Source organism: Acomys russatus, chromosome 19 (genome assembly GCF_903995435.1).
Source record: "Acomys russatus chromosome 19, mAcoRus1.1, whole genome shotgun sequence".
Lineage (NCBI taxonomy): Eukaryota > Metazoa > Chordata > Mammalia > Rodentia > Muridae > Acomys > Acomys russatus.
In genome coordinates, this window is record NC_067155.1 from 37672022 (window position 1) to 37956811 (window position 284790).

General features: G+C 50.6%; 4 protein-coding genes and 1 non-coding gene across 7 annotated transcripts; 2 read left to right on the forward strand and 3 right to left on the reverse strand.

Annotated features, from left to right (window-relative positions):
* Nucleotides 1-214: 214 nt before the first annotated feature.
* Sun1 (Sad1 and UNC84 domain containing 1) lies at nucleotides 215-48496 on the reverse strand. Its single transcript, XM_051161157.1, has 23 exons — nucleotides 48400-48496; nucleotides 33189-33285; nucleotides 26501-26692; nucleotides 24605-24789; nucleotides 23125-23151; nucleotides 22843-23022; nucleotides 20035-20232; nucleotides 19186-19251; nucleotides 18784-18894; nucleotides 15859-15957; nucleotides 15384-15477; nucleotides 14756-14814; nucleotides 14497-14642; nucleotides 13873-14112; nucleotides 12836-12922; nucleotides 11543-11586; nucleotides 10484-10595; nucleotides 8161-8412; nucleotides 7674-7758; nucleotides 4707-4822; nucleotides 3208-3375; nucleotides 1904-1996; nucleotides 215-1633 (listed from the first exon to the last, which is right to left on the reverse strand). The coding sequence occupies exons 2-23, from the start codon at nucleotides 33263-33265 to the stop codon at nucleotides 1520-1522; spliced, it is 2745 nt and encodes a 914-aa protein (XP_051017114.1). The 5' UTR covers nucleotides 33266-33285; nucleotides 48400-48496; the 3' UTR covers nucleotides 215-1519.
* A 13369-nt stretch (nucleotides 48497-61865) lies between these two features.
* LOC127204065 (U6 spliceosomal RNA) lies at nucleotides 61866-61969 on the reverse strand. Its single transcript, XR_007832421.1, has one exon. It is a non-coding gene; the product is annotated as a U6 spliceosomal RNA (small nuclear RNA).
* A 3454-nt stretch (nucleotides 61970-65423) lies between these two features.
* Dnaaf5 (dynein axonemal assembly factor 5) lies at nucleotides 65424-95484 on the reverse strand. Its single transcript, XM_051161161.1, has 13 exons — nucleotides 94883-95484; nucleotides 94036-94220; nucleotides 92421-92545; nucleotides 91876-91994; nucleotides 85223-85455; nucleotides 83350-83562; nucleotides 81413-81556; nucleotides 79083-79251; nucleotides 75866-76013; nucleotides 72505-72655; nucleotides 67549-67705; nucleotides 66778-66969; nucleotides 65424-65616 (listed from the first exon to the last, which is right to left on the reverse strand). Exons 1-13 carry the CDS (start codon nucleotides 95463-95465, stop codon nucleotides 65480-65482), a joined length of 2556 nt encoding a protein of 851 aa, XP_051017118.1. The 5' UTR covers nucleotides 95466-95484; the 3' UTR covers nucleotides 65424-65479.
* A 24704-nt stretch (nucleotides 95485-120188) lies between these two features.
* On the forward strand, nucleotides 120189-236046 carry Prkar1b (protein kinase cAMP-dependent type I regulatory subunit beta). The gene is made up of 10 exons (XM_051161132.1): nucleotides 120189-120412; nucleotides 138328-138498; nucleotides 140448-140539; nucleotides 190819-190880; nucleotides 191650-191696; nucleotides 204823-204981; nucleotides 213521-213581; nucleotides 218269-218390; nucleotides 234094-234175; nucleotides 235851-236046. The coding sequence occupies exons 1-10, from the start codon at nucleotides 120236-120238 to the stop codon at nucleotides 236021-236023; spliced, it is 1146 nt and encodes a 381-aa protein (XP_051017089.1). The 5' UTR covers nucleotides 120189-120235; the 3' UTR covers nucleotides 236024-236046.
* Nucleotides 236047-257637: 21591 nt separating this feature from the next.
* On the forward strand, nucleotides 257638-279555 carry Pdgfa (platelet derived growth factor subunit A). Of its 3 annotated transcripts, XM_051161138.1 has the most exons (8): nucleotides 257638-259517; nucleotides 260409-260538; nucleotides 261829-261925; nucleotides 266991-267095; nucleotides 269375-269562; nucleotides 277137-277263; nucleotides 277723-277791; nucleotides 279280-279555. In XM_051161138.1, the coding sequence occupies exons 1-7, from the start codon at nucleotides 259120-259122 to the stop codon at nucleotides 277776-277778; spliced, it is 1101 nt and encodes a 366-aa protein (XP_051017095.1). In that variant the 5' UTR covers nucleotides 257638-259119; the 3' UTR covers nucleotides 277779-277791; nucleotides 279280-279555. The 3 variants fall into 3 exon arrangements, with proteins under 3 accessions (XP_051017095.1, XP_051017096.1, XP_051017097.1); XM_051161139.1 differs by lacking the exon at nucleotides 277723-277791 and having other exon boundaries at nucleotides 257641-259517; XM_051161140.1 differs by lacking the exon at nucleotides 257638-259517 and having other exon boundaries at nucleotides 259909-260538.
* Nucleotides 279556-284790: the final 5235 nt, after the last annotated feature.

Consider the following 284790-nt stretch of genomic DNA (forward strand, 5'->3'; position numbering starts at 1 on the left):
GATCATATCCAGACTTAAAGCCTCTGTGCCCACCTCCTTTGGGCCTGACTGGACTGTCTCTGAACAGATTCCTCTAAGGAGGAAGAGGATGGAGGCTTTGGAGGACAGCGGCAGCACCTGCAGAACTTAGCAGGAACTCTCCAAGCATACAACCTAGCAATCCCTCCCCACTCACATGGGCAGAGATAAGACAAGCTGAGAAAAGAAATACACGCTTTTATTAGTCACTTGAAATAGCACATGCACTTTTAAAAATTAACTCTTTTATTTAAACATCTCAATAGCATCTTAATTTGGTGGCAGTAGAAGCACTACCAAAGACAAATGTTCTGAAAAGCATTTACAAAAATACATTGCACAAAGTCCTATCTTGCATCTTTAAAAATAAATATTCAAAATATCTCCACCCCCAACTCCCAAATTTAGTTTAATATAGGAAATTCTGACTTCTGCATGTAATCTGGAGTATGTAAGATGTGTGCACATCACCCAACCTGGCCACACAGGCAGTGGTTCTAACCCTATGGAGTGGGATGTGCTTCGGGCCACTGTCTCAAGGACTGCTTGCACTATGCACAAAATTCCAGAACTCTGAGCCCCAGCAGCTGAGTTTGTGTTCTGCCAATGAAACTTAACAATTCTTTAGGTAAAACATCTAGACGCTTCAAGTGTCCAGATGATGGTTCCGTTATAAAGTCTGCTCACAAAATAGTCTAAATATTAAATATTAATTATAACCAAACTTGAGTCACTGAGGAAGGGCCAATAATGGTAGAGAGGCAAACCCAAGAGCAGCAGAAAATGCTACTGTGGGAAAGACCAAGAGTGACAGCCATTAGCACCACCCAATAGGGTGGCATTTTAGTGTTCCCCCTTCAGCAGAGCTTAACACAGCTTGAGGACACCAGAGGGTCACATCTTAAGAGGTTCCTGTCCATTCTGTGAATCTGCCAAGAATGGCCTAGCTGAGACCCAAGAGCACCATTCATGATATGTGCACCCCCACTGTCCTTTTAAGTCATGCCTTAAGAAAGAATCAGGAGTCCCAGCTAAAAGCACAGAGTTCAGGACATACTCAGCCAGCCTCTCCTCACCAGGGAACCTGGAAGGGGTCAGACTGAAGATGGAGCAACAGTTTTCCCTGAAAGAAACACACGGGTTTAGCAGATGGGACTTTTGCCTTCCTGACATCCACAGGACAGCCAGCCTGGAGCTCTTGGCCTTCATGTCAGGAGCCTGGAAACCTGCCAGCCTATCTGCTTCTTGACTTTATGCATTGAGGCAAATCCCCAAGTCAAAAGGAGTGTCTGAGAACCATACATTCAAATGAATTCAGAGAGCCTGCCAGGCTTTTGGGCTCTGAGCACACACACATAGCCTCAGAGGACTTAACATGTCCTCATGGCCATCACACATTTATTGAGGGTGACAGGTTGCTATGCTCACATGCTCTCTTCCCCAAAGGGTTCCAGTGTCATGGCGTCTTGGTATATACAGACATGTACATGGCTGGAGTGCTCTACTGGGCAGGCTCTCCGTGGACTCGGAACCGGTAGAGGCAGGTGTACTCAGGGTGGCCCCAGTTGGACAGGACCCGAAGCTCTACTATCTGGAAGGCTTGGTCAGGTCTTTCCTGAAGTTGAGGGAATAAGTTATTTCACATTAGCAGTCAGAGACCATCCGCCACCACCAGTCCCTTCCCCTGTGGGGTATATGACAGAATGCAGCAAATAAACCTCAGGGGTACTTAGGACCCATGGCACAAGTGTTGACAGCACAGGCTAGCTGCTGTGTTTGGTCTTTTACAGACACAGAGCAGAGCCAAGGGCTGATCCTCACCACCCTCTCCACTTGCCTGTCCCCACAAAGGCATGAACGAAGGAGGATGGATCTTTGCGCTTACCAGTGTGTGGAACATCTGGAGAGAGTCCCCTTCCTGGTCGTAGGTGAACCGTCCCAGAGGCTGCCCCTCTTCCTGATACTCAGTTTCCAGTCCCTGCAGTGACCACATGTTACAGCAGAGAAAACAAGAGTCCCTACTACACCCTTGCTGCCTTGAGTAACAAGCCGCCTTCCCTGAGAAAGACCTGATGAGGTCCTCCCTGGAGGGGCACACTGTCACTGGCTTCCCATAACTCACAACCACTCAAGGGTACAGAGCCAACAGAGGGCCAGCTTGTGATGGCTATGTTCACTCTTAGCACCCCCATAGCCCAGATGCCCTCAAGAACACCTGTGCAGATTCTAGGTCCCCCAAGTAAGGGATATAAGCAGTATGTGAACAGCAGATAGGCTGGAGCAAAGTGGGAAGTTCTAGGGATGATCGCTGTGGATGTGGGCAAGAGTGACCATCCCTAAGGCTACCACATGCCACTTAGATATGCTTAAAATGATGGGGTCTATAGTAGAGGAACTGTAAAGGACTTTATAATGGGAAAGAAAGGGCTTCACAGGCAATTAGCAGATACTAACAGTGACAAAAGGACCCCATGACAGTGAAACATGACTAAGAGAGGTAGTGAGTTCCAGAAGCTATAAGAGATCAACATGGCTGCCAGAGAGAGGGCAAGGGGGAGAGGGGAGCATACAACCACTGTGTACAACTAGTAAAAGGCCTTAACTGTGCCCCCAGAGGCATATACAGCAAGACTATGTCTCAAAGGCTGGGAATGTAGCTCAGTTAGCCTTTACCTAGAGTTCACCAACAGAGGAGCTGGACGTATGGCTCCATGGTAGAACATCTGCCTAGAATCCCCCAATAAGGGGCTAGGGACATGGCTCTGTGGTACAGCCCCTGCCTAGAATCCCCCAGTGAAGGACTGGAGACATGGCTCTGTGGTAGAGCACCTGCCTAGCAAGCATGAGGCCCTGGGTTCCATACCCAACAATGAAAAAAGAAAATGTGCTTTATCTTTTAGCATTTTTTCACTTCAATACCTCAGAGGTGTCAGAGCATAAGTGGACAGATGAAAGTGATGAATATAATCCTCAAAAGTCAAGTGTGTCTAAGTTGATTTGCTCTCGGGGCACATGAACTGAATAGCACGCTACCATGCTACCACTGCAACATGGCATTCCATTCATGATGACTTAGAAGGATAAAGGGATAGGGACAAGGACTGCCCAGGAAACATTAGCCTCTGGATAATGGAAATGTCTCTAATGGTGGAGAAAAGGCTGTTTCCAGGATGCCAGTGGTATACTCACATAGACTGCGAAGTCTCTGGGGGCACTGGAGATGTTACCAGTAGGTGACAGCGTCTTTGGAATGTGCTCCATGGTGAATGTGGTTGGGTAGATCTTCATGGACAACCGTACCACCAGGTACCCCTGGGAGCCTTTGAATGCCCAGCAATTCCCTGGGTAAATGTCGGGCTAGGGAAGGAAAAGAGTGCAACTCAGGCAGGGATAGGGCTTGTCACCAGAACTAAGTGTGGATCACAGGACTGGCACACTGAATTCTAGAAAAAGCAGAGGGGTTGATAGCTGAAATGGCCAGTACCTATGTGATATACCTGTGTGCCTATGCAGCAAGGCCTCCATGAAACCCAAAGGAAAGCAGAGTAGAATGGACAGTATAGAGACCTGTCTATACACCTATAATGCCCTTTAACTTTTCATGGGCACAAATTAAAGCTTGAAATATCTTCCCAGTTTTTGAAACAAAACAAAATTAAGCAAAGCAAAACAAAACAAAATTACAACCTTGTCTGTGTCCAAGTGAATGGGATGCATGAAAGCCCAGTGTCTGCCAGTTGAGCCTCAAGGCTCGGGGCAAGGAGCGCCTGAAGTTATGACTAGCAGGGGCACACACAGTCATCTGTCAGCACTACTCAAGACACATTTCAAAGTGACAGATGTCTTAGTTTTTCCTCATTCCAAACCTCTTTACAATATTCTTTCGTTGCCATATATTATGACACATCTTCCTGAACTTCTGGCATTTTCCATTTAACTTCTGAACCACAGATGATCATATACACCAATACAGATAGGAGATTCCTGGGATTAGGAGTTCAAGATCATCTGTGATAACAGAGGAAGCTGCTAGTAGCCTCTCTGAAAGCAGGGTAGGCTCCTGCACTGGGGGCTCTAGTCTCAAGTCTGCTGATAACATTCCATTTCTTGAATTGCAAAGGCTGGGCCTGTGTACACAGGTCAAAGACAGACTCACTGGGGGCTTCACAGACAAGTACTGGAAATTGCTTCAAAATGTGAACACAGATAGCATACTGAGATTCATTAGTGCACCTGAGCAGTAAGATTTTTCCCTTCACCCGTGAGGCAAGCTACAGAGAAACATAAGTCAAATAAGGCAGATGCCCTTCACCTGGGGACATGGTAGCTGCTCACAGTAAGCTGGGGCTCATGACAGCACAGGCACAAAGCAACCAGTATGGCCCTTTTGGCCCCCCTATGGGGCGGTGCTCCCTTCCCGCTCCCCTCTTGGTATAGTCACCCAGCAGGACCAGGAAGCCTCACAGCACCTGAGTCCCAAATCAGAGGGGCTGCATGCCACATGGCACAGCCCAGCAGTGCATGTCCAGTGGCAGGGTGAAGTTGGGAGTATGACCCGATGCCCTCCCAGGAGGCTGCACACTGAGGAATAGGGTCCTGCCAATTCTGTATGCATGTTTTACCTTCATGAGGGGCTGAGAAATCTATAGAGTGGCCTAAGGTGCAGGCTCCTGTGGACAGCAGCTTACCTGGATCACCACACGAGGTGACTGTGAGAAATACCACAGTGGGATCCCAAACAGGCTCAGCAACGCTGTCTTGGTCTCATAGGTCTCAGAGCACCGAGTGCTCAGGATGCTGCCACCTGGAACACAGGGACACTTGTATCACATCTGATGGCAATATGCTGGAAAGTGAGATGTGGAGGCCAGTGGTGCTTAAACATGTATGCATGTATGTCAGTGTGAGGGTGTCAGGTCCTGGAGTTACATACAGCTGTGAGCTGCCATGTGGGTTCTGGGAATTGAACCCGGGTCCTCTGGAAGAATAGTCAACAATCTTAACCACTGAGCCATCTCTCCAGGCCCCAGAACGCACCTCCCCCATTAAACCCACAGTGCTTTTAACAGCACCTGGCTGTACTTATAAATCAAACCTTGAAGCCAGGCATGATGCCCCACACCTGTAATCCCAGCACTCAAGAGGGAGAGGCAGGTGGATCTCTGTGAGTTTGAGGCCAGCCTGGTCTATAAAGTGAGTCCAGGACAGCCAAGGCTACACAGAGAAACCCTGTCTTAAAAAACAAACAAAAAACCAAGAACACTTAGCTGGGGGCTGAGAGGTGGCTCAGTGGTCAAGAGCACTGGCTGTTCTTCCAGAGGACCCGCGTTCAATTCCCAGAAACCACATGGCAGCTCACAGCTGTACGTAACTCCAGGACCTGACACCCTCACACTGACATACATGCAGGCAAACCACCAATACATAAAAGTGAAAAAAAAAAAAAAAGGAACACTTAGCTGCTCTTCCAGAGAACTTGGGTACAGTTCCCAGCACTATATGGCGGCTCACGACTATTTGTAATTCCAGTTCTAAGGGTTGCAATTGCTCTCTTCTGAATGCTACGGACATCAGGCACACATTGTACAAAGACATACATGCAGAGAAAACTACTCATAGCCATAAAGTAAGTACACACGTACACACATACGTGTGTGTATACACACACACACACACACACACACACACACACACACACACACACACACACGGTTCGGATGCTGGCACATATAACACAAATACCCAGCAGCCCTTTCCCTGTACTCTGAGCTCAAAAGCCCCTAGTGGAGCACTCAACTTTTTACTCAGTGGGTTGTCTTTCTCATCAGTTCATCTTATCCCTTCTCAACAGTGTCTGAGTGTGTGACAATAAGGGATGATGGCTCTCAACACTTTGTTCGGATTTTGCTAAATAAGGGTCAAGAGTACCACAAGCACTGGTGTTAGGAGGCAGGTAACTTTCAGAGGCTCCCTAACTGGTCAACAGGAGGGAATTTTTTGACAAGTGCCCACTAGCCAAAATGCACGGAGAGGAGGAGGGGCAGGTGAGGGGACAGACATTCTGCCCTTTCAGGGGTGCAGGCAAACGGGACATTAATGCTAAGAAATAAGAACTGGGAAGTCAGGGCTGAAGAAATGCTCAGTAGTTAAAGAGTACATGCTGCTCTTTTAGAGGACCAGGGTTCTGCTGCCAGCACTCACAGGGTGGCTTATAACTATCCGTAATTCCAGGTTTAGAGGACTGGATGCTCTCTTCTGCTCTTCACATTCACCAGGCATGCACGCAGTACACACATACACATGTGCAGGCAAAACACTATACATATAAAATAAATATAAAATATGAAAGGGAGAGGGAGAAAAGAATGGAGAAGCTGGCCGGGCGTGGTTGGCGCACGCCTGTCATCCCAGCACCTGGGAGGCAGAGGCAGGTGATCTATGATTTCGAGGCCAGCTTGGTCTACAAAGTAAGACCAGGACAAGACAGGGCTGCTACAAAGAGAAACTCTGCCTCAGAAAAAGAAAAAGAAAAAGAATTCTCACAGACATACAGTAGGTCCCAGCCCTCAGAGCACATGCGATCCATCGACCTCAGTCAAGCTTCAGTGCTGTCTCTGACATGCAGAGGAGGGGCAGTGGGTTCTAAACCAAGCAGACAACATGGCTCTGATGCTGCAGATAAAGACCTGAGCTCCTGGACACTGGCCAACTTCCCAAACACCCTCTCCCAAGTCTAAGAACAGCTGTTAGTGTAACCTCTTGGGGCCTCAGGGGATTTAAGCTGGTGACACATGTCCACAGGCTCCAATATGGCCCCAGAACAAGTGACAGCTGCCAACCCAACAGCACAGTTAAAATGTCATTCAATGACTCTCATAATTTCTTATGTCACTTCATTTTACAATATATAACTAAAACCAGTCCAAAAAAAAAAAAGTAATTTAGACCATGGGCTCCTTGAGAAGAGTGAGCGAGCCTGCTAACTCCACCCAGCTCTAAGAACTTGGCTATCCCCACACTAATAGTAGGCTTACACCAAGAGATGGCCAATAGTGATGGTGGCCAGGCTCATGACTACCCGTATCACAGGCTGACTCTACCTGAGCCTCCCTTCTGGGGGGTTTAAAAATTGTTCGTTAAGAGATGGTGTCAAGCTGGGTATGGTGGTGCACACCTGTAAACCCAGCACTTAGGAAACAGAGGCAGGCGGATCCTCATGTTTCCAGATAGGGTTCCCAGGCCTTATCCAGGTGTGCAATCCCAAACCCATGGCTCACGTGGGGGCCCTGCAGCGGGGCCTTCCCTACCACGACAGACAGACCACTCTTGGGGTTAGGCCTGGGCGTTTATTCTAGATGAGGTTCAAGTACTCACCTGTGAGTGTGCAGGCCCAGCTTACACACACCCCAGTGGGCAACTTCCCAGGAGTAATGCTTGGACCTCATCTAGAATAATACTCTCCTGTCATACTAAATGCAGTAGCCAGGCAGTGGTAGCCTAGAACTTGGGAGGCAGAGGCAGGAGGGTCTCTGAGTTGGAAGCCAGCCAAGGCTACACAGGAAACCCTGAGGGGAAGGGGGCATGGTAGCATCTTGTAAGCACACCCAAATTCTTGGCCTGGTCTTACGTGCTCACCTCTTCTGTTGGCTACTCACCTCCAGACTCCAGAGCAAAGTCCACCCTCCCAGTCTTGTCTTGGGAGTATAGCTTCAGAGCATTGTTCACAATGGTGTGCGCTTGCTGGTGGCCAGAACAAAGAATGAGGGTTAATGGTGCAAGCAAAGGCTGGGGCCTTGTGTGCCTGTGATTAGGGACAAGCATGCTACACTTCACCAGTAACAGGTGGGATAGGGCCAGAGTCTCACTGCTAGGGCGTGACAGCTCACAGTAGGTACCAGAGCCAGGGCAGGGCGAGGGCATGACAACTAAGGAAAGCTGCACCCAGCTGGAAGCTGTGTAACCACACACAGGTATATGGGAACCTCTGGGACAAAGGGGTCAGTGAGTGCAAAGCCAAGCAGTGCTTTCACGTGATGGCAGCAGCAGTACGTCATCTGTGGCAAGGCTAAGTACACTGGGTTCTCAGAACACTGACACACATCATCAGTCTATGGTGGAGACTGAACTTGTCTGTTTACTCACCGCTTCTGTGATTCCTGAAATCCCTGCATCATTCATAGCAGACATGACGGCCTCAGACGTTGGGGCCTGGCCTGTCACTGTGATGTGCTGTGTGATATTCTGTAGCACTTTTAGCTCAAGGTCATGCAAAAGCACCTGCAGCTCATCCTTGCTCACAAACCGAGAAGAGAGCTTCTGCAATAGCCAATCACGGGCGCTATGCCGATCCTCAGAGAACATGAGCCGCACCGACTCCTGGACGCGGGCATCAACCTGGTGAGCAGAGGGAAGAGTGAGTGTGCGGCACTGCACAGTGAACTCTCCATACAGCCTCCAGAACTACACCTCTGTAAGACACAGGGCACTGCTGTGACAAGACTGTCCCCTTCCACCACTGGGACTTTCTGAACAGACGAGGCATGAACTAGAGTGCTGCATGAAGGCCATCTGCCAGAGAACTATAGAAAGGGGAAGTGGGTTTTCTGACCCCCACAGACGCTATTCGGCAGCTCCCAGGACACAGCCCCACAGCTGAGGCATAAGCAGGACCCTGTCCTCACTGCTCCATATGAGCAGCTTGAGATGGTGGCCCCATAGGTGGTTAACTGGGTCCCAGTGTGCCACTTACAAACTTCTTTTGCTTTCCAAGCAAACAATCAAGGGGCAAACCACAGGAAATGCATGAACTTACCACAAAGCCGTCAGGGCTCTAAACCTTCAACCCTGTTCTCTGTCCTGACAAATGGTGCCATCGTGCATTCTTCCTCTCTCAGTCTCCCAGGATTACCTGATCCCCGCCCATCTCTACTCATTTCTACAAGGCAGTGCCCCAGAGTGCATCTGTAACTGGACACTAGCCTACCAGCCCACTAACCCGCACCTAGGACAGGTAATAAAGGGCTGTGCATTTTAACCAGAAAACAGGAGACAGATTCCTGCCCATGTACTTTGTCATCCCCACCTAGCTCCTCCTAACTGTTCTAGGAGCTCTTTAAACAGATAACTTACCAGATATGTCATAAACCAACTTTCTAATCTATGGTCTGAATGTGGCTTGTGAGGATTTCTGCCAACAAGGTATCTGTGTCAATAGACCCGAGGATGGTAGGCCATGGAACATCGTGAAAAAGTGTGACATGGATGGACAAGTGTCAAAACATAGTAGGGGCCTACTGTACTGTGGACAACCACACTGCACCTCCCTCCCCCAGTGTGTGTCAGTTGTACTGTGTGATCAGAAAGGGTCATGGAGTGAGCTCAGGCGTGTGTGTGCTATGCTGTTGGGATTGGGACACTCAGAAGTCATCAATGTGTGCCCTGAAAATATTTACAGCCTTCAAGAATGAATGGAGTGCGTTCGGTCACAGAGCATTTGCCTGGGCTATGTTAGTTATGGGTTCATCCCCAGGACCACAAAAATACACAAACACGTGTTTTGGGGGAAGGGAGTTTCTAGACATGGTTTCTCTATGTGTAGCCCTGGCTATCCTGTCCTAGACTCACTTTAGAGACCAGGGTGGCTTCGAACTTCATAGAGATCTGCCTGTCTCTACCTCCCCAGTGCCTGGGACTAAAGGTGTGTACTACCTTATTCCTCCTTGCCACACACTCTTAAAATATAATTTCTTTTTTTAAAGTGGACAATGGCCCAGAAAGTAAAAGTGCCTGAGACTAGCCCCGACCACCTGAGGTTGATCCTTGGGATCCACACGATGGAAGGAGAGAACCAACTGACCTCCACATTCTCACATATCCCACCCCTCCAGGCAGGCTTTCTCTGTGTATCCTTGGCTGTCCTGGAACTCACTCTGTAGACCAGGCTGGCCTCAAACTCAAAGATCTACCTGCCTCTGCCTCACGAGTGCTGGGATTAAAGGTGTGCACCTGCCCACCCCCAGGCATTCTTCCAAGCTTGTGACCTAGATGTGCTCGCACAATTACATACATAATAAATAAATATTTAAGGTGTAATTTTTTTTTAAAAGGTTGGGCTGTAGAGATGGCTCAGTGGTGAAGAGATCTTGATGAGGACTGGAACACAGAGCCTATGGCCACATGACAAGCCACCTTCCTACAAATCCTGTAACTCCAGCTCTGAGGGAGCAGACAAAAGAGACTCCTAGGGCCTGCTGGCGTCCAGCCAGGCCAAGACACTAGCCCCAGCATCGAGAAGAGACCCTGCCTCCGAGGGTCTGGGCTCTAAAAGAGGGGAACTGACATCTGGTCACTTCTTCTGGTCTCTGTTCGTGTCCCTGCATCTGTCTGCACATAAAAAAAGGTTTGAAGGCAGCCACAGTGAACTTTTCTCTCTCTCAGGTATCGGTCTCCTAACAGCAGCACTTACCTGCTCACAGCTGGCCCTCAGATGCTGCCAATCGGACAGCTGTGACTTCAGCAGGTTCAGTTCAAGTTCTAGGCGCTGCACACGGTCAAGCAGGGGCTGCTCTTCATCCCTGCTGGAAGCCATCAACCAGGGAGGGAAACAGGGGTCAGGGCCCAGGTGCACTCAGAGGAAGCCTCAGCCCTAAACAAAGCATCATGTCTATGTCCTCAAAATTACAAAAAAACAAAGACCAGAAATGAGCTGATGTCTATCCACAGCCCTGAGGCTGAATCTGCAGCTCCATGCACATGGGACAGAGAGTGGAATGCAAGATGAGAGCAGGGTATGACTGACTTTGGGGAGGGGCTGTCAGATACCCATGAACACAGCTTTGCTATCTGTTCTCCAGATCCATGTTCCATAGCTACACATTCACATGCCAAATCACTGTCCACCGGAACCAGGGCTGGGAAGAACAATATGCGCCACCCCACCCCCACCCCACAGCAGAGGGCCCATCAGCCAGCAAAAGCTGCGGCCCAGCCACACCCACCCCAGGAACTACAAAGGCTAGCACACACAAACCCACAGTACGCAAAAAAAAAAAAAAAAGAGCAGTTCTGGGCACAAGGAAAAGGCCTGCAGGAAGTGGGAATAAAGACAACTGCTGAGGGACCAGGGCCTTGCAGCGTCACAAGGACCACCAGCTTCAGGTGCAGAAAGCACAGCAGCCACAAGAAGATGCATGGCTGCTGGGCACCCAGGCTGGGCTGGGCCTTCATGCAGGTCCTCTGAGACACCAATGCAGCCAATGAAGCAGGAGCAGAGAGTGTCCTGGCAGAGGTAGTCCCTCAAGGACACAGGTGACTCCCCAAGGCCAAGCAGGGGCTCATCTATGCATTGCCTGAAGAAAGACATTCCCAAGTTCCATAGGGCCTTCTGTCCCCTGCATAGTCCTGAGAGGATACCAAGAAAGATACCCAAAGACTGGTAACTTCAAGTGACAATTTGAACCTTTGCACCCTGTAAATGGTTAACATGCTCCACGGGAACAAACGCAGAGCTCCTGAGGTCACCTACCTGCCTGCTCTCAGCTTGGTTTCTTCCAGCTCCTTCTGGATAGCCTGGGAAGTGGGGGAGACTTTGTAAACAGTTACGCCCTAATTCAGAAAGCATGTCTGAGTAACTTAAAACTTCACATACTAGAGGGTGAGCCTCAGCTCCTGCATGCCTAGGCAAGGTGAGTATGGCTGGGCCTCCTCCTAACTCAGGGACAAAGTGTTCAGGTCAAGTGCATTCTGGGTCCCCTGACAAATTGAGGTCCCTCTTCTTGCTCAGCTGAGCTTCCCTGACACCAATAATCAGGAAGTAGAAGCTGGTCCCAAGAGACCAAGGGCTATTCTGCTTACCCTCACTCACAATCATGCTTTAGTTCAGTTCAGTGAGCACACAAGCATCTGCCACCCCTGGCTCGATGCTGTGCCCTAAGCATGCTAAACCCTGCCACCAAGGGTCACACTGTCTGCCCTGCAGACTCACAGCAACACCTAGTTTACCAGCATACAACAGCGAGACTCTCCCACCTACACTCATTTTATACAAAGCATGGTCTTCTATCCTTTTTGGTGGAGGCTGAGTGATACCAGGGCTCAAAGGGATTCTTGAGCAGGATGTGACTGGATTTTGAGGCAACTCTATTCTGTCAGGCTCACAAGTCAAGCAGTTAAGCAACAGAGCTGAAATGCCCAGAAAACAAAACCACAAGTCACAGATCTTCCAGTTGTACAGATCAACAGCAAGACCTGAAAACAGAGCGCACCCCTGGTTTTGGAGAAGACTGGCTGCCAGTTGGTCTCTACTGAAATAATGGCTTGAGAGCTGGTTAAAAAAGGCTCAGTGGGTGAAGGTACATGTGACAAGTTTGATGAACCGAGTTCAATGCCACTATGGCATGCATGTGCTCTTGACTAGCAAGCATGAGGCCCTGGTTCCATCCCCACAGCCAGGCACAAGCTCACCCCACCCCCACCCGAAGGCATTCATGCAGCTTGTTTCCTCGGAGGACTCCAATTATAAAGGCAAGGACAATATGTCAGGGCTGGGGAGAGGGTTCAGTGGGTAAAAGTATTTGCTGTGCAAGCATAAGGACTCGAGTTCAAAACCCCAGCATTCATGTAAAAAGCTTAGTGTAGCTGTACATACGCCAGTATCCCCAGTGCTATGAGGGGCAGAGAAAGAAGGCACAGTGCAAGATTTTGCCTCAAAGGAAAATGGCAGAGTAGCAGGGTAGGGTCCTTAATGTTCTCACTTTGTCTCTGTGCATGCACTCCCACATATGCGCCCACCAAGCAAAAATACTAAAAGAATAAATACCTCAGATTTTTCTGTCAGTTTTCTAAGAATGTCTTCCAAGTTGGAGAGACGCATTTCATGGTCATGGTGGAAAGTCATGAAGTCAGTCTGAGAGTGAATAGAGAACACAGGGCTGAGAGAGTTCAGCATCACCCACAAGCCAGTAGGGCAGGCCAGTGGTCCTTGCTGCAGTCACACCACCCTATCTCTCTCTGGCTGGAGGTCTCAACCCGAGAGGAATTATAGTAAGAGCTTGTCAATAACCTCTATGTAAGAAGTAAATCAATTCCTATCTGCTCACAGCCCCCTGGGTACTGTCATCTTCACAGCTCTAAAATAAAGCCCCGATGGACAGAGACCCAGGGCAGGCACACTCCTTTCCCTCTATCATCTCTTACCCAGATGAAATATATGCTATGGCCACTGGCAACATCCAAAAGCACCACTCACAATAAGGTTCCATTGTATGATTAGGCCCCTTATTCAGAAGGTGACTACGGCCAGCATGGTAGTGCTGAGCTGTCACCCCAGCTGTCAGGAGGCTTGAGGCAGGAGGATTTTGAGTTCTAGTCCAGACTTTCTGGGCTCAGTGAGGCCGTATTCGACAAAAGCATCAAGTGAAACAGACTTCTTTCCATGAGCAAGTAAGCACTTGCCTAGCATGCACAAGGCCCTGGATTAATCCCACCCCAGCAGCACATGAAAAGAAAAAAAATTTGTATTATACTAAATGTCACCTCAAAAGGTTCGTGTTAAAAGGCTTGGTCCTCAGCCTGGTGGATCCGGTCACTGAGGAGGTGACTGGATCAGGAGGGCGCCAATCTACCAGAGAGCAGGCCACGGATAGACTTGGTACCCGCTGACACTACTGGGCAATGGTTGCAATGTTTGAAAGGCTTTGTTGGAAGTAGTGGGGCAGCAGGGTTGCGCCCAAAGGGCAGATCTTGTCCTGGTCCCTTCCTCGCTGCCTCCTTGTGCCAGGTGCTTTATCACCACGGCAAAAAGTGCACTGAGAGCACTGTGCACAACAGGGTACAAGAGGAGTTTCTGATCCTTACCTGGGCATCAGGTGGCTCTGTGATGCCCATCTCCTGCAGGTGCTGTCCAATCATGTCCTTGACCCACACTGACAGCCCTTCCCTGCCATCATCCACTTGGTCTACCCGCAACTGGAGTTTCTGAAGCAGGACTGTCAGCTCCGCAAGTCTCTCATCGTGATTGTAGCACTGCGTACTCAAAGAGGCTATCTTCTGTCCCATGTCACTCTCCTGAGGCCACTGGGAAGCCTTGTAATCAACCTGAGATGAAACCGAGGCTAACATCAAAACCAAAGGGACACTCCAGCATAGGCTGTAGTTCTTTCTACTTTTACGTTGTACACAGTAAGGAATGCTATTCATTCATATTCATAACTGAGTAATGGAATACATAATTCTGTAACTGAAAAGCTATAAAACTTATGGTGCTTATTGCTATTTATTTATTTGTTTATTATTTTATATTTTTAGGGCCATGCATGGTACGTGCCTTTAATCCCAACACTTGGGAAGCAGAGAACTCTGTGAGTTCTAGGTTTGCCTAGAAAGTGAAAGGTTGTCTCAAAAGTATTTTCCCCTAAGGCAGGGTCCAAGACTGCCTGAGCACATGCTCATGGTACCATCAGGAGCTCTCTTGCTGGTTACCTTCAGAGGTGGGCTTGGTGGGAGAGGGCCAGGACTATGGACACCCTTGGGATCATCCACAGTCTGTGCTGGCTGCACGGCCGTCCAATTCAGCACTGGTAGGAGTGAGAGGAAGTTGCCCTGGTCCCACAGGGAGAGACCAGCACCTGAGGAAGAAAGAGAGCGGTGTGCACATCTACAGCTGCCCCAGTGTATTCAGATACTTTGTGTCCACTGTGGGCATATGCTAGTCTCTGAAGGTCACGATGTCACATCTTACCTAGTAAAAGTAGGAGTGGGAGGAGCAAGACAAAAAGCTTGCAAATATTTCGAAGGCACCTAACAACAGAAAAGAAACCGTTAACTCTGCAACGACAGTGGTGGCATACAATTCTACCCACCCGCACACACACTAACCCCCTGCTAAGGTTTTATCTATAAGGCTTGTCGACTCCCACAGCAGGTCCTTCATATACCGCATGCTGGCAACCTGAGAGGTGCTATCTGGTACCATGAGACCCAGCGGCCTGAGGCCCTGTCCTGAGGGTAGCACCCACAGTGGTGAGCTGGTGCCCACAGAACTGCATTAGGGTATAAGAATAGAATCTGAGTGGGCTCCCTATCTGGACAAGTTTACAGATATCCATGCTTAACAATGGCGGCTACCTTTCCCACTCCCATTAAATTGAAAAACAAAAATATGAAGGTCTGTTATAAAACATATAAAAATGTATTAATGCAGACACTGCACGTGTAACAGAGCCATTTTAGAGCTACCTACAACTGGTACAGAATGGCTGCTCACTACCCCATGCAAACACAGGCTCCAAAGCTGCCATGGAGTCCCAATCGTGGCATAGGAGCCCCCAACACTGACATGAGATCTTCACACAGATCTTCTTACCTACCTGGTAAGAAGAAACACATTCAGCCAAGAAATCAAAGCAACAAATTGGTACCAGCCGCTCCCTAGCCACCAGAAGGTTCCAGAAGCTGCCTTCCCTATAAGAGAAGAGAGTAAGCATTCTGAAGAAACATGCTTTGGAAGCTGCTCCTAGGTGGATGTTTCTGGGAAGCTACAGACAGGTCTGCTGGAGGGACAAAGGCCCTGTAACACTGGCCGCCAGGAAAGGGGAGCAATGAACACCACCAGCTATACACAGGATAAAACATGGGGAAGTACCACTGTCATGCAGCTCAGGCCATGTGCCAGGAGGCCTACGGCCCACACACCCCACACAATAAACAGGATGCCATAAGCCTAAAGCAGAGAACAAGTACGTCACATTGGGGACCTAGCATGAAGCTCCAACCTGGTCCTGTACATTGCTTATTGCTGCCCCAAACTTTCTGAGAGCACTAACACAGAAGCCACATAACCACCTGGAGCAGTGACAGCCAGCCAGAGCACCGACCACATGGTCTCGGCCACAGACCACCCAGCAGCTCTGGTCCTGCGTAGTGCTCGAACCAAAAGGTCACCTGTGGCAGAAAAGACATGGCAGAAGGCACTGTCAGACAGATTGCAGGGGCCAGCCCATACTGACAGTAGAGTGAGCAAGACTGCCAGTATACTCTGCTCAAACTCCTTGTCCTAAGCCAGGAGAAGGATACTCAAATCTTCTTGAGAAAACTTTGTGTCCTCACTTAGACTCCTCCTGTACGTTCTTAGTTCTGAAACAAGGTTGCCCGTATCCCAGGCAGGCTTTGAACTCCCCATACAGCCAAAGATGACAATCTTCCAGCCTCCTAACTGCATGTGTCAATGAGTCATCATTTTTTTAAAAAGTTATTTATTATTTTGTATACAGTGCTCTGCCTGCATGCAAACCTGCAGGTCAGAAGAGGGCATCAGATTACATTATAAATGGTTGTGAGCCACCATGTGGTTGCTGGGAATTGAACTCAGGGCCTCTAGAAGATCAGCTAGTGCCCTTAACTGCTGAGCATCTCTCCAGCCCCCAAGCCATCATTCTTGACTCACTGTAGTTTTTGTTTGTTTTGGGGGGGGGGGCCCAGGTATTGAGATTGAGTCTCATTATGTAGCCTGGCTGTCCTGGAACTCACTATGTAAACCAGGCTAGCCTCACTCCTAAAAGATTCCACTTGCCTCTACCCCCCCCCCCCAAGTTCCCAAGTGCTAGGATTAAAGGCGTGTGCCACCATGCTCAGCTCACCCACAATTCCTTAGCAGAGAGGCGGGTACCTCTTCACCACACCCTCGAAGGGGGTCTAGAAGGTGTTTATGAATGTAGACAGGTAGTCCCTGCAGAATTCACGGTGGGAAGGTAGCCTTTTAAGATACTGAAGCTACAGCCAGGGATGGTGGCACACACCTTTAATCCAGCACTCAGGGAGGCAGAGGAGGGTGGATCACTGAGAGTTCAAGGCCAGCCTGGTCTACTAAGCAAGTCCTACTAAGCAAGGTTATACAGAGAAACCCTGTCTTAGAAAAGAAAAAAAGATGCTGAAGTTGCTGGGGGCTGTTGGCACAAATCTTTAATTCTAACACTTGGGAGGCAAAGGCAAGCAGATCTCTAAGGAGGCCAACCTTGTGTAGTGAGTGAGTTGCAGGACAGTCAGGGCCACACAGAGAAACTTTCTAGAAAACACCAAAAAAACAAAGCAGCCCAGTGTGGTGGCACACGCCTTTAGTCCAGCTCTCAGGGAGGCAGAGGCGCCAGATTTCTGTGAGTTCAAGGCCAGCCTGGTCTACAAAGCAAGTCCAGGACAGTCAAGGCTACACAGAGAAACCCTGTCTCAAAAAGCAAAACAAAACAAACAAGCAGAAAACCTACCCCTCCTTTTTGCTGGTCCCGAGTTTTTTTGTTTTTTGTTTTTGTTTATTTTTAAGAAAAGGGTCTTTTTATGTTGCCAGGCTAGTCTCAGGCAATCCTGCTGAGCAACTACAGGTACATGGACCCAACCATGACTTTTTTGTTTGGTTGGTTTGGTTTTTTGAGACAGGGTTTCTCTGTGTACCCTTGGCTGTCCTAGACTTGCTTTGTAGACCAGGCTGGCCTCGAACTCACAAGGATCTGCCTGCCTCTGCCTCCCAAGTGCTGGGATTAAAGGTGGGTGCCACCACACCCAGCCACATGGTTTTTAAAACTCAACTTTGCTCTGTTTTTTTTTTTTTTTTTTTTTTTTTTTCTCAAAAGTTACTGCTGGCTCTTATGCTTATATTAACTTGTTCTCTGTACGTTAAGCCCCATAACTATTAAGCTATTTCAACAAGCAAATAACAAGGGAGTTTGGCTCAATAGGATTAAAAATACATTTAATTTTTATCATGTGTAACTTTTGTCTGTATGTGTGTCCATGCACATGTGTGCCTGGGACCGGTGAAGGCCAGAAGAAAGCATGGGATTCCCCAGAGCTGGAGTTCTAGACAGTTGTAGGTGCTGGGAGTTGAACCTGGGTTCTCTGAAAGAACAGCAGTTGTTGGTCTTAACTATGGAGCCATCACTATAGCCTCAATAGATTTTTTTTTTTTTTTTTTTTTGGAGGGTTTCTTTGTGTAGTCTTAGCTATCCTGGACTCACTTTGTAGACCAGGCTGGCCTCAAACTCTCAGAGATCCATCTTCCTCTGCCTCCCCAAGTGCTGGGAATACAGGCATGAGCCACCTCGCCCAGCATAAACAGGTTTTTGTTTTTTGTTTTTAAACACACAGGTTTTTTAAATGGAGTATTGTTTTGTACTTATTCTATCTATGAGACAATGGCTTGTGGAAAGGATCTTTTAAGAGAGGATTTCACTATCTACCTCTGGCTGGCCTGGAACTGACTATGTGTAGCAGGCTGGCCACAAACTTGTGGTAATTCTCTTGCCTCTGCCTCCAATTGAGACAACTATTTCTGAAGTTCAGCTTTAAAAAAAAAAAAAAAAAAAGACCTATAGGTGTCCCTAAAAAGTACCTGGAAGGTTAAAGTTACAGGCATGGCCTGGAAAGCACAAACCATCTATGAGCACTTCCTGGGGCTGGCAAGTGGCTGTGGGAGCACTTGTCAGCAAAATGTCAAGGAGCCAAGATCAATACATTCACAGAGGTTCTAAGAGATTCTGTGCATGTTCCCCCACTGCTGTTGTTGAGGCAAGGTCTCGCTGTATAGCCTAGGCCCCCCCAGAGTGCTGTGGTCCCAAGCATCTGCAACATACACAGCTGGCTCCCTGTATTCAAACCACTGCTCCTCTTCTCCTGCCACTTTCTATAGTGCTTTGTGACACTGGCAGCGCAAATAAACCAAACAAACGTAGCAGCACTTTCGACAAGAACAAACAAACAGAACAAGGTACAAGGCATAACCTGTGTAGGTGCAGAGGTGCCCCATGGCCCCTGCCACCCTGTGTGGCTGGGGCAGTTGCGAGTGGGTGGCTGTATGTGTCTCAAGGTGCTTCTTCCCCTTACAGTCATCGCCTGTGGTGTGGTGACAAGGAGTGGAGTGACAGGTTAATATGCAAACCTCAATCAGAATACTGCACAGAATGTTCGAGAACCTAGGAAACAATCACCCTAAATCACAGCAGGCAGTCTGGGGATGACTCACTTCCAGTACTGAGGGCTATTAGCAGCCAGACCAGCCATGCTGGCCAGTGAAGCCATAAGCTAGGGCGGGCTGTTCATTCTGTTTGGCTGGAGAGCCAGTATTCCAATGGGTGTGGGGCCCTCCAAGACCAGCACCACCTTGAAAGAGGAAGCCGTACTCACACAGGGACTCCCCGTCCACTCTGGAAAGCTCTCCGGCAGTCATCCTCCCACAGTGACCGAGATGGGCTGCAACACACGCAGAAGGGGCTTAGGAAGCTCACAGCCAGCTTGAGGGCCAGATGTTGTATAAAGCCAGTGTGACCAGAGAAATGCTGATGGCTCCCTCCAACAGGTGAGCACAGGCAACAGGAGATCAGAAAGCTCCAGGCTGCTAACGTGCATCAGCAACCACAGGGGAAGACTGGCTTACCTAAAAGTTTTCTGAAGTGTAATTCTAAACAGCATGCAAATGAGCTGGTTTTGCTTTAAGCTAATAAGCAAAAGTCAAAAGTTGAGTTCATTTACTTTTTAGTTATGTGTCCTTGTGTGTGTGTGTGCATAGTCATGCAGGTACAGTCAGAGGCCAGAAAAGGGTGTCAGATGCCCTGACACTGGAATTACAAGAGGGTATAAGCCTCCACGTGGGCACAGGAGCTGCACTCAGATTCTCCACAGGAGTAACAAGTGCTCCCAACTGCTGGGCCAGCCCTCCAACCCCATCCCTACTTTTTAAAAACTTCAAGCTATTTGAGTGTGAAGAGAAACAACTTCACAAAGTTGTCCTCCAATCTTCCTGAGTACCTATAATAAACTTCTAAAGCCTAAATCTTGACCAGTTTTCAGGAAGCCAAACTGCACACAGCTCACATCAACACGTGACAAGCTCCCACAGGCGGAAGACCCACAGAAAGCAGCCACGAGAGCAGCATGGAGATGGCAGAAGATGCAGAAGGGCCTCAGAAGAAGCAGGACTTTCTCCACTTTGAAAGCATGATCCAGTGGAGAAAGGAGAAGGGAATATTTAAGTACCTTCCGACCCATGGCTCTTTGTCTCATAGCTTTGTGGTTCATAAACTCTGGATTCATGGCCTTTTGATTTATAAGTTTCTGATCCGAAACTGAGCTTCATTAAAACCACTTGAAAAAGTTGAACTATGAATGATGCAAAGGATGAGGAGGTGTACTTGGCCAGCCACAGAGTCCTGTCCAGGTAAAAGGAGGCACCGCCTAGTGGAAAACCATGAACACGCGTCATTTCTTCCCATAGACTTGTTCACCCAATGAACCAGATGGCCAAACTGCTACTTTCAAGAGAAACCAAGTTGCAAAGCATTTTTAAGCTGGACACTTGGGGAGGAGACGCCTGAGAAGAGCATCCACCAGTGAGCCAGCTGGAGCTGTAGAGGAAGCACAGGGGCAGAGCACTCTCCCCGTGAGGACACTGAGCCATGGAGGCACACACTGAAGGGCGCTAGCTCCCACTGTAGCTGGACTTTTCCATCAATCTAGCATGTGGAGGGACACGCCATAAGCCACATCTTCAAAATGGTTTCTTCAGACTATGGAGTAAGGCGGGAACGGTGGTCGCTGTCCATCTCTTGGGTATCTGTGGGCACTGGAGACCCATGGCCCAGGAAGTACTTCATGCTTAGTATGTTCAGAGCCTGAGCAGAAGGCCAGCATGAGTGACATCTGGGTGGCATATGGAAAACACTAGAGCTTTAACATTTAAGAAGAGGGCTGGAGAAACACCTCAGCAGCAAGGAGTCTTTTCAGAAGATCCAGATCAGTTCCCAGCACCCACAAGGCAGCTCATGGCCACCCATAATTCCAGTGCCAGGGAATTTGACCTCTTTTGACCTCTGCAGGGCACTGCACACACACGGTGCAAGCAAAACACTCATACACATAAAGTAGTAATAAATCTTATTACTGTGATTAATCTTCTGTTTTTCAAAAGAATAATGGAAGGACTTTTCTAATTGGAATACTGTGTTGCAAAATCATAAACCCAGGCAGTTAGTCAGTCCCAAAGTCAAGAAGCTCCCACAGCCACCTGTTCACATGCCCCTCACAGGCTGGAGGAATTGCAGAGGTTCAGCCAGAGGCATGCATGTTGGTCTTCTAAATAATCAAACATTCATCACACTGGCAAGATGTGAGCAAAAAACCAGCTGCGTTGGCAAGAGTAGGATGGTGCCAAGGCTAGAGCCAGGTGGCAGAACATGTTTCTGGCATGTGCAAAGCCTTGGGCTCAATCCCTAGCATCAAAAAGTAAGAGAAGGGAAGGAACTCTATCTGCTGCAGAGGACAACAAGGCCTTTATCAAAGGCAGCGGGGAGGTTATCTTTATACTGACATAGCACAGGCACCAAAACAATCTCAATTAGCATACAAGCTTTTTTTTTTTAAAGATTTATTTATTATGTATACAGTGCTCTGCCTGCATGTATTGCCTGCAGGCCAGAAGAGGGTGCCAGATCTCAGATCTCATTATAGATGGTTGTGAGCCACCATGTGGTTGCTGAGAATTGAACTCAGGACCTCTGGAAGAACAGACTGAGCCATCTCATCAGCCCCAGCATACAAACTCTTAAAGCTGCACAGCCTGGGCTATGGCTAAGCACAGATACCCAGGCACTGCTGCACAGCTCAGTGTACAGGCCGAACTGCTGGGCCCCACACTTCACCTGCAGACAGCTGGCCTTTCTGTTACTAAGTTGTGACTCATTAAGTAGAAGCAGAAGCTGTTGGAGGGCTGAGCTAAGAAGCACACACCAGCACCACCTGGTGCTGACTGGCACAGTACAGCAAAACTCCAGGGTAGTGAGGTGAAGGGGATGTCTGTAAGACTCCAGCACTGCCCTACAAGCAGGCATCAGGGACTCAGCTGTGCAAAGGTTGGGGCTATCTGGGATGAGCTCTGGCCCAGTGAGAGCTCTGTAATGCAAGGCCAGAGGGAGGCACTGTGGCCCTCACACTCACATTTATAATGAGGAAAAACAGTGTTACTAGATTCTTACTTTGTGACATCAATGTTAAAGTGCTGACAACACCACAGCAGACAAAGCCTTGAACATAAGACTAGGACTATAGAAACAGGAGAAACTACACATGAGCAATAAGGACTGAATCTCAGCGTGGGTTCTGGCCTTCCTGCGACACTCATGGTGAGGAAGGCCCAGCATCATGCTTGGAACACAGACGGATCTATGGCCGTTCTCAATGTGGCCCAGGAGAACATTCAGGCACATACACGCTCAGCCACTTGTGATGACCTCTGTATCAGGTAGGAAGGTCAAAATGCTGGGACCCACCTCCATCATGTACAATGAGGCTACCACTCAGATGCCAGGCTCCAAGTTGCCCTCCTGAGCACCCCTGCCTCATACCATCACACCAGAACCCTCACTCTCAGCAGCACTGACTTCTGGTGCTACACCCACCTGGGCCTCTGGGCTGCACTGAGGCAATACAGAAAAGCACCCAAGTTTTGGAAGCTACAGAAGTAGGAACTTTCTTTTGCTTATGTCTAGTCCAAATTTACCAAATATGAACTACTTCCAGGTACAAAAATATAACCACAGAGCCACAGGCTGGGAAGGGACAAGTAGGACAGAGCTAATTTGGGTCTATTTAACTGTGAGAATACTGAGTTCAACTCTGTAAGAGAAACAGCACAAGACACCAAGGCTTGTAATAGGGATGGAACCCTGAGCCTGGCATGTGCTGAGCAAGCACTCAACCATGGGCCACATCCTTGACCCGCAGTCAGATTTACAAGAAAAGAAAGAGCTGGGTAGACCCTTGTACTAACTACAGAGGCAGGAGACTTACGCTGTTTTAGAGTCCTATCTCTGGAGTAAACCCTGGAGGTGGTCCCATGGATGGCAGGGTGGGCCGTGAGTGCATCAGTGCGCGCTGAGAGCATCCTGCAGTCACGGCAGGTGTATCCATTGCTGGTCGTCACCTCTGCTGCCAGTTCACCGTTTCCCTGAGTGGCAGCTTTATTTCCACCTGAGGTTTTCAAAAGGCAAATGAAAGCTACTGATCACTATCTGCAGATTACCTAGCGATGGCTTCTGGTTTGAAAAATGTACAAAGCACTTGAGTAATTACCTTTAAGATCGCCATCATCGTCAAGACCTGAAACACACACACACACACACATTACGATGTGAAATACAAAACCCCCCACCACAACTGTGCCAGGTGACAGGCCAGTGCCACGCCGCAGCATTGTTGGGGTCTATTCCTAAGAAGCGTGAAACCTCTGCCACCCAAAGGCAATGGCACGGGAGAGCCCTGCATTCCAGCACATTCTGGCCCACAAGGATAGACAAATGGGAAGAACTAGCCAGCTATGTAGAGCCTCTAGGCTTTCTCCTTCTTCTTTCCTCTTCTCTTCTCTCCTCTTCCTCCTCTTCTTCCTTTTTTGGTTTTTCGAGACAGGGTTTCTCTGCGTAGCCTTGGCTATCCTGGACTCCCTTTGTAGAAGAGGCTGGCCTCTGACTCAGATCCACCTGCCTCTGCCTTCCAAGTGCTGGGATTAAAGGCGTGCACCACAACACCCAGCTATCTTTTTTGAGACAGGGTTTCTCTGTGTAGCCCTGGCTATCCTGGTACTTACTCTGTAGACTAGGTCAGCAGACATCTGCCTATCTCTCTCTCTGCCTCCTGAGTGCTGGGATTAAAGGTGTGTGCCACCACTGCCTGGTGACTGTGAGGCTTTTAATTTACAGCACGCATGGCCCTGAGCCTAAGACAGCTCTGTGACTAAGCAAAGCAGAGGCATTCCAAGAGAACTAAGCTAGCTCTAACTCCCTTAGCAGAGCAACCAGAACATAAGCGGAACTTAGCAGGCAGCTCTATGGCTCTTAGCAGAGGAGCTGTGTCTGTGTGCACAGACTTTGCGACGTGGCACAGATTACCTTGAGGGGTTCAGATTGCCCTACATCTGAGTAGGCACAGTCTCTTGCCTTACAGCACTGATGTCACAGCAAGTCCTTTGCCTTTTGAGACAGGGTCTTCTGGAGCTCAGGCTGGCCTTGAACTCACTATGTAGTTTAGGATTGGCTTGAACACCCTGGGTGTTTGGATTATAGGACTATGCAGTCATGCTGAGCTTATACTAAGTATTTTCTTTCTTTCTCTTTTCCTTTTTTCTTCAATATATTTTATTAATTTATTCATATTACATCTCAATTGTTATCCCATCCCCTGTATCCTCCCATTCCTCCTTCCCTCCCATTCTCCCCTTACTCCCTTCCTCTATGACTGTGACTGAGGGGGACCTCCTCCCCTGTATATGCTCATAAAAATACTAAGTATTTTCTAATGACTCAGAAATACCTTCACTGTCTAGTTGCTTACATGCCAGGATTTTTTCACCATATTTAAGTATGCCAGTAAGAACTGCTGGAGGACTGCTGTCTGCTTGCTTCATTGGCCGTGGTTCGGTGAGCAGTAATAACTCCTCATCTAAGCCACTGAGGCAGTGCCCCCTGGAGCCTGCAGAGAACCTGACTCCCTGGGCTCCCTCCCAGAACGACTGCAGACACAGCCCTCAGAGGTGAGGATGTGTGAGTCTGTGACTAACCCCAGAAGTGGTCCACTTTGGTCTGCTCACGAATCAGAGACTCATCAAGCACAGGATGTCGCAGCACTGTGGCACTCCGCAGGCTGCAAGAGCTGTCATGGCTGGTGCTTGAGGACACGCCCTTCCCTGACAGGTGGTTGATACTAAAAACTGGCTTGCTTGCACTTCTTCTCTGTTTGACTGTCCTACAAAGAAGTAAGAAATGCATTTTTAGACTTTCCTTAAAAAATAGGCAATCATTAGATTTTTTTAACCAACAAAAATTGGGCCAGAGAACACACACAACATTTTAAGACAAGTCATTTTCTTATGCTGTGTCTGCTATAATCTAAACATCTATTAATCTAAAAAAAGAAAAAAGAAAAAAATTAAGTTGAGAGTCCAAGAATTTGTTCTAGAATTATAAACACAAAATAGTTTCAGACTATTCTGGGCCCAACAACCCAACATTGGCTCAAACTTGAAATAACCTGAAAATAAAAATGACTTAAGAGTTGAGCAAACACTAGCGCTCATACATGTAACCATGCCACCCTTCTCTGATCAAGTAGCAGCACACACACCGGGAACCCTACCCCTTTCTGCATCTAGCACAGAGTCGCCGGGCATAGCAACATTGCCAATTAACTGAAGGAACTTCTGCCTTTACTCTTATCACCAACACAAGGGGCCCCAAAATCAATGACAGCTGGCTGAGGTGGCATGTGCCTTTAATCCGAGCCATCCACAGACAGAGGTAGGCAAATCTCTGTGTGAGTTCTGGCCAGCCCTGACTACAGTGAGACTTTGTCTCAAAACAAACAAAAACAACAACAAAAATCTTACATCAAGTGATATGAGTGGGTGCACATAGGTCAAGGGACCAAAGCTACCTTGCTAAGAAAACAGATGTGGTGAAAGCCAGTGTTAATATACAGCAGAGTTGTCGCTCTGGTCTCTTGCCTGAGGGACAGTAGCTTCTGGGCACCTCAGCACCTCTAGGTGGTCTGACAGCAAGGAAATCTGCTTGGGAGTCAGCTGCTACAACTCAATAGCCTGACATCTTTTGTGACAGTCTGCACATCTCAGGCTGGGTCACACTACTACCGTAGGGCCCCATGCAATGTGGACAAGATGCCAGCCACCTCAAGGGCCCTTGAGGGTAATGCAATTTTCATAGGAGCAAAATAAAGAGTGTCAGTCATTTCTAGTCAGTGTCTCAAAAAGGTACAGATGGTGGGAACTTTTGTCGTTGGCTACAGTGACAATAAGTCATAAAAGGTACAGAGATGAGCTGGGCGCGGTGGCGCATGCCTTTAATTCTAGCACTTGGGAGGCAGAGGCAAGTGGATCACTGTGACTTCGAGGCCAGCCTGCTCTACAAAGCCAGTTCAGGGCAGCCAAGGCTACACAGAGATACCCTGTCTCGAAAAACAAAAAAAAAAAAAACAAACAAACAAAAACAAAAAACAAAAACAAACAAAAAAAGGTACAGAGACAAAATGTACTGGTCATCCAATTGTGTGTGCACAGGTACTCAGCTTGCACCTGTCACAGGCAGGCTTGAGTCAGCTGTGACAGATCAGCAGCAATGCTGTTGCCGACCCAGCAAGACTCCACCCCTCAACATTTGGTAGGCCATTGAGGCTCAGCTCATGCCAGGATGAGGTGGCTTATGCCTATGGCCATGAGAACGTGCATCTGCATTGCCATCTCACACACACTAGCATACCAGCTCCACTCTGCAAGTAGACACCAGAGACTTTGAACACTCCAGAACAAAATTCAGTCAGTTCACAGTGCAGATCTACAGGTGAACATGTGTGTGTGCACACACAATTCCAGGAGAAGAGCTTGATTTGACAAGCTGAAAAGCTAGTGGGTGGGAGGTGTGAAGACAAGCCACATAGTGCTCACCTGGTTTCTCTGTCCTTGGCGGTAGTGGCCCTGCTGGTGCTGATGTGCGTGTCAACAGCCTGGCTGTCCCCACTGCTGTACGTAGCTGTCGTGACTAGGCGCAAGCTGCGGCGGGACATCCTTGGAGAGTCAAATACAGGTTCCAACCTGTGCTCAGTCTCAAAATCCAGAGCATCCGAAGAATAACTAGAACTGGAGGGAGATATGGCTGGAGGAAGCACTGGTGGCCAGGCCAGGAGCTGCAACACTCCTGTGATAACTTCATTGCACTGCAAGGGCAGGCATCAGTCAGTTGAGCAGCTTTTCCAACCCCTTTTGCCTGCAGACCCCAGATGGGTAGGCCTGGGACTTCCTCTGAGAATGGTTGTTTAAGGCATGCCAAGACTGCTAGAACCCCCAGCTACGGGAATCGTGTTAGTGCATTAAAATAAAATCAGAGCACATTTACAAGTAGACACCAAGCCTGATGGGCAACTAACAAGACAGGGACACTGCAGGAGCCACAGAAAGTGAGTTCAGCAGCACAGCATGTTCTGGAGAAGAAAATGGAAAGCCCCAGAAGACACTTTTCATCAACCGAAGCTAGAGTGACATAAGGCCCCTCTGTCACTTCCAGTGCCTTCCTCATAGCTGTCACATCAGTGCAGTGAATAGAAAGACGCATTATTCTGTGTGGTACCCAGTTTGTTCACGCCAGAAGCCAGCTGCTTGCCCACTCAGGTACCCTGAGGGTGAGGCTATGCTAACCCCATCAGCAGCACCCTTCTTCATCAAGACACAAGTAACCCAGACACCCTAAAAGAAGCTGCACAAGGTAGGGGTGACAACAGTGAGCATAAGGCAACTTGGGAGAAGAGGGGAAAGAGGCAAAGAAAGTGCTTTCAGCTGGCCACTTCACAATAACATAAAGACGAGATAAGGTAGGCAGTATGACAGGCACCTTGGGGAGCGCTGCTTTATAGGCAGCCCTAGCAGCCATGAGGTGCTAAGCTCTCTAGCCTCATGCCCTGCTAACACAAGGGCTCTGTGGCCTCAAGGGTCTGGGTGAGGTAAGCTCTCCCAGGTGGCTTGGTAAGCACCACTAGTCAGACCACTCAGAAAATGGTACAAGTGGCTTCTGTTGGCATGGTCTTTAGGATGATCGGTGCACTAGCAAAAATGCTAGTCAGGATGTGACAGGAGCTGACAGCAGGTGCTCAATGACAACACTCGCCAGGCTAGCTTCAATGAACCCTAAAATTAGAGAGCTTCCTTCTAGCAAAGTGCTGTCTCCAACCATGGCTTTAGTGTACAGATTACGTTTCACACCAGAACTGATCTGCAGATATGGACCGACACCATGGTAGCTTGAATGAGAATGACCTTGAAATGAATAAGAATATGTAAGACAGACATCTAGCTGAGTGTTTACTGGAGAGTGGAGCTATCTGAGGAGGACTGGGAGGATTAGGAGTGTGGCTGTGCTGCAAGAAGTATCACTGAGGATGGGCTTCTCTGTCCACTGTCTGAAAATCAGGACATAGAAGTTCAACTACTTCTCCAGCGCCATGTCTGCCTGCATGCTGCATGCTTCCCGCCATGATAGTAGACTAAGCCTCTGAAGCTGTAAGCAAGTCCTTTTGTTTGTAAGAGTTGCTTTGGTCATGGTGTCTCTTCACAGCACTATGACAGTGACTACGGTAAGCGCCATCTCTGCTTTCCATCCCTCAACCCGCGTTCACCCTTGGGCTCTAGCCGCTGGGGAGGGAAGGGATCCTCACAGCTCGGTGCATGTTTGCTTCTGTGGTGTGGCTGTCTGCAGCCACTCTGTATGCAAAGGACCAGAACCATCCAGCCAGAGAAGAGAGACTTTCCACATGGAAGGTGAAGAGAAAGCAGAAACTGGCCACTCATATTGCTTACTATGGTCTGGATAGGAAATGACACCACGGGTTATATGATTAACACTTCGTCTACAACTGGAGGCACTGTTTTGGAGCATTCAGGAAACAACAGGTAGGGCCTGACTGGAAATAGTCATCCCTGGGACTGTGCCTTTCATAATTACACTTGGTCTCTAGTTCTTCCCATGTTCCCTGATCTGGTTCCTCAATGAGGTAAGCAACTCGGCTCCACCACACACTTATGGTCCAGAGTCAACAGAGCTGAGGCCCAGGGCCCGAGACCTGCGAAACTGTGAGCCAAAAGACGCCTCCTCAATGGCTTCTGTCCCGTATTTCACTGCAGTGATAAGAAGGCTAATACACTGTACTGAAAAAGAAACCCACATAGTCTCTACATATGCATTAAGGACAGAAAATATCTAGAAGATTTTTACACTTTCTCTGTGTACTGGGCAATAGTGAGCTCCCAATCTTTTTTGTTTATTTGTTTGCTTTGTTTTATTTTGTTTTGGTTTTCAAGACAGGGTTTCTCTGTGTAATAGCTCTGGCTGTCCTGGAACTAGCTCTATAGTCCAGGCTGGCCTTGAACTCACGGAGATCCACCCTTCCTCTGCCTCCCAAGTGCTGGGATTAAAGGCATGTGCCACCACCACCCAGCTGAGCTCCCAATATTGATGGAACAGCAGTGCTAGAGATAGAGGTACAAGAGGAAAGGGAAGAAAGAGGGGACCAGCTACCCTTCTGACCTCCAAATGCAGGTCTGGACTTGACAGTTCCTAAGTTTCTATTGTTTATCTGTTATAACCCCAGTTCTGCCAGGACTGTGGTTTAGTATGTCTCAGGCTACTCAAGCTGTCCAGGCTATAACCCACTACTCCTAAACATGACTTCCACAGGTGAAGATACCCAGAGCCAGATGCAGAGGGGTCCTTGTACCCCACTCCAAGCTGCACAAACCCCCAAATCCTGAAACATTTTAAGTAGCTGTGTTTATGGGTCTTGTCCAGCACCAGGAAGAACAAAGTGGCAGATGAAGTTACAGACCCCAGTGATCAATTACGGAGACCATCCCTAAGAAAAGTGACAGCTTAGCTCTCTTAAAAGCTCACATTCCTAGAATTTGCTTTTTAGAAATAAGATTTTATTTTTATATTGGGGGAGGAGGAAGAAAGCACTCCATGGTTTATACATGCAGGTCAGAGGACAACTTGTGAGGGACAATTCTCTCTTCCCACCATTTGTTTCCCAGGGATAGGAGTCAGCTCAATGGGCTTGGTGGTAACATGTAATTTAACCCACTGAGCCATCTCCACAGACCCTAGAATTCACTCTGTAGTCTAGACAAGTCTCTAACTTACTGTCTCTCTCTGCTCTTCTGAGTGGCAGCTTCAGACACACACACACACACACACACACACACACACACACACACACAGAACTCCTGGAAGAGGGAAGCCTGACACACACCCTTCCTTCCTGTCTAGAGAGAGACTCTGCAGCATGTCCTGTGCTCTGTACTGAGTCCTTCCCAGCCCCCAGGGACCCACCCTTCTTAGTCACATCCTCAGTTTCCACACCTTGGATTCTCCCTTAAGTCCTACAACAGCATCCAGACTCTCAGCAGGGCCCCAAAGTGAAAAGTAACATGCACACTTGACCACATCACGCTCCATCCCACCAGACCAGTTGCTCCCCGAGGGCCCTGGCTTCAAGCAGCTGACTCACTAACAAAGTTCAGCCTAACCACCCTTGGCTCTCTACTGCACTTGGCCTGGGGCAGACACCTAGCTCTCAGGCACACTGAGGTATCCCCTCACGTAGGCAGCCTCCCTCCTGCTGGAGGACAAAAAGCAGTAACTGTCTGCAAAGCATAGAGTTCAAGGCCTGAGGGCTTCTAGGAGAGGCTTCCTCTCTGAGGGATGCAAAGGCTGCCATGATCTTTGTAAGCAGCTGACTGGGCTGACAACAGGTGGTTCAAGGAACCACACAAGCCACCTCAGTTCTCTAGACTATGACACAAGACTCCATCATACCACTGGGCATGAAGCCATGTCAGTGAAGAGGGTAAAATGATACATAATTGACATTCAGTGCCAGGCTAGTTGACATCTCACAAAAAACAAAAACTGTATCTGTAGAGATAAATCAGTTACTAACCTGCTTAAATTACAAGCAGCAGGACTTAGCACATAACACACACACACACACACACACACACACACACACACACACACACACACACACACACACACACACACACCAAGTATCAGTAGCCTATGGTTCTAACACCAGCACTGGGAGAGACAACAGAATATCCCTGCCAGCTTAGCTCAACCTATGAGCGCCAGGTAGGATCCTGTCTCAAAAAACAAGGTAGATGACAACTGAGGTTGATATCTGTCCTCAACACGCACGCACGCACGCACGCACGCACGCACGCACGCTCACAAATATGAAAACAGATGTGTGTGTACATACACAAAGAATAATGCTCAAGCTTCTAGAGCTAACCCCACTTCACAGGAAATATGGGTAGAATCAAAAAAGAAGTTATCCAAATACAGAGGAAGGGTCCTCTTTTAGAAAACTCACTCTAAACACACAGAGAAGAGCCTGAGAATCCCCCCCCCCCTTTTTTTTTGAGACAGGGTCTGAATTACCCTGGAACTCTCTCCATAGACCAGGCTGGCCTCAAACAGAGGTCTACCTGCCTCTGGCTGTTAGGTGCTGAGGTTAAAGGCCTATGTCACCACATCCCATCAAAACTGATATTCTAGCTAGTACTCAGAGTAAACCAGTAGAGGCTTGAGGAAGCCAATGTCACTGCAAAATGGAGCTGGTGGCAGCAGAGCAACTTCTCCACTCTCTCTAAATTCTAATAGTGTGCAGCATTTTCCAAGAGAAAGACATTTTCACTAAACCCATGGAGATGGCTAAGAATTAAGATGTGAAAGCTGCCGCACTAGCATTAGGATGGGTTAGCAGGTGTTACTGGAAGAGAGCAGGGCGCCTCTTGTCACGCTGAGCATCTGGCCAGGGACCATGCCAAGTCTTCAGAGAAGCTGGGACCATACCCACAATCTCCCCATGCCATAGCTGTGCCTATGCTGGCTCCTTCCTGCTGGGTCTTCCTATCATCTCTGTCAGACCAGCTCCACCATCCCAGCCTTGCTCTCATGTCTGGTCCTTGCTATCCATGGCCTATGGCAAGCTCACTTACTTTTGGGACCCAGTTGCCACCCACTGGTAGCACCAAGTCTCTGCTGACTGTCCATCTTGTCCACCCCAAGGACCCAACTAAAGCTAGGAATACTACTAACGGCGCTCACTGGCGCCTCCTCCGTCTCTGTCTTTAGACAGATTTGGCCTACTCAGTCTTATACATTTTAAGCACAGCTCTGTGGATTAAAATCCTCAGTTTGACCCCAGTCTACATACCTAACACGTTGCCGCCCTGCTACCATCCACACCACCTGTCCACAGGCCCCACAAGCCTAATTGAGAAAAGGCCACAAACCTCACTGCAGCAAGCACAGGTTTCCATGGACACACGGATTCTTTAACATTGTACTTAAAATAGGTCATAAAGGCTAAAAATAAGTCACCCAGAATAACTGTGTTCTATGTTCCCAGACAAGCTCAGAGAAGTCACCTGAGCCAGCAACTCACTCATTCCTGACATACTACAGGCTCCAGGCCAAAACATCATTGTCAGTTTGAGTGAGGCTAACCTGGGCTACATGGGGACAACCTGTCTCAAAACATAAACCAGGCCCAGCAAGTGTCCACTGCAAGTGCAACATGAGGACGGGAATGAAGAGCTGAGTGGTCACATATCACAACTGACCACTGCTGTCCAAAAGCATCTCCTTGGGGCTGGGGAGAGGGTTCAAGAGAAAAGTGCTCTCCGAGGTGGCATGAGGAAGACATGGCAGCCTGCCCATAATCCCAGTGCTCAGGAGGTGAAGATCCTAGGAATAAGCAGGCTAGCTAGACTACTCAAACGGATGAACTCTGAAATCACTGAGACCCTGCATCAATGAAAAAGGTAAAAGGGAACAAGAAAGATGCCCATTGGCTACCTCTGGCTCCCATATATACATACCTACACACATCTACGCCCACACATATGCACATGTGTACACGCACACAGGGAATATTATGTTTAGAAAATTCCTGATTTCCTTTAGGTTTTCTTGTAGATTCACCCTTACAGGTGAAGCCACTGGACGATGACCCAGTATACCACACCCCCTGTGCCTCCACATCTTGCTAAGCACCCAAGTTTTCCTCCCTGCCAGGCATGCCCTAACCTAGTAGTGCAAGTGAGTCTCCGCAACACACACCAAGGCTTGGAGGGAGAGGCCCTCTGCAATTACCCTTTCCACTTGGCAAACCAGAAAGGAACAGAGCAGCAAGAAGCTACTGAGGCTCAAAGGACCCAGGCATCTTGTCTGCAGCATGCTCCTGGAATTTGTCCTTCCAAACACAGCCCCCTGAAGTCCAGGGTCTTCAGTGGATGCCCAAACTATTAAAGCAAGTAACAAAACACCAGCCACACTCACAGGCTTGCTCTCAATCATGGGCACAGGGTGGAGCCTGAAACAGTGACTCATTCAAAGTGACTAACACCTGAGTCACTGGAAGAGGTGACTCAGAAGTCCACAGCTCTAGGAGCCGCTCATGGCCTCCATGCTCATGTATAAGCTATGTGTGGAGAGCTCAGTGCTGTGTGACTGTCACATCAACACTTAACTGTGCTCTGAGGCCTTGTAGCGCTGCACCCCACCAGGGCACTCACTCACCTAAGTGCGTAGGTGTAGCCAGTGTTTTCTGGCACACACTGGGGTGGGGTGTACGTGTGCAGCCGAGAAAAGTCCATGTTCACCGTTTCAGATCATGCTGCAGAAGGGACAGAAGAGGATCAGGTGTTAAATGGTAAGCAGAAGTGCAGTGCCATTTGGTCGTAACAAAAGACATAGTTTTTTGAGTCCCAAGTCAAAGCTTCCATCATGTGTACATAAAAATGCAACTCTGGCCACACAGGCTTATTCTCCAGGGCTGGATCCCAGAACCCACGTAAAGCCAGACACAGAAGTTCATCTGTAATCCCAGTGTTCTGACGGTGAGATGAGAGGTAAGACAGTGGACCTGGTGCGCACAAGCACTGCCTCAAACAAGGTGGAAGGCAAGAACAACATCTGAGGCTGTCCTCTGAGCCCCACACTTGTACTCCTGCACAAACACACACCATATACAACCGCCCCCCCACACACACACAAAAGAGAACAAGCTAGCTAGGAATGGTAATAGTCTCAGCAGCACCAGGGAGGCTGATGAGTTTGAAGCCAACGTGGTCTACATAGGGAGGGCCTCACTAAAAAGAAAAGGTAACAAGAGCAGTCTTGGGCAGACTTACGTAAACTGGGCACTCTCTGAGGAAAACTGACAGTGATTACAGAGGCCTTTTCAAAACGTGACTTTTTGGTTTTTGGTATTTCGAGATAGCGTTTCAGTGTGTAGGCCTACCCATCCTGGAACTCACTTTGTAAACCTGGCTGGCCTGGAACTCAGAGACCTGCCTGCTTCTGCTTCCAGAGTACCGGGATTAAAGGCATGCACCACAGCAGGCTAAAACAGTTTTAATTAATTAATTAATTTATAACTTATTTTTGAGGTCTCTCTCTATCTTCTTGGAACTCACTATGTAGACCCCAGTGGCCTTGAACTCACGAAGATTCCCCTGCCTCTCTCTGCTTCCTGGGTGCTGGGGTTAAAGGCCTGCAACTTTCCATTTCTTGAAGATGTCATGTGATCCCTGTCTTCTGGAGTAAAGACTGTCATTAAGAGCCGGGCGTGGTGGCACACGCCTTTAATCACAGCACTCGGGAGGCAGAGGCAGGCAGATTGCTGTGAGTTCGAGGCCAGCCTGGTCTACAAAGTGAGTCCAGGATGGCCAAGGCTACACAGAGATACCCTGTCTCGAAAAACCAAAAAAAAAAAAAAAAAAAAAAAAAAAGACTGTCATTAAGAGGACTAACTCTTACCCATGGTCAGAGAGCAGCACTGCCATCCCCTGCTGCAAGGATGAGGTTTGCACGGGCTCCTCAGAACCAAGAAGAAAGCCCAGGAGCAGAGAAAGGAGGAATATCAGGAGCTAGAGACAGTTACCCCTTCCTTCCTGGCTAGGCAGCCAGGGTTGCCATGGAATATACTAAGTCCTCATAAAGGTGGGACGCTGCTTAGTAGAGCTGTGCCTGAGACTGCACACCTACTATTCACAAGGACCCAGGTTTCACCCTAGAGCTGATAAACAACAGCAAAACAAAACAACTCACAGTAATGGGAGTTGCAGCCCATTGAAAATCTAGGGAAATGCAGTGGTGGCTGATACCCGCAACCCTGGCGCTCTGTGAGTTCTAGGCCAGCCCAACCTATACAGTAAGGCCCCCGGTTTTTTTGTTGTTGTTGTTGTTTTGTTTTTTCTTTCTTTCTTTTTTAAAAGAGGGACACAAAACCAAACCAAAGCCAACCAGAGAACTAAGGAAGTTCTCTGGTTTGTGCCTATAACTCCAGAGTTCAGGAGGAGGTCTCCAGAGGTGGAGACAAGAGGAACACTCTCATTTTGAAGCTGGCTGGGCTAACAAAGCACAATCCTGTCTCAAGTAAAATAGTTAAAATTAAGCTAATAAAGGAGAGGAAAATAAAATGGAAAATAGCAAAATCCAGAAGAAAAAAAATTATACATGTATGACAGTTATAAGCCACGTTGAAAGCACTTTCTCCCTACCCCTCTCCCCTCAGGACAGGGTTTCTCTGTGTAGCCCTAGCTGTCCTGTGTAGACCAGGCTGGCCTCAAACTCACAGAGATCCGCCAGTCTCTGCCTCCCGAGTGCTGGGATTAAAGGTGTGCACCACCACCGGCTGAAAGCACTTTCATTACTTCATTTTCTTTTCTTTTTTTTTTTATGCATATGAGTGTTTTGCCTACATGTATGGACATGCTCCGTGTACATGACTGGTTCTCATGGAAGTAGCAGGAGGTGTTGTATGCCCTGGAACTGTAGTTACAGATGGCTATGGGTCCTCTGTAAGAACAGGAAGTGTTCTTACCTACTGAGCCATCTAGCCCTAACACTATTTTCCTTAATATAGCCCAAATACTCTGTTAAAAATAAAGCACTCAAACTGGGCATGGTGGCACACGCCTTTATTCCCAGCACTCAGGAGGCAGAAGCAGGAGGAACTCTTTGAGTTCAAGGCCAGCCTGGTCTACAAAACAAGTCCAGGACAGCCAGGGTGACACAGAGAAACTCTGTCTCAAAAATCCAAGCCAAACCAAACCCTCATAAGGAATGGTATCTGTATGGTCACACATAGCTTCTTCCCAACATTTGGGAATCCCAGGCAGGTGGACTGGGAGTTCTAAGGCAGTCTGGGCTGTGACAAACTGTGCCCCACACACTGCTGCTACTGCTGTTTACTGCAGCACTGATTCTCTTTTGGTCTTTAAGAAATGAAGTCTCATGGTGTCTTCCAGGCTATCTTCCAACTCATGGCTCAAGCAATCCTCCTGCCTCAGGCTCCTGAGCAGCTAGGACAGCAGGTACTGTCACCATGCCCAGCAGGTCTAAGAACTTCACAGCACACCTGTTTGTAAGAAAATACTTCAGCCTGCCAGCCACACTCCAAGCAGGTGAGGAGACATGTAGACAACCTTCTGCAGGCAACAGTAACTGCTGAGCCCACACAAAGCCTGATACCTGCTTAGCTGCTCCATCCCCCTCTTTATATGTCAGCAATACCTGAACAGACCCAGAGGAGAAAGGCAAGACAAGGAACTTGACTGACGCCTCACTGCCCGCAACCTCCTAGTTCCAGGGCCTCATCTACACTGCTCCCGACCCCACCCTCCATCATCCCTAGTACAACAGGGACCCACCCTGGTGGAATGTAGTAATATGGGTTCTGACCAGGAGACTGGAACATTCTGTGCTGAGTGACAGCATCAGTACCGGCTCCTATTCTCATGCTTCCAGACAGGTGTTCAATTGCGACTCTTCATCCCATTATCCACTTAACATCAAAATCAACCGTCCTACCTTCATTCCAAAGGGGACTTTCCACTATCCAATCTTCAGGCAAATGCTTTGTTTGGCATGATCAAGCCTGAGCCCAAAGCCACCACTGACTTCTACCAAGCTCTCTCTACGGTCTGAATGCCCTAGAGGATGGGGCATTTTTTAGCCTGGCTCAACCGCCAGCACATGCAGAACAATGCCAAAATTCAATGGCTAACGCCTGCAAGCCCTGATGAGGACTGGAAGACAGAGGGATCACTGGGGGTATGTGATCTTACCCAGCAGACTTGGCCCTGTCACCTCACTCACACCGCCTATGTGGGACAATAAAGTCTCACACAGCCAAGACTTGGTTACCAAAGCTGGGGAGCAGTGACATGTAAGAGACTACATATGCATTTCTTTCTTTCTTTTCTTTTCTTTTCTTTTTTTTTTTTTTTAAAGATTATTTATTTATTCCATATGCTGCCTGCATGTGTGCCTGCAGGCCAGAAGAGGGCACCAGATCTCATGTATAGATGGTTGAGAGCCACCATGTGGTTGCTGGGACTTGAACTCAGGACCTTTGGAAGAGCAGCCAGCGTCCTTAACCTCTGAGCCCTCTCTCCAACCTACATAAGCATTTCTATCAGGAGGAATACTTCGGTATGCTCTCACCCATGGAACCAAGCGAACGCTCTAAGACAGAGGAGCCCATACATCCACTGTACAGTCTGGCCACAGCACAGCTCATCCCAGTTCCCACAACCAGTGGGACAACCAAAGCCACCATCTAAGGAGACCCTAACCTCCTCTGAGCACAAATCTCCAGGAGGAACAAGGGCAGCCAGGTGCGAGCTTCCCATCAAAGGCTTGGAGGTCCACAGAAGGGCGCAGGAGACCTGCAGCTGAGGGCAATGGGCTCCAAAAAGGTGTCTGATGAACTAAGATGTAAAGGCAAGGCCACACAGAACACCAGTGTGGACACATGCTGAGTCCAGGCAGCCAGGTCCGGGGCAGGACAGGAAGGAAGCAGCAACTGAGGACACCAGGCTTGAACAGACCCTGAACCTTCGCCTCCATTAAACCTGATGCCTCTTGAATTTAGAGAGCTCTGGGATTCCAGAGGCCTACTAAACACAAAACAGCTGCGTGCAGACCATCACTCTCCGTTTCCCAACATTGCTAAGTGAGGACACAGAGCTGTGACCCATCTGCCCTGGGCCCAAACTCACCAGACCAATGGTCTACTGATGATCCAGGCAATCATCCCACAGCCCAGAAAACATGACTGCACACATGGGCTCACATACATGAGCATGCACACACACTCCAAAGGGCAACAGGTCAGACAGAAGAGCCCACTCCTTCTCAAGCTCACTGCAGATCTGAATTACATGACAACAGTTACTGTTAAGATTTATTTTACTTTTTACTTTCTGGTACACACCTGCACTCAATGCTACTCAGGAAACTGAGGCAGATGATTCAAGACCAGCCTGGGCTAGATAGAGAGTAAGATGATCTCATAAAACCAAAACGGAGAGGACAGACTGGATTAGCACACACAGGCAGAGCCAGACAGCCACACACTGCCATCAATGTTAGCTGCAACTACTCTGTGGGAATATAAGCTGTGCTGTAAGAGAGTGGTTTAGGCCCACAGCTGCTGGAGAGAGGGAGGAGGGAGAGAGGCTGGCAAGATGGCTCAGCAAGGCCAAGTGCCTGGAGTCAAGTCTAACAATCTGAGTTCAAATCCCTAGAGCCCACATGGCAGAAAGAAAGAACTGGGAACTGACTCTGCAAGTCGATTTCTGACCTCCACAAATGCGCATGGCTGAGAGACTTCCTCTGTCTGTGTGTAGAGAGACAATAAATGCATGTAAAAGTTTAAAAATAAATATGTAAGATTTGTTTCCTCCTAGGCCAGCAATCCCAGAGATGGAAGATTAACTCAACTCTGTCCTGAACAAAAGACTAAAGTCAACTGATCAGCACAGACGGCTCAGACACATCTGGACCCTCACAAGCTCATGCCACCACCTACAGGCCAACTGTAACCTGCTGTTCTGCCTAGTGTCCAAGATTGGGTTTAGCATCTTCAAACTGTTCCACTACCAAGGCCCCCTCATCTGCCTCCTGGCTGCACCTGAAGAGGCTGTTCTGTGGGAAATGGTCTGCATCCATGGGCTGAAGGGCAACAAAATGGTTAAGTGAAGAATGCAACTGTTTTCAACAGCACCAGAAAACCCTGAAAAGAACCTGTTGGTCAGCAGAGGTCCTGTCAGTCCTCCAGCTGTCTGGCTGCCTAAGCCAGTGCTACCACTGAAATGAACCTTGTTCGTCATACCATGCTCCTCACTGGTGCCCTGGCCTCTAAAACATGGATCTGAAGTCAGCGTGGTGCTGGGGCAAAGGCAGGAGCTGAGTGCAGGCTCCGGGGCACTCACCAGCACCCTGGCCCACAGAGCACATAAGGTGGAGAGCCAGGGCTCCAGACAAAGCAGGCACAGGAGAACACAGGTCAGAGAAGACTGCTCAGATGTAAGCTCTGGTTCTAGGAAAGCGTACACTGTTTGTGCTCCTTTTCTAATATCGAGAAGAGAAGCCAGGGCCTTCCACATGCTAGGTGAACGCTCTTCACACGCCTACCCCCAGCCCTGAAGTGTGTTATAAACAGCCATGTCTCAGCAGGATCCTTCAGCCACACTGATTTCTCACCACTCTTCCCCTGCAGGATCCACATATGCTAAGAATGAAAATGCAATGCCCAGGTCTTGTCTGTGAATGTTTTGGTCAAAAGTGAGTTTCAGTTCTTCCACCCCATCACCCAAATCTTTGCTACCTAGAATGTCTGTACTTACTTCACAGTAAAGCAGAAAATACATCAAGAAATTTTCAGGAATAAATTAAATGTAGCTTCTTGCAAACGACACAAACCTAAGACACAGAACAGAACTGCAGCTCTTAAAGGAAACAAGCACAATCTTTCTACTGTTCCGGGAGCCACAGCTGGGACAGCTGTCAGGGTTGGTCCTGAGGCTGCTGGCCACACAGAAGATGTGATCTGCACCCACAATGATGAAACTCTATGTGGAAAATGACAGAGCACTTGGTCTCAGACACACCCTGAAAGGCAAACTGAAAACTTGAGGGCAGCACCCCTTTCTGTCTCTGGGAAGGTGGAGGATGCTGCAGTTGGAACCTCCTGGCACTGTCAATAAAGTACACTGTATAAAAGTGTCTTTTATTCTTCTGATTTAATTGTTGTCTGGGAGGTTAACGGCCTCCTTCTGCTAACCAGACCGAGCCCTGGAAGCTTCTAGGCTCCGTATAACCTAGGCCTAGAATGTTTTCAGCCTCTGAGACCTACTGCTTAAAAAGCTCACCCTCACTTGTTTTTTCTGAGCTCTTGGCTGGCTGGTTCAACTCAGCTGTTCTGCTCCAACTCCTCTCCCAGCTGACCTACTTAATCTGACTTCTCTCTCGGCCCAGAATTACTCTGGTTGGCCTCAAACTAACTCAGCAATCTAATCTTTTGGCTCATTCCATCTTCACCTGAGTTTTCTCTCTGCAACCCATCTCTCTATTACTGTCCCTGTAAAACTGCCTCCCCCCTCTCTCGCCCCGTAAGTAGCTTCCCTTTCCTCTCTCTTCTCTGTCAAATCCTTCTCTGCTTCATCACCTTTTCTGCCACTCAAACATCACCTTCAAACATGGGTGCTTCCTTCTACAAACTACCTTCCTCCGTTTGGGTTTAAAGGTATGTTCCACCATACCTGGACCTAAAGTTTTTCTTTACCTGATTGATACTTGCTCTATACCAGGCTGGCCTATACAGGCTGTCTGCCTGTCTCCTGGCTTAAAAGTGTGTTTGTGTTCCAGCCATATCACACAGGCCTAGAAGGTCTCTTGCCAGCTGGATCACATAAAAAGTCTTTAGATGTGATCTCCTGCCAGAACAGCCATGTTCGGAATTAACATTCCTCTATAACACCTAATAAGCCACAGCACAGCTTTGGCCAGAAATCATAATGACCTGCTCCAGGGGTGGACCACAGCTTGTCTTAAAACCACTTTCCATACCATTTGAGATCAAACCCCGGCGACTCAGGTCTGAGAGTGTGTCCCACTACAACTCACACGGGTGGGGAGCACAGGATGCCAGGCCCCTCCTCTAGCTTCCCAGGAAACACCATCTGCCGTAAGTCCCACCCCTCAGTGGTCTCTGAAACCCATCACACCATAACTGATAGTGGGTGCTCCCCTAGCCATTCCAGGCAGATGTTTCCCTTGATCCCTCCCTACAGGACCTTCCAGAAGAATCAGGGAGGCAAAGCCATACAGACACAGCACATGCGTCATGCACAAGCATGTTCCACCACCACCTCATCAATCTGCCATCACCTAGGCCTGGGCTCTCCACAGCAGCCAGGTGCTACCTAGTAGGCTCAACGACTCTATCCATTCACTGCTAAGAAAAATACTTGAGGGCTGGAGAGACAGCTCAGAGGTTCAGAACACTGACTGCTCTTCCAGAGGTCCTGAGTTCAATTCCCAGCAACCACATGGTAGCTCACAACCATCAAGAATGAGATCTGATGCCCTCTTCTGGCCTGCAGGGGTACATGCAGGCAGAGCACTGTATACATAATAATAAATATATAAGTCTTGAAATGTTTTCTTTGGTTATTTATTTATTTATTTATTTATTTATTTATTTATGGCAGTGCTGGAGATGAAACCCAAGGCATTTTGTATGCTAGAAAAGTGTTCTATGGTTGAGAATATCCCAGAGTAATTTCTTGTAAAACCAAATTTCTGCAAGACTAGTAAACAACTACAAAGGCTGATGCAGGAGGATTGCAAGTTCCAAGACTCCCTGTTTCAAAATAAATAAATAATTCTGCCACACTTATTGAAAAAAATGTCAGTAAATTAGTATTACACACACATGCGCACATGCACATGCGTGCATGCGCACACACCCCCACCACCACCACCACCTTAGACCAAGTTTGGTAGGGCATACTTGTAACTAAGCTGAGGTAAGAACATTGAGAATTAGAGGCTAGCCTGGTCTACAAAGTCAGGCTCTACTTTAAAAATAAATAAATAGCCAGGCGTGGTGGCACATGCCTTTTATCCCAGCACTCGGGAAGAAGAGGCAGGCGGATCGCTGTGAGTTTGAGGCCAGCCTGTTCTACAAAGTGAGTCTAGGACACCCAAGGCTACACAGAGAAACCCTGTCTTGAAAATCCAAAAATAAAAATAAATAAATAAAAAAACAACAATAAAATAAATAAAAGCCAGGCAAGGTGGTACACACCTATAATCCCAGGTACCAGAAGGTGGATCTCTGAGTTGCAGGTCAGCTTGGTCTACAAAGAAAGTTCTAGCCCAGTCAGGGTTATACACAAAGACGCTGCCCCAAAAATAAAATAAAATAAACTTGTGTGAGGACCTGAGTTCAATGCCTAAGACTGAAAAACAAATAAAGCTGAAAGACACAGCAGCGGTGTAGGCAGACAAAGGCACTCTGAAATCACACATGCCCTGAGGGAATCCTCTCTGCCGCTGGGGAAACCTTTCACACCACCTGTCTGTGACTTGCAGCTTAATTCTGCAAAGGTCAAGAGGCATCTGCCATAAGAGACCTTGTCTCCACACTAAAATTTATGACCCACACCTCTAAGAGAACAGGGAGCGCCTGCCTGATCAGCAGAGCCCATTAGAGTCCAGCACCTCAGTGAGAGCTGTTCCTCTGTCAATTGTGAAGGGACTGGTTTCAGACACAGAGCTAGCATTCTCAGATTCACCATCGGAAAATCTAGTGTGGTAGGAGGTCCAGAATGGCAGTGTATTCCAAATTTGGGGAGTAGGAAGGAGAAAACAAGAACATGTTTTCCATCAAGAAGGTGGCATGGCAAGCCTCCAGCCCGGATCCAGGGCCAGCCCCTTGAGCATTCAACCTGAGCAACAAGGCACTCCCTCCTCCAGGCACTCAGGAGCAGCAGCCTGAAGATCAGGGCCCTGGGAGGCATCCTGCCAGCCCCTGGGACTCTCTTGCCTCACTTGAGACCTTTAAGGGAGGGCAAGAGTCCTGAGGCTGACTTCTAAAATTGCTGCTGTTGTTTATTGGGAGCAAATGCAAACTGGCCTGGTTTATGGGATATGACCCCAAAAGGAGCAGAGTACCTGGGAGAACACTGGATTCACAAACCCAGAAGGGTGAACTCCCTCAGGCAAAACAACATGACCACAAGAAGACCAACAGAGGAGGGCCCAGAGGGGCCTGCCGATACTGAAGCTCCAACCAAGGACCTTGCATGGATGGACCTAGGCCCCCTACACAGACGTAACTGACGGCTAGCTCAGGCTTCATGTGGGTTCCCCAGAAAGGGGAGTGGGAGCTCTCTCCAACATGGACTTGTCAGCTTTTCAATCACTTCCCCTTGGCAGGACTGCCTTGTCAGGCTTTGGGGGAAGAGGACAGTCCTGATACGACTTGACGAGCCCAGGGAGATTGGAAGGGGGCTCCCCTCTTCTGAGGTATGGCGGGGGAGGATTAAAAGGAGAGAGGGCAGGGGTGGGAGTTGAAGAGGGATGTAGAGTGAATAAGTAAAGTAAAAAATAAATCAATGAAAATAAATTTTAAAAGCACATGACCATGGCAGTAGGTACAGAAAGTGCACTGGAGAGTCCCCACACTCCTTCACTTGTAACACAGTATTTAACAAGCTAGGTGTGGTGGCTCTCATCTGTATTCCTAGCTCCTGGAAGGTAGAACTCCAAGTCTGACCTACAAAGCAGACCCCACCTTGCAAAATTAAAAATAAGGTAAAAGCATGTGGCTCTGCAGGCAGAACACACACTTCTCATATACAACCCGTGGGCTCCGTCCCCAGCACTGCATAAACCAGGTGTGGTGGTGCTCATGGAACCCTAGCACTCAGGAGGTGGAGGCAGAAGGAAGAGAAGTTCAGAGTCCTCCTCAGCTACACAGACCAGTCTGTCTGGGCGGGAACTCCCTTAATGCACCATACAGGCCTCCATGAAAACCCCACAGTCAACATCACAGCCAAAGGTGAAGACATAACGCTCCCCAAGATCAGGAAGGAACAGGACAAGAGAGCATTATTATCTGATACTGTCCTCAAGTTTGAGCCAGAGCAATTACTCGGGGGGGGGGGGGGGGCACACAGATGGAAAGGCAGTAGTGAGTAGTCAGGCAACTGTTGCTCTCAGCGCACAGGCTCTCATGTGAGGGCTAACACATTCAGCTAAGCGGCAGCTACACAGCCACACAAAGCCAGCTGCACTTCCACATGCTGGCAGGGAACAAGGTCAAGTGGAATTGAGAATTCCTTCCACAACAGCATCAAAGACAAGGAAGCCTTGGGAATCACTTTAACCACCCAAGGCAGCACCGGGCACTGAAAGGCACAAGGAAATGTAAAAAAATCCACAAACAAAAAACAAAAAATTTCTATCCTGACAAGCAATGCTGCCCAAGGGATCTACAGATGCACTGTCACCCTTGTCAATCCCCCAAGAGCCCTTTCTACAAACCTGGAAAAGCCAGTTCTCATTCACACAGAACAGCAGAAGGTTCCAGAGAGCAAATGAGTCTGGAGAAATGAGCTGAGCTGGAGAGTCACTTAAATTTCAAGCCCATGTGATCTCGGCATACAGGCAGACATACTCCAACAGAATGGCATACAGGGTCAAAGGTAAACCTTCTGTCTGGGGCCAACTGACAAAGGGAGAAGGTCTCTTCAGCAAATGGTGCTAGAACAGTTGACCTTCCATGGGAAGAATAAAGTCAGACCCTCAGATGTCATAGCCCACAATGAACCCACAACAGGTCAAAGCCCCAAATACAACTATTAAAACCACCAAACTTTTAAAAAGGGCACAGGCAGACAAGTCTTCATGACCTGGGATTTGCAATATGCCCACCTAAAGAAAAATAAAAACAAACATAAATTAGGCTTTATCACTTTGAGCACTAAAAATGCTCAAGAGACAGGGGTAAGTGACTGCAAAGTTTGAAACAGCCTGGTCTACATAGTGAGTTCCAGGACAGCCAAGGCTACACAGTGACTCCCTGTCTCAAAACAAACAACAGCAAAACACTATCAAAAAGATGGATGGCCACAGCTGGCAAGATGGCTCAGTGGCAAAAAGCACTTGCAACAAAGATCACCCTCAGGACCCACTTAAGGTAGAAGAGAACTGATTCCACTAAGCTGTCCTCTGACTTCCACATACACACACGTGCCCAGAAGTATGACACACAAATAATAATTAGGGGGAGGGATCAAAGGCGAAACAAGCACGGTAGCAAACACCAGTAATGCCAGCACCCAGGAAGGTAAGGCAGAAGAACATGGGTTTGGGATTATGCTGAGATGCTATCTCAAGGAGAGACAGATGGGGGGGGGGGGTGTTTGCAAGTCATGTGTGTGTTTGATAAGACAGAACATATAAACAACCCCACAACGCACCAAGACAACCTAATTAAAAGAAGGAAGGGCCAGGCATGGTGGCTCACACCTTTCATCCCATCATTCAGGAAGGAGAGGCAGGTAGACTGTGAGTTCCAGGGCAGCTTGGTCTACACTCAAAGAAACAGGGAAGAGAGAGAGAGAGAGAGAAAGCGTGCGCACGAAGGGACAGAACAGGCATCCCTCCAAAGACATACAGATGGCCAATGAGGACCTAAGGCAACAATCCACACATATCATTGTGTCATCTGGGAAATGCAGATCAAAGTCAAAGATACACTTCACACCCACTGAGATGGGGGGGGGTGGACGAAAGGAAAACAAGTATTGCCAAAGACGTGGAGAAAGTGGGCCTCTCCCACATTGTGGGTGGGAGTGTAAAACATGCAGCCATTCGGAAAAGCAGTCTGGATGCTACGCACAGAGTTAAACATAGAACTACCATGTGACCCAGCAATTCTACTCCTAGGTCTATACTCCAAGAATTAAAAACAGGTGTTCAAGGGCTGGCTTCATGGCCCAGCCACTGAAGAGTTGGAATATAACATGGACCTGAATCTGATCCCCAGGACCCACAGAAAAAGCAGCCTGCCACTGTAATCCTAGCACTGGACAGGCAGAGACAGGAGGATCTCTGCAGGTTGTTGCCCAGTCAGTTTATGCCAAATTGGTGAGCCTTAGGTCCTGGTGAGAGACAGTGTTTCAAAAATTAAGGTAGCAGGGTGTGGTGCTGGAAGCCTTTAATCCCAGCACTTGAGAAGTAGAAGCAGGCACATCTTTGAGTTCAGGGCCAGCCTGGTCTACAGAACCAGGGCAGCAGGGGCTATATATCGAGACCCTATCTTAAACAAAACAAACAAACAAAAACAAAGGTAGAGAATGATTGATAGTTTCTCAACATCAACTCTGGGCTCCCACGTGCTCGAAAACACGCGCACACACACAGGTGCACGCGCACACACACAGGTGTTCAAGTACAAACTTGTCCCCATGTTCCCAGCAGCACTAGTTAAATAGTCCAACAGGTGGAAACAATCCAAATGCCCACTGATGTGACTAAACAAGAATTAATAGGGCCTTCATGGTGCTGCAGTGGGTAGACCTGCCTGCTACCAAACCTAATGACCGGCTTCTGTTCCCCAGGACTTACACAGGAGAAGAAGACAAGTGACTCCCAGCAAGTAGTCCTCTTAACCTCAGCAAACATGCACATGCAAATAAAATGTTTATATGTAGATATATATGTATATATGATATATATGAGATATATATATAGAGAGAGAGTAGGAAACTATTCAGCCACAGAAAGCAATAGAATAGGGACACATGCTACATGGCATAGATGAGCCTTAAATGAGCTATAACCAGAACAGGCAAATCCCCAGTCTGTAAGTCTGTAAGCAGCGTGGCAGCTAACAGACTTGGAGGAAGAAAACGGGAGGGAGTACTTGCTGGGTCCTGGGTTTCCCTTTAGGGTGATGAAAGCCTGATGGAACTAGATAATAGTGCTGGCTGAACAATGTTATATACAGTTTAGAGTGGAGACTTTCATCACACGCACACAGCAGCAGCAGCTGGCTACCTCGCATTCACCCCCTTTCTGCTCTCTCCCAGAAGGACCAACGGGTAAATAAACTGAGGCTGCCAACCTTGGAGAACAAAAGGTATCTCTCCAAACCTCTGGCACGATGGCAGCACACACCTCTGATCCCAGAAGTGGGGAGTTGGAAGCAGGAGGAGCTGCTTGCCTGAGCTACAAAAGAGCTGGCCAAGGCAAAACCAGAGAGACCAAAAGGGAAGGCAGAAGAGTTCTTCTAGGCCCTCAGGCACCTGGAAAGAGCTCAAACATAACACTCACAGTCTGGACAGAGTTCACCACAGCCTGCACACTTTAAAAGTGCAGGCCTGAGTCGGTGGTGCACACCTTTAATCTCAGCCCTCAGGAGGCAGAGGCAGGTGGATCTCTATGAGGCAGCCTGGTCTACAGAGTGAGTTCCAGGACAGCCAGGGCTACACAGAGAAACTCTGTGTGTGTGGGGGGGGGGGGGGGAGAGCGGTGTGCAGGCCTGATCAAGAAAAACAGAAGACATAGAAGAAGCAGAAGGTACTGCAACTATGCTCAAGAACATGTGGCCAGAGCCAGGCAGTGGTGGCTCATGCCTCTAATCCCGGCACATGGGAGGCAGAGGCAGGCGGATCTCTGTGAGTTCGAGGCTAGCCTGGTCTACAAAGTGAGTCCAGGACAGTCAAGAGAAACTCTGTCTCGAAACCACCCCCCACCCCGCCTCCCTCGCACACAAAAAGAACACGTGGCCAGGGCTGGACTCACAGAAGCCCTGGGTTCCATCTCCATACCCAGCAACAAGTTGTGCACTGTAATCTAATCTAGTAGCAGGGAGGTGGAAGCAGGAGGATTAGGAGCTCAAGGTCATCTTCCAATAATATAAAACAAGTTCTAGGCCAGCCTGGGCTACCTAAGGCCCTGTCTTAAAATAAATACAGATAGAGAGCTAGAGATGAGAGATGAGGGAGTAGGTGGTAGAGAGAGAGATGAGAGGAGGGGGCAAGATTCGTGGTACACACCTCTTTGCCTCAGTACTCAGCAAAGAGGCAGGAGGATCTTTGTGAGGCCAGCCTGGTCTACATAACAAGAAAGTCAAAACTATGTAGTGAGACCCTGTCTTTCTTTAAAAAAAAAAAAAAAAAAAAAAGCCAAAAAGAAAAAGAAAGAAAGAAAGAGGTAGAGAACATGAGGCTAGGACCCAGAAAGGAAAAGAGAGCGCCGGAGAGATCTAAAAATGTGCAATGAAAGAGCCCGTAAAATCTAATTAGGAATCTGTCCGAAGGCGCGAAGCGCACTTCGTAGGATCCCACTACACACCACACGGCGGGGAGCAGCAAAGTTCCCCAGGCTGATGGCCACGGGTCCCAGACTGCATCCAACAAAGCTCCAGCGGGCCAGCCTCGGTAGTGCCCTGCACACCGGGCTAGGGGGGCGAAAAGCCAACTAGCCCGGAATAACCAACAAGTGTAGGGTGGTAGGGTGCCCAGGCCAGGGGACTCGCTACCCGGGCCGGTGCCCTTTTCCGCACCTGCAACACCTGCGCCCCGAGAGGGCGCGCCCCCCCGGGATGGTGCCTGCGCGGGCGCGCCTCAACGGGTAGCAGGAGACCCCGGAACCCAACACGCCAGACGTCCTGGACGAGCGGGGATCAGACTGGCGGGGCACAGGGGACACTGGACTTAGGACGCCGGGGCGCGCGGCCTGGCAGCGCGAAGGGCGTCACGCGCGTCGTGGCCGGTTGGCGGTTCCCACTTGGGGCCGTCCCCGCCACCTACATGCCAGCCCGCCGTGAAACAGTCCCCCAGTGCCCGCGGAGCTGACCTCTGTGCGGTCCCCCGCTTCCCGGTCCACTCGTCCCTTAAGCCCGCTCGCCGCAGCTCACCTGCCTCTCGCGCCGCCACCTCAGGCCTCGTCCGCGCCGCCCAGGCCGGGCATCGAGGACTCTCCACCGCTACAGCCAATCGCGCGCCGCGCCAGGATCGGAGGCGGGAGCGACGGGAACGTCCGTCAATCACAGGCGCGCCTGCTGAAGTTCCAGGCCAATGGGAAGGCGGCTGTCCCGCCGCAGCCCGCAAAGGGCGGGGGAAAGGGCGGAACGCCTGACGTCAGTGGGCGGGGCAGGCAGGCCGGGACTTGAGGGGCCCCGCCTAGGGAGGAGATGCTTCTCGGGTAAACGTTAGGATTAGGATACTGTGCAGAGGCTCCCGCGCTGAGTCCCAGACAGGGCTTCAGTGGACCCAGAAGACCCGGTTCCTGTTGAAGGTGCACTGGGCTCCCGGGCACCTCCTCTCCTCTGCTGCCCTGGTGCTGGGTTTGGAGGAAACCCGGGACGCCCTGCCCTGCAGGCTGGAAGCCAGGCCTTCCCTCCCTGGGGACTCCGCCCGCCCCGGCCCTCTCTCTCTTGCGCAGTTTTGCAAATACTGTTTAATTGCATTTGTTTTATTTATAGGCAGGGTTTCACTCAGTAACCTTGACTGGCCTGAAACTCTCTCTCAACACGTAGACCAGGCTGGCCTTTTTCTCTTAGAGATCAGCTTACCTCTGCGATACTGGAATTAAAGGCGTGTGCCACACCACGCCCCCATTGGTTTTCCCTTTTTAAGACAGGGTCTTGCTGGGTCTAGAATTCACTGTGTAGCCCAGACAAACCTCCAATTCGCAGCAATCCTTCTGCTTTGTCCTCCCAAGCACTGAGATTACTACCATGTGCTACCAGCAGCTGGCTTTGACTCTTTTTTTTTGTTTTGTTTAAAATGCTTTTTATTAATTAAACATTTTAAATATATTTTATTAATTTATTCATATTACATCTAAATTCTTATCCCATCCCTTGTATCCTCCCATTCCTCCCTCCCTCCCATTTTCCCCTTACACCCCTCCCCTACGACTGTGACTGAGGGGGACCTCCTCCCTCTGTATGTGCTCATAGGGTATCAAGTCTCTTCCTGGTAGCCTGCTATCCTTCCTCTGAGTGCCACCAGGCCTCCCCATCCAGAGGACGTGGTCAAATATGGGGCACCAGAGTTCGTGTGAAAGTCAGACCCCACTCTCCACTCAACTGTGGAGAATGTCCTGTCCATTGGCTAGATCTGGGTAGGGGTTCGAAGTTTACTGCACATATTGGCCTTGACTGGTGCCATAGTTTGAGCAGGACTCCTGGGCCCAGATCTTCCCGTCACAATGTTCTTCTTGTAGGTTTCTAGGATCCTCTGGATCCTTCTATTTCCCCATTCTCCCATGCTTCTCTCACCTAGAGTCCCAATAGGATGTCCTCCCCTCTGTCCCACTTTCCAGGTAAGTGAAGACTTTCATGGGACATGCGGCTTTGACTCTTTTTAAAAAGTGTTTGTAAACCAGGCGTGGTGGCACATGCCTTTAATCCCAGCACTCAGGAGGTAGAGGCAGGTGGATCTCTGAGTTCGAGGCCAGCCTGGTCTACAAAGTGAGTCCAGGACAGGCAAGGCTGTTATACAGAGAAACCCTGTCTCGGAAAAAAAAAAAAAAAAAGTATGTCTGTGTGAGTGGGTGTATGCATGTATGTGTGGATGCCTGCAAAGGCCTCAGGTCCCTCAGAACTGCAGGTTGTTAGCTGCTAGAAGTGGATGCTGGCAACCAAACTACAGTGTTCTGAGTGACCAGCTGGCACTCTTAATGGCTGAGCCATCTTTGCAGCCTGTGGCTTTATACTTTTAAAGAGATCGTTTATTTATTTGTTATTTTTTAGACAAGGTCTCTCTAGTCCTGGTTATGTTGGTCTGCATGTTTCTGCTGGGATTAAAGGCATGCACTTCCATGCCTGGCTGGTCTTATGCTTTTTTTTTTTTTTTTTTTTTTCAAGACAGGGTTTCCTATGTAGCCTTAGCTATCTGGATTCACTTTGTAGACCAGGCTGGCCTCAGACTTAGAGATCTGCCTGACTTTGCCTCCCTGAGTGCTGGGATTACAGGTGTGGACCACAGCACCTGGCTTGGTCTTACACTTTAAAAAAAAATAATAATTTGCTTATTTTATTTGCATTGGTGTTTTGCCTGCATGTATGTCTGTCTGTCTGTGAGAGGGTGTGTCAGATCCTCTAAAACTGGAGTTACAGACAGTTGTTAGCTGCCATATGGGTGCAGGGAATTGAACTCAGGACCTCTGGAAGAGCAGACATTCCTCTTAACCACTGAGCCATCTCTCCAGCCTCTTGATCTTACACTTTTAAGAAAAGGTCTTGAGCTGGCCGTAGTGGCGCACGCCTTTAATCACAGGGCTTGGGAGGCAGAGGCAGGCAGATCTCTGTGAACTGGCAGGCAGCGTCATCCTCAAATTGAGTCCAGGATAGCTAGGGTTACACAGAGAAAACCTGTCTTGAAAGAAAGAAAGAAAAAAAGAAAGAAAGAAAAAGCCTAGCATGTGCCTGTAATTCAGGGCTGGGGGGCTAGAAACTAGGATCCCTGGAGCTTGCTGGCCGCCTATCTAACTTAGGTGAGCACCAACCCAGTGAGCAACTCTGTCTCAGAACAAAGGGGGATGGATGGTTCCTGAGAAACGACACGAGTGCAGGCGCATGCACTCACACACATCGACACATAGACAGGGTCTCACTCCGTTGCCCTGGCTGGCTTGAATGCCTCGTATTCCTGTTCCATCCTACTGCTGGAGTTACAGGCAGGGACCACCACGCCCAGCCTTCTGCTGAGTTCTGGTAGTCACTCCTGCTGCATGCACTTGCCTCCTTATATGGCAAGTGTTTGACAGTCTGTTGATTTGTTCCACTGGCAAGCTGAGGGAACTTTTCTGTGATAGACCTGAGAGGGTTTCAGGCCACAAGGATGCTTGTGGCAAACATCTAAATCCACTATTAGTAAAGTGGGTGAGTTTGGCTGGGCAGCTGGCTGGCTCCACAGGCCCCAGGCTCTATGGTTTGGTGAATCCTGGACCAGCTGCTCGACATCTGGGTTTTGTAAGTTAGAAGTTGTTATGAATGAAGCTATTGTGCATTCAGAGGTCGGAGTCCCTGTGGACATTTGGCTTCCTTTTTTGACTTGGCTTGTTTATTTTATTTTATTTTATTTTATTTGTGTATATGTGTTTATTTGCATTGCATATGTGCACTATGTGTGTGCCTGGTGCCCACACAGGTCAAAAGAAGCATCAAATCTCGAGTTACATATAGCTGCGAGCAGCCAGGAGTGGTGGCACACGCCTTTAATCCCAGCACTCGAGAGAAGCAGAGGCAGGTGGATCGCTATGAGTTCAAGGCCAGCTTTGTCTACAAAGTGAGTCTAGGAGAAACCTTGTCTTGAAAACACAAAGCTGGGCGTTGGTGGTGCACGCCTTTAATCCCAGCACTTGGGAGGCAGAGGCAGGTGGATCGCTGTGAGTTCCAGGCCAGGTCAGTTCAGTCAAGGCTACACAGAGAAACTCTGTCTCAAAAAACCAAAAAAAGAAAGAAAGAAAGACAGAAAACACAAACAAAAATAAATACATATAGCTGTGAACAACCCTGTGGGTGCTGGGAACTCAGTGTGTGTCCTCTGCAAGAACAGTAAATGCTCTTAACTGATGAGCCATCTCTCCAGCCCAGGCTGTTTTGTTGAGATGGGGTCTCTCTATGTAGCCCTGGCTGACCTTGAACTTGCTGTGTAGACCATGCTGAGCTCACAGAGATTCACCTCACAAGAACTCACCTCTTGGGTGCTGAGATTAAAAGCATACACCTCCACACCCAGCCCTCCCCCCTTTTTTAAAATAGGGAATCAACACTGTAGCCCAGGCTGGCATCACGGTCCTCCTCCTTCTGCCTCCACCTTTCGAGTCCTGAGATTATAAGTGTTAGCCCCCACAACTGGTAATTTGTTTTTCTTTTTTTTTCCTTCCTTTCTTTCTTTTTTTTTTTTTTCCCCCCTTGGTTTTTCGAGACAGGAATTCTCTATCCTGGACTCACTTTTTTTGTTTGTTTGTTTGTTTTGTTTTTTCGAGACAGGGTTTCTCTGTGTAGCCTTGGCCATCCTGGACTAACTTTGTAGACCAGCCTGGCCTCGAACTCACAGTGATCCGCCTGCCTCTGCCTCCCAAGTGCTGGGATTAAAGGCGTTCGCCACCACGCCCGGCTTGGATTCACTTTTGTAGGCCAGGCTGGCCTCATATTTACAGAGATCTGCCTGCCTCTGCCTCCTGAGTGCTGGGATTAAAGGCCCATACCACCATGCCCGGCAACTTGTTTGTTTTTCAAAACATGGTTTCTCTGTATAACCTTGGCTGTCCTGGACTCTGTAGACTGGCTGGCCTCAAATTCACAGAGGTTCGCATGCCTCTGCCTCTGCTATTTTTAAAAGTTAGTTTATTTTCCTGGGTTTTTTTGGGGGGGGGCACTTGTTTTTTTTGAGACAGTGTCTTACATAGCAGGTCTTAAATTTAGCACGAACTCCTTATCCCAGCCTATACCTTTGATGAAGTGCTGAAACTAAAAGGGTATTCTGCCACCTTCAGTTTAAGCAGCGCTGGCAAGTGATCTCAGGGCCCTGGGCATGCCAGGTGGACACCCTCCCAGCTCCACATCACCAGCCAATTTTGGCTCTTTACTAGCAGGTAGGTCTGATGGCTCAGGCCTGTCATCCGAGCAGTATGGGAAGCTGACATAGGAGAATCCCAAATTCAAAGTCAACCTGGGCAATTTAGTGAGACCTGGTGACCGGTGCTAATGGCATTGCTGTGCTTGGTACACACAGAAAGCTTCATCCGCTCCAGAGGTTCCCTATGACTGGTCCAAACACCGCCTCCTCTGGCAATTTAAGCAGGCTGTAGGGCTCATGTGGCAGGCCAGCTGGGGACAGCAGGTCAGCCTGGGACATGGTCCCGGGTTGCCATGTTCTATGATACCACAGTTGACCCAGTAAAAAGCTGCTCCCGGTGGTCATCTCTTGTGTGCTGTCCATAGTACAGGCCGAATGTGGAGAGACAAGTGGCAAAGCAGAAAGTGATGGAGAGGGAGGCCCTGGTGGTGGTGCCGGCAGAGCCTGGCGGGGCACTGAGCCTCTAACGCAGCAGACTGGGCAGAAGCTGCTTTACATAGGCTGTAACTACGGCAGTCGCTCCAGCAGTAAAAGGAGCCTGAACCGTTGGGCAAGGAGCAGCCAGGCCAGGAAGAAAAGGGACTGAAGAAGCCCAGAGAGGGTGGAAAGTGGAGGCTGAAAGACAGAAGCCTGCAGTGAGCCAGAGAGGGGAAAAGGAGACCACAGGTCCCGGTAGCAGGAACCGCTCCGCGGAGTTGCCAAGGCCGTAGGGCCAAGCTGAGAGCTGTAATCCTGTCTGTTCTGGAGGGTTGCCGAATCCCAATACTCAGGCCCTCCTAGAAACGGCAACCAACCCCAGCCGTTGCCAGGGATGGAGCAGTCTCCACTTCCTAGGTGTATGTAAGAGCTATAGCAAACTTCCTATGGTAGTACATCCTGGGAGGCCCAGCCCTTGGGAGGGGGAGGCAGGAGCAGTGTGAGGAGGTCAAAGCCAGGCTCTGTTATATGAGTCCTTGTTTCCAAAAGGCAAAGACAGCAACAAAAGCTGTCACAGCCGGCAGCACCCTGCTGCCCAGCGTCAGCGCGACCTATAGTGGTAGTGGACACCCTGTGCTGCCACTTTTTGCTGACATAACTATAGCCATAGCCAAAAACCACCTTTCTGTCTTGTCTTTTCTGGTTTTGGTTGTTTTGTTTTTGAGACAGGGTCTCGGGTAGCCCAGGCTTGCCTTGAACTTACTGAGGAGGGAACTGAGGATAACCCTGGACTTCCAATACTCCCAACTCCTCCTCCTAAATCCTGGGATTACAGACATGTGCACCTTCATACCTAGTTTATGGAATAACAGAGATGTGGAACCCTGCCAGGCATGGTGGCGCATGCCTTTAATCCCAGCACTGGGGAGGCAGAGGCAGGCAGATGGCTGTGAGTTCGAGGCCAGCCTGGTCTACAAAGCAAGCCCAGGACAGCCAAGGCTACACAAAGAAACCCTGTTTCAAAAAACAACAACAACAACAACAAAAAAAAAAAAAAAGAAAGAAAAGAAAAGAAATGGAACTGTGTGCTGCTGAGAACCCTACTCTTCCTCTTTTTAAAAATTATTTTATTTTTATTTTTTGTTTTTATTTTTGTTTTGCTTTTTAAGCAGCAATTGTGTGGCTTCCCCTTACCCAGTGCAGCTGGCTGGCTGGGGAGGATGGTACCTGTGAGCTTTACACCTCAATTTTGGCACCAGATCAGTCTTTCAGGTGTAAACAGAATCTGACTCCCTTAGTGGGGAGGCTGAGAAACCCGAGCTGCAGGAGGCCAGTGTCTAGAGCAGGTGCTGCAGAGCCACCAGAAAGCCTCAAGGGCAGAGACACTGAAAGGAAAGTCGCCAGCCGAGGAAGCAATTGGACTCCCCTGCTTGCTGGGTTTCCTCCCCACCCCCCCAAACCCCCACCCCTACCACCTTCCCCCCTGTGTCCACCCCCCCCCGCCCCCTTCTGCTTTCTGCTTTGGGGCAGGAGGGACCACAAAGGAAGGTTTTGTTTGTTTGTTTGTTTGTTTGGGGGTTTTTTGTTTTGTTTTGGTTTTTGGTTTTTCTTTGGGCCCTTGTGGTTCCCTGTAGAGAGAGGTTGAGGGCATTTCCTGGTCACAGTGTGGTTCTGGGTGTGGCAGGGCGGGGCAGTGCAATAAGTCAGGGTTGAGACAAGCCTAGCCATGACAGCAGTTCCAAACCAGGATCCAGACCCCCACCTCCCAGGACGGTGGTTACAGATGAGCAGTAGCGCCTTTCCTGCATGTGTGAGCACCCAGAGCAAAAATCAAACGAAACTCCAGACACCAGTGACCACAGTGACCAGGGACCTCCTTTGCTTGCTTCACTGGGGATGGAACCCAGGGCCTCCCCGCCTCCCTCTCACAAGGGGATTTTAGCCAAGTGCTCTGCTGCAAGGCCACCCCCTGCCCTTGTTGTTAAGTTATTTCTTTATATTCTTATTGTTGGACTTGTCTCTCTCATACCTTTACGTGAACTCCAGAGGTATTACTGATATCATCCCGGCTTCATGGCACATGCCTTTAATCCCTGCAGTCGGAAAGTGGAGACAGGCTGAGTTCTGAGTTTAATTCCAGCCTGGTGTGTGTAATGAGACCCAGGCCCGCCATGGCTTCATACTGAGACCCCATTTCAAACCAAACCGAAACAAAACAAACAAACAAACAAACAAACAACACAATCAAAAAAGGAACTGGCTGCTTACTCAGCTTGTAGAGCAAGGACCCTTAACTGCTAAACTGTCTCACAGGCCCCAGCACTTAAGGACTCTAGCCTGGTCCCTTAGCCAGGGAATTACAATTGCAGCCCTATTTATTTATTTATTTATTTATTTTTGAGACAGGGTTTCACTAAATTCCAGGCTGGCCTGGAACTCGCTTTGAATCCCAGGCAGGCCCTGATCAGGTGATTCTCCTACCACAGCCTTCCAAGTAGCTGCAACTATAGGTACGAACCTGCTGCAGGTTAGCAAACTGTAAACTGGAGCTTAAAGGAAAAAGCCACGCCTGTGTTGAAAATGTTTCGACTACATATCCAAATTGTCCTGGGCTCTCTTTAGCGCCCCCTTTAGTAGGCATTCCTTTCTCGCCTCTCTGTTTGACCTAACATCCTAAGGTTATTGGTTATTAGGTAAATCCTTTCGAGCCGGATTTACAGATCCCTGCCTTCCACCCACTCCGAAGCTTAAGACTCACCAAGCCTCAGCCGGGCAGTATTGGCACACACCTTTAATCCCAGCACTCAGGAGGCAGAGGCAAGCGGATCTCTGTGAGTTCGAGGCCAGCCTGGTATACAAAGAGTCCAGGACAGCCAGGGCTACACAGAGGGGAAAAAAAACCACTCACCAGGCCTCAACATTTGAGACCTGCAGCAGAGATTTCCCCCCACTTTGCTGTAACCCACTTACCTGGTGTTTCCACCAGGTGTCACATTCCCTGGAACTGGGGTTATGAGCCACCATATGGGTACTGTAAACATGTGTGGTCCGTCCCATTGCTTTTTCTTGAATAGAGCTGGAGTCTGTGGCTTCCGTTAGACCCTACATGTGTGTCTACCTAATGGCGTGTACCCTGCCAGGACACAGCCTAAGAGGAAGAGGAAACAAAGGTTCTCAGAAAAATATCCCCTCGTTTCAAAAGCCTGTGCCCAAGAAGCGGAGAAGACAGGGGATAAATTAGGCGGAGGAAGGGAAGAGGAGCATCCCACAGGACTTGGTCAAATTTCGGCAGGCCAGAAGCTGTAGAATGCCGGCTGGATGGGTGGGTGGGTGTAGTACAGGCCTGGGACTGAGACAGGCTGAGGCTGGGGCCGTGCCTGGGAAACCAGGGATTAAGCTGAGCTCTAGGCTGAGGCAACTGTGTGCTCTCACATTTGGGCCTACAGCAACTGGCAACTGGCATGATGCTCTGGCCCAAGAGCAATGGGCATCCTTCCCAGCAGGCTCTCAGAGTGAGCAGTACAAGCTTCCCACGCAGCTGGTTCCTGGGTGTGGCCCCTAGGAGGTCCCAACATGTTACATGGATGATGCCTGGGAGGCTCTGCTTGGATACTGACCTAAGGATAAAGGCCTGAAAGGGAAACTGAGTCACTGAAATAACCAAGGAAGCCACAGGTTTTTTGGGTTTTTTTTTTAGTGTTTTGTTTTTTGTTTTGTTTTTTTGGTTTTTCGAGACAGGGTTTCTCTGTGTAGCCTTGACTGTCCTGGACTCACTTTGTAGACCAGGCTGGCCTCTTTTTAAGTGTTTTTAAAATTTACATTTTATGTGCAATGGTATTTTGCCTGCATGTATGTCTAATCGAGAGTGTTAGATCTTGGAGTTACAGACAGTTGTGAGCTGCCATGTGGGTGCTGGGATTTGAACCTGGGTCCCCTAGAAAAGCCTTAACTGCTGAGCCATCTCTCCAGCCTGGGAGCCACTGGTTTCTAAATGGGAGACTCCAGGAGACCTGAAGAAAAGTGAAGGACCAAGGGGCTTCCTCTTTCTAGGGAAGGGGATACAGAAAGACTTGAGGATGTGCTAATCAGAATCCTGGGGAGAGGGCTAGAGAGATGGTTCAGAGGTTAACAGCACTGTCTGTTCTTCCAAAGGTCCTGAGTTCAATTCCCAATAACCACATGGTGGCTCACAACCATCTATAATGAAATCTGGTGCCTTCTTCTGCTGTGCAGGCACACATGTGGGCAGAAAACTGTATAAATAATAAATCAATTAAAAAAAAAAAAAGAATCCTGGAGAGAGTGGAGGGACTAGGCAGTAGAGAGATGGGCTGAAGGAACTGAGCAGCCATGCCACAAGATGTTTAAGAATAACATAATACCCCAGCACTCGGGAGGCAGAGGCAGGCGGATCGCTGTGAGTTCGAGGCCAGCCTGGTCTACAAAGTGAGTCCAGGACAGCCAAGGCTACACAGAGAAACCCTGTCACAAAAAAACCAAAAAACCAAAAAACAAAACAAAAAGCAAGAATATTTTAACACACATACAGGTGGCCAGGATCCTCAGTCTCAAGGGAAATACAAATTAAAAACAAACAAACAAAATAAAATGAATAGCAGGGTGCAGCAGCGCACACCTTTAGTCCCAGCACCTGGGAGGCAGAGGCAGATGGATCTCTGTGAAATTTCAAGGCTAACCTGGTGTACAAAGTGAGTTCCGGGACAGCCAGAGCTACATAGTGAGACTCTGTTTCACAAACACCCACCCACTGATGTGCCTCGGGATGTGGCTCAGTTGGTAGAGTGCTTGCCTAAGAAAGAAGGCCTGGGGCTGGAGAGGTGGCTCAGTGGTCTTCCAAAGGACCCGGGTTCAATTCCCAGCAACCACATGGCAGCTCACAACTGTCTGTAACTCCAAGATCTGACACCCTCTCACAGACATCCATTTAGGCAAAACACCAATGCACATAAAATAAAATTTAAAAAAAGAAAGAAAGAAAGAAAGAAAGAAAGAAAGAAGGCCTGCACTCCATCCCCAGCACCATAGAACCCAGGGAAGATACAATGCATCAATGCATGCCAATAATCCCAGCACTTGGGAGGCGTGACACTTGGATCAGGGGTCCCAGAAGCCTTAGCTACCTAGTAGGTGTGAGACGAGCCTGGGCTACATGAGAGATCTCAACAAAACAAATAAACACAAATATGAATGCATAGAGCAAACCAACTCATTATTTGGAGAAAATATGTGCTAGTTAATTTTAGGACAATTTCACTGGAAGAAAAATGTCACTTTACTACTTGTGTAATGAATGAGCCACAAGCAGACATTTTTTTTTCTTTTTCTTTTTTTTCAAGACAGGGTTTCTCTGTAGCCTTGGTGTGCCTGGACTCACCTTTGTAGACGAGGCTTGCCTTGAAAGCACAGAGATCTACCTGTCTTTGCCTCCCAAGTGCGCCACCACACCCGGCTGCAGAAAACTTTCTGAGGTGTAGCCTATGCGAGTGGGCGTATGTGTGCCACTGTGCATCTGTGGAGGTTGCAATTTTCAGCAGTCAGTTCCACCAATGTGGGTCCCTGGGATGGAACACACATCATCTTGATGACAGGTGGCTTTGACCATGAAGCCACCTCATCAGCTCCCTCTTGTATTTCTCTTGTTTTTTGTTTGTCCTTGGGTGTGGGTCGTAGCCTTCCACCTTGTATGACACAGTTCCTCTGGGTGTTGGCCGCTATACTAAGTACTCTGGGCCAGCAGGGCCCGGGAGCTTGTAGAGGATTTTCCTGAATTGGCTTCTCATTTTGTTCTGGAGTACTGAGATCTCACACGGGTGTGTGCCACAGAGTTCAGCTGTTTTCATGGATGCCTGAGATATAACTCAGGCGGTCAGCTTCTGTGGAAGGTGCTTTAACCTGCTGAGCCATCTTCTTGGTTCTTTTGAGACAAAGCCTAGGTAGCTCAGATTGACCTTGAACTCACTGCACTTTTTTCATCCCAGGTTTTTTTTGTTTTGTTTTGTTGTTTTTGTTTTCGAGACAGGGTTTCTTTGTGTAGCTTTGGCTGTCCTGGACTCACTTTGTAGACCAGGCTGGCCTCGAACTCACAGAGATCCTCCTACCTCTGCCTCCTGAGTGCTAGGATTAAAGGCGTGCGCCACCACGCCCGGCCATATCCCAGGCTTCTAAGTCCTGGTATCACAGGCAGAATGTCTGAAACTGATTTACAGAGGAACCACTGAAATGTAAGTATGTTTAACATGTTCTAACTGTAAGAAGTGACCTTGGCCATCTAAAGGGAGAGGCTATATGGAGTGGGAGATTGTGGGGAGGCAGAAGGTGGAGGAGGGACACAAATCTATGTTACTCATGACTACACAGGCACTTCAGGAAAGTAACAAATCGTTGGGGCAGGGTGGTGCACACCTTTAATCCCAGCACTCTGGGGACAGAGTCAGTCTCTTTGGGTTTGAGGCCAGCCTGGTCTATGTAAGTAGTAGGTTTTAGGATAGAGACCCTAAAAAAAAGGAAGGAAGAAAGAAAGAAAGAAAGAAAGAAAGAAAGAAAGAAAGAAAGAAAGATGTTAACAAATGCAGGTAGAGGTGAGTGTCCCTTACCTGAAGTCCTGATGACCTCTTTTTTTTTTCCCCCCCAGACAAGGTTTCTCTCTGTAGCCTTGGCTGTTCTGTCCTGGACTCACTCTGTAGAGCAGGCTGGCCTCAAACTCAAAGAGATCTGCCTGCCTCTGCCTCTGCCTCTGCCTCTGCCTCCCGAGTGGTGGGATTACAGGCACACCTGTGCACCCGGCCTCATGACTGGACTCTTGACATGTATTTAAACTGTCCAGCTGTCTCCCTCTAACTCTTGTGGGGGCTTGCGGGGCAGCCTCTTCACTGGCCCTCTAACTTGCGAAACTTGTTTCTGCTCAGAGCATTTGCTTGAAACAGCTGGTTCCATGGGCTGTCGAGATGGCTCAGTGGTTAAGAGCTCTGTCTGTTCGTCCAAAGGTCCTGAGTTCAATTCCCAGCAACCACATGGTAATTCACTGTAATGAGATCTGGTGCCCTCTTCTGGTGTGTAGGCACACACATTTGGGCAGAATACTGTATAATAAATAAATCTGAAAAAGAAAAAAACCAGAAAACCCACCACCAACACCAACCACAACAACATCTGGTTCTCACGGACCTGACAGCAGGGACTCCGCCGAAGAGTACCGGCCTGATCACACACAGGTCTCCCCTTCCCTGTGACACAGGCCAGGCCTGTCAGCGCTTGCTCACCCACGTAGGCAAGTGATGAGTGTTCTATTTGCTCTCACCCATCTGTGTATGTATTTTAAACTCTACATTGAAATATTTTAGGACTTCTTCAACACAAACATAGCAAAATTGGTACAGAGCATTCCGGTCTGTTCTGCTTGGTTTTTCATCATATTAACCATGTTGTATAACTAAGGCACAAGAAGTGATAGACACCAGGAATTTAATTCTGGCCATTGTACAATTGACGAAGTTACAGATGAAATTCAGAGCTGACTGCTTCCCTCCCTTCTGTTTGTGTGTGTGTGTGTGTGTGTGTGCATGTGAATGTACACACATACGCATGCACACTTCACCTGTGCAAGTCTGTAGAGGTCAGAGGTCAGAGGTTCATGTCAGGTATCATCTATCATCTTTTTTGTTGTTTTTTGTTTTTGTTTTGTTTTTTGAGAAAAGAGTTTCTCTGTGTAGTTTTAGATGTCCTGAAACTTGCTCTGCAGATGGCCTCAAACTCAGATACTTTTTTTTTTTTTTTGCAAGACAGGATTTTTCTTTGTAGCCCTGGTTGTCTTGGAACTCACTCTGTAGACCAGGCCAGCCTTGAATTCAGAGATCTAGCTGTCTCTGCTTACCAAATGGTGGGATTAAAGGCGTGTATCACCACACCCAGCTATTTAAAAAATTTTAATTATGCATATGTGTACGGCTACGTGAGGGTTTGTACATGTGAGGACAGGTGGCAGAGTCCAGAAGAGTGTGTCAGATCTCCTAGACTGGTGTCACGGGGGGTTGTAAACTGCCCATCGTGGGTGCGGGGAACCACACTGGAGTCCTCTGGAAGAGCAGCAAGCATTCTTAGCCTGAGTCATCTCTCTAGCTCCTCTCTGCCTTATTTTTTTGAGACACTAAATCTTTTGTATATATATAAAGATTTATTATGTATACAATTTTCTGCCTGCCTGCCAGAAGAGGGCACCAGGTCTCATCATAGATGGTTGTGAGCCACCATATGGTTGCTGGGAAATTGAACTCAGGACCTCTGGAAGAGTGCTCTTAACCTCTGAGCCATCTCTCCATCCCATGGGTTACTTTTCTTTCTTTCTTTTTTTTTTTTTTTAAATATGGAACGCTTCACGAATTTGCGTGTCATCCTTGCGCAGGGGCCATGCTAATCTCTGTATTGTTCCAATTTTAGTATATGTGCTGCCGAAGCGAGCACCCCATGGGTTACTTTTCATTCCTTTGAAGTACTATTCTTTTGAGGCACTGGGGACAGAAATAAGGATCTTGCCTATGTTAGGCAAACATGGAGTTATAGCCCCAGCCTGGGTTGTGTTCCAATTAACAGTTATTCTGTTTTGTTGCTCATGGTGTTCTAGTTTTGGCCATAGCGGGCACTTAGGGTTGTGCACTGCCCACCCCGCCCCCCTGCGCATGCCCACTGACTGTTTTCTGTCATCACCAGACCTGGATCCCGGGGTTGTTTTCATTTTGATAAGGTTACAGGTAGCTGGGCTTGAACTCCACCTCCAAGTGCTAGGATTACAGGCATTTTGCAATGATGTTGGTTCAAAGATTTCCCTTCTCCTTTTTCTTTTTTCCAGACAGAATTTCTCTGTATAGCCCTGGCTGTCCTGGAACTCGATCTGTAGACCAGGCTGGCTCACAGTGATCTACCTGCCTCTGCCTCCCACGTGCTGGGATTAAAGGAGTGTACCATCACCATCAGGCTTTTTATTTTTATTTTTTCTGTTTTTTAAAAAAAAATTCATTTGTGTGTTGTGGAGGAGGTAGGCACATGCCACTTTGTGCAGGGGCAGGTCAGGGTTGCCAGTCTTTTCCTGCTAACACGTGTGTCCTGGAGATTGAACTCAGGCTGTCAGGCTTGGTTGGAGACGGGTGCCTTTACCCCTGAGACTTGCCAGCCTTTTCACTTTATTGTTTCTGTGTGTAGCATCTTTGGGTATGTGGAGGTCAGAAAAAGAGTTCTTAGTGGACTTGTTCTCTCCTTCTACCTTTACGTGGCTTCTGGGGGCTGAACTCAAGTCATCGGGCTTGCTTGCCAAGTGCTTTTACCCACTGAGCCATCTCACTGGCTCTGACACGTTAAGCCCATTTGTTAGCCGGGCAGCGGTGGCGCACACCTTGAAGCCCAGCACTCTGGAAGCAGATCTCTTGAGTTGAGGCCAGCCTGGTCTACAGAGTTCCAGGACAGCCAGGGCTACACAGAGACACCCTGTCTTCCAACAAACAACGATAATGAAGCCCATTTGTTTACATGTGGTGGACTAAGGGCTCCTGCTCTCATTTTCTCACCTCTACTCCAGGGAGGGTTTTCTTCCAACTTAGCATCTTCCCTTCAGATGGAGGCAGCTGGTGAGCTGGCTCAGAGGTTAAAAGTGCTTGCCCCAAATCCATGGTGGAGAGAGCAGGCTCCTGACGGAGGCCTTGATGGAGGTGGTTCTGGGATGTGGATGTGACCCTGTCTATACTCACCCAGTCGCCCACTCTAACTTCAGGTCAATAAGGCAGCTAAAAATAGCCGACTCTGTGGGACTCACCTTCCCTGATCTAACCCAGCCATTCTGTTTGGAGCAATGGGAAGGAAAACACGCCCACACCATGAGCAATTAATCCACTATGGCTCTGATGTGCAGCTGGAGCCCCAGCAACAGCTGAACAGGAAGGTCCATGAAGCCTAAAATACTGTATATCCCTTTGCAAAGATGCTGAGCTGGGGGCGGGGGATGGCAGAAGACTCAGCAGTAAAGCTCCTGCCTTAAATAAGTGAGGGACTGGGGGTACAGCTTGAGGGTTGAGTCCGTGAGTAGAACCCTCCAGTGAGGGGCTGGGGGTGTGGCTCAGTGGAGGAGCACCTGCCTAGAATCCCCTAGTGAGGGGCTGGGGTGTGGCTCAGTGGTAGAGTCCCTGTCTAGAATTTCCCAGTGAGAGGCTGGGGTGTGGCTCAGTGGTAGAGCCCCTGCCTAGGATCTCCCAGTGAGGGGCTGGGGTGTGGCTCAGTGGTAAAGCACCTGCTTGAATCCTACAGTGATGAGCTGGGGGCCATGGCTCAGGGCATGAGCACATTTGTAAGTCTTAAGTTCAATACTCAGTAACATACAGTAAGAAAATAAAATAGCTGGTCTTGGGCCTATAAGATGGCACAGCAGGTGAAGGTGCTTGCTGCCAACCCTGCCAGTCTGAATTTAATGCCCAGGACTCCTTCAGGTCAAGACTCCTACATGTACACTGTAGCCTATGTGCCCTCCCTAATAAATAAAGGAATGTAATAATTAAAATAGCAGTCTGCTGGTCCTGTCATGCACTGCTAGCAAGTGTCCATGTGATGCTGACACTGTTTGTCATGGGAAGAGATGGATGGGTGGCAGTTTTGTTTTCTCTTCTCTAGATAGGGTTTCTCTGTGTACCCCTGGCAGTCCTGGACAAGCTTTGTGGACCAGGCTGGCCTCAAACTCACAGCAATCACCTGCCTCTGCCTCCTGAGTGCCAGGAACGGGTAGAACTTTAAGGAATAGCAAAGAACACTGGTTAGTTCCCATGTCAATGATGGAGCTCAGCTGCAAGGGCAGCGGAGAGAGACAGAAATGCAGCTTCGCCTGCACTCACTGGGCCATGCATTGAGGCCAATCTCCACCCGCCTGGATGCCCAGCCCCACTCATGGCCATACTGCATGCCCTCTAACCCTGGTGATGGCCGGGTCGTGTTTGGCATTCCAACTACCTCATGTCAGATGCATGTCCCAGGCAGTGATAACTGACCCTAGAGGGGCCCATGGAGTCCACAGCCAGTGTCCCTCAGGCTGTCTGTAACAATGCAGTATAACCAGTCAAATCACACAAGGTAACTATCATAAATAATTTAATTCCACAAAAGGCAAGGCAGAAATGTTAAAATTTGTTGGAAAACAATCCCCACCCTGCATTGTTTTAATAAAAATATTGGCTGCTGATAATATCCACTTAAAAATCTTTTAGGCACTTGGTGGAAGAGACACTGGGGAATGACTATTTTACTGACTGCTGGAGACAAGTGGCAGGGAGGTCTGGTTTCCTAGCCTATCCTTACCCACGGGCATCACTAACACTGAGGAACATTCACACCAGGACAATACACCCACATTGCAAGTTCCAGTGTATTTAAACCTGGGAGAAGCAGGGTTGTGGTGGCACACGCCTTTAATCCCAGTACTGGGGATCTCTGTGAGTTCAAGGCCAGACTGGTCTACAGGGTGACTTCCAAAACAGCCAAGGATTCATGGAGAAACCCTGTGCTGAGAAGCAAACAGAAAAATTGGGAGAAACTTCATCAGGACTGAGCCCAAAGGAAGCAGGCGGTTGTTTTTAGTGGCTCTGGCTTCCCTGCTGGGTGAAGAGCACTCTTGGTAAGCATGAAGGCAGCTCAGGACCCCTTGGGGCTTGTGATGGTGCTTTAAAAACATTACATTCACATAGCTAATTGGGAAGCTGGCATGGGTGGGTGCATATCACTTTAATATTAGCTTTCTGAGGCCTCTATATACAGTGGGCATGTTACCAAATCCCAGAATCTGCTTAGCAAAGACAGACACTGCGGCTCAAGCACCATTTGGTGGTTGGTGGGGTCCCAAGGATGCCTGGGCTATGGGCACAGCTGTCTTAAATGCGTGGCCCCCAGGCCACCGGTGTTGCCCTTCCAAGAGCCGGTGCCCTTCAGTGGTCGATGCACATGTCACCGAGCAGCAGCCATGGTCTGCATGTGCTGCAGCAGCTGCTCACAGTAGGCAGCTGAGCGGTGTTTGTGGACGACAGCCTCGGTCTCTCGCACCAGCACATCTGGGAACAGGACGCTGCCCTCCTTGAGGACTTCTAGAAGAGAGCATAGAACCCTGAATCCAGCAGCGGTGGGCTGGTAATCCCTCTCACAGCTCCACAGAGCTGGTAGAAGCTTTCCTTTGGGTTGCGGGGTAGATCCCACAGGCCTGGAAACCACCTTCCTGAAGCCTTGGGTAGAATGTTCAGGGAGTCACAGGGTGGTGGTAGAGGGTGGGGTCTTATGGCCTCCGAATGTAGCAATGCAGGAGCTATTGTGAATGTGTGTGTGTGTGTGTGTATGTGTGTGTGTGTACATGGGAGTGGGACTCAAGGGGCAACCTTTGGGGGTTCTTTCCTTCTGCCATGTGGGTCCTGGAGATTGAACTCAAGCTCCACCCTTGACAGCAAGTGCCTTTATCTGCTGAGCCATCTCACTGGCCCTGCATGACATATTTCTTTGCAGCGGGTGCTTAAGCCAAGGAAGCTGAAGGAGGCTTCAGTGTAGCCCGAGTCTTCTTTCACCCTCTGCAACGACTATTCGACTCTTCTTCCCTCTAAAGCAGCAGGGTCCACAAGTGCCCTTCCTGTATCATGCTAAGGTGTTTGTGAAAGCATTATTACTATTATTGTTATTCCTGAGGTTTTGTCTAGGTGTGTGTATGTATGTGGGAGTTGGGTGTCAGTGTTGGGGTGTCTTCCTCTCCTATTCTTTACCACCTTTTCTTTTTCTTTTTTTTGACACTGTAAACGAGCCTTTTGCCAAGTCTGACATCCTGAGTTCCATTCCTGGAATCCACACGCTGGAGGGAGAGAAGCACCTACTGAAAGCCATCCTCTGATCTCCATGTGCACAATGCTGTGGCGCGCGCGTGCGCGCGCGCACACACACACACACACGCACACACACACACACACACACACACACTAAATACAAATATAAAAAAAATGGGGGCTGGAAGGCGGCTCAGCAGTTAGCAGCACTGGATGCTTGCTCTTCCAGAGGATCAGTGTTTGATTCTCCTACCACATGGCAGCCCACAACCACCTGTAACTCTTCTGGCCTCCATGGCTACTACATGCATGTGATGCCCAGACAAACAGACAGACAGGACACCACCCCCCCATACACACACAGTCTCAATTGATTTCTATTACAGTGACTCAGGGTACCAGAACCCAGAGGCAGCTGCAGTCTGTGGGCCCTGGAGAGCTCACCTAGGACGGTGTCCTGGATAGCGCTTTCAGGGTCATCCAGGTGGACCAATAGCTCCCTGTACAGGAACTGGACGCTGCTCTGATAGGCAGATTTCCCATCGAAGCTCTGTATGCACTTCAGCCAGGTGAGCAAGGCGGAAGCAGCTGCCATCCTCACTTCATTGGAGACGTCATCTAGGCGCTTCAAGAGCTCTGTGGGGAGGCAGAGTAGGTGTGAGAGCCCAGGCATGAAAATGTATGGCAGGGCTTTTTTTTCCTTTCCCGAGACAGTTTCTCTGTGTAGCCTTGGCTGTCTGGGACTCATTCTGTAGACCAGGCTGGCCTCAAACTCATGGAGATCCACCTGCCTCTGCCTCCCAAGTGCTAGTATTAAAGGCATGCGCCACCACTGCCCGGCTATTTTACACTTTTTTTTTTTTTTTTTTTTTTTTTTTTGGTTTTTCGAGACAGGGTTTCTCTGTGTAACCTTGGCCATCCTGGACTCACTTTGTAGACCAGGCTGGCTTTGAACTCACAGCGATCCGCCTGCCTCTGCCTCCCGAGTGCTGGGATTAAAGGCGTGCGCCACCACGCCCGGCCCTACACTTTTTTTTTTTAATTTCACACTTTTTTAAAAAACTGGGGACCTGGACAATTTCTGCTCTCAGGAGGGTCTCCTGCCTTTATGGGCTATACCCTAGTGGCCCTGGAAAAAGAGCCTGGCTCCATCTCCAATAGTGCCTGGTGTGGTTCTCCTTTTCCCTCCCCCCTCCCTTCTCCCTCCCCCCTTACCAGGATAGACCTTGAGGAACTTCTCTGGCTCTACGGTACCAGCTGAGCTCTTGAGGAATATGCTGATGATGTGGCAGGAGACCAGGCGTGTGGTCTGGGAGTCATCCTCCAGTGTGGCCAGCACTCGTGGCATCAGGGTCTCCTGTGCCTCTTGTACCTGCAAGCCACAAATAGGTGTGAGGACATGTGGGGCCACCCATGCTGTGAGACAGCATCAGTGCCTTCTGCCAGGCAATGCAGCCAGGCTGCTGGATCAAATCATACCTAGAGGTAGACTTGAATCTTTTTTATTTGATGCGAGTATGTATGTGGGCATGAGTGTGGCCATGTGGAAGACACAGTAAGAAGACAATTTGCAGGAGTCGGTCCTTCCCTTTCACCAGATGGGTCCTGGAGATCAAACTCAGGCTATCAGGCTTGATGGCAAGTGCCTTTACTTGCTGAGTCATCTTGTTGGCTCAAGAACCATTTTTACCATCCATCCACCCATTGGTTTTTCGAGATAGGGTTTCTCTGTGTAGTCTTGGCTGGCCTCAAACTTAAGAGATCCATTTGTCTCAGCTTCCTGAGTAGTGAGATTAAAGGCACGTGGATCCACTGCTAGGCATTGAATCACGTATTAGCTTACTGAGTGAGAGTGCTGGAGGATAGGCCAGGCCACAAAAGGCAAGCAGACCATGTCAACAACAGACCAGTCAGCTCACCCATAATTCCCCAGAACTTCAAGGGCAGGCTCAACAAAACAAGTGAGTTCTAGGATAGCCTGGCCTACAGAAAACCATCTCAAGGGGGAAAATACAACAAGCAACCAACTGACAAAAACAAACAAACAAAAACCCACAAGGGGCCAGAGAGGTGATTCAGATTAAAAGCAGAAGCTGGGTGTGGTGGTACACATCTGTATTTCCAGCACTGGGGAAGTGAAAAACCAGAATTCCTATGGTCTGATGGTCAGCCAGCCTCCCTTACCTACTAGGCCATGCCAAGCCAGTAAGAGATCCTCCCTCAAAAAACAGCGTGTGAGGAATGACTCCTGGTGCTGTCTTAGTTAGGGCTACTACTGCTACGATTAAACATCCTCACCAAAACAACTTGGAAAGGAAAGGGTTTATTTGCCTTACATATCCTAAACCAGTCTACTGACGGAGGTCAAGACAGGAACTCAAACCGGGAGGGGAACAGGAGGCAGGCAAGAGCTCATTCATGGAGGCCATGGAGGAGTGCTGCTTACTGGTTTGCTCAGCCTGCTTTCATACAGAATCCAGGACCGGCAGCCAGGGCTTCCCAACTACAATGTGCTGGCCTGCCCACATATATCACACATTAAGAAAATGCCCTACAGGCTTGCCTGCTTACAGCTGGATTTTATGAAAGCATTTTCTCAATTGTGGTTTCATTCTCTTGCTCAAGCTTACATAAAACTAGCCAGGATAGATATTCAGAAGTTAACTTCTGACACACGTGAACACACACAGACACAGCAAAAACGAAAGAACCCTTTGCCCTACTATAATAATATCCGAAGTGTAGGCAGTTCTTGGAGGGGTGCAGTGGAGAGAAGAGGCCGGAGATGATGGGAGCTACAGGGTGTGATAGGGAATTTTGTTTTCTTTGGAAGTAGGAAAGCTGGGCAAAGTGCAGCTGCCCTGTCACACCCTAACTAGCACTGGAAGCTGAGGCAAGAGATTCATAGTTCAACTACCTGGGCTACAGACAAAGTTCAAAGTCAGCTGAGGAATCCTATTGAGATCCTGTCTCAAAACTAAAAGTAAAATCAGTTAGGAGCACAGATTAGCCATAGAACATTGCTTAAAATACCTCAGTGAGGGGCTGGGGTGTGGCTCAGTGGTAGAGCATCTGTTTAGAGTCCCTTAGGTGAGGGGCTGGGGTGTGGCTCAGTGGCAGAGCACCTGCCTAGAATCTCCCAGTGAGGGGCTGGGGTGTGGCTCAGTGGTAGAGGCCTGACCTAGAATCCCCCAGTGAGGGGCTAGGGCTTGGCTCAGCTGTAAAGCACTTGACTAGCAAGTAATGTGAGATAGGCCTGGGGATAAAAACACATTTAGATGCATACATAAGGCTTTATAGGACAAGAGAATGAGGGAGGCATAAGGCAGTGAAAGGAGGCTAAAAGGGTCTGTAATCAGCCTTAGTAGGGGCCTGTGGTCACCAGGAGGGTATCATCTTTAGAAAGGAGGTGAAAGGGATGGAAAGGGTATGTGTATGTGATCTGGGATGCAGGCCTCTCCTTAGGGGTCTCAGGAGAAGAAGGAAGGCACCCCCACTAAAGGAGGTGCTGGTGAGGAAATGCGGTGTGGCAGTGGGCACTGGGGTGAGGACCTGTAAATTATGACTGTACTGCCACCTAGTGGATCTGCAAGGGCAGCTCATGCTTCTGTGCCACTTTCCAGGGAAGAAGCACAAGGGCTTCTGGAAATGGGGCTTTTCATGGTGAAATAAAGGCCCTAGAGCAGGGCCAAGGAATGATGGCAGGGGCTGACTGGCTAGGGCACCCAGTGGGGAGGTGGAGGGGAAGCAAGTGGGGGGACACTAAGCATCCATGCCAAGTGGGAAGGGATCACAGGACAAAGTGAAGGTTTTGCCTGCAATTTTGCTGTTCTAGGAGCCGAAATATTCATTCTCTAAGAGCAAACGCTCCCGGGCTCAGAGTTTGATTCTAAACTTCAGATCATGTTAAGCACTTCTGTTCTAATCTGGTCCGCTGAATTCCTCAAACCCTGTATACCCACAGCACACTGTGCTGCACCATGTGATAATTGGTTAACAGCCTTGTGCTGTCAGCAGGGGGCGCTCACACGTTGTGAGTAGATGGTGGAGAGGGCTGCCACAGTCCTGGGCTTGCAAAGGCACATGCTGGGGCAGAAGCAGAAACGCAAGCTTCTTAGAGTTTCACTGTCTCCGGGCTCACTCCTCTAGCCATGCTGACAGCAGCGTGGGCCTGGCCGGCCACCGTCAGCGAGTTCATCTGTGGGTTGCTAGGAACTGAGCCCAGGAAATACTCTCAACCCCAAGCCTGTAATTTTGTGAAGATCATTCAATAGAAACTGACTCACAAGGAGACCCAATAGCTGATGGAGAACCGGCTTTGGCACCATTTCCCCCCCACGGCCCCTCCCCTGAGACAGGGTTTCTCTATGTAGTTTTAGCTGTCTTGGACTCAATTCGTAGACCAGGCTGACCTTGAACTCAGAGATCCTCCTGCCTCTGCCTACCAGAGTGCTGGGATTACAGGTAAGCACTACCACACCCGGCCTTGGCACCAATCTTTAATAATACACGCTATATTGTGTGTACAGTTGTAGCAGACATAATGCATGTGTGTGTACATGTGCTCACAGACGCCAGGAATCAATACCAGGCATCTTCTATTATCATTCTCACACACACACACACACACACACACCTATGTGTGTATCTGCTTGTCTATACGTGCACCATGTGCATGCCTTCAGTCCAGAAGATGGCGTCAGATCCTCTGGAGTTTTAGGTGGTTGTGAGCCACCAGACATGGGTGCTGGAAACTGAACTTGGGTCCTCTGCAAGAGCAGAAGGGCTCTGAAGCACTGAGCCATCTCTCCAGCCACCACCTTATATATGTTGACACAGGGTTTCTTTTTTTTTTGACACAGGGTTTCTTAATAAAACCCGAGTTCACCAACTGGCATTTACGGGCTGGTCAGTGAACTCCAGGAGTCTGTCTCTGCCCTCCCGGTGCTAGGGTTACAGACCCACGTGACTATTTTAACATGGATGTTGGGGTATCCAAGCTCAGGGGCTTGTGATGGCATGTTCTTCCCTAGCCCCAATGCTATAGCTGCCTGAGTATTGGCAATGTAAATTATGTAACTGCCTGGCACACAGGGCCCAGCTCCCACTGCATCAGACACTGTGCTGAGGCTTTTCCTGGAAAATCCCATTCTTCACGCTGGCCAGAGAGTTTAATTAGCATTTCAGACTGATAGCCAGAGCATAGGGAAGTGATGGATCAAGATTCAAACCCGAGTTGTGATTCTGAGATCTGTTCCTAATCACCATTAGCACAAGCCACGTGCTAGGAGCAATGAGCTGTGGCCAGTCAGAATAACATCACAATTCACTGCAGCTGTAAAGTACACTTGATTTTGAAGACCCAGTACAAAACAAACAACTTCAAGATCTGTAAAAGATTGACTCCTGGCTGAAAACGTTTTGAGTATGCTGCAGTAATACACATATATTACGAAAAAAAATCTTAAATAATCTTCAGTAGGTTTGTGTGATGGTTAGGTTAAGTTAACTGTCAATTTGACAGCACCTTGCATAACCTATGGCCTGCCTCTGGGCATCTTGATTAGGCTAACTGACACGGGAACGCCTGTCTTACTTGTGGACAGGACCAATCCCTGGGCTTACAGCCCTGACTATATAAAATTGGGAAACTGAGCTGGGCAGCAGCATGCATTCCGTTTGTTTGAGACAGGATCTCACTCTATAACTTTGGCTGGGCTAGAACTGGCTATGTAGTGCAGGTCGGCTTTAAACTCAAAGATCTGCTTGCCTTTACCTGCCAATTAAAGGGACTTGCCACCATGCTGTCTGCATTTCGACTGGATGTGAGGTGACCAGCTGCTCCAAGCTCCTGCTGCCTTAACTTCCCACCCTGATGGACTGTCACCTTTCCCGTGACACAGAATGAACCCTTTCTCTTTTGAATTGCCTTTGTCAGGGTATCTTATCACAGCAACAGACAGGAAACTAAGACAGTTTGTAAGCTTAAGGCAGAGACCAGATCCTAGATTCTTCAAGGAGATGGCTGCTGTGAAAACAAGGGCACTAAAACCTGGACCCTGCCTTGATTGGGCCTCCCGGACCTCAGCCCTCACTTCCCCACTGCTAATTGAAAGACACAGCCCTGCAAAGTCTCATGATACACACACTGACAGACAGCTATATTCTTACCTGTTTGGCCGACAGGATGTCACTGCTGGTGAGTGCCCACAGACAGGATATGGCGGCCGTGCGGATGGCTGCAGCTGTCCTCCCTGCATGCCACTGCAAGTTGGGGGCTAGGATGTCACTCACTACCATCTCCAAGTAGCCATGGAACTGTCTGGAACGAGAGGACAAGTGAGAAAGGACACACAGACTACTCTGAAGGACATGCTGCAGTTTGGGAGTGGAACTGGGCCTGACCCTGTAAGTGACCGTTGTGAAGCGATCCATTAAGGTGGTTGGCTTGGGGCGCTCTGTGTTCAAGTGCTACACCAACCAGGATCAGCTATATGGGTTACATGGCACCTCTGTCACTATCCATTGAATCTGCCACCTGCACCATTAAAACGAAGGAAGCAAGAAATAACATGGACTGGGTGGTAGTGCACGCCTGTAATCTGAGCACTCAGGAAGCAGAGGCAGCATCTCTGTGAGTTCGAGGCCAGCCTGGTCTACTGAACAAGTTCCAGGACAGCCAGTGCTACACAGAGAAACCTTATCTTCAAAAATTAAACAAACAACAACAACAACAAAAGAAGTAACACAGGGCTGGAGAAATAACTTGATGCTTAAGAGCACTTGCTGCTTTTTCAGAGGACCGGAGTTTGACTCCTGGCACGCACACCAGGCAGGTTACAACTACCTATGTCTCCAGCTCTATGGGATGCAATGTACTCTCAGGGCCTTTTCAGGTGCCTGCACACACATGGCTTTCACATACACACTCCTCCTCCTCCTCTTTTTCTTCTTCTTTTTCTGATGATAATTTTTTCAAGACAAGGTCTCTATGTAGAGATGGCTGTCCCGTAACTTGCTCTGTAGACCAGACTGGCCTCTAACTCACAGGGATCTGCCTGTCTCTGCCTCCTGAGTACTACAATTAATGGCATGTGCCAGCACTGCCCAGCTTATTTTATTTTTTTATTATTAAAAAAAAAATTTTTTTTTCAAGACAGGGTTTCTCTGTGTAGCCTTGACTATCCTGGACTCACTTTGTAGACCAGGCTGGCCTTGAATTTATAGTGATCTGCCTGCCTCTGCCTCCCAAGTATGGGATTAAAGGCATGCACCACCACTGCCTGGTTTTTTGTTTTGTTTTGTTTTTTGTTTTTTTCGAGACAGGGTTTCTCTGTGTAGCCTTGGCCATCCTGGACTCACTTTGTAGACCAGGCTGGCCTCAAACTCACAGCGATCCGTCTGCCTCTACCTCCCGAGTGCTGGGATTAAAGGCGTGCGCCACCACGCCCGGCTCCCCACTGCCTGGCTTTTATTTGTTTTTTTGAGACAGGGTTTCTCTGTGTAGCCTTGGCTGTGTTGGATTCACTTTGTAGAGGCTGGCCTCGAACTCACAGAGATCGCCTGCTTCTGCCTCCCAAGGGCTGGGATTAAAGGCCTGCGCCACCACACCCAGCGTCCTAGTTCAGATTTTTACATGAAATTTTATACTGAAGCTGCCAAAGGCTTGTGCAGAGCTTTCTGTAGCTCCTCCTTGCTCTCTCGCAGGCAAGCACCCTGAGTGGGATGCTGTAATGCCGCCTCTGGCCTGCTGTGTGCACTGCCTTCTCCACATGGGGAATCCTGACCCCTGGGGGGGCTCACCCTGCCAGAGATGACACCCTCAGACCGAGCCTTGTCTTGACAACCTTTCATTCTATCATTTTATAGTCTATATATCAAAACCAAACAATATTTGCTCGGGCTACTTTTATGTCAACTTGACACAAGCTCTATTCAGCTGAGAGACTAACTCTAAGGGGACCACAACCAAAATACTATCTCCATGAGATCTGGCTGTAGGGAAGGCTGCAGGGCATTTTCTTAATTAGTGATTGAAGTGGGAGGACCCTGCCTATTGTGGGTGCCACCGCAGGGCTGGTGGTCCCCGGTGTTACGAGAAAGCAGGCAGAGCAAGCCGTGAGGTAGCTAGTAAGCAGCCTTCCTCCATGGCCTCTGCAGCAACCCCAGGTTCCTGCTCTGACTTCCCTCAGTGGACTGCTACCTGAAAGTATAAGGGAAATAAACTCCTCCCCACATTTTTTTTTTTTTGATCCTGGTGTTCCATCACAGCAATAGATACTCTAAGATGATGTTATTTTCAAACTGTCCCCACCCAAGCAGAAGCAATTCTCTCACCAGTAACTCATCTGCATAACTGGATTCTCTAGGCTGACTCCTTGCAGAGAGGTCTGCCATGTGTCTTTGGGAACCTGGCCCAAACCTAGCAGCTGTGTTTGTGGATCAAGGGTAGCGCTGTTCCTTAGCACACTGCGCTATGTGTGGAAAGGGCCACAGCCTAGTCGCAGCACAGGCTGCCACACACTCACTCCATTCCTGTGTATAAGTCTGCTGATGGCCTGCTGCCAAGACACTCATTAATACCTTTTTATGGTCCCTTTACAGCCCTGAGGTTTTTGCAGACAGCAGGAAACAGAACTTCCTGCAGTGAGAAGCTGGCAGTCAGCCCCAAACTAGGAGTGCACTCAAAGGGGAAAGGTTAGAGTAACCAAGTCACGGGGGACTTTAAAAGTTTGCTGACCACACTTCATGGTGACAGGTTCTTTGGGGGAGGGGCGATCTGGGGGGGCTGGCAGTCCCAGGAGTCCCAGGAGCTCACCCAGGGCTATAGTGTTCAGGTCTCTGTCTCCAAGACCCAGGGCTGGCAGGGGTGCTCAGGCTTGGGAGGTCCCAGCACGATTGAGTCTTCCTCTGCCCAGTGAGCCCGGGAAGGCAGTAGTTAAGACACTCTGTGTGTGGCCTTCTTCCAGGGCAGCTCTGATTTTCTATGTCCTCCACCACACTCACAGGTCCTCTCCCAGGATGAGTTTCTCCTCGGTTTTGGGCTGCTCCCCTCCTCCCGAGAGCCTGTTCTTTCCTAAGCTCTTTGTTCGACTTTCCCTTTACTTCAAAGCCATAAAACTGAGGCTCTTAGGCTTGCGGTGCTGCCTCTGGGCTCTTCTGAGATAACAGAAAGCTACCCCTAAGCCTTCACCATCAATGCTAATTCAATCAGGTCTGTTAAGTCTGAAAGGTACCAAAGGCTTTTAAAACTAAGCAGCAGATACAGAAGCCATTAATAGTTAATGTGCCCTAAAACTTTCTCACTCGATGGAATTTTAATGACTCCCCTAGAGTGACTTTGATTTACTGTCTGTGTCTCTGAGGCATACTCACCCAGCCCACTGTTTATCCAGCAGGTGGATACTAGGGCTACAGACCACCAAGAAGCCCCCACCTTGGACCTGGGAGGTCCTGCCCAGGGCAGCACGGGGAGATGGGGGACCCATCCAACACTCATGTGGGATCTACAGAGACCTGAGGGCTGACCTACCCCTGAGAGTCGACAGTGTCTGTAGGCCTCAGCAGCATCGTGGACAGGATGGAGAAGAGTTTCAGGCGCATGTGCGGGTCTGTGGTGGGCTGGAGACAGGCCCTGAGGGTGGGGATCACATGCTGCAGTGCTTCTCCCACAGCTGGGCCTGGAAAACAGAGGAAAGGGGCTGTAGCAAGCTGCTGGCTCCCTACGCATGCAATTACTACAGTATCTGTGGAAGCTGGAAGCAGTGAGCTCCCAGGAGCTGGAGTCACAGGTGGTTCTAAGCCGCATGATGTGGGTGCTAGGAGCCAAACCTCTGCAAGAGCAGTAAGAGCTCTTAATGGCTGAGCCATTTGCCCAGCCCTCTTTTGTTTTTTTCTTTGACACAGGATTTTACTCTGTAGTCCAGACTGGCCCTGAGACAATACCTCAGCCTCCAACTGTTCCTTAGTGGCCACCCACTTGGTTTCTCATGGGCCTGAGATGCAACGATTAGGCTTGGCTAGCTGGCCACTGAGCCCCATAGACTGGCCTGTCTCTACTTCTCCAAGAGCTGGGGTTACACTGGGGTGGTGGCACAAACCCTTTAATCTCAGCACTTGGGAGAAGAGTTCAAGGCCAACCTGGTCTACACAGAAAGTTCCAGTGCAGCCAGGGCTACACTTCACAGGCCTACTTATCCAAACCCCTAAAACTAAAGATAAGAAGCATCTGGAAAATGTACCGAAGCACTCATCAAAGTATGCCCACCATTGGCTCAAGCCTTGTGGTAGGGAGAGAGGAGTCAGGATTCTGCTCCCTTCACTCCCACCCTTGCCCCAGGCCACAAAGACTTCTGGGGCAACCTCAAGCTTGAGGGCTCATTGTCTGGTGACTGGACCTATACAGCCTCTAGATTTGGGCACACACAGCTCACTCTCCAGAACGCACCCCAAACACTTTCCAGCTGTGCCCTGTGCCCTAAATGGGACTTTGTATTTCAGCATAAGCCCAGGCACAACCGGCTAATTCTACAACTGAAAAGCCAAGTCACCTAAATCTTCCATTTCAAGCTAAGTTACTCAAACCCCTGTGTGTCCAGTGCCTAGGAGGCTGAGGAGGCAATGGCTCTATCCACCTGAAGCTGTGCAGGTCTGAGGAGAAGGAAAACAAAAATGGCATGATGGGAAAAGCAGCTGCTGGCCTGATGAGACAAGCAGGATCCCTCCAGCATGGGCAAGAGCCAGAGGTGTGCTCCAAGCAGCACAGGCAAGCGCCAGGGCTTGCTCAGACTGTCAACATCAAAGGACAGATGTTTGGCAACCTGCAGCTGCTGAGCCAGGACTCAGACTGAAAGCCAAATGCCCAGGCTGGAGTTTCATTCACAGGAAGAAAGGGGATGTGGAGGAGAGGGAAGCTGACACTCCACATGAACCTCAGTGGGAAGCAAACTGTCTTTCATGAAAATATCCACCTAACGAGGGGCAGAAGCTATGTCCATCCTTAGAGTGCTTTCCTAGCACGCTTGGAGTCCTGAGTTCCAGCCAGCACTGCACAAAGCAGTCATGGACGCCTGTAATCCCAGCACTTAGGAGATGGAGGGAAGAGGAAGCCGTCAAGTTCATCCTCGGGCACACAGCACATTTGGGGCCAGTCTTGGCTGCATGAGACCCTGTCTTTAAAACAAGTCCACCCAGAGAAACACGTTCCATAGCAGTGTAAGCTTTTCCGGGGGCTGGAAACAGGAAACAAAGCTGCACCCTCAGCTCCTGGTTTGAGCCCTGGGTGTACCCTGCCAGTGGTGAATGCAAACAAGGGTACCAGCCGGAGCTCTGGTCTGGCACCAGCTCCTGTCACAGTGCTGTTGTCACCAGTGTTGACAGGGTGGGAGGAGCTGTTGCCCTAAGTGAGTACTTCTTGTACTTCTGGTCTTTACATCTCAGCAAGTCACAACAGAAAAGACTCCAAAGGAGCTCAACCTGTGGGTTTCCATGCCCACAGCCCATCTCCTAGGCACCAAGTAGGCCTAGGAGCTTAGGGCCCAGGGGGTGATGGGTCATGGCCCCCAGAGGGATCTGGGCCAATCTGAAAGGAGAGTACATTACCACACTGACTGTAGCAGGGCTGGAGGCCACACAAGGGCACTCAGCAAGCCACACTAAAACTACAACAATGCACCTAATTTAGCCAAACTGAGTACAAAGGGCCCAGCTGCAGGCCACCCAGGTCAAGGGTGGAAAGGGTACTGTGTCCTGAGGAATGTGGTAGGACTTCTTAGGATATGAGCTCACAGGGCCAGGAGCAACCTCATCCAGCAGGACCTCAGGGTGTGGGACAGCCTGTGGCCCGAGCCCATTGTTTCTGCTGTCATTTCTTCGTGTGGGTGTGCACACATGGAAGCCAGAGTTTGACATCAGGTGTGTTCCTCAAGTGGTCTTCACTTCATTTTAGAAACGGCCTCACTGTACCTAGGGCTCCCTGATTCACCTAGGCTAACTAGATAGCAAGTCACAGAAACCAGAGTTATGTCCTCTGTAAGAGCAGCAGGTGCCTGTAACAGCTGAGCCCTCTCTCCATGTTCACACCTGACATTCTATGACTGGCTCTGGTGACTGAACTCATCTTCTCACGCTTGTGTAACAGGCACTGACTGACTTACTGACAGAGCCATCTCTTCAGTCCCGTAGGCGCCATCTCTGCCTTCTGAAACTGTCCACAGCAAACTACCTTCTGGCATAAACACAGACGACGCCCGCCACCTGCCAGCTGGATGGGTGGCACACGGGAGGGGGCATGTCTTTTGTATCTACAGCCTCTCCTCTCCAGAGTGGGGGCTCAAGTAGGATCTGCGAAGGGGCTGCACCACTTGGCATTAAAATGTTAAAAAAACTCCACTAAGGATTATAAAGCAATGCTTCTCACTTCTGCAATGAGCCTCTGTGGCTGGAGAGGCTGAATTTCCCTGTAAAACAAAAGTATCTAAAGAATACAAGTTGCAAACGAAGCCATGGTACAGTCAATTTCCAAGGCTTATCAGAGAAGCCATTTCTCCTGGGCACAGTGGCTCATGCTTGTGACCCCAGTATGTGGGAGGACAAGGCAGGAGCAGAACTGGTTTGACACCATCGTGACCCATGTGGCATGACCCTTTCACACAAACAAAACTATGTCTGGGTCAAGGCCAGGTCATGTGGCTCACAGATGGCTGTGAGGATGGTTGCAGCTGTGGCCTGGCCAGTGTCCTGAGGCTCACCTGCCTGGGTGAGGACCACAGTAAACTTCAGCAACTGCACAGAGTGCACTGTCCACTCGCCATGTGAGGCCGTCAGCCGTTCCAGGAGTGCACCCACGTGCTTGCGGTAGAGGTCCTGACTGCTGGGGATGTCCTCCACCTCAGCCAGCGTGTCCATGGTCTTCTGGGCCTAGAGAGGAGTATACAAAGATTGGGACCAGTCTGTTTTTTAAATTAAAAATGATTGCCAAGCTTTACTGACCTGTGGGCAGTTAAAATAAAGACACAGAGCTTTATTAATTTTTATTATAGCTTAGGCCTTAGCTTGGGCTCCCTACCAGGTAGCTCATCTTAACTTAATTAACCATCTATTCTAATCCATGACCCACCATGTGGCCTGTTAACTCTCTCTCATTCAGTCCCAGCACCTGTTCCTTCCCATGTCATCTGTCAACTCTCACTGGCATCTGCTCCTCCCCATGTCACCTGTCAACTCACTGGCATCTGCTCCTCCCCATGTCACCTGTCAACTCTCACTGGCACCTGTTCCTCTCCATGTCACCTGTCAACTCTCACTGGCACCTGTTCTTCTCCATGTCACCTGTCAACTCTCACTGGCACCTGTTCCTCCTCATGTCACCTGTCAACTCTCACTGGCACCTGTTCCTCCCCATGTCACCTGTCAACTCTCACTGGCACCTGTTCCTCCCCATGTCACCTGTCAACTCTCACTGGCACTGTTCCTCCCCATGTCACCTGTCAACTCTCACTGGCACTGTTCCTCCCCCTGTCACCTGTGAACTCTCACTGGCATCTGCTCCTCCCCATGTCACCTGTCAACTCTCACTGGCATCTGCTCCTCCCCATGTCACCGGTCAATTCTCACTGGCATCTGCTCCTCCCCATGTCACCTGTTCCTCCGCATGTCACCTGTCAACTCTCACTGGCACCTGTTCCTCTCCATGTCACCTGTCAACTCTCACTGGCACCTCTTCCTCTCCATGTCATCTGTCAACTCTCACTGGCACCTGTTCCTCCCCATGTCACCTGTCAACTCTCACTGGCACCTGTTCCTCCCCATGTCACCTGTCAACTCTCACTGGCATCTGCTCCTCCCCATGTCACCGGTCAACTCTCACTGGCATCTGCTCCTCCCCATGTCACCTGTTCCTCTGCATGTCACCTGTCAACTCTCACTGGCACCTGTTCCTCTCCATGTCACCTGCCAACTCTCACTGGCACCTGTTCCTCCCCATGTCACCTGTGAACTCTCACTGGCATCTGCTCCTCCCCATGTCACCTGTGAACTCTCACTGGCATCTGCTCCTCCCCATGTCACCTGTGAACTCTCACTGGCATCTGTTCCTCCGCATGTCACCTGTGAACTCTCACTGGCACCTCTTCCCCTCCATGTCACCTGTCAACTCTCACTGGCACCTGTTCCCCCCCATGTCACCTGTCAACTCTCACTGGCACCTGTTCCTCCGCATGTCACCTGTCAACTCTCACTGGCACCTGTTCCTCCCCATGTCACCTGTCAACTCTCACTGGCACCTGTTCCTCCCCATGTCACCTGTCAACTCTCACTGGCACCTGTTCCTCCCCATGTCACCTGTCAACTCTCACTGGCACCTGTTCCTCCCCATGTCACCTGTCAACTCTCACTGGCACCTGTTCCTCCCCATGTCACCTGTCAACTCTCACTGGCACCTGTTCCCCCCCATGTCACCTGTCAACTCTCACTGGCACCTGTTCCTCCCCATGTCACCTGTCAACTCTCACTGGCACCTGTTCCTCCCCATGTCACCTGTCTACTCTCACTGGCACCTGTTCCTCCCCATGTCTCTTGGAGAATCTCATTCTTCTCTGAGATCCTCTCTCAAGCCAGAAGTCCCACCTTTCCTGCCTAGCTATTGGCCATCAGCTGTTTATTAAGCTAATCAAAAGATGAGGGAAGAAGATTGTTTACAAACTATGAGCCATAAGAAAAACAATGCCCTCAGGAGGCAGACGCATTGCTGTGAGTTTGACACCAGCCTGGCCTACAAAGTGAGTCTAGGACAGTCTAGAACCCCCCGCCCCGCCAAAAAAAAAGAAAGAAAGAAAGACAGACAGACAATACCGAAGTCCAGAGTGCTCAGTTGGGTCCCAGTATTAAACAGCCTTCACTCCTATGTAGAAGATTGTTTGTAGGAGGAGGTTATTCCCTGAAGCTACCTTGTTCTGAATTCTTTCATCTTTGCTAGCCAAGCCTGCCCCAGGTCTGGAATTTAAACATGTTGGACACTGACAGAAGACAGCTCCATTTCCTGTGGAAACAGACTACAGCTGCAGGGCGCTGTTGTTCTTACCTTCTTCCCAAGGCCTATGGCACTTGAGACTGCCATTATTGTCACCAGCACCTCCAAGAGCTGCAGGCTGGCGGCACGACAGTCTTCCTGACACACAGACAACAGAGCCTGCACACACAGCAGCAGATGCTCCAGGTAGAGATTCTGGAAGACACCAGTGGGAGTCAGTATCTCTCCCTCTGCAGCCCACCCACGCATGCAGCAAGAGCCAGAAGAACTGCCAGACTCCATCTGAGGGGTACAGGACCCTGACCTGAGCACACCCAACCGAGAAAGGCACAGTGGGCCAGAAGGGAAGCTACAGAGAGAGGGATTAAGAATATATGATGTGGGCCAGGTGGTGGTGGTGCATACCTTTAATCCCAGCACTTGGAGGCAGAGACAAACTCAAGAGGAGTTTGAGGCCAGCCTGATCTACAAGTAAATTCCAACCCAGCCATAGCTGCACAGAAAAACCCTGTCTCAAAACCCAGAACAAAACAAAAAACAAATAAACAAAAAAATAATATTCACTGTGAGGGCTGGAGAGACGGCTCAGTGGTCAATTGCACTGGCTGCTCTTTCAGAGGATCCCGGTTCAATTCCCAGCACCCACGTGGCAGCTCAGAACTGTCTATAACTCCAGTTTCAGAGGATCCAACACCCGCATGCATACATTTATGAGAGCAAAACACCAATGCATGTTAAAAAAAAATGAATACACACAGTGAAATGTTCACTGATATTTTATAACTGCCATTCTTCTTTCTTCTGTGCTCTACTGAACTGGAGAAATGGACATGGTAGAGGAATGATAAAGACACAAATGAGAAAAGCAGCCTGGGGAATTTCTGCCTTCCTAGGTCAGAGTCCAGGTGTGAGTGTGGCCTCTCACAGCATCACTAGTACCTATTATAGAGACACCCTGGCTGCATACCTCACAACTATCTCAAACTCTCCAGCACAGGGACTGGGCCAGGTTTCCCTTCCCCTAGCTCCTCTGATTCCTGTATGACTGTGCTGGCTTCGTGACCTCTTGGTCTTTTGGCTTGCTCCTAGCCTGTCTTCACTCCTTTCCAAGACTTTAGTCCTGTTCCCATGGGTTGCCTTTACTATTTTGTTATTTACAATAAAATGGCTTAGTTTCCCCCCCCCCCCCCCGCCCCGCTCATTAAGTAGCCCAGGCTGTTCTTCAATCTGTGATTCTCCTGCCTCCTAAATGCCGGGATTACAGGGTAGGCCTAACACACCCCAATACAGCAACTTTCACTCCCTCAGTAGAAACAAGTAGAACATAGCGCAGTGCTAAAGCCTGGGGCTAGGCTGCTCTGGCTCTGTTTCAAGCAAACCTGGCTGTCAGGCCACAAGCGGCTACTACAAACATAGGATCTGACTGCTAAGTGACATAGACAAGAATGAGCTTGTAGCTGAGTGGTGGAGGTGCACGCCTTTAGTCCTAGCACTCAGGAGGCAGAGGTAGGCAGAGCTGTGTGAGTTCGAGACCAGCCTGTGCTATGGAGCAAGTTCCAGGACAGCCAGGGATAGACAGAGAAACCCTATCTTGAAAACAAAACCAACAACCAATCAACCAAACAAAAAAAGAGTTCTTGGTCACCCCTGAGGATGTGCTCAATCTTGACATGTGTGTAGTTCCTCGTCTCCTGGGTAGGACCCAGAACTCCCTCAGACCCATAGCACGGACCTATAACCACCCATAGCAACAAGGCCAGCTGGACTCTCCTGGAAGATGGATGTATTCTGAGCTATCCATGCCACTGGCACTAACAAGAGAAAGTCTTAAATGGCCACTTGTAGGTGGCCACCAGATTGAATAGGGGCTGTTGCCCGTGGGCTGGCCACCATCAGCAGTTACACTCAGAGACTGACCAAGGGCTACCTCTCTTCTCCAGTGCCAAGATACCCTGATGCCCCACCCACACTTCCAGGCACCCACTTACATTCTCAGACCCCTGACAGATGTGCTCCTGGGCCAGCTCTGTGGCTATGACCTTGAGGTGTGGCTGGAGGGTGTTTCGGGGGCAGCCCTGGATGACAGAAGCGAGGATCAAGAGGCCAGGGGCGGAGGGTGCCTTCTTCAGCATGGCTAAGATCAGTTTCAGAAATACTTCTGGGTTGACGAAGGTGCCAATGAGCTCTGCAGCTCTTACACACTGCAAGGAAGAGGGGAAGGTGGAGAGTTCTAGAAACATGGATACAGCTAGGGCTTCCACCTGCCAGAGGACATGGTGTAGAGGACCTGTGGTTCCGGAAGCACACACTCTTTCTCTCATGGAAGAAACCAAGGCAAATGGAAGCCAGGGCTCTGAAGCCGTATGTCCTGTTCTCCTGCCTCACTTGACACCAGCAGCCTAAGCGTCTCATTCACACACTCCATGCTTCCACTGTAGTGAGGATTTTGGTTTAAGAAAACACAAATATTATAAGAATTTTTTTTTTTAAATCTGAAATGGGGGTGCTTTGCAGAAGCTGACGTTAATTTGCCTCGTGCTCTAGCAGAGGCGTGATTTTGCCAGCTGCAGATAGTTTCTGGGAGTGTGTGACGCTTGGAATTCTGGGGACTTTTCTGAGGGCATTTAAATGCTAGAGACCCAATAGGTGGGTTGTCGATGGCTGTTGGTTGTGGTTTGTTAAGTAGTTGTATGCAAAGAAGAAACAAGAGGAGGGCAGAGGAGGAAGGAGGGGGGGGGGTAGGAGGAGGAGACTAGGTACCCTGATGGCAAAGAGCAAACTTGGCAAGGAGCTCTCATCAGCACCATCAGCAGGAGGTGGTCTAACAGTAACGCCGGCCCTATTTTGACCCTCATCTTACTCAGGGATCTCTTTCCTCTCTGTCCTTTTTTCTCTCTTATCTAGTATTAGGGGTTGAAAGGGAAGAAGGAAAGGGGCAGAGAAGGATGGAAGAACCCATAAAGTAGCAAACTGGGCACACTCCAAAGCCTGGGTATCAACAATGGCAAGGACAGGCTGAGGTGCAAAACCATGAGGCTGACGGCAAGGCACTGCAACACCAGCCCCACGAGCCCTCACTGCGGCTTCCACTAACAAAAACCTCGCAGATGACGTAATACAAAGGGGCTGGTGTGGCAGGAGAGGGAGGTGCAGAGCTCGTGAACCTGGCTGCCAAGAGGGGCAGCACACAGGGACGGGACAGCACACAAACACAGCAGCCCTCACATGGTACTTTCCACCATTCCCTCCCTCTCCTTCGTAAAACTGTACTGGGAGATAGAAAGTCACTTTTTCAGTCAACAAAACAGAAGCTGGAAGGTTTTGTGATAATGCCTGGAGATGTGGCTGAGTGAGTGAGTGACATGCTTGCTGTACGAGCTTGAGGACCAGAGTTCAGATCCCCAGCACCCATGTAAAGGAGGGACGGGGTGCCAGCTTTCTGTCAGCCTAGTACCCAGGAGACAGACACAGGGGATCCCAGGGCAAGCTGGCTAGGTAAGACAAGCTAAATCTGTGAGCTCTGGTTCAGTGAGAAACCCGGCAATGAAGTAATCAGCAATTGATTTGGGATCCATAAGCATGCACACAATTGCACATGTATTCATACAAGCAAGCACTCACACCACAGTCATCCACATGAATATATCGCACCTACCCCCACACCTGGAGTTCTGGGTGGAAATGGTCTAAGTGTGCCTAGGAAAACAGTTCTTTTTGCCATGAAAGCACTGCCAGGGCCAGGCTAGTGGTTGAATACGGGGTGGAGGCAGAGCCACGCACACCTTTACCTGGCTGGTAACTGCAAAGCTGATGGGTACGAGGCTGAGAGCCCTGCCACTTGCAAGATAATGGGACACTCACACTGCTGAGCACAGCCTTCTCCTCATCAGCGCATGCCTGCTGCAGGGTTCTGAGGATTATCTCCAGGTGCTGCGTGATGTGGTCCTCTGCGTGCAGCAGCAGCACTGGCAGCAGCTGTGCTGCCTTCACCCGTGTGCCTACCACCCAGTCGGTGATATCATGACAGACGGCAGGAAGGACCTTGGAGAGGTTTCTGAAGACCAGCTCTCGGCAGCCCAGGCCAGGACGGCTCTCTAGAGGGGAGAAGATGGGAGCCCACAAACACAGCTTCAGAGATCTGTGCAGAAAGTAGTCAGTTACACCCACAGTCTGTCTCATCAAGACAGAAAGGAGAGCTGGCTTGGCAGCTTGCAGCCACAATACTCCTTGCGATTTGCAACTACAAACTCTTCTGCTCAGGAGGCTGAGGCAGGAGGATTGCTTCAAGTTTAAGATCTGCGTGAGTTACACAGTTCCAGGTTATCCTGGGCTGCAGAGTGAGACTCCATTAAAAAAAAAAAAAAAAAAAAATCAACCAATCAACCAGGACAAACCCCCAAAGCCCATCCCTCAAAAAGGGGAAAAAGTGAGGGTCATAGTCATAATGTAAAGTAGCACCCACACCTGTAATCCCAGCACTTGGGAGGCAGAGGCAGGTGGATCTCTGAGTTGGAGGCTAGCCTGGTCTACAGAGCAAGTCCCAGGATAGCCATGGCTACACAAAGAGAAACCCTGTCTGCGAAAAAAGAGAAAAGAGTATTTCTTATGGCTATACCGAAGTATGACACATAAGAATTAACCAGTCTGGGACACACCTGCAAACTGTCACCACATACCCTGAAGTAAGCTTAGTTCCATGCCTTGCCCCGCCCCGCCCCGCCCAGCGGCCTGTATTATGCACTAGTGTGTTCTCTAGCATCTTCACTCAGTGGAACACAGCAGCTTCCCCACTCCTCTCCTGAGAGCTTAGTTCTGACTTGGGGCTGTTTTAAATGGGTTGTGCTAGTGGGGTTAGGCATTTACTTTTCTGGGTGTCAGTGTCTGGCATGGCTACACCATACCATAGGTACTTGTCTGACCCGCTGATCTTCTACAGTGGCTGTGCCATCCAACCTCCCTGTCACGCATGGCCAGCTTCCCAGGGAGCTGAGCCTGGCAGGGTGCAGCAGCAGCTCTCTGAGGTCCAGTTTCTATTTCCCCAATGCCAACGCCATCGGGCATCTTCACAGGCCTATGTGCTCTTTCTGTTACCATCCTGGGTGATGTTTTCCCAAATACTGTCTGTGTAAAGTTTTGAATTGTTCTTACTGGGTCCTGAGAGTTCTCTGTATGTTTTGGACATAAGCAATAATTACTTTCTTGGTCTTTTCACCTTCTTAAAACTGTGTGCACACGTCTATTGCTGGGGGATGGACCTAGTGTCACGTTTGCTAGGCAAGCACTCTACAAGTGAACTACACTCCCAGCCCCTCCGTCACGGGGATGCTAGGCAGGCACTCTACTACTGAGCCACAAGCTCTTCACTGGTGGATTCTAGTCAGGTTTTACTGTGCAGTCATATCCTGCCCAGTCCCTTGTTGGTGAACTCTAGATAAATGCTGTCCCTCTGACTTGTTTGAGGCAGGGTTTCACTTGCCTCCTTTGAATGTACTATATAGCCTAGGACTATACTTAACAATTCTCACACCCCAGCCTTCAGGCATTTGTCACCGAGCCTGGCTAGCCTGCTTTCATTATCACGGAGGATGGGCTAGCTCAGCCAGCACTGTCTCTTGGCGTGTGCAGCGTCAGCATGCGGCCAGAAGCGGCTCCACAGGATGGTGTGGATATGACTGCTTCCACTGTAGGAGCACTCCACGGGCTCTGGGATACTGGAACCCATAGAATGATTTCAACACCTTGTAGGTCCAGTATTGGGAACCACTGGCCCAGTTGTTTCCATTTACCTTTCTTGGGGTGTGTGTGGATGGAGTTTGTTTTTTGAGACAGGGTCTAACTATGTAGCCCTGGCTGACCTTAAACTCTCAGTAACCCTCCTGCTTCAGCTTTTCCAATACTGGGATGACAAACTCCACCACACCTGGATAGACACTCGTTTCTCTTCCTTGAAAACACACAGGTTTGCCAGCGGATTCCCAGGCTTGCCGTCTAGCTGCTTCAAAGGCTGAAGCAGAGCTTCTAAATTCCTGCCCGGATTTCATCATTTGCCACTTGATTTAAGGTCAGGCTAGGTCACTGGTTGTGCATCCCTGTCTGGAAGCCCATCAGCACAGGCGGGCAGGGAAGAAGGCCCTGGGCTGCGAGTCACCACTTACTCATGTCCAGATTCCAAAAGTGCAGAGAGCTCAGCACTGCTGACAAAATCTTTGAGGGAACTACAACATGACAGCAGACAAAAAAGCAGAAAAAGACAGCTTAATCGGGCCGTGTTTAAAGAGCACAGGATGACAAGGGCCCTTAGAGGCTTTAAGAGACAATGGACCCTTCAGTAGGAGAGCTATGGACATCTGCAAAGCCAGACGCCATGACAAGGGGCAGCCATCCATATAGCTGCCAACAAACAATGGAAAAGGTGAGGTCATGTCAGGTCCAGTGAAGCAAAGGGGATTCCACCTGGAAGGTGTGGGAAGACAGGGCGGAAGACTGAAGCTGGTGCAGAGGTCAGAGTTCACAGTCTTTGGAGGGATGAGAGCTGCTGGGGCTTAGGACCAAGGGGACCTGACTTCTATGGCAGTGGTTTCCCTCCTCTCCTGGCATCTTACTCTTGTGTACAAGGCCTGCCCTGTGTGCTGCTAAGGCAGAATGACCTGCCCTTGAGAAGAGGAAAAAGCTCCCACGGTGCCAGCCAGCTCGCCAGCCTGCTTCCCCTCTTCTGCTCCCATTCAAGTTTCTATCCCAAACACCCTGATGGAATGCTGGCAGGGCCGAAACAGATGGATGGGCACAATGCTACACATTCAAAGGGAACTCTACTCAGGTCCAGACCTTTTTTTTTAAGAAAAAGAAAAGAAAGAAAAAGGCCCTGTGTCCCTCTGGCATTGAGCCACTTCTGAAGGCATGATACCCTCAGCACTTGGGCACGACAGACAAGTGATTCCAGGAGAAAGATGTTTCAAAGGAAAACTGCTGCCACCGCCACAACTTGGGACCCGCTGTCACCGGAACCCTGTCATTAGCGGGTGGTAGGAACTTGAGGGCACTTTCTTCAGAAAAGCTGATTTGAACACAATGAACTGCAACCTTCCTGGCTGCCACACACAGCGCTCCATTGTAAAAGCAGTGACTTGAGGCCAGCTTGGTGAGTATCGGCCTTTGCCGTGCAAGCCGATGACCTGAGCTCAGTCCCCAGAGCCCCCGTAAAGGTGGAGAGAAGGACTCCACAGAGCTGGCCGCTGACCTCCACTGCACACAGGCACAGAAACTACTACAGTTACAAGACCCAGCCGTGGTGGAGATATAGGTGCTGGAGAGCAGCTCACAACTGCCTGTAACTCCAGCTCCAGATGATGTGACAGCCTCTTCTGGACTCCCAGGACAGGTCACTTACGCACACAAACCCACACCAACACATATGCATAACTAAAGATAAAACCGAGGGCCTGGAGAGATGCTCAGCACTGAAGAGCACTCACTGCTCTTGCAGAGGACCTGATTTTGCTTCTTAGCACCCATGTTAGGTGGCTCACGACTGTGGCCTTCACAGGCACTAAGAATGCACATGGTGCAGACAAACACATGCAGGCAAAGCACTTATACACACAAAATTTAGGGGGAAAAAAACTAACAAAGAGCCGGGCAGTGGTGACCCACGCCTTTAATCCCAGCACTCGGGAGGCAGAGGCAGGCGGATCGTTGTGAGTTCGAGGCCAGCCTGGTCTGCAAAGCGAGTCCAGGACAGCCAAGGCTACACAGAGAAACCCTGTCTTGAAAAAAAAAAAAAAAAAAAAAAAAAACCTAACAAAGAAAAATATCTTTAAAAATACTTTTAAAAATTAGAAACCGAAAGTGAAGACTTGTGTAGAAGGAAACTTACATTTGTCTGTAGGTTGAGCATAAACCCTGTGGTAGAGGCGTTGACAATCCAGCTTTCTGTCCTGGGCAAGGGAGAGCCTGGACTTGATTAACTCTGAGCCAGGTGCTGACCGCAGCGTGTGTGGCAACAGGGACATTTAAGTGGATCAATCAGCTGTGGTCAGACAGTTTACACTGGCAGACTGAAAAGTGCCCCTACACTGGCAGGATGGATATAACATGTCTTAGCCACTCATCTGAGCCACTCTGTTCGGAACACTGTTTCAGTTGCCTCCTGGGTAGCAGGAGGGTGGCTGCTAAGAGCAGTGCAGTAACGGGGCTGAGACTTGACAAGAAGATACGTTGTGCCACGCAGAGATGTGTGGGCAGAAAGCATGACTGGACACCCAGACAACAGTGGCCACGGCCAGGAAGGTACCAGGGATGGCCCAGTGACGGACTCGTTACTTCTCAGTTTCAGACATGTTTTTTGATGAAGTTTACAAACCTGCAGCAATAACAGGCAGTTTTAGGGATGTGAAGGGTATTTGTACACAGCCCCCTGGACAGGACAACACAGAGTCCAGGATGGTGGGCAGAGCCAGGCACGGGGCTGGGAGGGGCAACGGCAAGGGGGCTAGGGTGATGGGTGGAGTACAAGTGGCTGAAATGCTGCAAAATCAGGGGAACATTAAAACTCGAATCCTACACTGAAGTAACTTCAAAGGGAAAGGACAAAACCCATGAAGTGCAGCGCCATGCTGCTGGCTACCATGACTCAGTTCTAAATCCTCTCTGCTTCCGACGAAGAATGAGCTCTGAGAAGCTGCTCTCACAGCTCAAGACCAGAACCACCGAGATGCCTGTCACAACGGCCAGAAACAAGCCCCTGTCCCCAACTTAGACCCAAACGTGCCCCAGAGACCAGTCCTCCTTCTGGAACTTAGCATGGGGAGCTGCTCAGTGCAGGCAGAGTGCATGCAAGTGTGCCTCCCAAGTCCCTAACTTGGCACAAGTCAAGTGTGGTGTGTTCCCAAGGCAACCACTGCCTCCTACACTTTCCTTTCTCCAGGCAGCAAGATCAGTTACAGTCAAGGCGGAAGCTTTCTTGTACTTCAAGGCCAGCCAGTGTCCTGCTGACACTAGGCTGCTTGTGAACTATGTGAGATGATCCCGACAGCAGGGCAGAGCCGCTCGGCTCATGCTCAGGGCACAGCTGGGATTCCAGGGCTGGAGATAAGCTACCAGGCCAGCTGTGCAAAAAGACCCAGGCTCTTTGAGGCAGAAACAACAGGAGGGGAAAAAACCCTCCAACTCTATGAAATCCTGCTGCATCGCTGCCACAAACAGTTAACATAGATGCAAGCCGGGCACAGTGCATTCAAGAGGCTTAGGCAGGAGGACTGCACAAGTTCAAGGCCAGCCTAGGCTACATGAGACCCTGCCATTTAAAAAAAAAAAAAATCAAGTGATGGGATGTAACCCAGTTACAGAACACTTGGTGTCATACATGTGAGGCCCTGAGTTTGTTTGTTGTTTTGTTGGGTTTGGTTTTTCAAGAAATGGTTTCTCTGTTATCTTGGCCATTCTATACTTGTTTTGTAGACCAGGCTGGCCTTGAACTCACAGCGATCTTCCTGCCTCTGCCTCTCAAGTGCTGGGATTAAAGGTGTGCACCACCATGCCCAGCGAGGCCCTGAGTTCGAAACTGAGTATCTTATACTCACAAAAGATAAAGAAACAAACACATCTGGAAGACTGCACGCTCCATCTGACCCATCCAATCAGAACAAACCCAGCTTACACTAGGGCTTCAGCCTTGCCCAGAACTGGAGTGCTTTCTGCCAGCTTCCCAGGACGGGGAAGAACCTCAGGAGCAGTGGGAGGCCAGTGAGAGGCCAGGATCCAGCACCTCCAGGAGCAGCCTCAGCATCCCTGCTGTGTCTACAGCCCATAGACCCTTCCTAGCAGTGGGTCCAGGAAGCAGTCTCTTGGGTGCTGGGGGACAGTGCCTGCCCCCTGGTCACATCTCTGTCCTTGTCAGGGTGGACTGCTGCTTGGTTTTGAGACATGCTTGCCTGAGAAGAGAGGTCTCAAAGCTCATGGCGTTTGGAGCTGGGCTGTGGGCAGAAACCTGCCTCACAGTTGAGCTTGCTAGACTGACTGGCACATACATGGCCTTGGGTTATGACCATGTGAGGACAAGCAGATGCCAACAGAAGGCCCTGACCCAAGTGCAGAAAGTAAATGCCACTTATCCCCAATCTGCAGGCTTAGCCCCTAGGTGAAAGGTAAAGCCCCACATGGTGCCGCTCCTGAAACTCTCAGCAGTGCTGCACAGGCCTGACCCAACTACAGGTCCCTGCATATGCTCAGAAGGGAGCTGTGGACACCTGGCAACACATCTGGATGCTTCTGGAAGTCCTCCCTTTCTGTAAAATGAAGCTGGCCCACAAGTGGGAAAAGATACTGAGAGACAGGGGGCAGAGGCTGGCAGCACTGGCCTGCACACTGAGGGAAGGAGGAATCCTTCTCTGTCATCTCCACCAGGGATCTAGCAGCCTGGGCCCAGCAGCACCTCAGATACCAGTGCTTTCCTCAGGGCCAAGAACAGATGGCCCTCGTGGACCTCCCATCTGCCTTCTCCCTCCAGCAGCACTCACCGTGCTCAGGGTAGTGGGGAGGAGGAGGCGAAGCAAAGTCTAGTTTGTCCTTTAGATCTGCCTCATTCTCCTCCTGCCACTGCAGCCCGACCTTCTCCCAGAGGCTGGTGGCTGTCTGCCTGCAAAACAACAAGATAGGAGTGGCAGTGAGGCCCGGCAGGCAGGAGACCCCGTCCATGAAGCCCTTGACCACAGAAGCCCCAGGGAAACACCTGCAGGGCTGGGAGCAGGGCTAGGCAACAGGCATCACTTGGCAGGAGTGGCCTTCTGACCAGCTCTGACTACATGGTGACAGCACCAGCAGGGGCCAGATGCTCACCCATGGGTTCAACTCGGATAAAGAGGCCCAATAGGGTCTTAACGATCAGAGAGAGTTCATGCAGCACAGGACCACACAACACACAGAACAAGGGGCTAGGGCAATGCTGAAACAGAAAACCACCGCTGTGGTAACAGGCAACTGGGGAGAAGCTCTTGTTCCAAATCAGTGTGACTCCGGAGGGGTAGGGGACACCACACTGCCAGCTGCCCGGAGAGGCACTTACCGGACCTCAGGCATCTCGTCACTGAAGCTGCTGAGTAGCAGTGGGATGAGTTTGTGGAAGAAAGAGTAGCGGTCACGAAGACTGAGCAGCCATCCCCCCACCACCGAGGCCACGGCCTGCCGGACCTGCCACAGAGAATAGAGGCAGCTCGCTCAGATTCTGTGGGATGGGCGGCTCGGGGTCCTGCTGGGGGGAATGTTAGTCCTGAAACGGGTGTGGGCACTGAGGCTCAGGACAGGGCCCCACCCCTCTGACAGATGAGGAGCAGTACTGATCTAGAACCTCGTGACACCCACTAGCACGGTCCTCTGTGGACTCACTGTCCCTCTAACAATATACTGTGTGTCTGTAGTCTTCTTTGTCACCATGGTACCTAGGTGTTTCATGGGCAGTAGTGACGATGGGAGAGGCTACCTTATACAGCATGACGTGGCTCCATGAGAAATGTACAGCAAACAAACTTGGGACAGTAAGCTTCGACATCATCAGAGTTTGGGTAGAGGTGTGCAAAGGGGGGAGGGGCGATGGGCAGGGGGGGGGGCTACTGCTTGCTGGTCAAGGTTTCTGTTTGGAATAATGAGAACTGGGGTAGTGGCAACAACAACCGTGGTAACACTGGCTGTAGTTTGGGGGGCGCGATGGAATACAGCACCTTATATATGCGTTGGGCTTGTATATGCACTGAGCAAGGGCTCTATACCTGAGCTACAATCCCAACCCTGAAACAGTAAACTTAACAGTACATGCGTCATAAAAGTTTATAAGTATATTAAAAAGCTGCTAAACATCGTGAGTGGGTGAATCATATGCGTGTGAATTATAACGCTACAGAGAGGTATATAAGTAAAACATGACAAAAAGCTGTTCAAGGAGCCTGAGGCAGGGCTTGGGTAGGATCCACTGTAGGCTAGGCACCTGCTCAAGTGACACAACCTACGGCAGAGCAGGGAGAACGCCTGATGCACTCAGGCCAACATCATCATCACAGGGGAGGGAACACTGCCACCTGGACACAACTTGTCACTCCTGTGGAGAGTTTGGTGGTTGATGAACAAGATCGGGACAGCTTTCCATTTCTCTGGAGGATGCTGACCACTGCCACTCCTCTCCTCCTAAGCAGAGTCACGTGCTGCCCCTTCACCTGTTTCTCCCTTTGGGACAGAGCCTGGCTACCACAAGTCCTCTCTTTGTAGATGACATTACTATAAGCCACAACAGCCTTAGATCTGAGACATGCCTGTGAGGGGAATTCGTTTTTTTTCTTTTTTCTTTTTTCTCTGTGTAGCCTTGACTGTCCTGGGTTCACTTTGGAGACCAGGTTGGCCTTGAGACCTCGGCCTGCTGAGTGCTGGGATTAAAGGTGTGTGCCTGGCTTGGATTCTGTCTTTTTAAAGCCTACCATCTGTACAGCTCCTGTCTGCCAACCTCCTCACTGCTTCCAAACCCACCGGCACAGATTGCCCCGCCATTCAACCTCCACCCTACCCTTCTCTGCAAGGCCCTAAGCAACCTTGGTCCTGCACTGAAATCCTCCCAGTGGATGAACACACGAAGGCACTTCTGCTAACAGAAGCACTGTGGTTTCAAGACTGTCCGGGCACAGAAATCCCATTACCTGAGGGACATTATCGAAGAGTCTCTGAGCAAAGTGGGAAAGAACATCATCCACAGAATTCCCACTGCCAAACTGGATCACAGTGCCCGTGGCTTCGATGACGGCCACCCGGACCTTCCAGTGCTGGTGGGAGATGGTCTGCATCAGGGGGCCTATCAGGGACTCCGACTGCATGTGGAAGTGTTCTGTGGGACAGGGAGGCAGCTGGTTATGAGGTACAGCCGCCCTGGGGGCCCAGCTCTGTGGCTACCATCCAACCTGCCATCTTCCTCTGGACTCTTTGGAAACCAGCCTCTGCTAACCTCAGCTCCCACTTTCCCTCTCCAGCGGTCCTGGTGCGGTCTATGTTTCAGGCACTCGGGGGAAATGTACGCCTAAGCTCACAAGGTTGGCTCCCTTCCGTGAAGATTTTCAGTTTAAGTATCAGCACTGGGCAGGGCCTCTTGTTTTTCCAAACCCTAGCCATAGAAGGAAAAAGGGAAGGCTCTGATCAAGCAGAGCTGTCAGAAAGGTAGAAATAAACTAAAGGGAGGTGGAAAGAACCAACCTCCCTCCATTTAGGAAGATCTAAGTCAGAGACACAAAAGGTACAGGAGTAGAGAAACAAGTGTACAAAACTTTGCCTAAAAAATGACCATGAAATGGGTGTGTGGCAAAGGTCTGAGATTCTAACACTCAGGAGACTGAAACAGAAGTATCTTTAAGACTGATGCCAGTCCCGGCTACATGGTGAGATCATGTCTCGTGCCTCCTCCCGTCCGAAATCGCCATACCAGGGAACCAGCTCACCTTAATTAAAAGTTTCTGGAAATCTAGGTACCCACGGAAGGGGATCCGATGCGCTTACCCGGAGTGGCACGCGCCAGGGCGGCTGCGCACTCGCAACTCTCGCGGCGCACCGCGGCGAAGGGGTCGAGCAGCGCGCCCCGCAGCGCGCGCACGGCGTCGTCCAGGTGTGGAGCGAGCGCGGCGCCGCCCAAGTCCACAGCCAGGCGGAGCAGCTGCACGAGGGCAAGGCGCAGCTCCTCGCAGGGCTCCGGTGGTGGCCGCGTGGGTTCGGGTCGGGCCAGGCGCGCGGTGAGCGCGGGCAACAGGCGCGGCAGAGCGTCGCGGGGCCGCGCGGCGCGGCGCAGGCCTAAGTCCAGCAGGTGAGCAGCCAGTGCGCGGCAGCCCTCGGCCGGGTCGGTCAGAAGCCGCAGCAGGCGGGGCAGCAGCAGACGAGCCCAGGGGCCCTGGAAAGCAGCGGAATCCGCGCCGGGCCGCACTGTCTCTTCCAGTGCGTGCTCCAGAGCCTCCAGCGCGCGCCGCCTCCCCAGCTTACTTTCGGTCTCCAGCCCCGGCAGCAGGCGACCTAGAGCACGGCTCAGTTCCGCCGCTTCAGCCGCTTCGGTGAAGCCCGCGGCCACCTCCGCCTCCGCCGGCGCCGCCATCTTGAGCGCGTTGGTTGTCTCCAAGGGAACCGGCGCTAGTGCGAGTGTCGCGGCGCGCTTTACGGCAGGACTTCCGGCAGACCGGGCTGCTCGCGGTCCCCTTTGCGGCCCGTAGGAGAATGCGGGGGGGGGGGGGGGGGGGGAGAGACAGGGGGTAAGGGGCGGGGCCTGGGGAAGTGGGCGTGGAAAGGGCTTAGAGGGCCGGGTAACGGGCAGCAGGGTGAGAGAGAGACAGAGAGACAGAGAGACAGAGAGAGAAAGAGAGAGAGAGAGAGAGAGAGGGAGAGAGAGAGAGAGAGAGAGAGAGACGCGAAGAGAAAGTGTGATTGGCTGGGCGCCGAGGTCGGGGGCGGGGCACGAACCTCAGGGGCGGGGCAGGGCGGGCAGTAGGCTGGGTGAGGGCCTCGGGAGGAGGGGCGAAGGATGAGGCGTGAAGAATAAGGGATAGCGAGCCGGACGACGGGGTGTTACGCAGGATGCCGGCCTTTTACCGAGAGACGTAGTGTAAAGGGTGGGGAATGAAGGGAAATGGAGAGGGCGAGAACCAAGTAGGCGGAGCGTTAGGTTTGGGGGCGTTGCAGGAGGTGGCAGGCGGAGCGCAGGCCTCTGTGGGTGGGGCGAAGAATAAGGAACGAAGGGAGGGGGCGGGGCAAGAGGTAGTGGGTTGGACAAGGAGGAGGGGGCGGGGCTTGGACCAAAGGGCTCTAGGACAAGGGTTGATAGGTAGGATGAAGGCTTGGGGAAGGGGCACAAACCTTGAGGGTAGGGTGGGGGTGTGTCTGAGTAGGGTGAAGGGTGAGGAATGAGAAGGCTGAGACAAGGGCTGATAGATGGGGCGCAGACCTTGGGGCGTGGCAAATGGCGGGGGGCGGGGCAGAGGGTGAGGCTGGCCTGTCCTAGAGTGGCTAAGCTTCTGCGTGCCTGCACCTTTAGGTTCCTCTCTCCCCCAGCGGCAGCTTCAGCCAAGTTTCTTTCGAATGGCGTAGATGTGGGTGGTCCTTACTCAGGGGTCCTTGAGAAGGCAGATGTGGGTCTGCTGCACAGGTGTTACCTCAGTTTAGACATACGGTAGCCACGTGGGCTAGAGAGGTTTTAGGGGGACAGGGATGGTATTGCCAGAGATCACGGCCCCATCTGGGCACTTCCTAGTCCTGGTGCTGAGCCTGACTCAGTGCTGCATGACCTTCCCAGTAAGCAGCGTGGGGAAGTGGAGGCTTCCAGGCCTGGGTAGTCAAGCACCTCACATCGGAGAACAGGCCTGTGATGTCAGGGCCTGGGCTTTATAACAAATTCAGCCCTTCTGTTTCGTTATTGACATTAGTTTTGTAGAAAAATGGTGTGGACAGGCGTGGGGAGGAAGCTTTAGGAACCATGGAAATTGACTGGAGGTGGGGGGAGGGGCAGCAAAAAAAAAAAGGTTGTAAAGAAGAGGGGATCGGCAGAGCAAACGTCTGGCATTGGGTGCCATGGACTGATCATGTCCCTCCTTCGTATGTCAGAGTCTTAAGCCTAGCACGTTAGAATGTGACAGCGTTTGCAGACAGGATCTTGGCAGGTGTTAGGATGCAGGCGCTGGGGTTAGCTGCCAGCCTCAGAAGAAGGGAAGTTGGGGCTGGATGGCAAGCTGTGAGAAGGCTATGTGAATGTTAGGTGGGCAGACTTCAAGCCCAGGGGAGGCAGCTCTCCCAGGCTCATCTCCAGGGGTCTGCATAAGGGTCTGCCGCAGAAGCTGAAGCTTTGGGTGCTTTTGTGTTGCCAAGGGAGTTCTGGGGGAAAGGAGAAAAAAAAAGGGGGTCCTGTAGGGAGCAAGGAAGAGCACAGGGCAGCCAGGATGGTCTTTGTCTTGCTGCAGGCTGCCGAGGAAGGTGCTCTAAGTGGGGCACTGGCCGCCAGGTCTGCACTTTGGAGGGTGACTGTGACTGCTCTGTAGGTTGGGATGAGCCAGCAGCCATGGCCCATAAGGTCCCAGGAGCAGTAATAACCTGTCCTGCTCCTTTCTTCTAAATATGCCGCACATAACAGCCAATGGGCAAAGGACTTGAGAGTTGAAAATAAGATACACTAGCCTAGGATTCAGAACTGAGTCAGGCCCCCCAGAGAAGCCCACCACACACAGTGGCCAACAGACACAGGTAAGTCTTCTGGAAAAAAATCCCTCTCTCTGGCCGATGGCAGGAGAGCCCTAGAACAATGGCCATCAGAGACCTCGAACAGCGCTCCAGTACCAGTTGACAGTCTGTCCCCAGTGAGCGTGTCAGAACACCTGTAGGCTCACCTGACCCTTCCTGCACACGGGAGTACCAGTGGAGACCACGTAGGCAGTGTTGTGAAGCTGCCTGCCAGAACAGAGACCCACACAAGCACACTCTGCTGATCCTCAGCAGGGTGGACCCAGGAGACGCCCCAGTAACCCTGCAGATGGCACCAGCAGGGACTGAGCAGCCCCACCAGTGCCAGACAGCAGAGCAGAGCAGGAGAGCAAGGCAAGGGCTCTAAAGACAAAGCCAGCATCGGAACAAGAGGCCTCAGAGGCAGAGCAGACTGTACATGTGCCTGCTAACGTAGAGGACTTAAATAGAAGCAGGAGTCTCCAAACAGAATAACCCAAATGTCCGGCATACATTTGAGAAAAGCCGCTTATCATTCCAAGAACATTCACAATGTGAGTGTAAAAAGGCTGCTCGCCGAAATGGATGCCAAAATGAGCCATCTGCCAAAGCCTTGTCGACAGCCATGAAAATCGCTTTCAGAAGTAATTACAAGAAAAAGTGATTACAAACTCATTTAAAATGGGAGAAAAAAAGAATTAAGTAAGCAAAGAAAAAGAAACTGTAAAGTGCCAAGTGGAAATTATAGAATTTGAGCAAACGACCAGAATAACCCTGTCCATCATTGGAAGGACACAGTGGTAGACTGGAGATGATGGAGTCCTAGGACATCCTTGCAACTGAAAAGCAAAGAAAACAGTGCAAAGTATGAACCTAAGCCAAGTTTGGCAGCGCATGCCTGACGCTGCAGTACTGCGGAGGCTGAGGCAGGAGGATGGAAGGTTCTGGGCTACATATATATCCTGTCTCATATAAAATTAAGACTCCCTGAGCCTCAGAGGGTTGTGGGATACTTTGTATTTCATCAGCATCCCAGAATAATAAGAGAGCTGTGGGGCTAAAACATTCAAAGATATAATGGCCGAAGGTGCCCCTAAGTCAATGAAAGACATAAAATATACAGATGCCAGAGGCTGAGGAAGCCCTCAGGATAAAGCTGCCAGAAATCCACAGCAAGGTCCCTCATAATTAAACTTTTTATAAAAAATTTATTTATTGTATATGAGTGCTTTATCTGCAGAAGAGGGTATCAGGATCACATTACAGATAGTTGTGAGCCAGCACGCGGTTGCTGGGAATTGAACTCAGGACCTTTGGAAGAGCAGGTGGCGCTCTTAACCACTGAGCCATCTCTCCAGCCCCATAATTAAACTTTTTATTTCTCAGTTATCTATTTTGCTGTGTGTGTGTGTGTGTGTGTATGTTTGTGTGTCAGGTCTCACTCCGTCGGCCAGGCTGAACCTGGAACCTGATATATAGCCCAGGCTGGCTTTGAACTCAGAGGACCACCAGCCTCTACCTCCTGAGTGCTGGGATGACCTAATCTATGTTTTTGAAACAGGGTCTCATATGGTGGGCTGTCCTTGAGTTTGCGCCAACCCTGCTCAGTTTCCCAAGTGCTAGGATTACGGACATGAACCATCACACCTGGCTTTAGTTAATCACTTGGCAACACAAGAAAAGGAAACACCTTGCCTGTCAAAGAGAAATGACATGCTGCAGGAGAGAGAGGAGAGGCAGTCTCAGCCAGATCTGGCTGCCTCTCCAGAGCTCCAGGAGCCAGAAGGAAGGGCACAGGATTCTTCAAGCTTGCAAAGAAAACTGTTAACTGTGAACTCTGCCAGGCAAAATACCCTTCAGGAATGAAGTGGGAACCAGACATTCTCAGGAAAAGGGCAAAGCAGTGAAACACGTTGCTAACAGAACTACCTGCAAGGGGTGTGTGTCTAAAGGAAGTTCTCTCAGCACAGTGGGAGCACTCAAGAGAAAACCGGTTGCCAGGTGGTTGGCTAAAGAGTAGCTGCTGGCCACCTGAGGCAGGTAGAAGATAACTTGAGTATTCCCCAGTTTCACATATTGAAGTTTAATTCGTGTTGGGGGGTTACAAAGAGGTGGATGTTAACCCAGCTGTGGGCTTAGGTAAGGTCACCAGCGAGGAGTCCCCATGTCTGAAGCCTGGTGGCTTTATGAGAAGAGGCATATTAGTTACTTTTCTGTTGCTGGCATAAAACACCATGACCAAGGCAACTTATAGAAGGAAGAGTTTGTCTTGGCTTATGGTTCCAGAGGGAAGAGTCCGTCATGGTGAAGAGGCACGCATCAAACACGGTGTGACGTCAGGAGCATGAAGCTGAGAGCTCACATCCTCGGCCACAGTCACAAAGCAGAGCATAACTTCTAGCTCTCAAACCCAGCCTTGGCTTTTCAGCCTTACAACACATGTTTCTAAAGCCAGTGCCTCCTGGAGGACACTGTCCTCCTCCAATCAGATGTGCAGCGGCTTTTGTTACTTTAAAAAAAATAAGGGAATGTGTGAATGGGTGTTTTGCCTGCATGCCCATCTGTGTGGCACAGATGTGTCTGAGGCCCTGGGAGGCCAGAGGAGGGCACCGGATCCGCTGAAACTGCATGGGTGTAGGCACCAAGCCATTTCTCTGACCCGTTATTGCTTTCTAGGAGCAGAAGACTTAAGCCTTTTGCTTTTACAGTCTGAAAGCTGGGTGGAGTCATCCCCCCAGTATACCTTTCCCTTTGCTCTCCCTAATGGCGCTTATCTCCTTCTCACATACGCTCTGTCTGAACATTGAACGCCCTAATGCTCTTTTCCCATTTCAAACCATACATTATGTATTTATTTCTACCTCACTCGTTTTTTTCATTGTAGATCTGCACAAGTGTTACCAATAACGATCACACCACAGATTCAGTGTTGTGCTGTCTTGAAACGCCCTCTGCCAAAGAAATCAGTCCATTTACTTTAAATTTACCCTTGAGCAGGGGCCTCTGTAGTCTGCTTTACTCTCAGCACCACTATTGTTCAGGCTCCTACCCTTGCCTAAACGGCACCACCAACTGCGCACACACACAGACTGTGTTCTTACTGTTGTGACCAAATACTTCAAAGGAACAGCTTAAAGAAAAAGGGATGAAGTGGAAATTTCCAGTTTCTTTGAAGACTCAGTTGTGTCACATGATGTTTTTTTGGAAGAAGTCTTGTGAGAGGGCGTGTGAAGGTTTGCTGGGAGCTGACAAGTGAGAGGGCATGTGACAGTTGGAAGGAGTATAGCAGGACACCATGGACAGTGGGATGGTGCATTTGCATTGCTACGCTGCAGTGCTATGCTTTGTTGGTCTTCAGTGGTCTTTGCTTCGCAGAGAGAAATGTTCCAGAGACCTTCTCGAGGTACTCTGACTGATTCTGGCCATTTCTGCTGATTCTGACCATTTCCATTGATTCTGGCCATTTCCACTGAAAATTCTGCAGAGCCCTGCTGTTTCTGCCGGATTGTGCCACCGTTATGGACTCATGTTGCTGTTTGGTGTTGGCTGTTGAACTGAACTACTGGTATCCTGGCAACACAGAGTAGAATTGGCCCAAGGAACTACCTCTGAGCAGGTCCATAACCCACTTCTCCTATACATAGTCTTTCTCCCCTTCCTGCGGTTGGTGCGTTAGAAGTGAGGTTAAGAAGTAGGTTTTGAAAAGTCTAAGCCTACGAAAGGCTCTCTTTTGGCTCATGGTTTCAGAGGCCTGGGTCTATACGTGCTTAGTTTCATGGGCTCAGAAAGCCCATCATGGCAGCAAGGATATGTGGCAGAGGAAATTGGTTACCTTTTGTCGAACAGAAGGCAGAGGCAGGAGAAGAGGGGTCCAAGGACCTACGCCCCTAGAGGTAGTCCACCTTAGTCCTAGTTTGCAGAACTTCCCAGAATAGTACCACCACCTGGGGACTAAATGTTCAAACAGGAGGCTGTGGTAAACACGCATATCCGAACCACACACAGCAGGGGCGCTCCTTGCCTGTCCCCCTCACCCCCGATGCTGCTGACCCGAAGGCCATGTGACGCAGTGCCTTGCCCTTCAGCCTCCAGGTTCATAAGCCAAGCTGTGCATTACAGACTTCACTCAAGTGGCTTCCTGTCGTTGGCAATAGACTTACATCCCATCTCCACGTGATTGCTTAATTATTGATAAGTGAAGCAAAAAAAATGTCGACACTGGGGTGATGAAGGAAATGAGTGAGATGGGATGAGACTAATGGGGCTTGGAGAATTTGATTGAAATATACCATATATGAAATGTAAGGAAACATGCATAATATTTGCTAATAAAATGTTTAAATTACATTGTGTGTGTATGTGTGTGTTTGTATACATGTGTGCATGCAAGCACATGTGGAGGTCAGAGGGCAACTTGACTAACTTGGTATTAGGTGCCTTTACCTGTTGAGCCATCTTGATGGTACCAAAACATTCACACACAAAAAAATTAAGCCAAGTGCAGTGGCCCACGCCTGTAATCCCAGCACACAGGAAGGCAGAGGCAGGCGGAGTTAGAGATCAGCCTGGTCTATAAAGTGAGGCCAGGACAGCCAAGGCTACACAGAGAAACCCTGTCTCCAAAACTAAAACTAAAAAGCAAAAATAACACAGTAACTGTTGTTCCTCTGGGAGATAGTTACAATTCTATTTATTTATTTATTTTAAAGATTTGTTTATTAAGTATACAGTATTTTGCCTGCATGTGCACCAGAAGAGGGCACCAGACCTCATTATAGATGGCTGTGAGCCACCATGTGGTTGCTGGGAATTGAACTCAGGACCTCTGGAGGTCAGTTAAGGCCAGCGCTCTTAACCTCTGAGCCATCTCTCCAGCCCCTATAATTCTATTTAAAGGAAAGTTACCTCATGCCTCCCATGCTACACATAGGCAGCTCTGTCACTTGTGAACACAGCGATGTGTAGAGTGGCCCCTAACAGCACTCAATGTGGTGACTGGCCCAAAGAAATTATAAAACCGGATCCTGGAATGGCTGGCTGTGTACAGTAGTTCTAATCCACACCGAAACTTGAAATGTAAGGACATAGTGGACATCAGGGAAGGGCGGGGAAGGTGCAACATGGAAACACAAAAGGACCACGAGGGGGGCTGGCAAGATGGCGCAGTGGGCAGGAGTGCGTGTCACACAAAACCTGATGGCTTGCGTTTGATCCCTGAAACCCACATAGAAGGCTGGATGTGGTGGTGCATCTGTAACCCCGGGGGTAAAATGGGAGGTGGATATAGGAGAGTCAGCTGGAAACTCGTGGGCCAGCTACAGTGAAGTACACAGCACGAACTGACTGCCACTATGTTGTCACCTGAAGGGCAACTCATCATACCACCCTGTATAAAGCCATCAGCCTATTGGTGTCAGTGATTAAAACACATGGGCCACCAAGATGACTGACTCAGCAGGTCTAAGTGCCTGCTGCCAACAACGGTGACCTGAGTTCCACTTCAAGGATTGGCATGTTGGAAAGTAAGAACTGACTCCCACAAGTTGTGTGTGTACACACACACACACACACACACACACACACTGAATAGATAAACTTTAAAAATTCAGACACAAAAACCGGATGTGTTGTTGCTCACCTGTAATCTCACCACTCAGAGGCTGAGGCAGGAGGATGCACTGCTGTTGGCCTTGTTCTGTCCTGGGCTGGATAGTAAGACTGTCCGGGGTGGGGGTGGGGGGGGAATAGAAACACAAAGAAATGGAGCTTATAATTTAAAAGGTGCTCATGGTACAAATTGTACCCCAGATTTTGTTTTTGTTGTTGTTGTTTTAGATTTTTTCTGAGACAGGGTCTCTCTGTGTAGCCTTAGCTGTCCTGGACTCATTCTGCAGACCAGGCTGGCCTCAAACTCACAGTGATCTGCCTGCCTCTACCTCCTGAGTGCTGGGAGTAAAGGCGTGCGCCACCACAGCCTGGCTCGTTGTTTTGTCTTTTTAAGACAGGGTTTCTCTGTGTGACCTTGGCTGTCCTGGGCTCATTCTGTAGACCAGGCTGGCCTTGAACTCACAGAGATCCACCTGCCTCTGCCTCCTAAGTGCTGGGATTAAAGGTATATGTCGCCACTGCTCAGATTTTTTTTTTTAAGACAGAGTTTCTCTATGTTATCTTGGCTGTCCTAGACTTGCTTAGTAGACCAGGCTGGCCTCGAACTCACAGTGATCCTCCTGCTTCTGGCTCCTGAGTGCTGGGATTAAAGGCATGCACCACCACGCCTGGCTCTCACCGCCCAGATTTTAAAAAAATACTTATTTTGTATGTTTTGCCTGTATGTATGTGCACCATATGTGTTCACTGCCCTTGGAGGCCAGAAGAGAGTGTCTGAGGCCCTGAAACTAGAGCTTCGGGTGGTTGTGGTGTGCGGATGCTGGGAACTGAGCCCAGGTCTTCTGCAAGAACAGCCAGTTGTCAGGGGATGGTTTTGTGCTCTGTCTATTCAAATGCTGATTTCTGTATCCAAAGATCTGGTTGCAGTCCAGACATTGGTGTTTCTATGAAACATCTCCTATCTCAGTGTTGTGTGAAAATTGTTCTCCGTCACTTCTGATTGGTTAATAGAGAGCTGAACAGCCTGTAGCTGGGAGGAGAGCTAAGGCAGGGCATGCAATCCCAGGAGGAGTGTCCCAAGTGAAGGAGAGAGAGAGAGGGGAGAAAGGTTGCCATGGAGAGTAGCCATGAGGACACGGATGGAGCAGAAGCATGCGGGATGAGATTAAGATGGGAGGTAATGGGACATGTTGCTGAGACTGTATATAACACATATCAGACCTCATATGCATCTACCAGGCCCTCTAGTGTAAGATAATGATGAAATTGATCAGCTATTAATAGGAAATGTGCTAGAAGCCTCAGAATTTCATAAGAAACACCATATTAACCACAAAGGTTTAAAGAAAGAGTTTTCTATCACTTGGCAACAATCCAAGGGAATTATAAGGCAATGTCCTACTTGCTCTTTATATGAACAAACTTCATCACCTGTATAAAGTAACCCTAAGGGTACCCAAAGAAATGAAATTTGGTAAATGTATGTGTTTCATTTTGCAGAGTTTGGAAAATTAAAATATGTGCACCATACTATAGACATATATTCCAGATTTCAATGGGCAACTGCTTTATGTTCTGGAAAGGCTGGTTCTGTAATTACCCATTTATTAGAAGTTATGGCTATTATGGGAATACCTGTACAAATTAAAACTGGCAATCTTCCAGCATATGTCTCTAGTAAAATGAAACAGTTTTTTTTGCATATTATAATATAAGGCATATTATAGGTATGCTACACAATGCTACAGGACAAGCAGTTGTAGAAAGGTCTAATCATACTTTTTTTTTTTTTAAAGATTTCTTTATTATGAATACAGTGCTCTGCCTGCTTGTACACATGCAGGCCAGAAGAGGGCATCAGATCACATTATAGATGGTTGGGAGCCACCATGTGCTTGCTGGGAATTGAACTCAGGACCTCTGCAGGAGCAGTCTGTGCCCTTAACCTCTGAGCCATCTCTCCAGCCCCCTCTAATCATACTTTAAAAGGGGTGCTTAGCAAACAGAAAGGGGTAACAAAGACACCCAGAGATAGATTACATAATGCTTTATTAACCAAATTTTTAAAATGCTAATAAGCAAAAAACCCAACAGCTGTTGAGACATTAGATTACGGGGAAAAAGCTGCTAAACTAAAGTAGCCTATTTTAAGGATGTCTTAGCTTCAGAATAGAAGGCAGGCAGTATGTTGTATTGGGGAAGAGAGTTTGTCTTTGTTTCAACAGAAGAAGAAAAGCTATGGATTCCTTCAAATTTAATAAAGATTAGATTTAACCAGGAGACTTTCTGAAAATCTTGACTGCAGACAGTAAGGAAGAAACCAAGAAGAACAACAAAATAAGTGATATATATGCTGATCCCTGTACTTGGGAACAGCTCTGAGTCTGGCTGAGGCATGGAAATATATCTCTGCATAGCCAATAATTCTTGTTGGCTACAGAGTCCTCAAGACTTATGCCATTCTTCAATATAGCATGGATGGAAATTTACATTACAGTTTGGTTATATAGTTCAAACTAACTTATAAAGACAGATGCCTTTCACCTGCTCAAAGAACAGAGAATCCCACTCCCCTCTCCAGTTTTGGTTGTTTGAGGCAGGCTTTCTCTGTGTAATAGCCCTGGCTGTCCTGGTCTTACTTTGTAGACCAGGCTAACTCCGAACTCACAGAGATGCACCTGCCTCTGCCTCCCAAGTGCTGGGATTAAAGGCATGCGCCACGCATGCCCAGCTTGTAAGGTGTTTTAAGGTTGGTAAATAAAGCTTAGAGAGTTTAAGAAGGTGTTATGAAGGTTAGAGGCTATCAAGGCTTAGATGGTAATAAGAAAATGATTTTGGTGCAGAGCTTTGGACTCACCAAGATAGATAGTGAAAAACTTTCTTCAACATTACCAAATACAAATGGATTGTACATTGTGAGTATAATTCTTACCTGATAGTTTTCATATTATTGTAAGAGAAAGAACCTTTATTGGACTAAAAGGGGGAGATGTTGGGGCATGGTTTTGTGCATTGTGCATTCAAATGCCGATTTCTGTGCCCAGAGATCTGGTTGCAGTCTGGAAATTGTCATTATCATTTCTATAAAGCATATCTTGTCTCAATGTTGTGTAAAAATTGTTCTCCATCACCTCTTGTTAATAAAGAACGGATCAGCCTATAGCTGGAAGAGCGTTACGTTGGCACTTGCAGTCCCAGAGGAGGGTGCCAGGTGGAGGAGAGAGAGGGGAGAAGGTTGCCATGAGGAAGGAGGTCGACATGGAGAGTCACCATGAGGACTCAGATGGAGCAGGAGCAGCCAGGGTGAGATTAAGATGGCAGGTAACAGGCCACGTGGCTGAAAGTAGACCAGGCCAGTATATTTGGGCAAGAATAGATAAGTATCTGCTCAGATATAGTGCTTGAAGCTTTCAATAAATGTAACAGGTCTCTGTGTCATTTTGGGGGAGCTAGAGTGGACATAAAAAAGCCATTAATTTACAGTTAGTTTTCTGAACCACTGAGCCATCTCTCCAGGTCTGTCCCAGATGGATTTGCTGACAAGAAATTCAAACACTTGATGAACAATTATCATCTTCTGAGAAAACTGGAAGGGAAGACTTCCCAATTAATTTCATGAGGCCAGCATCACACCTGTGATCTCAGAGTGCTAAGACAGGAGAGAAGTACTGATGGCCTCTTTAATGGAGTACAGATAACAAAGTCTTAAAGAAAACACTGACAAATGAAATCTAGAGATAATAATAACAGTCATATTACTATCATTTGGTTTTTGAGACAGTTTCTCTGTGTAGTCCTGGCTGTCTAAAGACCAGGCTGGCCTCGAGCTCAGATCCACTTGCTCCTGCCTCCCAAGTGCTGAGATTAAAAGCATGCAATGCTACTGCTTGGCGAGATAATTTTTTAAAGGGTAAGACATAATTTAGTTGAGCTGATCCCAAGGATGCAAATTAATAAAAATAATTTAGGGCTGGGAATGTGGCTCAGCACTTAGGTGAATCAGGAGTATATAGTCATCTACAGCTACATACTAAGTTTGAGGCTAATTTATTTTATTTAATTAATTAATTAATTTAATTTTTGGTTTTTCGAGACAGGGTTTCTCTGTGTAGCCTTGGCCATCCTGGACTCACTTTGTAGACCAGGCTGGCCTTGAACTCACAGCGATCCGCCTGCCTCTGCCTCCCGAGTGCTGGGATTAAAGGCGTGCGCCACCACGCCCGGCTTATTTATTTATTTATTTATTGAGGCTACTTTATAATCCACGAGAGCCTGTCTCAAAAATTTTTTAAATTTAAAAGTTGGAGAAAAAGCATAAGATTCCACAGATGCTAGCAGAATTTGGTGAAATTGACACTAATAAACCTTAGTTAATTAGAATAGAAGGGAATGACACAGATCTATAAAACCCAGAAGTGTATTTGCTCAAGTAGCTAGCAACAATCCTTTTCTGCATGCAAACCTTCTGTGGAGTCTGGGCTGGATTCCAGACATCCAGTGGAATGTGGTAGGAAGCGTGTGCCCAGCCACTTGCAGCCCTTGAGCTGAAGAGACTTGGCAGCCATTTCACGTCCACCAGAACAGGTGCATCAAAGCCCCAATAAGCCAGGTTACAAGGAAGACACCTTCTGGCTGGAACTTCCCAGTGCAGCTGTAGCCTGGTGGATCTACTCCAAGTCTCCTACTTTGCAGTCCAAACCATCATCCTTTTTGGAGGAGGGAGCTGGGGTGCTGAGGAGGGATCTTCCTGCCCTGGTCCTCCTCTGGGACCAGACCACAGCCCTCTCTAGGGATGGAGCATGCTGTGTGGGTTTGCTCACCTGTTGGGATATAGTTTGCTTTTATCCTTTGGCTGCTATGACAAAGCCAAAGAACAGAAACATGGGCACAAGAGTGCTGTTCCTTGTTAGGGCTGTTGTCTAGCAGCACTGTAGCACTGGGATCAGTTCACAGCGGCAGGAAAACCAGAAACAGCAGGATGGCCTTGACCTCTAGTGACTCGCCTCCAAATAACTGAAGTGAAACCTGAGAGTTGAGTTGGTATTTGTGCAGCCATCTGTTTGTCTGTTTGATTTAGTCTTGGGAGATGGAACCCAGGACCTTAGTGTTTTGTTATGGAGGCACGCCCACCTCCACACCCCGTTTTCTCAGTAGCATTATTCATAAATAGCCCAATGATGAAAACAATCCAGATGCCTGTCACTGGTAAAAGGACACAATGTGACCCGACGCACAGAAAAATATGAGTCAACCTTAGGAAGTGACAGTTCGCCACCTCATGGGTGAGCCATGCACAGAAGGGTACTACTGACAGGACAGAATAACGGTTTGGTGCTGTGCACCTGAGTTGCCATGTGTGTTCCTTTGTGGGATGAACCAGCCATCTGAGGAGAGGATGGCAGAGTAAGAACAGTAAGGACAGACAGGTTGGTCTGTCCCTCGGCTCCCATAGAACAGCCTTGTGGAGAGGGACATGTTTTCCTCCCAAGTCTGATGGGGTCTTAATGACCTCACAGCCCCTAGCACATAGGAGTTGACCCTGGGTTTATACCTTTTTAAAAATGTGTGTGTGTGTGTGTGTGTGTGTGTGTGTATCACATCACATGTATGATATTCAGAGCACAACCTTTGGGAATCAGTTCATATTCAAGTCATCAGGCTTGGAAGGAAGCGCTTTTAGCCACTGAGCCATCTCACCAGCCCTACACTGTTTTTATCTTAACATAAATATGGAATTTTAAAATTATGCTTGAGCCAAAATACAGCAAGGTGGCCTAAATTTATTGTTTAACTCTTGCATTGCATATATATTTTAAAGATCCTCAAAAAGCAAGGAATAGGGGTTTTCAAATGTCTTTTAAGAAGTATGTCTTCTCAACTAGTAAACAGATTTTGGCTAAATTAGTTCAGTTTCATTCGTTTATTATCTCACCTGACATATATTTTATGTGGGTTGTGGGAGACAATTTCAGGTGTTCAGCTAGACTGAGTGAAAGATGATTTATTTATTATTTATACAGTAGTCTGCCCACACGTGTGCCTGCCCACCACAAGAAGGCACCAGATCTCATTACAGGTGGTTGTGAGCCACCATGTGGTTGCTGGGAATCGAACTCCGGACCTTCGGAAGAACAGATGGTGCTCTTAACCTCTGAGCCATCTCTCCAGCCCAAAAGATGAGTATCTTAATTAGGGTTTCTACTGCTGTGAAGAGACACCATGAGCACAGCAATTCAATGGAAAGTGTTTTATTGCAGCTGGCTTACAAGTTCAGAGGTTTAGTCCGTTGTCATGACGGGAAGCATGGCTGCGCACCGGCGGACATGGTGCTGGATGGAGAGGTAGCTGAGAGTTCTACCTCTGGATTGGCAGGCAGGGGGAAGAGAGTGTGGAACTGAGCTTGCTTGAGCATTTGAAACCTCAAAGTGACACTTCCTTCAACAATGACACACCTACTCAAACAATGCCACACTTCCTAATAGTGCCACCTGTGGGGGCTATGTTTGTCCAACCTACCAAAAAATCAAAGCAGGTGCTGCTGCTCCTTGCATTGGGGAGTTGCTTGTCCAGGGACGAAGTAATAAAGACGACTGTCCTCTGGTGTTTTTCATCCGTCAACAGTCTGATTACCGGGAGACTAGATCCTCAACTTTCAGTCGCGGCAGGGAGGGAGGGGCTCAGGAGGCTCCGCCCCTATGAGGATTTATAGAGTTACTGATTTCTGGGGGGCGGGGAGTAGCGTGTGAGGCCCCGCCTCTTTTGAGGATTTATAGGCGGTCCTGGATTGCAGAAGTCCTCATGTATTCTTTTTTCTGAGGACATGATGGTGATGGAGTTACGGCTTCTGAGTTGTCGGGGCTTGTGTGATCCCAGTTAAAGTAACTGAAGTAGCCTCAGATGGAATGCTTTGGTCTGTCGTTGGTGGCCTCTCTGGAATGGATATAGACAGACATATGTTTATCTCCCTGGGAAAAGGCACACAACAGATGACAATGGAACAGAGAGGAAGGCTCACTGGGGACAGGGCAGGCTCTGCCTGGTGGTGGAAACATCACCGGACTTGGGTGGGGAAAGAGCGAGGCCTGTGGCTCCTGCAGAGTGGTGATCTTTTGGAGGGTGAACCAAGATGGGGGGGGGGAGCGGGAGGGGGCGGCGATGAAGGCTGCTGCCAACTCACCCCGGGGGTGAAGATGCTTCGGCTAAAGCGCATGTGTGAATGAGGTCTAGCTGAGTTATTCCGTGGGTAACTGGACTGAAGGGGAGGGAAAACTGTCACAGGGCTGGAGGGGTCTGGTGCCAATCCTGAACAGATGGAGAAATCCATCGCAGAGACAGAAACACTGGCAGATGACCAAGGCTGCAGGGGAAAGCGCATGCATGGCTGGGGGCAAAATGCTCCTGAAAGTAGGTGGTGGTGATTATGTAATGCTGCTGGTTAATGAATCACCCGTCCTGAAAAATAGTTTCGTTTTAATTCATGCAGAACCGTTTCATCTTTTAAACAGCTACGTGATATGGTACCGATCTTTTAAACAGCTACGTGATATGGTACCGTCGCCTCACGGGCTCTTTGCTATGGTTTTTTAGCACCCACCTAGTGTTCCTTGCTTCGTGCATTTTTTTTGTTTTTGCAAAGAAGGCAATGTAAACACATAAACAGCTGTGTCGGTTTATGTGCAAAGAGATACAGGACTGGAGAGATAGCGCGGGACTCATGATGGCTAGTCAGTGGGGGCCACTACAGAAGGCAAGCTTTGCGTTCAGTCTTTAAAGATGTTCATATATTGATCTCCATAGAGACGTCAAGTATAAAGTCCTGCCTTCCACACCCTTGCTGGATCATACCACCAGGTTCTTGGATGTGTGTTACCCATGCCATTGTGTGCCTGTGTGGGTCAGAGGGCAATTGGCAGGAGGCGTTTCTCTCCTTCCACCTTGGTCCCAAGGATCAAACTATAATGGTCAGACTTGGTGGCAAGTGACTTTATGTGCTGAAATATCTTTTCACCAGGTCTCCATGTATTTGTTGCTGTTGCTTGTTTTCTTGTTCTTGTTTTTTGTTTTGTTTTGGGAAAGAAGGTTTCTCTGTGTAGTCTTGGTTGTCCTAGAACTCACTCTGTAGACCAGGCTGGCCTTGAACTCACAGAGATCCACCTGACTCTGCCTCTTGAGTGCTGAGATTAAAGATGTGTGCTACCACTGACAGAATTTATGCTTGCAAAGCAAACAATTTACTGACTGATCCAGCATCCTGGCCTGTTTTTATTTTTTTTCCCTCAATAGGTAAAAAATGGTGTCTGCACATACCACTCTTGCAGAGGGCTTGAGTTCCCCAGTATCCACATCAGGAAGCTCATTACTGCCTGCTAACTCCCAGATCCAGGGGATAATGGCCTCTGTGGGCAGTGCACATGTGTGTGTGCATACACACTTAGACACGCACACAGAAATTTAAAAATACAAATAATATGCTTTTTAAAAATGGTGTCTCGGTATACTTAAATCATTGCTTTTCTTTCTTTCTTTCTTTCTTATGTATATAGTGTTCTGCCTGCATGTACACCTGCACACTAGAAGAGGGCACCGGATTTTACCATAGATGGTTGCAAGCCACCATGTGATTGCTGGGAGTTGAACTCAGGACCTCTGAAAGAGCAGTCAGTGCTCTTAACCTCTGAGCCATTTCTCCAACCCCCATTGCTTTTCTTATATTTAGGAAGTTGAAGATCACCCCTTTGTGATGAGTATTTTTATATATAGGGATATATAAACTTTCTTTTGAGAATGTCTTTTTAGAAATTAAAAAAAATTTTTTTTTAATTTTTGGTTTTTCAAGACAGTGTCTCTCTGTGTTAGCCTTGGCTGTCCAGGACTCACTTTGTAGACCAGGGTGGCCTCGAACTCACTGCAATCCGCCTGCCTCTGCCTCCCGAGTGCTTTGAGAATGTCTTACACAGCCCAGGCTGGCCTTGAATGCACATTCCTGCTCTTTCTATTTCTGCTACAGGCATGAGGCACTATGACTCGCAGTGTTGTTGTGGTTGTTCTTCTTCTTCTTTTGTTTTTTGTTTTTTGTTTTTTTTTCAACGCAGGGTCTCTCTGTGATAGCCTTGGGTGTCCTAGACTTGCTTTGTAGACCAGGCTGGCCTTGAACTCACAGAGATCTGCCTGCCTCTGCCTCCCGAGTGCTGGGATTTAAGGCGTGCGCCACCACACCTGGCTTAGCTCTTGTTTTGACTTTAGAATGTTTGGGTTTTTTATTTGTTTTAATTAATGATCTCACTCTGGAGCTCACACTGGTCTCAAGCTTCTGATCCTTCTGCCCTGGGTGTGCTGAGATTACACGAGTGTGCCACCACACTCTGCTTGGATGTCATTTCTTTTTAATACATAAAGACTTTACTTTAATATACAAGATTACCAAGTATCACACTTGTGAGTTCTGTAATGTGTTTAGAGATTCCTAATGCAATATGAATTTTCTTAATCTTTGACTTTTATAGTTTAAAGATGGTTGGTTGAAAAAATTTTAAACATTTATTTATTCACATATTTTTTTGCTCTGTCTTCATGTGTGCTAGAAGAAGGAATCAAATTATGTTACAGATGGTTGTGAGCTACCATGTGGTGGCTGGGAATCAAATTCAGGACCTTTGGAACAGCACTCAAGTGCTCTTAACCGCTGAGCCATCTCTCCAGCCCTGCTGTTTACATTTTTGGTTCAAAAGGATTCTATTTGGCCAAGAAGAACATAGGAATCTCATTTAATGTAAATAGCTTTTTAGCTGCCTTCAAATTATATGTTGAATTCCTATATTGTTTTTCTTACTCATTTTTCAGTGTAAGAGATAGAACCCAGGACCTTGCATATGTTAAGCTATTGTTCTGCCTCTGAGCCACACCCCAGCCCCTCACTGGGGGATTCTAGGCAGGGGCTCTACCACTGAGCCACACCCCAGCCCCTCACTAGGGGATTCTAGGCAGGGGCTCTACCACTGAGCCACACCCAGCCCCTTTACTGTGGGATTCTAGGTAGGGACTCTACCACTGGACCATACTTTACTACAGCTCCTCATTGGGAGATTCTAGGCAGGCTCCATTCCCAGCATCTTTCTTCCTTGATTCCTGCTTTGAATTGGTTCTCTACAGCTGTGTAGCATATGACTGTACAGATTTAGTGGAGTAGTACCTATGTCATAGTGTTTGAAGGCCGATGTCCAGGCGCAGCTTGGCATGATCTGCCGCTGCCAGCGAAGGGCCCTCTCCTAGGCTGGACTAGGACCAGTTGGTTCCCATACATTTGGGTAGTATCGCTTCCCAGAAGTTAGATCTGCCCTTTGTTTTTAACTGTTCCTGGAGACTGCCCCAGTCCCTTGCCACATGACTCTCTGCACATCAGCTCACATGCTGGGCTGCTGGCATCTTTAAAACCATCCAGGGAGACAGTCTCCTAGCCAGACTGACATCAGGAGCCATGGAAGCCAGACATGAACCACACACACACACACACACACACACACACACACACACACACACACACACACGTTGGATGTCCTACCACTTTGGTGGAGTAAACCCAAGTCTTGTTCGGGGTTAGAACTCTGAAGCATAAACCCCTCGGGGGCTAGTATTGAGGCTGGGGGCCTAGGACCAATGGGGAACTCAGTTGGCTATCTTTTTTGTTTTTGTTTTTTGAGACAGGGTTTCTCCATTTAGCCTGTTTAGGTCTGGCTGTTACTTTGTAGTCCAGGCTGGCCTTAAAGTCAGATATCCACTTGCCTCTGCCTCTCAAGTGCTGGGCTTAAAGGTGTGTGCCACCGCCACTAGGCTTCAGGTGGCTGTTCAGCCTGTCTCTGCAGGCCAGGATTGTTGCCTAGAAGTCTTCAGTGGAACCCACTTCCCAGATGAATGCAATGAATAATGTAAAGCTGAAATATTAGGGAGCGTTGATCAGGCTCCCCTGCAGGGTTATTTCTCGCCAGTTTACATTTCTGCAGAAGGTCTGCACCCAGACAGGTCTGGCTCAGCAGTAGAACACTTGCTTAGCATCCTGTCTAGCAGCATAGCACCTGTCTAGAATCCGTAAGTTACGGCTAGATGCATGTCTCAGTTGTAGAGCACCTGCCTAGAATCCCCCAGTGAGGCGTTGGGGTGTGGCTCAGTGGAAGAGCACCTGCCTAGAATCCCCCAGTGAGGGGCTGGGGTGTGGTTCAGTGGTAGAGCACCTGCCTAGAATCCCCCAGTGAGGGGCTGGGGTGTGGCTCAGTGGTAGAGCACCTGCCTAGAATCCCCCAGTGAGGGGCTGGGGTGTGGCTCAGTGGTAGAGCACCTGCCTAGAATCCCCCAGTGAGGGGCTGGGGTGTGGCTCAGTGGTAGAGCCCCTGCCTAGAATCCCCCAGTGAGGGGCTGGGGTGTGGCTCAGTGGTAGAGCCCCTGCCTAGAATCCTCCAGTGAGGGGCTGAGGGTGTGGCTCAGTGGTAGAGCACCTGCCTAGCATCCCCCAGTGAGGGGCTAGGGGTGTGGCTCAGTGGTATAGCCCCTGCCTAGAATCCCCCAGTGAGGGGCTGGGGTGTGGCTCAGTGGCAGAGCCCCTGCCTAGCATCCCCCAGTGAGGGGCTAGGGGTGTGGCTCAGTGGTAGAGCCCCTTCCTAGAATCCCCCAGTGAGTGGCTGGGGTGTGGCTCAGTGGTAGGAAACCTGCCTGACAAGTCAGCGTGTCCTTCCCCCCACCCCCATCTGCTCTTCTCCTGCCTTAGCTTGGACTCCTTTCCAGTAGCCTCATTTTGCATACCTATATCCTGTGTGTCTGGAGAAGAACCAGGTGACTGCCGAGGAACGGACTGTGTTGTTCGTATAACACAAGCCACTTGACTGCCCTGGACTCAGGTTCTGAGAAACCTGTGGTTTACTACTGAGTGCATGCAACACGCCTAGCCCATCCAGCACCACCATTCCCGGCAACACAGCGGATTGCTCAGTATCAATGCCTTCTATCTCAATCACTGAACAAGCTGACAGGGAGCTGAGAATGCTGGGCTGTCCACCAGCAAGAAAGAGCATCAGGAGCCAGGCATGGTGATGCACACTTGTAACAATTACTACTCAGGAGGCTGGGACAGGAGGAGCTTGCGTTTCTTGTTGGTTGGGGCTACCCAGCAAAACCCTGTCTCAGAATATCAAGAAATGGGGTTGGTGAGATGGCTTAGTGGGTAAACCGGTTTGCTACACAAGCCTGAATTTGATAGGAGACGATCAATTTTTGAAAATTGGTCTCTGACCTCCACATGCCTTGATGGTACGTGCCTGCATTCACACACACACACACACACACACACACACACACACACACACACTGGAGCCAGGTAGTGGTGGCATACACTTTTAGTGCTAGCACTTGGGAGGCAGAGGCAGGCAGATCTCTGAGTTCGAGGCCAGCCTGGTCTATAAAGTGAGCTCCAGGACAGCCAGGGCTGCACAGAGAAGCCCTGTCTCTGGGAGAGGGGGAGTGGAAAGCAGTAGAGAAGACCCACAGGGTCCAACTCTGGCTTCCTTATGCACAGATCCATATTATACATAAAATATTAAAACAAACAAAATATCATATCACATATTATTAGTAGAGGTAAATATTTTTAAAGTACTATTCACACTGGGCTCACATTTCTCTCCCACCATCACAAAGCCAACAATATAAAGTTGAGACTTTGTGTGTGGGGGTGGCTGATCATTCAGTTCCTGGACTTTGGGTATATGCTGCACCTCCCCTCAATTCGTGTCCCCTCAGCTGATATCCCATGCCTTGACATGATCATTTCCCACTATGCCCCAGGTAAGGCCTCAGCCAGCCCACTGAGTGTCAGAGATTCTGTGCATGGCAGCTCAGGGCAGAGACGGGGTCCACATCCGACATTATCATCTCCAGGACCCCATGTCATGGAACCATACCTCTGCTGAGACTGTGGGTTAATGAGCCACCTCTCTTTCCGTACCCCACAAAATATGTCTCCTCACCACGCAGAATGAATAAACAAGATCCAGCTCCTCTATCTCAGTCACTTTTTTTTCTTTTGCCTTTTATTTATTTTTCCTTATGTTTTGGAGTCAGGACCTTCCTTTGTATCCTAGGCTCAATTTTCTCGTTTCTACTTCCCAGGCGCTGGGACCACATGCACTTTTGGAGGCAGGGGCGGGGCACATGTGTGTCTCACCATGTAGCCCTGACCAGCCGGGAGTTCACTGTGTAGACTGGGCCTCCAACTCACAGAGCTCTGCCTGCCTCTACCTTCTCAGTGCTTGGATTAAAGGCGTGCCTATCTGCTTTTTTGAGATAGGGTCTCTCACTGGCCTTGCCAAAATTCCCCAAGTAGGCTACGGTGGCTGGCCAGGGAACCTCAAGCATCCACCTAAGATCTGTCCCAAGCAGCATAGGAAGTTGAACAGGAGGCAGCTGCCCCAGGAAAGCCTTAAGAAGTTGAGGTCCCTGAAATAGGGTACTGGAGTAGCCCAGACATATCTGAGGATGACAAGAGCTGCCATCACAGCAGGACACAGCAGAAGACATTGCTGTAAAGCCCAGGGACCAGGTTTCTGGTTGATTCCATAAATCCTGATGGCCAGCCCCTAATCCAGAAGGTTCTTGTGACAGGACACTCATAGCCCAAGGGGACTTGAATCTGAGGCAGTGTGTCCCGGTAGAAGTCTGTTTCTGTGGCTGCCTTGTGAGGACTGTTCTTGGGGTTGACTGGACATGGCCACTCCTCCTTTCCCAAGGAACAACACAACTGGCAGACTCTGTTGGGGGACCCCCTTATTTAGGCACATAATGCATGCTTATAAAACTAGCCCTTAAGAGGTAGAGGAATAAAGTTCAGGAGTTTAAGCCAGGCATGGTGGCGCAAGCCTTTAATCCCAGCACTCGGGAGGCAGAAGCAGGCGGGTCTCTGTGAGTTCAAGGCCAGCCGGGTCTACAAAGTGAGTCGAGGACAGCAAAGACTCCAAGGGAGACCCTGTCTCAGGGGAAAAAAAAAAAAAAAGGTCCAGAATTTAAGGCTATCCTTAGTGATTTGGAGATCAGCCTGGGTTAATAGTTAAAAAGAAAGAAAGAAAAAGAGAAAAGGAAGGAAGGAAGGAAGGAAGGAAGGAAGGAAGGAAGGAAGGAAGGAAGAAAAAGGAAGAGGAGGGGGAAGCCCTGGAGCACTCAACCACAGCCCAAGTTCCAGGGTAAAAATGGCTCCTTTTTTGCTGGCTTTGCTCAGCACTCCGGGAAAGGTTGGGACACGGTGGCCTGGTGAACGTGGCAAGAGGTAGCAGGGTAATGGGGTACAGCTGAAGTAATGGGGTACAGCTGAAGGATAGGGAAAGTAGATGGTGAGTAGGGGAACAAATGTGGGGAGCATGGAGTGTAGATGGATGAGCTGGGGGGCACGTGAACGTAAGAATAGATGTGGGCAATAGCTGTGTGTGTGGACAGGTGGGTGGGGCAACAGGTGAGTGAAAGAATAGATGAGGTGAGCAGGTGAGTGTGGATGAGTGAGTGAGGGGATGGGTGAGGGACAGGGCAATCTAGACAGAGACTGGAAATGTCTTCACTAGTACCTGCGAGCCTCATCCTTCCTCCTGCGGCTTAGATAACTGTGAGATCACTGACTCTGTCCCCACAGGAGCAGATGGCGCAGGACAGGATGCGTGGTGGCTAATTTTTGCTTCAGGCCTCGGCTTTAGAGTGGGCAGGCAATGATTGCGACTTCCCCCCTCTCCAGGGTGGCAGCTCAGACAGAGCGGGATTGTGTGGCCTAAGCAGAGCATCTGGGCCCTGGAGGAGCTGCACCAGCCAGGTTAGGAGAGCTTCCGCGGGGGAGAGCATTGGGGTGGCAGGAGGTCTTGGCGGCCTGTACGACCCGGGTTCCGGTGTGTCGCTGCCATTCAGAGTATTTCTACAGCAGTGGGGCGGATCCTGGGGAGGGCAGCGGTCGGTGGGCGACCCGCGCGGGCGCATTGCGCGGGGGGCCTGGCGGCCGGCGGCGCGCAGCGGGGGCGGGCAGAGGGCGGCGCCGCTGCAGTGCAGGGACCCGCTCGTCATCCCTGCGTCCCCGCGTCCCCACGCAGCTGCCTCAGGCCTCCGGCACCGCGCATCTACAGGTACGAGGGCTGGGGTGGGGTCTGTTGAGGGACCCGGCCCTAGCTAGAGCTGGGTGTTGGCGGCAACTGGGGGGACTCACGAGGACAAGAGTGATTTGGAGAGAGAGGCACAATTGGCCCCTGGGCCACCCGGGTGAGGGGAAGCTGCTGGCGTCTTAGGTGGAGCTAGCCCTTACACAAGCGCCTAGGACGGGATTGGGCTGGTCTGCTACACACACCAGTGTCGGGGGGAGGGCACCCTGTACTCACCACGATCTGGGGGCGCTCTGCATCCACTACCATCGGGGCTATCCCCAATTGCTCTTCTGGTGGGCTTAGGGCTGGGAACCAGTTGTGGTGTGTTTGTGTGTGTGTGTGTGTGTGTGTGTGTGTGTGTGTGTGCAGAGGCCAGGTGTACCTCATCTGCATGGGGCCTCTTCAAACTCCTGAGGCCTCTAAGCTATGAGATTCCAATCCGTGCGGGGCGGGGCGATGATCTGGACATTGTGACTCAAACCAGCGCAGGACACACTGGCGCGTTCTAGAGCCTTCGGGCCTCTGTTTCTGTCTTCCAAGCCCCCCCCCCCCCCAGCTCAGTTCCATTGTCTTCCTTACCCCCCTTTCCTTTCCTCATGAAACAAGCCACTCCATTCCTTTGACAGCAACACCCCCCCCCTCCGCCCCACCCACCCTCGCTGGGGCCTTAGATCATGACAACATCTACATTTAACATCGGTGTCCTTAAAAAGGGGGGGAGGGGGTGGGTGAAAATGAAGCCATCTGACAGCGTGGTTCCCATGGTGGGGGTGCCAAACACCCAACTTATTCCACCTGAATTTTCTCAGAAATGGAGAGCTGACCGTATACAAATCATACTTGAAAAATTTCCATGCCTACAAGAGTTTGTTCAGAGGTAAGGAAGGCATTTGAGGTTTGGTGTGATGAACCAATTCATCAGAGAAAGACCTTTGAAGTTTAGTGTTTTCTGGCATTATACCTTTCTGGAATAACACCGGAGTTAATTCTTAGCAATGAGCCTTACATGCTGGCCAGGCCCCTCTACCACTGACGTACGAGCCTATGGGTTCTTAAATAATTAACTGTGTGTGTGTGTGTGTGTGTGTGTGTGTGTGTGTGTTTGTGTGTGTGTGTGTGTAGAAGGACACTGGTTGGTGTTGGGTGTTTTCCTTGACCATTTTCCACCTTGTATATTGAGGCAGGGTTTCTCCCTGAACTCAGAGCTCACTGACAGCTAGTCTAGCTAGCCAGCTTGCCCTAGGGATCTCATCTTTACCTCCCACACACTAGGACTGAAGACTACCATGACCACCTGGCATTTATGTGGGTACTAGGGACCTCCTGTCCTCATATTTGGGCCATAAGTGTTTTACCCTATGAGCTATGAGCCATCCTCTCAATCCTCCTCCTCGTCGTCTTCTTCTTTCTTCTTTTCTTTCCTCCTCCTCCTCCTCCTCCTCCTCCTCCTCCTCCTCTTCTTCTTCTTCTATGTAGACTAGGCTGGCCTCCAACTTGATGTATAGCCAAGGCTGACTTTAAACTCCTTATCTTTATCCCTCTACTTCCCGAGTAGTGCTGGGGTTACAGGCGTGCATCACTGCAGTGTTTGTTTAGTGCCCGGGATGGAACCTGCATATCAGGCTAGCATCCTACCAACTAAGTCGCGTGCCCCACCCCTACCCCAGTCTCCTTACTTTTGACTTGGAGGCAGGTTCTCACTACGTTGTATAGCCCGCTCCTGTTCAGGCAAGCCTTGAACTCACAGCCCTTCTGCCTTAGTCTTCTGAGCAGCTGGGATGACAAGCCTGCGCCATCAGGCCCAGCCCACGCACGCTTTATAAAGCACAACAGCTTGCCTTCCCCAGCACGTCCTGAAGCTGATTTTATCTTCTTCAACAGGACCGTGGACGACATTCTGGCCATGGCTTCCCCGTCATACATCCACTCGGAGGATGAGGACTCGCTGAAGGGATGTGAGATGTACGTGCAGAGACACGGTATCCAGCAGGTGCTCAAAGAATGCATTGTGCACCTCTGTGTCGCCAAGCCCGATCGGCCACTGCGTTTCCTCCGGGAGCACTTCGAGAAGCTGGAGAAGGTTAGTGCCACCAGTGTCCTTGGTGGGTACCCTGGGGAAGCCTGCTTCAAGCCCCTCCTTGGAATTCTAGGAGAGCAATGTTTCTGTATCTTAGGATCTGTCAAGATCATTGGGAAGCAGGGCTGGGCCTGATGCTCCATGGTAGAGAATCTGCCTAGAATTAGCCAGTTAGGGCCTGGGGACGTGGCTCAGTGGTAGAGCACCTGCCTAGAATCCCCCAGTGAGGGGTTGGGGTGTGGCTCAGTGGTAGAGCACCTGCCTAGAATCCCCCAGTGAGGGGCTAGGGTGTGGCTCAGTGGTAGAGCGCCTGCCTAGAATCCCCCAGTGAGGGGCTGGGGTGTGGCTCAGTGGTAGAGCACCTGCCTAGAATCTCCCAGTGAGGGCCTGGAGGCGTGGCTCAGTGGTAGAGCACCTTAGAATCCTCCAGTGAGAGGCTGTGGGTGTGGCTCAGTGGTAGAGCACCTGCCTAGAATCCCCCAGTGAGGGGCTGTGGGTATAGCCCCATGCATGAAGCCCTGGACTCCACCTTCAGTCACATAGCTGGTTTGACATTGGCCTCTCTTTGTTAGGCCTAGGGTTCATCTTTGGGCCCTAGAATCCCTCCTTCTGTTTCTTTGAGGTTCATGGTCTTCAGAACTCTCATGGACAGTGTGGTTCATGGCTTATGAATCTGAGCCTGGTTAGTGGCCAGGGGGTTCACTGGCAGTTTTCATGTTGGGAAGGTGGGGCTGAGCCCTGGTTAATGTGTGTATGTCTTGAGAAGGTCTCACGTTGTAGCCCAGTTTGGTCTTATACCTGCAGCAACCCTCCCACCTCATTTTCTTCAGTGCTGAGATTACAGGCCTGTACCACTTTGCCCAGCTGAGGTCTAGTTATAGGAATTATTTTAAGGTCTGGTGACCAGCCAGCCTAGCCCAACTGTCAAGGCCCTAGATACCAGTGAGAGGAGTGGAGAGCTGACTCAGCAGTTAAGAACACTGGTTGCTCTTCCACAAGACCCGGGTTCAATTCCCAGCACCCACATGGTGGTTTATAACCATCTGTAATTCCATTCCCATGGGATCCAGGGCCTTCTTTTAGCTTCCACAGGCCTCGGGCACACACATTTCACCTGTGCATATACATGAACACACAACCCATTACACATGGACATACACATACATAAAAATAAACAAAAGGCACGCAGCTCTTATTATGCAGGTGATGGCGGGTGTGGTCCAGGTCCATGAGGATCTGCATGCCTGACTTGCAAGTATAGATGGAGGAGCATGCCTCCAGACAGGTTGGACTGGAAGTCCCCCCTCTCTCTCCATCTCCCTCCTTCCCTTCTTCATTCTCTGCCCCCTTCTTTCTTTGTGGTAGGGTCATACTATGTAACTCAGACTGGCCTCAAACTGATAATCCTCCTGCCTCAGTCTCCAGAGTGTGAGGATTCTAAGCACATGCTACCTCACCTCTCTAGCCCTACTGTCCTGAGGACAGAGGCCCTCAGGACTGGCTCCTCTGTGAATGACCACCCTCAGTGTTCCCCCAGCCCCTCTTCTGGGTTCTTCCTCTGGCTGGGCTGGCTGTATCCTGCTTCCCTCCACCCCAGGCACTGGCTCCATCTCTCCTTACTGTATCTTCCCACCCAGAGAGTTTTGCTGAGTGTCATCTGAGGTCTTTTTTTTTTTTTTTTTTTTTTGGTTTTTAGAGACAGAATCCCTCTATGTAGCCTTGGCTGTCCTCTGCCTCCCGAGTGCTGGGATTAAAGGTGTGCGCCACCACCACCCGGCTCACCTGATGTCATTTAACTCTCCTTTGTCCTAGTGTCTTGGAGACCAGATGGGTATGTGAGGAACCTCATCAGGCCAAGGCTTGCGTTTAGCACCTGTGAACCATCTGGTGTTAGACGCTTTTCATGGCGGCTTCCTGTGGTCACAGCTCTGACCCAAAGCAGCTATTACTACTACTACTACTATTTTTAAATGTTTACATCTTTATTTTGTGTGTATGAGTATTTTGCTTGCATGCGTGCCTGTGTACCATGCACATGCGTGGCCCCCATGGAGGTTAGAGGAGGGTATCAGAGCCCTTGGAACTGGAGTTATGAATGGTTTTGGCTCCCTAGATGTAGGTGCTGGGAACAAAACCCAGGTCCCGTGCAAGAGTAAAGTTCTCTCAATTGTTGAACCATCTCTAGTCCATCTTGTGCATTTTTGGAGACAGGATCTTGCTAATGTAGCCCAGGTTGGTCTCAGTGTTATGATTCTCCTGCTGTAGGCCTTGAGTGCTGGGACTGTAGATATCACCCCCATGTCTGGCTCAAAAGAATGGACTCTCCACCCCCCCTTCTCTCTTTCTGGTTTTTCAAGACAGGGTCTCTTTGTGTAGCCTTGGCTGTCCTAGCCTCACTTTGTAGACCAGGCTGGTCTTGAACTCACAACTATCCGCTTGCCTCTGCCTCCAGAGTGCTGGGAGTGCACCACATGCTTGGCTCCTTGTTCTCTCTCTGTCTGTCTCTGTCTCTGTCTCACTTTCACTCTCACTCTCTCTGTTGGTTTTTCGAGACAGGGTTTCTCTGTGTAATAGCCCGGCTGTCCTGGACTCACTTTGTAGACCAGGGTGGCCTCGAACTCACAACGATCCACCTGCCTCTGCCTCTCAAGTGCTGGCATTAGAAGCATGCGCCTGGCTTTTTGTTTGTTTGTTTGTTTGTTTTGAAGACAGGGTTTCTCTGTGTAGGCTTGGCTGTCCTGGACTCACTTTGTAGACCAGGCTGGCCTCTAACTTACAGCTATCTGCCAGCCTCTGCCTAAAACAGTGCATCTGCCATGATTGGAGGGGTGATACTCATGGCAGAGGCCAGTGTTCACCTGTTACACAGCTGTGAAAAGCCTCTGCTCTGTCTTCAACTCTGAAAACAAACTAGCAAACAGAACGCATCAAAAATGCTTTTAAATTTTATTTTCATTGTTATTGTTAACTATGTATGTATATATGTGTGTGTCTGGGTGTGTATACCACATACATGAAGGTGGCTTTGGGGGCCAGAAGGGGGTGCTGAGTCCCCTGGAATTAGAAGTTCAGGCATTTGTTAGCCACCCAGCATGGTTGCTGGAAACAGAATTGGGGAATTGGGGTCCTCTGTAAAGCAGTAAGCACTCTTAACCACTGAGCCAACGTCCTAAAACCCTTAAAATATATATATGTGTGTGTGTGTGTGTGTGTGTGTGTTGTTTTGTTTGTTTTTCCAGACACAGTTTTCCTGTGTATCCTTGGCTGTCCTGGACTCACTCTGTAGACCAAGCTGGCCTCGAACTCACATAGATCTGCCTGCCTCTGCCTCTCTGAGTGCTAAAATATATTTTTTAAATTGCCATTTAATTGATTTATATTTGTGTGTATGTGTTCATGTGCACCAGTGCACACAGGTGCCTATGATGCGTGCACCTGTGTGTGGAGGTCAGAGGTTGGTGTCTTTCTTAATCTCTCTCCGCTTTACTGTTTTGGGACTGGGTTTCTCACTGAACCTGGAGCTCATCCATCCATTCAGCTAGGCTGACTAGCTCTTGAGCTCCAGGGATTTGCTTGCCTCTGCCTCCTTAGTGCTGGGATGACAAGTGTGCTGGAGCCTAAACTCAAGCCCTTCTGCTTTAGCCGTAAGCATTTTGCTGACTTCCCAGCACCCCTAAAACATTTCAAAAGAATTCATGAGCCTGGCTCTGTGGTCCATGCCTGTCATCCTGGCCCTCAGGCTGAGGCAGGAGCATCAGCATCTCAAGGTCAGCCTGGCCTATATAGGGAGACCTTGGCAGAAAAATATAACTCAAAACAAGGCAGAAACACAAATAAAATCACCTAGAGAGCCAGGCATGGTGGCACACGCCTTTAATCCTAGCACAGGGAGGCAGAGGCAGGTGGATCACTGTAAGTTTGAGGGCAGCCCTGTCTACAGAGTGAGTCTGGGACAGCCAAGGCTATACATAGAGACCCTGTATTGAACCCCCCCTCCCTCACCAAAATCATCTAAAGAAGAAAAACTTTTTTTTCTCTGAGACAGTGTTTCTCTGTGTGTAGCTTTTGGCTGTCCTGTGCTTTGTGGACCAGGCTAGCCTCGACATCACAGCCATCCACCTCCCTCTGCCTCCCAGAGTGCTGGGCTTAAAGCCGTGTGCCACCATTCCCAGCAACACCCAGGCTTTTACACGAGTGGTAGGAGTTCAAACTCAGGACCCAATGCTTGCAACCTCACGCTCTTGCCAACTGAGCCACTTCTTCCCCGCCCCCCAACCCGCCCCCTGCCCCTTCTCTCCTGGGTGTGCTATTGAAAAACTGTCATTAGCTGTGTGTGGCCATGTGGCAGCAGCAGTTTCCTATTTTATGTCTTTCTCCATCTGTCATCTGTTCCGTGGAACCATCCTTTCCAGTGACTACTCTGTGTGCAGTTGTTCAGTACTTTGTGTGAGTGCGTGAGGATGTGTGGATGTGTGTGACTGTGCAGAAGTAGAGGGGCAGCTAGGTGTGTGTGTGTGTGTGTGTGTGTGTGTGTGTGTGTGTCTCTGTGTGTGTGTGTGTGTGTGTGTGTGTGTGTGAAGGGATACAGGTTCTCACTATGTAGACCTGGCTGGCCCTGACTCCGCTGTATAGACCAGGCTGAACTCACAGACGTCTTTCTCTACCTTCTGAGTACTAGGATTAAAAGGTGTTAAGCCACCAGGCCACCAGGCCACCAGGCCACCAGGCTTCTCTACTGACCTCAACCTGTGGGTCCAGACCCCTTTGGGGGGAGGTGTTAAAGGCCCCATTTACAGGGGTCACCTAAGACCATCAGAAAACACAGACATCTACATTACGATCCATAATAGTAGCAAAATCACAGTTATAAAGTGGCATCAAAAATAACTTTATGGTTGGGAGGGTCACCACGACATGAGGAAGTGTATTAAAGGGTTCTCAGCATGAGGAGACCTAAACTCAGAGAATGGCACCGCCCACAGTGGGCACGTCCCTCTCCCCACACCTAAATTAGGGAAATCAAGATAGTCCCCCCACAGACACGCCACCGGCCAACCTGAACTGGAGAATTGTTCATTGAGAATTTTTCTGGGTGATTCTACGTTCTGTCAAGTCAGAAATTAAGACTAACTAGGACATGTTCCAGGATAGTACTTGGTTACCAGGTTTATATGCCAAGTGCTTTTACCCACTAAGCCATCTTGCCGGCCTGGTATTTTATTAATGGTTAAATTTTTTGTTATTTATTTATTTATATGTGTATGTTTGTTTGTGTCTGTGCACATGCATGTGGGTGCCTGTGGAGGGAGCCCCTAGAGCTGAAATTACAGGCACTTGTGGGTCACCTGATGTGAATGCTAGGAAGTCAATTCTGGCTCTCCGGAAGAGCAGCAAGAAAGGCCATCTGAACATCTCTTCAGTCCCCTATTTCATTTTTGATATTGGTAATTAGTGCCTCTCTGTTGTTGCTAACCAGCCTGCCTAGAGGATTATCGATTCTAATGCTTTTTTTTTTCCTTTTGAAGTTTAAAGTTCTGCCTGCAATGCATGTCCGCGCACTGTGCATGTGTGCTGGGTAGCCCTGGGGACCAGAAGAGGGTGTTGGATCCCCTGGAACTATAGCTAATAGATGTTGTGAGCTGCCATGTGGGGGGCTGGGAACAGAACCTGCCAGCACCACTAAGCCATTTCTCTAGCCTTGTGGGTGTCTTTTCAAGGAGTAGGTGTTAGTTTTGTCTACTCTCCAGATCCTTCTTTTTATTTATTTTTCCTCATTTAATATTTGTTGCATTTGCTCTTTTTTGGTTTCCTTGCTTGTGCAGTCTTGATGGCTGTACCCCTTCCAAAGCTTAAGGTGAAAGAAATGCCCAGATAGTAGCTGAATTCCTTTCGAAAGGAAACACTCAAGTCCACAGAGTTCCCCTGAGCGCTGTTTTGGCAGCATTGTACATACTTGATGCTGTGCTGGGGGCTTCCTCTTCCTGGTTTTACTCAGCTCAAGATATTGTCCATTTCTCTAGAGACTTAATATTTGCTTCATTCGTGAAGATTCTTCTTTGTTTAACTTTTGAAGCATCTGGAGCTTTTCCAGATATCTGTCATTCGTGTCTGGCCTCACTGTGGTCCAAGAGCACTGAATGACTCTAAACCTTTCCAGTTCATTAATAACGTGCTTTCTGGCTGGGCCTGGTGGCACACGCCTGGAGTCCTAGCTTCTGGGGAAGCAGAGGCAGGCGGATCTCTGTGACTGGCGACTAAGCCTACTCTGCTAGGATTTGAAAAGAACCAGATCCTCAAACACAGGCCTCCTCCTTTAGGCCAGGGGCTTCAGAGTGCAGAGGGATAGCTTTCAGCTTATATGGAGAACTCCTTGGGATCCTTGCCCACATGCGCGCCCTGCCCCAGGCGCATGCGCTGTGACGTTGACTGCCCCACTCAGGAATGGCCTCTTTTCTGACTCTCCTGAGTCTTGTTCTCCAGGCCAGGGACGTGGACAGTTGAAGTTGGTAGGACTGAGGAACTCTGTCTGCCCCACAAGGGTATGCTGACTTGTTTCGGGGAGGGGGGAGAGGGTCAAACCTCTGTTGAGTCCAGCCCCACCCCTCTGTTCGCTTCCTCTTGGCGGGTGCGGGTTTTTGTCCTGGGCGTGTAGGAAACCCGTGGTCAATTGAGTTGGAGAACACCATTCAGAGCCCAGGAAGTTGACTGGTCCTTGGGGGGACAGGATGGAGACAGTCCTCCCCACTTCACTTCATTCCTGGGCACATACTGAAGGAGCTTTCTGGAAATGTGTTCCCATACTTATTAGGAAAATTCCTTTGGCTGGGAAAGCCTGTTCTAACCCTTGACCTTGACTGTCGTGCTTTAGTGGAAAAAACAGGAGACAGGAAAGGGGGGGGGGGAGGGATCTGAAAAGCCAGAGGCGGTCTGGAGTCCATAAGTGGAGGTGGGAGGTCATGGTGTGTATGTGTGTGTGCGCGCGCGCCCGTGTGCCATATGCCCATGCTATACTTGCACTGGCCTGAGACAAAATAGGAGGCAAGGCTGGGAGAGATTGCCTGGCACAAAGCCCCCACCCCGCTTCCTCCTGATGATTCCAGAAACCCGTGGCTTTGATGTTTTGGAACACCTGTATCCTGCTGAGCTTCACCCACTGTCTGTTGAGATGGAAAAAAACATTCTTTGCCAGGACTGGTGGTGTCCCCTAGAGACTGAGGCCCTGGTGATGGAGGCGCGGTGTCCTGTCTTTGTGACAATATGTGTGAGTGTTATCTAGGGTCCTCGAGGGAGGACATAGGGGAGCAGAGCCACACTCGCTTCTGTACCAGTAGCCACTGATGGACATAGGCCGAACCATGAACATCTAGATGTTTCCAATTGGCCATGGGTCTGGCAAAGGAGATGTGTCTCAACTGAGCCCCACTATCTAAAGACTCATGAAAGCCAGAGTTTGTCCCTGCTTCCATCACATAACCAAGGCTGTTATGACTCACCTATTGCCACCCATGGTTGATTTGGGGGAGACACTGATCCTGGAAGGGCTTTCAGGGGTCCCATCACTGTGACCCCTACATCTCCATTCCTGATGTCCCACCTTACGGGGTAGCAGGGTGGCTGAGCAGCGGCTTGTGTTGTGAAGGCTCATGTGATGTTGCCTTTTCCATTCATTCAACTGTTCGTTTGTTTGTTCACTCATTCACTTTCTCCACTGGTGTTTGGAGTGGCCTGACACTGTGTTTCTGAGACAGGGTGGGGCTTAGACTCAGTAAGGTAAAGCACACATGCTGGTACAAATGAGTTGGCTGGAGTCCTACCTACATAGGAATTGTGGGTAGGTGACTAGCCATCCTTGTGTACCCGAAACCTGGAGGTCAGATGGGCAGAAGTGGAGGCTCAGAGTCCTACACCGAGAGGACTCCTACATTGTTCCTGGATTTAGAAGCCACAGGCTCGTGGCTCCGCAGGCTTGTGGCTCCACGTATTCAAGTTTGGAGGCTCTCTACTTCGGACTTTAACTCTTCCTTTTGGCAGCTATTGTAAACCCACCTGCCTCCCACTGGTTGTAGCCACTGGGGGCAGTAGCAGCAGAGGGCCAGCGTTTGCTGGTGTCTCGGCTTCTGAACTGGCCTTGGGTGCGAGAGGCTTTTGCATCCTGCATCTAGGGACCCTCAGCCCCTGAGTCTTGGCAACCCCTTGGAAGTTCTTCATGTGACTAGAGCCTTCGGTTCCTGATTTCTGCACCCCCCCTCCCAACCAGCCCTTGTAACCTTCTCAGACATCCCTTGCTACCACTGCGTCTTGAACCACTTGGGCCATCACTCCCACCCTGTAGCTGCTACTGTCGCCTTTGTGCTTAGTCAGTCCTATCAACGATAAAGGTCGGAAGTGTGCATAAGGCTAGGGATGTAACTCAGTGGCAGAGCACATGGCTAGTAAGCCTGAGGCCCTGGGTTTAGTCCCCACTACAGCCAACACCAAAAACCAAGCAACTAAAGAAAGACCCCAGTGAGGGAAGACTGGTAGAGCACAGTGGAGGGCGTCACACAGCTTGCTTATGTAGCCAGACAGATGGAGGTCAGAGGACAATTTACAGGAGTTGGTTCTTTCCCTCAAAGATGTAGGTTCCGGGGACTGAACTTAGGCTGTCAGGCGTGGTGGCAAGCTCCTTTATGTGCTAATCCATCTTGCTGGCTCATGAGGACTGGGTTTTTGTGTGTTTATTTTTTGTTTGTTTGTTTGCTTGCTTTTACTTTTTAAGACAAGGTTCTCTCTGTGTAATAGCCCTGGCTACCCTGGACTTGCTTTGTAGACCAAGCTGGTCTCGAACTCACAGCAATCTGCCTGCCTCTGCCTCCCAAGTGCTGGGATTAAAGGCTTGCACCACCACCACCCAGCTGGTGTTTGTTTTTTTGAGACAAAGTTTTTCTGTATAACCCTGGCTGTCCTGACACTCACTTTGTTGACCAGGCTGGCCTCGAACTCAACACAGATCCACTTGCCTCTGCCTCTCAGAGTGCTGGGATTAAAGGCATATACTACCACCGCCCGACTGAGAACTGTTTTGTTTTTTTTTTTAAACACCATTTAATAGTACTTTACTCCTAGCCAAAAGCCCATAGAGAAACTCAGGTCATTTTGGCTGTCTCAAAGCCATAAGTCATTTGAATAAGAGTGTTTTACAAGTAGGTAGAGAAGTGAGGTGAGCCATACAAAATCTTGCTGAGTTCAGCCTTGAGACATTCATAGGCATTTCCAGGCACATGGCTTGGAGTCCCGCCTAAGGGCCAGATCCTTGTCCCTCCCCACTCCTTCCCTTGCTCAGGGTCACTGGCTCCAGGTGGCAGTTTGTCCTTTGGGGGATAGTTCTGTGGGATCCTGGGGGCCTTGTTCAGTCAGGACCTTCTTTCTCTCCCTGAGCCCAGGTCATTCCAACATCTGGGTCTCACTGTTCTCATAAAGTTGAGGTGTCCCAAGTGTTAGAATAATGATTACTGTGGCACATATTTGGTATAAAGGAGGTTTTGTTGTGGAAAGTGGGGGCGGGGAGAGAGAGGAGGGAGGGAGAGAGAGAGAGGAGGGCTCATGATGGGGTGGGGTGGGGTAAAGCAGGGTCATTTTATCAAGCATATACCTGGGGTGCACCTGGCAGTGGCGGCAAGTAGTGACATCAGGGGTCGCTAGGTCCCTGAAAGGTAGGCTAGTGGGACCGCCTGTACACTAACACAAAGGCCAATTTATGTCAACCATATTAACTACAAATTAAAACAGAAAGTAACATGTTGAGTTGGGCAGTGGTAGTGCACACCTTTAATCCCAGCATTCACAGAGATCCACTTGCCTCCGCCTCCCTGAGTGCTGGGATTACAGACATGCCCCACCACCACTGCTGTCTCCTCATCATTTAGAGACCTTGATTCTGATAAAATCAGAACCATGGCCTCACAGCAGAAAAGAGCTTTAGGATGGGCTAATATGAAGTGGAGCCGAAGTTTATCTTTATTTTTATTTATTTATTTTTGGGGGGGTTAGGGGTTTTCTTGTCCTGGCTTTATCTTTTTTGCTTGTTTTTGTTTTTATTTTCTCAAGACAAGGTTTCTCTGTGGAGCCCTGGATTTCTAGACCAGGCTGGCTTCAAACTCACAGAGATCCGCCTGCCTCTGCCTCCCGAGTGCTGGGATTAAAAGCGTGCGCCACCGTGCCTGGCTGGAGCTGAGGTTTATTAACATACACTAACAATTACTGGGGCTGGAGAGATGCTCATTGGGTAGGGGCCCCCGGCTGCTCTTCCGGAGATTCTGGTTCCATTTCTAGCACCCACAAACCATCCATAATTCCAGTTTCAAATCCGACGCCTTCTCCTGACCTCTGTGAGCACTAGGCACAGATGGTGCACAGACATACATGCAGGTGAAACACCCATACACAAAGAACAATCCTACAATTTTAAGTTAACATTTGTTTATTTATTGGGGGTATATGTTCATTTACAGGAGGCCAGAGGACAACTTGGAGTTGCTTCTTTCCTTCTGTTTTGTGTGTCCTGGGGACCACACTCTGATCATTGGGAGGCTAGCTCTGAGAGACATTTCTAACATGTTTAAGCACAGTAGTTAACAAAAAGTTAACACCCAAGAGTTAACACACATGGGTGTGTGTGTGTGTGTGTGTGTGTGTGTGTGTGTGTGTGAAAATTACAATACACCCAGAGAATGAGTGAAGGCCTCTGAAGCAAGGATTGCCCTTTCTTGTCATTGTGGTAGTTAAATATGTTATCTTAGTGGGGTTTGATGCCCCAAAGGGTTGCTGAGGAGCCTAAATGAGGTCACAGGGTGGGTCCTCAGGGACCTGAGAGGATGCGAAGGTGGGGTATCTTCACCATAGGGGAAGTCACCAGCCTGGTGTGAGGGATTCCCCAGGGAGAAGTGTGAATCTGTGGTTTATAGAGACTCAGATTCCAAGCCTGGTTCATTGCCATTCTAACCTAAAATAGCTATATATGAAAAGAATATTGTCTGTAGGTTGGCATCTGTCACAGCAAATGTTAACTGTGCTGGAATTTGTGCATGCATACATGCATGTGTGAGTGCATCCTTGCGTGTGTGTGCGCGCGCGTGTGTGTAGGGCAGAGGTCAATGTCTAGGGCCTCCAGGATTTTCTATCACTCTCCACCTTTTTATTTTTTTTATTTTTTGAGATGGGGTCTGTCTTTGAAGATTGATTTCTTTATTGTTTACACAATATTCTGCCTGCATGTACACCTGCAAGCCAGAAGAGGGCACCTGATCTCATTCTAGGTGGTTGTGAGCCACCATGTGGTGCCTGGGAATTGAATTCAGGACCTCTGGAAGAGCAGCCAGTGCTCTTAACCACTGTCTTTGAACCTGGAGCTTGGTGATTAGTCTAGTCTAGGCAGAAGCCTTTGGGGTCTACTTATCAGCCTTCCAGGCTCTGAAAATTCCAACACCTGACCACACCCAGCTTTTTATGTGGCTGTTGGGGATCCCAACTCCGGTTCCTATGCTTGTGCAGCTGAGCTGTCGTCCAGTCCCAAGCTGGAATTTTTTTGTTTTGCTTTGTTTTGTTCTTTCATTTAAATGTTTAATTTTTTGAGAGCTCCATACCCGAGCGCTGTATTTCTATCATTCACAGCTGTGGTTTTAAATCTGGGCCAAGGCCCAGAGCCTGGCACAGAAGACATCACTAGCTAAAGTCTTGGTCTTGGTAGGAATGGACTATGAGTGTGCATGGTGGTTCTGTGGCAACGTCCCATTACCCACAACTCTGCCTGCTCAGATAAACTGGGCAGATAGCAAACATCTGCCCTCCCCACATTCTAGAATGGTTAGTTGTTCACGGTCAACCTGAAGTATACAGTAGGTTTGAGGCCAGCCTGAGCTACATGAGACCAGTGGCTCAAACAAACAAGACAAATAAACAAGCCAACCAACCATAAAACCAAAACAACCACAAAACCCAGTAACAGGGCTGGAGGGATCGCTCAGTTGATAAAAGTGGTTGTAAACATGAAGGCCTGAGTTCAGTTCCCAGAACCTTATATATTTATATATAGCATATTCATATATTTATGCATGTAATATTCATATATTTATGTGTATAGTATATTCACATACATAAATATTATATACATTTAAAAAGAAGCTAGGCAGACTGGTGGGCCCTTACGATCCAGTACCATGGAGGCTGAGACAGCTAGGTTTGCAGGCTAGACAGACAAGCCTGCTTGCTGAGTTCCAGGCTAGAGATACTGTCTCAAAACAAAACAAAACAAAACAAAACAAAACAAGAACAGTGACCAACAAGCACCTGAGAGCAAGAGCTCAGGTTGTCTTCTCACCTCCACACGCCCACACAAGCAATCCAGCAACGCCCTCTCAGAGCATACATTCAGTATTTTTCAGGACTGCTTGATCTGTTCTGGTGATGACAATGGGGAGAGATATAAGAGAATGGCACCCATCTCAAGAGATGCTGAGGTTGGTTGTCAAGGCAACGGGACAGTGTGATGCTGCTGGCCTGAGGTTCTAGAGCACCAGGTTCTGAGTGAGATGAGGTAGCCAGTGGCAGTGGAGCATACTCGGCTCCCCCCTGAAGCTGCAGCCCAGGGGATCTGAGTGGGACACAGAGAGAGGGCATAGACCATGCATGTCTCAGCATGCCGGGAAGGCATGGGATGAGACCTTATTAGGAGTGAGTCAGCCGGTAATGCTGAGGGCTGTACTCAAACTCCTGCGCTGGTGAGTCAGCCTCCCATTGGTGTCCTTGGAGGTCCAGCCTGCATCCCCTGGGCATGGGTGGAAGCTTCTGTCACAGCTGCGCTCAGAGACATGGCAGAGTGCGGTGGAGGTAGGAGGGTTAGAGTGTCTTGTAATCCAGATGTTTCCTACAAGAATATAACTTGTTCTTAGAGGCCCTGTCTGTACCTGTGTATTTTTTCCCATTCGTTCCTTCTATTTGCTTTTCAATTTTGAGACAGCGTCTCACCACATACCCCTGGCTGTTCTACAACTCACAATGCAGAACCGACCGCCCCTCTGGAGGGCTAGGATTATAGGTGTGTGCCACTGCTTTCTCCTTATGAGGTGCTTGGTATTAAAGCCAGGGCTTCATGCATGCATGCTAAGCGGAACACACAGCCCACAGAGATCCGTTCTCAGCCCTGTTGTTTGCTGCTTCTTCTTCTTCTTCTTCTTCTTCTTCTTCTTCTTCTTCTTCTTCTTCTTCTTTCTTCTTCCTTCTTCTTCTCCTCCTCCTCCTCTTCCTCCTTCTCCTCCTTCTTCTTTTGTTTTTGTTTTTTCGAGTCAGGGTTTCTCTATGTAGCCTTGGCTGTCCTGGACCCAACTTTGTAGACCAGGCTGGCCTCGAACTCACAGTGATCCGCCTGCCTTTGCCACCCAAGTGCTGGGATTAAAGGCGCATGCCACCACACCTGACATGTTGTTTGCTTCTTGAGATAGGGTTTTACTATGTAGCTCAGGTTGTCCGCAAGCTCCTGGTCTTTCTGCCTCAGCCTCCCCAATGCTGGGATAATGGGCAAGCATGCTCTACCAGGCTTGACTCAGGCTGGGTTTTCTTGTTCTTGTTTTTGTTTTTGTTTTTCCCCAAACTGTGCCTCCACCTTCCAGTGTAGTGGGAGATGAGGGTCTTGGGTTCATTCAGAGCTGGCCTCTCAGGAGTATGGAAGGACCACCCATGAGACATGTGTTGCTCAGTATCCTGGGACATCAATCTCTGCTCCACTGGAGATAAAACCATCCTTCCTCATGAAGCCTGATTTTGGGGTGTGTGGTGGTGGAATCATCATTTTTGAAATATGCTATTTATAGCCACAAACTGGCAAGCAGATTTTTCATTTTCCTAATGAACGTGATTGGTTGTTCCTTCAAATTGCGCGGCAGTGCTCTCAGGTTCTCTTTCCGCAGGTGTGACTGGGGGTGGTGGCGGTGGTGGTGGAGTGGATCTCTTTTGATCTGGGGTAGATCTGGGCTCTGGGTGTTTGGTGAGTCATACTTTTGTGTGATCGCGAACATTTCCACAATAAAAGCTAAGCCAAGGAAAACAGTGAGAGCCTGTGGTGCTGCTGGCCCAGTTCAGGGCCAGCCCAGGCTGTGGGTTTTGATTCTACCTGCCTCATTTGGGATCTTTTCTGAGCTCCACTGTGTTCCAGGGGGTTCTGCAGGGCACACCACTCCTTTCCTGAAGTTACGGAAGCCCATGTCTGTCCTGGATCCCACTCCTGGGTTGCTTGCCTTCTTCCCCCCCCCCCCCCAGCAATCTTCTGAAACTTTTTGATGGCTTCTCTCCCATTCTCCTCCGTGGTGTGGATTTATATATGTGCATATTTAATGTACTATCGTTAAGAGTGGAGTGTCTGGAGGGAGGGGAGGTGCCTCTCCCACCTGCTGTCTTCTTGCTGGGAAATTCTGTAAAAGATATTTTTAAACAGCTTTGTAGAACTTGCACTGGCGTTCTTTGTGGTTTCCTGGCTGGGTGTTCAGGATCCACTGATTTTGAGATTCAGCCAGCCGCTGTGATGATGCCCCATTTCCTGATCCTGCTGGTAGGTGGAGATGTAGGCTCTTTGGTTAGAGCAGCAGGTAGCCTGTTGCACCCGCCCCTGTGAGGAGTGGGCCCCAGCTGTCACATGAGAAAAAGGGGAGATTTGGAGTTTTAGACAATGTTGGTGGGCTTTGCTGACACTGGGTATCTCCCCAGCACTCATGCCTGCTTCAGGTCTGTGGGTAAGGCCTCTTATGCTCTGATTCCTACTCCCAGGAAAGGTCAGTTGGCAGGCAGCAGAATTTTCCCCTTTTTAATTTTTTTTTTAAGACAGGATCTCACATATATTGAAAGCTGTGCTATGTAGCGGAGGCTGTCTTTTAACTCCTGATCCTTGCTCCTTTACCTTCTGAGTACTGAGATGACAGGTACACTGTTTTATGTGGCGCTGGGGATAGAACCCAGGGCCTTCTGAAAGCATTCATCCTATCTGAACCGTGCGCCTGGTCCTGGCTCTCAATTTTTACAGGCCTATAAAAATAGCCTGGCTTGGTACAAACCTCATAGCCTGCAAGAAGCTAAGGCACCTTGCGTTCTCTCACAGCCAGCCTCTTTCTTTGGTCTGCGTGTTTGAAAGGACTTTTTTTTTTTTCTCCTCTTCTAAGCCATGGCAGGTGATTCAGGGTCACAGGGAGGGACCCAGCCTTGGCTTTGCCTGGTACTTTGGTCATTTTCCAGGATCCTACATACTGTGTACCTGAAGATGGGCATCCTTGGAATCATGGTCTCAGTCTTACTCTTGGAAGGCTCTGTCTGGGGCTATTTATTAGAAGGCATCCATGGGGAGGCAGCCAGTCCATCTATGTTCCACACCCACCAGTGACCTATTGTGGGGGAGGAATCCATAAACCTCAGCCAGGGAGAAGGCTCCATCATGGTGGTGGTACAGGAAGGGCTCTTGGTTGGGGCCTCTCCTGGGAGCTAAGAGGTATCATGAAGGTTGTGGGGAAGAGGGTGATAAGTAATCCCAGGTTTTCCCGAAGGCTGAGGCTGGAGGATTATGAGTTCAAGACCAGCATGGGCAATGTAGTGAGACCGTGTTTCAAAATAAAAGCAAACACAAGGCTAGCGGCATGGCTTGGTGGTTTGACACCTGCCTAGGGAAAGACTGGAGCATGACTCAGTGGTACTTAGCTTACTTAGCATGTGTCAAAGCCCCGGGCTCCATTGTTAGCACTGAAAAGCGATCAAACGAAGCAAAGCAAAGCAAAAACAAAACAAAAAACAAAAACCCTCATAAGTTCTTCATTTTTAGAAAGTTCCATTTAATATTTCCTGACTGCAGTTGATAGAAGATGGGAGGTGACACCATGGGTTGTAGGATGACCTCAGCTCTCTCTAAGAAGAGAAATAAAAAGTCATCTTGCCCTTCTGTTCCACCAGGAAGACCCTTGGCTAAGCTGGATGTGGATGCTGGGAGGGGAGCCATTCAAGGTGTTGTGGGGGAGAGGCTCCGGACGGGGCTTTGAGAGAGTCCTGAGTCCAGGAGAAAAGGGCATGAGCGTGAATGGGTAGAGTGGGTGGCCAACCTTCTCTGGCCTCTACTCAGGTTGAGCATATCCCACAGCTGGGACGCCTCTCTGGAGGTCCAGGGGAGGGTGACTACTATCGAGACCGTGGCAGGGCTGGCACACACAAAGAAGAACAGACCACAGCCCGAGTGGAAACCGGTTTTCTGGGCCTCCATGGGCTACCTGGGGGTAGGGGTAGAGGGTACAGCTCTCTAACACTTGCTCCGTGCCTTTCCTAAGCAAGTGCTGACTCTCTGAGGCAGCCTTAGGGCTGTGGAGGCCAGTGGACTCTGAGGATAGGCATCGCAGGGCTGTGTTCCTCGCAGGAGCCTGGGAGGATCCTTCTTGCCATCCTGGGCTCTGATGGCCTATAGTATGGACTTGTAGGTGCGTTACTCCAATCTCTACCTTGATCTTGTGGTCTTTCCTGTGTCTGTGTTAATATCTTACAAATACATTCCTGTTGGATTTGGGGGTCTGTCCAAATTGTTTATGATCTTGTCTAATGATCACCCTTTGACACATTTTTGTGAAGAAATGTCTTTTCCTGGTGAGGTTTGAGGTAGACATGAATTTGGAGAGGGAACACCAGTGTCAGTAGGTCACTGTAGTTTAAATACTGATGGAACACAGGCCTCAGGATAGGAAGTGGGGCCATATGGAGCTCTGAGCATGCCAGCATGCCAGAACAGCAAGGACAAAGGCCCTGGGGCAGAGAAACCATCAGAGGGAGCAGTGACTAGTCATGTGGTGGGAGTAGAGTAAGGTACCACAGATAGGTTCTGTTGACTCTGGATTGATAACCAAGGTATGGGTTGGGTAGAGCACCCCCTCTATAGTATTAGATATGCAGTGGTGGCCTCAGAATATGGGAGGTTGGCATTAGGCACCAGGATCAGGCTCAGAAACCAACTTTCTCAATGCAGAAATGAAGAGGAGAGAGTCTGGGGCGAGCATTAGGGCTGTCCAAGTTTCCCAGTTAAGAGCAGGAAGGGGAGGGGCCATTGTCTAGAGGGATGATGGAGAGAGAGGATAACCTTATAGTTGGTATCTGAAGTGATTGTTTTCACCACTAAGACCTGTAAGAGTAGAGGCATCATGGGATCTGAGGGAGGGCGGTCCTCCAGGGATGATGATGATGAGGAGGAGCTTGTAGGTGAGCTGTGAGTTGCTTGCTTCATCCTGAAGACCCTGGGGACCCTGTTTCTGGTGTGGTCTTGTCTTTTCTTGTCTTGGAGATACCTGGTACAGGGCTTTGGACATGCTAAGCCAAGATCTAGTACAGAAGTGTGACTCCACCCCTTACTGGGACAATTCTAGATAAGAACTCTGCTACTGAGCCACACCCCAGCCTCTCACTGGGGGATTCTAGGCAGGTGCTCTACCACTGAGCCACACCCCAGCCCCTCACTGGGGGAGTCTAGGCAGGTGCTCTACCACTGAGCCACACCCCAGCCCCTCACTGGGGGATTCTAGGCAGCTGCTCTACCACTGAGCCACACCCCAGCCCCTCACTGGGGGATTCTAGGCAGGTGCTCTACCACTGAGCCACACCCCAGCCCCTCACTGAGGGATTCTGGGCAGGGGCTCTACCACTGAGCCACACCCCAGCCCCTCACTGGGGGATTCTGGGCAGGTGCTGTACCATTGAACTACACCCCCAACTTTCTTCTGACTTTTATTTTGAGACAAGGCCCTCACCTTCACTCCAGGGTAGCCTTGGATTTTCTGATCCTCCTGCCTCAGCCTCCCGAGTAGCTGGTGTGACAGGTCTTAGCTACCATACTCAGATGACAGCCAATTTCTCACCTTCCTTTTCTTCTCTTACAGGAGGAAAACAGGCAGATACTGGCTCGGCAGAAGTCAAACTCGCAGTCTGATTCCCATGATGAAGAGATCTCCCCAACACCTCCAAACCCTGTGGTAAAGGCGCGCCGCCGGCGGGGTGGTGTGAGCGCCGAGGTCTACACTGAAGAAGATGCTGTCTCCTATGTGAGGAAGGTAAAGAACCACAGCGCATTTACAGACATACACCTGGATGTCTCTGTCAGCCCTGAGGATCTGGTTTCCTGTCTGGCCAGATCATGGTGGTCACATGGAATGGGAGACTTGGTTATGGATGAAATTATTGTCACAATAGTATCTTGCACTTTGAACCAAGCAGTGTTTAATATGCCTGTGTGTGTGTGTGTGTACCAAGCAGTGTTTAATATGGCTCTTTGTGTGTGTGTGTGTGTGTGTGTGTGTGTGTGTGTGTGTGTGTGTGTGTGTGATATCTTGGCAGTTCCCTATAGTCTTAGGACTTGAACAAGCTTGGAGAGAAGAGAGATGGGGTTCTCCAGAACAAGTCAGATTGCAGTTCTGTCCTGCTACATGCCCTGTAGTCTCTACTAAGGGCACTAAGCTATGAAGCCTGGACTCCACCCTTACACCTCGCCCGAGTTTCCACCGCTGTCTGATATTAGCAATCTTATTCTAAAAGAACTAACTGTAACACCTGGTGGAAAACTCATTTTCACTTCCCCCAGTGAGACCAGGAGTCACAGCCTGAGCGCTCTAAGCTGCCCCTGAATGAGAAACAGGTCCTTTGATCTTGATGTCTATCTGTTCTCGTCTGGAAGCAAGCAGTACCTGAACCAGCCCGCTGGACACAGAAGCCAGGCCACCACCAGACGATGGACAACAGTAATGCATGCCCATAATCGAGGCCAGCCTGAGCTACATAGCAAGATCAAAACAAAACAATATCAGCAAAACCTCTTCAGAGCACTTCCCCTCCATGGTCGTCTTCCCCATTCCTAGAGCTATACTTTAACTTCAGACAGTCCTGAAGACAGGGCTATTGCAGACAGTGCTTTGTGGAGCACAGTTCCAAGTCCATCAAAAACAGACAACTGAGCTAGGTGTGGTGGTGCATGCCTGCAATCCCAGCACTTGGGAGGCAGGGGTGGGTAGCCACACTCCCAGCCCCTCACTGGGGGATTCTAGGCAGCTGCTCTACCACTGAGCCACACCCCAGCCCCTCACTGGGGGATTCTAGGCAGCTGCTCTACCACTGAGCCACACCCCAGCCCCTCACTGGGGGATTCTAGGCAGGTGCTCTACCACTGACCCACACCCCAGCCCCTCACTGGGGGATTCTAGGCAGGTGCTCTACCACTGACCCACACCCCCAGCCCCTCACTGGGGGATTCTAGGCAGGTGCTCTACCACTGAGCCACGCCTCCAGCCCCTCACTGGGGGATTCTAGGCAGGGGCTCTACCACTGAGCCACACCCCCAGCCCCTCACTGGGGGATTCTAGGCAGGTGCTCTACCACTGAGCCACGCCCCCAGCCCCTCCCTATATTACTGAGCTATAAACCTAGCCTTTTAATGTTTAAACAACTGCTTATCATCTTTCTACAAATTCAGTGAGAGTAAAGACAGCAACCAAAAGATCAACCAAAGGTAATGGCTGTCTCCTGGCACCTTTTAGGTGTCTCTAAAGTTCCAAAGGGCCACAGGCCCAAAACAGTTCTAGACTCTAGAATAGACTGCGCCCAAGCCTCTTACTGGACTACTCCATTTGCTTGCTTTCTATTTATTTAAAAAAAAAAAATTCTAAAAGTGGGATGGCAAGATGGCTCGGAGGGCAAACATGCTTGCTACCAAACCTAGTAACTTGAATTGGATTCCTAAAACTCACGTGGTGGAAAGAGAGGACTGCCTTCGCCAGGTTGATCTCTGAGCTCCGCATGTACACTACGGCACATGAATAAATAAATGTAAAAGATTTAAAGTAAGATATACATGGCATTCCCCACTGTTCTTACAGCTCGGCCTGATACTAGTCCCGTGAGGTCAGTAGATAGTGGTTCCAAACTGGATCCTTTCCTTAGGCCTCACAGACACTTAGGAAGCTAGCTCCGTTCCCAGGGCTAAAGGGTCTGCACCTTGTCTTCTTCCCAGGTCATTCCCAAGGACTACAAGACCATGACTGCACTGGCTAAGGCCATTTCCAAGAATGTGCTCTTCTCGCACCTGGATGACAACGAGAGGAGGTAGGCACGGTTGGCTTACACGCTACCCTCCTGGCTGAATCAGGCTGGGAGCCCTGGGCATGCTGAAGCATCCTGGCGAGGTGGAAGCAGGTGCCTCCCGTGGGCCCGGGAGGAGGGGGCAGCTTCCACCATGCAAGTCTGTGTGGCCATCTGGACCAGTTCAGGAACTGTGCCCCTGGTCCTGAGGGGGAAGAGTTGAGCCATCTCTCTCAAATATGAGGTCTGGAGTCACAGTTTCCACATGCTCAAGCTTGTATAAAAGACACGGTAGTGCTATCTTTTCCACCGATCACGTGGCTGAATGTCCCGTCGTCTTCCGTATGCCAGGGCCTGGAATGTCCCATCATATGGCAGGGCCTGCCTTGCCTTCTTTGAAACAGCACGAAAAGCAGAGTGGGAAGACAATTGTTATTATTCCAGGGAGAGACACACGGGAGCCAGGAAGAATCCGGTGTTGTGTTTGTGAGGTTCATTGTATAAATGGTCAGGAAAAACCAGAAAGTTTTATCTGGGTGTGGTGGTGTATGCCTGTACTCTCAACACTCAGGAGACTGAGGCAGGAGGATTGCTTTGGAGTTCAGATCTACATAAGCAAGGCCCTGACTCAAAAAACAAAAACAAAACAAAACAGAAGCAATAACAAAAAAGCCCCCCCGACCCCCCACTTCCCCCAACCCCCACCCACCCATCCACCCCCACCTGTCAAAAAAAAAAAAAAAACCAACCAAAAAACCAAAACCAAAACCAAAAAAAAAGCCAAACAACCAAACCAAAAAACAGAAAACAAACTAAAACAGAAAACAAGAACAGGAGCTTGGAGATAGTTTGATGGATAAAGAGCTTGCTCTGTAAGTGTCAAGTTTCACACAAACCAGGCACTGTGGTGCGTACCTCTAATCCCAACACGTGAAGGTGGGGAGGCAGGAGGATCATAAGTTCAAGGAACATTTTCAGCTACAGAGCTAGTCTGAAGGCCAGTCTGGATCACATGAGACCTTGCCTCAAAAATTATGGGTTTTTTTGTTTTTGTTTTTGTTTTTGTCTACATAAATGCAACAAAGGCCAATGTGACTGCTTTCTGTCAGTGTTTGAATGTGAAATGCTGCTTACAAGCTAATGTGTCCCAACCTGTTTGGATTTTTATTCAGTGTTCACATTAATTAATTAATTAATTGTGTGTGTGTGTGCACATGTCAGAGTGCAAGTTTCGGGAATTGTTTCTCTCCTTCCACTGGGTGAGTACTGGAGATTGAACTCAGGTCACCAGCCTTGGCAGTAAGCCCTCGCTGAGCCATCTTGCCAGCCCTCATGTCTTGGAACTCTTGATCCTCAGCTGGTGTTATTGTGGAGGTTTGTAGAAGCTATAAGACCTGAGGCATGACTGTCAGAGGTAGGTGTCTGGGGGTGGGCTTTTGGGTGTTATATAGCGTCACCCCATTTCTGGCTCACGTTCTCTGTTTTCTGATCTACCAACATGTGAACATGTTATACCACAAGCTGCCACCACCAACCTCCCATCACCTTGTCTTTCTTGCCACGAGGAGCTGACTCTCTTTGGCCTTGAGCCCAAACAGACAGTTTCTCCCTTGAGTTGCTTCTATCAGGGACTAGAAAAATAATAACCAGTGTGATCCTGCCCTGGCTTGGTAGGGAGTAATGCTTCCCAATGGTACTCATGGGCCGTCCCTGGGACCTGAGAATGCTCCTGCATGGCACGGAACAACAGGAGATGCAATTAACTTGATGTGGGAAGATTCCTTCCCTAGGGAGACCTAAACACCATCTACCCCCACCCACCCTTTAAAGTTCTAGCAACAGGCGGTGGTGGCACGCACCTCTAACCCCAGCATTCGGGAGGCAGAGGCAGATGGATCTCTGTGGGTTCAAAGCCAGCCTGGCCTACACAGCGAGTTCCAGGACAGTCAGGGCTACACAGAGAAACCCTGTCTTGGAAACCAAACCAGCCGGGTATGGTGGTGCATGCCTTTAATCGTAGCACTCAGGAGGCAGAGGCAGGAGGATCTCTGTGAGTTCGAGGCCAGCCTGGTCTACAAAGGGAGTCCAGAACAGCCAGGGACATTACCCAGACATGACCTTATTGGGCTATGGAGCCCCCTCAGTTAACCTCCCCTATCCTAGATTCTCTGATACCCTAGGCTATACACAACAAGGGTAAACTACATACAGATGGCCAGGAGGAACAGCTGGAACCTCTGATGAGGGTCCAGTGACCCCCACCATTCCCTCTTTCTCAAAGGGAACATCACCAGGTCCACAGGCACGATTATGACTGGTGCTAGCAAACAGGCACGGATAAGGGGATGAAGATGCTGGCTGCTGTCTCTAAGGACGGCTTTCTGCCACACTTGAGGATATGGGTGGATATGACCTTGGATTTTCTAGGGGACTTTTAAGTGGCACGTGTGCCTTTGTGTGGAGGAGGTGAGGGATAATTGGGACACATGCAGGGAGGGGCAACCTGCCACAGAAGTGGAGATGGAGTGATGTCGTGTCCAGATAGGGACTCCTAGCATCACCGGAAATGAAGAAGCCAGAAGGGATTTTCCTAGAGCTTCATCGGAAGGACGCAGTCTGGGTTCATTGGTTCCGCCTCTTGATTCTGAGCTTTTGGAACATTGAGAAAAGCCAGTGTTGCTTCCGTCTCACTTCTGGTGTCAGTTCGTGGTAACTTGGCCATGGTGGTCACAGGATTCTCTTGTCCAGCTGGTAGCAATGTTTTCTTGGGGAAACAGCTCTGGTCACCAGGGGGAAACGGTTGACTGAAATATTGCACCTCTGTGTATATGCGCGCACACGTGTGTGTATGTGTTTGTGTGTACGTGTGTGCCAGAGGTGGGCCTCTGGTGAGTGACCTTGGGGTCACTCCTCACCATTCAGTTTGTGTTTTGAAACCCAGTCTCTACTCTCTACTGATTTGATTTGGGTAGGCTGGCTGCCTGGCCAGTAAGTCGTAGGGATTCACCTGTGTCTGCCTCCAAAGTGCCAGATTACAAGCATCCACTGTCATTACCAACTTCTTGGGGGTAGGGATTGAATTGGGGACTTCGTGCTTGGGAGGTGAGCGCTTTACTGATGGAGCCATCTCTGCAGCTTTGGAGCTGTTTTTAACTTGAGTTTATGCTCCATTTACAGTGCCATTTGAGACTTGACTTTGAATGCAGGTGGCATTCACACAGCTAAAACTTCAGCAGGTGCAGAGAGAGGGGTTCAAAGGGAAAGGTAACTGTCTGGAGACTACTTGACTCCTGGATGGATCTTCATGGGCGCCTCTGTGGCCCCCTTCTGCTCCTTAGATAGGAAGTCATTGATCTCACGGTGGACTGCCACACAGACAGGCTGTCTCTTCCTTTCTTCCCTTTCTTTCTTTCTTTCTTTCCTTCCTTCCTTCCTTCTTTTTGTGTCTGTATAGGGACATGTTCTTGTGTGTGTGTGCAAGTACATGTGTGCACATGCCTGTGTGGATGTGTACATGTAGAGGTCAAATGTCAATTTAGGATGTTATCCTCAAGTACTGTCTAGCTTGTTTTTCTGAGGCAGGGTCTGGTCTCTCACTGGCCTAGAACTCACCAAGTAGCCTAGTTGGATAGCCGGTGAGCCTCACGGTCCACTCTCTGCCTCCTCACGACGAGGATCACAAGTGTGTAATTTAATTTTTTACTTTAGAGTTTCATACGTGAGTACACTATATTTACATTGTTTATACCCCTTCTTTTCCCGCCTCCAACTCCTCCCTTCCCAGTTCCCTCTGGGAGTCCTGATTGCTTCATCTGTATTTATTTTACACACATACACACACACACACACACACTCACCCTAGTGCTTCTTCTGTATTTATTTTATGCACATGCACACAGACCCTAATGCTTTTTCTGTATTTATTTCACACAAGACACATACACCCTAATACTTCTTCTGTATTTATTACACACACTCACGTGCGCGTGTGCGTGCACACACACACACACACACACACACACACACACACACACACACCCTATGGAGTCTGTTTAGTGTTACTCATATGTACATGTGTTTGAGGGTGCCCACTTAGGATTGGATAACCTGTCGGGGCCTCATCCCTGGGGAAGCCCAATTCTCCCTCTCTTGGCAGCCATCTGCTGCGGTTCTTCATCTGCGAATGGGGCCTCGTGGACTTATCACTGTCCCTGCTTGAACTCAGGTATTTATAATCTGTGGGTTCTGGGGTTTGAACTCAGTTCCTTGTGCTTGCATACCAGGCACTTTTTCTACTGAACAATCTTCCCCAGCCCCTTTTTGACACACAGTCGCCTCATGTAGCTCAGGTTATCCTTGAACTTGCCATCCTCCTGCCTCAGCTTCCTGACTACCGGGCTTGTAGGTAGGGACACCACACCTGGCCTAACTCACTCTTTATGGACACGCTGTGGGTGTGTGGCTGATTTCAGCTGGGCTGGCTTCCCGAGAGCGCCTCTCCCTGTCATAGTGCCATCGGCATCAAGCCCTGCTCTGTCTGGTCATTTACAGCCGGGGCAGGGTCACTCATAACAACTCTAGATTTGTGGGATCTCCAGCCAAGTGACCAAGAATCCGAGGAAGTAGATGGCTGGCTGGGTTAATGACACCTCTTTGCTAAGCCGGCCTGGGAAGGAGGGCTTCACAAATTGTGTGTGTGTGTGTGTGTGTGTGTGTGTGTGTCTGCTTCAGGGCAATTGTTTTCCACAGAGGGAAACTCACTTTTCCTATGCACACAATAGACTCTGGTTCCTGGCCAGGAGCTGGCTCCGGGAAGTAGTCCTGAGGGAACAAGGCAGGGAACTTTCAACTCCCGATCTCTCACATGATGCCGCTCTGTGTAGCTTCTGCCTTCCCTTGTGTTCCCCTGTGTTCCTGAAGCCAGGTTTAAGCAGCTCTGTCTGGCTCGCTGCGGTTTGGCAGAGGTAGTTCCGTGACTGCAGGCTTTGGGTCCTGGCCTGGGGCCTCGACTCTTCCCCACACGGGTGGAATGAAGTGAACAATAAATACCCTTTGCTACGGGATCTGCTTGCAGGGTGAGCACACCGCCTTTCCTAATAGCCTGTCCTTCCAGATTCAGGCTTAAGACCAACTCACTGTCAAGGACTGAGCAATGTTGCTCTTGTCAGTTTATCTCGGAGTTCTCCTAAGCTGTACCAAAGATACTTGTTTGCAAAGGGGAAAGGTCATGTCGAGTTAAACCTTTTTATTTAGAAGAGGCGGCTGGGACTTGCAAGATGGTTCAGTTGCTGAAGGGCTTCTGAGTTCAATGTCTAGAACCTACCTAAAGATGGTGGGCACAGTGGCACAGGCTTGTAACCCCTGCAGAGGCGGGATGTCAGCACAAGGGACTCTCTGGGGCAGCTGGCCAGCCTGGCCTAATTGGTCAGCCCCAAGCCAGACAGCGGAGCAAGATGGCCAGAAGCTGAAGAACAGCGGCTGAAGTTACTGTGAGCCTCCATAGGCGTACGTACACCTGTGTGCTCATATATATTCACCTGCACACACACACACACAGGCATACACACATATACACATACATACATATATACACACACATACACACATATACATATATACATACACATAAACACACACACACACATACATACACACATACACATGCATATACACACATACACACACACAAGTTAATGCTTAGTTGATAAGGTCTAGGACAATTGTGTTTCTAGTTGGTTCCTATTGAAGGTTCTCTGGGCTTTTTGCACAGGAAACAAACTGTGTGGCTTCTGCTTCTTTTCTTGTTCTTTGCCAAAGGCAGCACAACATGTTAGAAACAGAGCCAGCGTGCCAGTCTCCCCGTGATGACGGGTCATATCACCTTCTCCTTCCCTCACCTGCATAGGGATGAGGACACTGTACACTCTGGGCACCTGCAGCCAGGGAAGCCAGCAGGCTCCTGCTGCTGGCAGCATCCTTAGAACGTTCAGTATGTGGGGGTCCCTGTATCCTCAGGTGACCTCCATGTGCCCTGATGGGTACTGGGGGCCTGAAAGAGGCCCTAGTAATGGTTTAGGGTTAGATAATGATGTGTGTACCCATGTGTGCACAATCACCGAGCCACAACTTCCGGTGTACTAAAATGTCTTTAGAGTTATGCACACTGTGAGAATTTCTATAAGGGTGTAACAGCAAAGTATATGTGTATTTTTGTCACCATCACCACCATCGTCATTATCAGCATTTAGTATTGCCCTTAATACTTTCATCACCATTATCATCACCCCCGCCATTACTATCAGTCCTGTCATCCTCCTACCATCACCATCACTATATCACCACAATTACCAGCCCCACCCTTACCATCACTGTCATCACCCTCACTGTCATCATCAACATATTATACACAGGTATGTTGCAAATGAAGGTGCCTGTGGAAGTCAGAGGCGTTGGATCCTCTTGAGTTGGAGTGAGAGGCAGTGGTGAGCCACCCAACATGGGTTTTGGGAGTAGAACTCTTGTCTTTTATAAGAGCAGTATTATTTGGTTGGTTGGTTGGTTTTGCAAGACAGGGTTTCTCTGTGTAGCCCTGGTTGTCCTGGAACTCACTCTGTAGACCAAGCTGTGTCCTGGAACTCAGAGACCTGCCTGCCTCTGCCTCCCGAGTGCTGGGATTAAAGGGGTGCGCCACCATGCCCGGCTTCAGTAGTTACTCTTCACAGCTAAGCTATCTCTCTAGCCCCATCACTACTGTCATCATCTGTCACCATTATGCCATCAAGCCATTACCATCACAACTGCCACCATCACCACCACTGTCATTATAATGGTACCATCACTCTTTGCTCAGGCCTTTGGCTGGGTGGACAGGTGGCAGCCATCAGGGGGCTTCTCTCTAGCTTTTCTCTTGGTTCCTCAGAGGCTGGTCCTGCTGCCAAACGTACTTGCAGCCAATCCCCACTGTGACTCAGCAATGCAGGAAAGCTCTGGTACCACCATGAGATCACATCAAGGTGTTATCCACGGCCCTACCCAGTGCCTCACTTATCTGGTTGGCAGCTTGCTGTGGTCTTTGAGACACCCATACTCAGAAGGAAGGTGCCAGAGGCCGTTTTATACCAAAGAGCTCTCCAAGGCCCAGGTTAGGGAAGGCTCTTGCCCCTTGCTCCAGGACTAGCATCAATTGGAGCTTGAGCCAGGATGCCATGTCCCCACCACCAGCCCCTTTTGTGACCCCTCTGTGCAGAGGTCAAGCTGCTCTTGGCAAGTACCCCAAGGTGGCAGCCAGTGCACCCTTCTTCTGGGTGTCTCCATCAGAAGCCAAGCAGACCCTCACCCCTCCCAGCAGAGCCTCACCCCTCCCAACAGACCCTCACCCCTCCTAGTGAGGCAGGACAGTTACTGCTTGGCTAGAGTGCCAGCATCCTCAGACTACAGCTCTCAGGGCACTCAGAAGCCCTGGGATGCTCTAGGAGGGAGGTGGAGGCACCCTGGGGCTCCATCCTGTTCCTTCCCAGGTGCTTGATAAGGTACCCCAAGAGAGAGCATGACTGAGCCCTAGGGGCCAAGCAGTGTGGTAATTAGGAAGCATTACGCATTTGCAGCCCTTGGCTGGGGCCTCATTACCTGAACCAACAGAGGGTGGCCAGGTGTGTCACCCAGTAGCTCTGTTCTCTGCTGCTCTAATTAAAACTCCCGGCCTCTGGCCTGAGTGTGGCTCCCACAGCTGTCTCCTGTTATCTGTGTGGTCTCACTTCCTCCCACCCGCCTATCTCTGCAGCTTGTTTTTGCACAAATTGGCTCTGGGCCTCAGGTGATGGGAAAAACACGCTGTCTGCCGAGTCATATGTAGCCAAGGGAGCTGGCTCCCGCTGCTGGGAGCCTTCTCGACCCCCTTCCTCCTCTCCAGCCTGGCAAAGGCTTTGAAGCTCTGTGCTGCTTCCCTTCCAGGCAGTGTTGAAAAACAAAATTAGCATTTTTGTAAAAATACGAGGCCTCATTTGAATCGAAGCTTGATGGCCCACAGAAACAGATTCTGTTTTCTTCCTCATAAAGCCAGGTTTGCCCTGGGCTGAGGTTAGCAAGTCTTTGGCTGTATCCAGGGACTTGGATGGGAATGCAGAATCTGATATTGGAAGCTTGCCTTAATAACCTGGCTCCATGTTCTCTTCCCCCCCCCCTCCCCCGCCCGTGTGTCTCTCTGTCTCTCTCTCTGTCTCTTTCTCTCTCTGTCTCTCTCTCTCTTCCCTCCCCCCACCCCCGCTTTTTTTTCTTGTTTTGAGGCACTGGGAATTGAACCTAGGTCCTTGCACATGTTAAATGAGTACTGCTGAGCCACACCCCAGCCCCTCACTGGGGGGTTCTAGGCAGGTGCTCTACCACTGAGCCACACCCCAGCCCCTCACTGGGGGATTCTAGGCAGGTGCTCTACCACTGAGCCACACCCCAGCCCCTCACTAGGCACTGCCACCCACACCCACCCTCCACCACCCCAGCCCCTCACTGGGGGATTCTAGGCAGGTGCTCTACCACTGAGCCACACCCCAGCCCCTCACTGGGGGATTCTAGGCAGGTGCTCTACCACTGAGCCACACCCCAGCCCCTCACTGGGGATTCTAGGCAGGTGCTCTACCACTGAGCCACACCCAGCCCCTCACTGGGGGATTCTAGGCAGGTGCTCTACCACTGAGCCACACCCCAGCCCCTCACTGTGGGATTCTAGGCAGGTGCTCTACCACTGAGCCACACCGCAGCCCCTCACTGGGGGATTCTAGGCAGCTGCTCTACCACTGAGCCACACCCCAGCCCCTCACTGTGGGATTCTAGGCAGGTGCTCTACCACTGAGCCACACCCCAGCCCCTCACTGGGGGGTTCTAGGCGGGTGCTCTACCACTGAGCCACACCACAGCCCCTCACTGGGCGATTCTAGGCAGGTGCTCTATCACTGAGCCACACCCCAGCCCCTCACTGTGGGATTCTAGGCAGGTGCTCTACCACTGAGACACACCGCAGCCCCTCACTGGGGGATTCTAGGCAGCTGCTCTACCACTGAGCCACACCCCAGCCCCTCACTGTGGGATTCTAGGCAGGTGCTCTACCACTGAGCCACACCCCAGCCCCTCACTGTGGGATTCTAGGCAGGTGCTCTACCACTGAGCCACACCCCAGCCCCTCACTGGGGGATTCTAGGCGGGTGCTCTACCACTGAGCCACACCCCAGCCCCTCACTGGGGGGTTCTAGGCGGGTGCTCTACCACTGAGCCACACCCCAGCCCCTCACTGGGGGATTCTAGGCAGGGGCTCTACCACTGAGCCACACCCCAGCCCCTCACTGGGGGATTCTAGGCAGGTGCTCTACCACTGAGCCACACCCCAGCCCCTCACTTGGGGATTCTAGGAGGTGCTCTACCACTGAGCCACACCCCAGCCCCTCACTGGGGGATTCTAGGCAGGTGCTCTACCACTGAGCCACACCCCAGCCCCTCACTGTGGGATTCTAGGCAGGTGCTCTACCACTGAGCCACACCCCAGCCCCTCACTGGGGGATTCTAGGCAGGTGCTCTACCACTGAGCCACGCCTCCAGCCCCTCACTGGGGGATTCTAGGCAGGTGCTTGGGGTTTATCTTTATCTCTTTTTAATTTTTTTTTACTTTGAGACAAGGTCTTGCCAAGTTTTCCAGGTAGGCTCTGTAGTCTAGGAAGATATTTATTTGTTTGTTTGTTTGTTCATTTATTCATTTAGTTTTATTTGAGACAGGGTTTCTCTGTGTAGCCTTGGCTGTCCTGGACTTACTTTGTAGACCAGGCTGGCCCCAAACTCACAGCAATCTGCCTGCCTCTGCCTCCCGAGTGCTAGGATTAAAGGCGTGCGCCACCATACTCCATTGTCTAGGCAGATTTTAAACTTTCTATCCTGCTGCCTCAGACTCCCAAATAGCTGTGATGACAGACCGGGACCTGATGGCCCTGTAATGGGTACTTATTACCTTGAAGAGCCTCCCGCTATCTTTTCTGAGGCTGGAATAGTAATGTCACAAAGGTTAAGTAGGCTACCTTGGGATGCCTGCATGAACAGCAATTGCCTTTTGAAGAGAACAATACTAGTAGGTCTTATAGTGATGGAGGATAGAATGCTCTGCAACCCCAAGGCAGGTCCACTGTTGTCGGAGACTATTTCTGGGGGGAAAAAAGGCCCCAGAGCTGTATTCGCTCAGTGCATAGGAATGGTGACAGTGCCCTCGGATGCTCAAGGCCATGGTCATCCGTGCTTGCTGTGGGTCCTGCCTGTGGTCTTGTCTGTTGGGTGTTCATGATAGCTAATGTTAACTGTGTGGGTGTTCATGATAGCTAATGTTAATTGTCAATTTGACAGGATCTTGACTCACTAGAGGATAGGTCCGTGGGCATGATGAGGGAATGTCCACATTAGGGTAACTGAGGTGGGAAGACCCATCGTAAATATGGGCAGCACCATTCCATGGGATAGGGTTCTTGACCATACAAAAAGGGGAGAATGAATTGAGCATCAGAAGTCATCTCTTTCTGTTTCCTGGCTGGATTGTCATGTGATCCTTCTAGGTGGTACATGCGAACATCTGCTCTCCCAAGATGGGCAACCAATGACAGAGCTAAGATACAGTCACATCCAAGTCCAGCTTTGTGAACCAATGAGTTTATCTGGGTTACTTGCAGGAGTGTTGGGTGAGGGTTACTTACAGGGGCAGGGACCACTTAAAGGCAACTGCACCATAGAAAGCCCACCCCAGCGTTTATGACAGCTCTTGAAAGCTGCAACTCTGGATCTCTCTGAATAACTTGGAGGCAGCCGGGCAGACAAGTCAGCTTCATCTTTCCCTAGCAAGCTGTAGTGTTTAAAGCGACTCCCTTCTCCAAGGCTTTCTGAATCTTGTAAGTTTCGGGGACATCCTGAGACTTATAAGTTGTTTAGTTCCTGCATCTTGAAGAGCTTCACTCCAGGATGGAAGTGTTTCAGGAGGATATTGCTGCCTAGTAGGATGCAATGTGACCCCTGCCTCACACTTCTGTGGACGTGCCTTCCACATCTGGGCCTTGAAAATTTAAGCCAAAAACGAACCCTTCCTTTCTTAAGTTGTCTTCATCAGGGATTTTGTTACAGGAACAAGAAAGTTACAGTGCTTAATGTCTTGTAAATGTCTAGAATTCCACAGTGTGGCGTTGTAGTGTGCCAAAAGTCCCCCTCTGAGCAACTCATCTTCTTAGGTGACTGAGTAGGCCGATAGGGGTGAGGAGTCTCCTAGCACTTATGTGGAGGTATGGGTGCTCAATTGCGCTTGTACTCAGGGGGTAGGAAGTGGACCTTTCTTTGGAAAGGACCTCTGTAAGAGTCGCAGGCAGCTCAAGAGGTCCAAAGGTCTCCTCTCTGCTGCCCAGCAAGTCCAGGACCTGTGGTTGTAGGTTTTTGTAAGATGTCCCCTGGTAGTGGGCTGGGCCCATTGTGCCTCCTTTTCAACCTCCTGTTGATCTAGTCCCAGAAGAGATGCTCTGATTCCTCCAGGTACCTCAGGTTTTCCCTTGTCTCTGTCCGTTAGCCCCAATGTATAAAAAAATAACCTATCACATCCAGTGGCTTGTAAGGGATGCACTAGCTAGCTGTGGATGAGGGCTGCTATAAGGAAAGGCCAAGCAAGGGGGCCAACAGCTCGGTCAGGGCTGAGTATGTCTTATCTCTAGAGGAACCCATGCCACTGTGGCCTCTCATAGTTCATGTGGATGACTCCATCTCCATTTGGCAGGTAAGGAAACAGGCAGAGAGAGGCAGAAGGCCCTTGGTGACTTCATGGTTTCTTTACGGCTGGAAGCAGGCTTCCTGTAGGTCCTGTACATCTCCCTGACAGCTCTGTAGGCCAGCATCATAGGACACTCCCATGTACTCTTTGTGAGGCTGTGTAACGGAAGTTTTGGTTTATTTGTAACCTCAGTTATGTTACATAAATATGTTTTTGTTTTAATCCCAAGTGTGAGATTTTTTTAGTTTGGGCTTTAGTTTGTCCATAGCTGATAACTATCTCATGCAGGGTTTGGTCTCTGCCACCTGCAGCATGGAGAGGGGTATGGCCTAAGACTCAGAGATAAATAGGAGAGCCTGGAGAAAGAAAGTGCAGCGTGCAGTGTTGGCATATGGCATGTAGCAGTTTGGAGAGACCAGAGCCTGATAGCGTGGTGGCTTGGAGATAGTACAGAACCAATTCAATGCAGCTGCTCAGAGGAGATGGCTTGCTGCATTTGCTGTTGATGAAGACTGGCATTGCCCCAAAAGAACCCAATTAATGGGGTCTGCGCCCCCTATCCCTACTAACCTTCTTTCTCTTCTTACCCAGGGTTAAGAGGTTGATGGAAGGGAGGTAGAGGCAGTAAAAAAAAAAAAAAAAAAAAAAAAAGAGTTTTTAAAAAAGGAGAGTCAGCAAGGCCTGCCACTGGTCCATAAGCTGTTGGAGTATTACCCATCTCTCCTCCTGGTGGCATAGTCCCCTCATAATACAGAGAGAGCTGGCTGGTATCCCTTTGCCTAGGGACCCACAGCTTGCGACAAACCTAGAGTCTTTAAGGACCCTGGACCAATGGTTTCGTGCTCATCCATCTTGGGTATGACTGTCCCCTTCACTGCTGACTTGGTTGCATGAGACCAAACACACCCACCTCTGCTCACACCAGTTAGGTAGGGAAGCCACACCCGACCAAAGTGAAGACTGTACCAAAGTCAGCTTGGTGAGCTTATGGTTTTTTTTTTTTTTTATTACAGTTACCAACAGGAGTGTGGGTGAGGAGTCACTTACAGAAGTGGGGCTGACTCAGAAGCAGCCGGCCACTGAGATGCTCAGAAAAGCAGCAACCATGGAGCTCTGAAAGAATTACATACAGGAAGGTCCCAGAGTCTCCTTCAGGCCCACCCTGCTGCCCACACCGCCATCAGTCTCCTCCCTCTGCAGTTATTTACTTTGTCTACAAAGCTGGGGAGGGGCCTTGAGAACCTTGCCAGTTTCCGCATTCCCCAGACACGTGTTTTGTTTACCTCTGGCATCTCAGGAACCACCCCTCCCCCACCTCTTGGAGAGAAGGCTTCACTTTGTAAGGAAACGGTTCTAGGGATGGAGGGGGGAATGATGAGGTGGGAGTGGGGGGTTAGGGGTGGGGGGAGATGCAGGACAGAGTCTCCCTAGGAGGGGGGGGCCTCTGATCAGGGGAGGAGCATTTGGGCAGTACAGAAAGGCTGAGGCAGGACTGAGCTGACTGCAGCTTGGTGGGAAGCTAGTGTGAGTGTGTGTGTGTGTGAGAGAGAGAAAGAGTGTGTGTGTGTGTGTGTGTGTGTGTGTGTGTGTGTAAATGAGAACACACACTGGAGTCCAGGGTGATTTGTTTTGCACCAGCAGTTTGTGACACATCCTTTTGTACACTAGCCTTGTTTCACCAGATGCTCACCCTCACCCACCCCCACATCCTTTCCTGACTCCATCTTCTATCCATCACCCCCCCCCTCCGCATCCTTGATATATTCATTATGCAGGTGTCTTTGCGCAAAAGATGCTCTGGGTACAAGAGGCAGGCTTCCCTTTTTACTTTATGTATGGTGCCTGGTATTTCCCAGGTGGTACTAACTAAGCCAGACCTTGCTTAGTTTCTAAGCTGATTACTCACAATGCGTGTGGGGGCTCGTGCGCATGCGCAGGTCATGTGTATGGCGCTTGTGGATAAGTGTGTATATGTAGATGCGCATGCATGTGGAAACCAGAAGGTCAACCTTGGCTGTCGTACCTTAAGCGCGAATCACGTCAGGTTTTTCTTCTTATTCCTCTTTTCTGTGCATGTGTGGTGGTGGTGGTGGGGTGGAGGAGGCGGCGGACACATCCATGTGAAAATCTAAGCACAGTCTGAGTCAATTCTCTCCTTCTATGTGTGTTCTAGGGTTTGAACTCAAGTCATTAGGCTTGGTGGCAGGTGCCTTTATCCCATGAGCCATCTTGCTGGCCCTACTTTGGGTTTTTGTTTTTTTGAGACTAACCGGTTTGGCTAGACTGGCTTGCTAGTGACACCCCCACCCCCCACCCTGGGATCCTCCTGTTTCTGCCTTCTCCAGTGCTGGAATTTCAGGCATGCGGCACCAAGCCTGAGCTTTTACAAGGGTTCTGGGGCCTGGGCTCAGGTCCTCAGGCTTGTGAGGTAAACTCTTTACCAACTGAGCCATCTCTGCAGACCCATTACCTAACAATGTTTCGGGGCAGGGACATAGGGGAAATCTCAAAGGCATACAAAGGAAAGTCTCTGACCCAAGCTCTACCACATCCCACCTCACCGTTTGCGTTCAGTAGGGTCTTGTTCTGTTCCCACCCCATTCGTTACCTTTTGACCCTGGAAGCAGCCGTCAGCCATCAGCAATCGCTATTGTACACGGTTCCACTCCAGAAGATAATTTCCAGTCCAGCTTCGGTCCTCCTGACCACACCAGTCCATATGTATCGTGGGTAGCAACAGCATCCCTCACCTGCACCTGCCCAGAGATGTCATTCCCGGAGACAGGTTTCTGAAATGTGGTGCCCAAAGGGTCTGTGTTTGTTTATATTCGGAACTTTTTTTTTTGGAAGGTACCCTTGTTTTCAGCTCTTTGAGTCCAGCCAGGTGGCCTTGTCACAGAGCCCGGGTTATAGGTACAGTGTCCCCGAGGAAGGAGCAGTGTAAGACTTGAAGGGACCCTCCAGAACCACACGGCGAATTTCTCCTGTGTAGCAAGTGTCACGGCGAGTTTCTCCTGTGTAGCAAGTGTCGCCCTGCAGGGCCAACCTTTTTGCTTTTCCTCATGTGGGTGACAGCTGGTTCATGCTATCCTTCAGAAAAGGCAACAGTTGCTAAGAACTGGGCAAACAAAGAGAGGTCTGACTCCCAGGAACAGCTGGAGGGGGACAGCTGGGAGACAGCTGCCCAATCTGAATGTTCAGGTTACCCAAAACAGAGCTCTTTAACCCTTGGGTGTCACTAGGAGCCACTACTCTCTGCTTTCCTCTCCAATGGCTTCTCGTTTCTGGGCAGCAAGAAAGGCTTTCTCTTTCTGATTTATCTGAGGTTATGGAGAAAGAAGGCAGCACGAGCCACTCATTTGTCCATCCATATTCACCCATCAACTGTCTACCCATCCATCACTCATCCCTACCCATAATCTCTCATCATTGATCCAATGACCACCATCCATCCACCTATCCTATGCCATCTATCCATCCAAACTCGATCCGTCATCTAGCCATCCATTTCTCCCCTCATCCAATTATTCATTCACACATTCAATAAATTCTGTTTGTGAGTCTTCCATATATGCCGAGTAGTGACAAGGCCCATAGGTGTAGACATAGTAGAGGGGAGCATAAAGATTGTTGTTCCTTCCTTCCTATCCTGTTGTTAATTTCAATACTGGGTCTTACTGTGTAGCCCCGCTGTCTCAGAATGAGCTGTGTAGACCAGGCCTGGCTAGAACTTCCGGTGATCCTCCTGAGTGCTGGGATTGCACTTACGTGCTATTGTGCCTGCTTTGTTACTCTCTCTTCCAAGGAGAGCCTGACTCTTCCCTGCAGCCTTGGTGTGAGATGGTGGGCGTGGAAGCACCGTGCTGCCTTTCAAAGGCACGTGCATTGATTTCCTAGCAAACCTTCCCACTGCAGGAGGAGTTGTGTCCCTAAAACCCTCTAAGATAGAGGAGTGATTGCTCACATACACAGAGAAGGGAAACTGAGGCTGGGGAGACTTCCCTGAGCCTACTCTAACTTCCTGAGATCTGTTTGTCAACTCTAAATTGTGCACAGCAGTGGGAGATAGGCCACCGTGACAGAGGGCTGCGCAGATGTAGTCCAACAAGCAGCCTATGGCGCCTCCCTCAGACTAGATCTCCCTTAGGGGGCAAATGACATGTCATGAGGCACGCAGCTAACCTTCTAGCTCTGTGGAGCTTCATTCCAGTGGAGGGAATCTAGAGAAAGCAAGAGGAAGTGGCTAACATATGCGGTAAGTGAGGTGGTGTGTTCCTAAGATGGGATGATGACAATAATAGTGGTGGCAGAGGTGTGAGGCTAAGGAATGTGATGGTAGTGGTGACTGTGATGGTGGTGACTGTGAGGGTGGTGGTGGTGGTGGTGAAGGTGATGACAGTATGATAGTGATGGTAATGATAAAGGTGCTGCTGGTGGTGGTGGTGGTGATGATAATGGTGATGGTGGTGATAATGATGGTTGTCATGGTGGTGATAATGTTAGTGATGATGGTGGTGATAATGGTGGTGGTGATAATGGTGGTGGTGATAATGATAGTATTGATGGTTATGGCGGTGGTGGTGCTGGTGGGGATGATGAGATAGATGGTGATGATGATGGTAGTGGCGTTGGTGATAATAATGGTAGAGGTGTGGGTGGAGGTGATGATGATGAAGGCGGTGATGAAGATGGTGTCACTGGTAGGCGCGTGACAATCCCCATGATAATGATGATGGTAATAATGGTCAGGTAATGATGGCTTCAGAAACAGATCTTTCTCTCTGAAGAGCGTGGCACTGCCAGAAGCCAAGCCTTGTTTTCCGCTCCACAGTGGAGTCACACTTGCTGAGGATAGAGCCAGATGAAAGCCGGATGCTTCTTCAAGGCCTTGCTAAACTAGGTGGCAGGCTTGGCATTGGTGGCCTCCAAGTAGCTGTACAGCCTGTGGGGCTCTTTTTCTGTGTAGTCCTCCTGCCGTGGTGATTCAAGATGGGCCGTGTGACTGTGGCACGCACCCGGCAGTGCATTGACGAGCGTGGTACACCCTGAAGCTGACCTGTGTGAAGACATGGGCGAAGAGCAGGACTTTGTAGAGTGAGGAAGGAGACCGTGGAGACAGAGAGGAACAAGAGAAGGTAACGGGGAGGAAGGAAACCAAAACATCACATGGCTTCTCATATGCAAATTCTAAATAAATGTAAATATATGTGACATGAAGGCCGGGGGAGGCAAGTTGTGGGGAAGGTGGCGGGGCAGGAGAGTAGTGAGGAACAAATGTGAGCAAAGCGCAACAGTACATCCATATAAGTGAAACTGTCAGGGTGAACTTCTTATTTCCTGTGCTAATTCAGAAGTTATTTACAAATGATGCTACAAAAACGACCGAAGAAGGCCCAGACATCAATATAAATATAGACATTGCCGTTTGGCATGTTTTCCAAACAGCTGACCACATATGATTTTGAGATTTAATAGTTATTTATCTGGGATGGAGACATGCATGGCTCAGTGGGTAAAGGGGCTGGCCAAGTGGTGACCGATTACTCGTGTGGTAGAGAGAGAGAACTGACTTCATGGGTTGTCCTCAGACCTCCACGAATGTGCACACGTGTACATAAATCAAAACAAAACAAAAATTTTCTTAAATGTTAATACAGTCACATTTTTCAGTTATGCACTAATATGTTAAAACGTCTTAACAATTTAATTCTAAGAGGTTTATATTAACAGGAAAACATCCTGAGATTCCCTCACAGAGAAAAACAATAAGATCATTTTGCATTAGGGTACCTTTTGTGGGAGGAGGGATTAAAAAGGAAGCCCTGTAGAAATCTCAGCTTTTGGACTCTCATTCTCAGTAGCTGGTGTGGACTTGGGTTTCCAGGGTTTTGTGCAACAGAGCGGATGTGGTAGTTAAAATTTTAAATTTATAAGTGTTGGGGTTATTTCTCTTGTAATCGCTTTCTTTTTTTTAATATTTTGTTTTATTTAAATTTATGTGCTTTGGTGTGAGGGTGTCAAATCTTGGAGTTACAGACAGTTGTGAACTGCCATGTGGGTGCTGGGAATTGAACCTAGGTCCTTTGGAAGAACAGTCAGTGCTCTTAACCACCGAGCCATCTCTCCAGCCCCTAGATGCTTTCTTAAAAGCATGTGAGGGAGCGCAGTTTAAGAAAATTCTTTAAGACAAAGCATGATCATTAGCATATAAGCAGCTTCGCCAGGCTGCCTAGCAACCTATGACATCATCACAGGCCACCCACTACCAGGTGTGTGCCCCTGCCCAGGATATAGAAGGGCAAATCACCTCGTGTGTGTGTGTGTGTGTGTGTGTGTGTGTGTGTGTGTGTGTGTGTGTGTTGCTCTCTAACTGTCTCTATCTCTCTGCCTGTCTCTCTGTCTCTCCCCGTGGGGCGCCTGTCCCCCTCTTCCCTCTCTCTCCCTTAAGCCATGCCTGTTACTTGGAAAGGTGAGGCAGGGGGATTGCTGTGAGTCTGGGGACAGCCTGAGCTACTTGGCAAGACCCTATTTAGTGGGTTCAGTCAGGGTGACTGTGACAGGCAGAGAGACAGTTTTGCTGGTAGGTTGGTGGTGACAGAGCCCCAGGCTTGGGTTACAGAAGCCTTCAGTAGGGTGGTGGGGGAGCAGACAGACAAACCTGAGTGCTGCTGGACACTGGAGAGCGGTGTCAGCAGTGAAGCGTGTGGCACTGGATAAATGGCTGGCCACACCTCAGCTGGGGCTTCTCCTACTGTCGCGGTTCCATGCCTCTGCTTTAAGCGTTTGGGGACACAGAGGCAGCTGCTAAACCTGTGCCCTCCAGACGCATTGCCACTTCTCTGTCTTGCCTGGTCTGTGCTAATGACCCTCACGGGTCTTTTTTTTCTTCCTGTTCCGATCCAAATCTTAGCTCTAATTTACTTTGCTTAGCACGGCTCGGTCTTAATTACCTGTGTGGTAGTAACAGGAGCCAGGGTTTGAATCAAAGCGTCTCCCTGAGCAGTTTCCTCCCCTTGAAGTTTTAGTGGCCCATGGTGACCTCACCGGGTCCATACAACAGAAGACACTTCCAAAGTGACGCTTTCATGGAAATCAAGGTTTAATTGTGTGGAAATAACGGTGAGTTGGCAAAGTGACTGGCTCACCCAGGGGACATGGTCATGTTTCTCTTTGCGGTAATTTTATAGCCACCATTAACCTGAGTCCCCAAGGAAAGCGACTTGAGTGTCCTGTCTGTTGTCTTGCACCACTAGCTACTGGACTTGGGGGATGAGGCCTCTCACACCATTGCTTCTCTGGACCTGGAATATACACCCCACCACGGCTCCCCAGTGTCGGGTGTGCAGGGGGACAAGGTGTGACTGCGGAGACACACTTGCTCACCTTGCTTATGATATGTCTATGTCACTGTGCCATTGGCCTATGGGTTCTGGGAAGGTTTGTTCCAGCCTTTGGCTCACTGGAGTAAATTCTGCTCCAGGTCAGACTAAAAAAAAGTTCTTGTTTCAGAGAGAGGAGGAGGCTGGGGAGATGGCTCAGTGGATAAAACGCTAAGGATGTGAGTTTGGATCCTATATGCTGAATAAAGGCTAGGTGTCCTGGTGTCTGTAACCATAACACGGTGTGTGTGTGTGTGTGTGTGTGTGTGTGTGTGTGTGTGTGTAAGTAAGGGCTGGGGGGAGGCAGGGTAAACCGTGTCCCAGGGTTAGTGTGAGGTCTTATCTCAAAAACTAAGGTGGAGACACCTGACATCAACCTCTGGCCTGTACATGGCCGCTCATGCCACATACGCACATGCGTTCATTGCCAATGCAGACATAACCCCACCACCACTTACATTACATGGAATAATAGGTTTATTCTGAGCCAAATTTGAGTGACCGTGGCTTGGGAACACGCATGGCAAGTTGCCTTGAGGGACGTGTTCCAACAGGGAAATGGTCCTTATCACATTTTCTAAATTCGTAAGTCAAGGCTTTTTCCAGTACCATGCTGGGAGCATTGGACATGTGCATTGCAGGAAAGTACGTGGTGGCACGGCTACAGTAGATCTCAGTGCTAACTGACGTCCTTAGCTCTGGCGTTGGCGGAAACTGTGCTCTAAATTAATACACTCTATTTGGGTTTCTTTGATAGCCTTAAATAAGGATGTTGGGTCAGATGATGCTCAGGCGGGCAATAAACTGCCCCGAACGGGACTAAGAAACCCAATATAAACAGCTCTGGATCCGAAGCACTCCAGCTCATCGCGGCCAATGATCATTGAGTCTGCAGGAGCTTCAAAATGGGTGTGGCGGCCCTTCCGAGGAACTGCAGTTCCTATCTGCATCCTATGAGGTGGGCCCTGGGCAACATTGCTGTGCACTGCTGGGGGCATCAATGGGAAGGCATCATGCCATCTTCCCTGTCCTTATGCGTGGAACAGGGTGGAAAGTCATAGCACACGTTATTTTTATTATTTCTTCTTTTTTTTAAAGATTCATTTTTTATTTTAGGCAGATAGATGTTTTGCTTGCGTGTACATGTGTGCACTGCATATGTGCAGCGCCAGAGCGGGCCAGAAGAGGCCATTGGATCCCCTGGAACTGGAATAACATGGCTGTGAGCTGTCATGTGGGTGTGGGACACTGAACCCAGGTCCTCTGCAAGAGCAACAAGTGCTCTTAACCACTGAGCGATCTCCAGCACCCTAGGATGTTTCTGTTTTTGTTTTTGAGGCAGTGGCTCACTATGTAGCCCAGGCTAGGCTGCAACTCATAATCCCAACACCTGGCTCAGTATTGATATTCTCTCTTTCTCTCTCTCTCTCCACCCTTTCTTCTTCCTTTCTTTTAACCAGTAGAGATTTTAAAAATATCTCATTATTAGTATGTGACACACACACACACACACTGCTGCAAGCATACTATTGCAAATGTGTAGAGATCAGAGGGATCAGAGTATAGCTTTTTTTTTTTTAAGATTTATTTATTATTATATATACAGTGGTCTGTCTGCATGTACTCCTGCAGGCCAGAAGAGGACATCAGATCATATTATAGATGGTTGTGAGCCATCATGTGCTTGCTGGGAATTGAACTCAGGACCTCTGGAAGAGCAGTCAGTGCAGTGCTCTTAACCTCTGAGCCATCTCTCCAGCCCCGAGTAGAGCTTTCTTAAGTTGGCTCTCTTCTTCCACCATGTGGGTTCTAGGAGTGGAACTCAGGTTGTCAGGCTTGGCAGCAAGCACTTTTACCTGCTGGGCCATCATTCCTATGGGGAATTAGAAAATTCTCATGGCGGAGTCTTTGGCCTAAATTTCTCCTAAGCGTCTACGTGGTTGAGTTCTTAAAAGACAGGCAGAGAGACCTCAGGCTGGTTTAAACCCCTGCCTTTGTCTGTGCCTCGGCCCCCACCCACTACCCTCAACATTATCCGGTGGTTTTGTACTTCTTCTAGAAGCGTGGAGCTCTGGCTGAAGGCTTGGCTGGTTTGCTGTCCCAGCTCCCTGCCAGTGACCTTGGGCAGGGCCCCTCTCGCTGCAGGAACTTGTAGGAGGAGATGTGGGAGGGAGGAGCTGTCCAAGGGAGGTCACAGCAGTTTCTCGTTTCCATTCCCAAATTAAGGATGTGTGGTGAATCACGGGGCCTTTGGGCTTTATCCGTCCCTATCTTATTTATAGAAACTGGAAGACAAGAGGACTGTCTCCAGTCACCTCTACGGGGCTCACACCCCCTAGTCCCAAGGCAGGACTTCCATAGTTCCTCAATAGGACTCAGGTTCTGTGGTTGATGGGCTTCAACCAATGGTGTCTGCCCAGTCTAGTTTCCTGCAATGTTTGGCAAAGCCGTAGGTCTGAGGGAGAGCTGGGCTTGGGCCCTGGGCTAGGCTCTGGCAAGTTGAACCCTTCCTCGGGAGTCCCGAGTGAGGCTTACAGCTCACAACCTCCTTCTAGGGTAGATGTTTCACTGGCCAACCTTGGAACCACCTGGCCACAAGGTGGTGGGTGGGCCCGATGCCTCTGGCTGCTGCAAGCACAGAGGGGCTGTTGGGTATTTTGAAAGTGGTGGGCGAAGCCCCTACACCCTGTTCTTTTTCAAAAGCGCTGTAGCTATATTTCCATGTGGCTCTTATAGCCCTCTTGCCAGCTCTGTTTTAACGTCTGCGCCACGTTCCCCTTTGATGCCCCAGGGATGATGGCACTGAAGAGGCCCGGCTCTGGAGATATGTCCTCTATCTAAGGCAGATGGGCCCTGTGGAGAGGACCTGGCCTTTGCTGTTTGTCTCCTGCCCTGAGGGGATGACATCGGTCACGATGCGTGCATGTCATCTCCAGCCAAGGAGCTCAGTAAGGACTCCTGGCTGGATTTTAATGACCTGAGATGTTTCGGGACTTAAGTCGGTGCCTCGGGGACCAGAGTAGGAAGAAGCGATTCCACAGCTGAACCTCAGCACGGCTGATTATCTGGGCCTCAGGCTGACATTTAAATCCAAGTGTGTTGAGCCGAGAAGCCTCAGGGGCTTCTGAAGATATTTTAGGCTTTTCTTCACAGGTTCATTCTGAGGCGTTTATTAAGTGCGTGTGGGGTGCCCACACTGGCCTTCTGCACATGTGATGCTGGGGCTGGTCCGCTGCTCAGGCTTCTTCAGGGACTGGATAGGGACCAAGCATGGGAGGTATGCAAGTAGCAAACTGCGGGGTTCTCTCAGCTCCGGATTTGGGGTTCACACTAACTTAGGAGCTATGCTTTCAGGGGACTGAGCTTTCCTATCCCCTCTGCCCCTCAAAGTTTATTTTATTCTCTAAAAGGTGTATTCAAGGTCTATAAACAGTAGGCAGTGTGGTCTATGGTTTTAAGACCTTGTAGCTGGGTTTGGGGGCACATATCTGTGATTTAGACTAATCAGGGCGTTGAGGCAGGAGGATGCCTGGGACTTGTTCATCAGCCTGTCTAGATGGTCAGTGGTCTTCAGGGTGGATGGAGCCTGAGAAATGACATAGTGGTCCTCTGGCACCACCACATGTGCTCGCACTTACATAGCACATACGCACAAAAGAAGTGCACCTGGGTTGAGCACGGTTAAGCCCATTTTCTCCCTCAGTGAGATTCCTATTTTCTGCGTTGTGACATGTGGAAGAATTCTTGCTCATGTGCCCAAGGCATCACTTGACTATGTGATCAGGAAAGCTGTGTATGGACCACTGTAACCACTGGTTACCGAGAAATATCCTGTGTGGACACTGACAGGACCCTCATGGGTTAATGACCAAATGTCACGATCCTCCCAAGGTGAGGAAGCACATGGCAGACCGGAAGGGTTGAGCAACTTGTCCAATGCTACACAGCTCATGAGGGGCAGTGTTGGGTTATTCTGTGGTAGGCTTCGCCTTTGAGCTTTCTGACTCTTTTAGAAGCCCTGCCTACTCTCACTCTCCTTTCTACATAGCAACTGGTGTTATTTGTATATCCGTCCAGTGCTGTCTGTGCCCACTCTCCCCCGTGGTGTCCCACAGCTGGAAACACACACTGAGGAGCAGCTCTATATACTGTGGTTAACAGCGCCATGACATTTCTTCAACACTAGGAGGAAGACAGACAGACAGACTGACGAGCAGATAGGCAGATGATTGGGCTCATGGGTCTTGGACCTCAGAGCTGCCCTGTCCAGTAGCTTTCCCACTGACTGCTGTCATGACAACAGTCACCAGCCAGGAAGGTGCCGGCCACCTGGGGTCACTGTGCACCAGCTATTGGTAGAGTCCAGAGCTGCCTACAGTAGGTGCCATTGCATGGGTGAGAGGGTCCCCTGGGTTAGCCCTACCCTGCCCTGCCCTGCCGTTCCCAGAACCTATGAGCAAAGTGTCAAAGTGGAAGCTGACGGAGGACTCAGCGCTCTGCTTGCTGCATCACAGCCCTCAGTAAACTCCATGTCATAGATAAGGAAGCTGAAGCTTTGTGACCCAGTGACTTATGGGTAATCCGGCTAGAGTGCTTCAGGGCTGTGATTTGAGCTCTTGCTATAGGACGGGAGAGCTCACAAGCCTCCTCGGCCCTCTGTGCACAGCCTCAACCCCCTGATTAGTCTGGATGACAGATCTGCGGCCCCCAAACCCAGCTACAAGGTCTAAAAACCAAGGGCCCCGTCTTTCTCCTGTCTACCTCCCTCCACCTGCTCAGAACCAGCCCTATTGTCTGATACAATGTAGGGTGTTTCTCTGAGGCCACTTGTGGGGTTCACCCTGAGGAGAGGCTTGTCACCCTCAAAAACTTCCCCAGCAACTGTGCCTGGGATAGTCTGTGGGGTCAGCATAAGGACACAACAAACCCGATAGTAGTCGCCCAGACGTGTTGCTCTGCAGGCCCCTGTTGGTTTTTTGTGAAGGTTGGATCCTCCTTGTTGTACCTCTTGTCTGGGCATCCGTATGGCATCTAGACAGAGTTCATAACTCTCTAGGGTCAGCTGGGGCCTGTCCTGTAGAGGAGAAGACCCCACCCCCACCCACGCACTTATGCATGCGCGATGATATAGCCCAGGCTGGCCTGGAACTTACGACTCTCCTGTCTCAGGCTTCGAACTGCTGATGTCACAGGTGCGCTGCCCATACATGGCTTGTGATGTGTTTTTGATGCTCACTCATGGCCCCTTATGATCAATATTGATACTCACTCTTGCTGAGTCACTTGAGTGTGTCACAGAGAGCAGGAGGACAGTCAGCACTGTCCTTGGATATTTGAATATGCCTCCCCAGAGTAGAGGCCCGCTACACCTGGGGACTCTAAGGGGATCTGCCCTTGCTGTCCAGGGTCAAATTCCACCCAGATGCTTGGGCCAAAAAGAGATGTTGGGGCACCTGGAAGCTGCCCTTCTCTATTTTATTTGGTAAGACGAAGCAAAGAGATTGGCATCGGCTTTTGTGGGTACCCCTTGTGCCCGCACCTGAAGAGAGGACTAGACACACGGTGGTGGTGTGTGTTAAGGATCACTTTGCCACCAGGACGATGTCAAGAGTCCCATCTTTGCTCATTATTGACCCTTTGCCCGGGTGGAAGGGACACAGCCAACCACTGGTCAGTGCTTCCCTGGGAGTACTGTCCCCTCTGGACCAGGGCCTGGAGGACACTGCAGTCATCACCTGGGCATTATCACAGTGGGAAACTTGTCTCCACTCCAGCTTCAGCCAAGCTGGGGAAGCACTACAATACAAACACTGAACAAGTCCCAGGCATCCTCCTGCCTCAACGCCCTGATTAGTCTAAATCACAGATATGTGTCCCTAAACCCAGCTACAAGGTCTTAAAACCATAGGCAGGCTGCGGGGGCTGCAGGGGAGCCACCCTGAACAGCTGCTAGGTGTAGACCAAAGGATGCAGGGAATGAGTTAGACCATCCAGGGGCCCGTGGTCCACGCTCAGCATCCTTTCAGGACTGGGCTTTTTCCTTCCACTGTGGCTTATTTTTCCTGGGGCTGTCTTCTTCCGGCTCACCTTCTTCCCAAGTCCCCTGTGGCAATGTGTGTCACACACACACACGCACACACACACACACACACACTCACACACACACTCAGACACACACACTCACACACTCACGCACACACACTCACACACACACACTCACACACACTCACACACACTCACACACACACACTCACACTCACACACTCACACACGTTCACATGCATGCGTGGCCCTTGTATGCACGCCTCTTGCTCTGGGACTACACTATGGGAACTGGCCTTTTTTCATGTAGAGGAAGCTACCCCATTACCTTAGCAAGTTCCCTGGGGTTGTGTAAGTTGAGAGTTAGCCTTGGTGGACCAGAGATTCAGAGAGAAGTGGGGTGCAGCTCCTGAATTTGGGTGAGAATCTAAGTTTTAGTGGAACAGGAAGAAGAGCTGCAGGACAAGCAGTGTGTGTGTGTGGGCAGTTGGGGGGCTTAAAACAACTGAGCTGGAGGCATAACTCAGCAGTAGCGTGCCTGCCTAGAATCCCCCAGTGAGGGGATGGGGCGTGGCTCAGTGGTAGAGCACCTGCCTAGAATCCCCCAGTGAGGGGATGGGGCGTGGCTCAGTGGTAGAGCACCTGCCTAGAATCTCCCAGTGAGGGGTGGGGGTGTGACTCAGTGGTAGAACACCTGCCTAGAATCCCCCAGTGAGGGGCTGGGGCATGGCTCAGTGGTAGAGCCCCTGCCTAGAATCCCCCAGTGAGGAGATGGGGCGTGGCTCAGTGGTAGAGCCCCTGCCTAGAATCCCCCAGTGAGGGGCTGGGGCGTGGCTCAGTGGTAGAGCCCCTGCCTAGAATCCCCCAGTGAGGGGCTGGGGCGTGGCTCAGTGGTAGAGCCCCTGCCTAGAATCCCCCAGTGAGGGGCTAGGGTGGCTCAGTGGGTAGAGCACTTGTAAGGGAAGGAGGAAGGAAGGAAGAGAAGAAAGAGGGAGGGAAGAAGGAAGGAGAAAAGAAGTGGGTGGGTATGTTTACAGTATTCTCTTAAACTCTATAACTGATGCTGTGAAAACTGGGCATCAGCATGTGGAGAGCAAAGTCTGACCCTGGTTTTACACCATACATAACAGTTAACTGTAAATGAATCGAGGACATTAGAGTGAGAGCTAAAAATGTAAAACTCCTAGAGGAAAACAGGATAATGTGCCTTGGTATTGGTCTTGGCAGCAGTGTTTGGCCAGGACTCCCAAGCCACAGGCAGAAGATAGCTGTTGCCTGTTTTGTTGTGTGTGTGTGTGTGTGTGTGTTTTATTTTTACCAAGGTTTTGTTTGTTTGTTTTTTTCTTTTAGTTTTTTGAGACAGGATTTCTCTGTGTAGCCTTGGCCTTGGCTGTCCTGGATAGGCTGGCCTTGAACTCACAGTGACCCACCTGCCTCTGCCTCCGGAGTGCTGGGATTAAAGGCATGTGCCACCACCACCACGCCTCGCCTTTCCTCAGTCATTTTATACTCTGTTTTTTGAGACAGAGTTTCACACTGAACATGGATCTTGCCAATTCAATTAGACCAGCTAGTCAGCAGGCGCCTAGGACCCTCCCATCAGAACTAACCCCAGGGCTGGAATTTCCCATAGTACCCTGCTGTGCAAGGGCTTTATGTGGGTGCTGAAGTCCCAACTTGGGTGTTCATACTTGTTCAGCAAGACTTTACTGACTGACCTATCTCCACCAGTCGCCACCCCCTCTCCCCAATATGTTTTGGTTTGTTTTCCAAAACAGGGTCTTGCTGCACAGCTTAGGCTGGCTTGGAATTCATGATCCTCCTGCCTCAGCCTCCTGAATGCTGAGGTGACAGGCATGTATAATGCCTTGTCATTCCTGGATATTTTCTGTAGATAGGAGGAATCTTTTATCTTTCTTAAGGAAATTGGTTTTGTTCTTTATTATTATTATTACTATTATTTGTGTGTGTGAGTGTGTATCTGTGTGTGTGTATGTGTGTGTACGCTTGTGCATGTACATACATGGGTGGAAATCAGAGGACAACTTTGTAGTCTGTTCTCTCTACTTTCACATGGATTTTGAAGATGGAACCCAAATCACCGGGCTTGTGGACAAGCGTCATTACTGGCCGAGGCACCTCACCGGCCCTGGGTTTTTCTTTCAAAGATAAAACACAATCAGTTCACGTTGGTACTTCCCAGTCTAATTCTGGCTACAGGATTTCCTGTTTGTTTTAACACTACCTTATGCCTTTCCCTCTTTTCTTTCTGGGAAGCTGAAACCCCGCCTCTTCAATGCCACCCAGCAAAGACTTCTCTGCTTTATCCCACAACACGCGGTGCTGTATCTTAGAATAGCAATGTTCCTGCCACCTTGCACCACAGGGTGACTCGGAACTGTTGAAGATTTCTGTCTGGCAGTTTTGTCCTTGGGCCTTCAGTGTTTCAAAGCCATTTGGCACTGTTACTGCCCTCAGGCTCTGCTGTTGGCCAGACACACGTCAAGATTCCTTTGTTGCCTTTGAATAGGGGTTCTTTTATTAGATTGTGTGTGTGTGTGTGTGTGTGTGTGTGTGTGTGTGTGTGCAGACGTGCAAATGAGTGTATATGCCACAGCACATGTGGAGGTCAAGGGACAACTTGCAGGAGTAGAGTCTCTTCTACCATGTAGATTTTGGGGATTGAACTTGGTTGTCAGCCTTGGTGGCAAGCACTATATATATGTACATATATGTGTGTACACACACACACACACACACACACACACACACACACACACACACACTGGTCCTGAGCTCCTCCTGAGTGCCCAGATCACAGGTGTGCACCACCAGGCCTGATTCATTTATTGTTTGGAGTATTTGACGTGTGTTACTTTTTAGCTATAAGTATGGCTTTGTTATAGCATATTAGCATGTAATTTATGTTACTATATAATTGTAATTTAGTCTGGTTTTAGGTTCATGTCTGCCCTGGGGCCCTCCTGAGCAGACCTCTTCCCTGCTCTTTCTTTTCAGCTCTCTGACACATCGTTTAAAGAAGGAAAAGTACAGAATTATTTGGGTTTCAGCTGGGCAGGGTGGCACAGACCCACCATCTCAGCACTCAGGAGGTAGAGGCAGATGGAGTGTAGGCAACCCTGGGCTACCTGTCAAGGCCTTATCACAACAAAAACAAAGCACAGCCTCTGGTTTGAGTCGCCCTCCTTTCTAGAGCCCTCTCCCATGCCGTACAGACTCCCCACACCTCCTCTTCTCTTTTGATGTCGTGGGGGGAGTTGATGCTGAATTCATTTGTGTCACCACCCTACAGCTCAGGATTAATGATTGTTCTAGTTTCGTTTCGTTGCTATGATAAAATACCCCAAGTCGGGTGGTGGCGGCGCACGCCTTTAATCCCAGCACGTGGGAGACAAGAGGCAGGTAGATCGCTGTGAGTTCTAGGCCAGCCTGGTCTACAAAGTGAGTCCAGGACAGCCAAGGATACACAGAGAAACCCTGTCTCGAAAACCCAGACCAAACCAAACCAAACCAAAGAAAAAAACAAAAACAAAACAACCAAAGTGGATTTAGGGGGTGAAAGGGCTTATTCGGCTGACAATTCCAAGGTACAGCCTATCATTTCTGGCGAGTCAAGGGAAGAACTCAAGCAGCCAGTCACATCACATCCATAGTCAAGAGCAGTGAGAAATGCATGCCTGCCTGCTTGCTTGCTTGCTTGCCGCTTGCTTGCTTGTGCCCAGCTTCATTTCTTCACTCTTACACAGTTGAGCCCCCCTTGCCTTGGGGATAGAGCTGCCCATGCAGGGCTTGTTAAGACAGTTCCCCACAGATGTACCCACAGCCTAACTCAGATGCTCCTTCTCTTGAGGCTCTTCTCAGGTGATTCTGGGTTGTGGCAAGTTGATAGTGACTCGCCAGCACAGTGATGCCACACAGCCTTCTCTCTGCCTGTCTTACGTGTGGGTGTCGTGTGTGTGTGCGAGTGTCTGTTGTTCTGTGCCCAGTGGGAACCTGGGCTTTGTTTCGGGTACTCTCGCGGGAAGCTTGTCTGTAGAACACTAAGCCAGAAGTGCACACTCCAGGTGGAAAGGGGCAAAGCGCAGAGTCAAAGGAGCTCAGGGCCCTGCCTGATTCGGGCGGGTCGGTGGCTGCTTCTCGAGCTGCCTGTAATAGAGGCTTGCTCAGAGCTCCGAAACTGAAAGAGGCAGAGGCAGGAGCCCAGTTTTGTCCAGCGCAGGGGGGGGCGGGATTTGGGGGGGTTGTGGTTGGAGGAAGGAAGGAAAAAATGGCTGCTTTGAGAACACTCACATGCTTGCTCCTGCAGACAGGCACTGCGGTGGGCAGAGTGGTGCTAGGAAGATGGTGGCAGCCATCTGTCCTGACACACCATGAAGGGCTGAAGCTCACTGTGGCCAGCAGCATGCAGCTGACTGACCAGCAGCCATGCCCTGGGGGGTCCAGCGATGAATTCTTCAGGGAGAAGGGGAGTCCTTCCTTCCCCAGAACAATCATTGACGAAACAGATGATGCTGGCCTGTTTATTTCATGTGAAGCAGGGACTTAAAACCTTGGGCAGTGGGAGGAGTTTTGAGGGTGAATGAGTGTGTTTGATTTGATGGGGCTGTGGGAGGAGTTTTGAGGGTGAAGTTTGATTTGATGGGCCTGGGGGTGCCTGGGATACTTGATGTACACGTAGTGACACAGTCCTGTCATAAGAGGGGAAACACAACTCCAGGTATCATTAAAGGGCCTTGGTTGAAAGCCAAGACACCAAGGTATCTCAGCATAGGGTGGGGTTTTTACAGGAATTACCCAGGCACTTGCTGAATCAGGAGAGGGCTGGGCTTGTAATCTCCCTAAGGGTTATATGATGCTCCTTAGAGGATCTGGGCTTTCCCAGATCAGGCGGAGAGAGAACTCAGCTGAGAAAGGGAATCTGTTATCTTATATCGAGCTCAGAGGATATCTGGAAATGCCAGACTTCAATCTTTTTTTGTTTTGTTTTGTTTTGTTTTTCGAGACAATTTCTGTGTAGCCTTGGCTGTCCTGGACTAACTTTGTAGACCAGGCTGGCCTCGAACTCACAGCAACCCACTTGCCTCTGCCTCCCGAGTACTGGGATTAAAGGTGTGCACCACCACTGCCTGGCCAGACTTCAATCTTAATAGCATTGTCCCACACGCGTCCACTTATGCACGAGTGCTTGATAGAGACCAGAGGTCAACAGTGGGTGTTTGCTAGTTACTTTTTTTTTGCTGTGACAAAACACCATGACTAAGGCAACTTTAAGAAGGAAGAGTTTTTTATGGGCTTATGGTTCCTGAGGGATAAGAGTTCATTATGGCATCAGGCTACAGGTATGGGGTCAGGAGCAGGAAGCTGAGAGCTCACAACCTCAAATGAAAGCAAGAGCAGAGAGAGTGGACTGGAAGTGCCATGAGGCTCTGAGTCCTCAAAGCCTGACCCTAGTATGTACTTCCTCCTCCAGCAAGGCCACACCTCCTAAACCTACCCAATTGGCACCACCCACTGGGAACCAAGTGTTCAAATACACAAACCTATGGGGGACATTTATCATTCAAGTCATTATAGGGGATCTTTCCTGATCACCCAACACTTAGTTTTTGAGGCAGTTTCTTACTGAAGATGGAGCTCCCTCAGTGGTAGACCTAGTGAGTCTCCATTTCTCCAGGGCTGGGTTTGCAGGATGTATGTTGCCATAGCCAGATTTTTAGGTGGGTGCTGGAGATTTGAACTCAGGTCCTTATGTGTGTCCTGTAGTTAACTGACTGAGCTATCTCCTCATCTCATCATATAGATCAGAAAACTGAGGCTTGCTCAGGCACTCCTGCTGGTTTATGCGTTGGAGCTGAGACCAGGCTACTTCTGGGCTGGACATAGTGCCCCGTGCATCCCCATGCTTGGCTGGCAGGGGCTAATGTTGAGCATCTCTTTGGGATCTGCCTGCCACTGGTTCCTGTTACAGAGCCCTCTGCACCCTGTAGTTGGTTCCACATATTTCTGTTGTTGTACGTTTGGTTTGGAGGGGTGGTGGACAATACCAGAAGGCCCATGGAAGTCTGGAGAAGGACTTAGCTTCCTGTGTAGGAAGGAGCAAGGGTAAAGGCAACAGTGCCTTTCATTTCAAATGGACTCCTTCATTTCAGACAGAAGTTTCACTTTTATTTCCCGAGATCTGGACTCATACAGAAAGTGAAGTGGCATGTTCCAAAGTACTCTGCAAATCCGGGAACCCCCTGATTCCTTACCACAGATAAGAATTTCTCCTCAGGCCTTGGGGGGTGATGGCTTAGCTGGTAAAGGGCTTGCCTTTCAAGCCTGAGGACCCAAGTTCAATCCCCTGGACCTGCACAAAAAGCCAGGCATGGTAGAGCCCGCTTGTAATCCCAGTGCTGGAGAGGCCAAGGCACGCAGATGCCTGAGACTCAGAGGCCAGCTGGGCTGGCCTGATGGAGAATTCCTGGCCAGTAAAAGACTTGTCTCAAAGGACAAGGTGGAAAGCCTCTAAGGATGAGAGTCAAGATGGTCTTTTGGTTTCCATACACGTGCACATCCCTGCACACATAACCTAACATACATGCACCGGAATAACATGAACATCAACACATTTAAACACGCACAAACATTAAAGAAAAAATATCACTCCAGAAAAATCAGCCTCCAGACACAACTGGAAGGTGGGAGCTAGTGACCTGGTAACACAGGTGGCCATAGAGGACTGGAGCCATGGAGCATGAACAGGGTCTCTCCGTCAGAGCTGGCCTACCAGGGGTATGGAGAGGGGCGCGGGGGTGGCGGGTAGGGAGCTTCTGGGCAGATGAGAGCTAGTGGATTTGTCATGAAACCAGCCTCTGTGCTGTCCTGCAGCCAGGTGGGTGGTCTCCACAGTTAACAGGAGGGCTGTCTGTCTGCCGGAAGGTGCTGCTGGCGGGTGTCTGCCAGCGTGCAAGGATGTTTAAAGCAATGAGTTTTAATTAGGCAGCTGATACACACGGCGTAGATGCATAAACAGACCCAGCCAGCACCTGCTCCCTCACCATGCTGTGTGCACGCGAGGGCCACTCCCGAGACGCCACCCTGAGCTCTGCTCTGCTGTTGCCTTCAGCTTTACGGCCCATCTCCACAGTGGCTGCCCACCAGGACACTGAAGCACACGCCGCTGTGCAGGACTCCGGGAGCGCTAGGAGGGCAGCCTGGGTGGTCCCTGCCGTGGGGCTGCAGGTGGTGTTGTGTCTTCTGCACCACTCAGCCCTGTGATCCCCATCCATTCGCTAGCATCCCTCCTGTGGTGTTTTCCTCCCTCCTCAGGGACGTTTATATGCTGGGCCAAGAGGAACCCTGATTTGCAGGGCTGTGGGCTGGCTTCTGTCCAAGGCCACACTGGTCCTGGCACTGGGCTAGCTGGAGTGGCTTTGAACCAGTAGCTACCTGGTTTGGAGTATCATCTCTTGCTGGTAAGGAGAGCCCCAGACAGAAGATGAGCTGTGTGTAATTGTGATCCTGTTCCATTTGCACTCACAAGTGTTCCCAGCATGCAACAGTAATTAGTCACTGTCCACTATGTGTGACCAAAAGATAAAACTGGGTCAAGCCAGGTGTGGTGGCGCACACCTTTAATCCCAGAACGCAGGAGGATCACTGTGAGTTCAAGGCCAGCCTGGTCAAAAAAATGAGTCTAGGACAGCCAAGGCTACACAGAGAAACCCTGTCTTGGAAAAACAAACAAACAACAACAAAACCAAAACAAAACAAAAAACTGGGTCAATGTCCAGATTTCTGCCTCCTTTTGAAAATTGTCATGCTGAGCCACCTCCTTCCAGGCAGTGTTGATGTCCCCACCAGGGCCTATGTACCAGTGAGTTTATGAGTTGTTTCTGTTCATCTCTCTGGGTTGAGGGTACCTCTGTCCCAAAGAGACCCCATGGGGTCACACTTGGAGGCTGGGCCCCTTGTTCCTTCACACAGGGCCTTGGCACCAGGCCATGAGATGGGGTGGGGAAGGTCTCCTGGTTGCCCCAGCCCCAGCCTCACACCATCGGCCTTTACAGCTGGCATGTGCTCACCCAGGCGAGGAGCCAGACTGACAACAGTCGAGCAGATCTGAGCTTGCTACGGTTCCCTGCCACCTGGAGCCACACAACCTAATGCCCGTGGGTACACACTAACTCGGTGCCCTCCTGATGACCTGAGGGGGCCAAGTCTTTGTCGGCCTCCCACCAAGGCTTTTTTTGCCCTGTGTTCTCTAGATAGCCACTTCTCACAACAGGGCTGCCCTTACTGGAATCTTCCCCACCGACTGGGGTCCCCTTCACAGAATAGGTCTCACCCTGCTCACTGGGATCTCCTATGCCCACTGTGGTCTCCACCATCGACGAGGATTTGTTGTATAGACTGAGTTTTCCTCCAATGACTGGACTGTCTTCTCTAGACTGTTGGGTGGAGTCACCCAGGTGGCTGGCCTTTTGCGGTACTCAACAGTTGGGAGCCAGAGCCGCCGCCACCTTTTCAGCAGTGCCTGCAGTAGGATGCATAGGATGCGCAGGATGCTGGGAGCAGCAAGCTATACCCTTGCTCACAGGGGTCTCGCCTGGCCTGGTGGGCAGGTGGATTGTCTGTCTGTCTACTCATCCTGGCTGGCTCTTTGAAACAGTCTGGGAACTACCGAGTAGTTGTGCAGCCGTGGAGAGGAAGCACGTGTCCAGGGCTTTGAGCCATCCAGCTGTTACTACAGCTGCAGCTGTGCTTTTCCCAGCCGTGCAGCACTTGGAGCTGGGTCTGGCCGACATTAGGGACTGGCTGCTGAGGTCTTGTTATGGGTTTGAAGTCTGCAAAGCACTTGGAGACTGTCCCCTACCCTTTTAAGCGGTGACAGCCAGAGAGGGCAGCTGGGTTGGGGATGCTTTGAGATCTCTGGCATCCGCTGTCATTGGACATAGGTGGCCCTGCATGCCATGACTCCAAGGATGACACTTTGCTGGCCATCCTGTTCCTCTTCAATTGGCAGCATGTACACCTGTAGAGGGCAGCAGGCTTCCAGCCCTGCCCATAGAGCCCCAGATGAGCCACTGGGGAGTTGGGATGATGGTGACATGGTGGCAGCTGTCTGGTCCGTGGAAGGGACAAAAGGCAACTTTGGAGACGGGGAAGTGACACTTAGTCAGAGGTGGTCAGGACAAGTGTGCATCCCTTGAGGTGAACTGTCCTGTTTTATAGTGGAGGATCTGATGCGGAGCAGGGATGGGCTTTGTCCCAGCCATCAGCCAGCTGGTAGAGAAGCTACAAACCTTTGAGCCCAACTTTACCCTGTGGTGTCCCGTGCTCTTGGCTTGCCTTGGCATCCCTGGGGTTTACTTCCCCTCTTTGGGCCAGAATGGCTGCCAACACCCCCCCAACACACACACACACACACACACACACACACACACACACACACACACTCACATCCCCAGGCAACCTAATCAGAACTCAGCCAGCTGGTTCCTTTCTTCCTCCAAGACTAATATCCTGGAAGAAAGATTCTTGGGGTGTGTGTGTGTGGGGTGACCTCTGTTGAACTCTAGGGCCTAGCTGATGGTGACGCTGACCACGTGGGACCTTTTCCGCTTGGCTCTGTTAACTGGTGTCTCGGTTGGTAGTGAGAGGGAGAAATGAGATTTCCAGTTCCAGCTGGGCTCCAGTGCGTGGGATACTGAACCCAGGTGCCTTTAAACACTCCCACCCCCTCTAGTGGACCAAGCACTAAAATCCAGGTGCTGCTCCTGGGGTTCTCTTGAGGCAAGCTGACATGTGGCTCGGACTACTGTTCATGACTGGAAGGCAGGGATTAGAGTCGGCTTCCACCGAGCGATGGGGCCCACAGTGTGTTTGTTGAATCAATGAATGAGTGACAATGGGAAAGGCACGTCTCTGGTTTCTACCATTGTTTTGCTGTTAATGTCACATGGTGGGAACTGTTGAGTTCCTATTCAGGTCACTCATCCAACACAGTTCCTGGCACACGGCAGGCTCTCTGAAATGCCACTAAGGGCTGGGCACAGGGTGGGCCGGGCTCCCCCTGGTGGTCGAGCTTGAATTCTCCACTGGTGTTTTCCTCTCCTACCCTGGCTGGGGCTGGTCTGAGGCAGGCACTCTAGGTGGAGTAAGTCCTCTAACCTCTGTCCCATCTGGGGAATGCTGCTGCTCTCCTTTGGAAGGGTTCCGTGCTGTGGGGTAGAGTTTGGACCTGAGGGTGGCAGGCAGACCTACTAATTCCCTATTTTCTGGTTTTGCTTTTTAAAATTTTTATTTGTTCTGGTACTCTCCCACTGAGTCACATCCCAGCCCCTCACTGAGGCATTCTAGGCAGGGGCTCTACCACTGAGCCACACCCACAGCCCCTCACTGAGGGATTCTAGGCAGGGGCTCTACCACTGAGCCACACCCACAGCCCCTCACTGAGGGATTCTAGGCAGGGGCTCTACCACTGAGCCACACCCACAGCCCCTCACTGAGGGATTCTAGGCAGGGGCTCTACCACTGAGCCACACCCCAACACCTCACTGGGGGATTCTAGGCAGGGGTTCTACCACTGAGCCACACCCCAGCCCCTCACTGGAGGATTCTAGGCAGGTGCTCTACCACTGAGCCACGCCCCAGCCCCTCACTGGGGGGATTCTAGGCAGGTGCTCTACCACTGAGCCACCCCCAGCCCCTCACTGGGGGATTCTAGGCAGGTGCTCTACCACTGAGCCACACCCCAGCCCCTCACTGGGGGATTCTGGGTAGGGGCTGTACCACTGAGCCACACCCCAGCCCCTCCCTGGGGGATTCTGGGTAGGCTTGCTACTGCTGCACTATCTCCCCAGCTCTCTTTTCACTTTGTGTTTTGAGATAAACTCTCACTAAGTTGCCCAGGGTGGCCACAGACTTCCCTCTGTAGCTCAAGATGGCCTTGAAATTACAATCCTCCTGCCTCAGTCTCCTGAGTAGTTTAACAAAACAAAACAAAAAGCTTTTCAATCTCTGGTTGCTTTGGATTTGATTTGTTTTATGGTTACTACCCAAGATGGAAGCTTAGGTTACTGACCCCAGGTCTTTTTTGTCACATACTGTAGGTGTCCTTCCACACGTGGATTCTCCTGTGCCTCACACACTCTTGACAAAGTTGTATTTTAGTTACGCATACCTTTAATCCCAGCACTCGGGAAGCAGAGGCAGGCAGATCTCTTTGAGTTCAAAGCCAGACTGGTCTATAGTGTGAGTTCCAGGACAGCCATGGTTACACAGAGAAACCCTGTCTCAACTCCTGCCCCCCCAAAAAAGTTGTACTTTAGTTTTCATTTAGTTTCAAATTATTTTTCATGTCATCTATATTCTCCTCTTCCTATTTTTTTGTCTTGTTGAGATAGCGTCTTATTTTTATAGCCCAGGCTGTCCTAGAACTCACTATATACCCAAGACTAGCTTTGCTCTCACAGCAGTCCCCTGCCTCAGACTTAAGAGACAAGAGTCACCACACACAGTTTTGACGCCTTCTTTTTTTTTGACACTGTTTTATTGAGAAGTTCCAGCCAGCACTTGGGTTTTTTTCCCCCAGCATTTCCATTTTACCTCCACAGTGACCTAACGGTGCCCGTGGTGTGTTTTGCAGCCTGCGTTTACTCAGGTGTGTTTTATGGCCTGGGACGTGGCCTTGACTGTTTCATGGGAGCTGCCTGTCCCTCTGCTATGTGAGGAAATGCTCCATAAATGTCCATTAGCCTGTTGGCGGGCAGCATTGCCCTGCTCTCACCTGTGTCCTTGCTCATCTCGTGCCAGCTCTTAGCTGATGGTTTTTTTTCCCAGTAGCTGGGAGAGGGGTATTATCAACTACCACAGGGCACTGCCTGCCTGCATATCTGTAAGATTTTACTTTGTAGTCCTGTGTGTGTGTGTGTGTGTGTGTACATCTAGTTGTACAGGTATGTGTACACACACACCAACACATATGTATACATACATGTGGAGACCAAAAGACAACCTCAGATGTTGACCCTCAGGCTGATCACCTTGAGTTTTGAGACAGGGTCTTGCAGTGGCCTAGAACCTAGAATACCTAGCCAGAAAGTTCCACAGATCTGTCTGTTTCTACCTCCCTACCACTGAGTATGCTCCACCATACCCAGATTTTTTTTTTTGAAAATTGATTCTGAGATTGAACTCAGATCCCTATGCCTGTAAGGCTCTTGCAGTTTACTGACTGATTTCCCCACTCCACCCCCCCCCCAATTTAGGACTAGGTGCATTGCTCAGTAGTAGGGTAAGCTCAAGGGTGCTTGCCTACCATGCACAAAGCCCTGTATTCCATTCCCTGAATGGCCAGCCAACCAACCAACCAACCAGCAAGTCAACCGACCAACCGACCAACTGACCAACCAATCAGCCAGCCAACCAACTGACCGACCAACTCACTGACCAACCAACCAACAAGAAATAGAAACAGGAAAAGGAGATTTACTCAATGTGGCTATTTTGGAAAGCGGAACACAAAGATTGTCCCTTACCCAAATCCACATTTGAGGTCCCGAGGTTTAGGTTGGTTTTTATTGTTTTGTTGTTGTTTGTCTGGTTGATTTTTCCAAGTCAGGATTTCTCTGTGTAGCCCTGGCTGTCCTGGAACTCGCTCTATAGACCAGGCTGGCCTTGAACTCAGAAATTTGCCTCCCCTCTGTCTCCCCAGTGCTGGGATTAAAGGCATGCACCACCACTGCCTGGCTAAAGTTTAGGTTTTAATAGAAGTGAAGAGGTTTGCACAGCTAAGCAACCCTGGGCAAGACGTAGTCCCATCTGTTGTCACTGTCAGTAATAATACAGTCTGATAGCTGCAGGGCAAGTCAGAACATCTCTTTGGGATGGTCTTTGTTCCTGCCAAGCCAGGTAACCATATTCTGAGTGCATCATGGGATTCTCTCATGATGCAGTCAGAGCCCTCATGAGCCAATCACCTCTCAGCTCTTCTAGGGACCCATTGAATCCAAACCATAAATGGGTGTTTTAAATTGTCATAGCTACAGCAGCACCGTGAGGGAAGCAAGCCCCCTTGCTTTTAGGGGTAAAGCTTAGTGGTCTAAAGTTCGCCATCAGCCTCCTCAGTGTGAGTGGGCAGATCCAGAAGGTCAGGTGGGCAAGGTCATCTGTGGATGCTGTGAATATTCACAGAAAACATGTGGGCTGCTGACTCTGGGTGGAAGTCACAATGAGAAAGAGGTATATCCATTCCTCCACCCTCTCCCTCCCCCAAAACTGTAGCTCCCCAGTGGGGACTGTGCCTCTCACAACCCCACAGATGCATCCCCACTCTGAATCTTGGAACTAGTGAACTTGGCGGTCTAGAGTCCAGAGCCAGCCACCTGGCCCTGGACAATGTGAGGGGATCCCATAGAGCTCATGGGAAGCCTGCCGGGAGCAGGCCGCCTTGCTCCACAATGCACACACAGCCAGGGTTGAGTTATTACTGTCTCCACAGAAGTATTTGGAAACAGAGCAAGTGTCCACCTAAACAGTGGGGAGAGCCCAAATACAAGCCTGGACATCACGTCTGTCACTTGCTGTGACCAGCAGCCGAAGGCCACTTGGGCTGGGAAGGCCAGTGTAAGACAGACTGACGCCACGGTGCCTGGGAGTCTGGGTGCTTCCTTCTACACAGCATTGACTGAAAGTGCAGAACAGAATTGCAGAGTGAGTCCTTCTTGTTTGGGTCTCTCGGAATGGTTGCCAAGGAAACGAGACTTTCAGCTGTCTCCTCTCCCCCTCTTCAGCCTCACCATCGGAAACATTAATGGCAAAATATGAACTAATTTTCTGCACTTAGTGGGAGCGTTTGTAAGTAGTCTGTTTCCATTGTTCAGTGTCCTATGCATATAGGCAAAGGTGCTGCTTAGATTCTGTTCTTGGCATCCGTTCAGGGAGTGAGCTCATGCCCTCACTCTGACTGCACCCCACCAAAGGTTTAAACATTTGTTTTTCTTAGCTCTTCTGGAGATTGGCATGTCCCAGGCCCTCACTGGGGATCTCTAGGCAGGTGCTCTACCACCACTGAGCCACATCCCAGCCCCTCCCTGGGGATCTCTAGGCAGGTGCTCTACCACTGAGCCACACCCCAGCCCCTCACTGGGGGATTCTAGGCAGGTGCTCTACCACTGAGCCACACCCCAGCCCCTCACTGGGGGATTCTAGGCAGGTGCTCTACAACCGAGTCATCTTTTCAGCACTATTTTTACTTTTTATTTTGAGACAAGGTCTCAGTAAATCACTGAGGCTGGCCTTCAACTTGCTCTTATAGATCTGGCAGTCACTGAACTCACACATCTCACATCTCAGCCTCTCAAACATTTGTGGTTATAATCCTGTATCACCAAGCCTGGCTTGGGTTAGTTTTTATCCAATTAAGATTTTTTTTTTTTAAAGCTGGGTGACGGTGGCACATGTTTTTAATGACAACACTTGGGAGACAGAGACAGGTGGATCTCTGAGTTTGAGGCCGGTCTGGTATATAGAGTGAGTTCCAGGACAGCCAGGGCTGCACAGAGAAACCCTGTCTCAAAAAAATGTTTTCGTTCTTAGATTTATTTAGTTTTGCCTGCATGTTTGCATTGTGTATCACATGTGTGTCTGGTCCCATGGAGGCCGGAGGAGGGTGTAATGGTTTGAACGGGAATGGCCCCCATACTCTCAGACACTTGAGTGCTTGGTCCCCACTTGGTAGAACTGTGTGGGAAGGACAGAAGCTGTGGCCTTGTTGGAGGGGGTGTGCTACTGGGAGTGGATTTTGAGATCCCAGGGCAATCTCAGTTAGTGTTCTCCTACCCCCGCCCTCTCTGCCGGCTGCCATGTTTCCCACCATGATGGTCATGGACTCTAACTCTCTGAAGCCTTAAATAAACTCTTCTAAAAGTGGCCTTAATCTCTCATCACAGCAACAGAAATTAATAACTAAGATGTCATATCCCGTGGTACTTGGGTTGTGGATGGCTGTGAGCTGTCATGTGGGCTCTTGGAAATGAGCCCAGGTCCTCTGCAAGAGTAACAAGTTATCTTAAATGCTGATCCATCTTTCCAGCACCTTATTATTATTTTTTTATATATAAAAGATATTTTTAAAGTGATAGCACAGAAATGCTGGGTTCCTAGCTTGGTTTGTTCATTACCATGGAGGGTCCTGGGTTTCATACTGTGTGGTGAATGTCATTGTATTAGAATTCTCTCTCTCTCTCTCTCTCTCTCTCTCTCTCTCTCTCTCTCTCTCTCTCTCTCTCTCTCTCTCTCTCTCCATACATACATATGACTTAATAGAATAGCTTACAAAGTGTGGTCCAGCTAGTCCAACAATGGCTGGCTACCAATGAGAGGCTCAAGAATCCAGTAGTTGTTCACACGAGGCTGGGTGTTTCAGTATGTGCCAGAATCCTGAAGAAGGAGGCTCTAATGCCAGTGAAGGAATGGACTTTCTGGCAAGACTGAGGACAAGCAGGCAAAGGGCGCAAGCTTCCTTCTCCCGTGTTCTTTATATAGGCTGCGCAGAAGCTGTGGCCCAGATTAAAGGTGGATCTTCCCACCTCAAGAGATCTAGATTAACAGTGGGTCTTCCTCCACTGATTTAATTAAGAAAGAGCCCCTCACAGGCGTGCCCAGCTGCTTGGGTTTTAGGAAATTACACATGCAGGCAAGCTGACAATAGTTCTTGTTTAAAAGTTGCAACGTTCCTCTTTTTTTTTTTTTTCCATCCAACCCGCAGGAGCTTCTTTCTTTTATGTGTGCCATGTATGTCACATGTGGGTGCAGATACCCACAGCCATGTGGAAGACGGACAAGGTTCTCTCACTGAATCTGGGGCTAGGCTGGCAGGCAGAAAACCTCAGTGATCCCCCTGTTTCTGTCCCCACAGTGCTGGAGTTATGCCTCGCATATTAAGCGGGCACTGGAGATTTGAACTCAAGTCTTCATTCTTGTTCAGCAGATGCTCTTACCTACTGAGCAGCCTCCATAGTCCCCTCAAAGGTTCTTTCTAACTTCAGAATGCTGTATGTGCTGATGGATATAGGGCCTGGCCTTCCTGACCCCTGAATCCACTGAGCCCGGACTGGGTGGGTAGAGTCGTGGGTGTAGGTACAACATGCACATTGATTGGTTGTTGGGACCTCTAAGATGTGTTCTCATTGGCTTCATAGACTTTCCTTCCTTCCCTGCCTCCTTGGGGCCCCTGGTCCTAGGAAGGGGGCAGGACTTGTTTGCATAAGTTGCAGGGGATGGGGAGGGTTGTCTACCCAGTGCTGCCCACCTCCAGCTCATGGCCTGCAGGCTATAAGGGATGGGAGTTGACATCTCCTGAGGTACAAGGGCACAGTGAGTGCCATGACCAATGGCTACATTTTGCATCTTAGGTTTAAATAAAATTGTTGAGGGGGGTAATCTCACAAAATGTGGGTACATCCAGACACGTGATCTGTGCCCCTTCAGGGAATGGCAGGGCCTGGAGCAGATAGTTAACTTTGCGTTGAGTGAATGGCGAATGGCTCACACAGAGCAGAGGATCTGTGGTGCTGTTCATGTCCGCTCAGCCGTGTGCATCTTCACCCATACGCAGTGGTGTGTGGTCAGCGTTCTGCCTTGGCAGCGTTTCCCCCTTTCCAAGTCTACAGAACATTCTCAGAGCCCTCGTCTTGTTGGTAAGAGACAAGGTCTGTTTCCAGTATAGGGGGTGGAGGGGTGGGACTTTCAGCACAGACTCATAGCACCAAGGGCTCCAAAGCACTGTCTTGCCTAGACTGGGGCCAAACCTCAACACGTGTTCTCTGGCTAATCCTGTGAGGCATCTGTGAGGTTATCGTGGGCTCTTGTGGGGTCACAGTATAGACACAGGAGCATGCTGCTGGGGCTCAGCCTCCGTGGTGGTACTCTTTAACCTCTGAGCCTCAGTGTCCACATCTGTAAAGTGGGAGTGGTCTTGAAGCTCTAGCAGAGAAGGTGAGGTAGAGACTGTTAACGATCCCCTTGGGGTAGGGGATCCAAGCCATTCTGTGTCTGTCCCCTGAGGTACAGAGCCACATCATCGTGCTTAGAAGTGGCTTCTACCATCACATGCCCAGCGTTGGCTGACAGGAGCTTTGCCAAGGTCTGCGGACCTGTTTCCTCCTGCCCTCAGTTTCTCATCCACTTATCACAATCCTTATGGTGTCCTCACACACTGGCATCCGTGTGTGTGTGTGTGTGTGTGTGTGTGTGTGTGTGTGACTGTGTATGTGTGTGTGCGCGCACATGCGCGCATGCTTGTGCATGTGTGCATATGCATGTATGTGTGTCTGTGCATATGCATGTATGTGTGTCTGTGCATGTGTGTATATGCACATATGTGTGTATATGTATGTACACATGTGTGCACTTGTAGGAAGCTAGAAATCAACCCTGGACATTGTTGAAGAGCCTTTCATTTGGTTCCTTGAGACAAGCACTGACAGCCCACTCCAGGATGCTTCCATGTCCCCACCTCCCGAGTGATAGAATTACAAGCAGGAGCTAGACGTAGGTTCTCGCAAGCACTCTACAGTTTCCCTGGCATCCCCTTCTGAGGTTGGAGGGAGGACAATAGAGGCCACAGCAGGGCAAGTGGGGGGCTTTGGAAATTGTCTTCAGGCAGGGGATTCCTGAGCCCTCCCCCTGACCTGAGCTGGCAGTGCCCAGGAGCCCTATCTGTTAGAGGAAATGAGCTGTTCTGAGAATCACAAGACAGGATGTAGCCGAGACTGTCCTATCTTGTGTGGCCCATGGCTCGGGCCTGATGCAGAGTCTGTTCATCAGGACCAGAGGGCTTTACCAGCTACCCAGCTCTGAGGACAGGCAGCAGGGCACGGGCAGGTGCAGATTGTGGAAATGGGTGTCGGCATTGCAGGAACCCTTGGGTTCTGCTCGTGCACTAAATTAAAGAGTCTGAACCACACCCACATAGATGTGTTCTGAAATCTTAAAGTTGAGATTTTTTGCCTTGGGGCCATGCTTTCAAAATGTTAGCTGGGTGTGGTGGTGTATGTCTTTCAGTCCAGTACTAGACTTGGCAAGCTGAGGCAGGGGGCTCAAGAGTTCAAAGCGATCTTGAGCTACAGAGTGAGATACCTTGTCTCTTTCTCTCTCTCTCTTACACATACACACACACAAAAACAACAGCAACAACAACAACAACAAACAACCATGCATACCTTGAGATCCTTCAGTATACCAGCAAGAGTAAGCGTAGTATTTTCTGACAGGGCCGTTTTAAAGAAATATACACTGATTCATAAATTACATGTGCAACAACAGTAATACAAATAAGGGGGCTGGAGAGATGGCTCAGTTGGAAAAGTGTTTGCTGTACAAACCAGAGTGGATCCCCAGCACTCACATAAAATCTGGTCTATAATCCCACATCTGGGGAGGAAGAGACAGGAGGCTCCTTGGGCCTCCCTGCTAATCAGCCAGATTGAATCAGGGAGCCCCAGACCAGTGAGAGACCCCCATCTTAAAAAGTAAAAGTAGAGGGCTGGCACGATGGCTGACAGAGTAATGGTGCTTGCTGCCAAACCCGACACCCTGAATTTCATTCCCAGAGTCAACATGGTGGAAGGAGGCAAGAGACTCCTGCGTGTTGTCCGCTGACCACCTTGTGCCCACGGTAGCGCATGTATGCCTGGGCACACGCAAGCATGCACACATGCGTGTGAACAAGTAAATGACACACACAAGGGTGGCTCAACCCAGCCCTTCCCTGCTTTTGGGGGCGGAGTGTGTGTGTGTGTGTGTGTGTGTGTGTTTGTGTGTGTGTTTTGAGACAGGGTTTCTCTGAATAGCCTTGGCTGTCCTGGACTCCCTTTGTAGACCAGGCTGGCCTTGAACTTGCAGAGATCCATCTCCTCTGCCTCCCTGAGTGCTGGGATTAAAGTGCATCCTGGCTGCCCAGCCCTTCTCTACCGAGGCAGCTGTGTACCATTATGGCATGCCATTAGGCCGATTGTTTCACTTAATTTAATTTTTTTTTTTTGAGACAAAGTCTCTCTGTAGCTCTGGTATTGGAACTCACTATATAGACCAGGCTGGCCTTAGATTCACAGAGGTCTGCAATCCTTTGCCTCCCAAGTGCTGGGATTGGGTTTTATTTTTATTGTTTTAAAAATTGTGTTGCTTTGTTAGTCACTTTTTCCACTGGTAACATCATAAACATTGTTTCCCTTATCACATGTGTCATTGGTTCTTAAGATTTATTTTTATTTTTTATTACGTGTGTGTGTGCTTTTATGTGTGAGTACAAGGGCCTGCAGAAGCCTGAAGAGGGGATCAGATTCTCTGGAAAAGCAGTTACAGGTGGTTGTAAACCACCTGACATGGGTGCTGGGAACTGTGAACTTGGGTCCTCTGTAAGAGCAGCAAGTGCTCTTAATGTTGGAGTGTTTCTGTGGCCCTTTGTTATCAGTTTTTGATGGCCATACAGTATTATACTGTTTAGCAATGCCATGACTGAAAAAAAATTGTTGTTTTTGAGATAGGGTCTCACTATGGAGCCCTAGCTGGCCTTGAATTTACAGAGATCCACCTGCCTTTAATCTGGGGTTCTGGGATTAAAGGCACAGGTTCCCACACCTGGCTCAGTACCATGATTGCCAATACATCCCTGACTGTGAATTCTGGACTTCTATGTAGTGTAAGGAGCGCCCATCATTGGACACACGCCTTTCCATGTCACCAAATTACAGGGGTTCCCAGTGTGGAGGTAATGGGCCCAAGGCGGTCGGTGCCACAGCTTTTCTGTTTGTTGTGTTTATCAGGAAAGGCTGCACCATCTTTCTTACTCACCACACTACCAATTTGCCTTTTTCCTTTTCCCTATCTTTCTCTTTTATCTTCTTATATACCCACCCGCTTGTGTAATGTTCAGTGTCCCCTACCATTCAATCACCCACCTCTCCACCTGTCCATCACCAATCCTTGAATCCATATGTCCACCCACTTATCCACTGTCCATTCACCTGTCCACTTTCTCCATACATCTGTCTATTTACCAGCCCATCTATAATGTTTATGCACTGTCCATCCATGCTGCCCTGGGTTGTCACTCCCTGCCTGCTATTGCCTTGTACACCTCTGTTCTCCCTCTTATCTGGGTGAAAATGCAACAACCTAGCAACTTTATTTGTTTGTTTTTTTTTTTTATCACCCTGTAGTCTATCCACCAGCCCATCCGCCCATCCACCCATCCACCCACTCATCTGTTCATTTGTACATATATCTATCCATCCAATCACATGTCCATACATCTGTTTGTCCACCCATCCACTCACCCACCTATCCATCCACTTCCCCACTCTCTTGCTCATTTATCTGTCTTACCTATCCACCTACCCATCCTTCCATCACCTGTCTGTCCATCTATCCATCCACCCATCCACTCATCGTCTACCATCCGTTCATCCAGTTGGCCACCCACCCATCCATTCGTCCACCCACCTGTCCCTATTTGTCTGTCCATCCCCTCCCATTCCCTTACCCATTTAGGCTGAGAAAGCACCAGAGCTAAGGTGCTGCAGGAGGGAAGAGACGTTGGTGAGGGATGATGGTCTACGTAAAGGCTTTCAAAAGGTTTGTGCTCTTAGCCAAAAGCCACAGGCCAGGTGAGAGCTGGGATAATGTTACATAGTTCGCCCGGCTTTCCTAACTGGAAGCAGAGGTCGTTACCGTTCCAACATTGTGTGAACAGGTGTGCATGGGACCATAGGTGGCCAGAAGGACTCAGGGCAGTGCCCGACTCTCAATGCCAACGGTTGTGATGTGATGGGCTTGTCTCCCCTACTGGCTTGACCAATGGGCCCAGCAGAGCCTGGCCCAGCCACTGCTGCATTGTGAGCAGCCTGTGTTGACAGAGAGGGTGGGTTGATCGGGTTTCCAAATGTGGCGCTGTTTATGATTTCTGCCTGTGGCTTCAGTTGAACCCTCCGAAGGTGACTTCCGGATCAGAGTGGAAGCATGTTTTTCTTTTTACAGGCAGAGAAGGCCAGTGCCTTTTAATGCCATTAAGTGCTGAGAGAGAGGGGAAAGGATTAGGTTAGTCTGAATTTGGAAGGAGGCAGGGGGAGTGAGTAGATCCACAAAGGAGCTTGTTGAGTCTTCTTAAGGGGTGTCAGGTTTCTCAGAAGGAGACCTGGCTTGTAAGCCTCTGTGGTAAGTGAGACACAGCCTGGCTCCTCCGGTGGCATTTTTGGCGGCTCCACATCCCCCAGCTTATTTCTGTGACGACCATGCAGCTGGGCAGCGGAGGGGACATTGGTGTGCTCACAGAGATGTGTGGGGTCATTCAATGACGTTTGACAGAAGGCTGCCCCCAGGGAGCCTACTTTGGTGTGCAAACATCTGCGACCGACATTGAGAGCCAGACTCCTCAGTTTGGGGACCGTTTGCTCAGAAAATATTTTCAGTCCGTTCGCACCTTGGCCAACCCAGGCAGAAGTACAAATGGAAGCAAGCCCCGTATAACAGGGAGATGCAATCCTATTTATCTGCCCTCATCTCAGGGAGCTCTGGAATGTTCATTGTGACCCACTCCATGATTGCATAAACATAGGAATATCTGGAAAGTCCTCAGGTCAGGAAGGGATGAGTGAAAGGAGGCTAGGATCATAGGGAAAGTCACCAGCTGCTGCCTGAGCTGGCTCACACCAGTAATCCCAGCACTAGGAGGCTGAGGTGGGAGAATCTTCATGAGTTCAAGGCTAGCCTGGGGTACAGAGTGAAGCCAAAGAAAAGAAGGTTGCTAAATCGGTACATTTTCACCTACATAAGAGAGGCAGTAGCAGGCCTCCTTTGTGGATGCTCAGGCAGGCAGTGACAACCCAGGGCAGGCTGGGGTGATGCTGGCCGCACATGATACTCCTAGGATCAGGAAGGTGGGTGTGCACCTTCCAGACCCAACAACATCTCAGAGGAGAGCGGCTGAAGCCAGGGTAGTGAAGCAGGCAGCTGCTTCAGTGGACAAGTGGGGTGCACACAGGGTCTGTTTAATTACTTATGGCATTATATATAAACATTACAATATATAAGTATATTGTATATAATAAAGATTATCATATATAAATATATAATAAGCATTATAAATTATATATTTATTCTCCCCTCCCCCCCAGCACAGTGGGTAAAGTGCTAGTTGCACAAGTGTGAAGACCTTTGTCTTAACCCCAGAATCCAAGTGCAGTAGCTTGTCCTTACAATCACAGCTCGAGGGAGGCAGAGACAGGAAGATATTTGGAACTTAGTGGCCAGGATCCAGGTTCAGTGAGAGATCCAGTCTCAAAAACCAAGGCAGAGAGTGGCTCAGTGGGTAAGCATGAGGATGTGAGTTCAAATCTCTGGCACTCTAGAAAAAACTGGATGTGGGTGCACACATGCTTATAACCCCAGTGCTGTGAAGGCAGATACAGGAATAAGTCAGAGAGAAAGAGGAGAGGGGAGGGAGGAGGGGGGAAAGGGAAGGGCAAGAGGGAAAGAGAGAGGAGACAGCACAGGACACCTGCTATCCTCCTCTGGCCTCCACACAGGTGCAAAGGAACCCACACACACACACCCATGTGTATACATACTGTACACATCACACTGCATACACCCACACACATCAGTTGGAAAGTGATTTAGGAATAAGCAGATGGTTGCCCTCTGACCTCCACATGTACCTATAGACATGTGCATATGTGCACGCGCGCGCGCGCGCGCGCACACACACACACACACACACACACACACACACACACACACACACCCATTATGAGCAGAGGATTATTATTTTAGCGTGGGAGGGATCAACAGGTCATTGGTTAGAGACCTGCCATTTCTCAGACCCTTGTTTGGTGGCTTTGAGGGAATGTAGCCAGGCTGAGATGGTTCGTACAGATGCTGGAGATGCTATGGCCCAGAAGCACCCTGTCAGGACACAGACACGCAGAGCTGGCCTGAGACTTGCCCTCAGCTCCCTCATGAGACTGCCTTCCTTCTCCCAGTGAGCACAGCAAGCTAAAACCCAAGATGCTAGCAAGGTTAGGCTGAAGAGACCCAGAGAAGTGTGTTGGAAGAGAGAGGAAGAGAGAGAGAGAGAGAGAGAGAGAGAGAGAGAGAGAGAGAGAGAGAGAGAGAGAGAGAGAGAGTACCCAGGGCTTAAAAAAAAATCCATAGAGTAAACTCTGTATGACGATGGGCCCCCTCTAGCATTTCCAACCGGTATACAATGCACTTGGGTCTCATTCAGCTCCCCCTGTCCCCTCCCATACCAGACCTTTCTTTTCCCAACTAGTCCCTCTTCTATTTTGAGGTCTTTTATTTCTTTGGTGACACTATGCTTACAGGAGCATGACTGAGGGTTTTTTTTTGTTTTTTTTTTTTTTTTTAAGGACATGAGCAATTTACCAGTGACTACACCACTGAGGAAAATCTCCCTCCTTCCCCCATCAACTAGTAAAGCCTTAGGGAGGCATAGGGCTTAGGAGCCCTCCCTCAACAACTATAAAGTGTATAAAACCTCAGGAAGGGGGAGGGACCTCATTAGCCCCTCCCTTAATAACTACTGACCCTGAATCCCCAACAAGGGAGCGTGGCCTTGTTTTTTCTTTCTCCATGATGGAATGTTGACACAGGTCTTGTAAAGAATTATTTATATTCTCTGAATGTCGGAACCAGAGCACAGAACAGTCTGGGTCTTTTATTTTTGTGTTTTCTTCCCCAGATGGCTTTGTATATTCTCCAGCCAGAGAGGGCCCTTGAGTTCTTCTGAAGCTTGCCTCGATTTACCCATCTGCCTACACTCCTCTTTGAACAGTCAGGGAAGACAAGGGAAGTGCCCCATGCTTTGAGGCATGACCACACCCTGTCTAGGGGTTCCATGCTTGCACTTAGACTCCCCAGCAGCACAGCCTCCACTCTTGGGGAGCCAGGAGCCTTGGAGCTAGGGGAGGTCTCTGATGGTGGATCTTGCATTTCAGGAGAGTGGGCTGGCATGTTTGACTGTGTTCTAATGGCTGTGCTGGCGAGGTGGCCCATTTGGGACAAATGTGGCCGAGTTGCATGTCTCTACTGTTTTTGGTGACTGCTAGCCCACTCCCCTTGGCTTCTGTCCAACAGCCCATTTCACAGCTGCGTTTTGAAGATGAAGGCACCAGGCTATAGGGGTGACATAACACCACTCTGGGGTCCCCAGCTCTGGTGACTTTTGGGGTTCACATATCCTAGCACATCTCTGTTTTGTACATCTGGGTGCCGACGTCTCATGTCTTTACATTTTTGGAGTGCTTGGGGATTAAACCGAGGGCCTCTCACATGTTAGGCAAGTGCTCCACCGTTGAGTTACATCCCCAACCCTGCTATCTCATTCCTGTGTCTGGAATTGTGAACACTCCTGCAACTGTAAATATTTTCCTCAAGAAGTGGGGAGGAGGAAAAGCCAGCAAAATCCACATAATCAGGCTTGATGGCCATGTCCCAGACAAATTGTATTTATTGGCACGAGAAATGTTCATAACCTACTGTGACTTATTCTTTTAACTGAATTGTAAAAACAGTGACTACAAAGTCATTCCTTTCTTGTAAGAAGCCAGGCAGCGGCTGGGGATGTGACTAAGTCGGTAGGGTGCTAGCCCAGCATGCAGAAACCCTGGGTTTAATCTCCTGCACCCTATAAACCCAGGGCAGTGGCTATAATCTCAGCCCTGAGGAAGTGAAGGCAGGAGGGTCAGAAGTTAAGATCACTTTTGACTACATAGCTTGAGGCCAGCCTGGGCTATATGGCACACTGTCTTAGGAAAGCAAAATAAACAGAGAAAGAAGCCAAACAAACAAGCTATAACCGTTGCCTGTGTGTAGAGCACCACGAGGCTCTGGATAACAGGGCTGGTAAAGGCCTTAATTCCTCTCAACTTGGAGAGGCTTCCCCTCCCCAAGGCCTGCAGACTGGATTCCAAGGGGCTAAGAGGTGGTGAGTGGACTGGACTGGGTCTGTGTAGTGGGAAGAAGGTTTACTCAGCTGGTACCACCTACAGCTCCCAACTGTGTTTTGTTTTGTTTTTTGTTTTCAGTGATATATTTGATGCCATGTTTCCTGTCACTCACATCGCTGGGGAAACAGTCATACAGCAAGGTATGTTCCCCACCAGACGCCCCGTCATCTGTCCTGACCAACTTAAGAAACTGCCAGGGGTGATGGGTTCTTGAGAGAACGAGACAGGAAGATTGTCATGAGTTCAAGGGCAGCATGGGCTGTGGTGTGAGACTCTTCACACAGAGAGGGAGGGAGGGAAGGGGGGAGGGAGAGAGGGAGGGAGAGGGGGGAGGGAGAGAGTGAGGAAGACAAGAGACATAGAGAGACAGACACCAAGAGAATTAGGGAGGCAGAGGCAGGCCAACCTTTGTGGTTTTGAGGCCAGCCTGGTCTACATACTGAGTTCCATCGCCGCTAGGGCTGCATAGTGAGACCTCTGTCAGGCAAGAAACACACAGGGGAGGTGGGTAGCAGGGAGAGAGAGGAGGAGAACAGAGGAGAAAAAGAAACCAATGTGAGCCTGCACAAGAGGTAATATTAATCTGTCATCTCAGCGGTTCAGGAATTGGGGGCAGGTGGATTCTGAGTTCAAGACCAACCTGAAGAACTCAATGAGTGAAGAGAGCGCTGGGCTCATGGCTCCTTGGTAGAGCCACTGCCTAGTGTGCAGGAGACCCTGGGTCCAATTCTAGCATGAGAGAGAGAGAGAGAGGAGGGGGTGCTCTGTGCCCAGGAACTGCCAATTGGGGCTTGGATTACTTGGCAGTGGCTGGTACACTTAGTTGCAAGGCCCCCCCCCCTTCCCAACCGAGAATCTCTGACTCATCTCATTTTACACTTTACATCGGTTCTCTTTGTTTTGTTGTAGGGGACGAAGGAGATAATTTCTATGTGATTGACCAAGGAGAAGTAGATGTGAGTATCCATCATAGTTTTTTTTGGACAACAGGTCCTCTTTGCATGCCTGGCTTGAAGACTTTCCATAGCTCAGCACCAGGTCTCACAAACGCAGGCTAAGAGCATTTCTTTCTGAACAGATCCCTGATGGTTTGTTTGTTTGTTTATGGTGCTCAGGGCTTCTAACACGTTGGTGGATGTTCTGTCACTCATGCCCCAGCCCCTTACTGGGGGATTCTAGGCAGGTGCTCTACCACTGAGCCACATCCCAGCCCCTCACTGGGGGATTCTAGGCAGGTGCTCTACCACTGAGCCACATCCCAGCCCCTCACTGGGGGATTCTAGGCAGGTGCTCTACCACTGAGCCACAACCCAGCCCCTCACTGGGGGATTCTAGGCAGGAGCCTAGTGCTGAGCCACACCCCAGCCCCTAGACATACTGATGTCACATGGGGTGACTGCCACCTTTTGTGCCAGCGTGTACCCTAGCTTCACTGAGGGACACTCAGGACATAGGGCGCACATGTTTATAGAGCTCCCCTCTGCTGCCCCCCAGTACTGTAATATTAGATGCATCCCCTCCAGAGACCCCACCTTGTGCCTTCTCCTACCTTCATGGCCACCCCTGTCCAAGCGTCCAGTGCCCTCCAGCTGGAAAGGCACTGATGTTGATGTCTCTTGTTTGGCTCCTGTTCCCAGAACATGTTTCCCAGCCGGGCGTTGGTGGCGCACGCCTTTAATCCCAGCACTTGGGAGGCAGGAGCAGTTGGATCACTGTGAGTTCGAGGCCAGTATGGTCTACAAAGCGAGTCCAGGACAGCCAAGGCTACACAGAGAAACCCTGTGTCGAAAAACAAAAAACAGAACATGTTTCCCTAAGCAGAGGAGGCCTGTTTTTTTTGTTTTTGTTTGTTTGGGTTTTTTGTTTGTTTGTTTGTTTTGTCCAAACCCTCTATGGTTCTATCTCTTTGACTTTCATTTTTATAATTTATTTATTTATTTGACATAGGGTCTCACATTGTAGCCTAGGCCGTCTCCAAACTCATGGTAACTTTCCCATGTGAACCCCCTAAGTGCTGTGACGACACTCGTGCGCACAGACATCACAGCTGGCTACTTATCTCTCTCTGACGCAGTCTGGGGGCCTCCTCTTGCCTCCATGAGTCTGGCCTACTGCTGGACTGCCACTGGGTCCGAGCTGGTGTCATCCTTATGGGTGGCCTCTTGTTTCCCCTTGCTGTCACCCTGAGTTCCTTTTCAGGGTGGGTGTCAGCAGGTATACCATGTGCCTTTCCATGATAGTTTAATTGCTTATTTGGAGCTGTTTCTGTGGCCCATTTCTTGAAGGTCTGTCTTTGGAACAGAGGACATAGACAGAGCCCTTCCGGGACACTTTAGGGTCCTTAAAGTTACCAGTCAATTCCTAGGCTAGCCCCAGGGTTATTGCTGGGCTAAGGCTCAGCTTGGCTGCATCTTCCAATTAGCCGTAGTTTGTGCCCCACCTGTCTGAGAGGACTTAACTCTGCCCTCCTAGCCTGGAGGTGTCCAGGCCACACCCTGCCTGGTGCCCTGGGGTTAGGCGAGCTATTTTGGGCCTGGCCTCTGCTCCCGAGCCTCTGTCCAGCCGGGCTATTTCTGGGAAAAGCCTTTTCTGATTTCCCCCGCAGCCTGACTTTGTCCCACAATGCATTTCTGGGAACCACACTGTCCCACCTGCTTCCGGAGCCACCGCATAGGAAGTGACTCACCCTGGAGTCCCCCATGGGGGCCACACACAGAGTTGGACCTGGTGAATCTGACAGCTCAACCCAGAGGGTCTGGGTTTCAAGGGAGAGGGGGCCCTCCTGTCCTCCCCAAACAAGGAAACCGAGTCGGGAGGTAGTGACTCCTGGGGCTTACTCAGAGGAAGCGTGAAGTGGAGGATTGAAAATTGGTTCTGATGCCAGGCTTTGCTGTCCACCATGTTACCTTCTTCTGCTGTGCTTCAAGTTAAAATGAACTATCAAACAACCCAAACGTCCATGAGAACGCCAGCCCAGAAAACAGCCTGGTTCCTTCCTGCCCTAGCCCAGGCCAGGTTCAGTAGGGATCCGAGGAAGCCTTGGTCCCTAGCAGTTTGTATTGGGGGGGGGGGTGTCCCAAGGACCAGCGTCCCCAGCTCTCTGTTGGAAGTGACATTGGTGGGTTGAGATGGCTGAGGGGTGTGGGTGACTTGTTTCTAATTTTTAGTTTATGGTTGTTTGGGGTTTTTTGTTGTTTGTTTTTTGTTTTTAAGGATGAGGGTTGCCAGGTGTTAGTGGCACATGTCTTTAATCCCAGAACTCGGAGGCAAAGGCAGACAGATCTCTGAGTTGAAGGTCAGCCTGGTCTATAGAGTAAGTTCCAGGACAGCCAGGGCTACACAGAGAAACACTGTCTTGGGAAAGAGAAAGAAAGAAAGGAAGGAAAGAAGGAAGGGAAAGAAGAAAGAAAGAAAAAGAAAAGGAAGAAAGAAAAAAGAAGAGAGAAAGATAAGAAAAATGATTTCACGTAGCACAGGCTGGCCTAAAGTTGTTATGTAGCCAAGGATGATCTGTAACTGTCAATCCTCCTGCCTCCATCTCCTGAGTGCCGACATGAGAAGCTTTTGTTTATATCATGCTGGGAGGTACGGATGGAATCTAGGGTTGTTTGCATGTCAGGCAACACTCTTCCAACTCTCCCAAGTTTGCACCCCATAGTTTCTCTTCCAAGCCCTGGTCCCAGGTTACTACTCATTCCTGGCCCTAAAACCACCACTCTCTCTTCTCCTTCCCAAGTGTTTGCTAGCCCTTGCTCCCTGAGGCATTGTCAGCTCCCACGGTATCCCTGGAAATAACCAACATGGGCCTGCCCCCGGGGGTGGTGTGGTAGTGGCTTCATGAAGATAAAATAGATGACACTCACCAGGAAATTAGTAAACAGTGTCTCACACCTCAGAGCCTTGGCTTTCCTGTAGTCTCCGCTCTTAATTTTGCTCTGTCTGGCAAACTCTTATTCATCCTTCAATACCCTCCAGGCCCTGCTCCTCTGTCTGCAGTGGAGCACTGATAAATGCTGACCTTAGTGACCACAGAAGGCCAGACCATCCTCCTGTAACCTGGGAGCCCATGTGGGTTCTGATCTGGGCCCATGTTTTTCTTGAAATATGCTACTGCCCCTCCCCCTCCCTCTTTTTCCTCCTATCATCCCCTTTTCTCCTCTCCCCCCCTTCCCCTCCTCCATTTCTCCCCTTCTTCCAACTTGAACTCAAACTCTTTAGGTGTTGGAGAATGTTTTTGAACTTCTAATCCTCCTGCCTCCACCTCCTGAGGGCTGGGATTACAGACGTGTGTGTGTGTGTGTGTGTGTGTGTGTGTGTGTGTGTGTGTGTGTGTCCAGCCATATCTGCTCTATGTAGAGCTGGGGATGGGGCCCAGGCCTTCACACATGCTAAGCAAACACTCTACCGGTTGAGTCCAAAAATAACCTCCTTTGTGTTCATCAGAGTCACCTAGAATCTTCCAATTCTATCTCAAAGACAAGGTTGGGGTGACCCCCAGGGCATTCTGGGTCACGGATTATTTTTCCCCAAAATCAGTGGATGTAGGAAAAGAGCTGGCCTTCAAGGTTATGGAGCCCCTGACACCCACCCCCTGCCCCCCAAGCCATGTCTATCTACAACAAGGCTGTGGGTGACTCAGATTCTTGTGCAGACTGCAAAGAGGCTCTGCTTCCACCCTGGGCTGCCTCAGCTGCCGTGGGCTTCGTCCCAGACGCCTGAGCATGGAGTCCACAGTGGCCAGTGGGTCACACAGGGGCTCTCCCACAGTGGCCAGTGGGTCACACAGGGGCTCTCCCACAGAGCAGTACTCCTGCCCTCTTCCCATCAGCACATTGATTGTGTACTAAGCAGGTCCCAGCTCCAGCCTGTTTCTCTAGCCAGCCTTTCATCCCTAAGAAAGCCCTCCACACCTACCGTCTGCCTGCCCCCATTGCAGCAGCCACCTCCCTCCTCAGATTAGCTCTGCCATATCTGAGGGAGGGTGGCCACCTTCTGTCCCTAGACTCCTGAGTCTGTGGTTTTCCCTGGAGGCCCCTGGGCCACTTGCTGTGGAAGACCCCAGGTGTGGCTGAGGAACAGGAAAACACTGTCCTGGATGGTTACAGTGTGTTCGGTGTTTTGGCCTATACTGTCCTGTCTCCTTCCAGAAGCCAGCTTCTACCTCAGTCTCCCCAGAATCCTGCAAAATGCAAAGGTCACATTAACTGATGATGCTGACCCTGGGCTTTTATCCACAACCCCCTTGAATGTGGTGTGGGTGCTGGGTGGGACTGGTAGGATCCCCTGACCCCTCTATCCTTTCAAGACAGGACTGAGGGTCCTTAGAGTCACGGCTCATTGGAATCCGACCCTTCCAGCTCTCCCTGAGAGATAGCCTTCCAGGCTCCAATGAGACAATACAGGGCCAGGGGTGGGAGGCTGGCTCATGGTTTCCTGGCCTCGGCTTGGCCCTACTGTCTTGTAATGATGATGGTCAAAGCTCTAGCTGGCCTCCCGCCGGCCTGGGGACATGTGGAGGCAATTTTGCGAAGGAAAAAGTGAGCTCACCTTCACAAAACAGTTCTTCAAATGTATTGTCTGGACCAATCTGCCCCGCCTCCCTCTCCAGCTGGGAGGTTCAGGTTCAAAGGCGGCTTAGAGGTCCTTGCTGAACCCTGGCTGGCCAAACCAGGATGTCTGGGCATCGTGGGTGGATGCTGCTTCCTGGCTAAAGCCCCGAGTTTAGGATGTAGAGGCTGCAGGTGGTATAAGGACGGGAATTTGAGTGAGTGCGTTTGGCCTCGCCTCCCCACCCCCCTATGTAAAAGTCCCCAACACCTCCACCGATCTCTCAGACTTTCCAGCGGGGACAGGGGTGGGCGGCAGGGAGCACCCACAGGGCTGGGCACAGAGGAAACTGGACTGTGATGTGGGAGATGTGGGGTAAACACACAGGGGCCATCAAGGAAGGCCACATTTAAAGGAATCAAAGGGTGCCCAGTAAGGGGTTGGGAGTGAGAAGCCAGCATGTCAGTCCTGGCTGAGTTATGGGGCATATATTACTATAATCACTGTGATTACTTTCAGCAAGCTTCTGTGGCCTCAGTGTGCTGCCTTCTGTAGCCCCTCCCTCAGGCCAGACAGGTCTTGTGAGGATGCCATAGGGTGGGGACATCAGAGGGATGTCACCAGCTTCACCCCTCCAGGTAGGATCTGTACCACTCCCTCCAAACAGGCCAGTGTGCTATGGTTTCAGGAGCACCCCACCAGGACGAACACTGTTCTACCAGCAGCCCTGGAGGGCCAGGGGACCAAAGGCCCAAAGTTCAGTCTTGGTTAAAATCATGGCTTCCCACAGAGTTTTTGTAAATGCTAGACAGTGTGTGTACTTTAGCCAAGAACTATAATCTGTTTTTTTCTAGTAGAAAAATATTTTCCAATTTATTTTATTCGTGGAACACAGAATTCCTACTGAAAAGGACACTCAGCTGCAGGCATTCAAGATTGAGAAAGGGGAGCCAGGCAGTGGTGGTGCACGCCTTTAATCCCAGCCCTCAGGGAGGCAGAGGTAGGAGGATCTCTGTGAGTTCCAGTCCAGCCTGGTCTACAAAGTGAGTCCAGGACAGCCAGGGCTACACAGAGAAACTTTGACTCGAAAAACCAACCAACCAACCAAATAAGATCTTCCCTCCTGGGCAGCACGGTGTGCACCCAGGAGCTGGGAATCCCTGGGCATTGCTATCTGGTCCAGCCGTTGGGCTGGGGACTGTTCCGTTTGCCAGAGTTGCTGGGTGAGCACATATGTTTAAATTATTAAGGTGCCTCAGGGCAATGGAGTCACTATGGTTGTCAACAGTGCAGCTGTCGCCATCACCTGTGCCCAGAACTCTTTCCTCCGTGAGTGTGGGGGAGGGCTGGAGGAGAACACATGTCTGCAGAGGTCAGCGCTTAACCTCAGGTGTCTTTGTCAGTCACTGTCCATCCTGTTTTTCGAGAGAGGGACTCTCATTGGCCTGGAGTCTGTAATTCAATCAAGCTGGCTAGCTAACAAAACTTGAGGCGTTCACCTGTCTCCACCTCCCCAGATCTGGAATTAAAGGCATATACCATCACACCTGACTTTCTAAAATCATGACTTCTGGAAATTAAACTTGGGCCCTCACATTCCCAGTGAGCAGTTATCCACTGGCCTGTCTCCCCAGACCTCCTCCTGTATGAACTATCTTACTGATTCTCGGCTGGTCCCTTTAACAAGTCACTCCATAGCCTCATCCCCGTCCCTGATTCTACCCTTCCTGCTTCCTATCCCTATAAATCTGATTCCTGGGGTTAGAGAAATGGCTCAGTGGTTAAAGAGCATTGGATACTCTTCCAGAAGACCTGGGTTCAATTCCCAGCATCCGCATGGCAGCTCACAACTGTCTGGAACTTCAGTTCCAGAGGATCCGATGCTCTTCTTCTGCCTGCACAGACATAACATGCAGGCGAGAAACATCCATACTCATGAAAGCAAATAGATCTGAAAATAATCAGACTCTTTTAGGGGTGGGGCTCATAGTGACCTCATACAGCATCTACCCTGTGGCTGCTGTTGCTGAGCAAAACATCCTCAAGATCTATCCACTCACGCTGTAGCAGGTGTCAATTCCTCAGCTCAAGGCTGAGTAATGTACCATTGGGGGCATATGCTACTTTAAAAAAAAAAATGTACATCCTTATGGGCTCTTGCAAGCTATCCCACAGTTAACATGGGTGTGTGAATGTTTCCTGGAGGCCTGTTTTCCAAAGTGCCGTTAGATTTCCATTAGTCATTTGTTGAATGCATAGCTGGCTGTGCCATTTTTTTTTCTCTGAAGGTCTAGGAGCCTCCAAAGCATATTTAGCCATACAGCACGTCATCTCTGAGCTCCTCGGTGGCTTTGATGGCCTTGCTTGAGGTCACAGCGTGTTGGCTAAAACCTGGCAGTGAATGTGGCTGGAGTTGAGGGTGTTAGATTCTGAGGCTGTGCTGTTCTAGTGGGGTGGGTGGGTGACACAGTCGGGGGGTGCCGGCAGTCCCTTGGATTGGTGACTCAATTAGGAGAAACTGTGGGCTTCCCACCGGTGTGCAGAAGTTTGCAGCAAACTCGATATTTGGGGATCTTGACCTGACCTGCCTTCTGGGGTTCTGGGACTGCATGTGGGCATGAGGGAGAGGGAGAGAGGGCCACACCCAGCATGGTCTGGCTTCAATGAGGGACCCTCACTGGCTTGATAACTACCCTGGAGTAGTCGGGGGGGGGCAGAGCCCAAGGATGACAGTCCTGTGCCCCCAGCTCTTATGATCATCTTTATCTTCACCTACACACTGCTAGCTTGCACGCTTGATTTGACATGGTTGAGAAGGGAGACAGAGCTGGTCCTGCCATGGTCTGGGAACCCCTGGGCTCCTGGCAACCTTGGTCCATCTGTGCCAGGAGGGTGATGTTCACTGATTCTGGGGTGCTGGTGATCCAGAAATCCAGTGATCTTTAGGGGCTTTGCCAGGACTTGACTGGACAGGTGACCTTCTGCCATCCAGCCACCTCTGGCACGCTGTAGTCTGAACAAGCCTTGGCATGAGTCCTCGAAAAATATGTAGAGGCCAGGTCCCCCATGAGTCTAATGTCAGAGGTTTTTTTTTTTTTAATGTTTTTTCCTTCTGTTTTCTAGCATGTATGTCCACACACATGTGTGCAATGTGCATGTGTCCATACATGTGCATGGATGGATGCGTATGGGCATGCAAGCATATGTGTGTGTGTGTGTGTGTGTGTGTGTGTGAGAGAGAGAGAGAGAGAGAGAGAGAGAGATGGAGAGAGAGAGAGAGATGGAGAGAGAGAGAGAGAGAGATGGAGAGAGAGAGAGAGAGAGAGAGAGAGAGAGGGAGAGAGAGAGGAGAGGAGAGAGAGAGAGATGGAGAAGAGAGAGATGGAGAGAGAGAGAGAGTGGAGAGAGAGAGAGAGAGAGAGATGGAGAGAGAGAGAGAGAGATGGAGAGAGAGAGAGAGATGGAGAGAGAGAGAGAGAGGAGAGAGGAGAGAGAGAGAGAGAGAGAGATGTGAAGGAAGAGATAGAGAGAGATGGAGAGAGAAGAGAGAGAGAGAGATGAGGAGAGAGATAGAGAGATATGGAGAGAGAGAGAGAGATGGAGAGAGAGAGAGAGATGGAGAGAGAGAGAGAGAGAGATGGAGAGAGAGAGAGAGAGAGAGAGAGAGAGAGAGATGGAGAGTGGTACTTTTGACACCACACATATATGGAGGTCAGAGGACAACTTCCTGGGGTCAATTTGTTCCTTCCACCTTTACATGAATTCCAGGGATCAAGCTTGGGTCATCGGGCCTGCGTGGCGAATACTTGCCTGCTGAGTCATCCTGTCAGCCCACCTTGCTTTGTTAATACGGAGTCACTCACTAACCTGGAACTCACTGATTCTTGTAGGATAGCCTGTCACTGGGCCCCAAAGATCTGCCCGTCTGTAGCCCCCTGTTCTTCAGCACTGGAGTTACAGACTCAGGCCACTGTGTCCACACATTATACATGGATTCTGGGGCACAAATTCACATATTCTTGCTTGCAAGGCCTTTATCAACTACTGAGCCATCTCCTCAGCCTTGGTCTGCTTTTTTCAGACAGAGTCTTTCCCTGTAGCCTAGGCTAGCCTTATGTTCCCAATCCCCCCAGACTCAGTTTCTTGGGGGCTAAGAGCACAGGCACGGGGCGCCACACCAGGCTTGTATCTGTATGGCATTTGCCTCCGGCCCATGTCTCTGCTCTTTGGAAGATCCATCGCAGATGGGAATCTGTCATCTATTGCCAAGTTCCTAGAGGCGAGAAGGTGCGTGCCTGGGTCAGAGGGTCACTCACTGAACGAAGGCTGAACAGGGACAGGCAGGAAGGAGGAAGGCAGGCAGGGCAGGGAGGCGGAGGCTGAGATCATCTGGAGGACCTTTGGCCGCTAGTGTGGTATAGTGTAGCCCAGTGGGGCCTCCCACCATTTTTCTCTTAAAGGAAGAAAAAAACAAAAAAAATGGAACCAAACAAGAGTAGCCCCTTTGCGTACCAGCTGGGTGGGGGAGCTGTGACAGAGGCCAGTGTGCAAAGAAGGATGGCCCTTTGTCCTCCGGGGTGGCCCTGCAGGACACAATGGTTTCCTCTGACACTGTGGGGGGATCCCCTAGGCTTGAGACTCCAGCATGAAGGAGGGTCGTCACCGCAGAGGGTCCTGGCTCCCTTGGCCATGTCTCAGGGCAGCCACACTCACTCTTCCTTTGGGGAGTGAAGTTGACGATGTGTCACTACCACAGCGGTTCAGCTGGGGCATTGTGTTGCCAGAGGCTGAGTGATCTGGGAAAGGTAGTTTTGGGTCCTTCCTCCTGCTTGGGGTGGCCACTAGGGGACTTCCCCAGTCCCCCATCCTTCAAGGAGAGAGACTATTAGCCCATTGGCAACTCACCAGCAGGAACTCGCATGTCCTACACACCTCACCCAAGCCCAAGAGCGTCTGTACTTATGACTCAGCCCAAGATGACACGTGGGGACAGACGTGTGGTAGGGACAGAGCAGCCTCTGGGAATATGCTTTCAGTAACACCTGCTTCTGCTGAGCCAACAGGTGTGCCTGTGACATAACTGATGTCACCTCAGATCTTTGTCAGAGACAAACAGGGAAGTCACAGTCAACTCAAGTATCTCTGTGATGCCTGGGTGGTAGTGCATGCCTGTAATCCCAGGTCTCTGGAGGCTGTGATGGGAGAATTTTACCAAGTTAGGGGACAACGTGGGACTACAGAGGGGAACTCTGTCTCAAAAGGGGAGAGGTTAGGGATACAGCTTAGTGGTAAGCATTTGTCTAGAATACTTCAGAGAGAAGCTGGGGGTGTGGCTCAGTGGTAGAGCCCCTGCCTAGAATCCCCCAGTGAGGGGCTGGGTCATGGCTCAGTGGTAGAGCCCCTGCCTAGAAACCCCCAGTGAGGGGCTGGGTCATGGCTCAGTGGTAGAGCCCCTGCCTAGAAACCCCCAGTGAGGGGCTGGGGCATGGCTCAGTGGTAGAGCCCCTGCCTAGAAACCCCCAGTGAGGGGCTGGGGTGTGGCTCAGTGGTAGAGCACCTGCCTAGAATCCCCCAGTGAGGGCCTGGGGTGTGGTTCAGCGGTAGAGCACCTGCCTAGAATCCCCCCAGTGAGGGGCTGGGGACATGGCTCAGTGGTAGAGCATCTGCCTAGAATCCTCCAGTGAGGGGCTGGGATGTGGCTCAGTGGTAGAGCCCCTGCCTAGAATCCCCCAGTGAGGGGCTGGGGTGTGGCTCAGTGGTAGAGCACCTGCCTAGAATCCCCCAGTGAGGGGCTGGGGTGTGGCTCAGTGGTAGAGCCCCTGCCTAGAATCCCCCAATGAAGAGCTGAGTGCAAGGCCTTGGTCTAATCTCTAGTACCATAAAAAGCAACACAATGATCCTGACAACGTCATGTGGCTATGACATCCCAAGCTCATCTAGGCTAGAGAGCACTCTGAGGCTAAAGAAACTGAATGGCAGCACTTGGGAAGCAGAAGCAGGTGGATTCCGTGAGTTCGAGGCCAGCCTGGTCTACAAAGTGAGTCCAGGACAGCCAAGGCTAACACAGAGAAACCCTGTCTTGAAAAACCAAAAAACAAACAAACAAAAAAAGAAGCTGAATGACAGACTCGGGGTGACACTGAGTAGGTCTTAGGGGCCATGTGTATACTCGGTGAGCTACCTGCCATGTTCAGATGACTGGAGTTTCTCATCCGCAAGGTAACGCTCCATGCGTAGGTTCCTGCAGAAGCATAGGCAAGGTGGCAATGCCAGCTCTGAGATGAGAGGAGAGGCTGTGTCCTACCCTCCCTGGGCTGTGGATGTGAGGTGAGGCCGTAGGAGTATGCTCTGAGGCCTGCAAACTCATATCTAAAGTCCTAGATCGCTACGCTCTTTCCTTGTGTACGTCTACGTTCCCTATAGCATTTGGTGGGCATTGTTTCCACATTCTGTGTGTGTGTGTCTGTGTGTCAGTGTATGTCTGTGTGTGTGTGTGTCTGTGTGTGTGTATGTGTGTGTGTGTCTGGGTATATGTCTGTGTGTGTGTCTGTGTGTGTGCGTCTGTGTGTGTAATTGTAAAGCAACTCATTGAGGTGCAGTCGGAAAGACAGGCCCAGAGAGCCTGAGAGGGGATCACTGGATGGGTAACCAGCCTGGGAGGTAGCTGAGTCACACTGTGTCCTGCCCTCTGGTCCTGACTTGTTCTTTGGTGGCTGTGTGCTGCCCAGTTATGGCTCTGAGTAGGTTGGGATGAGGTGGGGTGGGCGCTCCTTGGAACAGATGACACCAGCCCAAGGTTACCTCCAGGGCAGGCGTGTGTAAGAAGTGATCCAAAAGCCATGCAAAGCACCTGTCTTTCCAACAAGGGAGATAGGACATCACGCTATAGCCCAGACTGGGCTGGAGCCTGTCATCCTCCTGCCTCAACCTGGCGTGACAGGTTATGACACCATGCCTGGCCTCTTTGAGGGTTTTAAGGTCAATCTGTGCTCTCCCCTCCCAGAGCCCCAGACCCCCAGACCCCCTTGGGGTTTGGGGAACCAGTATACCAGGTGGGAAGAACATGCACCCCAACTGGTAGAGAGTCTTGTCTTTGGGAGCCACTGTCCTCCCCACCCCCCGTCTTCGTGGCTAGGCAGGCCTCCTCTACGCCTTGCTCACTATATAGTGGAGTTACAACCATCACCTGCGACTTGTTCTCTTTCAGACAGAAATCTCTGTGCCTCAGTTATTACCGGATAATGAGACATTGATTTCAATAAGAATCGCTTCCATGATTCATCACAATCCATTCTCTGGGTACGCACCCGTTTTAGCAGTGGGAACGGTTCTGTACTCTCATTGAGACGCTGCGGGATAAAGCGTGCATTGTATCAATTTATAGTAACCGAGCTGCATAATCGCCCTGGGGATGAACAATCTACCCATTCTATGCCTTGGCTGGGTGTGGGCTGCGCAAGGTCCGTGCATAGTGCGCACACTGTGCAGGGTGCGTCGCCCACGCGGCCTGAAAGGGAATCTTGTCCCAGCTCCTTCTCGGGGCAGCTTGGTAGTGGTGCCTGGCCAGGGGGCTCAACTAGGCCACTGGCCAAAAGACTTGGGTGCTTGCCTTGGTAGCAGAGGCCCAGAGGAGAAGGGGGACAGTCAGTGTGTGCCCATGGGGATGGGACAAGAAGGATACTCAGGCAGAGGGGTCCCTGAATGGCCAGAGAGGAGAGGCAGTTTGTAAACGGAAAAGGCATGAGGCAGGATGTTTGTCTGGGTCTGTCTAGGTAATGGTAGAGCAAATCATTGGGGTGCAGTCATGAAAAGTGAGGCCCAGAGAGCCTGAGAGGGGATCACTGGATGGGTAGCCAGTGCAGGAGGCAGCTGAGACATATTGTGTCCTGCCCCTCTGGTCCTGACCTGCTCTTTGGTGTCTGTGTGCTGTCCAGCTGTGGTTCTGGGTAGGCTGGGATGAGGTGGGATGGGCGCTCCTTGGAACAGATGACACCAGCCCAAGGTTACCTCCAGGGCAGGCATGTGTAAGAAGTGATCCAAAAGCCGTGCAAAACACCTGTCTTTCCAACGGGGCGGGGGGCGGGGTAGGGGAGAGATAGGACATCACTCTATAGCCCAGACTGGCCTGGAACCTGTCATCCTTCTGCCTCAACTTGGCATGACAGGTTATGACATCATGCCTGGCCTCTTTGGGGGTTTTAAGGTCAATCTGTGCTCTCCCCTCCCAGAGCCCCAGACCCCTTTGGGGTTTGGGGAGCCAGTACACCAGGTGGGAAGAGCACACACCCCAACTGGTAGAGTCCTGTCTTTGGGAGCCACTGTTCTTCCCACCCCCAATCTTTGTGGCTAGCCAGGCCCCCTCTGTGCCTTGCTCACCTGCGCGGAGTTACAACCATCACCTGTGACTCGCTCTCTTTCAAAGAGAACAAAGCACTGGAGAAAGCATCCCACTGGGGAGCCTTACGGATCCTCCATAGAGGAAGCGGCCACTGTGGCCCACATTTCCCGCTGACCTTTCTTTCCTGTTCTCTAAAGGTATACGTGAATGGGGAATGGGTGACCAGCATCAGTGAGGGGGGGAGCTTCGGAGAGCTGGCCCTCATCTACGGCACCCCCCGAGCAGCCACTGTGAAGGCCAAGACGGACCTCAAACTCTGGGGCATCGACCGTGACAGCTACAGGCGCATCCTTATGGTGAGTGGAACCTTGGCCAGTAGGCTCTGTCCGGGGGAGGAGGCACAGTAATAGGGTCCGACACCACCAGACACTCAGGTCCAAGGTGAAGATGGGTCTCCCCAGTAGACATGGCCTGTGATGTGAGTGGAAAGCACCAGAAAGGTTTTTGGAGCTCCTCAAAACAGAAAGATTGTGGGCTGTCGCCAGGCCCTCCCGGTAAGCTTCGAGCTTGGAAATAGGCAGGTGTCCTGCCCTGCTGGCGACAGCCCACAGAAGATGACTTGGGGATGTCTCTGCTGCATTCCCCTTTCTCTCCTTCCAAATACTCTAGAATGTGGTTGTAATGGCTGGATCAACAGTGCTACCATCTTGGACCACAAGGTCTCTTGGAGAATAAAACCTAGGGTCCCTTTAAGGTGATGTTAGGGCAAGGGCTAAAAGCCCTCCCCCTCCCCATGCACCCCCCCCCCCCGTGGGAGTTGTAGGTCATGGAGACAGAGTGCAAAGGCCTTGGGGTGTCTGCTGCTTGGAGCACAGGGGGCTGTTTGAGGGGAACACAATGAGAAGAAAGGAAGGGTTTTGTCCTAAGGAGGCAGGAGTGCTCCATCCTGAAAATCCGCAGGCTCCCCTGGAGTTTACCCTCCTGACCTCTGACATGGAGCTTCCTTGAATCACAGAAGGACCCCGGACCGGCTGGGACTCAGTTATCTTTGAGATATAGATTGAGGGAACCGAGAGTGGCCACGGGGTGAGACTGGTGTCTCCCCCAGAATAGCTCAGGATGGAGCCCGTGTGGCTCAGTCACCGAGGCACAGAGAGCACATCCTGTTGTGGTCTTGATGTAATGTCAGCTCCTCCATAGGACACGCTCCGTGGATCAGCACCATCTTGGAGGCAGCTGTCCCCAGGGCCCCGCTTGCTCAGCACATCAGGGCTCCCGCACTGCTGTGGGCACAAAGACAAGCAGCACCACAATACAACACTATAGTCCTTTGTCTCCAACACGTCTCTATCTGCAGGGACCTGCCTATCCCAGTGGGAGGGTGCCGTTGGGGGAATCCTCCCTCTGCAAGAGGATACAGTCCCGTCGTCCCCGTCCTGTCTGAGCGCACCTGGCCTGAAGTTGCATAAGCGGCTGTTTCTCTAGCGTCTCGTCTGTGCTGTGTCATTGCTGGCTGTGGGACTTTTGTGGTTAGGACTTTATATTCAGGAATGCTCTCAGAAGTGCAGAGGGAGCTGGCACTTTCTTTGGGTTAATTTCGGATCCCCAGACACTAAGAATAGTGCCATTTGATGGGATCCAGAATCCGCAGAGCTCTCGTGGAGACTTTGGATCCTGCCCGCACCCATTCTTCCTCTGGGCAGATTTGGATACGTCTACATCACACACCACTGGGGGGGCCGGGGGTCCTGCCTTAGCTGGGAGTCACGGTGGGAGACGTAGAAGACAAAAGGTCACCAGTGTCTGGCTCCGTCAGCTCAGACTCCACACTCGAGTTGGAACCCTGTGACTTCTAGTTTGGAAGTTTCCTGTCTCTCCCCCGGCTGCTGTTTCTCTAAGGGACACACAGTGCCCAGCATTCGGCAGAGCTGGGGTGCACTGCCATCGGTAGGCACTCAGGTGAGGGCACAACAGAGGCAGCAGGTCATGAATTTCTTTCCTTTTATTTAAGCCTTGGGCCCTCTGCTCACCTGCCTCTTACTTGGCAACCTTGTGTCTGCCACTGGTGAGTTTGGAATTCCCTCTAGAGGGGCTAGACACGACTCAGTTGATAGAGCGCTTGCCGAATAGACCCATCACTGCCTAAGTGAGGCACAGTGTGCAGTGCGTGCCTGGAATTCCAGCTCTCAGGAGGCAAAGGCAGGAGGATCAGAAGTCCAATGCCACCCTCAGCTTACATAGCAACTTTGAGGCTATGGACTGCATGAAGCCCTGTCTCAAACTGGGCAGTAAGTAGAGGTCATCCTGGTATCTTCTGAACCTCTGCATGAAGTGTCCTTAGTCCCTTGGAACTTGTGTCCCAAGCCAATATGGGTCCCCATTCCTACTGCCATTGACTCTGAAGGACCCACGTCCTGACTGACTCTAAGCCATCGCCACAAGAACCAGGCACAGGTGGTGTGACACCTGCAACCTCAGTGTGTTCCTCACCCCATTTTCTGTAGGGGTTCTGAGATGAGCTTAGAGTCCCCCAGGGGTTCACACAGCCTGGGAGTAGGTGATCCCTCCACCCTTGCTCAGATTGATAACCCCAGGGCTGATCCCTTGGGAGTAGGGGATGTGCTTGGAGGCGTCGAGTGATGGAGAAACTTCAGCCAGGGCCAGCTTCTTGTCCTGGGCAGCTCTGGCTAGGATAGGTTGTGCTGGGAGCTAGACTCATCTCTGGTTCCAGTTCTTCTGAACCGTGAGGGCAGGCACAGTTCACCATGCATACAGTGTGGTTCTCAGCAGAGACGGGGCAGGGTCTTGAATCCCTTGCTCTCATCGGAACCCTGCAGGAAGGCGGTCCCTCTGTGTGTTCTGCAACCACATCTTCCTCCTCTAACCCAGCCTCATGCCGATTAGTTCCGAAGCCAGGAGCTCGCTCTTCTGCTAGTGGGGGGGAGTGAGGAAAGGCTCCGGGAACGGTGAGTGGTGAACGCAGTGCTCTGCCCAGCTGTGTTTCAAGGTCCCTGCTGTTGACATCTGATAGAGATCTTGGCTGAGGTCCGTTTTGGTTTCCTTTCCCGTCGCTGTGATAACACACTCTTGGCAAAAGCAACTTAGGGAAGAAAGGGCTTGTTTTTGGTGCACAGTTCTAGGGTCCCGTCCACCATGGCAGGGAGGTCGCAGCAGCAGCCACTGGAGGAAGTTGGCCACATCCCATCCACAGCCAAGGAGCCGCACTCAGTTTGCTTCTCCCCTGCCTTCGGTCTGGGGCTAAAAAATGGTGCTGCCCACATTCCAGGTGGGTGTTCCCATCTATGTCAACCCAATCAGGACATTCAACCCCCCCACCCCCCGCAACAGACGTGCTGACAGACTAACCTGACCTAAGATCATCCTTCCTTGAGATTGCCTTCCAGATAATTCTAGATTCTGTGAGGTTGACAGTCAATACTAACAATCGCCGGGCATGCTGCAGATGCCAAGGGGACAGGCAGATGGAGTCCCTGGACCAGGCAGGCTCCTCGGGGAGAAGGCTGGCTGGCCTCTGCAGGCAGGTTCCTAGGCTGAGCCCCATTGGAGCTGTCTTGGGTTGCTGTCTTGCGTGCATGCGGTGAAGCCTGCTAACTTGGGGTTCCCCGTGTCACCAAGAGGCTTAGCGGATGACTGCTCAGCCTAGGAACAAAGCAGGCTGCCTGACCACTTCCCCAGGTCCCACAACATTTTCGGCATTATTCTGTCTGCTGCACCAACATTAGCCTCTGAGGTTGCTGGGTCACAACCTACCTGCATTCCTCTGGCAGGGCATAATTGCTAGGTGGTCAGTGGGGACTGCACATTTTCAGAAAGAGATGCCTTTTTTAAGGGCTGGATGGGATTAAAGTGGCTTGGGCCAGATCACTGAGCAGGCTGCTGCCACCACAGCCACCCCGACCTTCACCGATAGGCAGACACAACAGTTCTACATCAGGAGAGCCTAGACACTGGCTTTCCAATTGTGCTGTCTTGTTGTCATGGAAACAGACTTGTTCTAGCCTCCGCTGGCAGAGCTGTTGTCTATCCGTCGAGGTCCAGATAGCTGAGGACAGCTTAATGAGGTCCTCCTGGCACTACTGGACATTGAGTCCCCAGCCCTGTTGTGACTTGAATTAGTTATTTTTCTCATTGCTATGACAAAATACTTGACAACAGCTACTTAAGGGAGCTGATTGTGGCTCATGGCTCATAGCTTTAAGTACAGTTTGTCATGGTGGGGAAAGGGGGTGGTGGCAGGAGGATAAGGAGGGTAAGGCAGTTGGTCACATTGCATCCACAGTCAGGGAGGTGGGGGAGGAGGGGAGAGAGGGGGGGGGGGAGAAGGAGCTGGAGAAGGAGGAGAGGGAGAGAGAGAGGGAGGGAGGAGAGAGAGAAAAGAGGGAGGAGAGAGGAGAGAGGAGGGAGGGAGAAAGAGAGAGATGGGGGAGGGTTCTTAGCTTTCTTTTTCCTTTGTATTCAGTCCAGGACCCCAGTCCATGCAGTAGTGGTAGATCCTCCCATGTTTATGATGGGTCCTCCCATGAGTGGGTGGGTCTTCCCTCTAGTACCACAGTCCAGAAGTTCCCTCACAGACATGCCCAGAGGTTTGTCTGCTAGGCGATTCTAGACCCTGTCAAATTGACAATCAGAAATAGGTACCCCAGGACTTTCCCTGGGAAGTAAGAGAGCTTGGTGGTGTGTGACTCTGGGTCTCTGGGTTTGAGACTTTGCCAGCTTATTAGTGTTGGTCTGAAGTGGAAGTTGAGGCCCAAGGTTGTGGGGAGGCCTGGGGTCCTGTCACTGTATCCTGTGCCAGTCTTCGCCAAGACCCTTTGGGGCAGGTTTCAGCATTCCTATTGCACAAGCTCAAGAGGCCAGTGGGCATGGAGGCCTGAGCTCAGGCTTTCGACAGCTAGCTCAAGCTCAGCCTCCCCCAGGCTCATCATTGGTTAAGGGGTGCTGGACATGCTGGTGGATTGCCCCCCCAAAGCTCTGTGTGTACTCTTAAACTAACTTGTAGTCACCCACTGCTCCTGGCAGCCTCTGAATCTTGGAAATGACACCTGTCAGCTCAGTGTGTTCCCCAGAGTGTCATGGCTTGACCCTCTGCTTTGCCCAGTCCCTTCTCTGTGTCTTCCATGCCCCCTCCATCATCCCCGGCTGTTATACAAGACTGGTTTCCCTCCAGACACCTGAGTATTTGGTCTTCAAGTGCAAACCTCCTGGGCTGTCCACCCGACCCTTCTAGGGTTCTCAGATCAGAGTGGTAGGGTCTGGTTGGTAAGAGCCCTGATGGCTGCTAATGCCTGTGTGTTTCAGTCATGGACATCTCCCTTCTACTGTTGGTACATGATTATTTAGAGAGCAAGATTTCTCTTCTGGCTTGTCATGTCTTAACTAGACCGCGGGTGCCTGCCTGCGTCTCTAAGAGGCGCCCAGCCATGGATATCACACTACGAGTGTCCCCAAAGTGCACTGGGCTGCAGAAAGAGCAATGAGCTGTCACTGCCATTGGCTGGCAGGCACCCAGGGAGGAGATAAGCATGGCAGCTGGGTCCTCCTGTGCGTGCCTCTCCACACAGCCTTGAGCCTCTTCTCTTCTTGCACTGAAGCCTTGGAAAGCTACCTACATGGTTTAACACAGCTGCTGCTGGCTACTAAGCCTTCACAGGAGCATAGAAGGCTAATGATAGCATGACGGTGACAGGCCGGACCACCTTAGTCCTGGCTCCAAGCCTGGGCACACCAGTGCGTGAGTCCCTCAATCCAGGGTGAGGATGGAGGTTGACCACACAGTACAGCACATAGCAGTGGCTTCGTGGACACAGCTTCTTTCCCCCACAGGAGCAAAGATGCAGAGTGGGGAGAATGCACTACGGCACGCTGTGTGAGCTCATGCATTTGGGAGGCTGAGGCAGAATTACAGGTTCTAGGTTAGCCTGGACTACATAGTGAGTTTCAGACTAGTGTGGGCTACAGAATGAAAGCATAATTCAACTAAGGAAAGAGAAGAAGCTGGGTGTGGCAGGATGCGTTTTTCATTTCAGCATTCAGGAAGCAGGGAGGGGGCAGGCAGATCTCTCATGTTAGCATCTAGTCTGATCTACATAGACAGCTCTATCTAGGACAGCGGTTTCAGTCCTCAACTCACTGGACAGGAACTAAGCCATTACTCTTCTTTGGGCTCTCTCTATCTAGAGAGATAATAGTAGCATCTCTCAGAGCTGTGGGGGCACATTAAAAGCTATGTGGGGGAGCAAGGTCTTGGCTATGTCTCTTGCCACCTTCTAAGAAGAGGCGCTGGGGCCTATTAGTACCTATCTGCAGAATGACTCATTCCATTTCTGATGACTAGGGAGCCTGCCTCAGGCTGATGCTCCACCCCCCCACCCCCACCCCGGATTTGATGGAGATCCCAAGAATTATAGATGACAAGATTGTTCTAAGAGCATGGGCAGTGATGGGCTGCCTCTGCCTGGAAATCCAATGTGCTGATCCTTTCCAAAAGCCCTCCTCCAGGGTTCTCAGTAAGATTTACACCACCACCTTCACTGTCACAGTCACTAACACCACCATCTTTATTATCTCCATCAACACCATCACCACCAGCATCACTATCACCATCCCTCATCACCATTGATACATCATTGACACTATCATTGATACCATCATTATCATCACCACCATCAGCATTACATCATTACCACTATCATCATCACCACTATTATGACAATTAATAGCATCATTACCACCATCAATATCATCATCATCATCATCATCCCTACCATCATCATTATCATCACTATCAAAACCATCACCATCATCACCACCATCACTATTATCAATACCACCATCACTGTATCACCATCACTATTATCAACACCACCATCACTATCATCACCTCTACCATCATCACACCCTTATGACTATCAATAGCATCATTACTATCAATGTTATCATCATCATCATCATCATCACTACCATCACTATTATCAATACCACCATCATTATCATCATCATCACCACCACCACCACCACCACCATCACAAGTATCAAAACTATCACCACTGTCGTCATTACCCACATCACTATCACCATCCTCATTACCATAACCATCACGGTCATTATCTCTGTCACCATTATCAGCACTTATCAAATTACCATCATCACCATCCTCATTACCAGGACCATCACTGTCATTATCACCATCATCATCATCATCATCATTATCATCATCACTGTTATCAACACAATCCCCACCACCATCACCACAAGAAGCAACAACAGCTTAAGGGATATTTATGGAATCTCAGTCTTTATAATAAAGAATTTTAAAATCTCATAGCCCCAGGACTAGGGACATGAAGAGAGTACATCCAGATTGACCCTTGTTCCCCAGGATTAAAGTGCCCACACACACGCCCCCCACCCCAGGCACTCAGCCTGGCCACCCTCCACGTGAAGCTTTAGAAGGGTACATGAAGGCCGGGCATCTTCCTTTACCTTCAACCCCACTAATGGTGTCAGGCTCATGTGGTACCCACAGTAGGCTTCATATTCTTTCTGAAAGTAGGAAGCCCATATCAACACCCTGGTCTGCATTCTGAATGCTGAGAGCCCAGGAGGTAAGCCAGGAGTGCTGAATGTTTCGAGGCAAGCAAGAAGGGTGACCTTATGCATAGCTAGGGAGAACCCCATGGCCTGGCCCCATGGAAGCTCTGGTGTGCCCTGGAGCCTTGAGGGCCCTTCCTTCTCACTTCACTGCCACTCACATTTTTGTCATAGCTTCGCAGGGACTGGCATTTACTGCCACGTGCCTGCCTTCAACCCAGTCCTTGAGAGCCCCTTTTCCCTCGGCAGGGCGTCACTGACTAACTTTGGTTCATGGCTCTGAATTTAGGGCCATGGGCTGCCCCCGCACCCCATGTGGAGGGGCTACCACTGCAACCCTCATTTCCTGTATCATAGAGCCACCAGCAGTGAGCCTAGTTGATGGCGATATTAACATCCTTTATGCCTGGCTGAAACTGGCTGACACAGGTCAGAACCGTCGAGCTGGGCTTGCCCCAGTTAGTGGGCAGTGTCAAGAGAGGGGCGGCCAGCGTGTCTGCCTCTGCCTTGTCCGTAACCCCCAAAGCTTCAGCTCCGAGGCTGCAATGCTCTGGTCTCTCCATTTCTGCTTCCCCTCCGGGCTGCTGGAAGTTGTGCTGATGTGCTCAGAGCTTAGCGTCAGGCCCTATGAGGGACACTTAACCTTATAAATGCCACCCCACGTAGGACTGAGACTGCCAGACTCTTAGGCAAGGCTGAGCCACGCCCCTCTAAAGGCATGTTTTAAGAAGATCCTCAGGCCTTTGCAGGCCTCCCTGTATCAGTCCTGTCTCTCATGTCTGATCCATCTCCACTTCCTGGACATCTTCCATTGTGCGTCTTTAGTCAGCAGATGGCAGATGGGCTGCACTGCCTGCAATTGGTATAGACCTCAGGAATAAGAGGGCCCCAGCTGCTGCAACGGTCGGCAGGGCAACCGTCTCTAGAACATCTATGTCGTCAATGGCCAGGCAGGGGGCATGAGCATCCCTCACCATCGCCACCTGAGGTAGCAGGGAGGCCCACTGGTTGGCTGGATGTCGTGACAACCCTCAATGCTTCGTAATGGCAGGTCTTATTGGTGTATACCTGTAATGCAAGCCAGGGGGCTGAGGCAGGGGATTACAAGTTAGAGTCTACCTGGGAAGGGAAGGGCAGACACAGTCCTGTCCACCATTGGAAAACTTCAAACCTCATGGACTCATTCACTGTGAGGGGTGGCTTGCTCAGGGTTGGGCCTCAGGAAGCAGCACTAGGGTTCCTGACTGGAGACTCACCTTCTTTGTTCTGCTTTTTCTTTCACAGGGAAGCACGCTGAGGAAACGCAAGATGTATGAGGAATTCCTCAGCAAAGTCTCCATCCTAGGTCAGTGACTCTGCTGCCTGCTGCCTCTCTGTAACCTCCTGTGAGCACCTGCACCCAACCCATATCTGCTTCTCCCTGTGTGGCTGGCAGGTCACCTCTGCTTAGCATTATGCAGGTTTGGGACATGCATGCCCACATGCAAACACAGACGTGTGTGTGTGTGTGTGTGTGTGTGTGTGTGTGTGTTTGTGTCTCCCAGAGGAGTTGTAGTACATGCTCAGATGCACACACACCACACAGCCACCTACACGCATGTACTTTCTCACATGTACATGTGCATGTAGATACATATGCACAAATATGGTGTGCATTCATATGTGTGCGATTTATATGTATACACACATTTATGGCATACACTCTTAGCACACACACTTATACATGTGCACACACATGCTTTGCACGCTCATATATGCCCACATTGTGGTACACCTTTATGCAGGTTCATACACATACCTTACTACCTGTGAGCATGACTGTCATCCTGTCCATGTCCCTGTCCCTCCCACACTGTGTCTGTTTCTCTGTCTTGTTGTCTTTGGTGCCGCCACACCAGTGCCACGATTCTGAGCTGAAAGCCAGCTCTTTGTTCCCGGGCTGGAGCCATGCGCTAAGAGTTTGCTCCCTCCCTTTTGACTCACCTTGAACAAGGCTCTTCAGTGACTTCACCGCCCTTCCAAGGTCACCTTTACGTACCATCCCTAGGGCCTGTGGAGACTTGTGGGTCGTAGATGCACCCTGGGCTCGTGTGCACGGTTGAGTAGCTCAGAGACCTCCGGGGAAGATGGTGGAAGTCTCGTTCTGAGTTACAAGGGACAGGGAGCACTCTGCTTGACACCTGTCCCTCTCAACACCTCTAGAACACAGGGGCACTTTATGCACTTTGTCCCGTTGCTATGGGAGGGTGCCTCCTCTTCATGCCCTTAATGAACTGATGTAGCGTCGATTTATTCATTGTGTCGAGACACGCACAACACAGAATGGGCCATTTGCAGCATTGTAAGAAGCTTGACTCAGAGAAACAAGCCCAGCCGCAGGGTGTGCAGGCCTGCACCGTCTACCTAGAACATGCTTTTTCTTCCAGAGGAAACTCATCCCCACAGACGGGCAGTCCCCAGCCACGCCTCTCAGCCAGATCACTGCGTAGCCCCTTCCTGCCTCTGCCTGTATGTGTGTGGTGGTTTAACTGTTCTGAAATGTGTTGTGTTTCAGTTAAAACTCTGGCTGCCTTCATTATAGTTATTTCAGTTTTCACCCAAGATTTATGCTGTTAGGAGATAATGCTATGGCAAATCTTGCTTTCCAACCTTGGAAGAGTGCACATTTTAAATGCCATGGGGGCGGGGGTTGGCGGAGGGGTAGACAGAACCCTGTGCTTAAAAACATGTGCGGGGAGAGAGAGACAGAGACAGACAAACACAGAGAAAGGAGGGGCGGGGGAGAGGCGCTTCTGTTGCCAAAGCCCAAGCCTTCTACATAACAGGAAACTCTTCATTGCTGAACCCTAGCCCCTCACTGGGGGATTCTAGGCAGGTGTTCTACCACTGAGCCACACCCCAGCCCCTCACTGGTGGATTCTAGGCAGGTGCTGTACCACTGAGCCACGCCCCTCACCTGCAGATGAGCATCCTAACATGCAGGCTTTATTGCACACAGTGTTCCACACGAACATTTCAGTACTGCCTGCACCTGTGTGCTCCTGACACAGACTATAATTTTGCTTAAAAGTGACCTTTTGATGATGTGCATTGCTTCCTTGCTGTGAAGCGACACCATGACCAAGGTGATTCTTATTAAAAAAAAAAAAAAAAGAAAGAAAGCATTTAATTGGGGTTTGCTTGCAATTTCAGAGGCTTTGCCCAGTAGCCTCATGGTGGCATGCAGGCAAACATGGTCGCTGAGACTTCTACATCTGCATTGGAAGGCAGCAAAAAGAAAGATGTTGGGGCTGGCTTGGGCTTTTGAAACCCCAAAGCCTACCTCCCAGTGACACATTTCCTCTAACAAGGCCACACCTCCTAATCTCTGTCAAGTAGTGCCAGTCCCTAATGACCAAGCCTAATATGAGCCTGTGGCGCCATTCCTATTCAAGCCATCACACAGCCCAAGTTAGTGTCGAACTTACTGTCTCGTCAAGGCTGGCGTTAACGTTCCATGATCCGCTATTTCCATCTCACAAGTGTTGAGATTATAGACATGGGCCAAATGCACTTTTTAAAGAAAGCTGGCAGCAAGCCACATGTGGCCGTATAATAAGTCTGTAGACCTGGCGCTCAGGAAGCTGAGGCAGGGGGATTATAAAAGTCCTAAAGTCAGCCTTGGCTGCTTTGTGAGACCGTGTCTCAGTAAATGAGAGGGGAGGAGAGAAAGCGAGGCGAGAGAGAAAGGAAAAGAAAAAAGCGGGAGAAGTGACCCTACTGACGCCGCTAGAGCAGGCTCACTGTTAAACGGCGGGGTTCCCTGTGGCCCTTCTGCAGCGTGGTGCACGGGCAGGGGAGAGATATTTCCCTGCTAACCCAGATCTAAAATGAATGCCTTTTTAAGTTTTTATTTTTAGCAGCTGGCCTACATATGTAGCGTCGAAGTGTAGGCCAGAAAGGTTTCTTTTGCTGCAAGGGGGCGGGGAGGGGGGATATAGTTAGCAAGGTGACCATGATTTTCTCACAGAAAACTCTCACATTAATATGTTTTTCTTCCTACCTGGGAGCCGGGGATGGACAGAGTCCGGGAAGGGAAGATGTCACACAGGCTGCAGGGGCCTGCTGTGCTTACAAGCATTGGAAGATAAACTTGGCATCAGAATGAAGGAGTTTTGTATGTGGTGTGTGTGTGTGTGTGTGTGTGTGTGTGTTTTGCTCAGAATAGTGGCAGGCGCGTCTCTTGTGAGTATGGCAACATCAGTGTCAGTCATGGCGGCTCAAGCTTATAAACCCAGCATCTAGGAAGCTGAGGCAGGAGGATTGCTGTGAGGCCAGCCATGGCTACACAGTGTGGCGTGGTTTCATTTCTGTTGCTGGGATAAAATACTCTGACAAGCAGCATCTTAGGGGGGAGAAAGGGTCCTAGGGTAAGAGCAACTCTTGGAGAAGTCACGGAGGCAGGAGCTTGCGGCAGGTGGTCACGTCACACGCATAGCCCAAGGCAGAGAGAGAACGCATGGGTTCACACTTAGTGCTCAGCGGGCCTTCTCCACTCTTACAGTTGGAGATCCGAAACCAGGCAATGGTGCCACCCACTTTTCAGATGAGTCCTCTTACATCTGTGAAGGCAATTAAGACACACCCCTGTGCCCCCCCGGCCCCCCCCCATGACATGTACACAGTCCAGCCTGATCTGGGCAATCCCAATCCCTCGTTGAAACTCTTTTCTCAGATGACTCCAATTACTTACATTGACAATTGAAATTAACCACTAGAGGTGGCACACACCTTTAATCCCAGCACTCGGGAGGCAGAGGCAGGCAAATCGCTGTGAGTTCGAGGCCAGCCTGAAATACACAGTAAGACCTTGTCTCAAAAACAAACAAGAAGCTGGGGCAGTTTGGAACCCAGCATCCCATGTTGGCTGGGTGTGGGAACCTGTCCAATAATTCAAGTCTCTGAAAGTGGAGATGGATCCCAGAGCAAGCTGGCAAGCAAGAGATTAGTCTCATCAGTGAGCTCTGCATTCGGTTGAGAGACCCTGCCTCTATGAATCAGCTGCAAGAGCAATAGAGAGCAATTCCTGACACCAACTTTAGACCTCCACATGTGTGTGTACCTAGGCAAACATGTACACACACACACGCACACACACACGCACAGGTACACACATCACATGCACCACCCCCGCACACACACACATACACACACTGAGGTCCAAGCCTTGCTCTGCTTTGAGAGGGATGCTGTGAATGGAACATTCCTGTTTGCCCTGCTGAGTTGTCCAAAGTATCCAGTAGTTGTGGAATGTAGCTGTGATTCCACGCTGAGTCCTGCTCTTTTAGAGAGAAAGTAATTTCTATCTATGTGAATATTGACTCCATATGCAGTCCCTACTGTTTACATTACAGAGTCAGTGCTATTTTCAAATTGAATCTCCCAAGTTATTCTTGGGAGATACAGTAGGAGTCAAATGTATCTTACTTCATATTTTTGTGCTGAGGCTGGAACCCAGGGCCCAGCACATGCTGCACAAATGCTCTTCCACTGAGCCACACCCCAGCCTCTCGCTGGGGGATTCTAGGCAGGTGCTCTACCACTGAGCCACACCCCCAGCCCCTCACTGGGGGATTCTAGACATGTACTCTACTGCTGAGTTCCATCTTCAGACTTCTTAGTTTTTATTTGGAGACAAAGTCTCACTAAGCTGAGCAGATTGCCTTTGAACTCACTCTATCCTAGGCATGCCTGGAATGTAATACTTTTGCCTCAGCCTCCTGAATAGCTGGGATGCAGACCTGTGCTACCGCAAGCAGCTTACAGAGTACATCTTAGATGGGACCTAACGGTGAGGGGTGCCAGGCCCTGTGTTGAAAGATGAGATCTGGCATTTCAGCCATCTGTGGTTTCCGCTGCAGCATTATCTGTCACCTCTGAGGAGCAGCAACTTCGATCACCACTGGGGACCTGAGAGCTAGGCTTTCTAAGGATGTACCCAAGGATCCCGGGGTCGTGAGGTGTGGTCTGTGACCCCTTGTGTCTTCCTGCAGAGTCCCTGGAGAAGTGGGAACGCCTGACTGTAGCCGATGCCCTGGAGCCTGTGCAGTTTGAGGATGGAGAGAAAATTGTTGTTCAGGGGGAGCCTGGAGATGACTTCTACATCATCACAGAGGTGAGGGCTATGCAGGCTGTTGGTACCAATGGGCTCCTGGCAGCACCCGAGTGGAAGCCAGTGCTGCTATGGCTGGCGCTCTGCTCCCCTCACCTAGCACCTCCACCTCATCTCATGTCCTCCACGTCATCTCCCATGTATCCACCTGGGAGAGCTGAGATGATAGCCTCACATCCCTGCCCCTGGGTTGTAGGCTGTGCCGATTAAAAAAAAAATGACTAGAACCATGAGTAGGGAAAATGATTGTTCTGGAATGCATCCACTTCCTCCATCCTAGCACCTTAATCCCCAAGACTCAGGCCCGTGTACAGGCCAAGGCCAGAGCTTTGGCACTACTCTGTGTGTGTGTGTGTGTGTGTGTGTGTGTGTGTGTGTGTGTGTGTGTGTGTTGGTGGGGATGGGCCAATCTTGTCAGGGACATCTACCTGACAGGTCATCCAGCAGAACATGGCTGGTTCTCAGACTCCAAGGACCAGGATGATGGCTGACATCCCAGTAGGAGCTGTGATGAACTTCCAGCATGCCTGTCCTCTGGGCATCTGCCCTTAGCCTTATCCCACAATGTTATCCCATTCCTTCTCCTCCTCTCTCCATCCCCCATCCCCCATCCCCTGCCTCATTCTGAAAGTCCTCTGTTCTGAATCTGTCTGTTTGGTCATGAGTGTAGCCTCAGTGTGTGGCTGTTCTGAGTGTCTATGGGAGCCCATCTTCGTGCTGAGAAGTGAAGGTGTGCTGGGAGTGCTGGTATGTGCCTGTGATCCCATTGCTCGGGAGACTAAGGCAGAAGGATTGGGAGCTCTGGGCCAACATGAGCGACATGGAATAAAGTCATCTCAGTGAGGGGGGAAAGATGAGGATAGAGAAGAGCAACAACAGAAGGAATTAGGGAGCCCCAATCATCCTCTTATCTTCCCCAACTCTCTGGTGTCACAAGGATTTGCCACCACACCCAACATTTTTCTGTGAGTGAGCAAACTCAGGTCCCCAAGCTGGTACGGTAAGCGCTTTGCCAACTAAGGTTCTTTCCCCTATGCCTCTCTTCGGCTTTTTGAGACACAGTCTCACTCTATAGACCAGTTTGGCCTTGAACTCGAGGCGGTCCCCTTGCCTTAGCCTCCTGAGGGCTAGAATGACGACAGGCCGTGCCCCGCTCTCTTTGTGTGTTTTGTGTGTCCTTCCCTCTCTTCATGTCTCTCTGGTGAAGGCGTGAGATTTGACCTCAGGGTGCCCCTGATCTTCCAGAAGGATCTGTTGTTTGAAGACAGTGTGGTGCGGACTGCCAGTTACCTTGGGGGGAAATCTCAGAGTGTGGGGCTGGGCTGGGACCAGCTTCCCCCCATAAGCCCTTAATGTCCCCAGTGCAAAAAGGTATTCAAGAAGGCAACTGCTTCCCAGGTGGCCTTAACATCAATCGGCTTCAGCCTTCATTGACGAGACGAGGGAGAGGTTGGGCCTCGTCCACATGAACAGCATATTGTCTGAGCCTCTGCGATGTAACCCAACCCCGGGGGAAGGTATAGTTTTCACAACCTTATAAAATGTGTTTGAAGTGGTCTCCTTGGCAACATGACTTAAAAAAAAAAAAAAAAAAAAATATATATATATATATATATATATATATATATATATATATATATATATATATGTATGTATGTATCTATATCTCCTTCTTCCTCTGTGACCAGCTGAATCTAGGAAGTCAGCCCACAGACCCCAGGTCCAGGGGGACCAGAATGCACCACAGGGGACTATGGAGCTTATTCACACAGCTTGGGGAAGGCTTCGGTCACATCTAAACCCTGTGTGAGCTCCTCTCCTTGAGGCCCGAAGTCTCCTATTTCCCTCACTCCTGGGCTGCCCCTCCCCCGAGTCTCACAGCCACGCCTCATGCTGTGGTGGCGGCCACATTTTCCTAGTGTGGATTTTCTGCAGTTATTTTGTAAACTGTGCCTTTGTCAGCTGGAGGAGGACACTGGTAGTCCTGAGAAACCTGCATGCCAAAGGCCATATCTCTAGTCCCTGTCCCCTGCCCCCAATGGGAGGGTCTCTGAGCCTCAGCTCACACTGGCTGCTTGTGTGCACCTGGCTCCTGCTATGCCAATAAGACATGATTGTTTCTGGAACTGATCTCCACACCACTTACGGGGACATCCAGAAGGGGATTAATATACCATTGGCCCCTGGCAGCCTCCCTACCACAGTTGAACTGGCAGATTAGGGAGTCAGACCGCCCAGTTTACATGCTCCCTAGGGATCTCTGCAGGGCTGAGCCCTCTGAGGCCAAGTAGCTTGTTTCTCATTGCTGTATCCACACCAGCTGCCCCTGAGCTGGATGGGGAAGCTGCCAGCTTCTCAGACACCTGATCCTCAACACTTCTAGAAACCGCTCAGCAGAAGGGTAGGGGCACGCCCACTGGTGGGAGCCAGGCGCCTAGGGACACAAAGGTGGAAGGCACCGGTTGGGTGGTTCAGGGCCCCACTGTGGTCTGAGCTTATTCTCCCCCCCCCCCCGCCAACCCGCTGTGAGCTCACCCTCCTGCCGGGTTCCTCTGTGTGCAGCTGAGGGAGATGGGAGAAAGCCTCCGCTCTGTCTGGCCCTGTGCTTTGGCTGGCCTCCCAGTAGAGGTACCCTGGGCTTGGGGATGGGTCTGCCAGAACCTGCAGGCATGGGTGACCTCATCTGGATCCAAGGTCTCTCACAGTTCTCCAGGAAAACCTGAGAGGAGTCAGGGACTGGGTGAGAGAAAGAGTTCTCAGCAGCTCAGATTCCAGACCTGCATTCCACAATTTGAGTTGTTGCATCCCCATCCCCCCTTCCCCCAATTCCTGGGCCCTGAGGCCCCCCCCCCCCCCCAGTGCACCTGGATCAGGAAGGGTGGCTCTCCATAAAAATCCTGACTGAAATCGGGCAGCATGAGAGGTGTTGCTATGGGAACACGAATCGGATTTATCTCCTCACTTAGCAAATTAATTTTATGAATGTCCACAGTGTTGAGATGACTACAAAACAACACATTTCTCAGCTGCCTCCAGGCCTGGGAACACATCAGAGTGCCTGCCTCGTGCTGCTGGGGCACTGAGAGAGCACCTTTGCAGGAAAAAGGCCAGACAAACACTGCATCCAGGCGCCCCTGAAGGACATGTTTGCTCTGCTCAGGGTCACTGAGTCTGGCCCCGTGCTGGCCCGACTGCACTCCAGGGACCGCGCGGCTCCACAGGGTGTATTTCCACCTCCAACCCATTGACCTTCCTCACTGTCACCGCGGTTCTCATGGGTTCTTGAGCTGTTTTTAATGTCATTCTGTTGGTTCCTACTGTACTTTTTTTGAGAACTTTGCCTGGAGAAGCTTTGGGGACATGCAAGAGCTTGGGTGAAAGCCGTGCTTCAGATATTTCTCTGGCAGATATTTCTCTGGCATCAGCTCCCTTGGCCGTAGGTGTGGCAAGCACCAAGGACCGTTCTGGAAGGCTTCTGAGGGAGCCAGACATTGTAGAAGGACGTGAGGGAAACGGCGCAGGGTTTCTGAAATGGCGCTGTATGTCTGGAGCCCAGGACATCTCAGAGATACAGATGGACACTCTGGGGAGGGAAAGTCTTAGGTCCCTGGTCTGGGGTGGAACTGGCTGGAGATGGGGACTACAGGGGATTTGGCGGGGAGTTGTTGGACCCTGTTAGCCAGGTCCTCTCGGGTAGTTTTACTCTGGGTCTGAGGTAGCCAGTGGAGTGCATGGGTCTCCTGCGTAGGAAAAATTGAATAAGGGATCATGGCGGAAGCAAGGCGGTCAGAAAGGTAAGAAATTGTCTCCAGGTAGGCTACAGTCATGAGAAAGAGCCACCAGTAGATGAGGAAGAGGAGGGCATGCAGGGGACTGGGGTGTTGACGTTCAAGTAGAAGTTTTTGAGGTAGGAAAGGTGTCTATAGATGGCTTAAGCATAAGGAGAGGTACCCAGCTGGAGTGGAACTCCTGATGCTGGACCACATAGTAGAGAGGCTGCGCGGAGGGGCCTGGGCAAAGACTGCATGCTCGCTGCGTGCTCGCTCTCTGTACGGTTCGATGTACACATTGCTGAGCAGGTCTGGCATGGGGGCGTACGAGGTTGGATTGGGGACACATGTACCATGCACATTATATGCTGTATGTGATAACTGTGTGTTGCCTGGATGACCCAAACTCTTCTCACAAGTCAACAGAGGGCATCCAGTGTCTTAGGCTCCCAGAGGTCTCCTGACCACCCTTCTGACACACACTGGGCTTGGCTGGTAGCTACCTGCTCTATCCTCATCAGGCTTCGGCTGGGAGATCCTCCTTTCTTAGTGGAGATACAGCCTTGTCCTCCTTGCCTTAGGGCCATGTGGGTGGAGTCTCCTTGACCCCCCCCCCCACTCCAGAAGAATCACAGTGTATTGGGGGTTTGGGAGGCAGCTCTGACAACACTGAATTTTTCTCTGACCGGGGCTGGAAGGAACTCCCAAGAGCCAAGTAGGGCTCAGAACTCCCTGTGCCTGATGATACCAACGTATAGGGGGGATTTGCTTTCTCAGCGGGGGCTGGGGGACATTGCTCTCATCATGTGCGGCTGGCGCCGAGGGCTCTCACTCACCAGTGTTTCCAGCTTCTTGCCTGGAGTCACTTTGATGAGCTGTCAGGATTCCCAGGGAAGTCTGGCCTCACCATGCTTGCACCACTTGGTGATTTCCAAGTGCACTCTACTCAGACCCCACGCAGTGGGCCATGGAAGCCCCTAAGAACATAGCCTGCCATCTGTAGACTTGTATCCATCTTCTTTCTCATGGAAAGCTAGCATGGTCACTCTGGGTCAGTGGAGCTCGGTGTTCCCTTTAGCCTAGTATGGAAGAAATCCTCCCGGGGCTGTTTGCTAAGGCTCCATCCTGGGTAAATCACAGCTGTATTCTCCTAATGGCTGGATGGTGGATGCTACCGTACATAGGGAAGGAAGCAGGAGAACCTCCTCTTTGGATGAAATGGCCGTACCATGTTGGCTCATGGTAGACAAACTGACCTTCCGGACTCACACTAGCCCTTGGTCCCAGAGATCTCTTCCAGGACTCAGAGCCTCTGCAGCAGGCTGTCCTCTGAGAGTGAGACCCTATCTAATAGTGAAAAATAAAACGAGGGCAAGGAATGTGCTTGCTTGGTGAAATGCTTGCCTAGCATGCGCGAAGTCCTGGGCTTTATCCCTATCACCACATAAACTGGGTGTGAGGGCACATTCATGTGATCCCAGCACTGCAGAGACACAGGCAGGGGGATTAAAAGTTCAAGGTCATTCTTGGCTACATATCCAGTTTGAGGCCAGTGTGCCTTAGAGGCTACATGAGACCTTGTATCAATTAAGAAGGAGGGGGGAGGAAGAGGAGGAGGAGAAAGAAGAAGGAGAAGGAGAAAGAGAAGGAGGAGGAGAAGGAAGAGGAGGAGGAGGAAGAGGAGCAGGAGGAAGAGGAGGAGGAGGAAGAGGAGGAGGAGGAAGAGGAGGAGGAAGAGAAGAAGAAAGGAGGAGGAGAAAGAAAAAGAAGACAACGACATGGAACATTCCTTCCCAGACCAGTATCCTTCCCAGCAGCCCCCACGTCCCAGGCCTTCGTTACAGACATTGGGATCCAATTTCCCATCACCCTTGCCCTGCCAGCCACATGTGTCCCCAGCGAGACAGACGTGGAATGTATCTGCTGGATTCCACAGTCCGGGATTACCCAGCTGAGACTCCTGGCTCCTCAGAGGCGCCTTAAACACTGTGCAGAGGCAGTTGCTATGAGGACGGATGTTTTGCCGGGAAAATCCACAAACAGATGCACAAAATGAGTCTGGATAAGCCAGTCTGGATGAGTTAGTCTGTGGAAGCTCGAACCAGTGCGTCCCACAGCTGCCCACAAAGCCCTTCAGCCCCTCTGCTGCCCTCTGTGCAGGCCTTGGAACACCAGGAAGCGTGACTGTGCTGGGCTCATTCTGGGAAGCTGCACGTGGGAGCAGAGTGCAGGGGCGAGCAGTGGTCCTGCCAAGGAGCTGTCTCCTGACCTCTAACCTTGACTTCCCTCCTGAGGCTCCCGTGCACTGGCCATTGCTGGTCCACAGCCCTAGCGCTGTCTGGGACTCAGCTCCAAGGCTTCAAATGAGGAATGGCTGTCAACAACAGGGTGTAATCTCCACACCCCCAGGAAATGGACTGGGTCCAGTCAGGGCAGAGCAACGGGAGTCGAGAGGTTGCTCAGCAGCATGCGAGTTGGGCCCTGCCAGGTAATGGGATGTGAAGAAAACCAGAGTAGGATCCTGGGGGGGGGGGGGGGGGGGCGTGTCAAGATTGTGGGTGGGGTGAACTAAGACTGGTCGGATATAGTTGGAATTTCAGTGATTAAATATAAGTCACAAGAAGTTTACATTTTAAACATATCTACAAGGACCCTTTCATGGCATTGACTTCCATAGGATGTGGTGGTTGCACATCTGTCAGAATGTCCTAGCTATTTGGGAGGCTGAGGCAAGAAAAACTTTTAAAAATATTTAATTTTAATTTATGTGCATTGGTGTAGGGGTGTCAGATCTTGGAGTTACAGACAGTTGTGAGCTGCCATGTGGGTGCTGGGAATTGAACTCGGTTCCTTTGGAAGAGCAGGTGGTGCTCTTACCCACTGAGCCATCTCTCCAGCCCCAAGGCAAGAAAATTTCTTAAGCCCAAAAGTTTAAGACAAGCCTGAGCAATACAAGACTCCATCACAAACAAGCAAGCAAGCAAGCAAACATGTCCAGTGCTCACACAGACAGTACACATGCATGCACACATAGTATGCCTACCCACACATGCATGCACACAACACGGTCTCACACCCACACACATGCACAAAGCATGTGCATCATTCCTCACATGGCACCCATCACATACACACGGAACATGATCACTTGCACCTACTCTGCACAACACACTCATACACGCAGATCCATTTGCTCAGCACACAAACACACACGCGGCACACACACTCATGCATACACACTCGTTCACAAACAGCATGCACGCAGTCACATGCACACTTAACACACCAACACACACAATCATATGAACACAGTACCTGTATCCATGCGTAGAACAGCATGCACTCTCATGCACACTCATGCACACAGCACACGCCCATAGTGCATTCATACTTGGGTGTATATAGCACAAATACATATTACACAACGGCTCACAATACTCACGCACAAAGCACAAGCAGTCATGTTTGCACAATACTTGTAGTACGTGCCTGTGTGCACCCAAACAGCACACACATCACATACACTCATGTGCGTGCGTGCGCGCGCGCGCGCGCGCACACACACACACACACACACACCACACTGGGTTGCAGGCAGGAGCAGCTGGTGGATCTCCTTTGGGCTGGAAGACCTGAGATCTGGGCATGGTGGTGCCTGTGGATCTCTGACAGAACAGTCAGATCTCCTCGGGGCTCCATTTGAGTTTCTCCCTATCTGGCAGGAGGCTGGGCAGCTGGAGAGGCAGCCTATGGAGGACGCACCAGTGCCCTTAGCCCTAAAACTAGAGCATGGCGGAGGCAGGAAGCTGTGCCTACCAGGCACCTGACACACTCCGGACTTGTAGATGTGGGACACTCGTCCTAGGCTGTGTCAAAGGCCTAACTACTTGCACATGCTTCACCCAGATGCATGTGGCTAACAAGCTTGCATTCTTGGGGTGCATACTCCTGGCTTGAAAGTAGGACTAGAGCGAGGTAGATCTCATCTGTGGGGGTTGCATATATGGCGTCCAGGACCCGGGACTCACTTGGACAAGGTGGCTACAGGGCTCCAGATACCATGGCTGACAAGAAGGAAGGTTCCAGACGCACCCAGCCTATCAGTAGATGAAGGGGCAGAGTCAGTTATGGCAGCACCCTCTGGAGAGACCCTCAAGGGTCACAGTGAGTAGATGGAAGGTGACCTCTGAACTCTCTGTTTATTTGGGCAAGGATGGAAGAAAGTCATATGGGAGACAGTGGGGTGTGGACTGTAGTGGGTAGAGGTGACAGGGACAGAATCACTGGGCTCAGTGACTTGGCAGGTGGTGTTGGGTGGGTGGGTCAACCAGGGTTTGGGGAGATCATCAGGAAAGCTTCTTCTGTGGGAAAGTCAGCAAGAGGGGGTCTACTGTAGGGGAGGTTATCAAAGGGGTCCATCCAAGGGGGAAATCAACCAAGGTATCCATCTATGGGAAAGGATAGCGGGGGGGGGGGGAGGTCAGAGGGGCAGGGGATTGTTAACAAGGACAATGGGTCATGAGGCAGGACAAGGTCAGAGGAGATGAGGGCCACCAAGGATGATGTCAGCCAGCATGAGGAAGCTTTGGTGGCAGTCATCAGGGATGGGGGGTCACTGACGGGGGGGGGGGGGCTTAGCTGAGATGGGAACTGTTGTTCGGAAACAGTTGTGCATTTAGAGACCCGGATGGTCTGAGGGTGAGCTGAGCTAATGCAGACACTAGGGCTCACTCAGGAGGCAGGCAAGGCCATGGGCTCCCCACATGGAGCTTGGCAGCTCATGCCCACCCCCACAGAGCAGCGACCCAACGCTAGTCTAGTAAACTCACTCTCCATGCGCTAGGCTGAGTTTTCCTGAGGCCCATGCAGGGCCAGTGTACAGCCTGCTTCTCGAGCAAATGGTTAGGTGGGGAGGGGAACCGAGCCACAGAAAAGCACGAGAAGCAGACCCCCGAAGGCCAGCGGTGCCCACATACCATCTCACTCTGCTGGCCCCTGCATGCCATGCTTACATGCCCTGGAGTCCATGCGCTTCCTTCGAGCCACTGTTTGTACACCTGCTGGACAGAACCAACCTGGGGGTATTTGTGACAGAGACTGGCTCTGCAGAAGGGGACCCTCTCACACAGGATTTGACTGCCTCGAGCTATGCTCCCCAGGCCCTCGTTGGCACCTGTCCCCATCCCGAGAGCCACGGAATCCAAGTTAATGTCTGTTTTCCCACTGGAGCTGCTGGGCCGTGCCTCCGCCATAGCCCAGACCTCACGGATGAGCCATTAAACACGGGCACAAAAGCTGACCCCGGCCGCCCACCGGGCTGCTGTGTTTGCTCAGTTGTCGAAAGGACAGACTGTAGCCAGCCGTGTTACAGACAGGCAGCGGAGCGAGGCAGAGGGGAGGGCAGAGTGGGGCACCTTGACAGATGACAGCCCAGGCTCCTTAAGGTAGGAGAAGCTACTGAACCAGCAGGAGCACCAAAGAAAATCACACGGGGTACGGGGTGTGGGTGTGGGTGGGTGCTGAGAGCGTGGTGGGGGTGGGGATGCAGACTGACTGGCTTTGCAAGGGGTGGGAGTCGGGTAGCTGCAGTTGAAGTCAACTTTCACATGGGAAACTGTTAATTGTGGTGATCACTTTCTTTAAAACCTATGGGGGTGGGGGCCGCATTTCTTCATGTTCAGGGTTATTGGTTCGATCCCTAGCACTACGGTGGGGGGGTGCCTTAAATGTTTAAAATCGATGTTATGGTTCATGCCTGTTGGCTCAGAACCTGCAAGGCTGAAGCAGGAGGGCTATAAGCTTATGGCTGGTCTGGTCTACAGAATGAATTTGAGGCTAGCCCCAAAACAGGAAGCAAAACAAAACAGCAACAACAAAACAAACTCAGAAGCTGGCTGTCATCCTTGACCAGGCTGGGCTACATGAGAGTCTGTCTCAAAATAAATAAGTCAACTAAAAATAATTTGGAAGGCTGGCCGTGATAGAGACAGTCCTGTAATCCTAGCCCTTGGGAAGTTGAGGCACCAGTGCATCAAAAGCCGGAGAGCAGCCTGCACTCCATGGCAAGCTCCTGTCTCAAAAACAAACAAAAACAACAAAAGCCCACAAACAAACAAACAACCCACCCTTGGCCTTTGGGGTATGTTCCCAGGCCAAGGCAACCTCTGCGCTTCGTGACTGCTGGTTTGTGTAGGTTCACATGTGGTCCTGTCTTGGCACCCATGCACAAACAGATGCGTGATGTGCACCTCTAGCAGCTGCAAGTAAGGCCTGAGTCCCCAGCGTGGGACAGTATTCACGATACTGAGAGCAGTCAACTTCCTCCCCATTACACATATGCTGACCTCCCCAGTCCCAGAGGAGCCGTCTTCTGCGGTCTCTGGGGTACGCAGATCTTATTCCTGCAGGGAATGGGTCCCCCTCCATTCCCAGCATGGGGATGGGCTTGTGTGGGTAAACCCCAAAAGGTACATACATGTGCCTGTGTGTTTGCATTCTCTTATGGGTGCTGGTTCCCGTGTGTGCATGCACAGGTGTGTGTCCCTGTGGGCGTTTGTGTGCTCAGGTGCACAAGCATCTTCATGGACATGCCTGTCCCTAGGGGCCCCAGGCGTGTCTGCAGTGCATCTTCTGCACCTGTCTCCAATTGCTTGTGTCACTTTTCATGTATGGATGGTAAGACCAGCTTCCATGTATGGAAGTGAAGCTAAGCTCCTGTTAAAAAGAGAGTTTTTTTTTTAAATAAAGCAAATAGTTTCGCTTGCTCCCTGTTCTGGAATGGAGAGTTAGGTGGCCTTCAGCTGTGCACGGGGTGTGTAGCGCCTCTTCCTTCCTGTCCACACTTCTCACATAGCTGCCCCTTGGTCCCTCACTCCTCTGCTGGCCTCTTGACTGTTTTCTGGATACAGAGAGACTTGGGCTCTCCTGCTCAGCCAGGTGTGGGGTGTAAGTTGGGATCCTCTCTTGAACCCCCTAAAGATTAATGCTGGTGCCGAGAAAACGTGTCCACCCGCCCCAAGCAGGCCCTGTTTTCCATGCAGTCTCTCCTTCACCCTCATCTTCTCCCTAGCCCCCACCCTGGCCTGGTGCCAGCTGTCGCTCACTCTCTGAGAGGGTGCTTGGTAGCGCTGGCTTCCCCCCCCCACACCAGCTCACTCTGTGGCTAGACCTGGCTGGCTGGGCCCCTAACCTATGGGCCCCTAACCTACTAATCTCGGCATCCTCCATCTCTGAGCCCAAGGCTTGAGTTTCATTTGATGCTTCAGAAGCTCAAGGATCTCTCCAGCAGAGGTGATGGCCCCAGTCACTGCTCAGTTCCTGCTGGGGAGGTGGAGGCCATGAAAGGGAGGGGCTCCAGGGAGGGGGGCAAGGTTGTTAATGATAAGGAACCATGAAACCCAACTAGGCAAGAAGACTGTCTTACTCACAACCTCCTCCCAGGAACTGGCTCCCCAAACAGATCTGGTTTCCCTCAGCTCCACCTCTGAAAGCCAAGCTTTCCCACTCACAAGCTCCCGTGTTTTGAATCTTTAAAATGTCTGGGGAAGTGTTAGGGACTTGGCTTCGTTGACGAAGAGCTTGTTTTTATAAACAAGAGGACCAGAGTTTGATTTCCCCCAGCACACTGGTGGTATGTGCCTATAATCCCAACACTGGGAAAGGTGGACACAAGAGGGTCCCTGGAGCCTGCTGACCAGCCAGTCTAGCTGAACAAGTCAGCTCCAGGCAGTGAGAGACCCTGCCTCAAAAAATAAAATGGAGAGTGACGGAGGAAGAGACTCAGTCCAACCTCTGGTCTCCACACACTGGGCTGTGTGATACAGAAAGAGGAAGCCTGGGGTCCTGGCCTTATAGGGGTAGACCCCACGTGGTCCCTGCTGGCTTCCTTCTTAGGAAAGCACACTTCCTTCTTAATGTTGTAGGGAAAAATAACGTCAAGGGTAGTTAAAAGGAAATGTAGTGTCTGTAACCGCACCCTGTCACAGGCACCCAGGAGTAGATTCTCAGCATCACCTCTGGGCTGTCTGCAGTGGATCTTCAGCTGAGCTGGAATCTTCAAGGAGGAACTTGGAGACTATGAGCCAGCAATTTGGTGTGGGTGCTTTCCAGGCCTGAGCTCTAGACGTGTCCTCTGGGAGGGCTGGCCATTTCCGTGGCCACTAGGGACACAGACTAGACCTTGGATTGGGTGGTGGTTTGTTTGCTTGTTTTCCCCTAGGAGCATTCAATGACAGGAGACAATGGCCTGTCTCCAGCAGATCTGAGAGTGTGTGGAGGGAGCATGCTGCCTTCAGAGACATGAGGCTTTAGAGTGAGAATGGTGACAGTCATGCTCTAGACAGTACATTGGTCAGGGCAGCAAAGGAGCTGCTGTAACAAAGAGCCCCTCAGCAACCCAGGAAGAACAAGGTCTGGGGGCCCACAGCACAGATGTTCGAGCCAACCCCTCTTCCTACAAGGATGTCAGGGTGCCTATGTTGGATGTAAGAGGCATGGAGCCACGCCCCCCCATGTTCACACCCTGCTCTCCCACCTTCAGTCTCACCTCTTCCCTTCTCATCTCTTCCCAAGAGGCTTCAGCCTTCTTTTCCTTCCTTATGTGGGAGGCTCCCCCATTTCTAATTGGCTCCATTTCTCCTCTTTGTGTCTTGGTCACGCTGACTATGTCCCTTCTATGCTCTCCATAGCTGGGCCTATGGTTTGACTGTCGGTTCTGTCCCCTGACATCTGCCGAGTGCTGACCCTTGAGGTCATTCCTGCACATTCCCTGCTATACTCCCAACCCGGGAGAGGCACGGGGCACGCTCTGTCGGTGCTTCCATTTTCCGTGTCTTTTATCATGTAGAGGCGTCGTGTACAGTTCATCCCCGTGGGCATCTTTCTTGGGAGTTGCTGTGACCATCCCGAGCTCACCTATGAAGAAACTGAGGCTGACATGGGATCCCTTTAACTTACTTTGCTAGTGGTACAGAGATGGCATTTGGTGGCAGTTTTGTGCCACCTGGAGGCACCCAGTAAACGACTGGGCACCTTGCTGAGGTCCCAGGGTGGGAAGTAAGAACCAACTTGGATCTCTAAAGTCCCCCACCTATTTTCTAGGTCTGTGAATAGGTTGACGGGTTGTTAGCATGTAGCAACATTAAGTTGGCTTTCTGTGTTTTTGTCATTGGTGTGTGTGTGTGTGTGTGTGTGTGTGTGTGTGTGTGTGTGTGTGTGTAAATGTGAATATAGAGGCCAGAGATCAACCTCAGGAGCCATCCATCCAAGGATGGACAATTAATGCTAGGCTAGGCTGGCCAATGAGCCCTAGAGATCCACCCTACTCTTGCCTTTGCCTCAGTCAGGCGGTCAGCAAGGCTTCTGGGAACTAAACGCAGGTCCCTCGCAAGAGCAGCAGGTGCCCTTAACCACTGAGCCACTTCTCCAACCCAAATGAATTGCTTAAAAAAAAAATTGACATTTAAAAAAAAAATTGTGGAGAAGGGCAGTGCATGCGTAGAGATTAAAAACCACTGGGATTATAAATTTGGGCCGTAAAGTCTAACTTTATGTGAATGTCGAGGGTCACACTCAGGTCCTCATGTTTGTGTGGCAAGTACTTTACAGCCTAACTTCCCCCAACACCACCCAGCTGCGACTTTAAAGACAGGAAGCTCCTCCTGACCCTCAGTCCTAACACAGCAAAGCCAGAGGCAGGATTGCTCTGATTGCTCTTCGTGGGCTCAGAAGCCCGCCACTGTGAGCTGTCTTGACAGGTGGGGCTCTCTCCTCTGTTGAGGCCCCTGGTGGGCAAGACCATGTGCTCCCAGCTTGTGTGCTCCCCACTGTGCTCCCTGCTCACACCGGCAGCCCTGGAGTGCTCTCATGTTTACATGCCCGACTCCATCCATCAGCCAAATTCATAAACATGCGGAGGTCCCGGAGCCAGGTTGGGGAATCCAGCCTCGGGGAGTTGCTAAGGGTGCCTGGGGACTCCAGGCACTGTGGGGCACCAGCTGCTGACCTCGGACGTACTCATTAAGCCAGTCGCACAGCCTGGCCACAGGCTCTAGCAAGACTGGTTCTGAGTGAGCTTGGGTGATGAAGCCCACCTTGCCAAAGAGTGCTGAGGATGCCTTGAGGGTAGCTTTGGGGGGTGGGCACCTGGATATCTAGGCATGGTATGTGGCCCTGGAGACCAAGCAGTACCCATGTGGAGGCCCTGAGGACCAGGCTGCAGGAACCTCAGTCTCAGTGGGTGTTAATGAGATGCAGAAGCCCTCAGGCACCTGCCTGCCTGGGGACTTGACTTAGTGACTGATCAGGGTTTGCGGAAAACCCAGAGCTAAACTCTGGTTCCTTGGAGGCAGGATGCTCAGTGTCAAGCTCACTGTGCTGCGTTGTGTTTGAGAAGCGGTCGCATATGGCTCAGGCTGGCCTTGAATGCAATGTGAAGTTGAGGATGACCTGGAATTTCCTATCCTTGTACCTGTTCTGAGTGCTGAGATTGCAGATGTGGTCCACACCTCCTCCCTCCCTCCCTCCTTTCTTTCCTTCCTCCCTCCATCTTTCCCTTCCTTCCTTCCATTTTAAAATGTGTGTGTGTGTGTGTGTCTGCTTCATATGTGTGGATGTCCATGGAGTCCAAAGGATGGTGTTGTATCCTCAGGAGCTGGATTTGCAGGCAGTTGTGAGCCACTTAATATGGATGCTGATCTTCTGAAGAACAGCAGCTGCTCTTAACCACTAAAACCATCTATCTGTCCAGCCCTAATAGATGCCCTTTTTAACACTTACTTATTTGTGGGAAGGTGACACATGTAGAGAGGCCAAAGGACAACTTTTAGGAGACAGTTCTCTCCTACCATGTGGGTCTTGGAGATCTTACTCAAGTCATTACACATGGCTGCAAGTGACTTGACCCACAGAGCCACCTCAAAGGTCTCTCCGGGGTCTCACGGTGTAGCAAAGGGTGGCCTCAAGCTCATGGCAGTTCCCTCCCCGCCTCAGTTTCCTAAGTGCTAGGATTCTAGGCCTGAACCACAACACCTGACTAAGCTCTGTTTTTACTGGGAATTACTGGCCATACTGAAAGCCACTCGCCATCTTCCTGAGCCCCTGAAGGTGACAACTGGGGACACTGATTCAGGAAGGACTTGCCCAAAAGGAACCACAGTCCAACTGTGTAGCTGCCCATCTCAGGTAGCAGGGTGCGTGAGCATGGGAGGCATTTGGTTGCCCAGACGCCCTGGGTGCCCTACCTAGCCTTGTCTTTAATGTCCCCAGAGGCCGGTGACCTGCTGCAGCTGCTCTGTTAATCATTGAGCCAGCTTAGTCTGCAGACCCACTGCCCTCTCGGGAGTAAGGAGGGGTTGCATAGCTCAGCAGGTGTGTGACCCTGAGACCGTGCTTCTCCCTGCCTCCCTGGAGTCCCCCACCCCCACCCCACCCCAACATCTCGAGACAGCTCATTGTCCTTAAGCCGTAGTCCAAGGTCAGCTCTCAGCATAGTGACAAAGGCCAGCTCCACAGTCCCACCAAGGCCTCTGGGGGAGGTGCTGGGTAGGTCCCTGTTATGGGGAGCTTCCATTGTCTCAGAAAAAGCAGGGTTCAGACAGGCCAGGCTTCTGGGTGTCTGGGAAGGTGCATTAACCAAACCAACAACTCGGAGCTCAGCTCTCCCAGAAGGCCTGGCCGACCCAAAAAGAGGAGAGGGAGGCCGGAGTAGTTAAGGATGGAAGCAACCATGGAGGAAAGGAACCAGGAAAACGAAACAGGCAGTGACCCCTACTCCTACTGCAGACTCCCCATGTTACCCTTCAACAAATGACTCCCCCACATGCCCACCGAAGCAGGTGACCCCCAAAATGTGATACACCCCAACCAGCAGCTCCTGACATGTCCCCCTAACAGCTGATCCACACATGGCTGACTCTTGCCTGTCGCCTTCCCCACAGGGCACTGCTTCGGTCCTCCAGCGACGATCCCCCAACGAGGAATATGTGGAAGTGGGGCGCCTTGGACCCTCTGACTACTTTGGTGAGTTGGGGGGGTCCCACCACTCAAAATAGTGGCATCTCATTCGGGGCTCTAGGCCAGGAGCTGCATGGGAGCTTCGTTAGGCCCCAGGGTGGCTCTGAGAGTTGGGGCAAGCCAAATGCAGCTGTGGCAGAGGCCTCAGCTGTAGTCACTGCCAGTTGAGGTCCGGGACTTGGCCTGAAAACACAGGACTGACAGTCCTGGTGGGTGGGTGGGGGGCAGCAGCTGCTGATCTTGGGGAGAGCAGAGCCCTGGTATGAGACCACAAGCTGCGTATTCCTGTCGCTGCCAAGGAAGAGGGTCCTGAGTACATCTAGAACGTTCTTTCAGCTGGAACTAGGTTATAGGGATGGCTAGACTACATCACAGTGTCTGTTGTATGTGGGGCTGCCAGGCAGACCACAGAACAATGCTAACTAAACTTGAATTTCAGGTAATTAACACATAATTTGTTTGTGGGTATTGGATGCTCAAATAGACTCTCATGTAGCCCAGGCTGGCTTCAGACTCCCTGTGTAGCCGTCCATCCTCCTGCCTCCACCTCACAGGGATGCTTCGCCACTCCTGGTTTACTCAGGCTTAGGGATGGGACCCAGGACTCTATGCATGCCCAGCAAGTATCAATGCTCTATATCTCCAACCCCTGATGTGTTAGTGTATATCAAAATATTCCAGATATTTGACGGGACTACTTAAACTGGGGAATAGTTTGTGCTGGACGCTAGACTTATTTGTGCAGGGCTTTCTATTCTATAGGACGTCTGAGTGAGGAAGATGGCATATTTAAGACCTGTCCTGGGCAACTTATTGAGATCCCGTCTCAAAATTAAAAAAATAAAATAAAATAAAATTCAGGGTGGTAGTGGCACACACCTTTAATCCCAGCACTCAGAGGCAGATGCGGGCAGATCTCTGAGTTTGAGGTCAGCCTGGTCTACAAAGAGAGTTCCAGGACAACCAGGGATGCACAGAGAAACCCTTTCTTGAAAAACAAAAATAGGGGGCTGGAGAGATGGCTCAGAGGTGAAGAGCACTGTCTGTTCTTCCAAAGGTCCTGAGTTCAATTCCCAGCAACCACATGGTGGCTCACAACCATCTACAATGAGATCTGGTGCCCTCTTCTGGCCTGCAGATACATTTGGGCAGAATACTGTGTAGATAATAACTAAATCTTTAAAAAAAAAAAAAAAAAAAAAAAAAAAGAAAGAAAGAAAAACCAAAATAATTTTTAAGAGTTCAGTGCTAACATGCTTGCCTAACACATATGAGGTTGTGCTCAGTCCCCAAGAAAACAACACACACACACACACACACACACACACACACACACACACACACACACACACACAGCCTTTGTAATTCAAGGCCAGGGCTAAGGATTCATGGGTTCAATCCTCAGCACCGCATACACCAGGTATAGCAGTGCAGTTTGCAATCCCAAGGACTCAGGGAGAAGACAAGAGGATCAGACAGTCATCTTCAGCTGCACAGTGAGTTCTAGGCCAGCCTGGGAGAGATGGGACCCTGGCTCAAGGAAAGAAGGAAGAGAAAAAGGAAGAAGAGGCAGGTTCGCTTGGCAGCCCGCTGGGAAGGAAGGCTGTTCTGTAGCATGACGCAGCAGCAGCAGCAGCAGCAGCAGCAGCAGCACCCTGACTTTCTTCTCTCATCCCTCCAGGGGAGATTGCCCTGCTGCTGAACCGGCCCCGCGCAGCCACCGTGGTAGCCCGGGGCCCCCTCAAGTGCGTCAAGTTGGACCGGCCTCGTTGTGAGCGTGTCCTGGGCCCCTGCTCTGAGATCCTGAAGAGAAACATTCAGCGATACAACAGCTTCATCTCCCTCACCGTCTGAGCTTGCATTGCACCTGCATCTGTGGGGGGCCCCGCCCATGTGGCCCTGGGACCCATTTCCCCCATGCCAGGAGCCTGGGAGCTGCTGGCAAGTGGCTGAGTGGGGCTGGTGCCTGGCACAGAGCCTCTCCTTTCTCTGGACTCACTTTTGGAATAAATAACCATCTTGTGCATTTTTTTTTTTTTTTTAAACAAAGGGCAAGCAACAGCGGCATGCCCAGTCCAGGGGAGTGACAGCTGGTTCCCCCCACAGTGGCCCTGCAGCCTTATCTTGGGGCTACCTTATCCCCTCCCAAGTCTTCTGGGCATTCTTTTTTTGTTTTGTTTTGTTTTGTTTTGTTTTTTCGAGACAGGGTTTCTCTGTGTAGCCTTGGCCATCCTGGACTCACTTTGTAGACCAGGCTGGCCTCGAACTCACAGCGATCCGCCTGCCTCTGCCTCCCGAGTGCTGGGATTAAAGGTATGCGCCACCACGCCCGGCTTCTGGGCATTCTTGTCTGGTCCCCATACTTGAAACTGGCCCCTGTATCCTGACAGGTCTCAAGAGTGGGGCCACAGCCACCCTTGTAGCTTTTCCCTAGAGCTGGATGCTGATCTGGACACTGTCCCTGGTCCCAGTCAGAGTCTCCCAAGTCTAGGCCCAACTACAGGACAGACTGTATCAAATGGAGGTGTCCTCAAATGAACATTCAGGTTGACAGCAGAAAAAGAGGTTGAAGGGGGTATTCTTGGTCCCTGCCCACTACCCTCAGCTTCCAGGTAGACCCTGAGGAAACCCAAATAGGTCCTAGCCTCCTATCTGAGGACTGAGCTGTGGCCCTAGAAAGTCAGGAGGTTGAGCCCAGTCACTTGCCCTCATAGCGCTTGGAAAGTCTGTTTCCGGGTAGGCCAGGCACCCTGACCTCATGTCAGGAAGGTTGGCCAAGCCTGTGACCCCCTCACTGGCTGGATGCCCAGATTGGGCAGGAAGCACGGCTGAAGTTGGGGCTTTCCAAATGTGGTGAGTTAGAGCTGAGTTTCCACCTCCCAGGGGCCAGGAGCCACAGCTCCATCAACCTGCCTTTTGGAGACCCCAAGAGACAGCAAAAAAACTCCAACTTGCTGGCTAAAGCTGTAGGCTTTGAGCCTTCCAAGATTGGCTATGTAAAGCTGGAGCCCTACCCCTGCCCCCCAAGCACCTCTCACCTGAGTGTCTCTGCTTCCTTACATGTAAGGAAATGTATTGAAGCCAGGCTTGACCTCACAGCCCTGAACCATCAAGACCCTGTCCCCCCCAGTACAGTGTGATATGAACCAGATAGGCCTGAGGTTCACATGAGTTGTCCACAACTGCTCAGTGTCCCCTGGATGACCGGCATGTCATGAGACGGTGTGATCATTTCTTCTTGCCCCCTGCTGTGCACGTCTAGGGAGGTGACCCTTCCAGCTGGCCATGAGCTCCTCCCTGTGTAGCCCTGGCCATATGTGTCCTGCCTGCACCGTGGACTCTCTGTGGATTCTATGGACCTGCTCCTCCATCCTCTGTTTATGTCACCAAGTGCTGCATGAACTATTAAATGTGCAATGAAGAACCCTTTCCCAGCCTGGGAGGCTTCAGTCTAAATCTTTATATATATATGTCGGTTTTCTTATCTGTTCTGGCCTTTCCAAGTGATTAACACTGATCTAAGAAGCATCGGCTCAGCAGGTAGAGTGCTTTTTCTGCAAATGTGAGGACCTGAGTTCAAATCTCCAGAACCCACATAAAGCCAGGCAAAGGTCTGAACCAAATAATCCCACGGCTCCTACTGCAAGGTGGGAGGAGGGCAGATGGGAGAATCTCTGAATCTGCTCAGAACCAGCTAGCCTGGTATACCCAGGTGATACAAGAGATCTTGTCCCCAAACTAGGTGGAAAGTGAGTACGCACACACAAACGCATGTGCACATACAGGCGTGCACATGCACTAAAAATCATTAAAAATAGCCAGGTGTGGTGGCACATGCCTTTAATCCCAACACTTAGGAGGCAGAGACAGGTCGATCCCTGAGTTCAAGGCCAGCCTGGTAAACAAAGCAAGTTCCAGGACAGCCAGGGCTACCGAGAGAAACCCTGTCTAAATAAACAAAAACAAAAACAAATCAGAAATTCATTAGTGCTGAGCCTGGTCCAAGCTACATAACTTTAGCTCAAACTAAAAGGTAAAATGGAGGCTGTGAATGTAGCTCATTAGTAGAGTGTTTATCCAGAGGCACCACCAGGCAGGGGCTAGGAATGTGTGTCAGTGGTAGAGCACCTGCCTAGAATCCTCCAGTGAGGGGCTGGGGTGTGGCTCAGTGGTAGAGCACCTGCCTAGAATCCCCCAGTGAGGAGCTGGGGTGTGGCTCAGTGGTAGAGCCCCTGCCTAGAATCCCCCAGTGAGGGGCTGGGGTGTGGCTCAGTGGTAGAGCCCCTGCCTAGAATCCCCCAGTGAGGGGCTGGGGTGTGGCTCAGTGGTAGAGCACCTGCCTAGAATCCCCCAGTGAGGGGCTGGGGTGTGGCTCAGTGGTAGAGCCCCTGCCTAGAATCCCCCAGTGAGGGGCTAGGAGTGTGGTTCAGTAGTAAAACACTTGCCTAACGTGTGTCTTACAAGGGTTCAATATCTCATGCTGCAGAATCAAGTAAATAAAGTTAAACTTGCAAGTGTTTTGTCATTACCTGCATGCACAGGTATATTGCAGTTATCACTACACCCTCCTACAAAGCTACATCTTCCTACCCCAAATCCTACACAGATATGAACTCTCCATCCCCACCCCTCCCAGTCTATATTCTGTAATTCCATATATTCAAACCAAAGCCAGTCTGTCTGCCTGCCTGCCTGCCTGCCTATCTATCTATCTATCTATCTATCTATCTATCTATCTATCTATCTATCTATCATCTATCTGAGACAAAGTCTCACTATAGAGCTCATGCTGGCTTCAAGCTCATGAAATCCTCCTGCCTCAGTTTTCTTGAGTACTGAGCTTATAGGCCTGCGTCACCATGCCTGGTGAATGGGTTTCATTTCAACATTGTCAGTGCAAATGGGGTCCATGTTGGCCAGACCTCTATTTGCCAGAGGTGTCCTAGAGATCGCCAAAATAGACAGGGGCCAACCTCAACCATGCACCCCATGCCTGATGCCCTACGGTTTCCTTTATTGCAGGGATGGGGTCATGCTGTTGACAGGATTGACTAAACCCTGAGAGAGAAGAGGCTGGCTGGTGCCACTGGTCACATTCACTGGGTACAAGTGGGGTATGGGCTAGAGGACCCCTCTCCGTTTTATTATGGCCTCTGTCCCTTGCTAGCTGTAGTGGGCAATTTGCTTGCCTTGGGGGAGGTCAGACTGTGGGGACCCTTCCCATCACTGTGCCTGGCGAATTATTCTCCTTCTCCACAGCTCACTTTTTCATCCATCAGTGAGTTCACTTTTGTTTGTTTTCTTTTTGAGACAGAGTTTCTCTGACTGTCCTAGACTGGCTTTGTAAGACTGGGCTGGCCTCAGACTCAGAGATCTGCCTGCCTCTGACTCCCAGAGTACTGGGATTAAAGACATGTGCCACCATTTCTTGTTTGTTTGTTTGTTTTGGTTTTGGTTTTTCAAGACAGGGTTTTCCTGTGCAGCCTTGGCTGTCCTTGATTCACTTTGTAGACCAGGCTGGCCTTCGAACTCTCAGAGATCTGCCTGCCTCACAGAGTGCTGGGATAAAAGGTGTGCGCCACGAACTCAGCTATGAGTTCACTTTTTTATTCACTCCTTGGTTCCAAGCCCTTTCTTTGAGTCCTCAGTCATAAGCCGCCTCCCCTGCCAAAAGCGTTTCCTTGAGGCCAGGGCTTTCTAACTGTGAGGACAGACGCCTTTTGTGGCTGGATGCCAGCAGGTGGGGCTCAGCCCTGCCAGGGTTGATGGCCTTGGCTGGCCCTTCCAGACAGCGGACAGTCCTGACCTTGGCTAGCCGCTTCAGTCTATGGACAGTCCCGGCCTCACTCCCCCAGCTCCGCTGAATCAGCTGGGCTGATGTGGTGACTCACTTTGAGGTCAGGCCCCTGGCTATATGCTGGGGAAACAAGTAGTCTTCCTGCAAGACTGGGGCTGGGTGATTTCACATCCGGGGTACCCTGGTCCTAGCTTTAGCTCTAGTTTCCCCCTTCCCCTCCGCCCTGCCTCACCATTAGTTGTACTTCCTCTGAGCTCAGCCTGGCCCTGGTCCTGCCAGGAAGTCTTCATTGACCCCAGCCTGGCTGCTTTCTATCTGCACTTGTCGCTGGGATGTCACCAAATTGAGAAGCCGGTGTCTGAGCCCTCCATCTCTTCTAGCTCCAGTTGCTGGCTAATGATCCTGCGCCAGCCTGTTTCTGCCCAGTCTGCACCCACAGACTAGGAGGTGAGTCTGGGTAACAGTGCAACAGTGTCTTTAAAAATTAAAGTGTGGTGGTGCATGTCTTTAATCCCAGCACTCGGGAGACAGAGGCAGGAGGATCTCTATGAGTTGGAGGCCAGCTTGGTCTACATAGCAAGTTCCAGTCCAGCCAAGGCTACTATCTCAAAAACAAATCCAAGCCGGGCGTGGTGGCGCACACCTTTAATCCCAGCACTCTGGAGGCAGAGGCAGACAGATCACTGTGAGTTTGAGGCCAGCCTGGTCTATAAAGCAAGTCCAGGACAGTCAAGGCTACACAGAGAAACCCTGTCTCAAACAAACAAACAAACAAAAACAACAACAACAACAACAAAACAAAAACAAAACCACACACACCACCACCAACAAAATTAACAAAAACAAAAACAAAAAATCCCAAATAAATGTAAAACGATGGCAGATACATGCTCAGGGTAATACATGCCCAACACATTCCCAATACTTGGGAGAAAAATAAAGTTCACTGTATATGTATGTATGTAAGCACATTCCTTGAAAAGGTTCTGAGGGCCTTGATGACCCGCAAGTACATCATGGGCCTGAGGGCCATAGGCTTAGCCTGAGTTTAAGGAAAGGCCTTTCTCTGACATATGTCCCTTCAGAATAGAGACCTGTATCAATCTGGGTCTTTGCTCTTCTGGGGACAGAGTCACTCCTTTCATCAGTCTCCCTGAACAAATATTCTTTTTGAGTTCTACAAGTCAGTTTTGCACATTTTAGCAAAGTACCCGAGGGCTAGGAATGTGGTTAAGTCAGAAGAATGCTTGCCTACAATGTGTGAGGCCCCAGGGTCTGTGCCCAGCAGCATATAACCAAGGAAACAACAAAAAGGATCAGAACACCCAGTTGCTATGGTTACAGTCGTGCAGCACCATGCTTGGCTCCTAGTTTTTTGTTTGTTTGTTTGTTTTGAGGGGGTTGAGACAGGGTTTTTCTATGTAGCCCCGGCCGACCTGGAACTCTCTTTGTAGACCAGGCTGGCCTCGAACTCAGTGATCCACCTGCCTCTCCCTCCCAAGTGCTGGGATTAAAGGCATGGGCCACCATGCTCTGCTGGCTCCTACTTTTTATTAGCTGTTTGGCATAAGGCAAAGTGGCTTAACTTCTCTGAGCCTCAATGATCTCTTCCAAGAATTGCGAAAAGTAATATTTGCCTCTGAGGCTTGATTTTGTGAGTAAGGGATGTTAACCCATTGAAAGAAGCTCACAGACTCAAAACTGTCACTGCGTGGGACATCAAACCCCGTCACCATAGTGACCAGCACCTGACCCTCTGGCTTCACCCAAGCACATCAGCTGTAGCATCCACAGTCTCTAGATGCAGAGTGGCCATTTTCTTGCTGGTATGTGGCTTGGACTAGGTGTGACCCTGATGTCCCACCTAAAGAAGACCTTTGTTTACTCTACCTGTCCCCGAGTAGAGCTGTACCAGATAAAGATGCACTGGCCTGCTCCAGAACCCCTTGTGAATCAGGCAGCTCTCAAGGAAGGTGACTTTCCATGCATTTGATCCATCATGTGACATAAACGTCATCATATGACCTCATGGGTTATGTGGGGGGAAGGCCTTAGAAAGGCCCTGGAGGGGAGGTGATGTACTCCTTAAGGTCTGAGGACCTGGAGTTGGGCACAGCTGTGATTTGAGTAACCCACATTAGGCCCCAGGATGTAACTCCCATTGGGTGGCTGATGCAGGCTCTCACCCAGTAGAAGGGTTCCAGGACACTCCGTCTGCCGCACCCAGATATGCTATCCGTATTGCTGGCCTTTTGAGACTTAGGTCTCAGAGCCAGGGAACCTAGGAAGCCCCTCGGGGTGTGGTCCCTGAGTTGGTTGAATTTGTCAACTTGACACTATCTAGGGTCATCTTTGGAGAGGGAATCTCAGTTGGGAAAATGTCTTCATTGTATTGACTCGGCGGCAAGGCTGCAGAGAATACTCTCTTGAGTAATAATTTTGGGCAGTGCCAAGCCTGGACAGGTAGTCCTGGGATGTACAAGAAAGCAGGCCGAGCAAGCCACGGAGAAGAGCAAACCAGTAAGCAGCATTCCTCCACGGTCTCTGCTTTATTGCCTGCCTCCAGGTTCATGCTTGTATTCCTGCCTCAGTTTCCCCCTCCCCCCGCCACCCCCGGTGATAGATGTGTAACCTGAAAGATGAGATAACCTCCTTCCTCCACAAGCTGCTTTTGGTTTATAGTGTTTATCACAGTAACTAAGGCAGATCCCTTGTGGAGGATGCCCCTGGGCTAAGGCCAGGAAGGAGAGAGTCACCCTCTGGGATAGGAGCCCCTGGGAACTTTATGTCACTGAAGTTGTCACCTGGTCCCCGCGTGAGAGTACTAACCTGGAAGGAACACAGCTCTCCTCCCAAAACGAAGGTATCTGGTACCATCCAAGATGGGAGGCTGCCACTTCCTGCTTGGTCAGTCACTCAGTCTTTAACCATTAATCATTCAGCAAGCCTGCCCACTAGGCTACAGACCCCCCCCCCCCCCCGCCTCCTCTTCTTTCTCTCTCTCCCCTTCCCTTTCTCTCTTCGTCCCTTTCTCCTCCTTATCCACCTTCGTATCTCTGTCTCTCCCTGTCTCTCCATCCTTGTCTCTCTCTTTCTCTGTCTTTCCTCTCCGTAGTTGCGTCTTTCTTTCCCTGTCTTGCTCCTACCTTAGTCTTCTCTGTGTCTCTGCCTCTCTCCTTATCTCTCTGTCTCTTTGTCTCTCCCTATCTGTTTCTCGCTCTCTTTTTCCTCCTACCCCCCCCCCCCCCCCCCCCCCCCGTCCCACCACATCTCGCAATGCCCCTGTGGGGCTCTTTTTGCACAGGGCCACTGGGTTCAGAGTGACAAGTGGTTCACAGCAGGGGGGGGGGCCCAGGGAGCAGAGCCTGGGCCATCTATGCCCAACCCAGCCTGCCCTGGATAACTCTGCCTGCCCTGGGGCCATAAAACTGTTAATGAGTGGAGCCCTACCCACTGGAGCCTAGCCAAGTTTCCACCGGGGAGGCTTCCTTGAGTCCCCAGGAAGATACGAGGACTGGGAGGTAGTACGAGGTAGCGATGGGCACTAAGAGGAACTGTGTACAGGCCGTGTGGGCTGGCCATTGCTCAGTGTCCTCTCTCTGCCTGCATCTGGCATCCAGAAGCCTGTCCTCACAGCCTGCCTTGCTGTCTTTGAGTTATCTCTCCCACCCACCTCTGTGCTCTGCACCCACCAAACTGCAGGCTGAAAACCCGCAGGATGGGGAGGAGCCACTACACACACCATCACCGGATACCTCCTGATGACTTCATTCAAGTCTGAGTCGGAGTTGGGGGTGGTCGCCTGCTTTGCAAGCCTGGCCAGGGGGCCAACCAGACAATATTGAAGTAATGGGCCATTGGGATTTCTCAGAGAACGGCCCACGATCCCAAGGCTAGCGGAGCATGTGAGCAGTGAAGTTTACCCACTCTGAGGACCCTGCGGTTCTAAATGCCTCTTGGAGACAATGCCCCTCCGCACCCTACCGCAACGTGCTCACCCAAGTAGGAAGACGTAAGGAGGCTTCATGGGTGTGTCCCCCTATGAAGACTGATGGCCACCTGGCACAGGCAAGCCCAGCCTCTCAGCCTCAGAGGGTCAGATGAGAAGGGAACACGGCAAGTAGGGTGGAATTTATAGAAAATGCTGTCCTTCAGAGCTGCCCACGGCTGCCCAGGGCACCTCTCTTGTTGACAGTTGCTGGGCCAGAAATGAGGAGGAAGGAAAGGTTCTATTTGAGCTGTTTGGACCATATTCACCTCCCCATTCAAGAAAAAGGAGCTAGGGGCCAGGGATCAGCCAAGAGGACCTCAGAGGGCTCATAAAAGTGGAAAGGCTAGCTGGGTGTAGTGGCGCACGCCTTTAATCCCAGCATTCAGGAGGCGGAGGCAGGCAGATCTCTCTGTGAGTTTGAGGCAAACCTGGTCTACAAAGCAAGTCTAGGACAGCCAAGGCTACACAGAGAATCCTGTCTCGAAAAAGTAGAAAGGCTAGCCGAGTACGGTGGCACAACGCCTGTAACCCCAGCACTCTGGGAGGCAAAGGCAGGTGGATCTCTGTGAGTTCGAGGCCAGCCTGGTCTACAAAGTGAGTCCCGAAGAAAAAAAAATTTTTTTAAAGGTGGAAAGGCCAGAGATGATCTGGGACTCACTGGAATGTTGCTTTGAACCCCATGAAGAAACAAAGCTGATGCTCCACTGAACCTCTTCTCTAAAGAGACCACCAGAAAACCTGAGGCACGGTTTGAAGACCTGAATATACCTAGGATTGGGTCCATGGTGACCCTCCAGCACCACCCTCCTCCACCTCCGCCCTCTCCCGCTCCACTCCCTCCCCCCCAGCAGCCACTATAGACATCTCCCGTACTGAACTCCAGGTATCTGAGAGGGAATTATAAAGGGGCTGGACCTGGAAGAAGCTCACTCTCTCCTCCTGCCTCCAGGACACAGAGGATTAGGAGAGCCCTTAGATTCCTTGGTCCAGCCCCCACCTCTCCACGGGGGAAGGATGAGCTGGCCTGGAGTGGAGGGTAGGACAGGAGAGGGCAGGAGAATTGAAAGTGCATTCCAGACTCATGACACAGCCCAGTGGCCTCAGGGCAGGGAGGGCACCAGCTGAGCTGCTGTTCTGGAAGGTCCCTGAGATCTGATTCCCCTGAGGAAGAGGAGAGACTTGGTGCATGGTGGGAAGAGCATACAGCCAACCTTAAAAAATCGCTTCTACCTGGCCACCTTCTCAGACACCTCCTGTCCCAGCTCTGGACCTAGGCTCCCTACCACTACTTGGCTTAGGTCTACAGTAGCCTGGACTGTCCTCTTTGGTCCTTGTTAGTTCACCTGGATGCACCTTCTGTGGGCCAGCACCCAAGGCAGGTGAGGCGGGTGGTTCACGCGGCCCTTGTGTGGAGGTCCTGGTAGGTCTACTGTGAGAGGTGAGAGTTTCCGAAGGGAGGGTGGGGCCTGGGAATGAGGGCTGGCTGGGTTAGCTGTTCTGCTCTGGCTGTGCTCTGTGCTAACCTGTGCCAGGCACTGCCTCAGGGGGCTTTCCCTGCGTGTTAGCTTTAGGTCTCAGAACCTCCAAGCACACACAGCGCATGCTACCCAGGTAATAGGTGTAGGGCCAAGAAGTTGGGAGTGGGGGGCTTGAGTCAGGCTTTGATGGGGCAGCTGGGCGATAGAAGTTGAACCCTTCTCTGCTCTCAACTCTAGAGGATGAAGTCTCCTGTGGTTGCAGCAAGCTGGGTGATCGGTGCCCTTGGTGGGGACGCCCTTTAAGAGGATAAGAAGCAAGGGTCACATCTTCCCTGGAATTTATCTTACCCAGAAGACCATTCTCTCTATGCACAGGGCTCTTGCTTTCTTTTCCAGAGCACATGGAATGTTCCTTCATGGGAGGTTCTGTTGGTTTTTAGGCCCCTGACAGTTCTAAAGGGGACACCCAGGGTGCTGGGCCTGAATGTCCAAGAGTTTCAGATCTGACAGCAATCAGCAATCAGGCAGTCCCCTGCCATCTAGAAAGGTGGATCACTGTGAGTTCAAGGCCAACCTCGTTCCATAATGCATTTAAGGACAGCCAGGGCTACAGAGTGAAACTCTGTCTCAAAAAAACTAGTACAACACAAAACAGAAGCCAGGGCTCAGCCTGGCCTGGAGACTCAGGCCATTCATGCTCAGGAGGCTGAGGCAGGAGGATTGCTAGTTCAAAACCTGTCTGGGATACAGAATGAGCTTAGGAGCAGGCTGTGAAACTTAACAAGATCCTATATAAAAATTAAAAAGTAAAATGAAAAAAATAGGGTTTTGATGCTGGCTGTTTGTGGCACACACTTACAATTCCAGTTTTGGGGTCAGCTTGGTCTACACAGTGAGTTTCAGAACATCTAGAACTGTGTGAGAGAGGCCTCATCTTTTAAAAGAGGGTGGAAGGCCTTTGGTGGTAGCTTCAAGGTAAAACACCTGCCTAGAATCCCACAGTGAGGGGCTGGGAGGTGTGGCTCAGTGGTAGAGTACCTGCTTAGAATCCCCCAGTGAGGGGCTGAGTGTGTGTCTCAGTGGTAGAACCCCTGCCTAGAATCCCCCAGTGAAGGGCTGAGGGTGTGTCTTGGTGGTAGAACCCCTGCCTAGAATCCCCCAGTGAGGGGCTGGAGTGTGGCTCAGTGGTAGAGCACCTGCCTAGAATCCTTCAGGGCTACATGATGTCATTCAGCTTCAGAATCTGGCTTAGAGATGGACAGGGCTAACTTGCTTGCAGTGCCACCTAGGACTCCAGTTACCAAGAGATGTGAGCTCCTCTTCCTTGGTACAGCCACTTCTGCGCGTTGAGGTCTGCCATATGCCATACACAGCCCATGACATTCAGCCTTCTGTGCCACCAGCCAGTCTCGATTTGGCCTCCATGCCAGGCTCTGCCTGAACAGATCCTCCAACAGCCCTAATTAGCAGCTATTTCTGCTTTATTATTGTTTTATCGGTGAGGCCAGCAGAGGCTCAGAGAGGTGAAGCAACAGGTGGAAGGATGCACAGCCAGCAGGTGGCAGAGTGGCTGCCTTTCTGGACCAGAGCCCTTTCTCACCTCGGAGGCCTTTGGACCAAGGAAGACACTCAGATATGAGGCAGCTGGCATTTCTAGGGAGGTAATTTGTGTGGCTCATGTGGCTATGTTTTCCCTTCAGAGGGAGATGGCTGCCACAGGGATGCTGGGGCCTCCCTATCGTAGAATAGGATGAGGATGAGATTACCTGGCTGGACTTTGCCCTTCTGCTTTAGAGGAGCCGCCTGGGTGACCCAGCTTGCCCAGCTGACAGGAAGGGGAGGATCTAAGGCTGGCCCGCAGCTCTGTCCACAGGACAGGGGACAAGCCTCCAAGGCATAAAGATGTATCTGAGGTCACTCAGTGGAGGTGTGAGTTCCAGGGTGCAGGAGCAGAGGTCACCCCGCCGAGACAGAACAGGACACCTAGCTGCCCAGGATAGAGTGTATGAGGGTAGGGGTCTGGATCTCAGACAGGCTGGGGTGTCCTCTCCATCTGAGGGTGGCTGTCCTCGGTGCCCAAGCAGGCTGGCCATTGAGTCCAGGAGGCCTGTTTAGCTGCAGTGCCCTGTCTTCTCCTAGCCATGGTGTCCTCAGGAGCACAGCAGTCTAGACAGTGTGGGATGACTGTGATGAAGAAGGAAAATGGAGTTGTAAAGGTGCGGCTTAGGGATCTGATCCGGTGCTACCTGAGCACAGATCACGTGGATTAGCAGTCTCTGGCTTCTTTGGCTGGTTTGTATTGGGTCACAGATTCTGGATCTCTTCAGACAAGGTGGGGGATGGAAATGGTCAGAGACACAGATATGACAGGGAACAGGGAACTCTCTTGTTTTTTAAAATTCTCTCTCTCTCTCTCTCTCTCTCTCTCTCTCTCTCTCTCTCTCTCTCTCCTCTCTCATTCTCTCTCCTTCTCTCTCTCTCCTTCTCTCTCTCTCTCTCTCTCTCTCTCTTTCTCTCTCTCTCTCTCTCCTTCTCTCTCTGTGTGTGTATTAGAAGAGCCTTATTATTGTTGCTTTAACAGGGTCCCTCACTGGCCTAGACTTTGCCAAGAAGTGTAGGCTGGCTGGCAGGGAGCCCCGGAGGGATCCTCCAATCCCCACTGATCCAGCACCCAAATTACAAGCATGTGCCATCACACCCAGCTTTTTACACGCAGGCTGGGGGCTGAACTAGGGAGCTTTTGCCATGGCTTGTTTGTTTGTTTACTTACTTTGAGACAGGGTCCCACTAAAATTGCCCAGGTTGGTTTTAAACTTGCCATCTTCCTACCCCCGTTTCTGATCCCACTGCTGGGATAATAGGCCCATTTCTTTTTCTTTCTTTCTTTTCTTTCTTTTTTCTTTTTTTTTTTTTTTATTTTAATTTTAATTTTTTCTTTTTCTTTTCTTTTCTTTTTTTCTTTTTTCTTTTCTCCTTCTCTCATGCTTCTTTCTTTGGCATTCTCATCCATTCACAATCCTTTGGCTTCAATTGAAGACTCCTGTATGACTATGTTGTTCCTTATCCTAAGGCAAGGCCTCCTGGCCTGTAGAAAGCCACCCCATACCCACTCAAGCTGTGTGTGGGTCCCTCCTTACAAGAAAGCCTTTTGCCTTCACCTCACCAGCCCCTAACAGAGGGACCAGCCTGGTATCGCTCCCAGGTGCCAGCCCACCAGGCCAAGGGTCCAGCCACAGACCAGAGTCTCTCAAGCACCGTGTGTGGGCCTGCCTGTCTGGACTCTTGTGGTCTAGGGGTGAAGCTCAGAGGCAAAGGACACCCATGGGCAGGGAGCCCATGTAGAGCCCATGTAGAGCTGGGCGTGGTGGCGCACGCCTTTAATCCCAGCACTCGGGAGGCAGAGGCAGGTGGATCTCTGTGAGTTCGAGGCCAGCCTGGTCTACAAAGTGAGTCCAGGACAGTCAAGGCTACACAGAGAAACCCTGTCTCGAAAAAAACAAAACAAAACAACAAGTAGAAACTACAATGCAGAGACAGCGTGCAGGTTAGGAGAAGAAGGCGCCGCCAAGAAACAATGAGTTGCTGTTTTGTGTCACGTCTGTGTTTTCATTTCTTCCAGTCAAGGCTTCTGAGGCCCTAACACTAGCAGAGGCTAGCTCTGAAGCCTCACTAGCAGGCTGGCGGCGCCTGTGGCGTTTCAGGACAAGCAGACAAGTCACTGGGAAATAGTTCAGAGGCAAGGGGGCTGGAGCTTGGGTACACAACTTTGAAAACAGGTATCCCTGGAGGCTAAGGAGATGACTCAGTCAATAAAGCGCATCCACAAAAACAACAGGCACGATGACCCAAGCTTATAACCTTGGCTCTGGGACAGAGAGTGACAGGAGGGTCTCCAGAGCTTACCGGCAAGCAAATCTAGCCTATCAGTAAAGGCTGGATTCAGGGAGAAACCGTGACTCAGAAAACATAAAGTGGGAGGCCAGCCAGGTGTCTCAGCCAGTGAAGCACAAAACCTGATGGCCTGAGTTCGAGTCTCAGACCCCGCCACAGGAGAAGATTTGATACCTCATCAAGTATTCCTTTGATTTGCCACATGTTCACTGTGGCACATGTACACACACACACACACACACACACACACACACACACACACACACACTTAAAAAGTTGATGTGAGTATATAGATCAGATTATCTGCATGGAGGTAAGAGCAGACAAGCAGACCCTGTAGAGCTGGGCGTGGTGGCGCACGCCTTTAATCCCAGCACTGGGAAGGCAGAGGCAGGTGGATCGCTGTGAGTTCGAGGCTAGCCTGGTCTACAAAGTGAGTCTAGGACAGCCAAGGCTAACACAGAGAGACCCTGTCTTGAAAAAACAAGACAAAACAACAAACAGACCCTGTGGAGAAACATCCTCATTCCAGGGACTGAAAAGCAGGAGAGAAAGCATGGGCCAGTACTGCACCCTGGCTCCCAAACCACTGAGGGATGGATGGGAGCCATGGTCTCAGGCCATGGAAGAATTGCCAGGAAAACAAGAGGAGAATTTTCCAAAGCTGGAAATATGGTTATCTCTGGTCTGTGTCATTTTATTTAATGCTTTATATATTGCCTTGTTGAGATGGGATCTCACTCCACAACCTAGACTGGAACTCAAGCCTTGCTACCTCAGCCTCCCAGGTGCCGGAATTACAGGTGTGCACATCCACCCCTGACTTTGCTATTTTAAATCACACCATGTCAGGCCTTCTGAGAAAAGGGCCCTTTTCCATATTTGGGTCCCTTCGCTAGGCTGGTGCCCAGGTGTTAGGTCATAAGACCACAGCTGCCCTGGAATCCGGCACTCTGTGGCGGCCAGCAGTGACCATTTGGCCAAGGCTGGAAAGCAGCTGTGTCCCCGTGCTCCCACCTGCTCTTGGCTTTTCCCAGGCAACACATCCTCCATATGCTCGTCCCAGGAACTGGTCCTTCCTCTGTGTGAATCAGGACACATATGCAACTTAAAATCTAGCTAATGGGCCAGCAAGATGACACAGCAGGTAAAGGCACTTGCCATCAAGCCTGATGATCTAAGTTTGATGCCCAGAGGAGAGAGAACCAACTCCTGCAAGTTGTACTCTGACATCCACATGTGCCATGGCATGTACACACGCACACACACACACACACACACACACACACACACACACACACACACACACATTAAACAAACAAATAAATGCCCCCCAAATATGGCTACCATTAACAGGGCCTCTCATCCTAGCCACTTGAGAAGCTGAGGCAGAAGGACAGCAAGTTCAAAGCTAATCTAAGTTACAAAGTGAGCTCAGAGCCAGTCTTCCTAATTTAGCAAGACTGTATCTCCAAATAAAGAAGTAAAAAGGCTGGGACTATAACTCAGCAGTGGACTAGAATCCCCCAGTGAGGAGCTGGGGGTGTGGCTCAGTGGTATAGCCCCTGCCTAGAATCCCCCAGTGAGGGGCTGGGGTGTGGCTAAGTGGAAGAGCACCTGCCTAGAATCCCCAAGTGAGGGGCTGGGGGTGTGGCTCAGTGGTAGAGCCCCTGCCTGGAATCCCCCAGTGAAGGGCTGGGGGTATAACTCAGTGGTAGAGCCCCTGCCTAGAAACCCCCAGTGAGGGGCTGGGGCTGTGGTTCAGTGGTAGAGCACCTGCCTAGAATCCCCCAGTGAGGGGCTGGGCTGTGGTTCAGTGGTAGAGCATCTGCCTAGAATCCCCCAATGAGGGGCTGGGGGTGTGGCTCAGTGGTAGAAGGCTGGCCTAGCATGTATGAGCCCAACTGTGGTTAATGAGATATACATGCAGATGTAACACAGCAAAAATCCACAGCATTACAACCTGTGGCTGAAGGACTCTGTTGTTCAGGCTTTTTACGTGTGCCCTAGATGTTCGACAATTTTTTTGTTTTTGTTTTTTATTGCTGAGTCCAAGCCACTGTTTTCCTCTGTCTCCTCCTCTTCCTCCCGTCTTCCTCTTCTCTCAGTTTTTGTCCTCTTCTGGAGACAAGGTTTGGTAGCAATTCTCTGCAAAACTTTTGAGTGCTGAGAGGATGGGCCTGTGCTACCACACTCAGCCTGGTGTTCTTTTCACTTAAAGGTGTAAATCGGTACCTTCCTGTTGGCCTGTAGCGGGTGACTTACTCCGAGTTCTCCACATCCTGGAATCTCTTGGCTCCTAGGAGACTGATAAGTGAAGAAGGAATCATCTCATCACCATTTTTTTTTTATTTTGTAAATTTTCCATTTTTGCAGAAAAGTAGAAATAGGACAATAAGGGCGGGGGGTGTGGCTCAGCAGGGAGAGCGCTTGTCTAGAACGCACACGTCCTGGGAGCCGTTTCCAGCAGAGCGTAGACTGAATAGGGGGCATTCACCTGTAATACCAGCACTCAGGAGGTGAGGGCAGGAGGGTCATGACATCGGCATTGGCAACTTAGTGAGTTCAAGGCCAGCTTAGGCAACATGAGACTCTTGTCAAAAAGAAAACAAAACAGAACAGTGAAAAGTAGTACCAACTGTCCCTATGCCTGTCTGTCATCTGTGTCTATAATCTATGTATCGTCTATATCTGTTTAGCTATCAATCTTCTCGCTATATATTATAATATATATAATCTATTTGTCTGTTATATATCTAATAACCAATCAGCTATTGATTATCTATTATTTATTTCCTTTTCTTCTATCTACCTATCTTTTTTTTTTTTTTCCTTCTCTTTTCTTTCTTGTTTTTGGTTTGTTTTGATTTTTCAAGACAGTTTTTCTGTGTTTCTCTGGCTGTCCTGGAATTTGCCCTGTAGACCAGGCTGGCCTCGAACTCATAACATTGCACTGCTTCTGAGTTGTGGAACTAAAGGCATGCATCACCGGTTTCTGGCTTATCTATTTTTTCTTTCTACCTATCATTATAGATCATCTACCCACCAACCACCTGTTATTCATCAATCAACAAATCACTTGTCATCGGCTTATTGATCGTCTATTGTGTGTCTGGTGTGTGTATATGTCCATCTGTGTGCCATTTATCTACTGGGTCCATGAGGTCTGTATTTATATATTTATCTCCCACCAGTGGCTATCATCTACGTAACCATATATCGATCTATCTATCTAAGAATCTGTAAGTCAATCTTCCTTTGGTCTTTCTCTTTTCTTCCCTCTTCCTTTCTATTTCACCTCCCGACTCTCCTCAGATTTCCCAGTCAATAGAAAGCATGCTCCAGCAGGTTCTGTGAGGTTCCCCAGGGTATGCGGCGATCACACCGGGGGGCACACTCTAGGAATTTAGTGTTGATTGCTATCAGTGCTATCAACCAGCATCTCTGGTGGTTTCCATTGTGCTCTGGGTTGCTGCTGGCTTGGAGGAGTGGTTGGAGGAGAGGGTGAATAGCAGTCACTGTGACTCACCTCCTTGTTATTAGCTTGCTTCCTTAAGGGCCAGACCTCACATTGAAATGGTCCTGCCCCAGCATCACATCCTTTTAGTGCCACTCCACTCCAAGGTCTCATCTCGGCCCCCCCACCCCCGGTGTTCTTGTCACAGGGGCTGTCTGCACGTGACCAGCAAGTGGTCAGAGCTAACAGCTCTGGGGCCTTTCATCTGCTTCTTCTCGTTGTGTCCTGTGCCTATGTCCCTACTGGGGCCATAAGTTTCTGGAGCCTGGTCACTCACTTTTCTACGCTCTCCCTGCAACAGCCCTTCACTTCCTTGGGTCTGTTCTCCAACATGCACAAGAGATGCTCATGGAAAGCCATCATTCCTGCTCCAGGGTCGGGTCATCTGTGTTCTGGGCACAGCTGAGACTCATGAAATCTGAGGGCTGTGACATTAAGGGACAGGGAGGGCTAACTCTGACAGGGCTGCAGCTTCCGCCATACTGGTGCATGGCCCAGGTGGTGGTAGGCTTGGGCTTGGGGACCATGGAAGCAGCTGATGGTGTGGATAGCTGTGCCTTGAGGAAGCCCACGTTGGTCTGCCTGAGGGGACAGATGCCCAATACAATGCAATGCTGGCTCTGAAGGCACATTGGGGGGTCATAAAGAACCCTACTCCCTCGATGACACTTTCCTGGTTCACTGTGTAGGAATCTTCAGGCACAGTGGCTGGTTAGTACTCACAATGGCGTTACACTTTGTAGTACCCTCAGTGGCTTCATTCTCACATGAAAAAATATCTCAAGTGAGCCTATGTCCATCACCTTAGTGCTCAGAAGGTAGAAGCAGGAAGATGGAGAGTTCAAGGCCACGCCTTGACTCAATATGATAAACCAAAGTGTGTGTGTGTGTATGTGTGTGTGTGTGTAACCCAAACAAATTCCATTTCCTTCCTTTAGCCTCAAAGGCCCATCCGTGGTCACCCCAGTCACTGACTCCGCCTGTTTCCTCCTATCATCCTCTCCCCTTTGCAGAACCTGGGACCTGCCGAGCAGGTTCCTGCCTCGGGGCCTTAGCACTTGCTGTTGTTATCTTGACCTGGAATTCTTGGTCTGGGCCTTTTCATAAAGGATCCCTTTCCAGCCACCTTTAGCGACAGCCACTTGCTGCTTAGTTTATTGGTTCCTAGAGACTGTGGCCTTCCAAGAAGGCCTGGTATACTTCCAGCCCTCCGTGTTTATCCAGATGCCTGGCACCCATTTCTAAAGGCCACCTTCAGAGATGCCTGCTACAAGAACAGGCAGTGTGAGCCTGTGAGAGGCCAGTTTACCCACAGTCACACAGCAGGAAGGGGAGGCACTGTAGGTCAGGGTTGAGCCCTGCTTGCTGGCCCCTACTCAGGCCACATTCCCAAGCCAGAATCCTTACCTGTTGGCTCAAAGAAGAACCCAAGTTCCCCTCCTTGATTTGGGAAATTCTTTTTTTTTTTTTTTTTTTCTTTTGAGACAACTCATGAGGTAGCTCAGGTTAGCCTGAAACTCATTATGTAACCTAGGCAGCCCTAGAATTCCCAGTTTTCCTGCCTCAGCCTTAAGGGCTGGAATTATAGGCATAACCCACTACAAAAGCTTCCAGATAACTTTTTTTTTTTTTTTTTTGGTTTTTCAAGACAGGGTTTCTCTGTGTAGTCTTGGCTGTCCTAGACTCGCTTTGTAGACCAGGCTGGCCTCGACCTTACAGCGATCCACCTGCCTCTGTCTCCCAAGTGCTGGGATTAAAGGTGTGTGCCACCACCGCCCGGCTTATTTTTTTTTTCTTTAAAAAAATTATTTAAATTTTTTTCTTATTAAAAAAATATTTATTTGGAGACAGGGTCTGGCTATGTAGCCAGGCTGGTCTAGAATTTGCAATCTTACTGCCTCCGCCTTCTGAGTGCTGGGATGGCAGGCTGCTTCCTCCACCAGGACTGCTTTACATAGTCACTTTCAGTGTATTTGGATCACATTTAACAGAGAGGGAGGGAGGTGTGAAATGAATAGAAACCATACATACATAGACATACATGGAAGACACTCATACACCTAAAATGTTTTTTTTTTTAAATAAAGGGTTTTTTTTTTTTTGTTTGTTTGTTTTTGCTTCTTTTCTTTACCCTGCATAAGGTCTAGAGTGTTGAGTCTTCATAAGCCCCACGCTTTGCAGGTCAAAGTTCTGACCAGACACACCTGAAAGCCTGGTGGCCACATGTGGCTTCAACTTCTGATCAGCACAGAACTTATTCTTTGTGTTGACACTTTTTTGTTGTTTTGGGTTTTTGTTTGTTTGCTTTTGAGACAGAGTCTAACCATGTAGCCCAGGCTATACTTGAAGTTGAGGCAATCCTTGTGCCTCAGCCTCCTGGGTACTAGGTTATAGACATGTCTCTCCATGCCTGGCTGTGCTTTCTCCCCTTCCTTCCTTCCTTCCTTCCCTCCTTCCTTCCTAAGCCGGCTCCCTAAGGCTGGCCTTGAGCTCACTGTGTGGCCCAAGGATGACCTTGAACTCCTCATCTCCGGCCTCCAGAATGCTGGAACTACAAGCATGCATCGCCAGAGCTGTTTTTATTTGGTGCTGGGAATTGAACCCAGAGCCTGTGTGTGCTAGGCAAGAACGCTATCAACAGAGCTGCATTCCTAAGCCTTTTCCTTTCAAAAGCCACCATAACATTCCTTTACATAGACTTTCATTCACAAAATGGTCACAAGTCTATTGTGGGCCTGCATGCTATTTTAAACATAATTTCTGTTTGTGTATTTAAAAGTGAAAATAAAAACACTTACTAGGGAGTGGAAAGCAGCCTGGAGGTACCCTCCCACCCCAGCACAGACTTATCTTGTTTTCTGGGGAGCCTGAACTGGAAAGGCCCGATCCTTAGCCTGGGGGAAAAGGGGGGGGGGCTGATAATGACATAATTAAGGCTTGTGGCCGGGCACTTTTGATCTTCAAGGACCAAAGCCCACATGGCTGAGACTCCATTTGGGTTAATTGCCCAGAACCAAGAAAGCCTTGCCCAGAGATAAAGGGAAACTGGTGTTTCAACATTACAAATTGTTCTGGGATAGCTCTGGCAGAGCCGGGATGCCTGCGGCCTAGCTGGCCCCACATGTACGGAGAGGGTCCTGTGGGTTGCTGGGGGTTGCTGGGTGTGGAGACCACCTGCAGGGTGAAGCGCTGGCTTCCGGTTTTGCTATTTTTCCAGATAAAGGAACCGAATTCAAGGCAAAGCAGGGATGGATCACGCCCAAACCAAAGTCAAGCAGCAGAGAAGGGCCTTCTATGTGCCTCTTCTGAAAGTGTGTGTGTGTGTGTGTGTGTGTGTGTGTGTGTGTGTGTGTGTATCCGTCCACATCTGGAACTCGTCTTGCCTAATACAAATGCAACCTGGGCCATTCTAGTTTCCAGTATTCTTGGATCTCCCAAGGAATGGGGCGCTTGGTTCCTGGGACGCAGTCTCACCAGCTCTCTGTAGACTGGACTCAGTATCGGTCCTTGCCAGCTATTCAGTAACAATGGCTGCAATAATTGGGCACGGAAAATTGAGTTCCAAGCAGTTGAGGGGCACTGGCTAGGTGGATGACTCTCTGGTGGAAAGGTGTGCTTCACGTTTAAAATGCTGGGCTACGAGGCGATTTCTTAATCCAGGTGGACGGTCTCCCTCCGCTCAAAGCCAAGTCTACCCCCTCCCTGTGTGCTTGGGTGAAGGGGGCACCATCAAATAAATGTTAGCTGGTCGCTCCAGCTACGCAGACCCTTTCTTGGGATATTTGAAACACTTGACACTTTAATTATGGGCGGGTAGACACATCGAGTTGTGCCCGGGGCGCAGACAGGCTGGAAGCATCCGCTCTGGGGGCGACCGGACATCCTTGGTCACCACCACCAGGTGCATCTTCTGGTGTCCCTCCCCACCTCCTCGAGTTCCCAGTTGCTGACGCCTTCCTCTTAGGAAGTCTCCAGCTGACCTAAAATGTTCATCCTGGTTGGGAGGGAATTGTTTAGGGTTGGGTGGGCGCGGGTCTTTCTCCAGCACTCTCCGTGGGGGGTTGGTCTCCGCCTCTGGGGCGAGGATGCCCGGTGGAGCCTGGAGCGACGCACCTACAGGCTAGGGCAGCAGCCGCCCACACCTCCTCCGACTCTAAAGTATATTTAGCCTCATTATCAAATGTTTGCAGTGAACCGAGTGAACCGCCTAATAGCGGCTGGAAGTGAAACTCGAATCCCAGCCAGAGGGAAGCACGTGATCTCTCCCACCAGAAGGGATCACCGAGGCGCGGGCGGGACAGGTGCGGTGGCCTAGAGTGTGCATGCAACCCCGCCAGCTCAGCTTGGTCTCTTGGTGTTGTCTGGAGGCCTGACATCTGAACCTCACCCCCTCACACAGCCCCCCTTCTCCGGAGTCTAAAATGAAGACTGCCGCAGGCTCCAAGGGAAGTCGAGGCAAGGGGCGGTCTGAGCCGGCTGGTTCTCCTTTAGGCCCATAGCCAGTCCCAGTTTTCAGAGACCAGGCGTCCATCTTCTAGGAGTTTCCCAAGAACCTCGAGGAATAGCAGAGGGGCGTTGGGGTAGGGGTCGCTCTTAAATCTGAGTACCGGAAAGCTTAAAGGCGCGTGCCCCAGTCCCCTCAGGCGGCTGGCGCCGGGCTGCACAAGCTCTTACCACCCTCGCGCGGCCGCTGTTGTTGCGGTCGCTATGACGACGGGTCGCGGTTTTATTTTTAATAGCGGTCGGCGATTAGAACAGTGCCTGCGCCCAGCTCCCCCTGCAGCTACCGCGTCCCGGACGATGCTTCCAGGCCTAACCTCACTCTGGCCTCAGCTGTCCCCTAGCGTCTTCAGAATTCCTCCCACCCCGCTCTGATTTCCAGCTGGGCGCCCCTCCTGCGCCTCGAGAGTAAGGGGAGAGATAAGCACCAAACTAGGCGGGGTCCCCAGGAACACGCGGCCTCCATGCGGAGGTGGTGGCCGGACGAGCGCGGCATCCTCTCCGCAATGCAACTCGATCTTTTTCCTGGATTCCCACATTCACCGTCACACCGGGTCATCGAACCGCAAAGAGGTGTCCTCTGGTCCTCTCTGCCTGTGAGGAGCCCGAGGACTTGGCAGGACAACACGCACGGTTCTCTCAGGATAAGACGGTGAGGAACTCGACTCAGGTCCAGTGCAGTCCTGATAGTCGCTGCCAGAAGCCATCCAGTGAGTCTCCCTCTCCAGAGCAGCGCAAAGTTCCAACAGTATGGACAAGGCCCGGGCTTTCGAAGACCTTGAGGTGGGGCGCTTCCCAACGTCTTCCATACTCCTTCCTTAGGACAAGAGAGGATGTCCACTATCTTCTGAGCATCACAAGGTGTTAGGGCAGGGGCACGGCGATGGGGACCCGCAAGGCCAAGGAAACCTGTAGAACAGCCTTAGATTTGAGCTCCAAAGATCCTCAGGGGAGGCTCGGTAACCCCCCACCCCCCAGGTATTTGGGGCGAGGTGAGCTGCCCTCGAAGGGCCCTCCCAACTCCGCCTTTGAAATGCAGGAACCCGGGAAGCTGGGGATGAAAGGCTCCCGCGCGGCTGCGCCTTTGTCTAGGGACAATGGAGATTTGGGGGGCGGGGGGGTGTCCGACCAGGGCAGGGTGCACGGGTTAATCCACATGACAGGGCGGTTTTCTGCTGCACCCCGAACCTATGAAGCTCTCCAGAGCCCTAGGCTGTTTAGCTTTGGGGTTTGAAAGATCCATACTGCCCTTACTCTGGTGCGTGGCAAGGAGTTGGCAGTATTGGCCTTGCCGTCGGGTCACATCCCACCTGGAATCCGTCTCTGTCAGTGGGAGAACCGTCCAACACTGATCAGACTTCTGCCGCCGCCGTGTGTCGCTTCCCCGATACCCGGTCTGTGCTATGCCTTGGCCGGAGGTGGCGCTCTGCGCTCCCTTGGATACCAAGGCAGAACCCAGGAGTTCCTCACCCGCGGTTTCTTTTCTGTCTTTTCTTCTACCCCCTTAGCTCCCCGTTCAGGGTGCGGCTGGGCCTTCCTCAGCCAGGGGCTAAGGACCTGGAGGGTGCAGGGTGTCAAGGTGGCGATGAGGCAGGCGGCAACCTACTCTCCGACCCGGGCCTCGTTCCCACCTCCATATAAGAGTGCAAGTTCCTCAATCAGGTGTCCCAAGCTTTGGCTTTGGGGCGCGGGCGCGTGGCAGCCGTCAGGTGAGTGCCCTAGACGCGCCCCTAAACCCGCCCCGCCTCTCAGCAAAGACTCACTCCCCCTCCTTTTATGGAGTGGGGAAGGCTAGAGCACTGGATCCTTACAGTGGGAAGCGGCCCGAGCGCCGGGCGGGGGCCAAGCCGACTCTCATGCCCTTTTTGGCGCAGCAGCTCTGGGCGCTGCCCTTTACTGCCGCTGGGGCCCGAGAGAGAGGCGAGCCGGAGACGGCCGTGCTTCTGCAGAGGCCTCCTCCCCTCCCCGCCCGGTGCCGCAGGATTGCAGCTGGCACTGAAGGGTGGGCAAGCTCGAGGGAGGGGCGCTCCGGGAGCCCCGGCGCCTGTGGGCTCCGAGCCGCGGGCGCCGAGCTTGGATGGATTTAGCTGCCTGCGTGAGCGCGTGTGTGGCCACTGCAGTGGCGGTGGCGGCCGGGCCCGATCTGGCCCGCGAGACCCCTGCGCGCTTCCGAGGTGCGGGTCCCGGGCCCGGAATCCGGGGGAGGCGGGGGGCGGGGGAGGGGGAGGGGCGCGGTGGCGGCGCTATAACCCCCTCCCTGTCGCCGGCCGGCTCCACACGCGCGTCCTGCGGAGCCCGCTCAACTCCGGGAGCCCGGCCTGCCTGTGCCTTCTTCTCCACCTCCTCCTTTGGTTTTCCCTCGGCTGCTGCTGCGGCGCCAGCGGCGCCAGCTCGGCCCTCCGCCCGCCCTCTGGCCCGTGCGGGCGGCGTAGCGAGGCCCCGGGCGGGTTGGCTGCTACCAGGCGGCGCGGCCGCGGGAGCTGCCTGGCCCCGGCGGGCGGAGGGCGGAGCGCCGCGCCGTAGCCGAGGGCGCGCCGCGGAGGGGCGCACGCAGGCCGCCGGGCCGCGCCGTGCTGGGCCGCGCCGTGCCCGGCCCGGGGCGGCAGCGGCAAGAGGAAGGCCCGGGGACAGGCTCTCGGGCTGCCCGCAGCCCACTGAGAGAAGCGACGCGGCCGCCGGTACCCGGCCGAACGTCCAGACAGGTGATCGGTGGTGCGGCGGGAGCTGCGACCACGCTGCGTGGTCCCCTCCCGGGGCTGACGGCAGCAAATATGCGGATTTACCGGCCGGGTCGCTCCTAAAGCCAGCGACGGGGAGCGAGCGCGGCGGCGGCCAGCACGGGGAACGCACCAAGGAAGAAGCCCAGCCCCCGCCCTCCGCCCCTTCCGTCCCCACCCCCTACCCGGCGGCCCAGGAGGCTCCCGGCGCGACTCTGTTCCTCCTCCTCCTCGCTGGCTCTGCACTCGCTGCTCGCGCCGAGCGCGCTCCGCAGGCTCCCTGCTCTCCGCGCCACCCTCCTCCGGGCCGCGCTCCCTGAGGGATGGTACTGAATTTCGCCGCCACAGGAGCCCGGCTGGAGCGCCCGCCCCGCGGCCTCGCCTCCCTGCCGAGCTTCCAGCGCCTCGGGACGCGATGAGGACCTGGGCTTGCCTGCTGCTCCTCGGCTGCGGATACCTCGCCCATGCCCTGGTCGAGGTGGGTGCCACCCCCGCGCCTTCCTCCCCACTCGGCTCCCTGGGCGCACGCCCCCTTCGGCTACCTGTTTCTAGCTCTGCAAAGAGCATTTCGATTTTGCCAGGGTGGTGTAATTTAAAAAAAAAATCCAACTGGGTTCTATTTTCTGCCATGCCCAAGTGTGTCTGGTGAGTTTCCAGCGCGTTGCGTCGCTCCGCCTTGGAGAGGAACGGGGGAGCCGCGAGGTGAAGCAGTGGGCAGAAACTTCGGGGGGCTGTGGGTGCTTTTCCAGAAGGGGCAGCCCGAACGCAGCGGACAATGCAGTAACGGGGTGCGGGCAGCGGGAAAGGGGGTGTGTGTGAGCTGACCGTGCCCTGGGAGGGGACTAGGGCGGGCAGTAAGCAGGTAGAGGAGGGTGCGGCCGAAGCTCGGGACTAGGCAGGGTGGGCAGCGCCCCGCTGCAGTCCCCAGTTCCCGGTCCCCAAGCTCAGTCGGACACAAGGCTGGAGCAGACTCTGCCTGCCCAGGGCCTGCTTACAGGTGGCTGAGCGAGGCAGCTGGGGCCCGGCCAGGCGCCCGCGCCCTCCCACCATCACCACCCCCCTAGTCCCCGGGAGCTTTGCTGTGATGAATGACTTTCCACAGCCCCTGTCGTGGGAACTTCGTGGTTGAGTCCCCCAGCGACCCTGACTCCCTTTAAAAAACCGGGAGGGAGAGTGGGGGAGGCTGAACGGTGGGGGTGGTCTAGGCAGGGACCGGAGAGGCGCGAGGTGGATATTTAACCCTTTGCATTCCCTGCAGCCTCTTTCAGCCCTAGTAATTTCGGGCGCCCTAGTCGGCGCTAGGGCCGTGACTGGGCAGGAGCCGGTGGGGGGGATCGCGCGTGCGTGCGTGCGTGGGGGGAGTGCGAAGACCCTCTCCCCCTGCGGGCTCAGCCCAGGATTCCCGGGAGTGAAATTGAACCCTCGGGCTAGATTAAAAGAGTTGGGGCTGCCGTGACAACAGTCGTGGATCCGTGACGCATTTCGACTCTCTCTTTCTACATGTGGATATAGCTATTAAACCAGAAACTCCTCGGGCCCCCGGCTGCCCCCAGACACCCTGAGGAGGGCCAGAGCCCGTTGCTTTTTGTCTGAACATGTCAAGGCAGTGTTGGGGTGTTTTTTTTTTAAAGCAAGGTCAGACAGAGAGGAACGGGGTGGAGGAGTTGGGGGGGGTCCTATCTAGCCCCGCCGAAGCCTCTGGTTCTGGGCCTGGCGGGGGCCGGGCTGGAACCCGTGGGAGCGTCCTGACCGTGTGGTCTGCTTGCAGGAAGCCGAGATACCCAGAGAGTTGATCGAGCGACTGGCTCGAAGTCAGATCCACAGCATCCGGGACCTCCAGCGACTCTTGGAGATAGACTCCGTAGGTAAATCGCGCCCCTGTCCCTGACTGCGGGGAGGGCGCGGGCGGCGGGGAGGATAGTCCTCCTGAGGAACCGTACCCAGCGCTCGGCCGGGGCGCTGCGCAGGAGCGCACCGAAAGGTCAGACTCCACTCGCCGGCCATAAACGCCCAGGCGTATGAGTCAGGCGTTTCTCTTGCAGTTGCCACTTTCTCTCCCAGCAGCAGCCAAGGGCTGCTTCGATCGCCCGGGGGTTGTTTTTGCATTTAAGGGAAACGCAGCGGGCGTGTCACTGAAAAGTTAAGCTTTAGAGTGTGCGGAAAGACCCTGCCAGGTGTACGGGTCCACAGCGGACTCTGGCCGTGGAGCGCTGGAGCCGGCCTGTAGGGCGCGCGGCTCTGTCGGGTCTTCCTCTTGGCAAGGGCCCCCAGAGTGCTTGAGGACCTAGTCCGCGTGGGCTTTTTGTAAACTCGTCTTCCAGGTGCCTTGATCGCCCAGGGCTGGGTCTCTGTGGTGGCCGCAGGAGGCCGATGTTTTCCTCAACGGTGTCCTGTAAAAAGGCGCGCCTGGGACACGTGCGCTTGGGGCTATTTTGGGGGCTCCCGGCCTCGGGCTAGAGCCAAGCCTCTTTAGAAAACAATTTGTAAATGTAGGGTTGGATTAGACTCTGAACAACAAGGACTAAAATAAAGGGGCATGGGTGGGGGTGGAGGAGGCACACTACATACTGGAGGACTCCTCTTGTCTTTTGTGGCAACCTTTTCAAAATGAATATTTGGCCTGGGTATTCTTTTTTGACACTGGGATAAAACTAGTTAAAAAAATTTTTTTAAAGGCCCCCATGAATTTGCCAGGAGGAATTAAAGGCCACCAAAGGAAAAAGGAAAAAACAAACAAACAAACAAACAAAAACAAATACTAAGTGACGATTTCCCCCTCCTTGCAAACTTTTCAGAAAGGGGGAGTGGTGAGAGAATTAAGTAAAATCACATGGTCCAGCCATTTGGAAATTTGTACCTAATTATGGTGGTAGAGAGGCCTGAACTGTTTTTGTTGCATGCCAAAGCCTTTTTTTTTTTTTAAACAAGGTGGCCCCGTTTCAGTAGTTTCTTGACCCAGGAAATCCTTGGCCTGATCCTTATCAGGAGTGGCAGGCCTAGGGTTTCACTTGGAGATCAAGAGTTGGGACAGGGGGTTTTGATCTGAGCCCTTGATGAGTAGGCTTGGGTGGAGGACTTGGCTTGGGTCACTAGGGAAAGACTCCTGGAATTTTTGCTGGTCCCCAAAGGCTTTGGAGAAGGGTGGGTGGACTGCTTTCCTGCCCTGCTTAAGCCAGAGCTGAGCCTCCTGCTGTCTGGATGCTAGGGGAAATGGGCCATTCACTTTCTGCTAGGACCATTCTTATTCTGTTCTCAGCAGCCACGCCTCCCCCAGCCCCCACCATTAATTCTTTAAGCACCATGGTTCTCTTAGGTTAGCTGAGGTGCCCTCTGGGGCGCTAGAGGCTTCTGGGTTGGGGCCCTCCTCCCTGGGAGGGTCCAAGGGGGTTTTAAATTGCTTTGGTAAGAGAGAGAGAGAGAGAGAGAGAGAGAGTGTGTGTGTGTGTGTGTAGGACATCCACCCTCATTCCACCTGTCAGACATTTGGGGGTCTCCATTGGAAAACGTCTGAGAACCAACTGTGGGGGGCGTGGGCTTGCTTCTGCCACCCTCCTAGCTTCCTCCTCTTGAAGGCAGGGCTGGAGGACCCTTGTGACACCAACTGAAGTGGAGTCTTCCCCGCTGGGCTATCCCCTGCTCTGGTACGGAAACTTGAAAGAGTTGCTTTTGACCCTACTCACTCCCCATGCTGTTCCTTCTTGTGGCTCAGTCTGCTAGAGGAGGCTGCAGACAGTTGTAGTGCTCAGTTTTAGACTTCGTGGGGGAAGGGGTCCTCCCTGGGATCATTCCTCCAGGAGTGGCCTTTCCACGTGGATTCCTGCTGTCTCTATACCTAAGGTGTAGGCAGCAGGGAAAGGCTTAGGGGTGTCCCGGGCTCCCCAGCCAACTCCTCGTCCAAGTGGGTGGAGCTTTGTGATTGGCGCATGGCTTGTCTAGTGAGCTGGCAGCATCCCCATTTTCCAGATGGGGAAACCCTGAAGGCATCTCCTCTCAACCTTGCAGCTCCTTGGCTGTGTGGCCCTGCTCCAGAGGTGGCAGGATTCCAATACATTGCCAAGAATGTCCCTGAGCCCAGAGCATTCCATGGCAGAGTCAAGGGGTTCTAAGTGGCCTTTCAGGGCGGCTTGTGGGTCCAGAGAGAGAGTGGCGTGCAGCCGGACAAGCTTGGTAGTTCAGGTCAAGTGTGTGTGTGTGTGTGTGTGTGTGTGTGTGTGTGTGTGTGTGTGAGACGGGAGCTTTGTTCTCCATAGCTGCTGGCCTGGCGCCCATGGGTCATTGAGTAACTGATACATAAACATCGCGTCTCAGGCTTCTCACAGGACAGGGTTAGTGCGCGCTCTCTGTCTTTCCTCTGGTCCAGCAGACGTTGACATTCACACATCTGCACAGGACGAAGGGAGGTGACTTGGTTGGCCTGCGAAGGGCAAAGCTAGGTTCTGCTGCGTCCCACAGGATATAACACCTTTAGGCCCCCAAAGAACGTGTCTGACACTCATCAAAAATGCCACGGTGGTAGATCAGTGGTTACCTCTGGACCCACTTATTTATTTTAAAGATACGGTCTCATGTAGCCCAGGCTGCCCTTGAGCTTTCTCTATGTTGCCAAGGATATATTCTCCTGTCTCCACTTTCATAGGAACGGGTTACAGGCATCTGTCACCACATTTATTTAATACAGTGCAGGACATGGAACCCGGGACCTTGTGTGTTCTGGACCCTCTTCCATCTGAACTACCTCCCCAGGACCCCCCCCCTTTTTTTTTTTTTTTAACTACAGGTCCATCTGCTCATGGCCACCTATGGGGGATGGCGGAGGCAAAAGGTGGGCTTGTTTGAATGGGAGCTGTGTGGCCGGCCAGTGGCTGTGGCTGAGTTTGTATCTGTATTAAGTTCAGTCAAGAGACCTACTGGGCATGGGCCCTGGAGGATCCCAACATTGTTTTGGTCTCTATTTTGTTATATTATTTAATTTGAGACTGGATCTCCCAGGCTGGCTTTGACTTGACTTTGTATGGGAGGATGACCTTGAACTCTTGACCCCCCTTCCTCCCCCTACTGAGTGAGGGGATTCACCACACACCTTGCCTGAGTTGCTCTTGCCTTGGTCAGTTTCTCTGAACTCTAGTTGCCCTGGCCTATGCAAAAATCAGTGACACCTACTGTGTGCATGTTGAGGCACACAAGACATCAGAGGACCACAGTTGCTACCACTAACCCCCTCGCCCAGGCCCTGTGAGCGGGTGGACCATTCATCTCTTGTTGGCTTGGCCATAGCAGAATGGTCATCACTAGGTCTGGACTTATCATGTCGTGTGTGTGTGTGTGTGTGTGTGTGTGTGTGTGTGTGTGTGTGTGTGTGTGAGAGAGAGAGAGAGAGAGAGAGAGAGAGAGAGAGAGAGAGAGAGAGAGAGAGAGAGAGAGAGAGAGAGAGAGAGAGAGAAGAGATGCTTCTTAGTAACAGTTGGTTGATGGGAAATTTTTACTGCATGAGCAGTTCTGATCTTATTTTGGGTCTTGGGAAAAAAAAATTTGTGCCATTGGAACATTGAGTCATTTAAAATAGTTTTTGGGCTCAGATTCATCGTTGACATTCACACCTTAGGCGAGTCTTTGCTTTTCCTCTTAAACGTGTGGGTAGCAGACGTCTCTGTGGAGGAGGCTGGCGTGTCTCCTGTTGGTTTGAGGATGGTGTGGTATCTGGTGGGCTTTTGGTACCTGCTAAGAGGACCCTCCGTTTAGGCAGAGTGTCACTAAATGTTGGGACCCAGGGGGGAGATACAAGAGTGTCCCTGGAAGCCGGGCAGTGGTGTCACATGCCTTTAATCCCAGCACTCAGGGGCAGAGGCAGGCGGACCTCTGTGAGTTCGAGGCCAGCCTGGTCTACAAAGAGAGTCCCAGGACAGCCAAGGCTACACAGAGAAACCCTGTCTGAAAGAAACAAAACAAACAAACAAACAAACAAAAAAAGAGTGTTGCTGGGGGAAAAAGAAGGAAGGTGGGGGATAGGGTTAGGAACTTTGGAGTTTGCATGGTATAGGCTGGGAAAACCAGGTACAGAGTATTTTGGGGGCTGATAATGTCTACACAGCTTGTGTTGGGGCCAGTGTGTCCCCCAGGGCCTAGATTCTCCAGACTAATCTTCACCCTGTTCTCACCCTGTGGGTTAGAAGCCCTACCCCGGTGGTCCTCAATGTGTGAACTCTCCTTCGGGCACTGTGGGTTTTTTTCCCCCTTCTCCCTTCTTTGTGCCTCCCTGCCTCGTTCACCCCGCCCCCAGGACTCTAGCCTCAGGCCCCAGGGCCCGTAACTGCTCCTCACTTCTCACTCTGCTAACAGCCACACCCCTTTGCTGTTTCTCATGGCCTCCGGCCCTCAGAGCAAGCTTATTTCAGGAACAGTGGAGGTTGGCTTGCAGCCCAGTCTGGCGTTGCTTCCGATGCCCCTCAGAGGTTAGGGCATTTCATCAAAGCCTGCTTTACAAGAGAGAGGTGCTGTACACCACACAGCAGCCGGAGAGGCAGCCGCCCTTCCCGTCTTTGCTTGGGTGATAGTGGTACTTTTACTGCTCAAGACCTGGGCCCAGCTGGGTGGCCTTGGGACTTGGCCTGACCCAGGACAGCCCTCCAAGGGATCTCTTCAGAGTCATAGCATAAGGGAGAGTGCCTGAATGCCTTCCTGAAAGAACCTCAGAATTAATTATTTCACGGGAGAGCTGCATTTTGGGGACGCGCTCATACTGGCAAGATGGTAGGCGCGGGTTGGTTGGCGATGCACATCTGCAAACCCCTTAGATCAGAGGGCCTGGGGTCCGGGACTGAGAGCCATTGCCCTTTGTCCTGCCGTATGAACTTCAGCCGTTCAGGTCCCAGGGGGTATGGCACATATGTATGGGCACTCGACTACCCACCATATTCTTCTCTCTACTTTTAGGGGCTGAGGATGCCTTGGAGACAAGCCTGAGAACCCATGGGTCCCGCGCCATTAAGCATGTGCCGGAGAAGCGGCCTGTGCCCATTCGCAGGAAGAGAAGTATTGGTGAGCGTTGGAGAGGATGTACAGCTACTGCAAGGGGCCAGGTCCCCGCTGGAGCTGTGAATGCTCCCTGCTAACTCAGAGTGCCTTGGGCGCAGCCATCTATCCCTCCATCTATCCTCCGAACAAAGGCTTCCCTGGCCTCTTGCCCTCCCCATGAGGCATCCCTCTTTCTCCTCCATCGAGTGTCTCCCGCCTGCCCTTCTGCAGTCTTGTGCCTGGGCCAAGAGTTGCCAGGAGGGGGAACATTATAAATTCCTTAAGTGCCCGGTCTTGTCAGGGCCTGTCTACAAGGAGGCTTCGTTGGAAAGCGTGGCCCCGCTTAGTTTCCAGTTCCTGATGTGTGCTCCAGCCTGCTCTTTGGGCCTCAGCTGCAGAGCCGGGTGCAGCCTGAAAGTGTGCTGGGGCCCACAGCTGGTGGACACTTCTTCCGGAGACTGCCTCGCTCACCTTTGGCTCTGGGGTTCCACCTGGCTCTCTGGCTTTCTGGGGGAAAACGTAGATTCTCCCAAAGCTGTGCATTCTCTTTCCTGGGGTGGAGTTGCAGGTGTGACCCGCCTAGTCTCTGTTCAATTAAGGGTGCTGTGTGTGTACTGTTTGGCCACTGGCTGCTATGTGATCTTGGGCAAGTGAATCTCTCTTTCTCTCTCTCTCTCTGAGATTTGATTACCAGTAAAAAGGTGGATTTTTTTTTTTTTTAAATCGATATCTAATTTGAGTAGCAGGATTGTTCCTGATGTGAGACTGGGTGGGAGCTACTGGTTACTCTGCAGTCATACAGCGAGGAGTGTAAGAGTCTTTACTCCCAGCTGAGCGCGGCAGGGGGGGGTGGTGTGTGCGGGGGGCGAGGGGGAACTGACTGCAAGGTCAGTCTTTGCATGGGATCCACTTGGAAGACTCTTTCTTGTCTTGGGCTGTGATGAGAAATGTGGAGGGGGCAAGCCCAGGAGCCCAGACAGGGTGGGGTGCCTAGCCCAGTGTTTGGGGGACTCCTATCCAGAAAGATGATGGAGTGGAGCGGGGCACACAAGGACAGAGAGGAATCTGGGTTCCCATCCCTGTTCATTCGTGTTTGACACCCCCCCCAGGGAGTCTGTAGACACCTGTGCAGCTCCGTCAGTGTGTGTTGCTGCCTCAGGTGTGCACATATATATATCCCTTTATCTTGTAGGTGTGTTTTGCTCTTACTGGTTAGCTGGCCTGGGGTCTCTCTGGTCCACGGCTCCTTCCAGCTCTGAGTCTAGGGTCAAGGTCCCGTTCAGTGCTGATAGGGCAGCGGAGACAGTCAGTGGCAGCCTCAAGAGCCTTCCTGGTACCTCGCTCACCTCTCCCTCCGTTGGCTAGCCCCAAAGAAATTACCAGGCAGCCACTACGTAGTGAGCAGTGGGGTCCAGGGTTAAATGAGGTTAATGAGGACTGCTTGAGGAGGAGAAGGGTGTGTATTCCCAGGGTCTTGAGGGGATTTCTTGTCAGCTGTGCACACCTGGCAAGCAGGTGGCCCCAGATTGCCTGTGCTCACCTATGTGATTAGAGGAAGGTGGGCTATAGCTGCCTCTTCCTTGGGGGACAAATAAGTGTAGTTTTCTGCCTTTCAGAAACAGGTCCCTAGCCTTGGGCTGTGTGGGGAAGAGGATTGAGATGCTCCTCTGTTGTCCCACTTTTGGGCCTGCAAAAGCAAGGAGGGGTACGAGGGATGGACCCAAGGCATTGTGTGTGTTAGGAAGGACCACTGAGCCCCACCCCCACCCTACCCCCTCACTGGGGAATTCTAGGCAGGTGCTCTACCACTGAGCCACACCCCAGCCCCTCACTGGGGGATTCTAGGCAGGGGCTCTACCACTGAGCCACACCCCAGCCCCTCACTGGGGGATTCTAGGCAGGTGCTCTCCCACTGAGCCACACCCCAGCCCCTCACTAGGGGATTCTAGGGAGGTGCTCTCCCACTGAGCCACACCCACAACTCCTAACTGGGGGGTTTTAGGCAAATGTTCTACTCCTGAGCCACACCCCAGCCCTCTTCACATTTCATTTTGAGACAAGACCTCCCTAAATTGCTCAGATTGGCCTTGAACTACGCCTATAGCTTTGATGTGAGTTTCAGCCCTGTACGTTCAAGAGGCTACTGGCAACCAGCATGTTCTTACTGGAGGTTGCCACAGGAGTGTGTCCTGCCCGGGTGCAACCTAAGCGGCCATCTCTGGGCTGGGAGATGGGAGCTCATGCTTGTGTGCCCTAGGTAGATCCCTAGTTTCCCTTTATTCACAGTGGTCTTGCCTTTGCAGAGGAAGCCATTCCCGCAGTTTGCAAGACCAGGACGGTCATTTACGAGATACCTCGGAGTCAGGTGGACCCCACATCGGCCAACTTCCTGATCTGGCCCCCGTGTGTGGAGGTGAAGCGTTGTACTGGCTGCTGCAACACCAGCAGCGTCAAGTGCCAGCCCTCAAGGGTTCACCACCGCAGTGTCAAGGTGAGTCTTTGCCCTTTCTGACCAGCAGCCTTGCAAAATATGGAATAGTTTGAGAAGCCGGGGTCAGGCTGGTGGGGCATACGGCTTAAGATTGTTAGCACACAGCTTCCTACAGGCCAAGGCTGGCTTCCGTGACCTCCAGGAGTGACTTGTGGGATGCTCAGTGGGCTTCTGGTCCCTTGTTGTTTCATTGTGCAGTTGGGAACAAATACTTTTTCATTCTAGATAGGGTAGCATCCAGGTTGGGCACTGATGAGCAACCAAACAACATAGTCCACCCTAGTCCAGCAGCTGCATCACAGGAAAGCCCCACCCCAGCATTGATGATGAGTGGAGAAAGTTGCATTTCTAGAGATTTCTACCCTACTCTATTAAAGACTCTCACCAACTCTGTGTGGTTTTGTGTGTGTGTGTGTGTGTGTGTGTGTGTGTGTGTCTGTCTGTCTGTCTGTCTGTTTGTGTAATGGGTACTTGTGAACCTGGTAATTTTCTGACCTTCCTAAGCCTTGTAAATTTCAGTAGCTTCCTGCATCCTACTAGTTTCCTCTAAGGAGGAAATGTTTTAATTCAGAAGAAATGGCTACATGCCACCATGGGAGATATTTGGGGCCCATGTTTTGCGTTCATGGTCGTTGTCATCTGCTGCATAGATGACCATGGAACTTGAGTCTGTTCCCCTCTGAATCGGTGCCGTTCTGTGCTCTTGGGGGCTCTGTTGCTGGCCTCCTCGCTGGATGATGGAGGCTTTCCAGCCACCAGGGCTTTAGTCCCTCTCTGGGTATGAGCCTTAGGACTGTGGTTGAAGGCTGGGGTCTTGTATGTGTGCTGCGTTTCTAGGTTCCCACAGTCAGAGCAGTGGTTCTCAACCTTCGTAACACTGCGACCATTTAATACACTTCCCCATGCTGTGGTGACCCTACAGTTATGTCATTGCTACCTCATAACTGTAGTTTTGCTACTTTCATGAACCATAGTGTAAATATGTAATAATATTGTATATCTGGTGCAGCCCCAAAGGTTGACAGCCACTGTTCTAAGCTGGTCTGCAGTTTGAAAACTGGCTCCCTTTGGCCAAGCATGTGACCGTTGGGTGGCAGAGTGGGCGTGAGCAGGGGGAATCTGGGCTCTAGACAGCTGAGGAGCTAGAATGCCTCTGAAGATAACATCTACTTCCGAGACACAGCCAGGCTTCGGGAGCCATGCTACTTTTTGGGGGTGAAGGGCCCCCAGAATTATGTGTGATGATTTAAGACCCCATTCTTTCATCCTAGTAAATCCATTTTAACCCCACAAACCTGCCGTGACCCTTGGCCCCAGTGGAAGGGGGAGGTGCCAGAACACCTTGGTTAGTAAGGACCTGTGTTTAGCAGCTCATTTGTGGCCCACAACCCAGGCACCAGTAGTTGGAACTGACTTTGATGTCTGGTGTTTGGTCTCTAGAGAGTTCCAGGGCATAACTGAGTGGACCCCACATATTACAGGCAGCATCAGGACTGGACACCCCATCAAAAGCTCTGGACTTTTCCCAGGGTTCCATGGACTTATCTGTTAATGCTGTCTGGGTTTGCTGTCTACCCTCAGAGGTTGGGTGGGATGCTAGCTAGCATCAGGGTCATGTTACTAGGGCTGGCTCAAGCACCCTGGCAGCCTGTGTGACCTGGACCAGCCTCAGCCTTTTTCTGGGCCTCAGGGTTCCCACTGATGGTGCATTATTGGGGGTCGGGGTTCTCTGGGAACCTGCCATCTTGTTCTTGTGGGTACAGGTGCTAGACATGATGTAGGGTAGGACTTTTCTGTTTATCACTCTGTCTGGCTTCGTTCCTTGCCTGTCTGCCATGGATTTGTATAGTCTAAGCTGGCTTAGAACTGTGTATGTAGCCCAGGCTAGTGTTAAACTTGAGGTCATTCTCCCTTGGCCTCATGACTGGTGGGGTTACAAGAGTGAGTAATTACAATCGGAATTTAGGAATAGTTTTTCCATACTAGAGACGGGCTCGAAGGGATGAGTAGTGTGACAGGGTGTGTGAGGTTTGACATGGACATTGTCAGAGTCTCCCGGGATAGGGACAGTCCATTCCCACTGGCACTTCTGCCTGCTGGGCTTGATTGTACATTCTCTGTGCTGTATGGGACTGTGCCTTTACCCCCAAGGGGCTCATTTGACCAGCAGGGTCCTGGTCAGTTACGAGGGACCAGTCTAGTCCTGGTTGAACTAGTCTCTCCCATACTCTTTCTTAAGCTACCCACCCATATGCACCACCACTACCTCCCACCCAGAGCTGGGAGGGGACATCCGGCCCCAGACACTACAGGCTCCAACAGAAGGGACACAAGGTCACGGAACAGGAGCCCCATTGTGGATGCCAGGCCTGCAGCATTTGGAGTGGAAGCTGGTGCTGACCTGGGTGGAGGGAGATGAGCCCGAAAATCCCAGACTCGGGGTGAGCAGGGGTGGGGCTGTTGATGAGGCTCACAGCAAGCTACATCTATCCGATATTATATATAGCATTAGCCCTGGTTCCAGTGTGTGTGTGTGGTGTTTCCTTGCCTCCTTGTAGTGTTGTAGATTAAACCCAGGACTGCTCATTATAGGCAAACATTTACCACTGAGCCACACCCCAGCCCCTCACTGGGGGAGTCTAGGCAGGTGCTCTACCACTGAGCCACGCCCCAGCCCCTCACTGGGGGATTCTAGGCAGGGACTCTACCACTGAGTCACACCCCAGCCCCTCACTGGGGGATTCTAGGCAGGTGCTCTACCACTGAGCCACACCCCTAGCCCCTCACTGGGGGATTCTAGGCAGGTGCTCTACCACTGAGCCACACCCCAGCCCCTCACTGGGGGATTCTAGGCAGGTGCTCTACCACTGAGCCACACCCCAGCCCCTCACTGGGGGATTCTAGGCAGGTGCTCTACCACTGAGCCACGCCCCAGCCCCTCACTGGGGGATTCTAGGCAGGGACTCTACCACTGAGTCACACCCCAGCCCCTCACTGGGGGAGTCTAGGCAGGTGCTCTACCACTGACCCACACCCAGCCCCTCACTGGGGGATTCTAGGCAGGTGCTCTACCACTGAGCCACACCCCAGCTCCTCACTAGGGGATCCTAAGCAGGTGCTATACCACTAAGCCAACAGCCAGCCCTCTGTGGATTTTGTTGCGAGACAGGGTCTCAGTTAAGTTCCTCAGGCTGGCTTTGAACTCGCTCTGTAGCCTAGGCAGGCCTTAAACTCCTGCTTCAGCCTCTCAGTTGCTGGCTGGGATGACACCTAAGAAGCCCAGGACTTTACCCTATCTGGTCTCCTGTGTCCTGCCTGTTGTGCTTAGTATGTATGTAGTGCCTGACCCCAAGCTCTAGCTGTGTTCTCCAGACCCTGCGGTGGAGGTCCAGGCATAGGCCTGGAAAGAGGTGAAGCTTCTCCTGTCTACATTACGTGGGGCTGCCAAGGGGTAAGGGGGTCAGCTCTGAGCCATCGTTGGACCTGGCTGCTGAGTTGCATAGGGCCGTTCATTCCTTAGTCGCAAACATGCAGTGAGTAGCTCAGCCCAGGCCTCTGCCGGTCTAAGCCTCTGGAAGGAAGGTGCCCTCAACTGGAATAGAGTCTGGAGTCATGTTCTAGGGCAAGTCCCAGCTGGGCTCTGTTAGCAAGTCTCATGGTCCCCCTCAGTGAGGGACTTGAGGTCTAAGGAGGCTGGAGCAGCTTGGCAGAAGATACCTCAGGTAGGTTTGACGCCTGCCAAGCCATGAGCCCTCACATCTGATGTCCCTTCCCACTGCGATGTGTGGGGCCCTCAGCCGAGTGGGACAGGGGTTCCCCCTGCCTTTGTGGATGCCCATGGGACACTTGGGGAAGGTTCCCGGTCTCTGGGGCCTGTGCTATGTGGCCTTGGGGCTTCCTTCCTTTTGAGTGCAGGCTCTCAGAAAGCAGCCAAGAGTGAGGGGACCCGGGCAAGTGACCCACTTGCCTGCACCCAGTTTCTCTTATATTAAAGCAGGCTGTAGCTGTGGCCACGCAGTTGACCTGCAGGAGGGACTGTGCCCTGGGTTCCACTCAGTCACCAGTGCCTTTTATTGTCGTTGTCACTGTCCCCAGGCTTGGAGCAGTCAGAACAAGCCCTCCCCTCCTTTCAGGGAAGAGTGATGGGATGGTAGTGGCCTGGCTAGGTGACACTCTGAGTTGAACCTGAGGAATCTCTGGGATAGCTTGTGTTGTGTATGCGGGGGCTCCTGGGACTTGACTATGTCGGTTTCTCTACTTTCATGGGTGTCGTTTTGGAAATTTAGTATTCATAACATGTTCTTGGAGGTGGGTGGGGGGAATGGAGCCATTTCCTGGCCAGACAGAGGTGGCAGAGCCGCTGAAATCCTTGCATTTCCGAGGCAGGTGCTGCCATAAACCACTGTTTGTTTCTGTCTGATAACCATAGGCCTGTCTGGGAGGGGGGAATGGGGGCTCCTCAGCTGGAGTGGTCCATCGGTTGCCCATCATGCAGGGGGACCCCTAGGATCCCTGGGGACGGTGTATTTGTCATGCAGCCAGGGGCAGGCCAGAGGGTTGTAACTAAAACCCCAAACCAAATCCCCTCCAGGCACCTGGAGACCTCCTGAGGCTCACCTGGTCCCCACCACAAAGGCTGTGGTAGGAGGGGCAGAACACCCACTAAGCTGGTATCTGTGGCCATAGCCTCTCTGTCTTGAAGTTTGCTGGGTCACCACCAAGGACTATGGACATCTTTGAAGGTCGAGGACCGAGGCAGGGGGGGCAGCACCGCTGCTAAGGCTCCTCCTGGGATTGGCTGATGTTTTTTTTTCCTTTGGGAAAACTCCCTCCTCCCCCTCCTATCCCAGGGCCCTTCAAGGGAGAGACACAGGGTTGCCCTTCTGTTCCCTGGGACAGTGTGAGGCCACATTTCTGAACTTACAGATTTGGGGTTACAGAGCTTCTGGGGCATGCTGACATCTTGAATAGCTTGGGGGCTAATTTTAGTAAGGAACCTTGTGTGAATATTGATTCCCGTTGAAGCTAGTTCCTGTAGGGTGGCCCTGTCCCATTTCTAGGCGACTCTTTAATGATGAGTTGCTTGGTTGGTTGGTTGTGTTTTGATACGTGGTCTTGCTCTGTAGCCAGGCTGGCCTGGAACTCAGTCTGTAACTCCGACTGGACTTGAACTTGAAACAATCCTCCTGCCTCAGCTTACGAGTGCCAGGCTTCCAGGCCTGCCTCACTGTATCCTCTGGGTCCCCCCCCCCCCACCATATCCACTTGACCTCTGGGTGCCTCTGTAGAGATATCCACACTCTTCTTTCATGTGCTACCTGGGTGGGTGTGACCATTGTCCCTTTTTCACAGGTCAGGTTGGAGGTATCTGGACAACATAGCCTGACTGCACCTCAGATACCCCCTGTTCAGCCTAGCCTGATTGCACCTCAGATGCCCCTGCCCAGGCTGGCCCAGCGCTCCGCCAAAGCTTTCTGTGCTTGCTTTCAGTGTCCCTAGTTGCTGTCTCTCCCGCTTCCTGACGTAGCGAAACTTCCTGGGCTGGCCCTTGACCCCTGACCCCTGGCCCCACGCCCTACATGTTGAGCTCATACTTGGCAGACTGCGTTCACACCTGAGGCACCCGTTCTCCTTCACACACCCGCCGGGCACCTGGCACCCTTTGCACCCATGTTAACCATTAATGTAGCCAAGTTGGTAGCCACAGCAGAGTTTGGCTGAGTCTGGTCCCCAGTGCTCTGAAACAGCTGCCTGGCCTAGGGGCAGGGCTTGACCTCTGCTTGGGTCCTCTTGGCTCCCTGAACTTCAGTAGACTTGAGAGAGCCATGGAGAGTGTTCCCCTGCCCAAACTCCCTCAATCATCCTGGGTGGGCCAAGCTTTGTCCCCACCATTGAACACCCAAGAGGCTGTCACCTCTAGGTGCTCTAGGCCACCTGGGGTGGGTTCCGCCCCGTTATGGCCTCAGTTTCCCCAGTGTATGGCGAGATGTGGAGTTAGAGATCCTTTAGGGCTGTTCTGGGAGGTGGACACAGATGTAGCACTGATGGTTTGCAGTTCTACAGGGCCAGGAGGGTGGCAGCCCTCTGGCACGTGGTCCAGGTGGCGTCAAGGTTGGGACAAAGACGCCAACCATGCTCTCCGGGTCACCTCAGGAGAGGGCTTGCTGTGCCTGATTTCTCTTTTCTATCCATGGAGGTGACAATCCTACCTCCTCACTTGCTGGCCAGGAGGGTTAAATGAGTCTGGACGCTGAGGGAGGTGGCCTGGAGAGTTCTCTTAGCGCACTGTCATGCTGGAATAGAGCAGGGTACATGGCTGGAAGTTGCCTCCTGGTGCAGCTCTTGATGGGGGTGTGAGGGATGGGGTGCAGTGCGGGGTAGGTAAGTAACTGCTGTATGAGCCTGGCGGCAGAGTGTGGACTTGCAGTCCTGCGTTGGGAGCCGTATCCACCACTCACATCCATGTCTGTGTTGGGGGTAGAGTTGCACATTCACGACGGAGTGCTGTGCTTGAGTGTGAGGCTGTAGTGCTCAGCATCTGGCCAGGACTATGGAAGGATTTGCCTGGGATTCTAGAGTCCAGTATGAACGTGTTGTCCCACCCGGAGGTGTGCCGCTGTGTTGGTGTGTCTCCCAGAGACCGTGGGTTGGGAGGGAAATAAATGACTCTCTTTTAAAAGAGTACCCCCCCCCAAAAAAAGAGTCCCCTACTTTTACTCAGCAAGCTATGCAACCACACTGCTGTCCTTAGGGGAAGCTCTGTTTTCTTCACTAAGGGCACATACACCAGAGTGCCGCTGTCCTGTGCCCAGCTCACCTTTCTTTGCTGACACCCTTCAGGTTTCTCTCTCTCTCTCTCTCCCTCTCCCTCTCTCTCCCCCTCTCCCTCTCTCTCCCCCTCTCCCTCTCTCTCCCCCTCTCTCTCCCCCTCTGTCTCCCCCTCCCCTTCTCCCTCTCCCTCTCTTTCCCGAGACAGAATTTCTCTGTGTAGCCTTGGCTGTCCTGGACTCACTTTGTGGACCAGACTGGCCTCGAACTCAAAGCAATCCACCTGCCTCTGCCTCCCAAGTGCTGGAATTAAAGGCGTGCGCCACCACGCCCGGCCTCACCCTTCAGGTCTTTTAAGAGTTTCATGTCCAAGCTGGCCTTAGCACTCTGTTGACAAAGATATGGGGCCCTAAGTTCCCCCATCCTCCCGTCTCCACGTCCTGAGTCCCGGGATTACAGGCTGTGCCACCACATCTATTCATTTATATGGTACTGAGGAGGGAACTCAGGGCTTTGAGGATGCCAGGCAAGCACTCTGCTAAACTGGCCACATCCTTGCTCCGTCGCCCAGGCTGCCCTTGAACCTCCAAGCTTCTGACAGAAGTGCCGGGCTAGCAGCTGTAGGCCTAGCATCATTGGGGTTTCAGTTGGAATGGAAGCAGGCCTGAGCTCAAGGGCAGGTACCTCGGGAAGGTTAGATATCTGAGTCTCAGTTTGGGGGTGAGCCAGGCAGGTAGACCCCCTCCACTCCTCCCCTTACCCCTTTTGGGTGCATGGTGTTGACGCTGGCTTTATTCTCTTGGCAGGTGGCCAAAGTGGAGTATGTCAGGAAGAAGCCAAAATTGAAAGAGGTCCAGGTGAGGTTGGAGGAACACCTGGAGTGTGCCTGCGCGACCTCCAACCTGAACCCAGACCATCGGGAGGAGGAGACAGGTGAGTGGCCAGCACTGTTTATTTGCTGTGTGTGTGGGTATGTATGTGTGGGTCCTCAGAGAATTGGGGTGAGGGAATCTGTCATGTTGGATCTAGCCTAGTCGATCGCAGAGCCATGGGAAAAGTTCCTTGTGTGAGTGAGACAGCAGCAGACCCAGAATTCCCAGCTAGTCAGGTAAGCTGTGCCTGCAGGGTTGCCACATCCCGTTGGGACAGTAGACACTGGATTCAGGCTGTGCCCTGCTGTCCCAGGGTCTTGACTTTCATCGGTGCCCAGCACACCTGTGCATTGCCAGCGGCCCCGACAGTCCAGGTGCAGAGAAAGACCCGGAAGCGGCTCTGCATCAGGGTGGATTGGGCTTTCTTTCGGAAAGATAAACACCTCCAGTATTTATTGCTGTGGCTTCCCACTCCACGCCCTCCGGAGGCCGCTCACCTTCCCTGCCCTTTCCTTGACAGGAAGGCGTAGGGAGTCAGGTAAAAAGCGGAAAAGAAAAAGGTTAAAACCCACCTAAGGCAGCCGACCAGGTAGGCCCTGCCCGCCAACGGGTGGGTGCGCTGGGGGACTCCCTCGCAGGGGCTGGGACACAATCAGACTAGTGAATCAGCTTCTGTGGGCCCTGATTGGCTCGGGGCTCTGTGTGCTTCCTGGGGCTGCTGGGCCGGGTCTCCTTGCAACTACAGCTTTGCCCTTCTTTTGGTCGTTGATCAGGCACCCCGAGTGCCCCATGGCGGGAAAGAGGGGGGTGGGGGTTCGTGTGGTTCTGCTGGAGTTAACTGGGGAGGCTGCTCACTGCACTGACAGAAAAAAGGACTAAGGCTTTCACAGATGACAGGTGAGGCTTGAGGAGGCTTTAAGTAGGCAGGGCGATTGCCTTTCGTAATGAGTAGGAAACGTGAGGAAAGGCCGCAGAGGCTAACTATCTGTGTGAGGCCAGGAGGGGAGTCCAGAACAGGTGTCATTGGTGGCCCTTTCTATTTGGTACTGTGGATTCCGCCTGCAGACGTACCCTCAGGACCCAGGGTGGCTGCTAACACTCTCCTCTTTCAAGCTGGAAGAGCTGTGTTGGGTAAAGCAGGGCTGCAGAGCCTCTTAGGAATGTTCGTTCCAAACCCACCCTGTGACGCCTGTTTTTCCCCGGAAGTGTAGGGAATGTAGGTGAGGCATTGTCACTTCCCAGACCTGTCCTGAGTGTCAGCTTGTCTGGCCCGGAGGGCTGGAGCCTGTCTGGCTGAGCCCTTCCTCCTGGCACACGGCACTTAGGGACATCCAAGACAAACAGTTATTCTGGGCAAGAGAGTTCTCAGAGATAGGGTGTCTGAGAGGCCTGGCTCCCACAGGAGTGTGGCTGCAGATGCCTGTCTTGGGCATGTGTCTCCTCGGGCAAGCCCTTGGGGTTGCTCCATGTGGCTCCGATGGGCCTGCCACTGACAGAGAGACCCCTTCCAAGGGAGAGGCAGGTGTTCCCGTGACTGTCTGTGTCCAGCTGGCAACCCAGTCTCCAGGCTGTGGGTTTAAGGCTGTGTTGGTTCGTAATGGGCCTAGGAGGTACAGCTTTGCGATAGCGAGTGCTTGCTTACCAGCACCAGCACCAAAAGAGCCACAAGAAAAAACCATAGATCTGCTTAGTCACAGAGACCCACACACAGTGTGCCTGGTGGCATCTATTCTCCGTGTTACAAATTGCCTGCCAAGCTCTGACAAGCACAAGCCTTAGACCGGAAGAAAGAAAAGATAGAGGGAAGGGCAGAAGGAAGTTTCTATGTCTCAGTTTCTCCACCAGTGCAATGGGAGCATAGGTTCTTCTGTGAAATGCAACAAGCCTAGTTCCAATTCTTAAACTGGGAAAAATTTGATTAAACTTAAATTATGGAAAATTTGATTTTTTTTCTTTTTCTATTTTTAAAAATTACACATCAAGTTCATATCTTAAGGTATAAGCTTGTGTGGGGCTAAGTGGCCCTGGTGTTTCCTATCTGTGGTCGTAGCCTCAACTCTTAACTGTCTTCCCACAGATGTGAGGTGAGATGAGCCGACCGCCCTCTCCCGGGACACGGATGTACGTGGCGTGTGACATTCCTGACATACTATGTATGGTGCTTCATTGCCAATGTGCGTGCGGTCTTTGTTCTCCTCCGTGAAAAACTGTGTCCGAGGACAAAGAGACAGTGTCCATTTGTTCAGTGTGACATCAAAGCAAGTACTGTAGCACTCGGAGAGACAGTGAGAAAGCTTCCTTGTCACAGAGAGCAAAAACAAAACCACAAAAAAAAAAAAAAAAAACAAAAAAATTTTTAAAAAAATTAAAAAAAAAAAACCAACAACAACAACAAAAAATAAGCACCCCACCACAAGAAACAAAAAGACTGAAGTGGGCGACAGAGGGGACGCTCTGTAGGACTGACCCTCGAGTGGTGGCTGGTGTTGGCCACTGCCCTGGATTCTGCCCGTGGGCACAGGTGCTTTTCGCTGAGGACGCCCGGAGCCTGCCTGGGATTCTGCCCGCCGGCTCCGCTAGGCACAGGAAGCTGAACAACTGGGAGATGTCCATGGGCCTCGAAGCCACCACCTCGCTTGATTGAGTCTGCCTAGGACTGATAGCCTTATGTGGAATTTCTTTTTCATTTTCTTTCTTTTCTTTTTCTTTTTTTTTTTTTAACACTATAAAGTGACATTAAGCTTCTTTTTTTTTTTTTTTTCCTCTGCCTAGCCTTTTTCTTTCTTTCCGTTTTGTTTTTTTTTTTTTTTTTTTTTTTTCTCTTGGATGCCATTTTTTTGTCAATAACACACACGAGGCTGCTGTAAGTTGGGACAGCGAGACGGTTATTTTTTTTTTTTTTTTTCCTAGCCAAACTAATGAGGTGTATTAAAATAAACATGGTATACCTACCTATATGTCATTTCTGACGCGCCTCTGGCTTCCTGTGTTCCTCAGTCCCTTTAACACTATCTTCTAGCTTAAGTCATATGAGAGAGCTACACGGGAGTCATTCAGTTTGGGTCCCCCCCACCCCAGTGGCTGCCCCCTCTCCATTGCCTCCCCCCATGGCCTCCATGGCAGTGTGGAGACACAGTTGAGATTATTTTTTAGTAAGCTGTTGGGTTTCACTGTTAAAACAGAATTGTGTGTGGTGTGTGTGTGTGTGTATGTGTGTGTGTGATTTCCTTATTTTGTCTTTGTAAAGGTGAACTTTGTATTTTTAATATTATCAGTTTATATATCTGAGAGCCTGCTATATATTTTTTTTTTTTTAATTTTGAACTAAAAGAAAAAAAAATCAACAAACTTAAAATGCACATCAGATGCATTCTGTGGTCCTGTTTTTCTAGTTGCTTCCTGGAGTCGCTCCTGATTTGAGGGTGTGAAAACGTGGGGATCAGAGAATCAGGGCTGGAGAAGTGGCAGGCTGCCTGCCCTGGGTTCCTGAGTGGAGTGGGAGCGGAGGGGACCATCCTGCCTGCAAGCTTGAGAACAGCAGCACCCTGTAGGGAGCCAGTGTCAGCCAGCCATGAGCTTGCAGTCAGTCGCTGGGTGGGTCAACATGGGGAACCTGGAGCCTGTGGCCTTGTGGCTCAGTGGCCATCAGAGGTCCCTGTTGCCCATGGGCTGTGCATTCTCCTGGAAAGTGTCTGTAAGGAGTGTAGGAGCTCACTCTTTAACAGTGCTTTAGTTGGACACTGTCCCGGTGACCAGCGTGGTTCAGAGGCTGGAGGGTTGTGCTGCAGGCCAGGCCTTTAGCACTCTAGGCTGACCTGTGGGAAGTCATGCCACAGCCCAGTGTTACGTCCCACTTAACATCAGGGGAGCCAGAAGCCTGGTGCTCATGGGAAAAAATTCCATAGGCTGTGAGGCCTGGCAGCTTCAATGGCTGGGAACTGGCCTGTCTCATGGTATCTGTTAAATCCCACAGATGAGGGCCATGGATCTGCACACACCCATACACACACCCAGGTGAGCTGTGCTGCCTCGGAGGGTGAGTGGCCTGCTTTGTTGTGTGTGTTGGCCTCATGGGGCATTTCTGCTGTTGCCTGCTCCGCCTGTGTGTGAGCTGAGCAACAGGGCTCTCCCCTGACTCCCTCAGGTTTTGATTTTCTAGCTGTTAACTTGTTTCATCCCATTGCCTTGATGGTTCCAGTAACCTTTGAGCATTGATTTTGATGGATCTTTCTGTGACCTTGGGATTTCCTCTGGTGACCTTAGCCCTCTTTCTGTGAACCCAGTGACTAAATTTCTCTCCATTAACCTGACGTTTCTCCAGTGACCTTGACAATTCTGTGACGTTGAGGTCTCTTCCAGAACTGTGTGACCTTGGGCAGTCTGTCTTATAAACCTTAAGCCTTGTGTCACGACCTTGATTTTTTTTCTTCCTGTGACTTTGAACCTTTCCTCCCATGAACCTGTGACCTTGAGTACTGTTTTTTTGAAGGCCACGGCCATGGGGATCCCTCCGGATACCTGGCCTTCGGGGTTCTTCTTGTGGCCTTGAACAGCCCTTCCATGACCTTGGCATTCGCTCTTGTGACCTTTCCCCTGTGCTGTAGAGTTTTAGTGTTTCTTCCTGAGTTGTGACCTTGGGGATTTCTCCTGTGACCTTGAGGTTTTCTGTGCCGTGACCTTTAGGTTTCCTTCCCCTGAGCCCTGTGGTCTTTCTCTGCCTCCACTGTGTATCTGTAAGGCAGACCTGATGCCCCAGGTGGGTTCTGGTGTCTTTGGAGGGGTGTGTGTGTGTGTCACATCTGTCCCCATCACCTGGCACAGAGCTCCTCTATGGAGACGGGCTCCTACACTTGTCTGTTGGCCCTACATTTCCTTGTTACCGAAGCTGGGTTTGCAAGATCCATTCTTGGCTGAAGTCCTCCGTCTTGGTCCCCTGGTCTGTGGGTGGCCTGGACCATGCTGACGCAGGTAGCTGCCTTCAGCTGACCAGACCCAGCTCTTCCAGCAACAGTTATAGCCAGACCACTTCATAAGTTCCCTAGAGCAGTCAAGACTGGCGCCCACATTCAGTAAAGATGTTAGGCCTTATTCTTCCCTAGCATGGGCTACAAGAGTGCCCTGCCACCCTTGTCCTTGCTTTCCTAGTTCCCTGGGAATTCTGGGGATGGAATTCTGGCTTCGGTTGAGAGTCACTGTGCCTTAAAGACTGGGGCTACACCCTCAACGTACCCTGAACCCCCTAGGAGACTTCCTCTAAGGACATCATGGGAATACAGTTCTAGGGGCAGCAGAAGGGGGTTATGCTGAGGCTGTTTGCCAGGAGCCTCTGGCGCCTTAGCCCTAGGAAACTGAAGCTGTGACTCTGGCTGGATCTAGGCTTAAGGGCCCTATGCTGATTTTTTTTTTTTTTTTTTCGAGACAAGGTTTCTCTGTGTAGCCTTGGCTGTCCTAGACTTGCTTTGTAGACCAGGCTGGCCTCGAACTCACAGCAATCCGCCTGCCTCTACCTCCCGAGTGCTGGGTTTAAAGGCATGGGCCACCACCGCCAGGCTATACTGATTTTTTTTGTTTGTTTTTTGTTTTTCGAGACAATGTTTCTCTGTGTAGCCTTGGCTGTCCTAGACTTGCTTTGTAAACTAGGCTGGCCTCGAACTCTCAGTGATCCTCCTGCCTCTGCCTCCCAAGTGCTGGGATTAAAGGCGTACGCTACCACACCCGGCTAAGGGCCCTATACTGAAGCTGCACTGTCCAACGAGATTGATAAATAATATGGACCCTCCCAACAGCCCCAGCCCCAGCAGAGCACGTTGAACATCGAAGGCACGGCTTGAGTTCCAGCCTGGAGGCCAACAGGACACAGCAGGGGACACCTAGGAGCGGCAACGGCTCTGAGGTTACCCCAAGGATTACTTTCTTCACCCAGGAAGCCTGGTGTCCCTTAGCCAGGGCCATGACTTCTCCATTTCCATGCAACACCCAGTCTCCGTTAGATAGTGGAGGCATATTCTGTTCTGCAAGGTGAGCTAACAAGGGCCTGAGGGGCTCGGAATGCTGGAGGTGGGATTTGAGCATGCTCACTTTGGACACATGATGCTCACTCAAGTCCTGGGGAGTGTGGGGGCCTCTGCACTGCAGCCAACTTTCAGCTGTATACAGTCTTAGCTGCAGGCATGCCTTCTATTTGGAAAGGGTTCCTTTACTTTTCTTTTTTGTTTTTTGTGAGACAGGGTTTCTCTGTGTAGTCTTCCCCTGTCCCGGACTCACTTTGTAGACCAGGCTGGCCTCGAACTCACAGCGATCCATCTGCCTCTGCCTCCGGAGTGTTGGGATTAAAGGCGTGCGCTACCACCACCTGGCTTGGGTTTCTTTCAGTTTATGGTTTGTAGTCCAGCATCCAGAGAACTCGGAGCAGGAACCGATGCAGAGGCCACGGAGGAATGCTGCTTGGTGGCTCTGTGATAACATCACCCGCTGTGGAGGGGCTTACTCACGTCAGTCATCAATCAGGACAATTCACCACAGACCAATCCGGTGGGGCCCGTTTTCTAAATTGTGGTTTCCCTTCTAAAATGAATCTAGCCAACAGAAGGCGAGATGGTCTGTAATGCTGCTTCAGGGCCTTGCCGTGGTCTGAGCATGGCCCCAGCGCTTATGTTGTTGGAGGTTCTGCTATATTGCAGCCCCTCCCCCACCTCCCAGAGAGCTGTTTTACCTTTGGTTCTCCATAGTAGGCTTCAACAACACCCAAGCTGTATGTCTAACTAACAGCCATGTTGTGATATTTTGTTTCTGGCTCCGATTATGAGATTTAAAATAGTTTCATTCTCTTAGAAGGATGTTGACTTAAATTAAAAAAAAAAAAATCTAGGTAGGTAGCATAGGATGTACAGGCAAGCTTCAAGAGGTTGTGGGTGTGGCCGGCCTCTTGTGCCTGCAAGGTGCATGACTGACTGTGACCTAGGGTTAGGGTCAGGGCTCTTCCCACAGCAGGCCAGCATCCTTGGGGCTGAGCAGAAGGTGATCCTTTCAAACACCAGTGTATACAGGCTGTGGAACTGAAAGGACCCATATGGGACCCAATCGCAGGAAGCGTTAAGTTCCCATCAGCAGGATCCTTGGACTGTTTACAACTTGTTAACCATCACTGTATTCATAAACAGTGATGGTTTCAAGATGGCTGCCAAGACTTGAAGAGCCTATGGGAAGCTCTCTTTGAGAAGAAAACACAGGTGATGGCTACACCTAGGTGTGCCCTGTTAGACCCTCTTCCCTTGGCAGCTCAAGACCCACCCCACCCCCAAGGACCCATTCCAGGACTCCGTGCCTGGCACCATGGCCACTCTGGGTTCAGTGTTGGCTATCTGGGCTGTGGATTCCTGTAGGATATGTAGACACGCCAAGGTATAGAGTAAGGGCTACTACAGTTGTCCACTTGTATCGTGGGCTGCGGCTGCCTCTGTGTTCCACACCCCATCTTCCCTCTAGCTTCTTGGTACCCCTCAACCCTGTGCTTTCTCAGACATCCCCACATTGTCTCATCCCACCTGGCACCACCCTGTCTGCTTTCCGGCCTTTCTCCATGGACACA

Bases quoted from the DNA above. Each gene is read 5' to 3' on its own strand.
- Dnaaf5 (XM_051161161.1), bottom strand. From the start codon at position 95,465: ATGGCGGCGCCGGCGGAGGCGGAGGTGGCCGCGGGCTTCACCGAAGCG. The intron at 81,557-83,349 runs GTAAGTGGGTGC...GGTGTCTTCCAG, and splicing joins TCTGTCAGGGGTCTGAGAAT to AATCTCTACCTGGAGCATCT. The intron at 76,014-79,082 runs GTGAGCCTCAGG...TCTGTTTTCCAG, and splicing joins TGTGGTCCTCACCCAGGCAG to GCCCAGCTGTGGGAGAAGCA.
- Pdgfa (XM_051161138.1), top strand. From the start codon at position 259,120: ATGGAGTGGGGAAGGCTAGAGCACTGGATCCTTACAGTGGGAAGCGGC. The intron at 261,926-266,990 runs GTAAATCGCGCC...CTCTACTTTTAG, and splicing joins CTTGGAGATAGACTCCGTAG to GGGCTGAGGATGCCTTGGAG. The intron at 269,563-277,136 runs GTGAGTCTTTGC...TTCTCTTGGCAG, and splicing joins TTCACCACCGCAGTGTCAAG to GTGGCCAAAGTGGAGTATGT.
- Prkar1b (XM_051161132.1), top strand. From the start codon at position 120,236: ATGGCTTCCCCGTCATACATCCACTCGGAGGATGAGGACTCGCTGAAG. The intron at 120,413-138,327 runs GTTAGTGCCACC...CTTCTCTTACAG, and splicing joins ACTTCGAGAAGCTGGAGAAG to GAGGAAAACAGGCAGATACT. The intron at 218,391-234,093 runs GTGAGGGCTATG...CCTTCCCCACAG, and splicing joins ACTTCTACATCATCACAGAG to GGCACTGCTTCGGTCCTCCA.
- Sun1 (XM_051161157.1), bottom strand. From the start codon at position 33,265: ATGGACTTTTCTCGGCTGCACACGTACACCCCACCCCAGTGTGTGCCA. The intron at 23,152-24,604 runs GTTAGTCACAGA...TGTGTGTTTCAG, and splicing joins CAAAGTGGACCACTTCTGGG to GTCTTGACGATGATGGCGAT. The intron at 1,634-1,903 runs GTAAGCGCAAAG...CCTCAACTTCAG, and splicing joins TCCAGATGTTCCACACACTG to GAAAGACCTGACCAAGCCTT.